Source organism: Amblyomma mixtum, chromosome 4 (genome assembly GCF_055824585.1).
Source record: "Amblyomma mixtum isolate Tamu chromosome 4, ASM5582458v1, whole genome shotgun sequence".
NCBI classification, from domain to species: domain Eukaryota; kingdom Metazoa; phylum Arthropoda; class Arachnida; order Ixodida; family Ixodidae; genus Amblyomma; species Amblyomma mixtum.
This window is the reverse complement of record NC_143015.1, coordinates 101,943,614-102,208,139: the sequence shown is the minus strand read 5'-3', so window position 1 is coordinate 102,208,139 and position 264,526 is coordinate 101,943,614. Positions and strand designations below refer to the sequence as shown.

General features: G+C 47.9%; 5 protein-coding genes and 2 long non-coding RNA genes across 22 annotated transcripts; 6 read left to right on the top strand and 1 right to left on the bottom strand.

Moving 5' to 3' along the window:
• Positions 1–18,320: 18,320 nt before the first annotated feature.
• Positions 18,321–33,727, bottom strand: LOC149347634 (uncharacterized). The gene is made up of 7 exons (XM_089541618.1): positions 33,710–33,727; positions 33,479–33,514; positions 24,480–24,528; positions 24,290–24,364; positions 22,763–22,835; positions 21,865–21,905; positions 18,321–20,230 (listed from the first exon to the last, which is right to left on the bottom strand). The coding sequence occupies exons 1-7, from the start codon at positions 33,725–33,727 to the stop codon at positions 20,127–20,129; spliced, it is 396 nt and encodes a 131-aa protein (XP_089397744.1). The 3' UTR covers positions 18,321–20,126.
• Positions 33,728–54,592: 20,865 nt separating this feature from the next.
• Positions 54,593–67,861, top strand: LOC149347633 (uncharacterized). The gene is made up of 4 exons (XR_016292173.1): positions 54,593–54,839; positions 59,375–59,522; positions 64,288–64,436; positions 67,740–67,861. It is a non-coding gene; the product is annotated as an uncharacterized LOC149347633 (long non-coding RNA).
• Positions 67,862–72,846: 4,985 nt separating this feature from the next.
• Positions 72,847–120,655, top strand: LOC149347632 (uncharacterized). 15 transcript variants are annotated; one of them, XM_089587228.1, is made up of 15 exons: positions 72,847–72,929; positions 75,074–75,208; positions 75,950–76,098; positions 80,893–81,004; positions 83,047–83,141; positions 84,626–84,747; positions 90,675–90,823; positions 92,787–92,887; positions 98,584–98,718; positions 103,605–103,649; positions 107,175–107,266; positions 112,797–112,916; positions 115,060–115,110; positions 116,504–116,629; positions 120,505–120,655. In XM_089587228.1, the coding sequence occupies exons 6-12, from the start codon at positions 84,694–84,696 to the stop codon at positions 112,830–112,832; spliced, it is 612 nt and encodes a 203-aa protein (XP_089443354.1). In that variant the 5' UTR covers positions 72,847–72,929; positions 75,074–75,208; positions 75,950–76,098; positions 80,893–81,004; positions 83,047–83,141; positions 84,626–84,693; the 3' UTR covers positions 112,833–112,916; positions 115,060–115,110; positions 116,504–116,629; positions 120,505–120,655. The 15 variants fall into 15 exon arrangements, with proteins under 15 accessions (XP_089443354.1, XP_089443355.1, XP_089443353.1 ...); XM_089587229.1 differs by lacking the exon at positions 115,060–115,110 and having other exon boundaries at positions 120,505–120,654; XM_089587227.1 differs by lacking the exon at positions 120,505–120,655 and having other exon boundaries at positions 116,504–117,853.
• A 3,297-nt stretch (positions 120,656–123,952) lies between these two features.
• Positions 123,953–155,391, top strand: LOC149347631 (uncharacterized). 2 transcript variants are annotated; one of them, XM_089587221.1, is made up of 9 exons: positions 123,953–124,317; positions 126,979–127,023; positions 128,137–128,243; positions 137,678–137,722; positions 138,767–138,873; positions 139,527–139,615; positions 150,840–150,949; positions 154,496–154,559; positions 155,248–155,391. In XM_089587221.1, exons 1-7 carry the CDS (start codon positions 124,311–124,313, stop codon positions 150,920–150,922), a joined length of 483 nt encoding a protein of 160 aa, XP_089443347.1. In that variant the 5' UTR covers positions 123,953–124,310; the 3' UTR covers positions 150,923–150,949; positions 154,496–154,559; positions 155,248–155,391. The 2 variants fall into 2 exon arrangements, with proteins under 2 accessions (XP_089443347.1, XP_089443348.1); XM_089587222.1 differs by having other exon boundaries at positions 128,133–128,243.
• Positions 155,392–172,191: 16,800 nt separating this feature from the next.
• Positions 172,192–185,236, top strand: LOC149347630 (uncharacterized). The gene is made up of 5 exons (XR_016292172.1): positions 172,192–172,340; positions 181,948–181,996; positions 182,093–182,184; positions 183,558–183,611; positions 185,139–185,236. It is a non-coding gene; the product is annotated as an uncharacterized LOC149347630 (long non-coding RNA).
• Positions 185,237–189,127: 3,891 nt separating this feature from the next.
• LOC149347629 (uncharacterized) lies at positions 189,128–204,829 on the top strand. The gene is made up of 6 exons (XM_089587220.1): positions 189,128–189,241; positions 191,413–191,577; positions 193,497–193,597; positions 199,231–199,407; positions 203,661–203,780; positions 204,477–204,829. The coding sequence occupies exons 2-6, from the start codon at positions 191,414–191,416 to the stop codon at positions 204,653–204,655; spliced, it is 741 nt and encodes a 246-aa protein (XP_089443346.1). The 5' UTR covers positions 189,128–189,241; position 191,413; the 3' UTR covers positions 204,656–204,829.
• An 8,789-nt stretch (positions 204,830–213,618) lies between these two features.
• Positions 213,619–225,927, top strand: LOC149347628 (uncharacterized). The gene is made up of 6 exons (XM_089541617.1): positions 213,619–213,635; positions 214,897–214,944; positions 218,820–218,864; positions 219,862–219,968; positions 220,806–220,912; positions 225,608–225,927. Exons 1-6 carry the CDS (start codon positions 213,619–213,621, stop codon positions 225,698–225,700), a joined length of 417 nt encoding a protein of 138 aa, XP_089397743.1. The 3' UTR covers positions 225,701–225,927.
• Positions 225,928–264,526: the final 38,599 nt, after the last annotated feature.

Genomic DNA, 264,526 nt, shown 5'->3' with positions numbered 1-264,526 from the left:
TTCACAATTGCACCGCAATCGCGTTTCACTTCAGCACCGCTAATAGAATTCTAATTGACAGCGCACACCATTCGCAGTCTACGACATCACATATAGACGTAGGTAGTGCCGGTGCTTAGCGCTGGCAAGCTGGAGCGCCGAATGTGCGAGCCAGACCAGAGGCACGGGGAGCGTCCCGCATTGGACACTACTGTGACAAAATATGATCTATATGACCAAGGGAAGGTAATGTTCGCATTCCCCTCAAATTAGGTGCAGGACTATTTTTTGCTGGCAAGGTTTCTTTCAGGTTTTTTTATGCTTGAGCTGAAAATTTCCAGGCCATTTCATTTTATTTTCTAACTTTATCGATGAACAAAACTTGAGACAGACCTTCCTTCCACTCAAAATGATCATCGTATTCCGCCCAGATTGGGAAGTAAACTTTATATTCGAAGCCCTGCTTTCTCCTGAAGAAGTTAGCTGTGAGCCACACTCGCGACAAATCACAACCGTGTACGCTGGCATGCAAACACGTCAACTCATCATATTCAGTCTTCCCTGTCTCAGCATATTCAGTCTTCTCTGTCTCTCTCTCTGTGCTTGTTGGTTTTATTGCTCATAAGCACTCCCAAACTCTCCCAAAGGCAGAATACGAGCGTGATGCCTACATTACCCGATTGCTCTGACGCTTAAGGGAGCTGGGCTTCTCACACACGTTGGATACATGTCACATTAGGGCAGTTCGATATGAGCTGCCTACATAGACCTAAAGTAGGTCCCAGTAGAGTTTGCGGGCTTCCTGCTTTAGCTGTGCATATCACATGTAGCAGGTATCTTGCCCTTCAGAGTCCGGCGTGCTTAAAATTCCTATATCGATGCATTCTCGAGAACGTGTGACGAAGCGCTCCTCGGACATGTCCTTGTAGAACTATCATCGGTTGTACGTGTGTATTCCAAAAGCCAACTGACATACGAAACAGTCGTTCGTCCTCATGGACTGCCCAATTGGGTCCAGTGCAGGGCCGCATGGGGAGCTTGGTTGTGCGCCCATTTATGGCAAATTTAGAGCGGAACCAGCATTTAGCTCCACTTAGGTTGCTTACACCGCTTCCTTATGGGACCAATGTGAATGGCCAGAGGCCAGCCCACATGGAGCCGATCTGGCCCCCCTTATAGAAACCCCATGGGGCAAACGTGGCCGGCCACAGTGAATCGCTCATAGGGGCCCCCACCTTCTGGCCCACTTTGTGCTCACGACACCGCTGAAGTGCATTTCTTGTCTATATTTTGTTCTCTTCTTATCAGGAAAGAAGAAGGCGCTCCATCGAAACTGTGCCAGTTAACTGCAGTGATAGGCAAATGAGTTGGTCAAATACAGTGTGCATAGAGAATGGTGAGGGGGGCACTGCAGTAAGGCTGAGAGCCGGTTCGATTGTCCATTCAGTGGCTGTGTGAACACATTTTTCGCCCATTCTCACGAATGAGAACAACGTTCCCAAGCAGCACACATAATAGGGATAATATTGGATATTTATTGGCAAAGCCAGTCCTACAAAATACCAGAGCAAAACAATCCATTTGCAATGTTATGCTGATTACTAGTTCTGCTTGGCTTGTTACTTATCGAGTAGATGTACCAAAAATATTTGTACTTCAACGCAGGCTTCTCATTCTGTACAATGCAGCTACCTTGATGATTTTAACGGTATTTTAAATTTTCTGAACACATTGGTATCGTTGAACGTGCAAATTCTTCTACCATTTCTTACGCAAGTACTAATATGGTTTCCGGCGGTGTGACATACTCTGCACTTCCTATGTGCTGGTACTAAACTTCGGGATGGCCAAGAAAAAGGTGTACATTGTTCAAAGCAAACAGGTTGGTTGGTTTATGGGGTTTAACGTCGCAAAGCGACTAAGGCTATGAGAGACACCGTAGCGCAGGGCTCCGGAAATTCCGACCACCTGGGGTTCTTTAACGTGCACTGACATCGCACAGTACACGGGCCTCGAATTTCACCTCCAAAGAAATTCAGCCGCCGCGGTCGGGATCGAACCCGCGTCTTTCGGGCCAGCAGCCGAACACCATAGCCACTGAGCCACCGCTGCGGCTGTTCAAAGAAAACAACAATATAGAACTCAAATAAAATTCCAGTACAGTGTTCCTGGTATTCTCTGCCTGCATGTGGCTTTTAAAATCTGCTCCTGCCTGATGCCATTATTTTAATGATTTCGCCGTCGATACTCTAGACGTGGCCGCCGCGATCTGCTCCGGCGGCGGCGCGCGCCGTTGCTCCGGCCGTCCCATTCGGCGCCTCGGCCAGCAGATGAGTGTAATGCTGCTAGTTCCCTAAAACGCCGCGAGGTGGCGGTCTTAGCCTAAGCATCGAGCGGCGCTGGTCCGGCCGGCACTGCCTGCACTTTCAGCCGCTGCACCAGCTTTGTTGGCGCGCTTCGACACTGAATGACTAGGCATATGTAGGCAGTTTTTTTCTGACTCCTGAGGTGACAATGAAGTTGAGGTACATTGTTAAACAGTTGCGAATGTCTTCTCCATGCAGCTTTTGTGGTAATTTAAGAGTTCATGGGGGCAACACATGCTTTCACCTTGCGACATGTCGTCTAAATTGCTTGCCATCGCGCTGAGTTCTTTCTTCACATCCTTGAAAGTGATGCCCACTCGTTCACCTACTCCACCCATGAAGTGCAACCAAAAAGCGACCACTTTGTTTTATGTTAAAGCTATAATAACTGAGTGGCAACAATGCCATGATTTGAAAATTTTGCAGTACATTGCAGAAAGTCTAGGTCGGGATCATGGTCGGGATACTTATATGGGCATTTTCTATCTCACTGCAGCGGCCGCCATCAGGTATCACAAATGCCAGCATTGCTTACATAGCAGTGTTCGTGGCGAGAGCTCTTGAAGAATGTAGAAGGTGCAGCTCCTGGCCTGCCCTTTACCAGTCGGATGGGTCTAGTCCGTTGCTGACTCATTAGCCTACAGTCAAGGGGGGGAGGGGGGGGGATTAACCTACCCAAAATCAGAGTTCGTCAGTGTTCTGGTGGCCACTAAGAAGGCTTGATATTGCCCCGCCGCATATAGAAATAAGCAACGTGCGGCAGCAGCTGGCTGCAGCTATTACTTTCGAGGGTCTGGCAGTGCTCCCTTTTTGTTGGCAGAGCAAGGGAGGACCACGCCGCAAGCACAGTATCTGTGATGTCACAGACTATAGGGCAGCGTATACCGCAAAAAAAAGCTCGCCAGCCAGTCGCTCCACAGGAAAGGGCTCCGTGTTTAGAATGAACACTATGCGAGAAACATTATATATCTGGTTTAATCTGCGTAATTAAATCAATCAGGCTATATGCCTGATTGATTGTGAAACCTTATGCACTGCAGGCTGTTGGGCACGACCCTGCCCAACATTCGACAGGGAAAAAGGAATTGACTGATATCTACAAGCGCCGAAAGCAAACGTTTATTGGATGCATTAAAGTTCAAATGAAATACCATTGCTACACAGGAAAACCGACAGAACGCTGATATCTCTATGTAATTTAAGGCTCTAAACTAACGTTTACGTAGATAGCACAATTAAAATTGACCGCTGTGCTCAAATGTAAATTAATTCATGTTTGGTGCCATATACAACTGCACAAATAAAAAAAACGCTCTTATGACGATCGGCTTTATCTCGGTCCTAAGTCTGCTTCCGAATTTAGGAAGATATTATACCAGTAAGCTATCTTGTCCTTTGCCGGCGCTCCTGTGCGGTAATTTTCTAGCGCGCATCGCACACAGGCCTGCGACAGCTGCGTTTTCGCGGTTTACGCACGACCGCCTCAGGGAAAGCGCGCATGGGGTAAGCGCGCCACCGTGCGGCGAGAGGAGCGGTCACACCGCTCTCTCAAATTACGCTCTCTCCGTGCGAATGGGATGGCCGGAGCAAAAGCGCGCTTCGATCGCGGAGGCCACGCTCTAGAGAAGTAATGAGCACCAAATGCGAAGGCTGCGGAATGTTATACCAATTTACTCTAAAGGAGCAAACACATGCCTACTAGCTACCGCCATCATTCCAAAGCTCACTTTGGTCCTAGTGGTCCAGTGTGTGCAGACGTAAAGGCGATAGTCGCCTTTGATTGCTGGCAAATGCAGCCGCTTCACATACATTATTTGATTCCTGCCCTTACGAAGCCAACGAAAAGGATGTCGATTGTACTTGTTTCTAAAAAGGCTCACGGCTCGTCTATGGTGCAGTAATAATGCATGCTGCGGGAATGTATTTGGCGACGCACGTTTCACAACGTCATTTCTTTTTGTGCCCGCGCCGTTCATCGCCCTTTACATCAGTAACGGGCTGATTGATATGGGCCAATATCGGTTGGCTACCACGCTTCAAAAAAAAAGTAATCACCTCCAATGAAAAGGCAGCGCTTGTTAACTAGAAAAGGCTGCAAAATCTTAATGTACTGATTTCAATGCGTTTGTTTGAATGGCAACGCCTGAATGGAAAATACGTCACTATCCTTTTTGACTCGCAATCCTGGAGTCTTTAATTAGTGCTTGTCCTTAACGTCACAGTTTTGAATATTTCAACAAGGAAAACATCGTTGCACAGCGTAGTTTCTCGGTGACATCTGAGCCGGTAAAAGTTACTGCCTACGGAAACTGCCATTTGCAGGAGATGAAGAGACACGGACTTACCAGAGCACGGGCGGGACAAATCCATGCCGTGCTGCTACCGGTACCTGCGACTTCATGGTGCACACCAGGGGCCCCGCCCATGTCTCTGGACGTATCGCTGACGGAAGAAAAAAATGAAGGGGACACTAAATAAAGCTCCGAGTTGAGGCTATGATGTGATGGTGTAACAGATTATCTACCACATGTGCAGGTGGTCATTCTCTATTTTAGATTCAGAGATTCGTGGTAGTCCTCATACCCTCTTGGCGCAGTGGTAAAGCGGTTAAATGATGCGTCATTACCCTGGGATGGCAGGTGCTCCCAGCAGCGGTTCTTGTGCGGCCCAGGTTGATCTCCCCGAGCGACCAATCATTAATTAAATCGCCACCTGCCACGACGGGCAATTCGCTCATTATCCGTTGGGCTGGTTGTGAATGACTCCGCAAGGTCATGTGACCTTGGTGGTCAATCTGCCTCATGTTTTTCTCTGCACATCACCTGCCAGATGCATGCTCGTGATTTTTCGCTCACAACGCCGACGCCAGAATTTTCTGGGTAACGGGGCATTAAACGCTGCCCCGCTGGATGCATATTTAGGCTTAACATCCCCAATACTTACAAGCATGCTATCTCCGCATTATCCCTAAAAACTTGCCAATGCTGATGCATATGCAATCAAATGGTTGCATATTAGCTTGCCTAGGATGTATCATTGCGAGGAGAGACTACTCGAAGACTCAAGGGCGGTTAGCAATCGTCGGCACACACTAAAGCCACCTAAGTGTCGCTGTGCTATGAATGATGCCTAAGTGCTAAGTGGCGAGAATAAGCTTCAAGCATTCTTGTAGTAACTGGTTTTCAGCTCAACGCATCAAGGCTAATAGAATCCGCTGCTGGGCTAGTCAACTCATTCCTAAAGGGACACAGAGGAAAATTGGACCTGCGTCGATATAGACAGAGTGCGGCATTTTAACGACAGAGAGGCCACTAGCACCAAAAAGAGCATTTGTAAGTTAAAGAAAGAAAAACAACAAAATGCACGTGCTGCCATCAGTGGCAAATTTTGGAAGTAAACTGCGTGCGTCAACAGTGAATTTTCGGGGCGTATCCCACAGGCTATGCTATGCGAGTTTAGAACTCAAATCGGCAGCACTCGTCCTTTTCAGTGTGGACATCAACTTCGAAACTTGTGGCGGGAAAATTTTTTAATTCAATTTTCTCAGTCATAATTAGGTTCGCTGCTGCCAGATAGATATTCACCCACCTCTAAAAGGACACAGAATCAATCTTTACGGTGAACGATAATTGCATGGATTTGTCTTCAGCGGTTCAGAATTAACTAAAAGTTCTACATCTCTCAACACGCAGTGACAGTGAACAGTAAGGGCGCTGCCAACAGGCACACTCCGATCAGCTTTCTCCGTATGGTTTTTAGCGCCACGCAACTTTTCGTTTATTAAGTGCCATGGCTAGAAGAGGTGGCACCTGGTGAATGCCACCGTGCAAAGCTAGACACAATGCAATTTGACAGCCCTTGGGGGACAACAATAGCTGGTGGTGGACTTCTTTCGCACGCGACAATTGCAGACTAATTATTTTTATGCATTGTTGGATATTTAACAACTACGCCATTTGCAGTTCGAACACTTAGACTCGTGCCAAGAGAAACATTTCATTAGAAACACAGGTGAGTAAAGCAGTTTTATAATATCAGCACTTTCCAACCGAGCTCAAACACAGAGGCTAATGAAAATGCTGGAGCTCGGTTTTACGATACCGCAGCCTTCTTGGAAAGAGAAAGGGACTTTGTAAACTTCAAACAAAAAGGAGGAATGTAAATTAGAAAACATATTCGAGTTAATTCCCCAGCGGAAATGAACACTAGACCTGGCCGGCACATGAGGTGGACCAACAGATGGCGTGGCCCAATAAAAGAGGGCTAGTTGGAATACAATGCTTAAGGCCTTTCTTCTGTTAGGCATTCCTGGCTTTTATTAATAAATACATGTTTCGTGTTCAGTAGAAGAAATGACGAACTTACCCGTGATATTCAGATTAAGTGGTAGCATATCCTGCCAGCGGCGTTGTTCCCGGCCTGCAAGGAAAACCAGACTTCAGGTCATGTAGCAGACAGACGTTCAATACATGCTGACTGGACGCAGTTTATAAAACGCTTACGCTCTCCTAAGTGAAGGTAGAATGACAAAAAGTCCTATATTTAACCTGTTTAAAATCGCGGGCAAACAACGTGCGAATAACAGCAAATTCAAAGTAAATCGACAACATTATCATCACAATCATCGGGCCAAACTGGCTGTGTATAAAAGAAAGGGCGCTCATTGACGGCGAAACAATTGCACGGTGCTCCAGCTGCACAACTTTTAACTCCCCCTGCCCTAGATTAATTCCAAATCTCATCACCACAGCTACTTCTCTCAGAGCTGCTGCTACCCCTTACACAGTGTGTTACACTAAGATTTTGAGGCGAAAGCCTTTAATTTCTCGTTCTCCCGTCCGTCCGTCCGGCATTACATCTAGCGCCTGGGGTGACTCATCGACGAGCGCAGCTGCCAAAAGGTGACGTCATTTTTGTCGACAGGTGGAGCTGTCAGCGCGGCGGCGTCGAGCGCTGCTCCGTCGTCACTCGGTGTGCGGCAGCTAGTGGAGGAGGATGGCTCCCAAGCGGTGCAGGCGTAACAAACATTGGCAGTCATTGGCAGCCGAAGTAGTGCTACAAAGGCTTTCACCTAGCGCAGTTTAGGCTGCTATAGTCTCCCCATAGTTTTTACACAATTTCTAAAATTAGACTTTTTGAGCTACAAAAGCGCAGATTTTCGGCACTAGCATTTTCAGCGATTTAGATCTTAAACATGCCAGCTAACTGGCAGGCTGGTTCACTAATAATGAATAGTTAACTTTATAGCTATTACTCTGAGTCTCTATAATTAGAGAGGCGTGTCCCCATCATCATCACCATTAATGAATTTGACACATAGGGCTGGTAGCAAGCTGCTGATATTAGGGTAGGTCACAGAAAGAAATGTTTTCAGACACGGCTGTTGTTCAAGTCAGCATTGCTCTAAATGGTTGTGTTGTAATCCAGACGTGCTGATGCTTATTAGTGCATGAAAGAGGAAACGCGTGGGGGTGAAATTCGACTCCCATGGTAGAATTTCTCTGGAGGTGAAATTCTAGATGCCTGTGTCCTTTGTGATATCAGTGCACGTTAAAGAACCCCAGCCGGTCGAAATTTCCGGAGCCATTCACTACGGCGTCTCTCATAGCCTGAGTCACTTTGGGACGTTAAGAAACCATTCCTGGGTATGCAGTTATAAACATTTGGAGCCACCGTTCCAGGTGCGTAGGGACCAATTTATTTTTCTTGGAAATTAATATCAATACATGAAATGCAGTGTTATGCGTCTGGTGTTAGCCCACAGTGGAGAAAGCTCCCTTTCCCCTCTCTCATACCTGCTTTCGAAGCGGAGAGCACCCTCGTGATGACTGCACTCCACCCATTGTGATAGTGCCGAAATAGTCTCCACGCTCATGTCCGCTTCGCTCCTATGTAGGAAAAGAAAAAAGAAAAAGAATGTTAGGAAGCTCCAGCCTACAAGCAAGACCCTCTTCAAATTCTGTGAAGATCATGCACATACCTGCTATATCAAGGAATGTCGGAGCCTGACGGGAAACAGGGGCGGTTGCCTGCAGTAGGAAATATAGAATGACGACCAATGCCGACCACGATTTCACTGCAAACAAATTAGTGTAGTGGGATACACATAAGCACATGGATGTTTTTAGTGCGAAAGCAGTAAGCCTCCTACACTGTAAAAAGAAAAGTTCAACTAAATATATTTAGAGTCGCTGAGTGGGCCACGAAACAACTCAATCGCGTTTTGAGCTGTGTGCCGGTAGTGACACAGATGTGGGCTGCCTGTGTTGGCGTTGGACGCTGAGGAGGAAACGCGGAACAGGATGAATAGGCCGCCGGGGATCACAAGGTTCATTGGCGCTAGTGGTGACAACGTTGTTGTTGCTTTTGTAGTTGTTGCGACTGATAGAAGGATGAAAAAGAAATTGCACGGCCCTGCCAACTGGCTCGAGCCGAGCCACCACCGCTGCCACGTGCAGATAGAGGAGAGTTAAAAGATCAGAGGAAAGAGAAAAAGAAAAGAAAAGAAAAAATGACGTGCGTCGGAGCAACCGCGTCCACCGAAGCGGACGCTGGCTGCAAAAAAAAAGGTAAGCGGCCGTAGCCGCGCTTCGTCACCACCTCGAGTCTCTGTAGCTCCGTTGATTTGATAGTGCAGCTCCTAGGCGCCTGTTTCTGCGGTTCGCGGCGTCGCCGTCGCCGTTGTCCGTCGCCGTTCTCCGTTGCAACCAGCAGTGGACACCTTAGTCGCGATTTAAGCTGCGAAACCAATGGAACGGGAGCTTGGAAAAGAGAGGGCAAAAAGGGTAAACTGGATTTTGAGCAAAGGAAATGGCGCACTATCTGTCTCACACATCACGGTGGACACCTGAGCCAGAGAGAAGGCGCACAACTGCCCTCATGGAACAGTGGACACTTCATTCTTGCTTTAAGCTATGTGGCGGTAGTGACAGATCTGCGCTGCATGCGCTGGCATTGACAACGTTGCGGCAGAAACACGGCGCGGAAGTCATAGGCCTTCGGCGTTCGTTGTGTTCATTGGCGTTGGCAACGTTAAACACTCCGGTCATTTTAACGAAAGAAAAATAACTGGCTCCCTTGGACAGTGAACATCTTCATCGCGCTTATAGGTGCGTGGGGTATTGAGAGAGACATGTGGGCTGCAGGAATTGACAAGGTTGTGCCAGAAACGCGGCGCTGAAGCCACAAGCCGTCGGCGTTCATTGTGTTCATCGGCGTTGGCGTCGAGAACGTTTTACACTCCGATCATTTTAAGGAAACAAAGTGCGCATAACTGGCTCTTGGTCAGCGGACGTCTGAATTGCGCTTATAGGTACGTTGGGGGGATGAGACAGATGTGGGCTAGCCGTATGCGTTTGCGCTGACAACGGTGAGCGAACTCTCGCGATCAGCCATTAACTGCCACCTGCCAGGGTGGCAGGGTGGGCGGGGACTTTAATGTAGATATAAAGACAACCAAACAAATTCCTTACCACTCATGGGGGAGAACATCCCGTTCCTATCGCTCGTAACGCCTCCCGCGACTGTGACAACCTTGAGAAATACTTGCAAAAACCTCGTCTTTGAAAACCAGGCATTGGTGCTGCAAGTCGAGCATAAATCCATCTATTTCTCCGGCCGCTAAGCTTCCTTCATGACAATCAAGAACTGTTAGCGGAGTGTTTCTTGAGGAAGGAATATCTGTGAAAAATAACAAGTTGTCTGTAATTGTACATACATGTCTTGCTCCAATTGTTTTCCTCAATCTATCGAAAAGCTGGAACAGCAGATTTGCTGCGCTCAAACTTCGGAATAGGAAGTAACGTAATCGTCGTCAATCTTTTTTTTTTTTTTGGGGGGGGGGGGGGGGAGGGAAAGGAAACGCGCATAACTTGCTCCCTGGACCTGTGGACGCCTCAGTCACGCTTTCAGGTACACGTACTTCGCCGTGGTGTCCACCTGCAGAAGTCCCATTCTTTCGCACATTTCGTACTTGGCAATGCTAAATCGCGAGCCATTTTTTGCGCATCACCTCCATGGAATGCGGTCGCCACCGCCTGGATTCAATTTCGCGTCTACGCCCTCAACAGCCAAATACGATACCCACTCAGCTAACAAGGAGCGCCTTTCTCTCATACAGATCCTCTCGGAGGAGGAGTGATGAAAGGAAGGGCGTGGTATCCACCTCAGTCTGGATGACAGATTAGGCCGAGCGAGAAAAGGATCAGGACAGGGTGAGAGAAGAAAAAATTTACACATACAGCATTTTCATTACGAGTTGGCAATTCGAAAACATTAGAAGATGTTGCTGCCTTCACCAGAAGTGATGTCACTATCACTCTGGTGACGTTATTTGCGGTCTGGTGATTTCCATCTGGTGTACTGACTTTATTCCAGCCAACTGAAATGATCTTCGGGTGAAGTCACTTCCCGACAGCCAATCAGCGAATTTAGCTACCGGCGACATATTTTCTCCCCGATTATGGTTTAGGTCTAGGTTTACTGGGGTTTCACGTCCCGAAGCAACTCCGGCTATGGTGGACGCCGTAGTGAAGGGCTCCGGAAATTCGACTACCTGGGGTTCATTAACGGGCACTGACATCGCACAGCACACGGGCCTCTAGAATTTCGCCTTCATCTAAATTCGGCCGCCGCGGCCGGGATCTAACCCGCGTCTTTCGGGTCAGCAGCCGAGCGCCGTAACCACTGAGCCACCGCGGAGTCTCCCAGAATATGTTTTTAATGTTACCGCGTTAATAATTAGCGAGCACTGCTCCCAAGAGCACGATGTGGGATCAGCACAGCTCGCTCGCGAAATGTATAAGCCTGTGCATATGCAACACATTACAATACTCTATTGTTGATGTTTGAGACTTGGAGTGGACTGGAGAATATTGTCTCATTAGCGCGATTTTGGGAGCGCCTCCCGACCATTTGCACCTGTGCTTGACTCGTCGCACTTCTTTCGTGCCGCTGTCTCAGGAGCGTGAGTCTGCTCCTGGACTATGGTACAAACCATGTTCCCCCAGCTGCAAAACATGATCAACATGTTGAACAGTCTCGGAAGGGAGGAAAAGTTCACATTTGGCAGCGAAGTGCTAGAAGTGGCAAGGGAATACGTTTAGTAAGGGAAGGTTGTGACTACTGATCCAGCTCACGAGAGTAATATAACTACTAAAATGGGATAAAGTGCACTTGGCAGGTTCTCTCAGAACATGAATGGCAGTTTACAAAGTATACCTACACAGTATACCTATAACAGCGGTATTTCACCGGTACTAGCCTATGGGGGAAACCTAGAGGCTATACTTAAAATAGTTCAGCCTAAGGAAGACGCATCGAGCTTTGGAAAGGGTTTGGTTTGGTTTATTGGGGATTTACTGTACCAAAACAACTCAGGTTACGAGGAACACTTTAGTGAAGGGCTCAGGAAATTTCGACCAACTAGGGTTCTTTAACGTGCACTGGCTTCGCACAGTAGACGGGCCTCTAGAATTTCGCCGCCATCGAAATTTGACCGCCGCGGCCGGGATCGAACCCGCGTCTGTCGGGTCAGCAGCCGAGCCCGTAACCACTCAGCCACCACGGCGGCCAATGGAAAAGAAAGTGTTAGATGTAATGTTAAGGGACAGGATGAGCAAAGTGGGTCGGAGAACTAATGAAGTTAAATTAAGAAATGGGTTCGGGCAGGTCGTGCAATGTAAAGGCCAACGATGGTTTTTAAAGGCAACTGACTGGATCCCAAGAGGAAGCAAGCATAGCTGACAGAGGCAGAAGGATGGCTGCGCGAGGTTATACATCACAGTGCTAAACAACGAAGACAAGGGAGAAGAGGGCGAGACAGGCGATATCTTTTGACTAAAGGTTTATTCACGCGAAAAAGGAAATATATACAAACGGGGATTAGGAAAAAGAAACGGAGGCATGTTGACGCAAGACAGTCTAATATTGGAATTTCGCTCCCTTGTAGTGCGGTAGAAGAAAGTGTGTGTGCGCTAAGCGATGTCGGTGCACGTTAAGAAGATTCCCACGTGGTATAAATTATTCCAGAGCCCTCCAGTGCGGTACCTTTCTTCGTTTCTTCTTTCACTTCCTCCACTATGCCTTCCCTTACGGCGTGGTTCAGGCGTCCTCACGAGATACGAGACATACTGCGCCATTTCCTTTCCTCAAATACCCATTTTTTTACAACGTTAACCCACAAAACCTAATGAACACCGGCGGCCTATTGAAAAAACATTTTCAAGGCACTGACGTCTGCTTACATGGAGGAATTCAAAGGCAAGTGTTTTGAGGAAAGGAAATGTTTTTGAGGAAAGGAAAGGGTGAAGTCCGCTCAAATCTGTACATCACGGTGGACACCTAAAGCAGGCTAACTGGTGGTGCATGCTTGACACTGAAGGTTAAAGCATGCAAACTGAAGGTGCATATGTCATCGTTTTGGTCCCTGTCGCAAGATAGCCTCCTACTTGACTAAATCATGTAAGCTATATGCAAAGAGAAATGCTATGACACTACAGGGAATGCTGTACGACGAATGGTTGCCCAAAATTTTCGTGAGTGTTTTCGGGAACACTGCAACAGCACTGAGGTCAACCAGGGATGGCATCGCTGGGATTTCGTATGCCTCGGCGACATCTGATCAAACCACCGTGTGTGCTTCATTGCTAGCTTCGCTATTACTGTCATGACTGACATGATTCCTGATGTCATATGGCTGATGACATCACATACCTAAAGACGTCACAGAAGACGAACCTCCGGCGACGCACCTCGCGGACACATACGGCGTTAACACAGGCATGTGATGTTTTCGCATTAAAATTTCGACACGTGGGGATCTCTAACGTGCAATGACACCCCATAGCACAAGGGCGCCTTTCTGAGTTTCGCCTCCATCGAAACGCGGCGTCGCGGCCGGGTTCGAACACAGAAACTCCGGCTCAGTAGCTGAGCCACTTCGGCGGCTGTTCTCAACACATGCAGCACACGTCCCAACGCCATGTTACTAAAAGCGCGATTAAGGTGTCCACTGAACCAGAGAGCCAGTTGTGCGACATTCCTAAAAATCAATGGTCTACAACATTGTCAACGCCTATGAAACGATGGCGGTGAATTCCTCGACTGCCGCGCTTCAGCTACAACGTTTTCAACGCCAACGCGCCAATGCATGCATCGCACATCTCACCACCGTCACGTAACTCAAGCACGATTGAGGTGTCCACTGACCCAGGGAGCCAGTTATGTGCCTTTACTTTCCTCAAAATCAACTGTGAACGCCAACCCCAATGAACGCGATCAACGACGGCAGCCTATTACTCGACTGCAGCGTCTCTGCTAAGATGTTATCGGCGTGTAGGTCGAATTTCGATGGCTACGAAATTCTAGAGGCCCGTGTACTGTGCGATGCCAGTGCACGTTAAAGAACCCCAGGTGGTCGGAATTTCCGGAGCCCTTCACTACGGCGTTCCTCATGGCTTCAGTTGATTTGGGACGCTGAACCTCATGAAACAGAACGTTGTCAACGTGAACGCACGCAAAGCAAATCTCATCCCCGTCACGCACCTCAAAGCGTGACTGAGGCGTTCGCTGACCCCAGGGAGCCAGCTATGCGCCTTTCCTTTTGTTACTTAGATGCTTCACGCACGAGGAGGAGGTTAAATTCTGATTTCTCACTGAAGAATCTCGTCACAGCTACAAGTTGAAATGTGAACTAGGCGTTAGCTGCAGTAAGCATCAAAAACACAGCAGCCGAGCGAAGACTATAAAGCCGAAAAACAAGAACGCACTCTAAAGCGCAGTTTTCAGTGAGCGTTCTTTTCTAAAAATTAACTAAATTGCTTTTGGGAAAGGAAATGGAGCAGTATTTGTATCACATATCTCGGACACTTCAACCACGCCGTAAGGGAAAAGATAAAAAAGGGACTGAAAGAAAGGAAGAGGTGCCGTAGTGGAGGGCTTCAGAATAATTTCGACCACCTGGAGATCTTTAACGTGCACGAACATCAGACAGAACACGGGCGCCCTTTGCATTCGGCCTACATCGAAACGCTGCCGCCGCGGTCGGGTTCGAACCAGGGTACTCCAGCTGAGTAGCTGAGAGCCCTAACCATCGTTCGTTTCTTCTCGTTCTACGATTTCCGACTGCACGAAAGAAACTCGTAGCGTGCAACGCGCAATAGCCGCCGAGAAAGTTTAGTAGCACGTGGCAGCCCGTGGGAAGAAGAGTAAAGTGCAGATGCCTGTAGATTACCATCAAATAGGCCACCACTTCTAGGTATATATACAGACTGGAAAGATCAAAGACGCTCGCCGTGCCAAAGTGCCGACGACGCCTGAGACAAATAGAAACGCCGCACACGCTACGCGAAAGTATGACGGCTGCTTCGAGGGTAAGATCGAAGCTGCCATGACCTCCAGGAAAACTCCACCGAGGTAGAAAAGCGTGTTCTAAAAGAGCGGCGAGGTGAAAATCATCGGGCCGCCTTAACCAGACTTTAAGAAAATGCGGCAGCATTTAAAATTTGGCCCAGTTGTAAATGCTCCAAAGGAATTCCTAAAAGTTGGAAGTAGGCCAACCACTGGCAAAGGATTAAGCCGAATTAATTGGGATTAGTGTCATCAGGACCTAGCAGGAAACGAAGCTGTAGACGCGGCGGCCCGAGCACACATGCACCTGGCGTTCCCATTGGCTCCTAAGCACCTGGAACCTGAAGGTGGTTGCTTACTCTCCTTCAAAGATTTCACATTCCATTATAAGGATGGGCATCGCCTGTACTCAGGCCCTCGAAGGGGACAAGGTAAAGCAAACGAATGCGCTCTGCTCCAATTATTCTCGAATACAATGCTCTTCCTTCTCTGGCATGAATTGTAACGATAAAACACACGTCTGTATCCCAAAATCTGTTGCCATCATCTCTCTAGGTGACCACTGAACATGAAATTTCTTCGCAGTTTGCCACCCCTCGTGCTCCCTACACAGGCACTCTTCTTGGGTCTCTGGACCGTGGTGGTGGTGGTTTCAACACCCAGAAGAATTTCAGAATAAAAATCTCCTGGATTTTTTTGGCAATCTAATTCTGTTGGCTATATTCCTGGCAACTTGTCATGCTTTTTAGCCACCACTCTTGGCAAATTCAGGGGAGCATTGTCCTTGAGTCAAGCTGAACTGAAGCCGTACTTTCCAAAATTCTCCCATAGCTATCTTAGCGACATGTAGCTAAGTGAGTGCTACAAGACATGGAGCTCCGTGAACAGTAGTTTGCAGTGCGGGCCTCGAAAGGCTGGTTTGGTTTATGGCGGTTTAACGTCCCAAAGCAACTCAGGCTATGAGAGACGCCGTAGTGAAGAGCTCCGAAAATGTAGGCCACCTGGGGCTCTTTAACGTGCACGGACATAGCACAGTACATGAGCCTCTAGAATTTCGCCTCCATCAAAATTTTACCACCGCAGCCGCAATCCAACCCGCGTCTTTTCGGCCAGCAGCCGAGCGCCATAACCCCTGAGACACTGGCAGTGGGCCTCCAAAGGCTCAGCAATTACGACGAAGGTCGGGTTACCAGAGGCAACGGCTTAAGTTGTGTGGATGCAAATTCCGTCTCCTCATCGCTTGTGAGCCACGACGCCAGCCAGTTCTGTCTGTGTGTGCCCCAGCTTGAGGCTACATAATGAAGAGACGCGGGGTGTCTATAAAAACAGTGACGATGGTGGAAAGAAGGAGGTTTGGAGTGCGCACGCTCATGCAACAAGAAGCTCCATAGACGTTAGCCATGTGCTTGGCAGGGACGAGACCTCGAAACGAGGTTTAGTTCCACTAGGGACACAGTTTGCCTAACAGGCCTGTGCGCTGACTCGTAAGCATATGCGTCTCTGGCTCCTTTTACACTTCAGCGAGGTCGACAGCAGACGTGCTTTGTTGTGTAATGAAGCATGGCATGCCTTAAACATGGCTGATTTCAATAATGTGGCTAGAACTACCTATAACCTATTTCAGACAATGCTACATCCCAGTACGGTAAAGCATTTCATGCTTACATACTCTGTCGATGGCTAGATAGGATAGGATAGGATAACTTTATTTGGCTCTAGCACAAGTGTTTTTTTATGTGGTCGATGACTAGAGAGACTGTTTTTCTTGCAGAGGTGACAAAATTCATGGCATCCACCGGGAACTGACCTTTGACATTATCAAATCACCATGACTCACACTGGAAACCATGCCTACTGAAATATTTTATTCATGGCTTATAAGCCTGGTTCAGAACTTGTCATCTTTCAAAATCATGGCCTCCATTTTACGTTACATTTCCTCTATGACAGAGGTTGCCCTGAATGAATGTCATCTTGAGTTCATACACTACACTTTTTAAAAGTGCTTGGCCTAGAACTTTACATGGTGGCAGGAAGGAGTGGCATCACTATACGCAGCAATAATCTATTAATGGATGTCTTAAACAACTAAAGACGCAAATTCTTGTTTACACTTTTTTCTCTTTTAAATGATGCATTAGACATTAATATAAATTCATCACCGCATGATATTCGCCAACAACCGCTAAGTAAGTTAAAATAGAATTTCTTCTTGACACTGTTTCCTTTTCATCAACCAAACGAAGGCCGTCACGTGTAGTCGACCTTTGGGTCACCTAAGGCAAAAAAAAATGGCTATACAACTGCTGATACGTTGCTTGTTGTCATTCAAGCACTTGAAGCTGGCTGATTTAAGAGTTGTAGTGAATTAAAACTACATATCAGCTTTTAGACTGCAGGTTTTTCGCGTCTCATGTGACCTAAAGGCCAACTACACGTCACAGCCATCAGTCAGTGGATGAAACCTAAACCGAAACAGCATATTAGGAGGAGGTCAGTCATTTAGATTTAGATTTAGATTAATGATTTATAGCTCTATTTCTTCAGTAGAGCTCCTTTGTTCAAAAATCAAATCTCATGCATGTGGTTTCGTGCTCTGTCATATAAACAGTACGTGTAGTATTCATTAAGTATGAATTTCTTGTGATGCTTAGCTGAACTATCTGCCGTATGATATGGAGAAAGCACATTGGAATGGAGCACAGAGATAAAGCCGTGCACTGCTGGGGAGTTTGTCAATGTGCTAGCCACAGCACTGGGTGTAGCTGACCCTAGATCGCCACTGAATGGAAATGAAAATATCGTGCTTCCTATTGAAAAATCGAAACAAGTTTGTGTCATTTTAATTCCACATCGAAAATTGCATAAAACAAGCATAATAGTCACCCTGTGGTAGAACCTTGAATTCTTCGGTTTATCGCATTATGAGGTCTAAGTGCGTGGTGTTGTTTGCTTTCAGGAGTACGCCAAATTTCATTATAGTTTACACTTTCTCCAATGGAACTCTTCATGAAAAGCACCGTTTGCTTTGCATCGCCAGCAAAAAAGCTTCACGCTTTTGCTACTAGATGCCATAACAGTGTTTTTGCGTTTCTTGGTTGAAGTGGCGACTACGATCTATTAAAACTACTGTCGAACAGGTGTAAATTACTGTGCTGCAGCAGCTTTGTTGCGGAAACTCAAATGGATGCTACAGTAAACTAAAGGTGGGACGTCTGGTGGCTGAAACTATTAGCTTTTAGTTCATCATTTATCCCTTCCATAAAAAAACTAACAAGAAAACTCCCATTTCTATGTTAAATTATTGCTCTTTAAGGTAGTCTTACAATGCTTAGCGTGAAAACACAGAAAAATTAGATGATAAATTTGGAAAATGAACACACACGAATATGGCTTAGTCGTTTATTGATGCGACTATCACCACAGCAGAAATCAGAGTCGTCATGTTAGAGGAAATCTATGCTTTGGCATAAAAAATTGTAAAGCTATTTCGTTCTCATGGCCAAACACAAATAAAAGTCACACTTCCAGCCGCATGGAGGAGTCCCTAAGTGTGTGCCTTTTCGATGAAGCTACTGAAAGCTCATTTTTGGGCATTGTACCAAACTAGCAAGAGAGGGCCAGAACATGTACATTTTTCCTACGGATTGAAGATAATTTTTTTTATGCACCCACACATCTGTGCAAGGGGCTGGGGCATAAAGGGTCATGCCAATATGGAATCACCATCATCCTCACTGATCATGGTGTCTGACATATGCGTACATAAAAATGGGTGCATCCACTGATCGAAAAATTCTCAGCAAAAGCCTTCTGCAGCGTTCCAAGAAAACAGTTCAGAATCGAGCACCTCAGATAGTTGGTTGCCGGCCCCTTAAAATTGTTTCACATCAAAAAGAAGGAAGAGAAAAGAAATAAAAAGAACCAGTGCTACAGCCCGATTCACAGACAGATTTCAGGCACACATATTCTACTAGGCTTCACGATACTTACCAGTATTACAAGAATTTGTCCACTGCCCTATTCTTAGGCACTGATCGCGCCATAGATCACACCAAATTTAAAATGAACAATGGTTTAATCTGCTGTAAATTTCAAACACATCTTTTAGTGGGAGCATTGGATAATGTCAAAACCTCTTGCGTGAGCCAGTTGAGGTTGCCTATATGCTACAAGGCATATCGCGAGACACTGTAAATTTATGAGTGGAAACAAACAATATACCAGCAAACGAAACGACAGGAACATCTTAGGAACATTTACACTAATATAATTCAGGAGTAGAATTTCAGAAGCAGAGTGAGAAAAAGTCTTCGGAGGATGCTCCCTTTTTTTTTACTTACATGCAGTAAATTTTCTTGACGTTGGTCCTAACCGTAATAAAGTCTGCAGCTGCCTGCCTTGTTAAGTAACATTACAAGCCACAAGAAGAAGCGTTAAGATTTATTGTTGTGTTGGGTTTAATGGCACATAGGAAACTCAGGCCATCATGCGCCAAACTCAAGGTATAGGAGAAGTTTTCTGTGGCTTTTAAAAAAATGTGCAAGGTAATCGGGTGGCCTACAGGGTCTGAAAAGTATAAGCTACTTAGTAATGATACAGGAAAAGAAATTCAAGAATGGCTAACGGTAAAAGGTTTAAAAGAAGGTCGGGTAACCACGACAGCCTCAGGCTGGGCAAGGATGTTGAGCCGCCAAACCAATAAAACAAGACCTCAGCCTTCTACCCAGGAATGAGAAGGTGGCTGAGGTGTATCAAAAATGGAGCGAAGCAGTGGGTGAAATTTAGAGTTCGTTAAGGAGACCTGTCTCTCTTAAAAACCTAAACAAACAAGATATGTCGATAATTGAATCTTCACCCAAGAGTAACATTGAGTGTACAGGAATGTGCTTATTATATAGCTGAGTGAAATACATTTTCCTTAGTTTCTGGACTTTCATGCCTGATAATAAATTATTAGTTCACTCCACATATTGCTGAACTTCAAAAACAGGTTTGTCTTCATTTGTCAATAGAAATTTGTGTGTAAGGCGTGTGGGCCTATACGGAGAAGACAAAATAACTTCAATGAAACGCTCATAGGCCAAACATGACTTCCACTGACCTAAAACTGGAGTTAGTGAGGGTACTTTGTTGTTTACTTCGTTGCTCCAAGCCAACTGCATTTTCTGCTTAATTTATGGTGTACACCGTTCATGCAATCCTTAAAAGGTACTTGACCAGCGCACAAGTCTGCGCTCTGGTTACCTTTAACTCCAACATGACGTGGTACAAAGCAGAGTACCAAGCACATGACTTGGTACCCAGCAGCACAGAGCAGCGGAATAATTGCATTTCTAGAATGAAGGGCTGTAAGTACACTTACAGAGCGAGTAAATAATGCTGTTCGGGAGGTTCTCCTTCACTATTTTTGCTACAGCTACCCCAATGGCGTCACATTAAGTAGTGAAGATGGATGCGCACTGTGGAAGTCATACTGTTTTTTTCGAATTTCATTGTGGGGGAAGCGTCAACACCAGACTGCATCACAAAAGCAGCTGGTGAAAGCAGTTTAGAAAGACAGCTCAGTTTCAGTAATGTCGTATTATGTTTGCAGATGTGGAGAAGTTGTTGCATGATTGTATACTCACGTTACACAAAGCAACAGCTTCATCAGTGCAGCCCAGCTTTGATTTCTTCTACTGTATCAATACTCATATATAATTTTTGATCTAGTGCTATGCAGAGAGAGTGAAACATACAGATTCCAACGTAACGAATGGAAGAAATTCAGAAAACACCCTATGTCCCTTTGAAGTGCAAACTATCTCTAACCTCTGCACTAAAAAGACTATGGTACCTTCCACTAGTGATTCATGCCCAAGGATAGAACAGGAAACCCCTCAACAGACAAATTTCAGACGGAAGAATACTTCATATCCAGACTACACAGGCTGATTATGCTTGCACAGTATAGTCTAATCTTGCGCACTGCAATAGAACCTACATGCCACCGTAATAGTATCCTCAGATAATGAGTCACGCTATTTCTGCACTCATCCCAGTATACATTGGCTGAAAAGATCCACTGAATCCCCATCCAAAATGTCATTTCCTAGCAGGTGAGAGAAACTGCTTTCTAATGATGTCGACGAAACTCAGGCCACCAAAGGGCATGTCCACACAGTATTGCAGCCGCAGCGATCATAGTGGACACAAGCTGAGACTGACTACACAGTACATTGTTCTGTGACACCGAGTACACAGTTAAGATGATGGTTCGACTTTGACCAGTAAATGGCGAACCGGGGCCTAAATTGACAACAATTACAATACAAAAATAAAAATATATGAGGTGCATTAACAGGTGCAGCTCTCAGTGAAATTATGTTTGATCTTTTCGCATTTTTATCCCAGCCTACGAACTTGGCAAAACAAGCCTTCATTGTGATAACATCTGCCAGTTGTTTCAGGCTCCCTGTCCTTCGCTCTTGGTTGACGGTGTGATGTGCCCCTTCTGGCCATTTTTTGAGGAATACCTTGCATCTTAACAGCATTTTAACCACACCCAGGGATCTGCGTGAGCCATGCTCATCATTATCATGCAAGTAATGCATGACACAGACATCCTAACAGAAATTAAAACAATGCAAAAGGTTCCTGACCTTGAGTGCTGTATTTGTGGGCTTTCGTGGAACTCAAATACAGCGCCTTGTGGACAGTAAATATTGCTCTTATAATGGGCAATGTTCCCATCCCCTTCATACAGTTTTCGAAAAGCCATTATTTAGGTACGTTCTAGTAAGTTAGCATTCTTGAACAAGTACGTCGCAATGAATTAAATGAAACGTATATCCACAGTCAAGGCTTCAGTCATTTCAAAGCATGTTGTTAGAAGGTTAGGAGAATAGAAATGAAGTAAACACACAAAAGAAGAGGCAAATAAATGCTTTGGGGCTTAAGCACAGACATAAGTTAGGTCAAGGAGCATGAGAGGATAAGTTTTCGGAACACGCAGGCCACAAGAAAGCGGAAAAAGCTCGATGCTTGAAGGTGGGACTGGACAGTGAGGGGCGCCCTTCAGTTCGTTGCAGACGTGCCAGAAATTAAGCATTTTTTGTAGCTTCTGTGTTCCGAAGACTGTGGCACCTGTATGTTCAATGCAATCGGAACAGGTAAAAAGGGTTCTCACCTCCATACTTGTTCAGGCAGGCTTTCAGCCCTCCAGCCGAGCTGAATGAAAAAGAAAAAAAATCCGTCATGCCGAGCATGAACTGTTTGAAAGTCTGGTAACCAAAAGCGTCGCAGCCAATGGCGAAAACTTTTTCAAGTACAGGCCTTCAAACTGGAGTACATTTATGCCACCCGGGGTATTCTCCTCGGTCACTAGCTCCCTCAAGTTTTTCTTCACTCGTTCAGGGATGGTTAAAACAGAGCCCTGCCGAGTACGATGACAGGCAGTCATGGCCGTGAGTGGTGACTGCTGCAGATGAGTGCTACAACCATGAACAGATGATTCAGCCAGTATATCTGCATCCAAGTCATCCTTCTGAACAGTTGTTCCAGCCATTGCTACAGCTCTCCAGTTAATGGGTTAACTGCCACATATGCAGACGTTCATTCTCTGTTTCAGATCGTGTGAGTCCTCAGACCCCTCCTGGCGCAGTGGTGCAGCGGTTAAGCGTTGCGCCACTGCACCAAGAGAGGTATGAGGACTCCTAGGGATCTATGAATGCAAAGTAGCGAATGGACATCTGCATATATGTGAATCAACCCATTACAACATCCCGTCATACCCTCAAGTCCTCAACCTCTCCTGGTGCAGTGGTGCAGCGGTTGAGCGATGCGCCACTGCCCCGCAATGAACAGGTGGTCCAAGCGGGAGGCCTCCTGCGGCCCAGGTTGATCTTAGCGAGCGACCAATCATTACTTCATTTCAGTTGCCACCTGCCATCATGGGCAGTTCGCTCACTATCCGCTCACTATCTGTTGGAATACAGTGCTTCAGGCATTTCTCCTGTTAGGCACTGCTGGCTTTTATAAATAAAAAAGACATGTTTCGTTTTCAGCAGAAGAAACGACGAACTTACCCGAGATAATCAGAATAACTGGTAGCATCTCCGGCCCAGCGGCGCTGTTCTCGGCCTGCAATGGGCACTCGACCTGCAACGAAAAACAGACTTCAGTTCATATAGCAGACACACGTTCAATATATACTTATTAGACGGCGCCGCCGCGGTGGCCCAGTGGTTATGGTGCTCGGCTGCTGACCCGAAAGACGCGGGTTCGATCCCGGCCGCGGCGGCTGGAATTTCTTTGGAGGAGAAATTCTAGAGGCCCGTGTACTGTGCGATGTCAGTGCACGTTAAAGAACTCCAGGTGGTCGAAATTTCCGGAGCCCTCCACTACGGCGTCTCTCATAGCCTTAGTCGCTTTGGGACGTTAAACCCCATAAACCAAACCAAACCAAACTTATTAGACGCAGTTTATAAAACACCTACACTCTCCCAAGTGAGGGTACAATTGCAAAAAGTACTATAATTAACCTGTTAAAAATATGCGTGCAAACAACAAGCGAATAACAGCAAAGGCAAAAAATCCAAAACATTATCATCATCACAACCAGCGGGCCAAACTGGCTGCGAATAAGAGAAAGGGCGCACATTGACCGCAAAACAGCTGCACGGGGCTGCAGCAGCACGACTTATACAGGGTGTTACACTAAGATTTTAAGGCGAAAGCATTTAATGGATCATTCTCCCGTACGTCCCTCCGGCGTTACATCCAGCGCCTGGGGTGACTCATCGACGAGCGCAGGTGCCCGTGACGTCATCTCGTCGACAGGTGGAGCTGTCGGCGCGACAGCTTCGAGCGCTGCTCCGTCGTCACTCGGTGTGCGGCAGCTAGTGGAGGAGGATGGCTCCCAAGCGGTACAGGCGTAACAAACATTGGCAGTTATTGGCAGTCGAAGTAGCGCCACAAAGGCTTTCGCCTAGCGCAGTTTTATGCTGCCAAAGTGTCAACATAGTTTTTACACAATTCTTAAAAGCAGACTTTTTGAGCTACAAGAGCACTGTTTTTCGGCACTAGCATTTTCAGCGATGTAGAGCTTAGACATGCTAACAAACTGGCAGGCTGGTTCACTAATATTGAATAGTGAACTTTGCAACCATTGCCCTCAGGCTTCTTAATTAGGGAGGCGTGTCCCCATCATCATCACCATTAATGAATTTAACACATAGGGCTGGTAGCAAGCTGCTTATATTAGGGTGGGTCACAGAAAGAAATGTTTTAAGACACGGCTATTGTCCAGGTCAGCATTGCACTATAAGGTTGTGTTGTAATCCAGACGTGCTGCTGCTTATTAGTACATGAAAGAGGAAATGTGTGGTGTGGAAATTCGACCGCCGTGGTCGAATTTGTATGGAGGTGAAATTCTAGACGCCTGTGTACTGTGCGATGTTATGTATGCAGTTATGTAACATTGGGAGCCAGCACTTCAGGTGTGCAAGAACCAATTTATTTTTCTTGGTAGGTAATGTCAATATATAATATGCAGTGTTATGCGCCCGGTGTTAGCTCAAAGTGGAGAGAGCTTCCTTTCCCCTCCCTCATACCTGTTATCGAAGCAGAGAGAACCCACGTGATGAATGAACTCCACGCGCTGTGACAGGATCGAAAGTGCTTCCACACTGATGTCCGATTCGAACCTATGCAGTAAAAGAAAAAAAAAACGGGAGACCATGTTAGGAAGTTCGTGCCTAGAAGCAAAATCCTCTTCAAATCCTGTGAGGATTATGCACATACCTGCTACATCAAGGAATGTCGGTGCCTGATGGGAGACAGGAGCGGTTGCCTGCAGTTGGAAATATACAATGACGACCAATGCCGACCAACAATTCACCGCAAACAAATTAGTGTAGTGGGATACATAATCACATGGATGTTTTTAGTCCGAAAGCAGCAAGCCTCCTACACTGTAAAATGAAAAGTTGAACTAAAGCCTTTAGGATTCGCTGAGTGGGCCACGAAACAACTCAATCGCGTTTTGAGCTGCCTGCCGGTAGCGACACAGATGTGCGCTGCCTGTATTGGCGTTGCACGCTGAGGAAGAAACGCGGAACTGGATGAATAGGCCGCCGGGGTTCACGGGGTTCATTGGAGCTGGTAGTGACAACGTTGTATACTTAGTTTATAGCGCAGCTCTTTGGCGCCCGTTTCTGCCTTTCGCGGCGCCGCCGTCGCCATTGTCCATCGCCGTTCTCCGCTGTAAGTAGCAGTGGACACCTTAGCCGCGCTTTAATCTTCGAAACCAATGGAGCGGTAGCTTGGAAAGGAGAGGGCAAAATCGGGAATTTGAATTTCGGGCAAAGGAACTGGCGCACTATCTGTCACACACATCTCGATGGACACCTGAACCAGAGAAAAGGCGCACAACTGCCCTCATGGAACAGTGGACACCTCAATCTTGCTTTAAGCTATGTGGCGGTAGTGACAGATCTGCGCTGCATGCGGTGGCATTGAAAACGTTGTGCCAGAAGGGCGGTGCTGAAGCCATAGGCCATCGGCGTTCGTTGTGTTCATTGGCGTTGGCGACGTTAAAGACTCCCATCTTTCTAAGGAAAGGAAAAAAAGATGCCTAGGCTTAGCTTGGTTAAGCCAAGAATGCGTTGCATATTGCGCGGTCTTTTGCGCGAGGTATTGCTTGGCGGCACTCGATTTTCTCAGCAGCTTTTCCTCCGTGACGTATGGATGGATGGATGGATAGGAGCGTCCCCTTTGAAAGGGGGCGGTGGCAACCGCCACCATGCTCAACTGTTCGTTTTTTTTCTTGTTTACTGTATTTCCAATTCTCACCAAGAATCGCCATCATCTTTACCTGCGGTTTTTCCTCCGGCTGTCGTGACGTCATGTCACGTGGTTTGGTGGCTGCCCGGCCGCGCCGAAGGGCTGAACTGAGTGATTGCAATATGCTACGCATAATAACTGGATCCCTGGAACAGTGGACACCTTAATCGCGCTTATAGGTGCGTGGGGTAATGAAAGAGAGAGATGTGGGCTGCAGGATCTGACAAGGTTGTGCCAGAAGCGCGGCACTGAGGCCAGAAGCCGCAGGCGTTCATTGTGTTAATTGGCGTTGGCGTCGAGGACGTTTTACACTCCGATAATTTTAAGGAAAGGAAGTGCGCATAACTGGCTCCCTTGGTCAGTGGACGTCGGAATCGCTCTTATAGGTAGGGGTGGGTTGGTTTGGGGGGGGGGGGGGGGGGGGGAGGTGGATAAGACAGATGTGGGCTAGCCGTATGCGTTCGCGCTGATAACGGTGAGCGAACTCTCGCGATCAGCCATTAACTGCCACCTGCCAAGGTGGCAGGGTGAGCGGGGACTTTAATATAGATATAAAGACAACCAAACAGGAATTCTTTACCACTCATGGGGGAGAACAACCGGCTTTGTGGGAATTGGTAAATTTGACCCGCTGCGGGTGCTCAGTGGTACGGCGCTCGTCTACCGAGCAGTAGTACCCGGGTGCGAACCGCGTTCCGCGTTTCGATGGAGGCGAAGCGCAAGAGGCGCCCGTGTGCTGTGCGATGTCAGTGCATGTTAATGATCCCCATGTGGCCGAAATTACTCCGGAGACCTCCACTACGGCACCTCTTTCTCGCTTTCTTCTTTCACTCCTACCTTCCTCTCTTCCCTTACGACGCGGTTCAGGTGTCCGCCGAGATATGTGAGACAGATACTGCGTCATTTGTTTTCCTTTCCAACCAACCAACCAAATGGAGAATTAACGCGGATTAGAGTACAAAAATGGGCATGGTTAGTAGAATCCCATACGAATTAAGGCAGATTAGAGTACAAAATTTGGCATGGTTAGTAGAATCCCATACGATAAACTATTAAAGGCTACTCAAACATTCCATTCACATTTTTGAATTCCGTGGTACGCACAGCATATGGGACATTTCTGCGTTTTGCCTCCCTCAGAACGCGGCCGCCATATGGCCAGAATTGAACCCTGGACCTGGGCTCTCAGTTGCCGTCGGGACGCGGGTCCGCTGTCGCCGACCAGCCGGAGCAATGAAGAGACGGGGGGTTAAGGAGCAGCGTGAAAAAAAAAGGTATATGTATTTACATATTTACAAGTAGCGAGAAGCACGGTACATGGCACGATGTATCTCAACAGGAAAAAGACACAGACACAGGAGACGGGAGCCCTTAAATAGAGTCGGCACAGACTCCCGCCCCTTTTCGTCCAATCAGGAGCGTCCTGTTGGCTGATTGGCCGGCAAGGCTTGAACGCCAACCCGGGTAGCGTTCCCGTAGCTGTCCGGCCCGAACGCACAACGCGCTCCACGATGACGACGCGCAGGCTCGGAGAGACGCCGGCTTGGACGCCGTCCTTGGGGAGCGTCTCTGTAGCTCACCGGCCGAACGCGCAACACTGGGAGCGTTCCGGTGTCAGAAATTCACGTTCACAACAGCTCGCCCCCGCCCGGAAAATCGTGCACGAAGGGAAGCGGTCCGCAGCCACTTCGCGAAGTGCCGAGGTCGGGGCTTAGTCTTTGTCCGCCGGCCGTCATCTGCTCGCCATCCGGTCTCTTCAGGTCTGGAAGGGAGGTGGTCTGGACCGGACACAACAGCAGCCAGCAAATGGCCTTCCATCTCCCCAGGGATCTGCCAGGCTTCTATACTACCAATACTTTCGCTGACAGGCGACAGGTTCAATCGCGAGTGCACCGTCGCATCAGAGACTATTTTATTCGCGAGTAGAAAAAAAAGAAACAAGATCTCAAAACAGCAAAAGAAAGTAGCAGCCCGTCCAAATCCCTTCTATACCTTTCTCTTTTCAGAAGCATCGGCTTAAGCCGTCTGCGTTGGCGTTTGCCTTTCCTTTTTTGTACTGAACCTCGAACCTGAATTGCTGCAGAGCAAGGCTCCAGCGCAGGAGGCGACCATTTTTGCCCGACATGCGTTCTAGCCAGGTTAGAGGACAGTGGTCCGTTTGTACGATGAACTTCGTACCAGACACGTAGCAGGCAAGTTTTTGTATCGCCCACACCAGGCACGCGCATTCCTTTTCAGAAGCGCTGTATGCTTCTTCCCTGGCAGTGAGCTTCCTGCTTACATAAATGATTGGGTGTTCGTTCCCTTGACCATCGGTCTGGCAAAGCACAGCACCCATTCCCCTGTTGCTCGCGTCACACTGGATTATGAACTGTTTTGAATAATCCGGGGACTTTGTTAACACGGGATCCTTCATCAGGGATTCCTTTAGAGTTAGAAAGGACTTTTCTTTCGCGGGGTTCCAGGCGACGCGCTCTGGTTCACTTTTGCGCAAAGCATCAGTGAGGGCGCTAGCGGTGTCCGAGTACCGCGGTATGTATTGCCGGTAGTACCCTACAAGATTGAGGAAGGCTCTCACATCTTCCTTTGTTTTCGGTGGAGGGCACGTTGAAATGGTGAGCAGCTTTACCTCAGAGCTACGCATGTCTGTCTCCCTGCGATTGTCTCTCCATTTTCTACGGGAGGAACAAGACGAGAACGATTTGCTTTCTCTTGCTGTCCTTACGCCTTGCGCGCCAGACGCGACTTTCCATTTCGCGTGCGTAACGCTTCCGGTGGAACCGTCCTTTCTTTTTCTTTGTTCGTGGTGGCAAGTGACACCTTTCAGAAGTGTTTAATTTCTTGCGCACCCTTCCTTTTCGCTCGGTGTGAGGTTCGCACCTATCCGGTCTTTTGATTTTGCGTCTACTAAATGGAGCTATCTTAGCTCGGGGCTTTCTATCGCGATACCTATGCTTGTCCTGATAGCGACAAAACAACAGCCCCTTTCTTTTTAGCAGCGTGGCACTCTTCAGCCGCGCCCTGCGCGGTCGCAGACCGACAGTAGCTTTAGCAAAACCGAAGGTCTTAAGTGCGCATTGACCCCTGCGAGCTCCAGACGCCGCGCAACAATGATTCGTACCGCCCTCGGCCGCGCGTCTCCGACACCTGAGCAGTAATTTAAAAGTTGAATGCGAAGGGGGAAAGATCGAATACGAAAAAAATGCCTGGGTGCCTTCCTTTCTCAGTTCCTGAACACCCTTCCTTTCCTTTTTTTCCCAGGCGCGCGGTCTGCTGCATTCTTTCACGCGGTAGCAGTGCGCGCTTCTTTGTGGCCCACTGCGCGTTTCACTCCTCGTGCAGAAACTTCTGGAGTGACGCCACAATGGGGCCGGTGGCTTTCGCTTTCTTTGAACCCGTCTAGTCAGTTTGGCCTGCGTGCTGTGCCTATCGCATCTGGAGTGCCGTGGGGAAAGTCTTGCACGATTACATTGTCGACGTGCCTTCACCCTTATGACGTTTTCGGCCCGTCCTTTTTCCTTTCTCTGTTGACTACCCCTTCGCTTGGCTCTCCTTACGCGCAGCCGCTTTCCGGAAACTGCCCTAGCTGTTCTTTTTTGCACACCTCCCTTTATCGTGGTGCCTTCACCCTTCACATCTGCTTTTTGACTCAGCGCCGAGCCGCCTTTCCCATCTGAATTTGAACTATCGGCTCGCGCTTTCGAAAAGTCACTGCACGTCGTAGCCACAAATTGTCCCGACTGCACTTTACTTTCCGCTGAGTCTAGCAACCTGCTCTCCTGAGGATTGCTATTCGACCCCATGAAACTAAGTACCTGGCCCGCAACTCTATCTGAACCACTCCCTTTGGGTAACGTTGCGTTCTGGCCTGGCGTTTCAGCGACGCACTGAGGTGACTCACAGTCACTCTGATTACAGCAAAGCGCCTCCAATAATTGGCTACTGTTGCTCACCAGCCGCATCGAAGGAGCGTCTCCTTTCAATCCTTCACTGCGCTGGCCTGTGAGCTCACTACTCTCTTCCTGAGAGATAACTGACTCACTGTTAAAAGCAGCATCTGCTTCTGGGTTTAAACCTTCCCTGCCGTTACTTCCCTGAGCAACGGTTGTGTCCTCAGCTGACCAAGCGGGGTTCCTAGGCTGGTCGCTGACACACAGATGGGAGCGCTGCCCCCTTTTATCACTTCGGACTTTAGCGTCCGCCTCTCCTTTTGGACGGTCGTCCCCCTTTACTGCTCCGGCATTCTTAAAAACTGGCTTCTCGCCTGTTTTGTCTGCTCTATGCCTAGCGGGGTACCGTTGCTTGTACCTGTTGCTTGTACCACGACTTTCAAGCAACACGCGGCGTGACGCATACTCTTCCGCGAGTTTAGCAGCCTTCTCAACAGTGTTTACCTCGTCCCTGTCGAGAATCCACCAACGCATTCGATCCGGAATTGTGTCATAAAACTGCTCTAGACACATGCATTCCACGATCTTCCCTGCGTCCGCGTGAACGCCTGCGCTCTTTAACCATTCCACTAAGTTTGTTTTCAAGTTATAACCAAACTCGAGGTAAGATTCTTCTTTAGACTTAGTGGCGTTTCTGAAACGCTGGCGAAAAGCCTCGGCAGACAGGCGGTACTTCTTTAGGAGGCTTGCCTTCACGGTCTCATAGTCCTCCGATTCTTCCGCACTCAGTCTCCCGATCGCGTCCGCTACCTTACACGGCAACAGGCTCAATAGTTGCTGTGGCCACCCATCTTTCCCAAGATTGTTTTTTTGGCATGTCCTTTCAAAGTTCACCAAAAAAATACCAATGTCCTCGCCTAGCTGGAAGGGTTGCATGAAATCTTTAATTTTGATTGTTTCCCTTCCTCCTGGGCTGGGGGATGGTGGCTGAGCGACGCCGGCTTCGGCTCTTTTCGACTCCGCGTCCAGTTTCTTTAGGTCAATTTCCTGCTGTCGACGTGCTGACTCGAGCTCCTTCTCTCGAAGCTGAAGCTCGCGATCGCGTTGCTTCCGTTCCAGCTCGCGCTGTTCTTTCTCAGCCGCTTCCCTTTCCTTGATCAATTCCCATGTCTCGATAAGCTCTTCATCGTCCGCACCGCAAGATATTATTGCCTCTGTGATTTGAGGTTTCCGCACGGCATTCCCAAGTTCAACCCCTAATTCTTTGCTGATCAAAATTAGATCCGGCTTTTGCAAAGATTTAAGGTCCATGATGCGCTCAGACACTCGACCGGTCCCCTATCTCTTCTTAGCAATGCGTACAACAATCAGTACTCACAGCACTGCCAAAGAAAGCCTGCCAGCATTGACGCTAAATTCAAAAGCCTGGCAAAATACCTCAGGGAAGAAAGGTCGGACACTCACAGAGCCACGATCATGGGGTCCACCAACGTGGGAGCTCTTGCAACTGCGAACGCTGCTAGGCGATGCGAAGAGCTGACTTCGATCCCAGCGCTGCCATCCAGTTGTTGAGACGCGGGCTCTCAGTTGCCGTCGGGACGCGGGTCCGCTGTCGCCGACCAGCCGGAGCAATGAAGAGACGGGGGGTTAAGGAGCAGCGTGAAAAAAAAGGTATATGTATTTACATATTTACAAGTAGCGAGAAGCACGGTACATGGCACGATGTATCTCAACAGGAAAAAGACACAGACACAGGAGACGGGAGCCCTTAAATAGAGTCGGCACAGACTCCCGCCCCTTTTCGTCCAATCAGGAGCGTCCTGTTGGCTGATTGGCCGGCAAGGCTTGAACGCCAACCCGGGTAGCGTTCCCGTAGCTGTACGGCTCGAACGCACAACGCGCTCCACGTTGACGACGCGCAGGCTCGGAGAGACGCCGGCTTGGACGCCGTCCTTGGGGAGCGTCTCTGTAGCTCACCGGCCGAACGCGCAACACTGGGAGCGTTCCGGTGTCAGAAATTCACGTTCACAACAACCTCCAGCTCAGTATCCGAGCTCCGCAATCGCTGAACCCCAGCGGCAGGTAGAGCTATGCTGTGAATCAAGTGTGAAATCGTGCTCTGTGACTGAGCACACAGGCCTAAGTAATGGTCGTCCGCATATTCCCCTCGAGCTGCACTAAGTGTGACGGCTGGCCATGCATTCTGCCGGCCGCTAGGCTCAGAGGTGCCCCAGTACCGCCTAAGGATGTGAAGAAAAAAATTCAGGGGCACTTTTGTTTTCTAAAGTGAGTAGAGGCGAAAGCTTTTTCCGCACCACTTTGCCTATGTGAGACTAGTGACGTCACCACTGGATGACATTACACATAATTGATGACGAAGTAATGACAAATTACTAATCAGTACTAATCAGCAGCTAATTACTGATTAATGACAAAATACTGATAAACTGCTAATTAATGACGCTTAAGCCTTCGCCTTTAGGAACGGAACGCGACAGCGTGTTGTAGCGCTGCCAGGCAGTCCACGGAACGCCACCACCCGTTCGGCGCGATGTCTTGCCCTTTGAACGCAACGCTTTTTAAGGCGGAAGCCTTTAATGTCTCATCGTTGTAAGCAGCAGTTGTCGACAGAAAATGTCACGCGTTTCAATTGTGGAAACGGTCGTGACGTCACAGTGCGCGAATTTCAAACGGGGCCAATTGCACTTTGGCTAGTAACCATGCAACCAATTGAAGGGATGGTATAGTGATGCTCCAAGTAAGTGGGACTGAGCTTAGTTAATTGCTTAATTACCCAATTAGCCTAATTACTTTACTAGTCAGGCCATATAAATAAACAAAACCGATTAAGAAATTGGTCGACCTCAGGAATCGAACCCCGGTCTTCGGCGTGAGAGACGAGCATGCTATCCACTCCGCCATGCCAGGTCGGTGGTTTAGAATGAACAAAGGCGCGTCTAGTGAATACGGTGTCTTCACTCACTCTCATCCTCCTCCATTCCCTTCCGGCGAGGTTTGGGTGTCCACCGACAAATGAGGGACAGATACATTTCCTTTCCTCAAAAAACAATTTACCGACGAGCGAGGCGTAGAACCGAATGGGCGATGGCGTTCTATGGACTCCTTGGCAGCGTTGCAAGACGCTGTCGCGTTCCACTCTTAGGGGCGAAGCTTAACATCTTAACCACACATCAGTGACCATACTTTAGGTCAAAAAAGTGCCCCCTGAATTTGTGAGACAGTTACTGCGTAATTTCCTTTCCTAAAAAAAGCGTTGCGTTCAAAGGGCAAGGCATCGCGCCGAACGGGTGGTGGCGTTCCGTGGACTCCCTGGCAGCGCTACTACGAGCTGTCGCGTTCCACTCCTAAACGCGAAGCTTAAGCGTCATTAATTAGCAGTCAATTAGTGTTCAGGCATTAATTAGTAATTAACCATTAATTAGTGATTTGCCATCACTTAGTAATTAGTACTCAATTATATGTGACGCCACCAGTGCCACAGAAACAGCGAAGGTGGTGCGGAAAACGCTTCCGCCTCTACCCACTTTAGACAGTCAAAGTGCCCCCTGAATTTTTGAGGAAAAGAAATGGCGCAGTAATTCTCGGTCATCTCGGTGGACACCCAAACCGCACTGTACATAAAGGCAGGAAGTGGGAGTGAAAGAGGGCCGTAATCAAGAAACTGATAATTGTATTTGAGGAAAGGAAATTACGCACTGTCTCGCATATCTCGTCGGACACCCGTCAAAACGCGGACACGGCTGCCGACACGGCTGCTAACGACAGTATGAGGCATTTCCCCTTAGTAGTCTCGAGACCCAGCTATTCTTGAGACGTAAGACGAGCGCCAGAGACGCGCGTCGAACATTGTGGACGTACCAGAACGCTTCGCTCGCCGAAGCGATTCAAGTGAAAAAAAAAACGCTATGGACGGTGCCCCAAAGCCCCTTTACCAGAGACGGGAGTAATGGGGGAGTTCCTTCAGAGCTTCCGAGCATCATTATGGGCATATCTAAAACAAAAGCCTTCATGGGTCAATTATCGTTTAGACTTACTCATTGCTCTCACCTTGAGTGATGCCTTGCCTCGGGGTCCGTTGTAAAACTATAGTTGCCAGTTGCGTCCAATCCGAGGCACACCTCAGGTCCTATGCAGCCCCACCAGTGCCTTTCAGGAGCCTCGCGCAACGCTTTCTGAAGTTGGGGCCTGCTCCTCGCACAATGGCGAGCTCCTTCCGTAGTGACGCTGACGTGTGTGCTCGGACAGCAGGCCACGTAAGGCCACGCACCAGCCAATCACGTACTTCCGCGTTCCCATGTTATGTGCTCCACCTGGCGTCGTCGCCGTGTTGTTCTTTAGGCTAGTGCCCCATTCAATATATTTTATGCGTACAGTCCTCGGGAAAAAATTATATCAAGCTAACGACGGCCAAAGCAGGAACGTATAATAAAGCGTGACTCTAGAGTTAACGAGAGCTGCGGTAGCGACAGTAGAGCGCCTTTTTTTTCTTTGTTATTTGTTCCCAGTGCAGCGTCCCTTTATTGATTGTGGCTGAGCGCTGACGGCCGGGAAAAGTTGCTGCTGCTATCTACATTCAGTTTGCACTGAGAATTAATCAGACGGCGACTAAACTTGCAACCAGATCCAGCAAAAGGTGCAAACGTCTTGCATCAAACACAAATAACAAAAATTAAGGGGGGCACTTTGTTGACCTAAAGTGCGGTGAGGCGAAAGCCTTAAGCGCAGTGTTGCTGCTTGTGCCACTGATGTGTGGTTAAGATATTAAGCTTCGCCTCTTAAGAGTGGAACGCGACAGCGTCTTGCAACGCTGCCAGGGAGTCCACAGGACGCCATCGCCCATACGGCTGTACGCCTTGCTCGACGGTAAATTTGTTTTTGAGGAAAGGAAATGTACTTCTCTCTCTCTTTCTCCCTCGCATATCTCGGTGAACACCTGAACCTCGCCGTAAGGGAAGGGAGAAAAATGGGAGTGAACGTAGACGCCGTATTATCTAGACACACCTTTGTTCATCGAGCTGGCATGGCGGAGTGGTTAGCGTGCTCGTCGGAGACGCGCCTCAGCAGTCGGGAAGAGCGGACGTGTGTCACGTGGGCTCCGCCGAATTTTATGATCCTTTCCCGAAGCATTTGCCGAAGCGCTGCGACACCATCTGGCTACACTTCCAGAACAACGAGGAGACCACCCACCCTTGTTGAGGTGGGACCGTTTTCTCAAATCCTTCGAGAATTTGAAGACTAAGCGGATCGCGTGAGTTGCTAAGCCTAACAGTTAGGCCACGACTCAGCTGCCCGCCGCGGCTCCGCGGGCAAATTCTGCCGCAAACCATGACGACCTTGATGGGATACAAGGAGAGGACGAGCGCGAGTGACAACGGACGCACTCCAGATGAGCTCCGCTGATTTCGTGTCTTCACCCTAGACAGTGAGATCCTGGTATAATTTCATCGAGATCACCGGTTTCCTGAAGAGGAGAGGAATCCAGGGACACCAACCAGAAGTACGTACGACGAAGTTTGACCATTTTAGGTCATCTTTTCCTTGCGACCAAGCCAGATGCCTCAATAGGCCTACCGCGCAGCGCCGAAGAACACGGAGCTCCGCGTCACAGTGGCGTTCGCCACCTGCGTCGCAGCAGCGTTCGCCAGCTGGGCCGCGCCGTGGACCGTGCCCGCGCGCCGTAGTTCGTCATGAAGGTCACCGTAGAAGGCATCCCAATTTCTCAAGAAGAATTAGCAGCCAGTGATTGGTTGACTAAAGTTAACAAGCTCCGGGAAGCGCGAACAACATCAAGGCCATCCGTGCCCGATTTCCCTGGAGACAAAGCGGGACCGAGCCAAGCGTCCCAAATCACCAATGGGCTGCGTGTGAACAAGATGACAGCTGAACTCACGCCTCGGCAGCGAGGACGCCTACTTGCCAAGAAATCTGTAGCTTCGAACCAGCCTCGCTTACCCAGCAACGCTCTCAAGCTGATTGTGCGCTCACGCGGCGGACTGCTACTCTCCAAGATTACAATCTACCAACTACTGGAAGCGATCTGCACGGCTGCTCACTTTACCAGGGACGCTGTTCGTCACGAAGACCTAATACAAGCTAACCTGATTCAGAATACTTTCGCGTACTGCACCCCAGTCTTCGAAAGAGCTGAACGGCTCATGCAACTCAAAGAGATCACCGTCGACAACAAGGCGTATGAGATATCCGTCTACTGCGCTCAAGATGATAGTTCGAGCCGCGGTGTGATTCGTGGCGTCGATCTCCGACTGGATCAAAATGCAATTCATACAGAGTTACAAGACAACCGTAACCCACCCATTGTGGATTTTCGGCGGCTCGGGAACACCACCGCTGTACTCATCACGTTCGCTCAGCCCCAAGTGCCTACCTGGGTCTACTTCTGCAATAGTCGCCATAGGTGCAACTTATTCAAGAAGAAATACGAGGTGTGCTATCGCTGTGGTGAGCTCGGTCATCGAGCCGACGTTTGCGCAAGCCCAACTACTAAATGTAGAGGTTGCGGACTATCCAATCCTACCAAAGACCACACGTGCAAACCAATCTGCCGCCTGTGTGGCAAGGAACATCTCACGGGCGATAGCCGCTGCAGGGAAATCTTCAGGACTCCTTACGAAGTCAAGCGCAGGAAGTGGGAGAAAATCCAAAAAGCTGAGGCAGATAAACTCAAGTCCCAAGAGACCGCCAAGCGGGCCACGCTCCAGCACATCAGCCGATGGGACCGGCAACGCTCAGATAGCCAGCAACGGCAGCCCCGAGACCGCTCGAGTTCTTTTCCGCCACTCAAGTCTCTCGCTCCACGGATTGGGTCTCAGGATACCTCCCGGACCAGGCCCCGGCCACCTGCAGTCGTCCAGCAGACACGGGCCTCTTCTCAGCCTCTGCAACAGCCACCTGGGCTACCACCATCATTCCCCTATCTACGAGAACGTCATGAACCGGTGAGTACGCAGGGAGGGACTCCCACTACTCCAGACACACACAAAGCAATTATGGAACTGACAGCAGTCATCCAACAACTGATACTCAGAGTAGAGGCTCTCGAAAAGACAACGGCCACAATCACTCCCCCGTATCCGCAGGGATCACCTGAAACAGTACCTATGGATATCGCTGCCCCCAACCGATCCGCACAAGAACGCAAAGCAACGCCTGACACTGACTCCCCCACGGATGGTTGGCAGGCGCGTTTTGTCAAAATCGAGGAAAGCTGCGCCCTCAGTCAAACTCGCATCACAGCTTTAGAAGCACACATCGAACGCTCACTCCACACAATCGGCTCACAAGTCACACGACAATTTGAGATTCTGAGCAAGACTATAGAAGCACAGGGCGAACTTCTCGCTGCTGTGGTACCCGTGGCCCCTGCGCCAACACCCGCTCCAACCCCACAGCTTTCCCAGCCTAATCATGGCGAACAGCTCGGGTAACACAACCATCTGGCAGTGGAACTGTCGCGGGTTCGCGCGTAAGCGTCCGGTCCTCGAGCAGTTCCTCACCGCGAGTGATCGCCCCGAACTAATAGCCCTACAGGAATGCGACAAGAACACGCAACTTGCCGGTTACACTACATACCTATCGGAACGAGTAAAGCCTCGATTAGCCACTCTCGTCAAACGTAATCTCACTGTCCTCCAACACAATTTAAATCCAACTTTCCTCGAACATGTCTTCTTAGAAATATTACCTCGGCCCTCGCGCAAGCGTCGCACCAGTATGTTTGTAATTAATGTCTATAGTCCTCCCCGAGCCCGTAAGGATATTTTCGGTCCTCTTTTCCTCAAAGCCCAGCAGCTAGCGCAGGGACAACCCCTCCTCATCCTCGGTGACTTCAACGCGCATCACCGTGCTTGGGGCTACCACTACGACTCGGCTAAAGGCCGACGCCTTTGGAATGACTGGCATACGCATCAGCTGACCCTCATCACGGACGTCTCCTACCCCACTAGACAAGGTACGGGCCAACACCGAGATACAACTCCGGATCTTGCCTTTACGACCTCCGCAGTTAAAGCTACTTGGTGCCACACTCACGAAAATTTCGGGAGTGATCACTTTGAGCTCGAGATTGTCATACATGAGCCCACCAGGCAATGTACGCGGAAGGCTCAGGTGATTAACTGGGACTCTTTCCGGATGCACAGGGAACAGCATGACAAACATCCCACTATTACTAACATCAAGGCGTGGACAACCGAAATTGTCAAACAAGTGGCCGACGCCACAAAAACCGTCGAGTTAGAGGACACAGTTCCCCACTGCGACCGCTACTACGACCATCTATGGGAGCGCAAGAAGTCGCTCGAAGCTCTACTTGCCACTCGGAAATGGGACCGCGATATCCGACGTAGACTGGCGCGCGCACACACGAATATCGAGAACTATGCAATCGAACTCACTCGACAGAGCTGGCACAACATTTGTGACCAGATGAACAAGACTCCAAACACTCGGAACACGTGGAACCTCCTTCGACATTTACTCGACCCAGCTGGAGGCAAACTCCAAACACGCCAACAGCTCGAGCGAATCTTCCACCAGTATCCTGGCACGCCAGACGAGCTTAAACAAGAGCTTATAAATACTTACATCCGCCCCGAACCAGCAACCAACCTCCCCTTCTATCAGGGTGCTGACAATCCCGGCCTAGACGCTCCAATCACTCTTGCGGAGGTCCGAGCAGAACTAAATCGCCTCAAGACGACTTCAGCGGCCGGTCCAGACCGCATTTCAAATAAAATGCTTAGGAACCTGGACGACGCATCCATTCATGCTCTTACCGACTATCTTCAAGAATGTTGGGCCAGCGGTACCATCCCTCAGGAGTGGAAATGCGCGAATCTAGTCCTCATCCCCAAGCCGGGAAAACCACCAACCTTGGCCAACCTCCGCCCCATCTCTCTCACGTCCTGCGTTGGGAAGCTGATGGAACACGTTATCCACACCAGACTCTCGAGATACCTCGAGGACAACCATCTACTACCAGACACAATGTTCGGCTTCCGCTCTCATTTAGCGGCCACGGACATTATGCTTCTTCTCCATCATCAGGTGGTCATGAAACGTACACTAGACACGAAAGTCATCGTCGGCCTCGATGTTGCCAAGGCATTCGACAACGTCCTTCATGAAGCGATCCTTCAACAACTTCAGGCTCTCGGTGTCGGACATCGCACGTATGCGTACGTCCGAGATTTCCTCTCCGACCGCACAGTACAACTAAACACCGGCACGGGAGATCCTTCCATCATCTCTCCAGGAAACCGTGGCACGCCCCAGGGCTCCGTGCTTTCGCCGATGCTTTTTAGCGTTGCACTAATAGGCCTTCCCAAGCTACTCGCCGACATCCCTGACCTGCACCACAGCATTTATGCTGACGACCTCACACTTTGGATCACGCACGGCAGTGACGGCCAGATAGAGGAGACTCTCCAGACCGCTATCAAACGGATCGGAGATTACCCCATGACAATTGGCCTCACCTGCTCGGCGACAAAGTCAGAGTATATAATCATCCCGTCCCCGGGACGACGCCCTCCAAGCATACATCCTGAGATCAACCTCCAGGTGCAAGGTAACCCGATCCCTCGTACAGATCACATCAGGATCTTGGGCTTACACCTACAGGCCAACGGTAGCAACAACACCACGCTCCAACGCATCGACCAGTCGGTGGTACAGATCGGACGCCTCCTTAAGCGAGCTTCCAATAAGAATCATGGTATGCAAGAGTCCAACCTCCTGCGCCTCGTTCAAGCCTTCAGCTGCTCCCGCATCACCTACTCTGCACCCTACCTACGTCTCACTCGTGCCGAAAGCGAACGGCTAGAGGCGTCACTCCGAAAAGCGTACAAGACGGCCTTGGGCCTTCCCATGTCCACAGCTACGCATAAGCTCATGGCTCTCGGAATCTCCAATACCGTGAGCGAACTTATTGAAGCAACCCTCACTGCCCAATACGAGCGGCTCTCACTCACACACGCTGGCCGAGCGTTACTGCAGCAAGTTGGGATCTCCCCGCCGAGAGCGGCCCCAAGTTATGCTGAACTTACCCCGGAATATCGCCAAAATCTCCGCATCCCTCCCATTCCCAAACGGATGCACCCGGAACACCATGCCGAGAGACGGGCCGACCGTGCACGTCAATTCGAGAAACGCTTCAGCGGACGTCCGGACGTCACGTATACGGACGCCTCTTACAATCCCTCGAAGCCAGCGACGGTGGCGGTAGCTCTCGCCCCTCACTGCAGCTGGTACACAGCCTGCAGCATTCGCAATGCAGAAACAGTCACCGCAGCAGAGGAGATTGCCATTGCGCTAGCGCTAGCTGACCCTAATACCAATGCCGTCATCAGTGATTCTCAACAGGCTATCCGCAACTACTACGATGCTGGCCGTATCTCTTGCCAGGCGTTACACATTCTCCTTTCTACTGAACCCTCTTTCAACTCTCGCTTACTTCTTTGGGCCCCAGCCCACGAGTCGCTCAGCGGAAACGCCCAGGCGCACACTCTCACCCGAGATCTCAGCTGCCGAGCAGAGTGTATGATCGGCCTCCCTGCTTCCTTTGAGACTAATATCTCACGCGCTTCTCTACTCACGACTTACACGGACATACTACAGCACTACCGGCTCGAAAGATGTCTCTATCCTTCCGCACACCGTGATCTAACAAGACGCGAGGCCGTCCAATGGCGCAAACTACAAACTGGCAGTTTTCCATACCCCCTCTTATACAGCAAGATCTTTCCGCAACAGATAGACCCATGTGCAAACAGTGCTCAACTCCAGCCACTCTCATACACATGGTGTGGACTTGTACACATTACAACACAAACAACCCAAACACCCCAGAGACGTGGTAGTCTCTCCTGCGTACTTCCGAGCCGGCAGACCAACGCCAGCTTATCCAGCGCGCGGTGGAGGCAGCGACATCCCAAGGGATCCCCGCCGACCTCCTCTAAGCTAGCGCAACCGGTCCTTAGACTGGTCCCCTGTTTTGGGAGTAATAAAAGAAATCACCACCACCTGATGGGATACTACCCGGAGGGGATGCAGATTGTCACCATGCCGCAGGCGAAAACCCCAGTTTTCGACAATGTTACGGAGGCGATTATCCAACGCAAGATAGAAGAGTGGGAACGCGCATCAGCCCGTGACAACCACTCGGCACGGCAGAAAGGTCGAACGCCAGATGGACGCGTCACCGCGGCAGGGGATACGCCGCTGCAGCAGACGCCCCGCACGCAAGTCAAGCGGTGGAAGCCTCCTCCGCAGCCGCGTCTGGACAAGCAAGATGCAGTGATCATAATCAAACCTAAAGGAACGCTGGATCTCAGCAAATTCAGGGGAAGCAACGCGGTCGGAAATGCCTTGCACATTGCTGCTGGCGTCGACAAGGGCTCAGCCGAGCTGAGCGTTTGACCCATATGGGAACAGAACATCATCGTCGTCGGGGTGCGAGACGCCCAAATAATCAGAAAGAACCTGGCAATTCAAGAAATTCAGCTTGGGGACATTGCACACGCAGTGTACTCCTACCTCCGCCCCTCCGACGACACTTGCAAATGAGTAATACAAGTGGACCCGAGGGTTTCCGACGAAGACATCACGAAAGCGATTCGCTCCCCGGACGCACCAGTGGTGAGCGTGAGGAAATTAGGTTCCTCCAACGTGGCGGCCATCACGTTTGAAGGAAGAAAGGTCCCGTTTCACGTCTTCTACTACGGTGAAGCGGTTCCTGTACGCCTATACAAGAAAACAACGCCAGCCTGCGCACTGTGCGGGCAACTTGGACACCGGGCGGATGTTTGCCCTTGCCCTTCGAAGTCAAGATGTCCGCAGTGTGGTCAGCAAGATGTTCCAGAATCCCACGAATGCCAACCCAAGTGCACGGTCTGCGAAGGTCCACATCCCATGGGGTCGAATCAGTGCAAGTACAAGTACCGAACATCACAAAAAACCAAGCCCAAGAAAGGACAAGTCAACCACCGGTCAAGATCCAGGCTTCGGAACCGGTCCGGCAGCAGAGGTCCATCGAGCAGCGGGGACCGACTGACCCACCAGGACCAGTCCTCCAGCAACAACTCAGCACCACCCGGCTCACGCTCTTCAAGCCATGGACCTGGGACTGCCGATAAGGTGTCGCACAACAACGGCAGCCGTCCAGCCGAGAAGACAACAGGACCCCATAACAAGGAGCCGCGCAACGGCAGCAAGGTGAGCTGGGCAGATGTAGCTGCCTCCTCCCCCGAACCGTTGGCTTACAAAGGACTGAAAGCATAGATTGAACAACTAAAATCAGAAAATAGCACATTGACAGAGCAGTTAGGCATCGCAGTCAATCCAAACAACACATTACCTCCATCGACGCAACAGGCATGTCCGATGGAAGAAGATAGGGCAGAGATACACCCTCCGTCTCCACACCAGTTAGATGCTAGCACCCCGGAGAGGCAAGCAACTACACCAGACGCACCCCACCAGGCATCAACTCCGCAGGCACCACCACCGCAGGCACTAAAGCAGCAATATACACAGCACCCCCAAACCCAGGAACGCATCACTCGCTTGGAAAAAACAATTCAAGACCTCATTGAAAATAAATTACAAATTATGATCGAGACGACAATCAAAAGCATGTTCGAATCAGTTATTAAACCCATGATGGAAAGCCTCGAACCAGTTTTAATAAGGATGCAATCGCAGGAGATCAGAATTGACCGCAAACTTCAGGATTTATCAGATGTTTCTCACAACAAGGGCACAAAGCTAAAGGGTAAAATAGGAACTCGTCGCCTACTAAGCACTCAGCCAGATCTACAACCTGAGGGCGCACCACATGATGAAGCCCACGTTTCTAGTGTTCAGTATGGCTACACAACGCAAACATAAACTTGCTATCCTACAGTGGAACTGCAGGGGACTAAAACGGAAGAGGGAAACATTACAGCAATACATAGACTCTCATACCGATACGCCGCAAATAATAGCCCTGCAAGAAGAGAATATGGAGGCTAAGATCAGAGGATACCCAAAAAATCAAACAAATCCCTCGACATGCATCTTGGTCCACAAATCATGCACGGCAATCACCGTAGACCTTAACCTAGACAACGACATTGAATATACCTTCATAAAAATACTGCCACAGCACAGAAAGAGCAAGGGCACCTATATACTCAATATATATAGTCGCCCCAAACAGCACCGCGTAGCCTTCGACGTGATCTTTCTTCAAGCCCTAAGCGAAGCCCAGAAAGCTCCGCTAGCTGTAGTTGGCGAATTTAATGCTACTAGCCCCCTATGGGGATACCACAGGGAAGACACGAAAGGCAGAAAATTCAGGGGGCACTTTGACTGTGTAAAGTGCGTAGAGGCGAAAGCGTTTTCCGCACCACTTTCAGTGCTTCTGTGGCATTGGTGGCGTCACATGTAATTGAGTACTAATTACTAAGTGATGACAAATCACTAATTAATGGTTAATTACTGATTAATGCCTGAATACTAATTAACTGCTAATTAAGCTTAAGCTTAAGCTTCGCCTTTAGGAGTGGAACGCGACAGCGTGTTGTAGCGCTGCCAGGGAGTCCACGGAACGCCACCACCCGTTCGGCGCGATGCCTTGCCGTTTCAACTCAACGGTTTTTGAGGAAAGGAAATGGCGCAGTAAATCTCTGTCATCTCGGTGGACACCTGAACCGCACCGTAGAGGAACGGAGGAAGTGGGAGTGAAAGAAGAAAGACGAAGGGCCCGTAATGAAGAAAATGAAAATTGTATTTAAGGAAAGAGAATTACGCAGTAACTGTCTCACATATCTCAGTGGACACCCGCCAAAATTCAGGGGGGGGTCTACGCCTCGCTCGTCGGTAAATTGGTTTTTGAGGAAAGGAAATGTATTTCTCATATCTCGGTGGACACCTAAACCTCGCCGGAAGGGAAGGGAGGAGGATGGCAGTATGTGAAGACACCGTATTCACTAGACGTGCCTTTGTTCATTCCAAACCATCGAGCTGGCATGGCGGAGTGGATAGCATGCTCGCCTCGCACTCCGAAGACCGGGGTTCGATTCCCGAGCTCGACCAATTTCTTACTAGGTTTTATTTATTTATATGGCCTGACTAGAGAAGTTAATTAGGCTAATGGGGTAATTAAGCAATTAACTAAGCTCAGTTCCACTTACTTGGAGCATCACTATATGGTCCCTTCAATTGGTTGCATGGTTACTAGCCAAAGTACAATTGGCCCCGTTTGAAATTGGCGCACTGTGACGTCACGACCGTTTCGACCAACTGAAAAGCGTGACATTCTCTGTCGACAACTGCTGCTTACAACGATGAGACATTAAAGGCTTTCGCCTTAAAACTAGCATCCGCCATCGCTGACATGGCCCTGACCCTACTCACGGACCCGCAGCACCCGACGCGAGTCGGCACAAGCATAACGCGGGATACTTCCCCCGACCTCACGCTCGTCCGCAATGCCGGCAACTATGAGTGGCTCAATACGGGAGAGACCTTAGGCAGCGATCACTACGTGCTGCAGACCATCTTCGAAAGCAACAAGCACAGCAAACCACGAGGGCAAGCCAGAATTACAGACTGGGAGACATTCAGGAAGGACACCAAACTAACTACATCCGAACAAATAACCAGCTACGAAGATTGGGCGGCTTCCATTCTCGACCTTAAAGAAAAGCTCACAAAGTCCTTCGCCACCACTGAGGACCACCCAGCTGTTGGCAACCACCTCCTACACCTTTGGGAAGCAAGACGTAGTCTTATAAAACGGTGGAAAAAACAAAGACACAATCGGAAACTAAGACTTCGAATAGCCAAGCTTACTATTCAAGCGGAACAATACGCATGGGACCTCGCTCGCAGTAATTGGCTAACAAAGTGCGAATCCCTCAAAGGCCGTCTAGACACCAAGGCCACGTGGAACCTTCTGCGATGCCTAATGGACCCTCCGAAAGCAAAGAGTGAACAACAGAGAAATTTGCATCGAGCCCTACACAGCTTTCAAGGCACGGATCGCGAACTCGTGGATGAACTCACGCGTCGCTATATCTGCACCGCGAGAGACCCGCAACCCTACAATAAAGAGTACCGGGGGCAACCGAACGAACACCTAGATAGAGACTTCACTTTGGAGGAAATCATTGCAGCACTAGCAGATATGCGCCGAGGCACAGCCCCGGGACAAGACAAAATTACGGTCGGACTTCTGGCCAACCTCGGCACAGAGGCTTTGCAGCAACTCAGGATTACATAAACGAATGCTGGCGCACCGGCACCATTCCACAACCATGGAAAACAGCCAATGTACACTTTATCCCGAAGCCCGGCAAGAAAACCAGCATCGAAAACCTGCCCCCATATCCCTCACGTCGTGCGCAGGCAAACTCATGGAAAAGGTAGTCCACACCCGTCTCTCCAACTATCTTGAGGACAACGAGCTACTGCCACACACGATGTTTGGGTTCAGGCACACTTGTCCACCCATGATGTGCTTCTGCAAATCAAACGCGAAGTGATTGATCCCGCAAGCACAATCAGTAACCGAGCGCTTCTAACACTTGACCTCAAGGGAGCGTTTGACAATGTCAAACACTCGACAATCCTCAACAACCTGCACAGCATGAACTGTGGACAGCGACTCTACTCGTACATCTGCGATTTCCTTACGGACAGAACCGTCAACATCAACACCGGCACAAAACACACAACGCAAGTGAAGATGGGCACGAGAGGCGCTCCGCAAGGAGCAGTACTATCACCACTTCTCTTCAACATTACACTCCTAAATCTCCCACCTCTTCTCAATCAGGTACAAGGCATACGACACGTCCTGTACGCTGATGATATAACCATCTGGACAACCACAGGAAGTATGGGAATGATTGAAGAACAACTACAAACAGCGGCGACAACTGTTCAAAATTATGCCCGGGCGTGTGGACTAACGTGCTCACCCGAAAAATCCGAACTCATAGTCTTCCGTCAACGCAAGAATCAAGACACCATCAACATCCGCGTAAACAACTCACCCATCAAGAAAGTTCAGACCCTGAAGATACTGGGTCTGTACATAAATATCAACGGCAACAACCTTCTTACCCTCCAGAAACTACGGCTCGTGAGCGAGCAAGTCGCCAGGATGATCGCCAGGATAACGACGCGCAAATCAGGGATGCGAGAAGACGGCACTCTGCGACTGGTGCAGGCTTTCGTTGTAAGCCGCGTCGTCTACGTAGCGCCCTACCTCCGCCTTAAGAAGCGTGACATCAAAAACCTCGACATCATAATCAGAACAGCCTACAAGAAGGCCCTGGGACTCCCTCTTGCGACATCGACGGACCGGCTCTTACGACTGGGTGTGCAGAACACGGTCGATGAGCTGATAGAGGCACACCATACGGCGCAGGTGGTACGGCTCTCCACAACTCGAACTGGCCGACAAGTCCTGAGTGATTTAAACATCAATTGCCCCCGACAGCTAGACACGAAAACCGACATCCCAGCCTCATGGAGAGGACAACTCAAGGCAGCTCCACTACCCAGGAATATGCACCCTGATTTTCACCAGTCAAGACGACAAGCACGAGCCGAAGCCATGAAAAGACACTACGGCGGGCACGAGGGCGTGTTCAATGTCGATGCTGCGGGTCCCGAGCAAGGAATGACTGCCGTCGCGGTAGTGCACCAAAATACAACAGTCGACGGACTAGTACTGGCTAGCCAGGACATACTGGCTGCGGAAGAAGTGGTGATTGCTCTAGCTGCAACACACACTAGCTCAATATACATTCTTACAGATTCACAGACAGCGTATCGCAGTTACCTCAGGGGCAGGGTCGCACCGCTAGCAGCTAAAATCCTGCAAGATAGCTAAATCCGTGGCTACCAACCCACATACAAACACTCAATATGGGTACCAGGTCACCAGGGCATCCCAGGGAACGAGAGCGCACATGCCTCAGCCCGAGCATTTCTCCCCCGGGCACCCAGTGCGGATGCCGTGGAACCTCCTACCCCACTACTAACTTACAATGACATACTTCAGATTATCCCGTCGGGTCTACCCTCCGCCGGCTAAGACACTAGATAAAGGGGAGGAACAACACCTCCGAAAGCTACAGACCAACACTTACAACAACCCACGAAGACTACATGCCATAGACCCGGAGTCATTTGACTCACAGTGCAAATTCTGCGGTGAGAAGGCGGACCTGTACCATATGGTATGGGCCTGCCAACGAAATCAGGCGATCACTGTTAAAAACCAGCCAACGCAGGAGGGGTGGGAGGCAGCTCTGTCCAGCTCGGACGAAAAGAGTCAAAAGCAACTCATCGAAAGAGCCCGGACAGCAGCCTACGCCAATGGGGTTCCGGACTGAGAGCTCCAACCACCGCTACAACCTCGTAAACCATTTCATTAAATTATTTTCACGCGTGCTCGTCTGGCACTCTGGAGACTCTGCTTCGATTTCCCAACTGTACCAATTTCCTACTCGGTTTTATTTATTTATGTGGTCTGACTAGAAAGGTTGATTAGGCTTATTGGTCTTTAACATTGTTCTAATACCATCCATCATGTCCTGTCACACACCTGTCAAGTGATGGAACTCTTCAGAATATTCGACACCATGTCTATGAAACGTCTGGAAACGTCAATGGTTAATGATAGTTAAGCACTACTTGCATACTTCGTGATATAAGTTAATGTATGGTTAGTGATAGTTAACGTGACCTTAACTAGTACACTGATAAATTAGTGTTAAGGTACAAGCGCAGTGCACAGTAGTCCCACATGCCACTTCTTAACTACTATTAATTACCATTTAGTCATTAAGTACAATGATATAATCATGAAACCCCATTTTGTCATGTTCCGATGTCTTTCGATTGCACCCGATTAAGTATCGACTGGCTATTGATTGGCATATGCCCATATAAGGCATGCATCCGAAACGCGGAAACATTTGCTAACACGTCTTGGTCACGACAGTATGAGGCATTAAAGGCTTTCGTCTTAAAATTGTGACGGGTAATTGGATTGATGCGGATGAGATGCGGTAGCATTGATCTTTCATTCGCCACTCTCGTTGTTTCTATTTCAATTGCGATTGAGCAACTACGCAATAAAATTCAGAGGGGCACTTTGTTCACCTAAAGTGCGGTGACGCGAAAGCCTTAAACGCAGTGTTGCTGCACGTGTCACTGATGTGTGGTTAAGACGTTAAGCTTTGCCTGTGAGTGTGGAACGCGACAGCGTCTTACAACGCTGCAAGGGAGTCCACAGAACGCCATCGCCCGTTCGGCTCTACGCAAGCGACGGTAAATAGATTTTTGAGAAAAGGAAATATCTCGCATATCTCGGTGGACACCTGAACCTAACCGTAAGGGATGGGAGGAATCTCACTCAGTAAGGTTTGGTTTGGTTGGTTTGGTTTATGGGGTTTAACGTCCCAAAGCGACTAAGGCTATGAGAGACGCCGTAGTGGAGGGCTCCGGAAATTTCGACCACCTGGGGTTCTTTAACGTGCACTGACATCGCACAGTACACGGGCCTCCAGAATTTCTCCTCCAAAGAAATTCTAGCCGCCGCGGCCGGGATCGAACCCGCGTCTTTTGGGTCAGCAGCCGAGCACCATAACCGCTTAGCCACCGCGGCGGCATCACTCAGTAAGGCTGAGCAAGTCATTTGGGGATGGATTCAGACAGACACTTTTCCAAACCCCATCCTGCATTCTCTCGTGCACCCAGGGGAATATCATCCGGTTTGCAAATTATGCCAAAACCCTAACGCAGAGTTCTATCACATATTTAGGGCCTGCCTTAATGGTCCAACTCCCTCTTTTCTGGGACTTTCCCTTTGAACGCAAGGCTTTTTGAGGAAAGGAAATGGCGCAGGAATCTTCTGTCATCTCGGTGGACACCCGAACCGCACCGTAAAGGAAGGGAGGAACGCCACCAACCGTTCGGCGCGATGCCTTGCCCTTTGAACGCAACGCTTTTTGAGCAAGGAGGAGGAGGAGGATGATAAACTTTATTTTCGTCGACAAATGTAGCTGACGGTGTGGAGTTACAGCCCCATCAAGTGGCCATGAGCCCGTGGCGTTCGGCGACTTCTAGGGCTCTTGTCACAACCCGGATCTGGGTGTCCCAGTCGGAACTGAGTAATGCGGCCTCCCACTGGTCTGGATTCGAGAGCTGCAAGCCTCGAGGGGGGGAGTCCCGAGGGTAAGCCCAGAGTATGTGGGATAGAGTGGCATGTTGGCCAGACAGTTGACAGGAAGGGGAGTAGACCCCAGGGTATATGCGGGCATATATCGCGGGGTTGGGGAAAGTGTTCGTTCGGAGTTTCCTCCACGCAACTTCTTGGGGTTTGGTGAGAGAACTATGTGCGGGGGGATATAGAAGTCTACCTAAGCGGTAGTGCATGGTTATGGTTTTGAGGAGCAGTTATTCTCTATCATCTCGGTGGACACCCGAACCACACCGTACAGGAAAGGAGGAACGCCACCACCCGTTCGGAGCGAAGCTACCGGCGCTTGTATGCCGGTCCTGTAGGAGGGCTTAGAGAGTCTCGTTAAATCTCGTACGGTGCCCGGATGCTCTCGTTTGAGTGCCCGAATGAGTGGAATTCAGTGCCCGGATGTTGGTCCTCGGTCTCGGCGTGACGTCACCCCACTGCCGACAACGGGAGCCGAAAGCATTTCATGCTTAAAAAACCATGGCTCCTTGACGGATGCTATTGTGAATGATTTCTTAACAACCGAACGCAGTGTACTAAATGCATGTTTGTGTATGTATATCCAACTTGACCACCAGTTCGTCCTGAACACTGTACTAGAGTGTGTGGTCGTCTAATAGTCTCTTTAGATAGGTTCGGTTTATTGGGGTTTAACGTCCAAAAGCAACTCAGGCTATGAGAGACACCGTAGTGAAGGGCTGCGGAAATTTCGACCACCTGGGGTTCTTTAACGTACACTGACATCGCACACTACGTGGGCCTCTAGAATTTCGCCTCCATCCAAATTCGGCTGCCGCGGCCAGAATCGAACCCACGTCTTTCGGGTAAACAGCCCAGCGCCTTAACCACTGGGCCACCGCGGCGGGGCCTCCTTAGATAAGTCTGATTTGTACTAAAGTGTGTGGCCTAATAACCTTCTTAGATAAGTCTTCTGTAAGCAAAATCATCGTTACGTCCAAAAACGCAGCATATTTGTCTTTCTTCTCAGGCTTCACCCCTGTGCTGCTCACAGTGACACCCGTCGCAGTGGCTCACTGATTAGGACCCTGGGCTACTGAGTCATACAGAGCTTCGAACCCGGCCGCGGCGGCCGCTATTCGGTGGATGCGAAACGCAGACGTCCGTGTGTTGCGCGATGTCAGTCACGTTAAAGATCACCAAATGGTCGACAGTATTCCGGAGCCCCACACTGCGGTACCTTTTGCTTCATTCAGAGATGCTGGTGATTCGCCTCTGGTGAAGTCGCACACACCAACTGGGGGATTAGCCAGGGTGCCTCGCGTCCACCGAGAAGTGATAAGTATCGCGGCTTTCATTTCCTCGTAACCAACTTTTAAAAAATAAAAAAGACAAAAAGAAACCAAAAAGAAAGAACGGCTGAGCATGGTGGTGGTTGCCACCGCCCCGTTTCAAAGGGGGCGTTCCTATCCATCCATCCATCCATCCATCCATCCATCCATACGTCACGGAGGATGGAAGGATGGAAACAACTTTATTACACCAAAAAAAACAAAATCTTCCAGCGTGGTCCCCTACTGGTCCAGGAGTCCACGGGCTTGCGCTACACGTAAAGCCCGATCCACCAGTCATTTCTGGCCGGTGGGCTGAGCGGCCGGTAAAGCAGCCTCCCAGGAAGAATGAGTGGGATTGGGGATGGGGGTACTGTCTTTGGGGAAGGACACTCCCAAAGGTAGTAAAAGCTGCTGAGAAAATCGAGTGCCGCCAAGCAATACCTCGCGCAAAAAGACCGCGCAATATGCAACGCATTCTTGGCTTAACCAAGCTAAGCCTGGGCATCTTTTTTCTACTTCACTTCATAAACATCGATCACAACCAGGTTTCACCTCGATGAAAAATTTAGCTGCGGTTTTACTGTTGAATCTGGTTAGGGAGTGGAAGCTGTAGTGCATCGGGCAACTAGACGCGGCTTGGCGTCTGTGAGCGTGTTCCAGAGACAAAAATTCAGGGGGCACTTTGACTGTCTAAAGTGCGTAGAGGCGAAAGCGTTTTCCGCACCACTTTGACTGCTTCTGTGGCACTGGTGGCGTCACATATAATTGAGTATTAATTACTAAGTGATCACAAAACACTAATTAATGCTTAATTACTGATTAATGCCTGACTACTAATTAATTGCTAATTAATGACGCTTAAGTTTCTCCTTTACGAGTGGAACGCGACAGCGTGTTGTAGCGCTGCCAGGGAGTCCACGGAACGCCACCACACGTTCGGCGCGACGCCTTGCCCTTTGAACGAAACGCTTTTTGAGGAAAGGAAATGGCGCAGTAATTCTCTGTCATCTCGGTGGACACCTGAACCGCACCGTAGAGGAAGGGAGGAAGTGGGAGTGAAAGACGACAAAGATGGCCCGTAATGAAGAAAATGAAAATTATATTTTAGGAAAGAAAATTACGCAGTAACTGTCTCGCATATCTCAATGGAGAGCCGTGAAAATTCAGGGGGGCACTTTTTTTACCTAAAGTGCGGTCACTGATGTGTGGTTAAGATGTTGAGCTTCGCCTCTAAGAGTGGAACGTGACAGTGTCTTGCACCAACGCTGCCAGGGAGTCCATAGAACGCCATCTCCCATTCGGTTCTACGCCTCGCTCGTCGGTAAATTGGTTTTTGAGGAAAGGAAATGTATCTGTCTCCCATACCTGGGTGGACACCTAAACCTCGCCAGGAGGAAAGGGAGGAGGATGGGAGTGAGCGAAGACACCGTATTCACTAGACGCGCCTTTGCTCATTCCAAACCGTCGCGCTGGCATGGCGGAGTGGATAGCATGCTCGTCTCGCACGCCGAAGACCGGGGTTCGATTCCCGAGATCGACCAATTTCCTACTCGGTTTTATTTATTTATATGGCCGGACTAGAAAGGTTAGTTAGGCTAATTGGATAATTAAGCAATTAACTAAGCTCAGTCCCACTGGAGCATCACTGTACGATCCTTTCAATTGGTTGCATGGTTACTAGCCAAAGTACAATTGGCCGCGTTTGAAATTCGCGCACTGTGACATGTCACGACCGTTTCGACCAATTGAAAAGCGTGACACTTCTGTCGACAACTGCTGCTTACAACGATGAGACATTAAAGGCTTCCGCCTTATTAGGCAGCGCACCCGCACTCACCTTGGCAGGTGGGTGGGGCTGCGAGATGTTGCTCACCCAATTCACGGTTTGTTTATGGGGTTTAACGTCCCAAAGCGACTCAGGCTATGAGAGACGCCGTATTGAAGGGCTCTGGAAATTTCGACCACCAGGGGTTCTCACATGCACTGACTCCGCGCAGTACACGAGCAACTAGAATTTCTCCTCCAAAGAAATTCAACCGCCGCGGCCGCTCACCCAGTGATTGTGCGGCCTATTGCTGCAGTACCGCGTCTCTGGCACAACGTTGTCAGCGCTAATGCATCCACCCCAAATCTTTCTCTTACCACCACCATACCTCAAAACGCGATTGAGGCGTTCAGTTACCCAGGAAGTCATGCGCACCTTCTTTCCTCAAAATCATCGGAGTCTAGAATGTTGACAACGCCATCGCCAATTAACACAATGAACGCCGAAGGCCTATAGCGTCAGTGCTGTGTTTCTACCGCAACGTCGTCAATGCCAACGCATGCAGCCTACCTCTCACTACCGACAGATAGCTTAAAGCGCGACAGGTGTTCAGTGTCTCAGAATTTTTGATTGATTGTAAAACATTTTATTCGCCGTAAAGAGCTTGGCAAGAGGTCGCGTTAAGTGGTCAAGAGTACGCAGCCCTCGACGACTTTGTCAGCCCACTCCACCGCCAACACTTGCGTTCAGGGGTTAGAGCTAGCCAGCACGGTCTCCCACCGCTCGAGAGAAGGAGCAGTAACTAGATCATCCGGAGGTGGCTCTATTTTGCAGTCCCACAGGATGTGAGCATGGGTGGCTAGTCGGCCACAGAGTTTACAATGTGGGTTATAAAGGTCTGGATAAATGTGCGCGAGGAGTGATGGGGTTCGTATCGATCTCGTCTGTGGACGACGCCACGTAACCTCTTGTTCTTTAGTCAGGCTTTTGTCCGGAGGGGGGAAAATTCTCCTCTCTAGTTTAAAATGATTGGTGAGATCATGATATGTGATCATAGAGTCCGTGAAATTCAGGGAGCCAGACTCATCCACTGCCCGATCGACGAAACCTCGGGCTTTATTGTGGGCTGCCTCGTTCCCCGGATTCCCCGAATGGGCTTGGACCTATATCAATTCAGAAAAATTCAGGGGGCACTTTGACTGTCTAAAGTGGGTAGAGGCGGAAGCGTTTTCCGCACCACCTTCGCTTTTTCTGTGGCACTGGTGGCGTCACATATAATTGAGTACTAATTACTAAGTGATGACAAATCACTAATTAATGGTTAATTACTGATTAATGCCTGAATACTAATTAACTGCTAATTAATGACGCTTAAGCTTCGCGTTTAGGAGTGGAACGCGACAGCGCGTAGTAGCGCTGCCAGGGAGTGCACGGAACGCCACCACCCGTTCGGCGCGATGCCTTGCCCTTTGAACGCAACGCTTTTTGAGGAAAGGAAATTACGCAGTAACTGTCTCACAAATTCAGGGGGGCACTTTTTTGACCTAAAGTATGGTCACCTGTGTGGTTAAGATGTTAAGCTTCGCCCCTAAGAGTGGAACGCGACAGCGTCTTGCAACGCTGCCAAGGAGTCCATAGAACGCCATCGCCCATTCGGTTCTACGCCTCCTCGTCGGTAAATAGGTTTTTGAGGAAAGGAAATGTATCTGTCCCTCATTTGTCGGTGGACACCCAAACCTCGCCGGAAGGGAATGGAGGAGGATGAGAGTGAGTGAAGACACCGTATTCACTAGACGCGCCTTTGTTCATTCCAAACCATCGACCTGGCATGGCGGAGTGGATAGCATGCTCGTCTCTCACGCCGAAGACCGGGGTTCGATTCCTGAGCTCGACCAATTTCTTAATCGGTTTTATTTATTTATATGGCCTGACTAGTAAAGCTAATTAGGCTAATTGGGTAATTAAGCAATTAACTAAGCTCAGTCCCACTTACTTGGAGCATCACTATACGATCCCTTCAATTGGTTGCATGGTTACTAGCCAAAGTGCAATTGGCCCCGTTTGAAATTCGCGCACTGTGACGTCACGACCGTTTCCACCAATTGAAAAGCGTGACATTTTCTGTTGACAACTGCTGCTTACAACGATGAGACATTAAGTAATTTGGTGAGAAGTGTCCCAGAAGGCAGTTATGCGCCTTTGCTTTCGAAGCTCCCGCTGTTCGTCTGTTTTGGCGCAGCTCCGGAGCAGTCTCGCTTTCCGGGCTGGAGTTGGACTCCTCCGCCAGCCCGGCAGCGTCTGCTTGCCTTCGGAGATATCATTATATCATTACGTGCCACGTAAGGGGATATCGGAGATATCATTACGTGCCACGTAAGGGGAAGCCATGTTTCCACCACCACCAGAGCGGCTGAAGGTCGCTCAAGGTAAAAGCGGCATGGTCGGCAAAACTCGCGGAAGATGCCGTAGTTGAGCTTTCCCTTTGAAACGCTAACCCTGGTCGCTGCGCATGTGCACATAGTCGAACGCCTCAGTGGCTGAGTGGTTATGGAGCTCGGCTGCTGACCCGAAAGACGCGCGTTCGAACCCGGGCCGCGGTGGTCGAACGTCGATAGAGGCGAAATTCTAGAGGCCCGTCTACTGTGTGTTGTCAGTGCACGTTAAAGAACCCCAGGGGGTCGAAATTTCTGGAGTCCTGCACTACGGCGTCCCTCATAGCATGAGTTGCTTAGGGACGTTAAACGCCATAAACCATAAACAAGCACATAGCCACTCTAACCTGGCGCCAACGCTCAAAGGAGAAAAAATGCGCCGAGAAGGAGCAAGAAAATTGTAGAATGTTCTCGAAAGTCTGACCACGTGGTAGTACCTTGCGGACGCGGCATGCAGCGAAACAAAAGAACGCCGCAACCTCCAAACCCGTGCAGACGGCGACGTGTCCAGCAGTGGAAGGGTGGCGTTTCACCGGGCGAACGCCTTCAAGCTCGCTGCGTGCAGGTGCGCTGCCTAGCGTCGATGGTGGAGCTGGTTTGGGTCTCCAGCCCCTGTCCTGGTGCTTTGCAGTCATCGCTGTACCGTGTGAGCAAATTTTTGCTTTGTTTTCACGTCCTACTGAGAACTTGTGTGTCGTGTGGAGAAATAGCTTGTCATAAGAATAAGTCGCACTGTGTTGAGGTTATTAGTTGTTTATACCGTATTTAATTCTCGAGTTGAATTTGCGAACTATATTAGGCCAGACATTAATACAGTTGCTTTTTTTCACATGAAAGCACCTTTTATTCCTAACTTTTTCTCCGGGACGCGTATCTTGAGTTGGTCTTTGTTCAGTCAAAGAACTCAGCCGATTTCAATACCGGCTATCGAATTTCCGTGTGGAAGTGAAATTCTAGAGGCCCATGTGCTGTGCGATGTCAGTGCACGTTTAAAGAACACCAGGTGGACGCAATTTCCGGAGCACTTCATTGCGGTGTTCGTCATAGCCTGAGTCGCTTCAGCACATTAAACCCCCATAAATCAAATCAAACCTTTCTTAACAACGTAATTCCCCAATAAAAGACCTCGATCCTCCCTATCTAAATAGCTCATCCATTAATACCGGGGATCGGCATTTCTATTGGCGTTCCAAAACGCATTTCCACGATTCGGGTCCGAACACTAGCTAGCTAGTGAAGACTGTTAGCATCCTACTCCGCAAAATCTGACGGACATGCGTCAGGAAATAAAAGGGGCATAACGCCTTCTTGCGTCCGTGGAGACCTTAATCGCCTTTTAGGTCTTAATCGCCTTTGAGGTATTACATGGCGGTAGTGACGGAAGTGTGCGGGGCATGCGTTAACGTTGACGACGTTCGTTTGTTGGCCTGAAATCGCACATTTCCGCAACGAGGGAGTGGCCAAGACACGGCACCTCTTTCTTCTTTCGCTGCCATCTTCCTTTTACGGTGCGGTTCAGCTGGCCCATCAAGAAGAGACCATTACTGCTGCCATTTCTTTACCTCAAAACTATTTTCAACTTTTAATACGCAATAGCCGCCAGCGTTCCTTGACGTTTCCCGTTGGCGTTTGCCATTGGCGTTCCTTGGCGTTTGCCATCCGCGTTCCTTGGCCTTTGCCTTTGCCGTTGGCGTTCCTTGCCTTCGCCGTTGGCGTTCCTTGGCGTATGCCGTTCCATAGTGTTGGCCGTTGGTCTTGGCGGTTGGTGTTGACAACGTTGTGGGCTGATTTTGAGGAAGGTAAAGACCCATAACTAGTTTTCGCATCGAAATTTTGACACAGTCGTTCGTTATACACCGGTGTCGGTGGTGTCATATGGTTTCTCATTACATACGGTTGGTTTATGGTTTGTGGCGGTTTAATGTCCCAAAGTGAGTAGGCTACGCGGGACGCCGTAAGGGCTCCGGGAATTTCTACCACCCGGAGTTCTTTAACGTGCACTGACTTCGCACAGTACACAGGCCTCTAGAATTTCGCCTCCATCGAAATTCGACCGACGCGGCCGGGATCGAACCCGAAGCTTTCGGGGCAGCAGCCGAGCGCCATAACCACGGAGCCGCCGCGGCAGATCTCATTATTTATGCCTTACGTCTCTCAGTCACGTTGGAAGATGGTTCTCTTCTCGCCCGCTGAGAAATTCAACGATGACGCGCTTCCGAACGCTGATTACACGAACGCTGAATCCGCGAAGGTCTGAGTGAAACATGCACATTTGAATATCTGTCGCGAACTATCTTCCTATCTTCTTAGTCACGATGCAACGATATTCCAATCTTCTTAGTCCCGTTGCAAGACAGTTCACGGCAGGTATTCGAGTGTGCAGTGCTTCACATATACCTTCGTGGATTCACCGTTAGTGGTATCACCGTTCTGAAGCGCGTCTCCGTTGCATTTCTCAGTGCGAAAGCTGCGTCGAGGTCTAGCGCTCACGATGAGGGCTTTCAGCTTGGCTGCACATAAGCAGTGTAAACTGCACTATGAATTCTTGCTTGCGCTGCTTCATTACGTCTTCGTTCTTGCGCGACGCGCTCCTTGCTGACACGTTGTATTCACTGTTTGGTTTCCAGTCGCACGTAGTGCTGTATCATTGCATCCTTGTTCGGTACTGCTGCGTTCTTTGATGTTAATTTTCGCTCAAACTGACGCGCCCAATGGGAGGGGATAGTGCTGGCACGCTGTGGTGGCTAATTTGTTTTTTTTTTGTTTTACATATTGTTTCAGTGCGCCTTTGTTAATACCTCTTGAATTCCTCGTCTTGCTGATCCATTATTCGCTCTTCTGTTGTGTTAACGATGGGAGGTGGAAGTGCTGGCATGTTTTATTCGCTTTCTTAATTGAATGCGCTTTTGTTTAACTTTATTATCTCCTCCTTTTTCGTCTTTGTCAGTGCGCGTTAAAGATCCCCAGGCGGTAGAAGTTATTCAGGAGCCCTTAACTTCGGCACCTCTTTCTTTCACTCCCACCTTCGTCCATTCCCTCACGGCGCGGTTGAGGTGCCCACCAGGGAGTGTTACCACGCCTTTCGTTTCCTGATAACCAATCATTATCCTCCGCCATGCATTGCTTGCTGGCACATCATTGTCGTCTTTAATGTAGGCGCTGTTGCTTTGCGGCTTCCATTAGTGCGAAAGCACTTCTCGCCACACACCCCGGGTTTCAGCGGTGTCTGCCAAAAACCTCTGCGAAGCAAGTGTAATTGGCTCACTGGGTCAGTGGACATCTCAGTCACGCTGTGCGTAGGCGGTGGCATCCACCTTCTATTTCAGGCAGTTTCACCGCCTTTCCTTCTCTCAAAACCACCGGAAGCTTGTTTAGACTGCAGATTTTTAGGAAAGGAAGGGCGCATAACTGGCTCCCTTTTTTATGGACACCTCAATCGCGCTTTCGTGTGTGTGGCAGTGGTGTCCACCTGCAAAAAAAAAAACTCCTTTCATGCGATACTTCATGCTTAGCAATGCTAAACTCCAGGCTGGTTTTGTAGCGTGAGCTATATTGGCCACAGTCTCGTTGTTTCGTGTGCTCCCTCCGTCGAACATACTGCGCGTGCGCGAGGAGTGAGTGACGTCACTGCGCACAGCTGGCGCGCCTTGCCACGCGCGTTTGCGGTCGCCTCGCCGCGCGCGCTCACCGCTTCCGTTGCTGCCGCCGGCGCAGAGCCACGTGACGTCACTGCTCACGCTACGCATATCCTGGCATAGCAGAGCTCAGCCACTGCCAACTTTTTTTTTAGTTGCACGCGCTATTTTATTACATCTTTGTTGAGGTCTTCTGCCTTCATTCTTTTCCAGCGTTTTCGGTTGGGTGCTCTTTTACTATCACGATGTAGGGTCTATGAACAGGGAAGGAGAGCGATTTTGAAGCAGAAGGAACGTACGAGGTAGGGGTAACTATTGGAATGATATGGGGGAAGTGAAGAAAAAGAAAATTCGGCTGTAACAATGAAGACGCTGAAGGTAGAAATGGGTTGACTTGTGGTTAAGAACAGCAAACACACGGCAGTAGAAAACAGGTGTTGCAGTAGTATATATATATATATGCATAGTAAGTGGAGAGATATGAAGATTTAGTAATTTATGGTGGCCTCTTAAGGTCCCTATATGCTGTCAATGCGAAAGCACCTTTTCACATAAAGTCCTTTTCCCTAAATGTCTTTGCCCTACAGGTGTTTGACCTAAAGGTTTTCGTCCTTAAGGCTATTGCCCCAAAAACATTCATCCTAAAGTACTTTGCTCGCAAGACTAACTCTAAAGGCCTTCTACATAAAGGTGTTTCCCATAAAAGCCTTCAAGCTAAAGGCCTTTACTATTGTTATATTTAATAATGGCCCTGACCATTTTTAGTCATGTCCTTTATCGTTCCAAAACTACTGTTATCACTATCCCTCACTGCTGTCTCTTCCAATGTCTTCTTCGTTGCCTATGATGATCATTTTTACCTTATGCTATACTGCTGTGATGTGATGACGTGGTGGGGTTAAGGGGCGCCACTTTATGACGGACATGTGGTTTTGCAGCTGATAAGCTTGTAGTAATGTGCAGAATAAATTAGACAGTCGGTAGGGATCCATGCCTGTCAATTCTTGGCTGATGCCCCAGTGTGATCATACGCCATCTTTACTAATAACAACAACAACAGAAGAGGTGACGTGGACAAGGGCAGAGCATTCCAGCTGCCAACGGGGTTTTATGTCGTCTGCATACAGAAACATGCACTATACGCACCTTCACTCGCACTGTCAGGCTAACGGAGACTACAAAAGAAAACGTTACGGGGAATGGCTCCCTTTTCACCCTAGCTTAGTCCTAGGAGAAAATACACTTGTTGACATTTTTTTTACACTTTATGACCATCCACTTATGGCAGTCATGTGATCTTGAACCTGAATTCCTTCCGAAATGACGCATTACGAAAGGTGTGCTTTAATGCTTTCAAACTTTTCAGTGGACAGAAGGATGCAGTCCGTTGGAAACTTTGCAGCAATATTTGCATTACGCATATATTTCGACTGGGCATTTTGCAAATGTTCACTAGACTTGGAGACCATGTACAATTTGTATGCAGGAGAGCAAACTGTTCCGAATGTAGGTTCCCAACTGGTTTCATTTTGCGCCGCTGTTCTAGGTATACGTAAAGGGGCGCCTCTTCCTCAGCTCTGACGAACACAGCCAGCAGGGGCCCTGGCGTCACACTACGAAAGCGCAGAGCCAACGCCATGACCGGGCGGGCATGCCTTTTACGTCCCTCCTTTGACAAAGAAAAGGCTAAAATGGTGAGTACCGTAATATCTCCTGGTAAATGCCGCTGCGGTGGCTCCGTGGTTGTGCTACTCGGCTTCTGATCCAAGATACGCGGGGTTCGACTCCAACCGCGATGGTCGCATTCTGACGGAGGCGAAATGTTAGAAGCTTGCGTATACTATGCACGCCAGTACACGTTTAAGAACTCCAAGTGGTCGAGATTATCCGGAACCGTCCACTACGTCAACCCTCATAGCTCGACCCTTTGGGACAACAGAACCCACGAAACCTTTTCCATAACTTGGTACCTACAGCATGCCGCGGAGAAGCTTCTTTCTAAACTTCTAGGTGGTTTGCTTTACTTGAAGAAAAACCTGCTATGCTTAGCCGATATAGCGTAAGTTTCGAAACTAGCCGAGAACAAGCGTAAAGATACGAGCACCCACCCTGCTACCCTGGCAGGCAGCAGTTAATGATTGTCGCCAGAGTTTGCTTATCCAATGAACGGTACGGCGTATTGCAGTAGTGCCGCGTGTTTGCAACAGCGTTGTCAGCGCTCGCAGCCCGATGCGTCTGTACGGGCAGTGGGCAAGTAAATGTGCCCGGCATGGCCACAATGGAAACACAGTGGGCGGTTATCGGGAGTCCTCCACTGGTCGCATTTTCTAGTTCCGTTGCTTCGCTCGTAAGGTGGTCGGGCGGGAGCTAGAGGTCGTCGTTCTTGTAGAGCTGGTGCCCGTCGAAGAGGGTTTAAGGGGTCTCGTCGGGGCGCAGGACTGCGTAGTGCGGCGGCGTAGTTGATGGCTTCAACTTCCGTTGGTGTCGTCTGTGGCGGGAGCCAGGTGCATGCTGAACCTCTTCACGGATGATGTCCGTCAGCGAGGCCACCTGAGGGTGCTGCGTCTGCTGCGGTGGGGATGGCAGCAGCCGACAAAGTTCTTCGCGAACAATTTCGCGTATCAAATCTCGCAGGTTATCCCGCTTGCAGGGGTATCTCCTGGGGGCTTGCCGTCAGCACTTAAAGTGGTCGGTTGTAGTAGTGACGGGACCGCGCGTCAAGGGTCTTTTCGATGGTTTAAGCTTCAGCTACAAACTCGGCGACGGTTGTTGGAGGATCCCGGATCAGGCCGGCGAAGAGTTGCTCCTTCACGCCTCGCATAAGGAAGGAGAGCCTCTTTTCCTCAATCATGTCGGGGTTGGCGCGGCTTAAAAGTCGTTTCATATCTTCCACATACGCAGTCACGGTCTCGTTTGGGATTTGAATTCTTGATTGCAGGAGGACCTCCGCTCTTTACTTACGTACTACGCTAGTGAACGTACCCAGTAGCTGCTTCGTGAAGGTAGCCCAGGTCGTAAGGGAAGATTCGTGGTTTTCAAACCACGTTCTGGCAGGGCCGTCCAACGTAAAATAAACGTTTCGAAGCTTAGCGCTGTCGTCCCAGGCGTTCAGCGCTGCCACACGGTCGTACATGTCTAGTCAGTCCTCTACATCTTCGTGGGGTTCTCCACGGAAAGTCGGTGGCTCACGGAGATGGCGAACCACGACGGGCGTTGGCTGTGCACCAGGTTCCATCGTGAGGGGCATAACTGGATAGCAGGTCGGCACCTCCACCAGATGTCACGTAGTGGGGACTGAACTCCGGCGAACAAAGTGCTGGAGCAGATCGCGTGAAGTGATTATGGTGTCCTACCTGACCAAGGCGGGCATGTTGGGGGCGGGGTGATAAGCCGCTCGGAAAGTGAGCCCTCGAGCTAGCTCATGTGCTCCCTCATTACCCTTCAGACCCATGTGGGCTGGAGCCCATATCAGTAGGGTCAGGTGTTTAAGAGTATTTGATATGAGTACGCGAAACGCTTCGACTGAAATACGACCATGAGTAAAATTAAGAATGGCGCGCTGTGAGTCACTTATGACTACTCTAGCTTTAGAAGTGGAGAGCGCGAGAGCAATAGCTACTTCCTCCGCTGTAGTGATATGTGAAGTGCGTACGGAGCAGGAGGCATGAAGAGTCATGTTCTCATCTGTGGCAACCGCTGTTGCAGCAGTACGATTAGGATGGTCTGCCGCGTCTGTGTAAAGCACGTCAAGTCGGCCAGCGTATCGCTGCTGGAGTGACGCGGCCCGAGCTTCTCTGCGATCTTGATGATGAGTTGGATGCATGTTGCGGGGGAGAGGGACAGTCTTGACGTTGGCCCTGATGGCAAGTGGGAGATTGACCACCGAGGATGGCGGACGGAAGGGAGCGATGCGAAGTCGTTCTACGATAGAGCGGCCTGCGGAATTTAGGGAGAGGCGTTGGCGCTGGGCCAGGAGGGCCGCCTCAATAAGCTCGTCAACAGTGTTGGAGACACCAAGAGCGAGGAGCTTGTCGTTGGGAGTAGAGAGATGAAGACCAAGGGCTGTTTTGACGCCGCTGCGGATAAGGCAATCCAGGCGGTGCTTCTCCGTGAGCGTGAGACGTAAATATGGAGCAGTGTAAGTAATACGACTTACTACAAATGCTTGAAAGAGACGAAGGAGATTCGCCTCCTTCATGCCTGCCCGCTTCGTCTTTCTCGCCAACTCTATCCAGGTCTGCACCAAGAACTTACAAAGACAGAGGCCGTCACTTGGCGCCAACTCCAGACGGACACTTTCCCCAATCCCAAAAGATTCCATAATATATTTCCTGAACGGTATATGCCGATGTGTAAATACTGCAATATCCCAGCAGACCTCCTTCATATGGTCTGGACTTGTCCACGACAACACATGCCAACACCCACACAACATACCTGGGAGGCTCGTCTACGCAGCTCTACCCTAGACGACCAACGAACGCTCATCGGTCACGCTCTAGAGGCTGCTAGATTCCAAGGAGTCTTGGCCGACCCCTAGATCTGGGCCTTCGGCCCCTTGACTGTTTTAATAAATGTTTACCAACCAACCAACAACTCCGGCGAACAGGAACACAGCGAGAATGTCTTCGAAACGAAAGTCTTTATTCGGGCTGATTTGCGCCCGCAAAGAACTGAATCAATCGGCGGCGGCGTAGCAACAAGCGTGCTCGGCGGTCGTCGAACAGAATGCCCGCCGCTGTCGGCCGTGCTCTTTTTAAAGCTGATAGCGAACATTCGAGATAAAGCTTGGGAAGTTACTAGAACATTCTGGCACAATGTAGAATCGGCTCCGCCTGGATGCGATCAATTGAGACAATTCTAGGCGCGTCTTGCGTCACAAACGAAGCGATAAAGCGGCGTGCCGGCAGCCTTCAAGCATGAACAAATAAATACAACAAACAAACTCTACAAACATTCGCGGAATATACCGATATGAAATAGGAAATGCTCTGATTTAAGCGCAGTGATCTGCTTCATTACTCAACAATGCTAATTCGTATAGTTTAAGAAGGTTTTCACCACAACTTACATTCGTGTTTAAACGTACCCGTTTGCATATTGTTGCTTTCCTATAGCGACAGGGTTCCCCTACACGTGGTACCTCGCTGCTAATGAAAGAGTGGCAGGATTCAAGAACTTGAGCGCACCAACCAGAACCAGAAAGGTAACTTTGCAGCTATTTTACTGCCACTTATTCGCATTAATAAATTTCAACGCGAAAATATTCAGCTCCGGGGGGCGTTTGGCGCAAGGGTAGCGCATCTGTTCATCGGTGCACAACGAAGCGCTATATAAGGCAATCTGGTTTTGTGGCGTCATGGTGTTAAACACTTCATGTATGCACACAATTGACACAGAAAAAAAATAAAAATAATAATCGGAGCTACATTCAGATTTACTTTAAAATTGTAAATGTTTATCTTATCTAATGCTCAGCCTAAATCGATAACTCGCCAATGTCTTCCCTAACACGTAATTGGCTCAATATTGAGAGCGTATTGGCAGATACCGGGCGTACAACGGACTACAGTAAAATAATCCAATTGCATTACTAGGGCCGATCACCTGTGCTACTTGGGATGCTCCTAATTTTGGAATAACCTTCGTCCATTTGCCGCTTCAGCATATGAAGAAGCTGGGTTCGCTAACGGGTCTATTTTTTACGACGCACTGTATTCGCTCAAGAAGACTTCAAAAAAATTGTGGCGTCGCTGCTTAAAGCGAAAGGAGCGATAAATTTTCTCTCACCGATCGCAAAATTGATGGTACTTAAAGGGCAATTGCATATGTTAGAAATCGATGAGCTTAAATGTGTCGAATGTATGAAACTTGCAGGTAAAGCACACGAAGTCCTTTTGGCTAGTGTTTCAAATGGTGACGTTATCGAATGTTAAAATTGCGATGGTCACGCTTCGCCGCCGCGCATAGTGGCAATGGGGGGCGCATGATGACATCACTGAAAGTAGTGGTACATTTCCAACGCATAAACACTTAGTTTCGAAGGAAAAAAACCAAACGTCACCGAAGGCAAAGCCCGCCTAGAGTTCTTCGGCAGCATCAAACAAGGCACAGCGGGGTGTGCCTGATGGCAGACATAGGTGGAAATCTTACCTTCCGTGACGTCACATCGAACTTACGCACACTCCTCCGGAGCACTGAGGAGAAGCCTAAACAAAATTCAATCCTCGATTACACCACTATTTTAAATGCTACCGCAAAAATCTTAGCGTGCTTTACCTACTGGCTGCATGCATTTGAATCTTTCAATTTCGCGCAATTCTCCAGTTGTACAGTTGCCTTTTAAGGTGAAATAAGGACTGAAGGCTTTGATTTTTTTTTTGTCTTTGGGTAAACATGAATTACGCGTCACAAATTATTGGGACCCGTTCCTAACCGTATTTCTCCTGTTATGTGCAGTGGAAGAGGACGCAGTTTCTTCGTTGTCATGGAGACATCCCCCAGAAGCATCATGCGTCATGTCCCTGCGTGTTCGTCTCGGGTCTCGCGTGGAGTGAAATCGAAGGCGGAAGCAACATGCCACGTGGGACCGTGCTCGAAGCAACTTAGTACGAAGAACATTTCCTGGTTGACATGCTGCGGCCACGCCTAAAGAAAATACTGAATACAGCCTATGTTAAGCGTCTGGCAATCTGGTGGTCAGTAGACCATGCATAAGCCGTTCTATCATTTCTGGTTGATGAGTAGACTTCGTTGTATGCAGGGTAATTTTTGTTTTCACATTTTCTTTGTTGTTGTTTTTTTTTCGCTTTCCTCCGAAGCTGTGCTGAGGTTTACGTACTGATTTGAGAGCCGTCTGCATAGACCAATGCTTTAAATTTCTGTTTATGCGTCGCTCGAAAGGATTTGTTTGCATTATATAGAGTTTACATTTCAAAAGTGTAGATGGCTTATAGCTGTGGTGAGGTTTACGTAGTGATTTGAGAGCCGTCAGTGTAGACCCAATGCTTTAAATATCAGTTTATGCGTCGCTCAAAAGGATTGTTTGCAGTATATAGAGAGTTTACAAATGAAAAGTATAGATGGTATATAATAGTGTTTATTCTCTTCAATTTCTTCACGTGAGGTAAAGTGCCTCCGGGAGAGGTAATGTATATTTAAGGCGAGTATTTTAAGATTTGTTCTAGAATGGCTGTTTTTCTTTTGGATGAACACTGCTTTGATTTGATTGGAGTGCGCTGAGTTCGTGCAATGAATCTAGCGAAGGTCATAAAACCGCTACCTGCAAGGCCGTATGCAAACGCTCCGTAGAATCATACGAGAGACCGTTAGTACGCTGTCCGCTCCCACTCGAATGGAAAACATCCCTTGTAACGTTCATCCCCAAAGCAGGTAAAGCCGTGACTACGGACAACTTGAGACCCATCTCATTAACCTCGTGTGTGGGAAAGCTCATGGAGACGATGGTTCGGGATCGCCTCTCTCCATACATGGAGGGTAAGGGCCTCTTTGCAGACACTATGTTCGGGTTCCGCCCGCACAGGTCTGCACAGGATGTCCTACTCCAACTACACAGGGACATAATACGACCCACAGCCATGCAACAAAACGACAAGGCCATTCTCGCCCTCGATCTTAAGGGGGCGTTTGACAATGTTAAACATGCCACCATACTCTGTAACCTGAACACCACTAACTGCGGGGCGAAGGTCTTCGCCTATGTCAGAGACTTCCTCTCTGCGCGTCAGGCACTCCTCCGGATCGAGGACGAGGAGTACGGCCCGTACTCTATGGGTACACGAGGTACACCACAGGGGGCGGTGTTATCACCGCTCCTTTTCAACATCGCCATGATGCACCTGCCCGGCCGACTGGCTCAGGTAGATGGCATGAAACACGCACTCTACGCAGACGACATTACAATCTGGACCACCGAGGGGAGCCTTGGGGAGATAGAGGACCGCCTTCAGCAGGCCGCCACCATAGTCGAAGCATATGCTGCCGACTGTGGTCTCCAATGTGCTCCCGCCAAATCAGAGCTTCTACACGTCAGGACAAACCACAAGGACAACACGTCTCTACACATATCTCTGTCAGGCGGTCCCATCAGAGAAGTGGCGGAGCTCCGGATCCTGGGTCTGTTCATCAATAACAAACTTAGGCCGGACTCTACTATAGCGAAACTCAAGAGCATAGGTGAACAGGTAGGGCGCATGATCCGCCGTGTTTCCAACAAGCGGGGTGGTCTGCGGGGCAGGGACGCGCTACGGCTCGCCTATGCCTTCGTGACCAGCCGGATCCTCTACGCCGTGCCGTACCTACGCACCACCAAACAACAAGACGAGCGCATTGACGCCATCATCAGGAAGGCAGCAAAGCGAGCACTGGACCTTCAGGTGGCTACCTCCAACGCCAAACTGAAGGCTTTGGGAGTGGTAAACTCCTATCAGGAGTTGCGGGAGGCCCACCTCGTGAACCAATAAACGCGGCTATCGCAGACGGTGCCTGGGCGCCACCTGCTAAACCGCTTACACATCCAACACACATGCATACCAGAGGGGACGGAGAACATCCCGGTGCTGTGGCGCCACATGCTCTTGGTCGCTCCGCTCCCGCGTAATATGGACATGGCTTCACATGAAGGCAGACGACAAGCGCGGGTTCGCACGCTTGAGAGGCAATATGGGTATAAAGAGGGCGTCTATTACGTGGACATCACAGGGCCGTCGCCCGCGGGATTCTTCACGGCTGCCGTAGTCCACCGGGGAATGAATGTCGATGGGCTATCTTTTCGGGCCCCAAATTCAACACGAGCGGAGGAAGTCGCAATAGCTCTCGCTGCCGCCGATCCAAAATCGAAAACGGTTATTACAGACTCTCGCCGGGCCTGTGAACATTATCTTGCAGGCGAAATATCACCTCTGGCCTCGCAAATTCTAAGACGCGCTCTCGCCGCTCCAACTCGCACAAAAGTGATCTGGGCTCCTGGCCACCAGGTTCTACGAGGCAATGAGGCCGCTGATGCGGCCGCCCGAGCGCTCACACACCGGGTTCCTCATCCTAGCTCTCATGGCTCAGAAGCTCATAAACCGCTTCTGCGGTTCCGCGAAATCCTAATTTATTATTGCGACAGCCACCGTCTCTACCCGGCACCTGCCAAGGGGCTGAGTAAGGCGGAGGAGCGAACTCTGCGGCGCCTGCAGACAGGAACCCTTCTCTGTCCTGCAATAGCAAAACACTTCGATCCGAACACAGATGGGCGCTGCCCGCACTGTGGAGAGATCTGCGATATCTTTCACATGGTGTGGGCATGTACTCAGAATCCTCACCTTCCCCCCTCCCCCACCCCCACCCGAGAGGCATGGGAGACTGCCCTCCTCAACTGCTCCACACTGGAGTCCCAAAGGGCTCTGGTCAAGCGGGCGCGAGACGGGGCCTCGTCATGCGGTGTCCCGGACTAAGGATACCGACCATGCAGCAGGGTTATTTATTTTTTTTTAACCCTCAAGCTCTCTTTGATTAAAGTTTTTCACCACCACCACCACCCATGTCGGAAAGATTGTCCGCGTCGGCGTTGGCTACCGTTTCAAGCCTCGAAGCCTGAGGATGAAGAGTTTCCGTTTTTGTTCAGAGTTTTTCCTTATGTAAAATTATTGTTTGAGTATTTGAAAACAACCACCTTAAATAAGTTTAAAGTTGCTGCCATAAAAATCAAAGCAAAAGTAACACTATCAGTGCATGTATAAATTTAGTATAAGGGCTTTCTCGTACTGCAATGACAAAGCCCTCAGCAACATAAATCAAAGGCTGAAAATTTACTGGAGTTGCTTTTTAAACAGCTGAAAAGCAAGTGCGGTTCGATCCGCGTCTTACCGTCACTCGTAATTTTTTTTTTGACCCGCAACTTTCAGGTAGGATTTACCCCATGCAGGAGAGCCAAAGCCCCACTTCTACGTGTGAGATACCTGCGTAGCTCATGGACGCCCACCTTCGGAAGCTGTCCATCTCATCATTCTTTCGACAACAGTCCCGGTAAGTATAAGTGAACAGTGGTTGGGATTTCAGTTCTAGCGTTTTGACACCGCAATTATTTTGTTCACGTCACAACTTGCCGAAAATGTTCATAGCGCGAACACCATAGCATCGATGCTCAGCGTTGGATGACCAACATGAAAATGAAGGGTTTTATTGCGAAAGCAATACCACGCCAGGTCTAACCACTCGTCGCGTGGTCCAGGGCTCGTGGATCCCCTGCTCCTCGAGGAGCCGCCCCCGCACCTAACAGATGGTGTGATGTCAGCCTCTCCACTGCTATGCTATGCGTGACGTCAGCTTTTTTGGTGTCACTTATTAAAGTGGCGTACAAAATGCAATGTAAGTGATGCACATAGATGGGCATCTGCAATCATTGCGTCTCCCATGTTCTGCTCTGGCGGCGCGGTTGCCTCTCGCCCGATTTTGTTGCGAAAGCAACACTGGATCCCATCTCGGTTCGTCGCATATGCTCGTGGCGGAGTGGCTACCAAAGTACCTTGAGTCGCCGTTGCTCAGCAACGGCTTCAGCGGGTGCTCAGGAAGAGCAACACGGGTCGCTCATTCTCTTCGGTTGGCTGTGATAGACACAGCCACCTGATAGTGCAGTGGTGCATCCTTTAAGCGCTGCTCCACTGTGATGGCAGTGGTATGAGGACTCGCCGCCATCTATGAATGTTAGGGAATGAGCAATTCTGCATTTATTGACATTAACCCACTGCAGCTATCGCGTCGTAACCTTAAGGCGAAGCTTGAGTGTCCTCTCCAACTGAACAATGAACACCAGCTTTCGCACATGTGCTCAGTTTAAATACAAATAAATTAACAAATGAGACTAAGAAGCAGGAGGTGCCTATAGCATGCTACTGTGCCTCAAAAACAAATTTTAGAGTGTAACATGTGAGGAATGAAGACAACTTCAAATCTTTATAGAAAAAAATTGGCTGTTGTTTAGCTCTGGTTAAACCTGGAGTGACGCGATAGCTACAGCTGGCCGAGTGGAACTCTCAGTCGAATTGCAGAGTCAGTCTTCCGTGGCTCCTAGCTGGGCATTCCTTCATCATTTTCGTCCCTGGACATGCATTCACTCTCCCTCCTCTCCTCCTCTCCCCCTCTCCACTCCCCAACTCGGTTTCGCCGCCGCCGGCAGTTTCTCCGCACCACGTGACCAACCACCTGACCAGCCACTGCACCGCCACGGTGGCTACGGCGCTGCCACGCTGCAGGCTCGAAATGCTAGCATAATATAGACCACAATCCAGAGCCGCCTCTGGGTGCGGCCATTTTCCGCCGACTAGTGCGCCGCGGTGCGGGCGTTTCTTTGGGGACTGCGGGGCTGCGGCAGCTCCGCGGGCGCGCCTGCATATAGCCGCGTTTCGGGCGCTAAAAAAACATTGCCGAGCATACTTCCGCAGCGTGGCTGTGTTGCAGGAAGTATTCACGTTATCAAAGGGAGCACATTGATGCGTTTTAATGACATTTAGTTTGACATTCACGTGAATTGTGCTGACGCTTAGAACGCGCTCGTGCTTATATCGCTACCGTCTTGGTGCTCCACTGCAAAAAAGAAACAAACTTTTTGTTCAATATCAAGTATTAGGTGAGCGGCTAGCATGCAGTTCCAATTCCCATGCACTCTTAATCCTTCGGCCATAAAGTACCACCCACAAACAGGGCTTTCTTGTCGCATGTGTGGTGGGCCAGTTTATCAACAAATTACCGCTGTAAGCTTGACTGAGTCGCAGCGCCAACAAAAAACAAAATTTGTCATGGTTTATGCAACCTGGTGCATAAAAACGTACTTTTGCTCAAATTATCAAACCTTGAATAGGTATTCGCAACAAATCCAGCTTTCACGAATTTTGAGGTCCGAAGTCACGTTCATTTTATTCGGTAGCTCTCGCCGCGTGTGACAGCGTTGCGTAGGCGTTTGGCTGTGTGTGAATGAATGTATTAAAACCACGCATATTTTCCTATGATTAAGGTAGATAGCAAAAGCAGAAAGACACTACGGTAAACCCTTTATCACCCCCCCTTGATCCCGATGACATGCGCATGGTAAGAGCAACTGAAATCGGTAGCGGTCGTGCTTACAATCCTGTGCATGAAATGTGTTTAATGGGAACTAGAGCAAGCTCAGCGCAAGGAGGTGATCGAAAACGCGCTTCGTCGGGACAACCTTTAGTCTGCAGCTCGCCTATCCAGTTACTACACCACTGAATCAAATCAATAAATCCACATTACTGTGCATAAAATTATCATAGATGATAGCGCACGTAAAAGACGGCAACAAACGACACGCCAGCGCAGAAATCTACTTACAAGTGCTGGTTTCCAGTCCGTACGCTACCTGGCCGACTACTCCGCGGGAAAAATCCTTGCTGTTTCCAATACTTTTCCAAAATTACCCTGAGCAGCGCTGCCGCACCAGCGGCTCGGTGGAGCAGCGTCGCCGCTGCGGTGCCAGCGTTTAGAACCCTGAGCCAGCAGAATATCATCATTGAAAAACGTAGCGCGAAAAACGAGACACAGAAAAGGTGAAGACAGGACACGAGCGCTAATTATCAATATCACTATCATTATGGTGGGCACAAACAACGAGAGAGACGCGCACTGCCTCGCCGCACTTACATCCGAATGAACGGAGAAAAACTCGGAGTTGTCACGTTAATTACTAGCTGCGCGCAAGATAACCGTAGTACTGTCTGGTAGGGGGAAAGTGTGAGTAGTTACGCACAGCACACACCCTCATACGTTATGATGAAGCACTACAACGACAGAAGCGAACACGCAAACATGCATTCTACGCGCGGTGCCAGCGCGACCCGCAGTCCATCGGTCCGCGCGCGCCGATAGATGGCGACTGGTGTCGAGAGTAGGGGCGCGCCAGCAGCCTGCGTGTGAGGGTAAAAGAATCTGGTCTATAGGCGCCGGGCTCACACACTAGCTGCGTGCTCTGACGTCACTCCGCGCATGCGCACAACTGACGAGCCGGGCGGCGTCTCCTCCACCGTCAGCGTAGCCGCGAGGCCCGACGCGCGCATGCGCACAGCTGGCGATGCAGTGGTGCCACGGCTCAGCGCGCAGCCACACTGACCTCCCGAAGCTGCTGGCATAGTGTAGCTACGCTGCGAAAGAAACAATACTTGAACGATAGTCCTAAAGAGGAAAATGCGACAGCAACTATATTGCCTGATATGAAGTCTACAATGAGTGTCTAATACTCTATTTGGGATTTTCCCGCCAAAACTCAGGTTTGAACAGGTTTCATTGCCCTGGAAGGTTATGCATAGGTCACCCCCTTCCAGAATGTTTCAGTACCTTCCACATGATTACCTATGGGATTGTATTAATCCCACCGACTAATCAACCTCAATCCACCTTTATCCATTCTCTAGTCTGGATATGTTTTTAGGGCTCCTTAGGAATTCTCAACGGAGGGCAGGGAAAGCAGCATCCAAATTTTGGGGGTCCTCAAAATTTCTACGAGGTTGCCACCTGCAACCATGGGCATGTTGTCTTGTGACCTCTCAATCCAATCAGCCCGCTGTCACCTGCCACGGTTGGCAGGTTGTGGTAACGTCGCAAGGTCACGTGACTTCACTCAACCATGAGAAAATATTGTGATAGAGAAGCCGGAATCTTCTGTGAGGACACCTGAATGCGTTCCCATTAAAAACATCAAAGAGCTATAAAGATTTTCTACTGAGCTCTGCATGCGAAGCAAAGGTAGCAATACCATATTCGGTGGGCTACGAGCCGCATGAAGCTGCACATTCAGCCCACGATGCGCAGTGTTCTCTATAACAATACGAGTTCGTCACTGAAATGTTTTTGCGCAGTTAATTTTGCCCATGTGAGTCTATCAGCTCTGACACAGCTCTCCAAAGCTATAAGTGCTACGTGTTTGCCAGTCGTGCTTCTAGAGGCATGTTAATCAACGTTGTCAGATTTTTCCATATGCCATAATACCGTAATTTACAGAAACCTGCCCTCCAGGAAATCATCGAGCAAGTTTTTTTAAATTAAGCTGCCTTAAAATCGGATGATTTATTAGCCTAGAACTGACCTTTCCCTTGGTGTAGTTCGAGACATGAAACTACTTGCCTGTCAGACTTGTGCAATAGATTTCGCTTTGCATCTGTTGATACTTGTGTGCCTGTTAGCGGTCTGTAGCTGGTACTCCTAGTGAAGCTGCTGTTTCGATCTAAGAAACCATCGCAATAGAATCCGGTACAGCGAGCTTTCTGCTATGCAGACCTCATTGTAGTACATGTGTGTATGGCTCGGAGGCCATTTTTTTCCCGATTTGCACTCAGGCGAGGTTGTTTTCTGAGAGCAAGGCTTTTTCTATGTATGTGTTTGAAAAAATTGAGTTATAATAAACTAAGTGAATGTTCGATGGTATAGGTAACTAACTACTTTTAGTATGCATACTAGATGTGCGAACGCCTGTTATCTGCATTTTAACGCATTTTTTCAGTAAAAACGTCGTGTACATCACGATATACAGCTTGTAGTCCGAGGAGAGTTTCTGGTGTCGGCGGAAGGAATAATACAGTGGTTTTATCCAAAATATAATTAATTTTTTCGCCCCGCTGCTCCTTGGTTGAGGCAGACCTCACGTCTAGCCAACCGGTAGTGGTGGAGGAACAAAATAGGAGAGAAAGAATTCTTGTACCTTCTCTGGACTGCATTGCGTATGCCATCGACCATTCTAGCCCATTCACAAATAATAAGCAAGGTCCACTGTGGCATATAGAATATGCAGAAAATTAGAGGCTTGTTCTCGGTACTCACCTAACAGGCAATTAGAAACGTACAATTATTGTAAAGGATCAGTTCGGTTTATAACATTAAGCCCTGTGGCTAAGCATAGCAGGCAATCAAGAAACCTAAAATTCCATCTATGGTGAAGTTGGGTTCAAAATACAGCTTGCGCATTGTTACCCCGTGGTACATGCTCCTCAGGATATCTTCATCATTTTTCAGGAGGACGAAGAAACTAGGGAAAGGACCCTGGAGGAAGCAGTGATTCAGACACGGGTCTTGTACTTCCACACACCATGGTAAGTCCCCCTCAATGCTGTTTTAAGACAATGCATCCAATTTTTAAGTTGCAGGCGCAGACAAAAGATGATAGAGTTGGACAACACCAGCTCATTGTGCGTTTGGGCCACATAAAAAATTCCATTCTACTCCCCTGGTTCCGACGTCAGAACTTCCGAGTTTAGTTTTTAAAGACCACTTTTTCCAGAAGTGCCAAAGCTGTCTTCTTCACCTTGGCCAGTTGCACAGCCGTTTTCCTTCTCAGCGAACAGTTCCTTCGGAACGGCGGCGAGCCCAACGTGCTTGTCAAGATTTGGTTTCTCGAAACTTTTTTATGTTATTATGTTACGAAGTTGTGTTTCTTTGTTCATGCTCACAGCAGCTGAGCACACATGTCCCACTTGTAATGCGGAGCTTTTCATTAGGGCTCCTTTTCTCGACCATAGACCCGTTCTTCGAAACCATCCGAGAGCTTCTGAAAAATGAACCAGGCTTTATGATTATTTGATTAGTTTCTTTGCAGACAATCCGCAGACAAAACACATCGTTTTTTTCAGTTCGTGTCTGCCAGTTCAGTCTTCCTTTGGTACGCTATACCGCTAGCATCAAAGAAAAAATTAGTGCTAATTAAACCTTTTGGCTCGGCTATTTACTGAGTCCATTTGTAAGCGACCCACCAGTATTTGTAACTAATGTGTCCTACGGCCCCCTCGGAAAAGGTAGTGGCAGTTATAGCAGTGGTAGAGGACGGATGAGGCATGAAATCTGCAGTGCTAGCCATGTATATCGGACGTTGAGTGCTTCCACGGCATGCAGGGTCCCCTACGTATCACAGGTCCTTTTGTGCATGATCACGACCGCAGAACAGGAGCAGGTTCGTATTCAGTACTCCCCTCGTTCGCGTGATCAGCCGCGCTTTGTATAATATCCGCAGTCCAGCAGTTGTTCCTCGGTCATCCAGGAAAAGCACTGTGGGGCTGTCATACCTCTCTGTGTCACTATACGCGATTCCGGACAACCTGGTCAGTCGACACGTGACGTTGTACATGGGAAGTGTGACGGCAAAGTCAAATTGTGACAAGTATGACAGAAAGTTTGACAAAGAGCCAAATTTGGTTGTAATGCTTTACAACGTTGGCGAGAACTCTAAAAGAAACCATCGCAGGGAGACACGGAATTTTGAACACCTGACGAATGGTTGACAGCGTCAAACTTATGCCGCAGGCCTTGACAGCTCTTCGTGAGCGCCGGGACTCTCTACTCTTCACCGAGAAGTTTAAACCTTTTCTCATGGGGTCAGCTGAATGAGAGCTTTACTCTCCATTACCAAGAAATGATACATTCTCATAGCGACCAGAAAAATTTGTCACTACGGAAGAACTTTCCTAGACGCGAGTCAACGGCCTGCGCTTAGGTTGTCGGCCATGCCCGCCGTGCTTTTTTAAAACTCCTTCTCGATAGCCTCCCAGCTGAGCCGACCACTGTACTTGGTGAGATCCGTGCTTTTAGTGTGCTCTTTTTATTCGTATTTTCTATCCTAAATTTTGCGTATTTTCTATCCTAAATTTTCCCACTTGCAAGACGAAATAAGATGGTTATATCTGCAACCAAACAGAATTCAGAGAGGCTAAGCTCTTTCTATTCCAAAATGCAGACTCTGTAGTTCAGAATACGCAGAGGCATTCAAAGTCTTGACGCTCCACACATAAAAGCAAGACCGAATAAGCGTATCCAAAGCACCGATCTCATCAAGAGCAGTGGTAGGCTTATCCGGGAATTGAGACGGATACAGTTTATAGTTTATAGGTTTATATTAGCTGCTCGTATGTAATTATGGGAACATGGAGTCCATAAGATAAGAAAAAATACATAGAAATCTATTTCCAGTTAGAAATCTTTATCTTGTCTGTGCGGAGTCCTTAATCATTCCACAATATTCCCATACGATTTCTGTACAGTGTAAAATATGTCATACGCGCTCTCCATACGCGTTTTTCGTCTATTTTTTACCGACTCCATATGCATCATACTAACTCCACAAATTCTCTAGAAACATACGGAAATTTTCAGCAAAGTAACACTCTCCAGATGCACATGTCCAGTCTTAATATGTGTTGCGTGTTGTGGTAAGGTGGACGCTGCATTCTGCTTCATCTATTCGCAGACCGGAATGTGCCTACAACCTGTGTTTGGAGCTGTCATCGAAGCCAGCCAGGTCGTTTTGAAGTTTTGAATCCTGCATCGAACCATGCACCCTGCTTTGCTTCTCTTGCAGCCGTCGCCATACCACTGACACGAGGTTAGTTATATTAACAGCAATGTTTTCGCAGTGCTATCTCAACTAACTTGCCCATCTGCCTAGCTCATAGAAGAGTCGTTCTGGTCATATCACTGTGTTCAAACATGAAAAATTTAACTGCCTGGCGTGTTATCTGAACTGCTTGTAATTGTGGCTGGCAGTCGTGTAGAGGGGTGCATTTACAGTAGGGAACAATATAAAGGGGAAAACAAACTTTTTGCACGAAATTGCTAAGTTTCTGGCTTTTCTCCCACTAAATTTGAGAATAACTTTTCGATCTTATACGCTAAGGAGAAAACTTGTTAGACAAGAAAAAAAAAACTGTGCTCGCCACATAAAATAATGTTTTTCACGACTGTACACGTTCTGTAAACTGTGGAATAATTCGCTCGCCTCTGCCGGTCTCCTCGCGAACATGTTGTGCAAGGTGTCGCTCTCGAGCTAGCACTTAATTTCTCGCGTTTCGCGGAACCATGGACGCAATGTCTTGTACTTGCCACCAACCCCTTCACCCTATAACCACCGCTTTTCATCTCATTCGGCCTAGACACCCCCCTTCCCAGCATTCCTAGCGCAGCAAAGCTGCTCTGGCAGTGGCTGGAAGCTAATGAGAGCTTAGCATGCCCACAGAACTGCGGCCGTTCACCTTCGCGAAATTCTTGTTAGTGCGGTTCGTAGATACCTGTAACTACCGGCAGCACAACTGCATATTCAGTGAATCAATTTGATTTGCAATGGCAGGATGCCCGTCACCTCCTGGTCCATCTCAGTGTGACCGGCCGCCCAACACCCGACATCCCCGGAGCCTGAGCCCGAGCCTGACCTGAGTTCGTGTGGAATACCTGCGCCGCGTGCGCGTGTTGGTGGTCGTCACTCAGTCCAACAGACGGGTGAGAACTTAAGACATGAGTATGTTCAGGAAGATCCGTAGATGATCCTTGGATCATCTTATTATAAATTCCACAAATATGGCACAATAGAGCGTGATATTTTCATTTTTTTTTCAAAACTCTTCCATCCTACTGACCGTGGGGGCCAAAATGGCTCTCATGTTAACGCCAGAAACTGTTCGAAGCTTAGAGCTGTTGGTGACTTGGCGCTACGGCTACATAAAGCCGTGGTGTCACTGTGGTAGCCACAATATCGAAATAGACGACTGCGCGGCAGGACTCTCCCTGGCTCCCTCTACCGCCTAGTGCATGCCTCTTCATTTTAGTTTTATCGTTGTAACAACGCGACTGATGATTTGGCCTCCATTTATATAGCATCCATTATTCCATACATAAATGTAAAAATCAGGCGTAACCCTAAACGGCGGTCAAGAGTGAAGATGAATCCGTTGAGATGTAGCATAGAAGCCTAGTTGGTTGCCCGCCCCGCTGGAATGGGTTTAAATTAGGGCTCCTATTTTCGCGCTATTCAGGGGAAAATTTCGAATTCTAACACATTTCGCGGAACCTCTTGACAGCAGCCACAGTCTCTTTTTGTTTATGATATTGCTTGTTTGGAGATGTGTTATAATGGCCGAATAATACGAATGTGATAACTTGCTCTTTATGAATTTCATGGAATCCCAGAATATGGGAGACAAACGAAGTCCTGCCAATGCCTTGACAATCTCGCATGCTTCCACATCCGCCTAATACATTTCGGGCTAGACGAGCTAAGCCTCTGGTACTCATGGTAACATGAGACAATTCGAGTTATTGGCGCCTCTACAAAGCAATTTCACAATTCTTGCTGGGGTATAAAGCTATAGTGTTTCTTTGAATCAACTGCTTCAAAAAGCACCTCGCTGGATATTATACGGGACCAGGTTACGCATATATCGCAAGCATTTTTTCTGGGTCCTTTCAAAGACACTGCGAGAAAAAGCCACCAATATTAACGATGCCAAGAAAGAGCTGATACAAACATAAAAAGACGGCAGTGCAGGTCGTTAAATAAGTAGAGAAGAGAGTAATTGCCATGAGGTGTAGGGAAGGGGAAAAAAGGTGCGAGCGGGCACGGGACTCTGCAGCACGAAACACGGACCGCAGCAAGATGTTTGGTTTGGTTTATGGGAGGGGGGTGGGGGGGCGATTTACGCCTCAAAGCGACTCAGGGTCTGAGGGACGCCGTAGTAAAGGGCTCGAAAAACTTCAGCCACCTGGGGTTCTTTAACGTGCACTGACATCGCACAGTACACGGGCCTCTGGAATTTCGCCTCCATCGAAATTCGACCACCGTGACCGGGATCGAACACGCGTCTTCCGGGTCAGCAGGCGACAGGGTGCCATGGTGGCCGACGCTGCGCGAATGCTCGCATGCGTCCACGCTGGAGAGGCTTAGCGCGCAGTATGGGGCTCAGAATCTAAGGCTTTCCAATCATAAAATCTGCACTTTTAGCTTAGGTGCATTACTTTAGTAAACCAAGTGGAGAAGGGAGACGCTGAATTTCGCAGTAAGAACCTTGCGTAGCTGATGGAGTGGCCGCACATAGGTAGCCACTACGCATCACCAACTCTCTTTGTGAGATAGTCGTACCTTGGTTACTTTCTGACGAGGACACTCACAACGGAGCCGAGCAAGGCTTTATTTATGCGCATTTGGCCAGATCAGACTACTGTTGCGCGCCTACCGTGTGCACTGAACAGTTCCTTCTCAACTAGCAGAACTGTTCCAACGTCATCCCAGTACTCCCTACCTCCTGCTACACTTTTTGTTCTAGACATCTGCCAATTTGATGATATCCATTTGCTTCCTTCAGATATATTATAGAATACTGTAATCTAAATATATCTTGTAGAGAAAAAGATGGTCGGCATCTGCAGCCAGCTGCGACAGGAAGCACGGCGAACTGCAGAGGTTGACAGCGCCGAGAAGCGAAGGCGTCGAGACGGGATAAAGATTGCAGTGCGGTCGGAAGTAGAGTCGCAGTTAACGGAGATCAAGACGTCGTCAGCCGCAGTCAGTTTGCCGCTCGTGGTTGTGGTAACACCCAATGGGTCTTCGCCGAAGGGTACAGTTCACTTTGGCACGAGTTCAGTTGATGACAACGTTATGTTCGGAGAGAAAAACCCCGTAAGATGACATCTTGAGAGGACCAAGAAAAGCCGCCATAAGTGGCGAATTTGCGACGCGAAGCGAAAAACCAGCTAGCGTCGTCGTATATTTTTTTGCAGTTGGCGGTACAGTTTCTCACTCAAGACAGGTTCAACAGCGCCGATGTCAGCCCTGTACGCAGAAACTTGCTTCATAATCGTCGGAGAAAGTCGAGGCCTTGAACAGGACAGCTCATTCCTTTGCCAGATCAAGCCCTTTGTCCCTAAGGAAGCCCTTTGTCCCTAAGGAGATTGCTCGGACACTCCCTGCTCGGCTGCTGTCCCGAAAGACGCGGGTTCGATCCCGGCCGCGGCGGTTTAATTTCTTTGGAGGAGAAATTCTAGAGGCCCGTGTACTGTGCGATGTCGGTGCACGTTAAAGAACCCCAGGTGGTCGAAATTTCCGGAGCCCTCCACTACGGCGTCTCTCATAGCCTGAGTCGCTTTGGGACGTTAAACCCCATAAACCAAACCAATGCTCGGACACTCTCGCTTGTTCCCCCTGTCCCGCCTGCACGTTCTCGGGCGCAACTGTCCACGGCGCTACCATCGGTTTTCTTCCAGCCTCCCGTTGCAGCGCGGTTTACCTACAGTGAAGCCGTCAAACAATCTCACCAAGAACCTTTCGTTTCGTTTGACCTCCACCATGTCTACCTTGTTTCCTCCCGCCCGACTGACACCTCAGCGTTTGTACCAATGGCGCAAGACGAACAGCCTCCCTATTTGTTACGACTGCTACATTGCCGCCAACGTGATGAGCCCCAGCCGCCGCCGGGCCCTGCCCCCAGTTGCCGCTGCCAACCCTCAAAGCCTTCTTCTACATCCGTCCGCAGCGTTTTCAGCACACCCCGTACCTGCACAAAGATAAAACGGGCTTTATCTGCAGCAATATATCTGTTGCGAAGGCTGGGCGCAGAAGTCAAAGACAGGTCCGGCTGGAACATTTGGCACTCTCGTCTCCTGGCGCGTTTCCTGTGCCGCTGCAGCTGCCGAACATCTTACTCTTTACAACTGAAGTACACCTATCTTCCAAAGACTGGCACAGAGTTCTCGCTCAATGTTCTGTGGAGAGGGAAAACTGAGAGCTAGAGATGTAAAATTTTTAGTGGCATGAAATAGAGAGTTCCAGCTGAGGCCTCGATTAGGTATTCGGTGCCTTTTTTATTGCAAAGGCATTGTATGGCTCGTCGCCAACAGAACCGGGTGGTGTTTGACGTCACGGTGGCATAACAGAAAAAGAAAATTTCTTCCGCAGACGCGCAACTGAAACCAGGACTTATAATTTGTGAGGCCAGCGTGCATCCTATAGGCCAGAAAACATCTTCTATTCCTTTACATAGGCCACAAAACCACGTTGCTTCTTGGAGAACAAAGGTGCACTTCTTACATATGCGTTGCCTTATGACTGTGTTGATGAGTAGGTGTGTCATGAGAAAGGAAGAGAGAAAATTGAATAAGAGAGTAAACAATATACCGGAAATAAAAATAGAAAACGATGCTCTCGCATCCAAACCGCGTATGTAGTCTTAAGTGCCATTCGTAAATATTTTTACGAAACACGTCTCAACAATCATGTGCCGTTTTCGCAGGAGGCTGTCGGCTCTTCACTGCGTAGGAGTCGCCTTGTTCCTCCTGAACTTGCGGCGTCTATGCATACTGCATGTACTGCCGGAAAACGGCTGAAAGTATAATGGGTGGTACCAACTGCACACTCCACTTTACACTTTTTTGCTCAGGGCCACACATTCTGGCTTAACTAGTGAGCGCCTTTTTAACGAGCACCTTCTTGTCTAATGAGCACCTTCTTGCTTAACGAACGGCAATGGAGCGCTGTGCGTGGCGAACACTGTTGCCCGACTACATTCAGCACCATTCGTGCCCACAGCTGCTGGGTTCGACGATGTGGCGAAATTGGTTTCAGGATCCGCGAGAGCCATTGGCAATTCTCTCCTGAATCACACGCTCTTTGACCAGCACACAGTATGGGAGCAACATAAAATGCACGTCAATGTTTGACGCCGTTTCCTTCATGTACGTCTTCACAAAGATTACCGACAAGAGGATATTAAAGACTTTGAAAAATACACTCCCGCGTTGCTTATATTGAGTAGTAAATAGCACAGAGAACTCCGTTTTAGTGCGTGCCCGCGTGCATGCATGTGTACGTTGATCACTGAAAAACGCAGGGCTCAAATGTAAAACGTAATGGCCGGCTAGCTGGTAAAATGCAGCATAATATCGAGCCAAATGACAGAAATAAACACGTAGCCTAGGATTGTTGGCGGCATGCACTTTTCATAGTACACTAAAGCTATTTCCCATGTTTGATGTCCGTCTTGCAATAAACAATCTGTTCGGACCACCGAATTACGCAATGGGCCAGTCAAGTGTTTTTCTGCCATCGAAATTAATCGATATCAGCGTCGTAAGCACACTTCGTTTGCAGAGCCCGTTCGCGTAAATAGAAACATAATATCGCTCACTGGTTGTTGCACGCTTACTGTGATTGTTGGGTGGTACGTGTCATTGTTATCCAGTTCCGCTGGAAGAGATGCGGTGTGCTTTGATGACAGTTCGCAAAAAGCCTCCCCTCTTTCACAGCCACCAAGCAGCCGTGACGTTCCGCGCCATCAAACCTACACAGGGCCGGAACCCATGGTGCTTGCAAGTTGCTGCCATCATCGTCGCAGCCTTCCTCACGCTACGCTGATGGGTGAGTGACGGTTGATGAGAGCTAATGTGGTTTTTCAGCGCAATTTTATTTCAGTACGTGTGACTAGGGCTCTTAGCAATTTTTCCACAGCAGAATATTCTGAAATTAGTGAAGGAACCCCTTAGGCTCCTTGCAACCTTATCACAACTTCAGGATTCGATGATGCCGCAGAGTACCTTTCAAGACAGGAGAGAGACGGTGGCACATCCTTTCCGCAAACCCCTAACATTGCACATAGCGTATATTGCTATCCTACCCTTATCCTTTCTTACTATCGCTCACGCCTGTGTACTGTGGGATGTCATTGAAGAGCCCCAGGTGGTCGAAATTTATGGAGCTCTTCACTACGGCGTTCCTCGTAGCCGGAGTCGCTTTCGGACTTGAAGCCACCATAAACCTCAACCAACACCTACTCTGGCTCCTTCCTTTCTTTCCCTCTCCCTGTCCTTTTACTGCCGTTTGCCACAGCTCAGGTGCTTCATGTTTAGTGGTAGATGCCCCGGCTGACATATTTGCCTTCCATTGTTAGTTTTAGTTATAAATAGTTAATAACAACAAAACAACTAACTATTGCTGTCGCCTGACACTTTTGTTTTTGTGAATGTGGTAAGAAAAAAGTTGAATTCAAACCACTAAGAAATGTCGCAGGGTGCGAATCCATTTTAATCCTAGTGACGGCAATGTTGTATTAAAGTGAGCTGCGTATGTACAATGTGTGCAGAATTATTTTCTGAAATCGCCGAGAGTACAATTTATACCGTATGGCCGTTTTATCGCGTAGGTTTTAAATGCCAGGCTAAGATAGTGCGCGGATAACTGACTCTGTGAACCGCCTCACCACCAAAGCGAATTAAAGATTTTGACTGGTTCAGTTAGCGCCCGTCATTGCGGACGTGATTTAAATATGTCGTCTAGCAGGTGCTAGGATGATTCAATCCACTGGAGTGGTCCATGAATGCGCTTTCTTGGAGGTATACTGTGCGCTGCAATGTCACTGCAAGTTATAGAATCCCAGGAGGGAAGGATTTTAATTGAGAGTTCTTCACTTCAGTATCTTTTATGTAGTGGTTAGGCATTTCGGTTATTTTTTTTATTCGATTGACTTTTTCCGCTGTTTATTTGAGAACAGCTCTTTTTCGGTGGATATCATCGACGAATGAACTACCAACTGTATTCGGAGATTTCGTGTCGCAATCCTGTGTGGTCAAAAATCACTTAGTCTATATCAGCGTTTATGCACCGTGAAGAGTTTACTTGGAAGTATTTAAAGTGGAAATGCTGGAAACGGGTGTTGTGCTTAACGTGTTGCTACAGTCGTTAGAAAGTAATACAAGTTAATTTCACATCTAAGAGCTAGGCTGACATGTTATTGTCGGGTTGCCGTGCTGGATTGAGTGAGAAGGCGGAGCATGTTGATGGCAGTGATGGAAGTGCCACTTAATCGTCGCGGTAGCCAGAACATATTTGCACCGCCTATACACGGTTTCGCGTGAGCTTGCAGTTAATAAACCTGCTTAGCCAGCTAACTGTTCTAACTGGATGATAATAGTGAATGGGCAGGTCTTAGCTATAACGTGGGATGAGGTTGTGGTGCTCACCGCTATGCAGAGGCGCGTAAGCAAGCGGAGCAATACCTCATTTCCCACAGTTGCGCTGCTAATCCTACATTACAACCCTCGCATCGCGCCTCTCGCTTTCCTACGTTATTTTGAACTGTGAATGTAACCCGTATTCGACAGCTAGCCAGCTGTGCCTCGGACGCTGAGAATACTAAGCTTTTTCGGTTAAAACCGAATTTCAAAAACTGCATTCGGCTTACAGTTATCGCTGCCTTTTGGTTTAAACCGAACAGTAAAACCACTACTTATAGCTCATGTGTCGCTTCGGGGCCTTCAACCTCGTGATTCTCAAATTTAGAAGAGGGACTGCAACTTGATTCTTGTTCTAATAAAAACTTCGAGTAAGTCTTTAGATGCGCTTGCTACCGCTTTCAGAAGCTTTGTCCGCTTATCCCGTCTTTTTGTATTTTCCTCCACTTTCAGTGCTCAGGAGCAGACCACCAAGCAGAGCCGATACGAGCCGTCCAAGGAGCCGATAACAAGGCTGTCTACACGCATTCTTCTACGCCGTTCCCAAGGTTAACCATTTTCTTTTTTCACATTTTGTGGAATTGCGTGGCGAGTGAACGCTGGGTCTAAATGCTCGCAAGAGCTTTTTGAATAGGGTCGAGGGTCAAAGCATAGAGTACTTGTGGGCTGGCTGTTGTACAAGAAAAACCCCCTTAACCACCAAGGTTCGAATATTGAGGTTCTGCACGCGCATTTTCTGCTGTTGTCTACGAAGACAGCATAATCCTCCTGAAAAAGTGATAAAAAAGCTGTATCATGCAAAACTTAATAAAAGCTCCGTCATAAAATTTTATAGAAATATTATACACATGTCAGACAAGGTTGTACACTGTCTAAAATTTATATTCTTCCATTTCTAGGACAAAATGTGTATGAGGTTGTTATTGAATCATACAGAACTTTTTCATTTTGTTAAGAGAAGTTCTTATTGGGCTCGTAGGTTCTTGAACCTTTAGGAACCCATTCACACATCATGTTGCGCATAAGCATCGCTCAAGAAATATTTTCTCAGCCTTATGCAAAGATACAAAGATGTTGTACAACCATGTAACACATATATCTTTAAAACAAAGGAAAGGAAATGGGGGGTTTGTTTGACATGCATGTAAAGGAAGCCAACACCCACTGAAACCAAGGTGCATAGGGGAATGTTTTTTTTTATTGATGGTGTTGATCCATGGGAGAATGATAATAATAATATCAGGCAGGTGTACGTGGCTTGGTCTCTGTAACGTTGAGGGTGTTCTGGACACTCGATACTCACCCTGCGACCATGGCAGGTGGTAGTTAATGGTTTATCTCGAGAGTTTGCTCACCCAATGAACGCTGCGGCCTATTCCTGCAGTGCCGCGTGTCTGCCATAACATCGTCAGCGCTAACGCAAACATGCCACATCTCGCTCACACCACCCTACCTACCTCGGAGCGGTATTCAGGCATCCACTGGCTCACCCAGTAGTTATCTGCACTTCCTTTCCTCAAAAATCATCGCAGTCAAAAACGTCAGCGCCAACGCCAATGAACACAATGAACGCCGACGGCCTATCATCGGTTTTGAAGCACAACTAAGGTGTCCACTCTCCCAGGGGGCCTGTTATGCACTTCGCTTCCCTTTGCTTTATTTGAAGCTCAAATAAAAGTGCAAACCCCAAGCGCCCCGTAGACCATAGTAAAGCTTACGCTTCGAAAACAGCCATCCCACCGGTGGGATCCGAGCCCACGACCTCTGAATTTCACGTCCGGTGCCCTCAAACTGACCTGTGGCAATGGCAGTCCAATCTCCGGAATTGACAGCCGTTCAGTCCACTTTGTTATTGGCTTTGATGGGCAAATTAATTCGAGTATTATTCTCCCATGCATCGACACCACAAACAAAAAATGATACCCAGGTGGTCGAAATTTTCGGAGCCCTTCACTACGGCGCCCCTCATATAGCCTGAGTTTCTTTGGGACATTAAACCTTCATTCCGAGTCGCGTTCGTTCCTATTGCCAGATGGAACCCCAGGCTTAGCCTCTGCGAGCCGCAGCCTTCGCCGAAGCCGTCGACCACCACTGCGATGGATGACGAATCGCAGGCACCATCCTCTGACCACCCGGCAGGAGCGTCGTCCAGCTGTGAGTTTCAAGTATTTTTCATTGGTGACCGAAGCTAAGAGCAGTGAAAAACAAATTACTTTTCCCGCTGTCGAAAAACCCTGCAACCAAATGAGCTTTTTTTTCTACGTGTGTTGGTGCGTACTGGCTCCGAGTTTATGAAGACTTTCGGCTCGCCAGAACGCGTAAAGAACACGTGCCGAAGACATAACCTGTTTTTAAGGGCAGAATGGAGGAATGATCACTATGCAGTTGGTATTGCTAAAACCACTACAGGTAGCAACCACTTGCTGTACTGTGCCCGTAGGGCCAAACTGTGAGCCCATTCGGCAACTGTTTTTTTTTTCGGCGATACTGCGATAGTTACTAACGCGCCCTCAAATGATCATGATGGTCTCTACAATACATCGAATATCCTTGGAGCAGGAACTTTGAGACTAGCGTGAAAAGTGTGATATTGTGTGTGGTGAAAAGCAAACCACATAAGCGGGGCGTGTAATTTACGGAAGCGCCGTGGTGTCGATGGAAATAGCGGTGCTCAGTGCGCCCTGCACCACCGCCTCCCCTGTGCCCCACCTGCCCCAATCGCTTTGTAACTTGCAAGAAATAATTAGGTAAAGCACATCAAAATAAAAACCTGCTGTGTGGACCTTTCAAAACTGCGACGAATATTTTGAGATCTCTGCTAGAACGTGAGCTAACACCTTAACTCCTGAGGCCAAATAAACCAGTAATAAATTCACATTCCCTATGTGCACACGATGGCTGCTCACTAATAACCACCAGGCTCACTGTCCTCTCTTCTCTCTCTCTCTTCCTTTCTTTCCAGCGCGTAGGAGACTCAGTTTTATTATTCCCTAGTACTATACGCACTGCGGACTGGAAGACGTTCTCGTGGACACGGTAAGTGCGTTTTCAGTGACATCTAGCTAAGACTCGATTGACAAGTACAGCGTTATCCCTCGGTTAGCTCCCTCGTATTTCTCGCTCATCTGTAGCACACCACCCCTCTGGCCTGTAATCAGTGTGCTTAAATGAACAAATGAATTTAGGAAGTGGGTAAGCGGAGCCGCAGCTTGGCCAGGACCGTGTTCGTTTGGATGTTTCACGCAAGCTATTTTGTGGACGTAGAGTCCGCGGCAACGCTTGGTCCGCAGTTACCCCCAGATGCAAGATCGTGTGACTCATTTTGACCGTCTAACCACCGGCAGATTTCTAACCTACACATGTGGCAAAATAATGCAGCATTAGTGTTGAAGCGTAAAGAGTCTTCTTCATCCAATTCATCATGGTCCCCAACCGTCTCACCGAAACCCTTCGTGATTTAACTCAAAAACCAAAGACCGAGAACCTATTCATGATTTTTATGCACTTTTCTAATGCATTCGGTCGGGCTTCCCACATCACATTCCTTTCCAAGATAAACCACCTACTTGGCGATGGCCTTCTTGTTTGTCGGACCGTTAATGTTTTGTGAAATCGCTCCCAGTTGGTAGAATGCAATGACCACGTACTTAAAAACGAGAAGGAAAAGGTGCCTGCTTTATCTATAGCCGGCACAAGCCGACGGATTCACCTACCACACTTCTCTCACTCCAGCCTCACAACCCTCAATATCAGAGCGAAGACTAAGTGCCTAAGGTTTTTATATTTCGTTGTACACAGCGCGGTTGACCTGAACCCCACACTTCCGCAGCACACGGACCCGACATAAGCCGGCCTTCACACTAGAATTCATTTCTTGTAACAATATCTTTAGCTGTTCTCTAATTTTATGAGTTATGGGGAATAGGAATGTTTAAACCCTGCACTTAATACGCAGCCTGGTCACAATGCACGGCAAAGGCCTTTCACATGTCTCGCCTTTACCAACTGCAGCCATCGTACCTCCGCAAGCTTCTTAATCTCATCCACTCACCTTTCTCCTGTTCCCCGCTATGCCTCGAATAAATCAGAAATTCATTGGAATCATTTAGAAATAATTTCGAAAAAAACAGCTGCGACCGCTACTTATTTTTCCTTAGCACCTAGCTTTCTTAACATCCATAATGTTTAAAGTATTGTAAATGCCTGTTGTTAACTGTTTTTTTGTGGTTTGCCATGTGACATGCGACTCCCTTTGCACTTTGTTTTGTTTTTTTTTGTGACCACGTGTCTACTCCTGTAATCCTTCGGGATTGCAGCATTTTGGAATAAATAAATGTGGCACAAGCGCTTCTAACGAGCAGGGTGTTATGGTGTCAGCAGTTTCGAAATAGAATGAAGGAAGGTCGGAAAGGCGCAGAAGGGTCAAAGTGCTCCTGAGAGTGCTTCACTCTCTGGTTTCGGAACTGTGACAAACTGAAAATAAACGGAAACGGACTAGATGCAAATACGAAAGATAGGTTAGCCAGTAAAAAGAAAGAAAAATAAGTGCCGACCAAAAAAAAAAAGAGAAACGAATTGTGGGTAATGGCGATACAATATACATGGACACAATTATCATAGTGTATAAAAATCAAAATGCCACGTCGGCCCCCGCGGTCGAATTTCGGTGGAGGATTAATTCTGATCATTGATCAGTGATCACGAGTCAGTGATCATCACTGAATGTACTCCCCGAGATCGTCATCGCATCCTTTCTCCTTCTACGAAGGACGTGTGAGTGACTGTGACGAAACCGTCACGATACTTTCCCTGTGTAGCCATTGAAAAGCGCTGGCTCCGTAATATTTTCGATTAGATTATTTCGTACTGGCCCAGTGTGGTCGCATGAGCAACTTAGCTCAGTCTGTACCTTCAATTCCCAGTTTCCTCGAAAATTTCGCCATTCAGCTGCTTTGTCTGAGCTCTTCGAGGGTGTGCTTAGGCAAAGCCATGTAAGTACTTGTGCGCGATGGCCACAGCGACGCCCTGGAATGATTGCAGTTAGCACTGGAGCCTTTAGAAGTTGTTTGGCAACTTTTCGAGAATCACCATCAAGGGCTTCGATCGGTATGTACTGCGCCAGTCTTTAAGCTCTTGTCAAACAGCCGTTGGCTGCAACTCCACTGGTGGTGGTGAAAACTTTATTTACAACTGGGGAGTTTGGGACACACAGGTCCGTGGGCCCCCGCACGGCCCCACTGCACTCAAACGTTCATGTCCCGGAGGCTCAAGACGCTGGCAGCCCGGCCGGTGGCGATGGCTTGCTTGGTCGGGTCCTCAGAACGCAGTAGGGTCTCCCAAGCCTCCCAACTAGCTTCTGCGCGTCTGTGAAAGAGATGCGAAGGAGCAATTTCCAGTGGTTACCGTTTTCGATAAGTTTTAGCACAGGCCGATGGAAGCTTACGGCAATTCTCCGAGTGGAACCCGAGAATATTGACATAACCAGTGCCACACAACCTGACGAAACGTTGTCATGGCGTTGACTAACCGCCATTTTCGATTAGCACATGAGAGAGTCGAAATAAAACATTGCAGCTCTGGAGATTTATGACGCCATGCATGTGACGGCTACTAAGCATTTCGTTACTCCCTCTACGGCCTGATAGCTATTAGTAATAATCAGCATTGCGTTTCTTCGCCGACGACACTTTGTGCACGCTTTCCCCCTTTCGCTATCAGCCTTCCAGAAATAGCTTAATCAGTGCCACCTGTCGCCAGTACCATGAAACGAAACGCTGTGGTGACCAGATGCGAATAGTTGAAGGCGGTGTGCGAGTGCACACCCAGATAGTTAATGGAAGATTGTCAGAGTAGCAAGATTCTTCTCTTCGCCACTGGCTTTCGTAGATTCATGGCTGCCTCTGGCCTGACATTCTCAGCATTTCAATCGCATCCGTGGTTCTCAGTGGATCTGCTTTCGTAGTGTAATTATTATTAAATGGGATTTAACTTCTGCGTGATCGGCACATGTAACGGAGAACCACGAACGCCGAATAAAGCTTGGTAACTCCGCGGCGGCGGTTGAAATTCGATGGAGGCGAAATTCTTTAGAGGCCCGTGTACAATGCGACGTCAGTGCACGCTAATAAAACCCAGGTGGTCAAAATTTCCGGAGCCCTCAACTATGGCGTCCCTCATAGCCTGAGTTGCTTTGGGACGGCAAACCACCATAAACCTAAACCTAAACCGTTCGAAATAGCTTCTAAAACTCGTTCGGTTATCTAAAGAAGCCGATTATCTAGAGAAGAATATAGACTGTCATAGCTGAGAACCGTTAATTTAAGTGAAGATCAAATAGGATTCTACTCCCAATAAAAAATATCAACCTTAAAAGGATATAATCTTGGAACATCTATCAGATATATATGAGAAACTGTGTGTGATTCCCATCATCTGTATTAAGCTACGATTGTCCTTATAACGAGTCAACACAGGAACACTGGACGAATGCATGCAGGATATAGCCCTTCACATACATTTGAAACAGCTTTTTTACCTCTACCGATATGTCGGTCGCCCCATTTCAAGCTACGGCTTCAGGGCATCCTAGAGCATATATAGTTATGGTATACCGACGTAAAATAGGAAATGCTCTGATTTAAGCGTAGTCATCTGCTTGAGTACTCAAAAATGCATATTCGTATAGGTTATGAAGGTTTTCACCATAAGTTACATTAGTCTTTAAAAGTACCCGTATACATATTGCTGCTTTGTTACAGCGAAAGCGTTCCTCCGTACGCGGTACATCGGTGCTAACGACGGATTGGCATGGTTCAGAAACTTCAGCACTTCAACCTGAAGCATAAATGTCAGTTTGCCGCTATTTTACTGCCACGTAGTTGCATTAATAAATTTCAACGCGAAAATATTTAGCTCCGGGGGCATTGGGCACAAGGGTAGCGCATCTGTTCGTCGGTGCACACCTAAAAGCGCTATATCAGGCGTTCTGCTTTCGTGACTTCATTGTGTTAAACACTTCCACTGTGCGCAGGATTGGCCGAGAAAAAAAGAAGACGGGAAAAAAAGAATCTGTGTCCCACTCAGTTTCAGTTTAAAACTCTAAATGCTCATCTTATCTCGTGCTCGGTCTAAGCCAGCGATGTCTTGCCAAGCAGCACGGGTAATTAGCCCAATATTCTAGTCCTACAGTGTACTAGAGTGAAGCCATCCATTTTCATTATTCGGCCGATTAACTATGCTGTTGCTTAGATTGTTCCTAGTTTGGGAATACACTTCGTCTATTGCCACTGCGGCATATTAACAAGCTGGGTTCACTAACTGGTCTATTTTTTACGACGGACATTGGTCGCTCAAGGAGACGTCAAACAAAAAAAACGTGGCGTCGCCGCTGAAAGCGAAATGCGCGATAAATTTGCTCGCACCGATCACCAAATTGCTGGTAGTTAAAGGGTAATTGCACGTTTTAAAAATCTATGAGCTTAAAGGGGTTGAATGTGTGAAACTTGCGGGTGATGCATTTGAAGTCATTTTGGGCTAGCGTTTCAAGTGGTGACGTAATCGACGACTAAAATTGCGGCCTTTACGCTCCTTGGCAGCGCGCAGCGCCAAGTGGGGGCGCATAAAACGTCATTGAAGGTACTGGTACATTCCCAACACATAAACACTTACTTTGAAAGAAAAGAGCAGTCCCCGAAGGCAAAGCCTGCCGAGACTTCTTTGGCAGCATCAAACGGGGCACGGTGGGGTGTGGTTGATGGCAGTCATAGTTTGAAATCTTTCCTCCTTTGACGTCGCACCAAAAGTTATGCACTCACCTCCGGTGCTTTGAGGAGAAGCCTAATTCAATCCCCGATTACGTCACTATTTTAAATGGTTGCGCAAAAACTCTTACCGTGCTTTACCTAATGCCTGTATAGATTTGAATCTTTGAATTTCGCGGAATTCTCAAAAAGTGGTGCAGTTGCCATTTAAGGTGAAAAAATTAGTGAAGGCTTTGCTTTTTTGTGCACTTCGGTAAACACAATTGCGCATCACAACTTATTGGGACCTATTCCTAACCGTATTTATCGCGTTCTGTGCAGGGATATTGGACGCAGATTCTTCGTTGTCATGGAGAACTGGCAGAAGCATCATGCCTCATGTCCCTGCGTGTTTCACTCTCGGGTCTCACGTGGAGCGAGATCGAAGGCGCAGGCGGCATGCCACGTGGGGCGTTGCTCGAAGCAGCCCGGTACGAGGAATGTTTCCTGGTTGAGATGCTGCGGCAACGCATACAGAAAATAAGGAAAACAGCCAATGTTGTCTCGCAACCTGGTGGTCAGTAGACCATGCATAGGCCGTTTTGTCATTTCTGGTTGATAAATAGACTTCGTTGTATGTAGGGTCATTTTTGTTTTCACATTTTTATTTATTGTTTTGTTTTCCTTTCCTCAGAAGCGGTGGTGAGGTTTACGTACTGATTTGAGAGCCGTCAGTGTAGACCCAATGCTTTAACTGTCACTTTGTGCGTCACTCGAAAGGATTATGTTTGCATTATATAGAGAGTTTGCATTTGAAAAGTATAGATGGTGTATAATAGTGTTTATACACTTCCATTTCTTTATTTGCGGTAAAGTGTCTCCGAGTGGGGCAGTGTATATTTAAGCTGAGTATTTTAAGATTTGTGATGAAATGGCTTTGCCTTTCGTTTGGATAGGGAGTGTATTTGATTTGATTGGAAAGCACTGATTTGGCGCTGCGAATCTAGCGCAGGTTATAATACCGCTGCCTGAAAGGCCGCATGCAAACACTCTGTAGAATCACTTTTAACGCGAGACCATTAGTACGCCCATGTCGGAAAAATTGTCCGCGTCGCCGTTGGCTATCGTTTCAAGCCTCGGTGCCCGAGCACGGAAAGGAAATGTGGCGCCTGTCAAGCAGGTCACGTGACCTTGTGACGTCGTTCCAACTTCGCTACCATCAAGGTCGTTACCTGCCCACCGGACTGTGAGCAAACTGCCCGTCCTGGCAGGTGCAATTTAAATGGAGGACTGATCGAGAGGGGTAGCTCGGGAAGAACAACCTGGGTCTCACAAGGCCCCCCCCGGTGGCAGCACCTGCCATCGCTGGGCAGTGGCACATCGCGTCACCGCTGCACCACTGCGCCTGAAGGGGTATGAAGACTACCAGCGATCTATGAATGTAGAGTAGTGAGCGAGAAATTCCGTATGCATGGACATTAACTCATTACCCTCTAGCGTCGTACCCTTGAAGCGGGGCTTGAGTGACCCCTCCAATATTTTTTCGCGATGTTCAGGGTCAGCTCATCTGCCCAGGAGCCGCTTTGTACCATCGGGAGTGAAAGTAACAGACACCCTCGGCCTCCAAGATTCGAGCCGTGCCACTCTGCGTGGGGGCGCTGCCCAACAAAGAATTTGTGGTGTCGAAACGAGCCCACCGCACCTTCAACATTGAAATGTTTTCACAGGTGACGCCCCCACGTAAATTGTCACGGGCTGGAACTTGAAGCAGGGGTCTGTTACTTTTGCCCTCGACGGTACTCGAGCACAAATGCTTACAGGACTGTAGTCAATCTAGGCATTGACTCTAAGGAGGATCCAGTAACTCGGAGTAGAAAGAGGTTTACCTCCGAGTGCTCCCTCTCGTTAAGGCACTCAGATCATCCTGATCAGGCCTCCTTTCTCTTGCCGGTGGGTCATCAGTAGACGGTTATTCATTTTTACTGACGTTGTCTGGGCAGTCATTTGTGCTCTTATTTCGCTGTCTGGCTTTTGGCGCAATGCGGGAAGCTTGCACATGTGGCTTGCTTGCCAAGAGCTGCACCGCATCTTCGCTGACGTCACAGCTTCTGGACTGTGCGCGGAAGTTTCCGTTCTGCTTCAGTGTTTTTGCTTATGCACAACTATTTTTTTTGTATTTGAAAACAAGTATTTTAAAGATGTTTAAAGTTCCTGCGAGAAAAAAAGGGCAAACCTAACAGTATGAGCAAATGTATAAAGTGAGTATAAGGGCTTTCTCGTACTCTAACTTGAAATCCCTCGGCAGCATAAATCAACCACTGAAAAATTACTGGAGTTGCTATTTAAGCAGCCCCAAAGCAAGTGCGGTTCGTTCCTCGTAACATTGCAGTCTTACCGTCATTGGTAATGTTTTTTATGAGTGACAAATTCTCAGGTACGATTTACCCTATGCAGGGGAGCCGAAGCCCCGCTTCTTCGTGTGAAACACAAGCGTCGCTCATGGACGCCCCCTCTGGGAAACTGTCCATCCCATCATTCGTTCCACTACAGTCCCGGTGAGAAATCGTTTCTTTGTACAAGCGAACAGTGGTTGGGATTTCAGCTCTAGCGTTTTGACCCCCGAATTATTTTATTCACCTCACAACTTGCCGAAAATGTTCATAGCGCGAACACCATAGCATCGATGCTCAGCTTCGAATGACGAACATGAAAACGAAGGTTTTTTTTTTACAGCTACTTGCTGAGTTTTTGTAGTAACTAGCAAATGAGACTAAGAAGCAGGAGGTGTCTATAGCGTGCTACTGTGCCTCAACAACGAATTCTGACAACTTCAAATTTTTACAGAATAAATTCGCTCCGATTAAACCTGGAGTGACGAGATAGCTACAGCTAGCCGAGTGGAACTCGCTCAGTCGAATTCCAAAGTCAGTCTTTCGTCGCTCCGTTTCGCTGGGCGTTCCTTCATCATCTTCGCCCCTGGACATGGATTCACTCTCCCCCTCTCACCTCCCCCACTCGGTTTCGCCGCCGCCGGCAGCTGCTCCGCACCACGTGACCAACCACGTGACCAGCTACTGCACGGCACGGTGGCTGCGGCCATGTCACGCTGAAGGCTCGAAATGCTACCATAATACAGGCGCGGGGCGCACTCACCAGCTGCGTGCTCTGACGTCACTCCGAGCATGCGCTCAACCGACGAGGGGGGCGGTGTCTGCTCTGCCGTCAGAGTAGCCGCGAGGTGCGGGGCGTGCACACCAGCTGCGGGCTATGACGTCACTCCGCGCATGCGCACAGCTGGCGAAGCGGTGGTGGCGCGGTTCAGCGCGCAGCCACGCTGACCTTGCGAAGCTGCTGGCGTAGTGTCTGCAAAAGGGAAAACACTTGAATCACGGTCCTAAAAAAGGAAAATGCAGTAGCAATTAGATTGTCTGATACAATGTCTACAATGAGTGTCTAATGCTGTTCTTGTGATTTTCCCGTCAAAACTCCGGTTGGAACAGGTTCCATTGCCCTTAAAGGATATGCATGAGTCACTCCCTTCTAGAATGCTTGAGTACCTTCCGTATGGTTACCTGTGGGACAATCCTACCCAGTAATCAACCTTTATCCACGGTTGTCCATTTTCTAGTCTGGATCTATTTTTACGGCTCCTTGGGAATTTTGGGGGGGAGTGGAGGGGTAGCAGCTTAAAATTTTGGGGGTCCTAAGATTTCCTACTAGGTAGACTCGTCAGATTTTCTACCAGGTTGCCACCCGCAACCGTGGACATGTTTTGACATCACAGGGTCGCGTGACCTATCAATCCAATCAGCCAGTTGCGAACTGCCACAGGGGCAGGTTGTGATGACGTCACACGGTCACGTGACTTCACTCGACCAGTGAGAAAATACTGTGCCAGAGAAGCCGGAAATTTTTGTGGAACAATCTAAATGCTTTCGCATTAAAAACACCAAATAACTTTGAAGATTTCCTACCTAGCTGTACATGCGAAGCAAAGATAGCTGTAACATATTCAGTCGGCTAAGAGCCGCTTGCAGTTGCGCATTTAGCCCACGATGCTAAATGTTCTGTACAACAATACGACTTCGTTACTGAAATATTTTTGCTCAGTTAATTTTGGCCATGAGTCTGGAAACCCTGACACAGCTCCCCAAAGCTATAAGTGTTACGTGTTACCGGTCGTGTTTCCAGCGGCACGTTAACGTTGTCATTTATTTTGCCAAACACTGTAATACCATAATTTCAAAAAACCTCAGCTCCAAGAAATCTTCGAGCAAGTTTTTGTAAATTAAGCTGCCTCAAAGTAGTGAGATTTAAGGGCCTAGAACTGGCCATTTTCTGGTGTGTACTTCGAGAGATGAACTACTTGCACGTCAGACTTGTGTGTTACATTTCGCTTTGCATCTGTTGATACCTGTGTGCCTGTTAGTGGGCTGTAGCTGTTACTCCCAGGGAAGCTGGTGTTTCGATCTACAAAACCGTCGCAATCGAAACCTGTATTGAGAGGCTCCTACTATGCAGGACTCACTGCACTTGTGTATATGGCTCGAAGACAGATTTTTTTTTCCCGTATGCATGTTCACTCAGGCGAGCTTTTTTTCTGACAGCAATACTTTTTCTATGTATGTGTTTGAAAAACTCTAGTTATAATGGACTAAGTGAATGTTCGATGGTAAAGGTATGCACACCAAAAGTAGTATGCACACCAAAAGCGTGAACGCCAGTTATCAGAACTTTAGTGGATTTTCTCGGTGAAAATGTTGTTACTCGCGAAATACAGCTTGTAGTCCACTGAGAGTTTTCGATGTCGGCGGTAGCAATAATACAACGCTTTTATCCAAAATTTATTGCTTTTAATTTTTTACCCTGCTTCTAATTGGTTCAGGTAAACCTCAAGCCTAGCCAACCAGGAGTGGCGGAGGGCAAAAATAGGAGAGAACAAATTCTTTTATCTTCCCTGGAGTGCATTGCACGCCATCGTCCATTCTAGCACATTCACAAATAATAAGCGAAGTGCACTGTGGGTATAAAATATCCAGAAAAGTAGAGGCTTGTTCCTCTCGGTACTCACCTACGCCGACGATTGGAGACGTCCAATTCTTGTAAAGAATCAGTTTGGTTTATGACATTTAGGCCGGTGGCTAAGCATAGCAGGTGATTAAGAAACTTAAAATTCTATTGTTGGGTTCATAATACATCCTGCGCAATGTTGTCACTTGCTAGATTCCCCAGAGGACATCTTTATCGATATTTCAGGAGGATGATCAAACAGGGAAAGGAGCACGAGACAGCAGTGATTAAGACACGGGTCTTTTACTTCCACACACCATGGTAAGTCCGCCTCAGTGCCGTTTTAAGACAATTCACCAAATTTTTTAAGCGTAGGAAAAGCCAAAGATGACAAAAACGAAAAAGATCAGTGCTTTGTGGGTTTCGGCTACACAAAAAATTCAATTCAACTGCTCTACCTTCGACGTCAGAGCTTCCTGATTTAGTCTTGAAATGGCACTTTTTTCCAGAAGTGTCAAAGTTATCTTCTCCACCTTGGCCGATTGCACAGCCGTAGATTTGAAGTTTTCCTTCTCAGCAAAGAGTTCCTTCGGAACGGTGGCGAGCCCAACGTGCTTTTCAAGATTTGTTTTCTAGAAACTTTTTTGAATGAGTATGTTACAAAGATGTGTTTGTTTGTTCATGCTGAAAGCAGCCGGCATGTATGTCCCCCTCTAATGTGGAGCTTTTCGTTGAGCTGCTTTTCTTGACCGCAGCGAAATAAATTTTTGGCAGCTTGAATAACCTTGGATCATGGAAGACAGTTGGGCTAGTTGGTGGTTTTCGTTAGTGACGGCGACATTGCAACTAGCGTGGAAAGCACAAGGACAGCGACAAAAAAAAACCGACGGGACAGCACGCTAGCGTGCTGTCCCGTCGGTTTCTTTTGTCGCTGTCCTTGTGCTTTCCACGCTAGTTGCAATGTCGCAGTCACTAATGAATAACCTTTAGACCAGCTCTTCAAAACTCTCCGAGACCTTTCGAAACACGGACCAAGCTTTTTGATTATTTGGTTAGTTTCTTTGCAGAGAATAGGCTGGATCCAAAACACATCGTTTTTTTCTGTTGCCTTGGTCTGTGTGCCACTTCAGAAGTACTTTATCTGTATCTGCGTATCCATAATTCGGTATGCTATACCGCTAGTCGCAATCAGAAGTTGTGCAAACTAAACCTTCTCGCTCGGCCGTTTACTGACTCCATTTGTAGGCAAGCAACGATATTTTATAACTGATGTATCCTACGGCCCTCTCGGAAAAAGTAGTGGCACTTACAGGAGTGGTAGATGAAGGACGAGGCACGACAGCTGCAGTGCTGGCCATGTATATCGGACGTTGAGTGCTTCTATGGCATACAGGGTCTGCTAAGTTGCACAGGTGCCCTTTGTACATGTGCACGAGCGCAGAACAGGAGCAGGTTCGTATTCCGTATTCCCTCGTTCACGTGATAAGCCGCGCTTTGTATAATATCCGCAGTTCAGCAGATGCTCCTCGGTCACTATCACGGTAGCCTTTATTTTATATCACTCCCCACAGTGCCAGACATGTTAGTTTGTGGTTATACAGACGGTGTGCCTCACAAATTAACTCTCGTAACCGGTTCCGCCAAACGCAAAGCGACTCCGGACTCTAAATCCGAAAAGGGCTTCAAGGCTGCAGCTCACGGTTCATCATATCTCCTAGATTGGCATCAGGTGCTACCCATAATATGCACTTTGGGGTTGTCATCACGAAGCTGGGAGGTTGTGCGGGCTATCGCTCAACCGAGAGGATATGTGGCCCAGGTTGGCTTCTCGTCACCCGAGGGTGGCGGGCCCGTGACTACGGTGATTCAAGCCAGAGCAGGAACCCAGCGAAGTCGGGTGTAAGGTCCGTAGTTGGGGTTGTCATACCTCTCTGTCTCACTATACGCGGTTCCGGACCAGCTGATCATTCGACTGATGCCGTTGTACATGGGAAGTGTGACAGCAAAGACAAATTGTGACACATGTGACAAAACGTTTGACAAAAAGCCAAATTTGGTTCTAATGCTTCACAACGTCGGCGAGAGCTCTAAAAAAATCCATCGCAGGGAGACTCGGCAGTAGTAGCTCTATTTTGAACACCTGACGAATGGTCGACAGAGTCAGACTTATGCCGCAGGCCTCGAGAGCTCTTAGGACCGAGACGTTTAAACCTTTTCGCATGGGGTCAGCTAAATGAGAGCTTTACTCACCATTACTAAGAAATGATGTATGCCCACATCGGCCTGAAAAATTTGTCACTACCGAAGAACATTCCTAGACATGCTGTCTGCGCTTAGATTGTCGGTCATGCCCGCAGTGCTTTAAGGAGCAAACAAGGGCTTACGTACGTTAAAAATATACGTGCCACTCATCTGTTCGCCGCATCGCAAACGTCGATTAACCTCAACATGCCCAGAAACCGTTCTGTTTTGCTGGCGAATGTTTTTCCATTAAACCAGTAAATACTCAGCCTATCTGTGTATAAACCATCCCCTTCTCAATAGCCTCTCAGCTGAACCAACCGCTGCCCTTGGTGAGGTCAATGCTTTTAGTGAGTTCTTTTTATTCCTATTTTCTATCCTAACTTTTGCCGCTTGCAAGACGCACTGAGATGGTTATATATGCAAACAGACTTCAGAGAGCCTAAGCATCTTTTTGCACACACTTATCCAGTATAGTTCAGTGTTTTCAATTTTTACACTCTTAATGCCTCTTTGTATTCTAAAATACAGACTCTGTAGCTTAGAATACACAGACGCATTCCAAGTCTAAACGTTCCACACAATAAACAAGACCGGACTTATACGGGAATCGAGGCGGAGACAATTTATAGGTAGTTTATAGGTTTATATTAGCCGGTCGTATGTCATTATGAGAATATGTAGTCCATAAGTTCAGAAAAAATATATAGAAATCTATATCCAGTTAGAAATCACTATCTTATCTCTGCGGAGTCCGTACGCCTTCCACTTTATTTCCATACAATTTCTGTACAATGTACAATACGTCATACGCCCTCTCCATACGTGTTTTTCACATATTCCATACCGACACCGTCTGCATCATACTCACTTCACAAATGCTATAGAAACATACGGAAATTTTCGGCAAAGTAACCCTCTCCAGACACGCACATCCTGTCTTAGGATGTTTCCGTGTTGCGCTAAGGTGGACGCTATATTCTGCTTCATCCATTCGCAGACCGGAATGTGCCTACATCCTCCGTTCTGAGCTGTCTTCGAAGCCAACCAGGTTATATTGAATGTTTGCATCCGGCGGGGAACGATGCATCCTGCTTTGGTTCTCCTGCAGGCGTCGCCATACTGCGTAGACGAGGTAAGTAACATACACAGCAATATTCTTGCCACGCCATCTCAACTAACTTACCGATCTGGCTAGCTCATACAAGAGTCGTGATGGTCATATCCCTGCGTGCAAACTTCCAAAATTTAACTCTCTCGTGTTATTCGAACTGCTCGTCATTGTGGCTTCCAGTCGTGTAGAAGGGTGAATGTACAGTCGTGAGCAATATGAGGAGGAACAAACTTTTCGCACAGAACTACGAAATTTCTGGCTTTTCTTCAGCTAAATTTTAGAACGACTACTAGATGTTATACGCCAAGAAGAAAATTTGTTACACAAATCAAATAACTATGTTTATTAAATATGACTGAGGAGTAATCAGTAAATGAATTCTCTTGCTTTATTCCCTGTCATATTCCTTACGACTGTACACGTTTTGTAAACTATGCAATTATTCGACCTCCTCTGCCGCTCTCCTCGCGAACATGTTGTGCAAGGTGTCGCTCTCGAGCTAGCACTTAATTCCTCGCGTTTCGCAGAACCATGGACGTTATTGTCTGGTACTTGCCACTAATACTTTCACCCTATCACCGCCGCTTTTCATCTCCTTGGTCCCAGACACCCCCCTTCCCAGCATTCCTAGCGCAGCAAAGCTGCTCTGGCAGTGGCTGGAAGCTAATGAGAGCTTAGCATGCCCACAGAACTGCGGCCGTTCATCTCTGTGAATGTCTTGTCAGTGCGATTCGCAGATACCCGCACCTGCCGGCAGCACAACTGCATATTCAGTGAATTCTGTTTGATTTCCGATGGCAGGATGCCCATCACCCCCTGGTCCATCTCAGTGTGACCAGCCGCCCAACACCCGACATCCCCGGAGCCTGAGCCTGACCTGAGTTCGTGTGGAATACCTGCGCCGCGTGCGCGTGGTAGTGGTCGTCACGCAGTCCAACAGACGGGTGAGAACTTAATAAGACACGAGCATGTTCAGGAAGATCCGTAGATGATCATTGGATCATCTTATTATAATTTCCATATATAGGCCACAATAGAGCGTGATGGATTCATTTTGTTTTCAAAACTCTTCCATCCTACAGAACGTCGTGGCCAAAATGGCGCTCATCTTCACGCTAGAAACTGTTCAATGCTTAGAGCTGTTGGTGACTTGGCGCTACGGTTACGTAAAGCGGTGCTGTCACTGTGGTAGCCATAATATCGAAATCGACGACTGCGGGGCCGGACTCTCCCTGGCACTTTCTTTCGCCCAACGCATGCTTCTTCATTTTAGCTTTGCCCTCGGGATAAAATGTGACGGATGATTTGGCTTTTGTTTATATAGGATCCGTTGTTCCTTGCATAATTGTAAAAATCAGTCGTAACACGAAGTGACGGTCTAGAGTTCGATGAATCCGTTTCGATGTAGCACAGAACCATAGTTCGTTGCCCGCCCTGCTGTAACGGGCTTCAATTAGGGCTGTTATTTTTGAGCTATTCAGGCGAAATTTCAGATTCTAACATTTTTCGCGGAACTTCTTCATAGCAGCCACAGTCTCTTTTTATGACATTCCTTTTTGCAGATTAGTTGTAATGGCAGAAAACTACAAATGTGATCATTTTCTCTTTAATAATTCCTTGGAATCCTAGAATATGGGAGAGAAAATGAAGAGGGTTTGGTTTGGTTTGCTTCATGGGGTTTAACGTCCTAAAGCGAGTAGAGCTATGAGCGATGCCATAGTGAAGGGCTCCGGAAATTTCGACCACTTGGGGGTTCTTTAACGTGCACTGACATCGCGCAGTACACGGGCCTCTAAAATTTCGCCTCCATCGAAATTTAACCACCGCGACCGGGATCGAACCCGCGTCTTTCGGGTCACCAGTCGACAGGGTGCCATGGTGACCGCTGCTGCGGGAAAGACCGTAGGCATCTACGATCGAGAGGCTTAGCGAGGAATGTAGGGGGATCGTCCACAGAATCTAAAGTTTTCCAATCGTAAAATCAGCACTTTTAGTTTAGATGCATTACTTTAGCAAACCAAGTGAAGAAGAGAGGCGCAGAATCTGGTAGCAAGAACCTTGCGCAGCTGATCGAGTGTGGCCGCACATAGCTAGCCACTTCGCATCACCAACTCTCCGTGCGATATAGTCGTACCTTGGTTACTTTCTGTCAAAGACACTCACAACGGTGCCGAGAAAGGCTTTATTTATGGGCTTTAGATGGTTTAGATGGTGTATGCCGTAGCTGGCAACAGCATTTCCTGCATTGTTAGTTTTATTTATAAATAACCACTAACAACAAAACAACTAACTAATGTATTCTCCTGACACTTCTGTATTTGTGAATCTGGTAATAAAAAAAGTTGAATTCAAACCTCTAAGATATGCCGCAGGGTGGCAATCCATTTCAATCCTTGTGACGGCAATGTTGGACAAAACGTCAGTCGCATATGTACTATGTGTGCAAAATTATTATTGAAATTTTCGAGAATACAATTTATACCGTAAGACCATTTTATTGCGTAGGCTATAACGAGCAGGCTGACATAGTGTGCGGATAACTGACTATGTGAACCTCCTCACCGCTATATCCAATTAAAGATTTTGGCTGGTTCAGTTAGCGCCCGTCATTGCGGACGCGATCTTACTATGTCCTCTGTCCTCCATGTCCTCCATGTGCTCCTATGTCCTCCATGTGCTAGGATGATTCAACGCAGTGGAGTGGTCTAGGAATGCGCTTTCATGGAGGTGGTATGCACTGAAATGTTAGTGCAAGTAAAGGAATCCCAGGAGGTAGGGATTATTCAGTTACGTGGAAGCCAACGCTTTTCCATTCAAGAATCAGTCGAGCACAATTTCGGTGTGGTGTCCCATATTTTGGCGAATGAGTTTAATAACTTTTTTTTTTGCTGAGCAACGGATCGCAGTCCAAACTATGAGCTCGACGAAAATGACAAATAGCGTATCACCATCGGCTTTCCTTCCTCTTATGACAGAATCTGATCTTTTCAGCATTTTGTCTAGTCTGAAGCGTAGCAAATCTGCCGGACTTGACAACATTTTCATAGGTGATCTGATAAGAACTATTACAGCTCTGAAAAATGTTTTGCTGCTTATCTTAAACGGCATAATTAAAAGTGGTACATGGCCAGAATCACTGAAAAGCACTCACGTTGTTCCTCTGTACAACGTACAGCGGAACAACGTATCCCGGATATTGGAAAAACATGTACTCTCTGTGATGAATGCATTTATTACTAAAGATGACCTAAAGAATGGGAATCAGTACGGTTTTGTCAGTGGGTCAGGAACACAGGTGCTATTGGAAAATCTCTCCGATTTACTGCCCCAAAGCCTGGAGAACAATGAGGTGGCATCTGCACTTTTTTTGTACGTAGAAAAAGCTTTCAGCACAGTAAATCATCAAATTTTGTGCTCTAAACTGTACTCGTATGGACTTAGGGGTCCTTTTTTGTCTTTAATTAAAAACTATCTTAACAATTGTTTTCAAGCAATCATGTTTGGGCCTATCTGCAGTGACTCTGAAAGGCTCTTGTGCGGTGTCCCGCAATAGTCATTTTGTCTCCTTTGTTGTTTAACTTATATTTAAACGACATATGCGACCATGTGAAAGCATCCACCATATTCCTTTACGCCGATCACACTTTACTGGTTTCAAGCAACCCTGATTTTTTATATGCCCTGGGTAACATTCAGGAGGACGCTATTAAAGTTAGTGATTGGTTTGCCTCAAATTTAATACAAATAAATAGCACCAAATCCAGACTTGTCTGTTTTCGAAACCCGCATAACGATGTACCAAGTGTACGTTCCATATCTTTACGCACCTCATATTGCTCTTTGTGTTCTTGTCAACCTATAATTAGCGTCCCGTCGGTTACGTGTCTCGGTATATACATAGCCAGTGATTTGCCATGGAATGCTCATATGACTCCTATTTGCAAGAAACTCAGAAGTATTGCATGCTTGTTGTTTAATTGGTGAACTATGATGCCATTTTCTATCAGAAAATTAGTCGCCCAGGCTCTGGAATGTAGTGTCTTAAAATATGGTATGTGATGTTTCTTTAACTGCTCTTTCACATGGAAATGTCGGGTTAATAGGATTTTGAAAAACATGGCTACAAGCGTTCTCTACTTGCCGGAGGAAAATTTTCCAAACAGTGTCTTTGCCGCAGCCGGTTTGCCTTTTTTTGACAATCTCTTTAAACAAACTCTAATACTGAAATATTTTTGGAACAGCGCGTACAGGCACATAAATACGAAACCGGTACCGTTCAGACATGTTCCTCGTTATCACAAACCGAGAGTGCCCACTCACTACGGCAAAGCAACTAGACAATATTACGTACCAGCTATCTTTAACGAATTACCGGACGATTTATTTTCTTTGACCACCCGCAAAAAACTGCATATTGCTGTTCAAGCGTTAGAGAACCTTTAACATGAATTAAAATCTTATCAGTGCTTTTCCATACTGTTCTGTGCCAAATTTTTTATTCTTTATATTTACGTCTTTTAATCTCTTTTGCCTGTGATGGAGCTCTGAAGTAGCGCGAAGATTGCCGTGGCTGTCGGTTGTCGCCGCGCCAGCCCCCTAGTGGCTTCGGCGTTTCCGTTTTATGTATGTTCGGATTATACTGAATAAAGATTATTATTGGTATTATCGACCAGTCAAATGAATCGCCCGAGAGATTCCGTACAGTTTTAACGCTCTTGATTGTCATTCATTGAAGTCTTTATCATGCTAATTACTGCGCAGCTTCGTTGGAGTTTATTTGGCGAAATGAACGAGTGCCACTTGTCTCCAGCCCCTTAGGCTTAGTTCGGGGAATTGTTTTTGCTGCATTGCTTTATATGCCTTGTAGCCCTAAAAAGCAATAATATCTCATTTTGTTTTCAATACAGCTGGGCCACAAACAACTGAGGCGCCCTTCCAGACGATGACCGGAGGTAAATACATATTGTTTTTGGGTATATGAGTTATCGGAGTGACGAAACATTACTAGAATAAACAGCGTTTTCGCTCCCATGTTGCGAGAAAAATTATATAACCGCACAATATAAGTAATGGTTGAGGCTAATGCTGTAAGAGCTCTTTTTGTTGTAATGCGGGATTTAAGACAAACGTATCAGTGTAATATTATTATTATTCCCCACGTTTGATGTCCGTCTTACATTAAACAAAATCTTCGTACGACCGATGTAGTCCTTTAGCGCTTTTTAGTTGAATTACGCAATGGGCCAGACAAGTGTTTTTCTGCCATAGTAATTAATCGATACGAGTGTCGTAAGCACACTTAGTTTGCAGCGCCCGTTCGCGTAAATAGAAGCATAACGTCGCTCGCTGGTTGTACGCTTTCTCTGATTGTTAGGTGTGACATGTCTTTGTTATTCAGTTTGGCTGCAAGAGATCCAGTGTGTTTTGATTACAGTTTTAAAAATCTCCCCTCTTTCACAGCCACCAAGCAGCCCAGCGTGTACTCCACATCAGAATCGGTAGAGTAGAAGCTTGGACGAGTTGGTGATGGTTCAGTTGCCCCATAGCGCTAAAAAGACACGGACACAGGGGAGACACACAGGACGGGCGCTAACTTACACTTTACATTACCACCTCTTTCTTCTCACTTTGCCCCCTCCGCACAAATCCCTTTCCCAGCAGCACCAACGCTTGTGGCGCCACCTTCAGGCCCACACATTTCTCACCCCCCCCCCCCCCCCCCCGTCTTGTCCTCCTCCACCCCGGAGAGTACTCGCCGGCCTGCCGCTTATGTGACAGCCCAAGAGCCGACTACGCTCATATCCTATTCTCCTTCCCAGCACACTTGCGCCCTGCCTCTTGGCACCTAAACAGTCCGCAGCAGTGGGAGGCTGCTTTGTCCAGCACCCAGCCGAATATCCAATTTCAGCTGGTGACCTGGGCAGAGGACGTGGCGACTAGGCATGGCCTGGACGCCACAACCGGCAGCTTGAAGGCCGCCCGCAATGCTGCTGCATAATTTTGTTTTGTTTTAGGCCTTCTAATAAGTTTTTCACCACCACAACCTAACTTACAACTGAAGTTTATTGCATGAAACCAGGGAATAAAACAGACAAGAGGAGATAAAGCATTTGAAGTAAGGAAGCACTCAAACAGCGTTATCGTCGAACAGGATTTACAGATTAGGAGACATGAAAAGCATTTCCTTGTCAGATAGAAACACTGAGGCAGCACTGACGCACGTATCTTCCTTTTGCGAATGTATATTGAAGGCCTCTATAATTTCCCTAGTAAGCTGATCTTTGTGGCAATCAATGACAACAGAGCTTTTGAAATCCGGATCACAGCCAGGATAACTTATTTGTTTTTCCTTCTTTTTTTTAGCGTTGATGTGGCCAGCAAGATGCCCCTTGACACCATTCCTGACATCATTGTTGTGTTCTGGCAGCCTATCGTTGAGGCATCTGCCTATCTTGCCCATGTACTTCCGGCCGCATTTAAACGGAATAGGTGGTCGAAATTTCCGGAGCCCTTCACTACGGCGTCTCATAGCCTCAGTCGCTTTGGGACGTTAAACCACAATAAACCAAACCAGAATAGATTTCATTTTTTTCACATGTGACATACTGGTTGTTATGGTTGTTTTTGCAATTTATAGTTTTTTTAGGACGAGGGTTGACTCGATTACACAGGTTTGATAACTTGTCGGTAGCGGAGAATACCAACTATACTTTTGCACGGCTCATTATCCACTTGAGGTTGTGGGAAAGTGTGTGGCAATATGGAATAACCGTCAGTTTTTGTTTGTGTCTGTTTTCATCTTTGGAATAGGCTCGCTAGGTTCAGCCTTTCCGAACTGAGAAATTGTATGCTTCAGCAACTTCTGAGCGACAGAAACCAAAAGATGAGGAGGGTAACTTGCTTCCCTTAGCCTGTTGCACTGATTAAGAAAACTAGACTCTGTACAATGTGTACAGGACTTTTTGAGCGCGTTGGAGAGGCATATGTTAGCGATGGCCCGCTTTACTATCTTAGAATGAGCCGAATGGAACGGAAGGCCCGGTTTTTTGCACCATGGCGGATAGGACCAGCAGGTGTGACGTCCCTGGAGGTGGAGTTTTATGCCCAAAAATTGAATAGACCTGTCTTCTGGCACCTCATGCGTGATGGTTAAGGGAGATAAGGCCGTGTTAAAGCATTTTAAGATCTGTTGTACAGTGGCCTGAAAGTTCTGTCCGTTTACACTTGTCATAAAACTTCCTGTTGGGCGAGTTATGCAAGAATTATTATTCACTTAAAGGTCAGTTGCGCTTCGTTAAATTGTTGATTGGGTTACGAAACAACCGACCGAGTTTCTTGTAACATCATAATTTCTACATGGTCCTTTTTTTCCAGCAATTAAACATAAAAAACCACGTGATAGCGCTCCTGCGCTTCCGCATTGTAGCGCTGCCAAGCGCGTCCTGAGTCCTAAGCTGAGCGGCCGACGCCGCTGTCAGCATAGTCCGGATATTGCGTCAGCACATTCTTCCTGATCATAAAAAAACACTGTCCTCTGCGGTAAGTGATAAACAGGCCATCTTCAGCCAATTAAAATGAAGCTCCTATTGAACAAACGCATAGGCAAAACAGAAAAGGAAGGAAAACCAGTGAAGTCAGGTATTTCAAGGTAGCCTCCATTTTTTTATCATTTTGCAGTCCATGAAACTTAGTGGCTGCCATCCACTCGCGCACGCTGACGCACTGTCAGCGCGCATGTTTCGTTCATTCAAAATACGGTTGGGCGTCCTGCAATATGGTAGCGCATGAGCGCAGTCACTTTTTATTTTCCACATTTCCCGGGCTTTCTTCAAACGCCGACAAAAAGAACCACGTCGGAGACACGCTGCTGTAAAAAACTAGATCTGTTCTTTTTTGTCCACCTCTTCAAATTAAGGGCCCCGCTGCGGTGGCTCAGTAGTGACTGCTGACCCGAAAGACTCGGGTTCGATCCCGTCCAAGGCGGCCGAATTTCGATGAAGGCGAAATTCTAGAGACCCGCATGCTGTGCGATATCAGTGCACTGTAAAGAACCCCAGGTGGTCGAAATTTCCAGAGCCCTTCACTACGGCGTCCCTCATAGCCTGAGTTGCCTCGGGGCGTTATACTCCAGTAAACCAATCTCGAAATTAAGGGAACGCACGTGACATTAAGGTGAATAATCGAAAATTTAAATAATTAATGTTATTTAATGAACTCATAACGCAAAATTCAGAAAGAGACTGTGAGGAGCACCACACAATGGCAAGTAATATGTAGGCTTCGTCCAGCTCCGGTGAGCTACTTTGTTTAAACCCTCTGTTCATGTTAGGCGAAACGCCGTGTATATACAATATTCGCCACATGCGTGGCATTGAAACACTGTTGCGTTTGTTTTTGGATGCGCGATATCTTCTCAGTGTGGAGTAGGCTTTGAGCAGGCAGGTCACACTCATTCAGCCTTCGTTCTCGAACCGCAGATGCTTCCGGCTACCACTGTGCACTCGTCACGTGGGTGTACCTGCCCTTCCGAGAGCCAGACCACCACGGATGCCAGAGGGAGCAGTTCGAGGTGAGACAAAGAGCCAGTTGCGTTTTCCTGTTACCCTGTGCACCACGTTTCCAGGGTAGTCAAGTGCAGTGAGGAAAGTGTCGAGATCTGTGCGACTACCATAGTGTTGCTTACGCAACAAAAACAAAACCAGAAAGATTTCTGCGATCACCTTTCGGATGTGAATGACTATGTAGGCGAAACTAAGGGATCTGCACAAAGAACCATCTTTGGGTCTGCGCAGTTTTCTGAAGAAGGCGCATAACATTTATCGACCTTTTTTTAAAAGGTGTTTCCAGTAAAGCTGGCTCTTAATGCTTGCTTTACGAGATCTTGCTTTCTTCGCTTTTGTGTTTTGCTGTTTTCAGTTTCTGCGAGCGCGGGAAGTGCTGATTACCTCAAAACACGTGTATTCTGAGACCATAGCATAAAGTAAATGAGAAATCCGTGTCTGAACATTTTGCCACCACACAATTCTGGAACGATGCTCTGCATTTACGTACCCTTAGCAAAAACTAATACGTTTGGAATATACGGAGGTCTATTTAAAATGTATTTTAAACATATTTTGTATTCTGAATGCACTAAAAATATGCAGGAAATACGTTTCTGAAATTTCATGCTTGGTATTCGAAATATATTTTTAAAATGTGCCAAAAATACCTCACTTAAAGCATACTTCGAGCACTTTTCAAATACATGAAAAAATATGCATGCAGTTTTAGCATCTTGTCAGTGTATTAAAAGTGTATTTTCGGAAATATGCAATTAATTAATCGAAAGTATACTTCAATTCTAGAAAACGGGCAGCCCTTGTAAACGTATATGTATGCAGTTTTAGCATCTTGTCAATGTATTCAAAGTGAACTTTCGTAAATATGAAATTAATTCATCCGAAATATATTTCAATCCTAACAAACGGGCAGTCCTTTTAAACGTCTTTGCACACTTCTAGCTGCCATGAACAGTCGAGTGCTCGAAATCGTGTTTCGGGAAATGGCATTTGCGTGTCGTCAATGTATTTGAAGTGTACTTCCGTAAATACGTAATTAATTCGTCCAAAGAACACTGAAATTCTAGCAAATTGGCAGTCCGCATTAGCATATTTGCAGCGCACTACAAGCTGTCGTTGAACAATCTAATGCTCAAAATCGAGTTTCGGGACATCGCATTTTGGTGCTGGCCATCTATTTAAAGTGTACTTTCGTAAATACGCAATTAATCCGTCTGAAGTATATTTAAATTCTAACAAATGGGTTGTCCGCGTAAACATATTTGCATTACACTTCAAGCTACCGTGGAACAATCTAGGGCTCGAAATGACGTTTCAGCGAAGAGTGAAAACTTTCCCTTTCTTGTCATCCTTTCGTTTATGGTAACTTCTAGCAGGAAGGTGATCACCACTTATTCCCCTGCTACACGGGCGCTTCGAATGCCTTCCAGCCGAATGTCATCTAACGATGCTACATGTGTTCTAAGGGAGTGCTTGAAGATAATATTACGCCAATGAATATTAACGGCGTCAGCATGAAATTTCCCCGGGAGTGCGCCGATGAGGACGACTGCACTCATACTGTTGTTTACATCGCTTGTTTACATAACATAAAACGCAATCTGCGCTTTGGTTCTAATAAACAATCTGTTTTCTTTTTTACTGGTTGTACTCGTGATTGTTTACGCAGTGCTACAATGTGTAGGAAGCGATGATGCGATCGCACGCCTGAGAAAGCCGGGTTGTTGGCATCGCGCAGGACTGGCGCTTCTCGCTTCTTGTCCCGGCTTTCTCCGACGTGACCAGTACTTTTTTTTAAACTACTTTATCCATAAGTATGTATGGCGACTGTTCGCTTTAACTGAAACGGCCTAACTTGTTATCCACAAGCTAGCGACGGCGACGACTGCTGCTGGCCGTAAAGCACGGCTCGGCAGTCTGGGTCACACCGGCGATTCCCGTTCATCGTACGCGTGCCCTGCGATGTAAGCAATAGTTGATTTAAGGTCACTGTTGCCAAAACTACACCTGGTGACCATTTGCATTCGCTAAAGCTTGTGATTCGCTCTTCACAACCGCCGAAATCACAGATCCAACCCTGCGAACTCGCTGGGCCTAGTCGTCGCGGAAGGGAACAGAGCCGTCGTCGATTGAAACTGATTTGGCAAGCGCTTATCGCTGGTGAGTGCTCAGGTATGCACACGTGAAATATAGCCGTTCGTTTCGCTCATTTAGAAGCGCGAGCATGCACACACCGCCGCCTCATCACCGTGCTCTCGCTCAGCCGCCGACAAGGCTGACCGTCCGCCGACAGGATTCGTCGGTGTCGTTGGCCTGAAAAACGTGTCCCTCTAGAATCATATTATAGTAGACTAGATATTTCACTATAATTACATGCTGTTGTTCAGCGTGATATATACTGTCGTTGTCGGACTAGTGTGACCGCCGTCGTCGTCGTCGCTGTACACTGAAAACGAGCTGAGGCTTTCGAATGCGTTTCGAAAGTGTCGTGCAGCACCGCGGCAGTCCATCGAGTCCGAATGTCATTCCTATTCTCGAATGCCATTCCACCCAATGTCATTCGAACATTTCCGTGTGAGAACGTGATAGCATTATACCAGCAAAAGCGCCTTGGGTACTTCTGGGTCCGAATAAGCCAGCGGAAAGGACCCCGTGTGGCAGGGCAGACCGGCTCCCTTACGCGCCCATGTATCTGTTGGTTGACAGTTCGACTCCTGACCTGTGCCTGACGCAAGTTTCAACTAGCAATTCCGTTCTCAATTAATCCCAGATTCGAACGCGACCAGTAGGGTACTTCTGCGATAATTTGGAAGCCCACAGTATTTGCGCAAAAAAAAGGTATCACCGTGCAAAATAGTGCGTCGCTTTCGCTGGGTATATATACGGCAAGGCAAGTATAGCGCTTGTCGTAGGATTTGTTGTTTGCTGTGTCGCTGTCGTCTTGGTATGCTGTATGTAGGTATCTGCCGCTCCCATTCAATCACGTGACCGTATAATATCAGACTCCTGTTGATTAATGATAAATACCCGTGTACGGTTTGTTCTCCAGTTGATGAATTAATCCGTGTTATTCCATGGAGCCGACCAGTAGACTTTCTTTAAGCCCGAGTAAACACATTTTTAATGTATTAAATGTATATTTTTAGTATATTTCTAATGTATATTTTTATTATATTTTTAATGCATTATAAATATGCTAAGCGAGCAAAAATGTACTTTTCACGTATTTTTAAGAACGTTTAAAATATTATTCCTAGTATACTTAGAAAGCATTCGTATTGCAGTTTAAGCATAGGGACAAATAAATGCGAAATAAACATGAAATTAATACAATACGTTTGAAATGCATTTTTAGCACATCCTCTTTTCGCTAAGGGTATGCAGAGGAAGGGCGAAAAAGTTGCTCATTCCCCAGTTTATTTGCCGTGGATGTTGAACAGAAGTGCAATTCTTTAGAAACCAGGATGGATATCTTTAGTTCGTGTCTAGTTTTTTGGCTCCTGACGTCGCTCAGCGCATAGGCCTCTAGGATTTCGCCTCCATCGAATTTTAATGGAGGTGAAATTCTGAGGCCCGTGTACTGTGCAATGAATATCAACTTTAAAGAGTCCTAGGTGGTCGAAGCTTCCGGAACCCTCCACTACGGCGTCCCTCATAACCTGAGCCGCTTTTGGACATTAAACCTGCGTAAACGAAACTTCCATACCATAACCGTGTTTTTGTTGGAGAGGGGTCTCTCTACTCTTCGTGAACCACTGTCTGTTTTTTCTTTTCAGCGTAAGAAGGTAAAAATGCTTCATGTGGATTGGCTTTCGTTTAGCAAAGAATACATCTTTTTATCAAAAGGCAAAAGGGAAATATTCCTTAACCTATCTTTTCACGGAGTTTTATAGTGGGAATATGGGGTCCATAAGATTAGGAAATCATATGGAGATCCTTATCTTGTCTGTATGGTGTTCATAACATTGAACGTGATGACTAAATGAGAGTGTATGTGCCTTCATAAAAAGAACGTAAGATTACATACGAGCTTCCGTATAGTCTATACCTACTGCATATGCTCCATACTGCCTCGATAAGACTTTTTATGGAGACGTATGGAATTATGGAACTCGTCATATAGGTTCTTTCAGTAGGGCGGTGATATGTTTTCGATAATTTCTGAATAAGGCAGTGTTTTTGTCTTTTCGTAGTTATTGAGCAACGGAAGGCAAAGCAGAGGAATTTTCAAATTCCTCTGCTGAAGCGGAACAGTGAAGAAGTGAATATTGGAATGAAAAATTAAACTACAGCCCGTTTTATCGCACTGGAATGAGGCGAATAAATTAGAAGGAAATACTTAACGTCTGGCAGCTTAGCAAATGCGTGATTACGAAAGCTCTACCCTAAAATCAAGACACCGTTGGACACCCGTGTTCTAGAAAATGTGAGACTGCCCTGAAAGTCGGGAATGGTACGCGAGTAGCATTTTGGAAGAAGAATTGAATAGGACAGTTAGTCTATAAACCGAATCGAATATAGAAGAGTGCAGTGAATGAAATCCAAATCGATCGTCTACTAGGTTGTTCGCTATAATTATACGAACATTCGCAAAAAATGAATATCGATGCCAGACAACGAACAGCTAGCGCTTGCTCTCTAACTGTAGAGAGATGGACGATAGATTTCACAATCTGAGGTGCGCAGCACCTAACGAGTATGTTGGCTGTGTGGTGGTTGTTTTATGCGCCCCAAAAAATTTCCAATAGAGCCAAATCTCATTTGGTGAGAGGGATGAGAAGAGTTATGACCATAGGCTTGTGATATCTGGCATTAATCAAGAGTTTACTGAACCTGGCTGCACCCTGCCGCAACTCTCGAGTCTCGGAGGCCGCATGTTTCTGCGTTGTGAGCGCTGCAATAATGGTCCGCGTAGCAGCACACAAAACCAAGATTATTCGCAGCAGCGTAGTATACGATGTCGATGTGGGGCCTGTTTTTGAAGCAGGCGTCAAAGAAAAGTCTCTCGAAAACTATTCAAACACTTGGAGTCGTATTAGATTCGTTTTGAATAACATTGAGCATGAACTATTTTCGTAGTTCAGCTAAACGAAAAGGAGAATATGGAATTCCAAATTTGAAAATATCAGATAGTCGCACACCCCTACTAGAAACTGGGTACTTACTCTGTTTTACTCTCCTTCACATCGGCCACACCGCAATCACGTTTTCCAAAAATTGTTTTTAGATTTGTTTCGTTTAGTGAGACTTTACGTCCCGAAGCGACTCAACGTCTGAAACCTACCTAAGTGACTCGCACACCACACGGGCCTCTAGCCTTTCGCCTCCATCACAACGCAAGTGCCTCGTCCGGGGTCGAACCACCGCGTCTTCCATGTCGGCAGCCAAAGATCATAACCAACAAGCTACCGTGGCGGACATTGTTCGTAGAGTTTCTAGGTTATGGTGCAATTGACGTCTCCTATAAGCGAGAAGCACCGTCGCTATTCACTGCATCCTTTGTACGACATTAGCATCAATATGAGGCGTTCTTCGCAGGTGGCACTCAGCGTTTTGGATGTGGACTGGGGCTAGAATCCCGGGATCAGGGATTCAGCAGCCGGCTCGTACGTTCTGACTTCAGGAGCTGTCCCGTTTCCTCGGGTTGCCGGCGAGTCGGTAAGTGCATGGGGCGACTTTCTGGCTGCAACTGAACTGCCCCGCTGCAACACAGGGGGTGAAACGTGAAGCTACCATTCCTGCACCATGAGGTTTGTCTCCATCATTGAAACGAGTGCCTAACAAGGTGGCTATTTTCGATAGCATCGTTGCCCGTTATAGGAAGATTCAAAGCAACAATGCACGTTAAAGAACCCCAGGTGGCCGAAATTTCCCGAGCCCTCCACTACGGCGTCTCTCATAGCCTTAGTCGCTTTGGGACGTTAAACCCCATAAAGCAACCAACCAACCAACAATGTTTCACCAAACGTATGCGGTTGGAAAGTGCCTTTCGATATGCCTTGATGAGCAGTTAACCTCGGATGCACACAGCAAAACTAAGAGCGCATATTTTGTATGTGAAGAAACGAGTCTTATTCTTAAAACTTCGGTGTCAGTGCACGTTAAAGAACCCCAGGTGGTCGAAATTTCCGGAGCCCTCCACTACGGCGTCTCTCATAGCCTTAGTCGCTTTGGGACGTTAAACCCCATAAACCAAACCAAACCAAACCTCATATCCACTGCCGAAAATCGCTTCAATATTTCATCACAGTTGAGTTTCCCTCTCAGTCTTGTAGAGGGAAATTGCGTTTGACTATTATTGAAGGGTGCTTGACGTCTTGCAAATTCGATATTGCTCAATCACGGGGCTAGAGGACACTTATGGAGAGGTTTTTTATTAACAATCAATAAAACAAATGAAGATACAAACAAGGAGAAAACTTATTTACATTTGACTGACTAGTTGTTTTACGTGAAGAAACCAGTCCTCGGTCCAGCCGAAACAGCTGGTTTGAAACCCTATGACCCCGCCCTCGGTGGAGACAGCAACCAATCAGGTAACTCTATAAGGCTCCACCCAATAAATCACTGGTGAAAGGAAAACGCCACCAATCACCAATTGGGAAAGAACAACACAGCCAATCAATGGTTTTGGAAAGAAGACAACTGACCTCCATGAACACTGTACAAATATGTACATTTTCCACCATCAAGATTTCGGAGTTTTCTCTCTTCCTCGCACGAACTTTGCAAACATTCTCGATTTCCCACGGTGCAGGTTGTTTCTGCCTCTGGTAAACCCAGGTTCGAGGAAAGTCACATCAAGGCCCATCTGCTCAGTACCCTCGCTTACAAACTGTCTTCATGCCAGCAGATAGCGTGGCAATGTCCTGTTGACCGCGCCTCAAGCTGTCAACGCGCGTTGCCGTAGACATGGGACAAAAGCCACGTGACGTGGATCCGTCTTTGCTCAAGAACGTGCACAGTGGGATGCGACCTTACTTACATGTTCCCGGAAGGGGTTTGACCTTTCCGCTATTCTCGAAATCCTCCGCTATCCAGCTCCCCTTATTCGGCTGGGTAGCCAGTGTGACTCAGTTGCAGTTCTCTCTCAGTTGCTTCTCTGCAGTTGTGCGGAGGGCAGAAAAAAACAACTCTACATTCCTTTATCGCGAACTGAGACGCGGCAAACAATGCACAGGGCCGCGAACTTCATTACCACCATTGGCACGAAACAATAATTTCTGGCTGAAATTAAAACATAAAATATTGCCAGTTTGAATATCTCCTTGGACGTCAAAAGCATTACCATGCCTGATACTATGCATACAAAAAATAAATAATAAAAACCCATTGCTTTATTTGCGACGCTGGGCTCATTCAAGTACATGACAGAGACAAGAACCCTCTGGCGTTACCGAAAAGCGCATTTGGTTTTCGCGTCGTTTCCGGGCTTGACCCGGGCTTGTGCAATTCAAGAGCTGGGCCACGTAGGTCAGGTTACTGCGTGGGTCCGGGCCTATGAACAAATTACAGCCAGAGGAGAGCTCTGCAATGCGCACACCTGGGCATAGAAAAGAACCCAAGTCCACTGCAGCACTCGAGATCCCATCTTACGTCATACGCAGAAACAGTTTGCGCTCAGTTTGCTCTCCATCTCTTCCTGACTGATATTTACCAACCATTTAGCTTATCTCACGCGGTTTCCAAGCCGCGGCCAAACCAAATGTAGTCATAAGGTACATCATTTATCAGTTTCTAAAACCCAGTCATCTGGAGTAGTTGTTGTTCATCACGAGACACGAATTTCATCTTTCTGCAGAAGGAGAGAGGCAAGCCGGAGAGAGCGAAGAAGGCGAGAACTGGGAAAATGGTAAGTGTGCGATGTATTGTTTTTCTTGGCCTTTGGAGAGCAACGCGACGATCGATTCTGGAACATGTATCGAGCTGAGAAATAGCCTCTTCTCAATACGTTAGCATCATTATTTGCAGATCTCCAGCGCATATTGCATAAATTGATTATGTAAATTGGTTTTTGAGGAAACGTAATGGAGCAGTATCTATCTCACGTAACTCGGTGGATACCGGAACCGCGCCATAAGGGAACACAGGAAGGCAGAAGTGAAAGAAGAAAGACAGAAAGAGGTGCTGTAGTGGAGATCTCCGGAATAATTTCGACCACCTGGAGATCCACAGAATAATTTCGACAACCTGGAGTAGTGGCTCAGTGATTACGGCGCTTGGCTGGTGACCCGACAAACGCGGGTTCGATCCCGGCCGCGGCGGCTGAATTTCGATGAAGGCGACATTCTAGAGGCCCGTGTGCTGTGCGATGTCAGTGCACGTTAAAGAACCCCAGGTGGTCGAAATTCCCGGAGCCCTTCACTACGGCGTCTCTCATAGCCTCAGTCGCTTTGGGACGTTAAACCCCAATAAACCAAACCAAACCAAACCAAACCAATGATTATATATCAGAATATCGGAATTGGAAGGTATTTAGACGTGAGATATACAAGTATCTAAGCGTACGCACAAATCATGGGGCAACTGAATGTGACGCCGGCCAGAAAAAGCAATGAAAATATTATGAGAAATGCCCTCTCATGAATGAAAGGGTGCTCCTGGATACAATAAACTGTAATTGATTCGAGCATTCTTAAAACATGCAGTGGTTCTGGGCACGTCGTTGGCAGGTGTTAGTAACTAAGATCTGGCAGACATCCTGTGCTTGTTATTTAGCAGAGGGAAGTGTAAGCCTGCTCCAGGCGCCTGTTGCAGTACGAATAGGGAAAGGAATAAGGGTTGGATAAGAATGCGGGATGAGATGGGGTGGATTTTCGAAAGGTTGCAAAGTGACCAGGATCACTCGGTGTGGAAAGCATCTGAACCAGAGTGGGGACAATAATGAGGTACAATTCATTTCAGGTGCCTAACCTCTGTTGTAGCTTGACTACTTGGAGGAGAAGAATCTAGCCCCTCGCTAAATTTTAAAAAGAAAAAAGTTAGGAAATGCAGGGAGAGTGGACTTGGGAGAGTATAGAGCACACTTCAGAAATATTCACTGCCGCGAAAAAAAAGGCAGCCAAAATGAAGTCGAAACTCCATATGTTAATCCAAATAAAATTTGAAGTTCCAACACTTTGCAGATAAGCACTTCATTTGGGGCGCAAAAAATTGCCGCTTAAAGTCAGAATGACACCTTTAAAATGTGCTTATGGTTTCGCTTTTTGGCGCTGCAATAAGCACTTTTTATGGTTTCTATGCAGACATCACCCCTGGCTGCCCTGGTTATGTACCTTCCGTGATGCCATTCGAAGTCTGGTCGGGACGACGAAACAAGAAAGGCAGCGTTATTACAGACAGCTCCTCGAGCGCGAAAGGCTGAAAAAGCAGTAAGTAATGTATAAAATATCGAATTTTTTTGTGCATGTCAAGTAGCCCCTGCAGTCCACGTGGCTATTGGAAAAAGCCAAACTTTGTCAAGCCAGAGCGCCAAGGGTAGCTTTCGAAATGCTAGTGACCGGGTACAAATCTCTATTTGCAGCTAGCCGCCGCGGTGGCTCAGTGGCTATGGTGCTCGGTTGCTGGCCCGAAAGAAGCGGGTTCGATCCCGGCCGCGGCGGTTGAATTTCTTTGGAGGAGAAATTCGAGGCCCGTGTACTGTACGATGTCAGTGCACGTTAAAGAACCCCAGGTGGTCGAAATTTCCGGAGCCCTCCACTACGGCGTCTCTCATAGCCTCAGTTGCTTTGGGACGTTAAACCCCATAAACCAACCAACCTATTTGCAGCTAGGTGCCTAACTCTACAAGTAAAAAGTTAAAAATGAGTTAACCAGCTTACTACTTAAGACAGTTGACCAGTTTTCTTGGTTTGCCAACACTAGTAATACTGTGCCTCAAATGCCGTATTTTTACTCCAAAAAGCCTTTTTAATTTTTAAGGTGTTCCCTGAAACACCGGTACATTTCGTGTGTATGGTTACAAGGCAGAGTTTGTTTATGTAGTGAATGTGTGAATTGCACATGTCCAAGTGGCAGGAGCAAGTGCCTTCATAGAGTAGCAGGACAATATGAACCGTTACGAGGGGGACAATTTTTAATATTATTTTTATCCATATGGCACATACGAAAAAGTTATGTCATGATATGCATTGCCCTTAGAATGTGTAAAGAACAGTGTCTCTATGTTTTACAGAAATACGTAAAAGCTATCCCCCTCCCGCAATGTTTCTCTTCTGGCTGTTCAAGGCTTTTTGTTTCGTCATTTTCTCTCAGAATTCTTCCAAGAAAATAAAATCACTCAGTAATATCTGCCTAAGTCAATGAATTGTGTGCATTCCTGTCAAGAAACTAAAACCTTGAGCGTTAAAGGTTTGCACCCGGGAGTCTTTCTCGGGAGTCTGACACTTTGTTATAGTTCACGACAGCCTAATGGGACATTTCTACAGTCGAGAGATATTTTAAGCTCCACATTCTTATCGAAAAACGGGTAATACAAAACCGCACCAAACAAAAAGAAACAGTTTTTCGGCTTAGCGGATTCGCTCACATCTTATGGCTTCCCCTTTGAAGTCTTATTCAAAACTTCTTGCGTTCAAGAACAGCTAAATTAACACGAAAACTGTCGTCTGATGATTAGGCTTAGTTAAGAAAGGTTACGTTGGCTCATAGGTGCACTCGGGGAAAATGCTTCATATGCTAGTTTACTGCTTTCTTTTAGCAATGTTTTTAAGGCGAAAGCCTTTAATGTCTCATCGTTGTGAGCAGCAGTTGTCGACAGAAATGTCAAGCTTTTCAGTTGGTTGAAACGGTCATGACGTCACAGTGCGCCAATTTCAAACGGGGCCAATTGTACTTTGGCTAGTAACCATGCAACCAAGTGAAGGGATCACATAGTGATGCTCCAAGTAAGTGGAACTGAGCTTAGTTAATTGCCTAATTACCCAATTAGCCTAATTAACTTTTCTAGTCAGGCCGTATAAATAAATAAAACCGAGTAGGAAATTGGTCGAGCTCGGTAATCGAACCCCGGTCTTCGGAGTGCGAGACCAGCATGCTATCCACTCTGCCATGCCAGCTCGATGGTTTGGAATGAACAAAGGCGCGTCTAGTGAATACGGTGTCTTCGCTCACTGCCATCCTCCTCCCTTTCCTTCCGGCGAGGTTTAGGTGTCCACCCATATATGCGAGACAGATACATTTCCTTTCCTCAAAAACCAATTTACTGACGAGCGAGGCATAGAACCGAATGGGCGATGGCGTTCTATGGACTCCCTGGCAGCATTGCACGACACTGTCGCGTTCCGCTCTTAGAGGCGAAGCTTTCCATCTGAACCACACATCAGTGACCGCACTTTAGGTAAAAAAAATGCACCCCCCCCCCCCCCCTGAATTTTGCCGGGTTTCCACCGAGATATGGGAGACAGTTACTGCGTAATTTTCTTTCCTGAAATACAATTTTTATTTTCTTCATTACGGGCCATCTTTGTCTTTCTTCTTTCACTCCCACTTCCTCCCTTCCTCTACGGTGCGGTTCAGGTGTCCACCGAGATGACAGAGCATTACTGCGCCATTTCCTTTCCTCAAAAAGCGTGGCGTTCAAACGGCAAGGCATCGCGCCGAACGGGTGGTGGCGTTCCGTGGACTCCCTGGCAGCGCTACAAAACGCTGTCGCGTTCCACTCCTAAAGGCGAAGCTTAAGCGTCATTGATTAGCCGTTAATTAGTATTACTAAGTGATTTGTCATCTACTAAGTGATTTGTCATCACTTAGTAATTAGTACTCAATTACATGTGACGCCACCAGTTCCACAGAAGCAGTCAAAGTGGTGCGGAAAACGCTTTCGCCTCTACGCACTTTAGACAGTCAAAGTGCCCCCTGAATTTTTTTATTCCGGTAGAACAAGGAAAATGAATGATGGATTCTTGATTCCGAGCCCCCGAAATTGAATTTTCTGCTACAAAAATGTCTACCAGTGATGCCAGGTATTTTAAACAAGGCTGGAATATCTTAGTGCCTTGCATCTTGCTATTTGTTAGCATGCCAAGGCTACTCATAGGCAATCTAATTCAACTGCCCCACTCCGCCAGCTTTCTCATATCTACGGGCGTACCTCTACGTCAATTCTGCAATACTTTGTTTCTGGTACTCTTCCATTATTTTTTTGCGTCTTTTAGTTTGCATTCTTAGCAACTTGTTCAGCCGCACTGCCCCTGAGCCCAATTTTAGGCTTCGAAAGGTTATACGTTTCCTTTGATGAACTAGCCCAAAATCGAGAACACCAGCCTTCGAAACACACCCCGAAGGAAGCTTTCGATAGAACGATTTTTCTTAATTTCGTAGCTTCCGTGGCTTGCAGTGAATCCACATTTGAGTTAAACAAAGCACAGAAACCATACAGGAGGACTGGGCGAGTACACACAGTGAGCGATGATTTCAACAGTGCTGACACGGAGGCTTCTTATCCCATAGAGGGCACGTAAATCATGGACGTTCGACAGTATTCGAGAACACATCAATAAATACATTTGACTGAGTCCTTTTTTTCTTAGCGATACGGAGGGTGCTCTACTGAACTAGCCGCGTGACCTGGCTATTTCGGCAGCCTTCTTAATTTCCTTAAACAAACAGCTCGTTATTTCTATCAAGCATTTCACACCATATAAATCTCGATGCACAGTTCTTGAAGAGGCCATCTCAGCGTTAAACTCTTAGATGTCTGCAAAGAGCTCTGTGACATTTCTAAAGGCGATTAAATTAGATCTTTCATTCCTCCTTCTACCAGGCTTACGCTAAAAAAAGCTCCTGCGAACACTGCTAATAGTTTGTACTTGCAATATCTGCAGCAACCCTTTTGTGTGGTAAATAATAGGCGAAAGCGTATACAGCTCATTCGGTTGAAAAGCCGCCGGCGTTGTGGCTGTCGGCACCATGCGTCGGAAAATAAATTAAGTGGCGTTCAACTACTCTTGAACCTGGCTAGAGAGCAAAATCTATGGTGTATCGGGCAACTACACGGGGTTTGGCATCGGTAACGTTCAGTGCGTTCTGATCTGGACGCTGGATAGGCAACGCGTCCACCCTGCCACCGTGGCAGGTGGTAGTTATACTTGATTGCGAGATAGCGTAGTTGCTCACCCAATGAACGCTGCCGCCTGTAGCTGAAATGAAATTTTATGAAATTTAAGAACGAAGAAAAATAAAATTTTTTTCCTGATCTCATCGGCAAATGAGCGACAAAGTGGAAACAATTGTTATCTTCTTGCAGCCATCATTGCTATGCATTCGGTGCAACGATGTCGATGGAGCCCAGCAAGAGTAACATGTCCGGCATCGGCGCCTACCGGGAAAGTGCAGCCGAGGAGACAGGCAGGAAAGCACTGCCGAGCCAACTTCACGTCCGCGATTCTGGTGCAGGCATCGAGCAGAGGCGGTAAGTAGCTGGGGGCCGACTCCAAGCAAAAAATACGCTTGTGCTTCTATTCTGGTAAACAACTTGAACCATTCGACATAGCCGATGTATAGAGGACAGCACAGGATGATTTGCGCTGTCGCCGACACTGCAAGTGCTTGTTCATGTGTACGACAAGAACGTTACTAGTAATCGGTGGATGACGAATGAAGAGACATGGGAGAGGCATTTGCCCTGCAGTGGGCGTAGTCAGGCTGAAGATAAGCCCGCGTTCATTCCCTGAGGCAATCTGCCCTCCTTCTGTTCCTTAATTCTACATTTATTGGTTTCTTCTCCATGCCTCTCTGCGTTTCCTTAATTTTAGCGGAGTGCCTTTCGTTAGCCTTCATGTTTCTGCCCCACAGGCAGTAATGGTGAGAAACAGCTGCTGTATACTTTTCTCGTGTGGGATAATGTTGAACTGCCATTCCTGATATGAGCGAGATCTAAATGTGCTCCACCCTGTTCTTAATTTTCCAGTCGATTTCCTCTCGTGATCCGGATCTGGGGTCAGTACCTGCCCTAAGTTGGCGTATCGCCCACTTCGTGCTCCGCACTGCCTAAAGCCCCTTGATAAAAGAAAGTAGCGACACTCTCCTCCGCGCGGCGCTTTCCTCCTCGTTTCTCCCTCACCCGCCGGCTCCCAGCGCTGCACACGGCACGCTTCTTCGTCCAGGCGCCCGTAACCAATCCTCAGCATCCAAAGCTGGCCCGCGTTTAGAGGGCGGCCGCCTTGAGTTACCAGACCTTCAGAGATGCCAGTAAAACCATTGGTAGTGCTGGAAGTTACTTTGTGGGTATTTTGGTTTCTGTGTGTGCCCCTCTGAAAAGCATGTTCTTCGGTGAAACACATTTTTGCATCGATTTGAAGATTTATAGTGCCATGAAATGAGATGTTCAAGCGCGCGACTGGTAATTAGTGAATGGTGATTTCGCAAATGTATTAGAGAATAAAGGCGGCCAGAGTGACAAAAGTGCAATCAATTTAACTGACATTATTAGTACTTCATTTGGAGAAATCGAAGCTTTGAGTAAAATTAATGAATGAAATGCTCAAAATCAAGCCACTGCTTCCTCCGCAAGCCATCCTGCTTTCCTTGCGGGCTCATGAATACGGCGAAACCATCCTCACGTCTATTTCTGCAGTTAAGTGCACATGCGCTCAGCACAGAAAACTGTTGCCAAGGGGCTTTGCAGAAAACGAAGCGTGCTTCATCCGCTGCGTCCAGACAAGACGAAGAATGCCGCGAACGGATAACAAAATTGCAAGCACAGTCACAACCGGCGCGCGCTTCCGTGGGCAACGGCAGGAATCGCCGTGAAGCGAAACCAGGCTGGACGAAAAATGGCGCGCCCAGAAAACAAAATACTAAGCAAAAACACCAACCGCCCGCGTTTCCATGGGCAACGCCAGGGAGACCAATCGGCGTGGAGCGAAACCTGGCTTCCAGCCAACGCCCGCGGCCCGGCAGCGCAGAGGCGAGGAGGAAGCGAGGAGGTCGTGCGGCGGAGGCAAAGTTCTAAGGTTTGCGGTACTTTATATCATCAAGGGGCTTTAGCACTAACAACTGTAAACTGAGCAGTTTACTTCCGAAACTGCTGAGCTCTTTTGCACACCAGTTTTCAGACCCACCGTTTTGCACTCCCTCTCAAAGCCACTGATTATGTTTTAGAGTTCACCCCTTGAGTGAATTAGCAAGGAAATGTCAGGGAATCTGACATTACTATATTATTCTTCATTAAGGCTTACCCCAAATGTTCCCAATCTGGGCCTCTGAATACTGCCTGTAAACAGTCGGTGAATAGAAATGGCGACATCGTATCCCTGCCTGACACCATTCCTTTTTGGAATTTTTGCCTTACTTTATCGAGGAATATGGTGGTTGTCTATGCGTATGCCTAGTTCCTCTTGACCGCTTTACGGCTACCGCCGTTCTTTACAGTATCTCTGATTCTCCGAATCAAACTTCCTTATATCGGGTACGTTCTGCTTATCGATTAGCTGTGATAGTTACGCCAGTTCTCTTCTTTCTTGGAGGTTACTTTCATGCTTCGATGTCTCTTGTAGAGATCTTTCGCCTCCCGAGAGAGCTTGCCATTATCCTGTATGAGCATCCGGATCCGCCGCGGTGGCTCAGTGGTTAGGGCGCTCAGCTGCATATCCGATGGACGTGGGTTCGATCCCGGCCGCGGCGGTTGAATTTTGATGGAGGCCAAATTCTAGATGCTCGTTTATTGTGCGATGTCAGTGCATGTTAAGGAACCCCAGCGGGTGGAAATTTCCGCAGCCCTTCACGACTTCGTCCTTCATAGCCTTAGTATCTTTGGGACATTAAACCCGCATAAGTCATAAGCCATGTATGAGCATCCTTCCGCCTACTTCTACTGCACGAGCCATAATGACAGCCGTGACCTCATCGTTCACTGGTGAAACATTAATGTCCACGGACTGAGTTAAAGCCGAATTCTTGAATTCCTCTAGATTCCTACTTACCGCTAACTCGTTGATGGGCTTCCATCTCTCTAGTTTCTTCCGTACCCGATAGTCTAGGATAATTTAAGAGCTTGTCATCTATTTGTCACTACAACGCACCTCTCCGAGGACCTCCAAATCCTGCGCGATGCCAGAGGGAGCGGACAGTATGAAACTATTTCATTTTTTAGTGTAGCCAGTGGGGCCCTTGCACGTCCAATTTGTACTCTGCGGTTTCCTGGATGAATGTATTCATGATACTTAAAAGCTTTTCTCTCGGCTACTCCGCTAATACCCCACCCTCTGCTATTTGTAGAGCCTATGCCATAGTCCGTCACTGCCTGGTCTCCAGCCTGCTTCTTTCTTTCGTTAGCATTCAAGTGGGCCATCAGTGCAGTGCAGTGTGTTTTTACACGATAGCGTATACAGCTCGTTCAGTCGAGAAACCGTCCACGTAGTAGTAGTCGGCAGCGCTTGTCGGAAATAATCGAGCGCGGCATAAAAATATGGTATCATGGTAATTTGTGGTTCTAGAATGTTGATGGTTAATTGGTGTGTGATAGGAAATGACGAGTTAAAGAATTCTTGGAATTGTATAATTAATGAATAAATTAAATATAAAAAAAGTTGGAAAATTGGGTTTAAAGGTGTCAAAATGCTCTTAGAATGAAAAGCCAACGGTTTAGCTTGTAGTTCAGGAACTTTTGTGGTTAAAAAGTCAGTTATTTAACCATTAAAAATGTGTTTTGAGAGGCCTCCTAGGGACTTCGAACAATTTGTCGAACGGGCAAGGTGTAGCGCCCAACGGCCGATGGTGTTCCGTGGACTGTTCGGCAGCGCTGCTACAATCTATCGCGTTCCATTCTTAATGCGAAGGTTATGGGTGCTCAAATTTTACTCTGCTCATCGCTGATTTCAAGTCTTCATAGATGTCATCACGGCTGAATGAGAGAGCGTAGGCCTGCTCCACAATCAGTTTGCACCTCTTAATTAATGACCCTAATTAGTGTTACAGGGTAGACCTCACTCTGTTTTTATTCAAACTGCAGAATCAGCGACGATGTAGCTACACCTGTCTGCAGCTTCTGGTGTGCCTTCGTCACGTGGGTGCCAGCACATCGTTGACATTCGGACTACGCGGCGTCAACACATGGCAGGTGAGGGGCGTTGCCGAACTCTTTGTGGTTGCGTTGCTACGCGCATTTCCGTGTTTGTCTCTGTGTGGTCTCCGGAAATGAACCTTTAATAGCAGTCACAGCGTGCGCTATATTGATGCACTACTCGACGGCATCTGGTGGAATGAAGTGCAATGAAGCTTGCACATGTGGTCCACACAAGCATTTCGAGGCACACTTACGGAAGAAAGCATACGCTAAAAGGTTTCTCGAAGTCAGTGCAAGTTACACCTCGTGAAAAGCGCCTTAGGTGCCGGCAGTCATGGTGGCGTCAAAAAACTTTGTGCAGCTTTCGCGTTACACACACAATGGAACGTACGGTGACGAGCCCACAGTAAACGGGATCTCTTCTTTTCGACCTCAAAATTTGCAAAGCCAAAAAAAGTGTCACCTAGTTTTACGCTGAGTACATTTTCCTACATTCTAGTTCAGTTCAGCTTGACAGCTGAGATCTCAATGCTGTGGGAGACCTGATTTAGTGATGCTTGCTAGGGTTTTCGTTTAGCTCTCTAGAGCGTGACAACCTCTGCTCGAGGAGACGTTTGTAGGAGGCATTCATAATTAGATCTGTCTTTCATAGACCCTAGTATGACCAGATGGTCCAGTAGGACATCCACTGCAAGACCCATCTCTCTAGCAGTCACTGGCCTCGATGGCCTTGTCTTGGAGTCTTCATGGCGCATCGTCGTGTATTCTTTGTAGGAACTTTCTTCATTGCCCTTCCGTTTGTAGTTTTTGTACCAGCGGCTGCACGGTCGTGCACTTCCTCTGGACTCTCACCAGCGCCCGTGGTCATCTCGACCTTGCTCCTGCTCTCGCACGCTGCGCTACTTGTCGACGTGGCCAGACCCGTTGATGAGGGATTCGTTGCCCTGACAGGCGAGTTCTTGGGATGTTGCACCATCCAGTGGGTGAAGCCGGCGCGTTGACTTCCGGCATCTGAACCAGTGATGCGCAGGTAAAACCTTTAGATTAACAAAATAAACAGGATAAATTGCAACTATCAGACCACTCTGACGAGCTTCGGACAAAGGAAAATGATATTTGGCCACTTGCTGGGGGCATGATTACCTTCGCTGTTTACGCATCACTTTCAGTGTCAGTTTCGTCGTGATGTGAAATTGCACCCATAGAACCGCTGCGCTGTCTGAGAAGGTACAACTGCGTGGGCGCAGTTGGCACCTCTGGTTGGGCAAGGCTGTGGATTTACCCGCTTCATACAACACAGGCGAGTTGCTCTCGTTAGCTCTTTTGATTTGTTTTAAGCTGTTCGCTGTAATTTCGTTACAGCCCTCTTCAGCGCTGAAGGATTCGCATGTCCGCCGAGTCCTTCGATTGAGGCTTGATAGGCTTGTGCTGGCTTTCTGTAGCCGCCGTGGTTGATACGCTCTTGATTACTGAAGTCTGACTGCTTAGCCTTTGTAGTAGCAATAAACTTCATTGCCCAAATGAGCGCGCGAGAGTCTTCGCCCAAGGTGGGCCGCGTCCTTAGTCCAAGAGGCCATGGCCATTGGCCGTTTGCTGCGCCCTCTCCAACAGCATGACTGGACCACCTGGTCACGGCTGGTCAGCCAGGTGACACAGTCCTCTTCGGAAAGTTATTGCGCAGGTTGCACAATTGCGCGCTTTTTGTTTGGCAATTTGGACTGCTTTGAGTTGAACTCGTAGCTCATGGGCCCTCTTGGTTATGAGCCTGTCTCGCATAAATTTGATTGATCAACCATTTAGCTTTCTCCTGGTGTAACCTTGATTCTTGGTTTTGGTATCTATTCTACTTTAAATTTTTGCGCCTTTTTTAGCTGATATAAAACTACTTTCTTTACCAGGGTTAACTGGTTAACTTTAGCCATATTTTATAGATAACCATCAGGGACGTGACTGTGTGCCCTTTACACAGTCCTTGTATCATCGTCACCACTAATAATCCCCACCTAACCACGGCTCTGGACACTTCACAACGCGAAACTAGCTCGCAATTGCAAGTCATGTCGTCAAAAATACCAACTTTAAGATGAAATGTGCAAGCACTTCCCTGGAGAAACTGCCACCGTCAATCTTCTGAAGCGTGAATGCCGTTGGCTGGGCCCTTGTTTTGTGCTGAACACAGATGATCCTCAGCCTTCACGTAGGTATAGCGATATATAATGATCAATCTACGGACAATGTGTCGTTGATCTACCACGCGCGTGGTTTGAATTTATTTAGTTGACCCAAATTACAATTAAGCAGGCTGTGTTTATTTTCTCTTGGGTTTACCCTTTTGACCGGTGCAAAGAGAGAGATGGGGGGAGGTGAGTGGGTTATCTCTCTAGGAGCCGTCCCCGACCTTCGAAGTGCTTGCGAATTATAGGAACATAAGACAGAAGATCGTCTGTCTGTTATGACCGGTGCTGTCATGGATTGATCCGGGTATCATAGAAGTGTGGACTCCCAAGTGGCGTATGTCACATGATTGGTTACATTACTGTGCTTCTAATTTTCCTCGAACGAAGTTTGTCTAACTTGCGAAAAGAAGTGACTCAAAGAACTGTACAAAAGTAGATAGGACAGGTGGCACAACACCATTTGAATAATGAACGCAAGCATTCGCTTTTACTTTCTCACCTCTATCACCACTAAACTACATGTTATTGCTCACTGCAGCCAGCTGCTGTCTCCCGTCAGGCTCACCATCTGGCGGCCCAAAGGGTACGTACTTGATAGGGATCAATAATCACCAGTCAATGATTGTCCGGTTTTAGAATTGTTACCAGTTTCTTGCCAGTCTCTAAGCAGTGTGTGATCTCAACCTATTGAAGCTATCCAGTGAAAACTACGCTGCTGTCGTTGCCTCCTTGTATCTATGCGTATGTCAAAGGTGTTGTAAAGAGCGTTCTGGGCAATTCGTTTTCGCTTCTATTTTGAGTTTTGGGGGTACCTGTGGATAATTAGTTTAAGCCACAACCACAAATGATGTCCATGAAAATTAAAATAGCGCTGAAACTATTTGCTTTCGAGAGACTCGAACTTTGCACTCTGCGATAGCCATGGAAAATTCTGTAATTAAGAAACACAGTCAACGCAAGTTTTATTACTTTGTTAAGATACGACTAAAGCAATAAATCGATAAAACTACAACCTATTTGCGGTTCAGAGAACATATTACCGATATAACATGCACGAAGTACGCGGGCTATCTCAACTCGTGTGGTGCGGCAGGGGTTATAAGCGCACAGTTGTGTGCTCCGCCCAAATATAGTCCGCCTAGCGACAGGCAGATTTTGAAGACAGCTCTACGTATTACTCTGCCAACGATAGAGCAGAAAGCCCCCACGCGATTGGCTGAAAGGCGCTCCTATTCCTGCTGTCCGAGGCGAGTTAAAAAAATTTAGTGGAGAGTCGTGGCGCATAATCCAATTACCGGCCCGCCGGCCGGCCGGCAAATAGTAAAAGCGGGCACACAGTGTGATAATTCGAAGTTTCAGCGAATAGACGGATCGTGTATAGCAGGAGCACAGCTAATCGGCCCAATATGGGGAATGTATTGGCAAAGGCTGATTTTTTAGAAGGGATCACAGCGGGATCTTCCGTTTCCGATAGTGGGCCGATTACCTGTGCTGCTTGTATATATCGAGTTGCTGCGACAAAATGACGGAACTAATAATCGTCTTCAGTGCGCCTTCAAGTCTCCCGCGGTGCCTGTGAATATCTCGAGAGAAAGCTATTCGAGGGTCGCCGTTTTCTTGAGGGCGCGATATCTTCGCAGTGTTGAGCAGGTTTTGTGACACTCGGATTAAGCGTTTTTTCTTTATTTTAAGGTAGCACAAGCTTGCAGCCGGCACGGAACATTTGTCACTTGGGTGAGGCCTGCTCTGCTGGGAGTCAGAACCGCCTGTATCTACCGGCAGGCGTCAAAGGACGCGCCGCAGGTGAGACAGAGAGCCAACACCCCTTTGAGGGCGCGACGGTTTCGGACGGTGGACCATCCTTCATCAGGGTAAGGTTCATGAAGGACGGTACACCGTCCGAAACCGTCGGCAAATAAATGTTTCTCTAAGAAGTTCACTTCAACTCTTTCCTTATGTTATCAGCAGTCGAGCAAGTTTTTTCATCGTATATATATATATATATATATATATATATATATATATATATATATATAGGATGGGGTGTGTTAAAGGCACTGGGACCTCAGGAGCAGGGCGGCAACAGTCCGTGGTCGGCGAAGGCGAGAACACAGCACGCGCAGGGATGGCAATGCCGCCGCTAAACAGAACGGCCCTCTACGTCTTTACGAGATATATATATATATATATATATATATATATAAAACAAGGGAAGGGGATGAGGGGCTCGTTATAAATACGACAGAAGCCAACAGCCACAGAAACCAAGGGGCACAGGGGATTTTTTTTAAGTTATTTATTTTGTGGTGGTGATCAATTTAGAATATTACTGAACATGTTATCGTTTAAAGATAACTGATTAGAAAAGCAGAAGAAAAAACAACCACCTGCCGCCGGTGGGATCCGAACCCATGACCTCCGAATTACGCGTCCGGTGCTCTACCTCTGAGCTACGGCGACGGCTGTCAATTCTTCTGCTTTCGGGGGTATTTATGTTTACAAGTAACCTAACCTTGAGAGTGTTCATCAGCGCCACCCACGTTCATAAGCGGCGGACGTAGAACGTCCTGAGTTACCGCAGGTGTGACGTAGAACGTCATCGAACGGAGAGGTTACTCAAGGTTAGGTTACTTGTAAACATAAATACCCCCGAAAGCAGAAGAATTGACAGCCGTCGCCATAGCTCAGAGGTAGGGCACCGGACGCGTAATTCGTAGGTCGTGGGTTCGGATCCCACCGGCGGCATGTGGTTGTTTTTTCTTCTGCTTTTCTAATCAGTTATCTTCAAACGATAACATGTTCAGTAATATTCTAAATTGATCACCACCACAAAATAAATAATTTAAAAAAAATCCCCTGTGCCCCTTGGTTTCTGTGGCTGTTGGCTTCTGTCATATATATATATATATATATATATATATATATAGTAAGAACGTAGACGAACGTTTGAAACGCATGAAACAATTTATTGACGTTTCGACCCTGCATTATCTATATATATATATATTTGAGTTTCCCCGCGCTGATCCCGTAGAGGGAAAATGGGTTTTGATGATAATCATTGCTGAAGGATGCCTGACGCCTTGCAGTTTCGAATTGCTTAATCACATTGCAAAAGGACACTTCTGGAGAGGTTCACTTTTTATAACAATTAAAAGCACAAAGGAAGATACAACAAGGAGAAAACATATTTACACTTGACTGACTCGACGTGACGAAACCAGCCCTCGGTCCTGCCGAAACAGCTGGTTTTAAACCCTATGGCCCCGCCCTCGGTGAGGAGAATAACCAATCAGGTACTGTACAAACATCCACCCAATAACTCATTGGGGAAAGGAGAACATCACCAATCAGCAATTTGGAAAGGATAACACAACCAATCAATGATTGGGGAAAGAAGGTAACTTATCGCGACACCGTACGCATATGTACTCTTTCTCCCATAACGATTTCGGATAATTATGCTTTCCTGCTGCGAGCTTCGCGAAGACTCTCACTTTCCCAACGTCCGATTGACCCAAGTTCATGGAAAGTTAATTCAACCCATCTGTTAAGCATCGTCGCTCCTCATGCTTGCAGCTAGCGTGGCAATATCCTGTTGACCGCGCTTCAAGATGTCAACGCACGCCGCTGCAGACATGGGACAAAAGCCACGCGCTGTGACGCGCGTCCGCCTCGCCGCTAGCATGAGCACACAGGATGCGACCTAACGAAACCGTCCCTAAAGGGGGTTTGACCTTTCCCGTAATCCTCCGCTATCCGGGGCCTCCCTTATCCCGCTGGGTTGTCTCACCCCATTCTCTGCGGTTGTGCGGAGGGCCCAAGAGAAAGAAAGTAATGGGCATTCAATAGCGCGAACCGGATGCGGCAAAATAAAATACAGCACCGCGAACTTCACTCCTCCCAAGCAAGAATGTCACACGGGCACTTGTTGTCAGTGGGACATGAAAGTTCAGCCATGGCGTCCGACAACAAAAGTACATACACATGCACACGTACGCTGGCTGTCCTGTCAATCCACCAACACGCACATATACGCGCACTTAGCGGTTAGTTCAATCCGCTCACACAAGGCTGGAAACTAATCTGCACATTCCACAACCCACCATGTCAGATCCGGACACCAAGATTGGACACCAAGATGCTGCGGTCGCTAGAAGAGCAACAAACGATTGCTCATGCCTGGAAATTACAGCTCTTCCTCGCTTTCTAGGCGAGAGAGTGCATCGGCACATTTGTTTAGGGAACCCTTGATATGCACCATCTCCAAGTCATACTTTTGCAAAGGAAGTGACCAGCGCATCAACCGCGCACTAGTGGACGCTGAGCGGATGAGATAGGTGAGTGGGTTGTGGTATGTTGCGACCCTCACTTTTACGGCGCCGCGGTGGCTCAGTGGTTATGGTGCTCTGCTGCTGACCCGAAAGACGCGGGTTCGATCCCGGCTGCGGCGGTTGAATTTCTTTGGAGGAGAAATTCTAGAGGCCCGTGTACTGTGCGATGTCAGTGCACGTTAAAGAACCCCATGTGGTCGAAATTTACGGAGCCCTCCACTACGGCGTCTCTCATAGCCTTAGTCGCTTTGGGACGTTAAACACCAGAAACCAAACCACAAAACCAAACCTTTCACCCCGAATAGCCACGTATCTAGTTTTCCCAGGGCCCACACGACTTCAAAAGCTTCTCTTTCAATTGCTCACAAAAAATTACCGACGATTACGTTACTTCCTAATGCGAAATTTGAGCGCAGCAAATAAGCTGTTTCACCTTTTCGATAGATTGAGGCAAAGAAATCGAGCAACACATGTATGCGCTATCACAGAAATTTTTTTTTTTTCACACGTATTCCTTTAACAAAGACTCCACTAACAGTTCTTGACAGTCATGAAGGAAGCTTTGTGGTCGGAGAAATAGACTGATATATGTTCGACTTGGTACACCAATGCTTGATTCTCAAAGACGAGATGTATACAAGTGCCTCGCGAGGTTGTCACAGCCGTGGGACGCGTTACGAGCGAGAGGAACGGGATGGTCTCCCGCATAAGTGTTAGGAAATTGCTGTTTGTCTTTATGTCAACATTAATGTCCCCCACTACTAACATCGGTGTGGATCGATGGACGGTTAATGCGAGTTGCAGGAAGTGCACGACGTCTTTCGTGAGTGCGGTAGGGGCGAAGTAGGCAGCTACTACCAGCAAGCCGTTGGGCAACTTTGCGGCGCACAGTTCGCCAACTTCATGTGACGTGCCAAACATTTCGACTGGTATTGCAGAGAGACCTGTGCGCAAGTAGATAGCGACTCCCGCCGCTCTGTTGTGGTCTCTGCGAGCACCACAGCAGTATAGGAATTCTATGATTTCGAGAGGCTCTTCGGGATCCATCCAGGTTTCAGCAAAGCAAAGTACAGAGGAATGGCGCAGAATGTGATAGTGGTGTACGTCCTTGGCATGTGCGGCAAGGGAGCGTACGTTAAGAATGTGGTTGTGAATGATGAATCAAGTGCTGCCAGCGAATGACGCGTCCATTGGCTGTCTGCGCGTGTTACTGATGTGTGGTTAACATGTTAAGCTTCGCCTGTAAGAGTGGAACGCGACAGCGTCTTGCAACGCTGCCAGGAGTCCACAGAACGCCATCGCCAATTCGGCTGTACGCCTTGCTGGACGGTAAATTTATTTTTTGAGGAAAGGAAATGTATCTCTCTCGCATATCTGAGTGGACACCTGCACCTCGCCGCAAGGGAAAGGGGGAAGATGGGAGTGAACGAAGACGCCGTATTAGCTAGACGCGCCTTTGTTCATTCCAAACCATTCAGCTGGCATTACGGAGTGGCTAGCGTGCTCGTATCGCACTCCGGAGACCCTGGTTCGATTCCCCAACTCGACCAATTTCGTTCTCGGTTTTATTGATTTATGCGGTCTAACTAGAAAGGTTAATTAGGCTATTTCATATTTATATTATTGTATTTCTATCCGTCGTGTTCTGTCATTAACCTGTCAATTGTTGGAACTGTCTAGAATGTTCGACACAACGTATATGAAACGAGCAACGTCTTACTGAGTGGGGAAGTGCGTGGTGGTGGAGGGAACGCGGCTTCGTACTTATCTGTTTTTTTTTCAGCAGCGTCTCCTTCCGCGGACGCTGTTGTCGCTGCTGCGCGCGTCTTTCTTTTCTTTTCTTCTGACCTCTTCATTCTCCTCTATATTAATTATGGTAATTGATTAATTAAGCAATTAACTAAACTCAGTCCAACTTAGTTGCAGCATCACTATACGATCCCTTTGATTGGTTGCATGGTTACTAGCCAAAGTACAATTGGCCCCATTTGAAATTCGCGCACTGTGACGTCACGAGCATTTCGACCAATTGAAAAGCGTGACATTGGGGGCGGAGCTGGTTACGAGGCCGACGCCGACGCCGACGACGACGGGAAACCCAGGAACGGACGCCAAAGAGCTGCGCTCTAAAAGGAAACGATAAGCACAAGTTCCCTCTGCTGTGTGTTCAGGGATTAAGATTTCAGCCGCGCCCTTCGGGGTCGCGTTCGTCTGACCTTCCCTTTAGCTGCGGAAGTGTGACGAATGCAGTCGCCCCTCGCGTTAGTCACTCCCTGACCCTTGCCTCCGCTTCTGTGCTCCGTCCAGACACTGTGAAAGCCTCTGAAGCGCGTGCAGTGCTGAATCGTACTACACAACAAGGGACTGCGAGCAAGACGATTGCCCGTCCCCCCTTCACACTTTGAGCTGGCTGCACTGACCCCCTTCTGACCCATCTGCTGACACCGCAGACGCAGACGGGTTTCCCGTGCCCTTGCCTGCAGCCCGGCGCCACAAACTTGCCGTGGTGGCTTTCGACGTCGTCCTTTTCGGGGGATCCTCCCACACACTTTCGAAGTCTCTCGCGGTTGAGTGCATGTGCAGCCATAATTATTTCTCCTTTTCCGAGACCTGACTGCATTTGTCTTAAGACAAGCCGACTCTACTATTTTTTCGCGTCGTGGCATTTTGTCGACATACCACCACTTCTGCCCTTAGACGACGACTTCGTAGCAATTCTGCGGGGTTTGTTCTCTGACCTACCCGCACGCGTCGCACGATCAGAATCTACGGTCTGATACGCTATGCGGTTCCTTTCTTTAGGCTCTGGAACAACCTCATCGCTCTTTACATCAGTGCCAGTAAGCACTGCTAACTCAAGATATGAGCCTTTCCTTTCTTTTTGCTCCAGCAGTGGTGCGCTCTTTTCTGCTTGCTGCGAGCCTCCCGCGTGCACCTCGGGGTCAATAACCATCTCTTTAGGTTTCTCCCGCACACTAAGGGTGCGCTTTTCTCCGGGTTGACGAGCAATTATCTCGTTGGCGTCGCAGCTACGCACTGACTCCACGCAAAAGACCTGCGGACATTTCACTGGCTCTGGGTTATGGGACCCTTAACTATGATGATTGTCCTGTTGTGTTTTCGCGTCTTCCCGACTGCCTTCGAGCTCGCCTGGCTCATCATTGAAATCAGGAGAAGAGGATGTATCTTGCGACATTGCCGGTTCCTGAGCTATGGCGAAGACTACGGCTACTGTCGGCTCCGCATTCTCCTCATCCTCAAACTCTACTACGGACTTAGATTCGTTTCCATCTAATCCGTTTACGGTGCTCAATTCTAGCTTGAGAACGGTCCTCTCGTGTGCCTTATCTGATTGACTGGCCTTATCAACAATCATCTTCGATTGGGAACAAAGCTTGTCAGGCACCAGCATTTACACATGGGCTACTAGTTTGCACACCTCTCTCCTCACAGCCGCAACATTTTGTTCTCGCTCAGAGTTCGGACGGTTAATCATTAAATGCCCAAATTTCATGCAGTGAAAACACTGACTGCCACAAATAGGATATCACTATCCGCTTTCGTTCCCTGGCGAAATTTCATCTGTATCTGAGCAAGCTTTGTCTTTCTTGCTCAATTAGAAGTTTCAACTTCTCAATCTCCAAACGTCTCATCATGCCCTCCCGATCGTACCGTACGGCAGCCATCTCCATTTTCTGTGCTATCATTTCTATTACGTAAACACTACACCGACATGGTGAATTCCGAGAAAGCAGAAATGTCTCATACCTCGCTGGATGCTTTCCTCTGCCACGGTAATCTCGTCGCCCTGAGTGACGACAGCGGGTTCCTCGATGCGGATGAGTTGAGCTCCGGCTCTCACGGCAGCTCGCTAAATTACACCTTCTTGATGATGTCGCCTTGCAGCTTGCTTTCTCGATGCGGCAGCCCGGTTCATTCAGCAGCTTGCTCACGTCTGCCTCGTTTGACTCGCTGGTCGCCTGGTTCTTGTCTTGAACCTCAACGTGGACGCCTGGTTCTTCCGCAGCTCACCGACTTGGCACCTCCACGACACGTCTGTCGCCTGGCTCCTTCAGCTCCTCGCCGACTTGAGCCTCTTACGTCCCGTTGACATTGGCCAGCAGTCTCAGAAGCTTCCAACGTCACTCCGTGACGATGACTCACGTTCCTCCTTTAGGACGTACCGCTCTGCAGCTTGTCCACTGACTTGATCTTCCGCCCCTCCGTCAGATACCTCGAGCAGAAGGACGTAGCAATCCTGTCGCGACTGCGCCAGTTGAGTTTCCCCTCGCTGATCTCGTAGAGGGAAATTGGGTTGATGATAATGATTACTGAAGGATGCTTGACGTCTTGCAGATTCGAATTGCTCAATCACATTGCAAAAGGACACTTCTGGAGAGGTTAACTTTTTATAACAATTAAAAGCACAAAGGAAGATACAAGCAAGGAGAAAACATATTTACTCTTGACTGACTCGACGTGACGAAACCAGCCCTCGCTCCTGTCGAAACAGCTGGTTTTGAACTCTATGTGCCCGCCCTCGGTGGGCAGAATAACCAATCAGGTACTGTACAAACATTCACCCAATAACTTATTGGGGAAAGGAAAACATCACCAGTCAGCAATTTGGAAAGGATAACGCAACCAATCAATGATTGGGGAAAGAAGGTAACTCATCGCAACACCGTACGCATATGTACACATTCTCCCATAACGATTTCTGATAATTATGCTTTCCTGCTGCGAGCTTCGCGAACACTCTCACTTTCCCAACGTCCAGTTGATCCAAGTTCACGGAAAGTTAATTCAACCCATCTGTTAAATATCGTCGCTCCTCATGCTTGCAGCTAACGTAGCAATATCCTTTTGACCGCGCTTCAAGCTGTCAACGCACGCCGCTGCAGACATGGGACAAAAGCCACACACTGTGACGTGGGTCCGCCTCGCCGCAAGCATGTGGACACAGGATGCGACCTAACGAAACCGTCCCTGAAGGGGGTTTGACCTTTCCCGTAATTCTCCGCTATCCGGCGCCCCGCTCATCCCGCTGGGTTGACTCACCCCTTTCTGTGCGGAGGGCCCAAGAGAAAGAAAGTAATGGGCATTCCACTATCGCGAACCTGATGCGGCAAAACAAAGTACAGCACCGCGAACTTCACTTTATATATATATATATATATATATATATATATATATATATATATATATATATATATATATATAATATGCCGTGTTTCAAGACCCCACCACTACACTTACGTTGTTCCCCAAAACGAATTTGACAAACTCAGATTGGCATTATGATATGATTGCACAGGAAAAGGTATTCAGAACGAAATACAATCCTCCAAATGTTGCATTCGTTTTAGGGAGTCGACTCCCGAGCACACTGATGTTAAAAGGGTACAGGAATCCTGGCTTTGAGTTTGTTCAATGGCCACTGAGTCCGCCATCCTCGGAAGTACAGCTAATAGGCCCAATATTGGGAATGTATTGGGAAAGCTCGATTCTACAAAGATCATAGTGAAACCTTCCATTTAAGATATTGGGTCGATTACCAGTGCTGCTTGAGAAAGTGCTCTTTGGAAAGTCATTGTGTGGAGTGCGCAATTGCGGGGGTTTTGTTTGGCACCTTGCAGTGCTTTGAACTGAATTAGTAGCTCATTGGGTACATCCTCTTCGTTATGAACCTCTGTCTCGCACAAATTTGATTGTTCAACGATTTAGCTTTCTTCTGGTGTAACCTTGATTCTTGTTTTTGGTGTATATTCTAGTTTAAGTTTTTACGCCTTCGTTTAGCTGATATACAACTACTTTCTGGCCGCCGCGGTGGCTCAGTGGCTATGGTGCTCGGCTGCTGGCCCGAAAGACGCGGGTTCGATCCCGGCCGCGGCGGTTGAATTTCTTTGGAGGAGAAATTCTAGAGGACCGTGTACTGTGCGATGTCAGTGCACGTTAAAGAACCCCAGGTGGTCGAAATTACCGGAGCCCTCCACTACGGCGTCTCTCATAGCCTTAGTCGCTTTGGGACGTTAAACCCCATAAACCAACCAAACCAACAACTACTTTCTTTACCAGAGTTAACTGGTTATGTTTAGCCATAGGTTATAGATAACCATCAGGGAAGTGACTGTGTGCCCTTTACACAGTCGTTGTATCATCGTCACCAATAATAATCCCCACCTAACCACGGCTCTGGACACTTCAGAACGCGAAACTAATTCGCATTTGCAAGTCATGTCGTCACCAATGCCAACCGTAAAATGAAATGTGCAAGCACTTCCCTGGACACACTGCGACCGTCAAACTTCTGAACCGTGAGTGCCGTTGGCTGGCCCCTTGTTTTGTGCTGAACACAGATGATCCTAAACGTTCAGGTAGGTATAGCGAGATATAATGATCAATCTACGGACTATGTGTGGCACATCTACCACGCGCATGCTTTGAGTTTATTTACTTGACCCCAATTACAATTAAGCAGGCTGTATTTATGGTGTCTTGAGTTTACTCTTCTGACAGGTGCAAAAAGAGGCAGGGGGGGAGGGCTGAGTGGGTGGTCTTTCTAGGAGCTGTCTCCGACCTTCGAAGTGCTTGCGAATTGTCGGAACATAAGACAGAAGAGCGTCTGTCGGTTGTGACCAGTGCTGTCGTGGATCGATCCTGGTGTCATAGGCTGCTGCAGAAATGTGGACGTCCAAGTAGCGTATGTCATATGATTGGTTATATTACTGTGCTTCTGCTTTTCTTCGAAGTTTGTCTAACTTGCGAAAAGAAGTGACTCAAAGAACTGTACGAACGTAAACAGGACAGGTGGCACAACGCCATTTCAATAATGAACGTAAGCATTCGCTTTTCCTTTGTCATCTCTATCACCCCTAACCTCCATGTCATTGCTCACTGCAGCCAGCTGCTGTCTGCCGTCAGGCTCGCCATCTGTCGGCCACAAGGGTACGTACATGATAGTGATCAATAATCACCAATCAATGATTGTCCGGTTTCAGAATTGTTACCAGTATATTGCCATTCTCGAAGCAGTGTGTGATCTGAACCTAATGATGCTATACAGTGAAAAACTACGCAGCTGTCGTTGCCTTCTTGCATCTGTGTGTATGTCAAAGGTGTTCTAAACAGCGTCCTGGGCAATTCGTTTTCGCTTGTATTTTGAGTTTTGCGGGTTCCTGTGAATAATTAGTTTCAGCCACAACCACAAATGAGGTCCATGAAAATTCAAATAACGCTTAAAATATTTGCTTTCGAGAGACTCAAACTCAGCACTCTGTGATAGCCATGCAAAATTTTGTAATAGAGAAACACAGTCAACCTAATTCTTATTACTCTGTTAAGACACGACTAAAGCAATAAATTGATAAAACTGCTACCTATTTGCGGTTCAGAGAACATATTACCGATATAACAAGCACGAAATACGCGGGCTAAGTTCGCAACTCGTGTGCTGCGGCAGGGGTGGTCCGCACAGTTGTGTGCTCCGGTCACACATTAGTCTGACTAGCAACGAGCAGATTTTTGAAGACAGCTCTACGTATTACTCCGCCAACGACAGACCAGAAAGCCCCCACGTGATTTGCTGAAAGGCACTCCTATTCCTGCTCTCCGAGGCGAGTCAATAAATTAGGTTAGAAAGTTGTGGCACTTAATCCAATACGAAGTGTAATAATTCGAAGTTTCAGCGAATGCACGGATCGTGTACCTCAGCAGCACGGTATAATGAGCCCAATATTGGCAATGTATAGGCAAAGGCCGGTACAGACGCTTTGCAATTCCAGTATTGGGCTTATTACCTGTGCTGCTTGTATATATCGAGTTGCTGCGATAAAAAGAGAGAACTCAAAATCGTCTTTAGTGTACCTTCAAGTCTCAGGCGGTTCCTGTGAATATCTCCAGAAGGAAAGCTATTCGAGGGGTCTCCATTTTCTTTAGGGCTGAGCAGGTTTTGTCGCACTCGGATTAAACGTCTTCTTTATTTTAACGCAGCACAAGTTTGCAGCCGGCACGGAACATTTGTCACGTGGGTGTGGCCTGCACTGCTGGGCGTCAGAACCGTCTGTATCTACCCACAGCCATCAAAGGACGTGCTGCAGGTGAGAAAGAGAGCTAATAGCGCTTTGAGGGTGACCGATGGTTGTTTCCAGGAATATTAACGACAGACAATAATATAGCATTTTAAGACACCACCACTACACTTTCCTTGTTAACCAAACGAGTTTGGAGAGCTCAGACTGGTATTTTGATATGCTTGCGCAGGAAAAGTTATTCGGAACGAAATACAATTCTACAACAAGCGTTTCATTCGTTTTACCTGGTCCGTTTCCGAGCACACAGATGTTAACAGGCTGCAGTAATCCTGGCTCTAAGTTTGTTCAATGGCCCCTTCGGCTGCCATCCGCCGAAGTACAGCTAATTGGACCAATAATGGGTATATATTGGCAAAGGACGATTACACAAAGGATCATACTAAACCTGCGATTTCCGATATCTAGGCGATTAAAGAAAGGATCATACTAAACCTGCGATTTCCGATATCTAGGCGATTACTTGTGCTGCTTGGGCATACCGAGTTGCTACGATAAAAAGAGGAACTCAAAATCGCCTTTAGTGCACCTTCATCCCACGCGGTAGCTGTCAATATCTCTTTTGGAGGGGTCTCCGTTTTCATGAGGGCGCGATATCTTCGCAGTGTGCAGCAGGTTTCGCGTCAGGCGGATTACATGTTTTGTCTTTTGTTTTAACACAGCGCAAGCTGGCAATCGGCATGGTTCATTTGTCACGTGGGTGCGACCTGCTCTGCTGGGAATCGACAGCCATCAAAAAGGCGCACCGTAGGTGAGACGGAGAGCCAACAGCAATTAACTTCCGATGGTCATGTTTGGTTGGTTTATGAGGTTTAACGTCCCAAAGCGACTAAGGCTATGAGAGACGCCGTAGTGGAGGGCTCCGGAAATTTCGACCACCTGGGGTTCTTTAACGTGCACTGACATAGCACAGTACACGGGCCTCGAATCTCTCCTCCAAAGAAATTCAACCGCCGCGGCCGGGATCGAACCCGCGTCTTTCGGGCCAGCAGCCGAGCACCATAGCCACTGAGCCACCGCGGCGGCCCGATGGTCATGTTTGCAGGAGTATAAAGGACAAAAAACGTTATACAGCTTTTTTAGGCGCCATCACTACACCTTCATTATTCCCTGAACGTGTTTTGCGATCTCAGATTGGAATTATGATATGCTTGCTCAAGAAAAGTTATTCAGAACGAATGACTTAATACGACAACAAGCGTTGCATTCCATTTAGGGAGTCCGCTTCTGAGCACACTGGTGTTAAAAGGCTGCAGGAATCCTGCCTTTGAGTTTGTTCACGGGACACTGCGACCGCCATCCCCAGCTGCACAGCTAATCGACCCATTAGCGGAAATGCATTGGCAAATGCCGACCCTGCACAGGACCTGAGTCAAATGATCGATTTCCAATCTTGGGTCGATTACCCATGGAGCTTAGGGATAGACCCGGTTAAAAGCAAGCAGTCTGGATAGATCACGTGCACAGCACTGTACCAAAAGTTTGGGTCATATAAAAGGCTTAGCTACCAAAGGAGTAACGTTAAAATACCCCGGCTAGCACTAACAAGAGAAGACTGCGCATGAAAAGGTGACCGACGGCATCCGTCCAGTTTATCCATATCCTGACACTGGTTGGTTGGTTTATGGGGTTTAACATAAGAAAGTGACTCCGGCTACGAGAGGCGCCGTAGTGAAGGGCTCCGGAAATTTCAACCCCCAAGGGTTCTTTAACGTGCAATGACATTGCCCACCACACTGAACTCTAGAATTTCGCCTCCATTGAAATTCGACCGCCGCGGCCAGGATAGAACCCGCGTCTTTTGGATCAGCAGCCGAACGCTATAACGACTGAGCCACCGCTTCGGCCAGCTTAAAAATGGCTGCTCGGAGTAAAGAGCGCGTGGAAAAGTACAAGCACATTCCCGGTCATGCTTAAACAATTGTCTATCATTAATAAGGGTAAGGAATGACCTGGTTAGCATAAAATTATTGCCATTTCAGAACATATCCGAGCATAGGTTTAAACGCTACAATTCGTGATACCGCTGAAAAATTTTCCAATGCGCTTGTTCTGAATGCGAGCGCCAGAGCGCCAAGCCAGCCGCTGAAGTATTTCTAAGATCTTACATAGAAACTTTTTCACACAGTTTTCTCATTTTCTTGCTGCACTAATACCTTTATCGTGGAAGGCGCTTTTTTCTTTAAATTTAACTCTTGATGGCTCCGATCGTTACCTTGATTTAAAAGAAACACTGTCCCTAATAATTTAATATAACAGGCCGTAACAAAACCATTTTGGCAGTTTGACAACGCAACATACGAGCGGTTCATTTATTGCATACGTTTGAAGAATCATGAAGGAGCTAGACACCGCAGCGGACACGGGACAGAGAAAGAAGACGACACAGGGCGGTACTTGCAACTGAATGAATGAATGTTTATTTTCGACAGAAATACAAAAAAAGTCTGTCGAGGAGGCTGAAAAAAAGGCAACGAATGCCTGACTAAGTGTCAGCCCCCTTTCTGAAAACACAAAACACTCGAGCAACAGGGGGTAAGAAAAATTACATAAAGTATATACATACACTTAAAATGGAAGGTAAGTAACATGCAATCAATAATAAAAACAGTGAACGCAAGTTACACTTTCAAGGAAAACAATCACAGCTGAATAGATAACAGGTACAAGTTCACTTTTTTTTTTGAAGTTTCCTAGAGATGGCGATTCTTTTACAATACTGAGGATGGTAGGATGATGATTTAGGAAATCTGGAATTATAAAAGATAGCTTTTGCATACCATAGTTTGTCCTTATCTTGCCTGTGTTGTACGTAGTGTGTCTTGTATTATATGTGTGCTCTTTTGGAAGGTATGTTTTGAAAAAGGCGCTTTCATTATGGCTGATCTCTCGAAATATTACAATAGCTGTTTTTTTGTTAATAAGATTTTGTATTGTTAATGTACTATTCTTCTTGAAAAGGGGCGCAGAATGACTTCTATAGGGCGCATTTTCAACGACACGTATCATACGTTTCTGCAAGGTTAGCAAGCTGTCGATGTTAGTTTTCGTCGTGGTACCCCAGACAGATAAACAGTATTGGAGGCGCGAATGTACTAGGCTATAGTACAACTCTTTTTTTAATCGAGAAGGAAAGAGATGCTTTAGTTTATTAATAATACCGATGGATCGTGCAATGTTGGTTTTCACGCTGTCGACGTGGGCGGTCCAGTTTAAGTTTTCTTCAAACGTAACACCAAGGAACTTATGGCAAGTGGAGCGCTGGACGACTTTATCACGGAATTTTATTACTATGCTGTCATCAATGCACTTGTTACGAGGGCGAAAGGCAACGTATTTTGTCTTTTTAATGTTTAGTTCTAACTTATTTACTCGAAGCCATTCTGAAAGATTACCCAGCCAGATATTTGTTTCTTGTTGGAGAGCATACAAGTTTTCGCCAGAAAAAAAAACAGTGTCATCAGCGTATATAATTATGTCAGGTGTTAGGGGCACGTTTGTAATGTCATTAATGTATAAGAGAAAAAGAAGCGGCCCCAGAATGGACCCCTGCGGAACACCGAATTTAATTTCACCAAGTGATGATTTGTGGTTCTGAATGTCGGTATACTGCAGTCGGTTCGTTAAGTAGTTTTTAACTAAGTTAAGAGCGGTACCTCTGATCCCATACTCATTTAACTTTTGAAACAAGATATCATGCTTAATAGAATCAAACGCTTTTTTAAAGTCTAGAAATATTCCTATTGTATACAACTTGTCTTCAAAATTACTTATTATTTTTTCTTTAATGTTTAGCAGCGCCGTTTCGGTACATTGGTGTTTCCGGAAACCGTACTGGTGGTCTGTTAAAATGCTGTTTCGGGTGCAGAAATTTAAAATCCTGTCATTAATAGCTTTCTCTACGACTTTTGAAAAAACTGGTAGAACTGAAATCGGCCTGTAGTTGTTCATGTCGTTTCTGTCTCCCCCTTTAAAAATTACCGTTACTCGTGCAACTTTTAACTCATCGGGAAATGAACCAGTACACATTATTAAATTACATATATGTGCCATAGGCTTACTAATAAGCGCCACCACAGCTTTTATTGGTTCTGCCTTTATGCAATCCACACCACATGATGTGGAATTTTTTAACTTGGAGAATAAGCTACTTATTTCAGCTTCAACTGTTCGTGCAAGAAACAGGGATTTTCTCATACTGCATGGAATATATGACTGATAATTCGGGCTGTCAGAAACGAAAGCATTTGACGCACCACAATTTAAGAAGTGCTGATTAAACTTATCTGCCAGCGCAGTCCCTGTGAATATGACACCGTTGTCAGTGAGCTCAGAAATTGAGCTGTGTTCACTGTGCGGGAGCAGATTATTCAATGATTTCCAGACTTTTTTTGGATCATTAAGAATATGAGTAAACTTATTCTCATAATAGCTCTCACGCGCCAGCTTGATGTCGCGGCTTAGCTTATTCCTTACCTTTTTGAATTCCGATAGGTATTCTGGTTGCCTTGTCTTTATGAAAGTGGTAAAAAGCCTATCTCGTTCTTTAATCCGTTTTAAAAGCGCGGTATCAACCCAAGGTTTTCTACATTTCTTGTTTCTTCTTGCTTGTCTAAGAGGGAATGCCTTGCAATAAAGTTCCTTGATTTTACTTACAAAAAGGCTGTACGCCTTAACAGGATCCGTCAACGTGTATATCTCGGACCATTCGATTTTGCTCACTAATGCATGAAAATCAGCAATCGTGTTCTTGTTTATCAGTCTGTATTTTGAGTTGCTGTCCTTCTTGAGCTGCGGTCTTATTTTAGTCTCACGTGTGAAAAATAAGAATATCGGCATGTGATCGCTTACGTCAGTTGTGAGGACACCCGATTCTAATTCAGTTGTTCGCGTCGTGAAACATAAGTCAAGTAGGCTCTCAGAACCATTCGTCACTCTGGTTGGAACATTGATCACATTTTCATAGCCAAAGGAAATGAATACATCCAAAAACATCTGTTTGGCACGTTCTAGAGAAAGCAGATTAATGTTGAAATCACCTGTGACAATGAGGGGATAACCCAGTTGTGTTCAAAATTCCAACATGCATTCGAGAAAATCTAGTAAGATGGATACAGCACCGGAAGGAGGCCTGTAAATAACCACAAATATTGTGTTCGCACACTTGATCATGAGAGATTCGAAGTGCTCTTGTATGACAGAAAACTCAGAAATTACATCAAAACAGAGATCGTGTTTTACATAGAAAGCTACACCACCCCCTTTCCTACTTTTCCTGGAAACTGAGCAACACTTGTACCCTGAAAAGTGAACTGCATCGTAATCATCGCGAAACCATGTCTCAGAGAAAGCCAAGACATCAAATTCGTGCTCTAGGTCATCTAGGAGCATACAAACAGATTCGTGCTTGCTTTTTAAACTTTGGGCGTTCAAATGGAATAAGGACATCTGATTGTTGTTAGTTAACGCTCTACTCTGCTTGAAAGAAAGCTTATCGTAGTACCTGCATCCTTGAAAAGGGATTGCCATCTTTGAAAATTAGCATAAAAATATATGCTGACGGGCTCTACCGTATCCTATCCAGATCTTCCATTGTGATGACTCTGATGACTCGGGAACGAGGACCACGACGCACAAAAAATTTCCCATTCTTGTGCCAAGCAAATTTGTACTCTTTTTCAGCCGCTCGCGTCTTCATATGCCAGAAAAGTTTTTTGTTCTGCGCTGTGAGATTTTCATTCAGGAAAATTTTTGAGTCTAATTCTTTCAGTTGAGCCTTTTTTCCAAGCCAAGCATCTCTCGTAGCGCGAGATGTAAAGCGAACCAGAATAGGCGGAACCTTCTCCGGTTTTTCAGTGCTGGGTTTCTCGTTTTCATCGTCTCCTGCACCAGTCCTGGACTTCAACGGAATTCGGTGAGCGGCTTCAATGTCATGTCCCGAAAGGTGGGGAAGCTCGAGATCGTCCGCCAGACAGTTTAGTTTTTCTAGCAGGTTTTCATTGATATGGTGGGGCAGACCATGCACTTCTAGATTGAGCCGCCTGCCATACTGGTCGAGGTCGTTTAATTCCTGCCTAAGTTTGTCAATTTCTTGGTCCTTTACGTCGACCTCAAGTTTTTCCACACGCTTTCGAAGGCTTGCAATATCTTCATTTTGCTGCTTCATCTCAATAGTGACCTCATCATATTTTGTAGCCATTTCCTGCATTGCCTGCTCAACGCTAGTCACAGTTTCCTTTATTTCTTCTAGAGCGTCTAGCTTAACTTTCATTTCAAGTAGCACTGCAAGTTTGCGGTGTATTTCTGAAATTTCACTTGAAAGGTTCAGTTCCGTTACTTCATCGTAGTTTGTTGTGTTCTGACCGCTTCGGGTCTTGCCTGCTTTGCAAGTGGCGCATTTCCAGGATTTCAAGGCGGTTTCCGATTTTTTGCGGTAGGCGCTTAACGTCACCCCCGAGCAAGGGCCCAGATGATAACTATAATCGCATTCAGAGCACGATAGGTGTAATTCATCGTCCTGAAGCGCTTTGTTGCAAACGAGACAGTCCGACATGATGACAATTACTCGTCACGCCAAAAAACAGGTTCACTCAGCAGCAGCGGCAGCAATAGACGGAAAAGTACAAGGTGAAAAACAACCAACCTGCAACATGAGAAGTGCCGTCTTTGAAACAGGCCTGAACCACTCGGTACTGCCGCTGCCGACCACTGCTGCTGAGTGTGTGACTGCCTCCAGCGATGTCAGGTTTCTTTTGTAGCTCTCTTCTGGTGACGTCAGTGACGTCAGGGGTGCTGACGTCAGGGCGAAGTAATTTGCTGGCAGCCGGTAGATAAGATCCACGCCGCCAGAAATGACAAAGGTGCGTCTAGCGATGGCGGAAGGAATCCTGCAACATGAGAAGTGCCGTCTTTGAAACAGGCCTGAACCACTCGGTACTGCCGCTGCCGACCACTGCTGCTGAGTGTGTGACTGCAACTGCAACTGCAACTGCAACTGCAACTGCAACTGTGACTGCAACTGCAACTTCATGTCTCACCAACTGGCCTACACATCTACCCTCCTAAGTTATGAAGAATCATACCAAGATATTTTGGACAAAGCAATTCTTAATGAAAAAACTCTATGGGCGCAGTTTTTTTATATAAGATTTCACTGTAGCAATCAATATCTATGCTTATCTCCCGTGCGCAGGCTAGGATATTTTTGTTATTAACGTTTTTGGTATTGTCAGAAGCTTTTTCATTCGGTTTACTATGGCAATTTTAACTGCTTCATGCGGGCGATGGAAACGCTATAAAAAGAATGATTCTTCTACATTTTCGAAGAATGGACCACTATCTTCAAGATTTTTGTACCAGTACTTTACAATTTCCCAATATTGGAAATTTTTCTCGAAGAATGTTTGAGATGCTTCTCTGAAGTGAAACTACGGCAAGAAATTGCAACTCAAGATACAAGCAAACTAATACTGCAGAGATGATGGAATATTTTTCTGCGTAGAAGATGCGCATGACACGCTAACAATTCAGAAAAACGTTTTATCGCTCGTGGCTAGCATGATGATGCTCCGGGTGCATGTTTTTGGGAAGCGGAAGCGTAAGGAATTTGCTCTTCCACTCTTTAGGTATATCTTGTCTCCCAGCCACTTGCTGCGGAAAGCTAATGTTTAAATCTTCTAAGACCCTGCGGCCGGTCGTAGTTGTGGCCAGTCGTACTACCTGGCTTGTAAGATGGGCGCTAATCAATTCATCAGCCGTGTTGTGTACCCCTAGTTTTAGTAGACGCTCCGTAGATGCTTTCATGGGTAGGCCGAGTGCCTTCTTATAAGCCGTTCGAATGATAACGTCCAGGTGGTTTAGATCGGTCTTCCTCAAACGAAGGTACGGGGCCACGTACACTATCCTGCAGATGACAAAGGCCTGTATTAGTCTAAGGGTATCCTGTTCTTGCATGCCGTTTTTCTTGCATGTGATCCGAGATATCATACGGATGACTTGTTCGCACACCGTTCGGAGCTTGGTGATCGCTGCTGCGTTCACACCCTTGTTGTTAATGAGCAGCCCCAAAATCCGTATTGTTTCCACCTCGGGAATAGGTGTATCATGGACCGAGATTTTCAGCGATGCAGTATCCCCCTTCCCTCGCAGGACGAGGAGCTCCGACTTGTCCGGGGAACAGCGCGGTCCGCATTCTTCAGCATACTTTTCAACCGTACTGGCAGCCTCTTGGAGGGCCTCCTCCATCTGTCCCATGTTTCCCTCCGTTGTCCATATGGTTATGTCATCCGCGTATAGGGCGTGGCGGATTCCCCTTATGGCATTAAGTTGTTCCGGCAGATGCATGAGGGCAACGTTGAAGAGCAGTGGAGAAAGGACTGCTCCCTGAGGCGTCCCCCTGGTGCCCATGGGTATCGCCTCGGACCTCGGGATCGATAACCTCCATCTTCAGCTGCAGTAACACGTCCTGGGTTGACAAGTGTGCCCTAAACCCAAACATTGTGTGAGGTATAATATCGTGGTCTTCTATATACGTAGAAAGTCGCATGTGTACCGCCTTCTCCATCAGTTTCCCGGCGCACGACGTAAGCGAGATGGGCCTGAGGTCATTGATGTTCACCTCCTTTCCAGGCTTGGGAATAAAGCTGACATCAGCCGTCTTCCATGCCTTGGGTAACTGTCCACTTTTCCAGCATTCGTTGATGTACTGCGTGAGATGTTCAAGCGCTTACTGATTGAGATTGACAAGCAATCCCACCGTCACCCTGTCGTTCCCTGGCGCCGTGCCCCGCCTCATGGCCATAAGCGCCGCCTGTATTTCCTCGACTTCGAACTCTCTGTCCAGGTCCGGATTGTCCATACCCTCATAATCCCGTACTAGCTCGTTGTCTTTCACTGTACAGAGGTACTTGCTCACGAGGGCTGCAACTAGCTGCTGGTCCGTGCCCGCGAAGCCGTGTAGGGCTCTCTTGAGATTACGTTGCTGATCCCCGCGAGACTTAGAGGGCTCTATCAAACATCTAAGAAGATTCCACGCCGCCTTGGTGCTGAGGGTGCCTTTCATGGAGTCGCATTTGGCCAACCAGTGGTTTTTGGCCAGGGATCGTGCATACTCTTCTGCTTGCAAGCTTAATTTTGCGATCTTGATCTTGAGCTTGCGGTTATGTTTTTGCCTTTTCCACCGCCGTGTGAGACTTCTTCTGGCCTCCCATAGATGTAGTAGGTGGTTGTCAATAGCCGGGACTTCTTCTGATGTCTGAAGCGTACGTGTGAAGCGGTCCCTGACTCTCAGCAGCGACTCAGCCCACTCCTCGTACTTTTCAATGGGCGCGTTGAGCGTAGAGTATTCCGCCTGTCGGAACAACGACCAGTCCGTGAGCCGTGCTTTCCCTCTAGGTCTGCGATGCTTATTGTAGTCGAGGCAGATCTTGAGAATGCTAGACGAGTGGCGAGGAGCAAGAAGATGAACGAGTGCTATTCAACAAAAGGAGGAGCCTTCTTCGTGGACGCTGCGGGTCCTGTACAAGGAATATCAACAATATCAGTGGTGCACCAAATGCAAGTCGTGGACGGGCTTTCAGTTCGTAACGGGGATACACAGGCTATGGAGGAAGTAGCGATAGCCCTAGCCGCAACGCACTCCGAATCTAAATACATAGTTACAGATTCCCAGGCGGCTTATAGAAACTATATGCGTGGCAGAATCACGCCGCTAGCCTGCAAAATTCTTAGTCAATGTAGGACTTCAGCTGAACGGAAGGAATTAATATGGGTACCAGGTCACCAGGGAGTTGAAGGAAACGAGCGCGCACACGCTTCGGCCCGAGCTTTTCTTCCCCGGCATCCTTCTACGTCCTCCCTTCCTGATTCTGGCTGCCCCTCTCCGCTAACGACATATTCAGAAATATTGCAACATTTGCGCCTTGAAAGGCAGACACTCCCGAGGCCCGCTAAGGGTCTCAGTAAATCAGAGGAATGTCACCTTCGCAGGCTACAAACTATGTCTTTCAATAACCCAGCTACGCTTCACGCCATTGAGCCCGAGTCCTTTTCGGCACAGTGCAAATTTTGTGGCCAGAAGGCAAACTTGTACCACATGGTATGGGCTTGTCAGAAAAATGACAGCATTGAGATCATAAATCAGCCAACGCGGGAGGGCTGGGAGGCGGCCCTGTCCAGCTCGGACCTCGAGGAACAACGAGCCCTCGTCGCCAGAGCACGGGCAGCGGCTTTCACCAACGGCGTCCCGGACTAGGGACCCGATCAGCCTTCCCTTCAACTAAGGCTTTAATAAAAGTTTTCATCATCATCGCTCGTGGCTAAATGGGTGACCAGAAATATTGCAAGTGCGTCTACTAAGCTCACTTTTTAAGAAGTATCGTCTGCGTTCCCCAGCAAGCTTAAAAAGAGAGCACCGAATTTACAATATTACAATATTAAGACGGCTATATTAATCAAAAACAAGAAAATTTCACTTCCGCGCACGGCACGTTTTGAGAAAGCGCCGCTAGTGCTCTATGTACTGTGGAGCTCGATATGAATGTCTTGCAACGCGTCCGGAGGGAACCTGGTGAGGATTCCGCTGTGCAGTTTGTTAATGAGCCCGAATAGAGAGCACCCAAGTTGAATGAACTTTGAGTGTGCATTGTTCTTTGCATCAACGATGGAGCGAAGAAATATTCAGTGGCACAGGGATGCACACACAGCTGCGGTGTTGCAGCTAGCTCATTTTTAGCGGGATAGCACATAAGTGTTTACATAGCCTCCTTAGATGCGGATATCGAAAAATGCACATCGATCATGTTCTGCAGCGAAATTATGGGACCAGGAGCCACTCATTTTTAAGGCGAAATCTTTTAATGGCTCATACTCGCTGTGTACGTCTGTGCGCAGGATCGTGCCAACTGGGGCCTCTCCTCCGTGCAGTGGCGCAACCTTCTCACCTTCTTAGCAACCGGCGCACCGGTGGGGGGCGCAGCTGTGCATAGCAACCGTGACGACATACAGTAGCGGCAGAACGAGCGCGCGTGCGTTGGCGGTGGCAGCTGCACCGCCGCTCCTTCGCCAGACGTCTCGTTGTAGTTGAGCGAGTGAGACGCATGGCTCCGAAACTACCCAGAGAGTTCTTCGTTTACTACAAGCACCTCTGGGTAGTTCAATGGGATATCGGCGAACACTGTGGCCATTCCAATGGAGCGCTATGTACAACATCGCATATACAGTGGGTTAACCAAAAGGCTTCCACCAAGCACACTTTAGAACCATTGTCTTCGGTAATTTTTTTCCTGTTTTAATACTTCCAGCCTATTACACTTTTATTCGCACTACTAAAGAAAAACATTCCGCATCCATTGTAGGGTGGGCACGGAAGCAAGCATTTTAAAACTCCATCCAAGTTTCTGGCGGTAACCCCTCTTAATCATACCTGACGATGCTGGGGAAGAGAATGCGTTTGGCGGGGTGAATCCTCCTATGTGCTCTGGTAGACTTCTCCCCAAGCATCACCGAAACCACCACTCTTCTTCCTCCTTCCCACAATCGCTGCGGACGCGATTTTGATGAGAAAGCCGCAGACATAGCCCAGTAATGCTTTCGCATTAAAAGAAGAATGCGCAGTAGTAATCTGTGACTGTTCTGTCTTTGTTCAGTTACTTTGCTGCTGGCTCTAATTGGCCACTCTAATCAATTGCATTTCAGATGGAGTAATTCTAATTGTAATCTGCTCTGCAGTTTCCAAACGAGCCAACACGCCTAATAAACGAGCGGCCTTGTTTCTTTGTCTTCCAGTGACGCTCCCGTGGCTTGAAAATGGTGGATCAGAACACTGATCAGAAAAGTTGGAAGAATTGAAATTAATCGCGTTTAATAATATCGTGCTACATTTTCAACTTAAACACATGAAGTTAACCAGGAGTGGAAGGAGGGCTTTTCCGCTACGTTTCTTGTGATATCCATACACTTACCTGTGGTGTTCGCAGGCAGCTATCGGAGCTTTGGATGTGTGGCGAGGCCAGCCTTGGCTCCTTACGTCGCCTTGTCTGACCTGAACTGCTTGAGCTGACTGGCGCCACCTCTTCGTAGTGCTGATGTAAGTGCAAAAGGTGACAATCTTAAATTTAGTCAAACTTAGTCCTTAAAAAAATTCGCAGTGGCTTGGCTCTGGTTAAGCCTGTATATATAAGCGAAAAGCTGCATTTATGCTTTGTTTGACGTCATGGCTGTCGCAGTTCGCGCACAAGGCACTGGGAGCACCACGATAGCGGCGTAGATTTTGAGCCAACTCCCTCGCTATCACTTCTGGGTTTTCTTCCTTCCATGGCGAATGTCTGCGCCTCTTCTACGGCCGCTGCCGCCGCTCACGCGTTATCGCAACGCCTTGCGGCAGAACGTTCTCTTGGGACTGCGGCGGAGACCGCGCGGCAGCGGCGAAGGGTAAACAGGTGGCGAAGAGGAGAACGAAGGGGGTGGTGAGGAGGGAAAGGGCGCGCCACGGCGGCGCCCAGGGGTGGCCCACGCGAAGCGCGGTGTTGACGATCCTAGTGAAGCTTTTCGCTTCAAAAATGAACCGACGCTGAGGCAGCGATCCATCGAGCCAACGTTAACAGACCAATCATATGTCGCAGGTTCGAATCTCCGGGGTTCCCAAGGCTACAACTCAATTAGTAAGTTTACGCTGTCCGGAACGCGAAATCGCAAATTGTGTGCAACTACCCCGAACACACTGCGACAAACGATTGAGCCACAATGTTGATATGAATATTCACAAAGCTGTAGAATTGGAGGTACATAGGCCGCCAGTTCGAATCTGCTGTGGGCAAGGATGTAACTTATCCAGTAAGGCAGTGCTGCACGAAACACTGACTGTTCAGACGCCATCCGGAATACTCTGCAGCAAGCGATTGGCACACGAATTTTGCACGAATGTAGGGACTAAATGGCCCCACTTTGACGCCCGCCAGGTAGGGACACACATACAGGATCAACATAGTTACGTTCCGAATTGAGGTGCCCATTTTATACCCTAATGTGACCATCTCGGTAATCATGGCTGCCACTGGGTAACGATTTGCGTTATAGCGCATAACTTTGGGACCCAAAACGCAACATGTCGAGCTTAACCATCTAACAAAATGTTGTTGCTATGGGGGCCGCCATCTTGGATTCTGTCCGGTGAATCAGCATAATTCGGAATCTTGAAGCGAGACAAGGAGATCGAACACTCTAAAACTCAGCAGAGAAATGTGAAAGGACACACACGCACACAGACCACACGGAACGCTGTAAGACAAACGGTCGCATCGCTATTTTGGAAACTTAAGGCCCGTTCACACTTGCGAGTCGCAGAGGTCGCGCGACTGTTTTGGTCGAAAAGCAACAGTCGCAAACGGTCGCCCTGGTCGAAAAGCGACAGTGGTGGGCCAGTCGCTCGGTGCTCGATTTTTCAGCCTCGCGACTGCGAGTCGCAAACCTCTGAACCAATCAGCGAGCGAGCCAAGCTTCCGGCAACGACACCGCTCGCGGGCGCGCCGGGCAACGACCTGCGCTGCTCCCAGCGGGCTGCCGTAGTCGTCGCTAAGCCTAGCCGGTTTCATATCGATGTCGCAACTGAGGGCGCTTCGGATCCTGGCCAGCGCTAGTAATTAAGATGCTGCTTTCGTCACCACTTTATTGCGGACCTTGTATCATAATAATATCAAGACATGCTCGACTTCTGCGACGCCTTCAGCAGCGGAGCTTGCAGACAACAGTCGAGCCGCATGGAGCAGCAGCAGCAAAGCGGCTATTGGAAGAAATTTGCTTTTGTCGCTGTTATCCCTTCTACCAGCAACTCGGTACTGGCCAGCGATCTTCAAAAATGATTCATTTTTTACATTCCTGTACCCAAGGGCTTGGTATGAACGCGAACAAGCAATCTTTGCGCGTTTTTGTGACGCCGCGGCGGCCGACATACTGCAAGCTGGTAGGCCGGCCCTACAGAGAAGCGCGCCTCTGTCTTCGTGACGCTTGTACGACCTCGGTGCACATCAAAACCGTCACGACAACCTAATGTTCGCTCGGGTAGTTGTATTACATTGCGAATAGCAGTGTAGACTATCGAGCGCGAGTACAGGAGGCGCGGCCGAAACAGGCGAAACTCTTGAAAGCGCGCGAACGTCATTCCCGAGAGTTTTCGCTTCAAACGAGAATCTAACGAGAAGGCGACCCGCTGGTCACGCTTGCAGGTGTGAACCACGGTGTTGTCGAGCTGCTACTTGGTCGCAAGCGACTGCGAGTCGCACGCCCTTTGCGACTCGCAAGTGTGAATGAGCCTTTAACCGTGCCTTAAAGGGCCGCTGACCACACTGCGGTCGAAAATATTTTCTACCTCTCTGGTAGCGAAGCATCGTCCGCGCAAGGTGCGGCCGCAAATATTTTTTGAAAAGGCTCATTAATAACGTATATACAGCTATCGCAATCAACCTATTTCGCCGTGCTCCTTCTCCTTCTGAACCCTCTCCGAGATTTTTCCCTCTCGTGCCTCGCCAAGTAGGCTCCACAAGGGAAATCGCTATTCCTCCACTGATGTTAGCGTAGGCATGGTGTATGATGTTGAACCTCACTTGTCTGTCACGATCCCGCTTTGAAAACAATTGTTGTCTTGCTTTTTGCTACCCGGGATGTTTCATGATGGTTTGGTTTGGTTTATGGGGTTTAACGTCCCAAAGCGGCTAAGGCTATGAGAGACGCCGTAGTGGAGGGCTCCGGAAATTTCGACCACCTGGTGTTCTTTAACGTGCACTGACATCGCACAGTACACGGGCCTCCAGAATTTCTCCTCCAAAGAAATTCAACTGCCACGGCCGGGATATTTCATGAGAGGGCGGGGCAAAACGCCGTCTCATTTTTAGCGTTTGGGGAAAAACGCCGAAAACGGGACCGCCTCGTTTTTCGCCGCGTGGAGCTCTTCTTCGCCTTTACTTTTGCTGAAGTGTGCGGTTTGTGTGTTCTGTGGTTGCTTGGCCGTGCTACAAATGAAACCGTGGCACATGAAAAGACCTTTTTTTTGCACATGAAGTTCTCGCGAAGAAGCTCCGGTATCATACGTATTAATGCCTAAATTTTGCCACATCGTGTAAAGCGCAGGTTGGTTGAAAATGTAATGTAAAAGTTGAGTGTGCTTCGACAGCTGATCAACTTGTTCATTGGGCTTGCCGAATGGAAGGCTCCAACTATCTATTGCACAGTACTTTGCACTTTGTAGTCGCATTGTTTAGGAAAGCTCAAGTCTTGTGCTAGAGTTGCAAACTTCAGTCCCACATTTTTCACTTATCTCTCAATCACTGACTGCAATGAGGTGATGTAGTGCGTTGATATAGCTTTGTCAAACATGTTTATGCCCACTGGTCTTAATGCTGAGCCAGAACGCAAGACCATATATGGCACCCCTAGAGCTATATGTTCCTGGATTGTGAGCAGACCTCTCTTCCTTACTGCTGTGCAACTGTGGATCATCAAATGTGATGTTAGTGCCCTGATGTGTGATTCATCAGTGAACCCTATGGGCAGTATAGTTTCAAAAGAGGAAGTGTTGCTGTATTGTAGATAAAGTGCATTATAAGTTTCTCTCTCATACTTTATTTTCTTGCCCACGCAGTGTGGCTGTGGCCGACCTAAGCTAGCAGCTGTATACTACCTCAGCGTACAGCAGCAGCCTTCAGGTAGGTTTGAACTCTATGCAAGTTTCCCCCTTCACATAATGAATACCTTTATTTCTTTGCTCTGTGCACGCAGTGTACTTGTACAGTGATAGATAGAAATTTTCAGGGTCAGAGTTCGTCGAAAAAATTTATCTCTGTGCTGTTAGCCAAAGCGATTTAATCAAAAGCCTTAACTCATGAGGGGACATGAATACTCGATCTTATCGAACAAATTTCAGCTGACTGCCTCGCGAGGCAATGTAAAAATAAATAGTTTTCTGGAAATCCACATCCCGCAAACATTTATCTGAGAGTACCTTGTGTAGCTTTCAGCTGCCTGGTAAGGATTCCTACTCTCACACTGCAATCTTTTAGGCCTTCAGTATGGATGCGACTGCCTGTGAGAGTAGTTGTGGTGTCTTGCTTTGAAAAACCAATTCTCATGAACTGGTATAAAGCTCTTTGCAGTAGGACGTTAGTTTTTGCGCGGTACTTCGGAGAAGCAAAGTAGTGTGCATTTTAAAAATATTCTCGCGTTCGTTGCTTACGACTTACTAGCTGTTAAAAAATGTAAACTTTCTCTCGCAGCTGCAGATAACTAGCTAGCTTGGCACAGCAGAATCACTGCCTGGAAGTGAACGTGGTCTGTCAAATTCGCTTGCTTTAATGACATATTCTGAGCTTACTTAGTGTGGACTGTTTTCTGCAGAAAACGTCCCCAGTTTGGCTACAAATTCATCCATGGTGTGTACGGTATCCTTCCTGCTGCATGAACCAACTGAATGGCCAGCTTGAAGAATTTCTCGTGAAGACTGCAGACGGCCTTTATATCATAATAAAATCATCCTGAATTTGAAAAGCTTTGCCATTTTTGTCGTTGATTGCCTTATATTCATGCATACGACATACGGCAAGGCGTATGCCAGATCTCAGACGCTGTGCGGGCTTTTATACGCCCATGGGCCCTGCGAGATGTACTAATTCGTGGTTGTAGTTCTGGCTTGCCTCAGGACTATGGAGAAGGCATCACCCGCAAATATCCTCAAAAGATCTGCCGGCGGATATCCGGGAAAGATATCTGTCCGTGGTCTCAATAATTATATTTGTAACTCCATCGGAGGTCCGTGTGAGAGCCGTTAGATGTCGGTGGATCTCCCACAGATATCCGTATATCCAATGAAGGGCATACTTTGTACGTCCGATGAATGTACATTGCTTGATTGGGAACTGCCACCTGGGAGGGTGGAAGGGTGTGTGCACTGCCTATCCAGTGTCTGGAACGCTCTAAACGTTACAGACGGCAACCCACTTATAGTTGCCCTATTACCCTAGCTTTTCCTCTCTAACCAGGTTCAGCAGTAGCTGAACCGCAGCTAATTTTTGCTTTTGAGGAGAGGAAATCCTGTAACTGTCTCACCTATCTCGGTGGACACCCGAACCGCGCTTTAAGGGAAGGAATAAAGGAGGGAGTGAAAGAAGGAAGAAAGAGGTGCCGTCGTGGAGTCTCCTAGTGAAGGTCTCTGGAATAAATTCGACCACCTGGGGATCTTTAAAGGGGTGTAGACACCAAATTTGTGGCTGGCGCATTATTTGTTTCAAAGTTTTCTTATTGCTCCAGGAAACACGAAGATTCATATACCCACAGTCAATAATTTATTATCGCATTTTTAGGTGAACGCTTTTTGGTTTCGGTTTCGGAACGCGCAGTTAGACATGCTCAGTTATGCGTGGTCACGTGGGCGCACAAAGTAACGCACCTACTGCTGCGTCGTCTGCTTTGTCATACACGTGCTGGGATTTTGACGAATCTGATTCCAATGAGGACGTCTACTTTTTTTTTATCCCCATCGCGGGTTTGAGTTAGGACGCGAGGCACTTTGCAAAAATGCCAGTAGGCATGGCTAGTTCGGTATTACTTCGACAAAAAATAAATGGACGAGTGGTGGTTCGCAGCAAATGCGGCTCGTGGTGGGTCAACTGCGCTCACGTGGCTCGTCATTCGTGCCTCATGGCTGCTGCTGTGGCTGTGCCCCGCTCATCATGCGTCAATGTATTTTGGTATGACGACACTAAAACGTTTTTACTCTACCAGCGTAGTGACGCCAGCGTTGATCCTGCTAGCAATGGGCCTAGATCGTGAGAGCGAGCATTTAGGTATTTGTTTGGAACCGAATTAAAATATGTTTTAAACGTTTGTTGCGTCCAACACCTGGCTGTGGGTGTCCTTGAGTACGCAGGAATCCCATAGCATGCTTTTATAGCCTCAAAATTTGGTGTCTCCACCCCTTTAACGTGCAATGACATCGCACAGCACATTGGCGCCTTTTGTAGCGAAAGCTACATTAGCCACGAACTTGCGATGTCGCGGTGGCGGTGTTCCGAGGAGGCGCCGAGACCGACATCGCTTGTAACGTTCATCCCCAAAGCAGGTAAATCCGTGACTACGGACAACTTGAGACCCATCTCATTAACCTCGTGTGTGGGAAAGCTCATGGAGACGATGGTTCGGGATCGCCTCTCTCCATACATGGAGGGTAAGGGCCTCTTTGCAGACACTATGTTCGGGTTCCGCCCGTACATGTCTGCACAGGATGTCCTACTCCAACTACACAGGGACATAATACAACCCACAACCATGCAACAAAATGACAAGGCCATTCTCGCCCTCGATCTTAAGGGGGCGTTTGACAATGTTAAACATGGCACCATACTCTCTAACTTGAACACCACTAACTGCGGGGCGAAGGTCTTCGCCTATGTCAGAGACTTCCTCTCTGCGCGTCAGGCACTCCTCCGGATCGAGGACGAGGAATACGGCCCGTACTCTATGGGTACACGAGGTACACCGCAGGGGGCAGTGTTATCACCGCTCCTTTTCAACATCGCCATGATGCACCTGCCCGGCCGATCGGCTCAGGTGGACGGCATAAAACACGCACTCTACGCAGACGACATTACAATCTGGACCACCGAGGGGAGCCTTGGGGAGATGGAGGACCGCCTTCAGCAGGCCGCCTCCATAGTCGAAGCATATGCTGCCGACTGTGGTCTCCAATGTGCTCCCGCCAAATCCTAGCTTCTACACGTCAGGACAAACCACGAGGACAACACGTCTCTATACATATCTCTGTCGGGCGGTCCCATCAGAGAAGTGGCAGAGCTCCGGATCCTGGGTCTGTTCATCAATAACAAACTTAGGCCGGACTCTACTATAGCAAAACTCAAGAGCATAGGTGAACAGGTAGGGCGCATGATCCGCCGTGTTTTCAACAAGCGGGGTGGTCTGCGGGGCAGGGACGCGCTACGGCTCGCCTATGCCTTCGTGACCAGCCGGATCCTCTACGCCGTGCCATACCTACGCACCACCAAACAACAAGACGAGCGCATTGACGCCATCATCAGGAAGGCAACAAAGCGAGCACTGGACCTCCCGGTGGCTACCTCCAACGCCAAACTGAAGGCGTTGGGAGTGGTAAACTCCTATCAGGAGTTGCGGGAGGCCCACCTCGTGAACCAATATACGCGGCTATCGCAGACGGTTCCTGGGCGCCGCCTGCTAAACCGCTTACACATCCAACACACATGCATACCAGAGGGGACGGAGAACATCCCGGTGCTGTGGCGCCACATGCTCTGGGTCGCTCCGCTCCCGCGTAACATGGACATGGCTTCACATGAAGGCAGACGACAAGCGCGGGTTCGCACGCTTGAGAGGCAATATGGATATAAAGAGGGCGTCTACTACGTGGACATCACAGGGCCGTCGCCCGCGGGATTCTTCACGGCTGCCATAGTCCACCGGGGAATGAATGTCGATGGGCTATCTTTTCGGGCCCCAAATTCAACACGAGCGGAGGAAGTCGCAATAGCTCTCGTTGCCGCCGATCCAAAATCGAAAACGGTTATCACAGACTCTCGTCGGGCCTGTGAACATTATCTTGCAGGCGAAATATCACCTCTTGCCTCGCAAATTTTAAGACGCGCTCTCGCCGATCCAACTCACACAAAAGTGAACTGGGCTCCTGGCCACCAGGGTCTACGAGGCAATGAGGCCGCTGATGCGGTCGCCCGAGCGCTCACACACCGGGCTCCTCATCCTAGCTCTCCTTGCTCAGAAGCTCATAAACCGCTTCTGCGGTTCCGCGAAATCCTAAATCATTATTGCGACAGCCACCGTCTCTACTCGGCACCTGCCAAGGGGCTGAGTAAGGCGGAGGAGCGAACTCTGCGGCGCCTGCAGACAGGAACCCTTCTCTGTCCTGCCATAGCAAAACACTTCGATCCGAACACAGATGGGCGCTGCCCACACTGTGGAGAGATCTGCGATATCTTTCACATGGTGTGGGCATATACTCAGAATCCTCACCTTCCCCCTTCCCCCACCCCCACCCGAGAGGCATGGGAGACTGCCCTCCTCAACTGCTCCACGCTGGAGTCCCAAAGGGCTCTGGTCAAGCGAGCGCGAGACGGGGCCTCGTCGTGCGGTGTCCCGGACTAAGGATACCGACCACGCAGCAGGGTTTTTTAGCCCTCAAGCTCTCTTTGCATACAAGTTTTTCACCACCATCACCACTTTGGGCCGTTGCGTAGCAACCGCCGCAGCTGGCGGACGCCGCGCGCTCGCCGCGCCATCTGGCATGAAGTGACACCGCACGCCACGCCGCGGAGCCGCCGCCGCCGTTTGCTATGACGTCACACCGCTTGTCTCGTTGCGCTCGCCTCCCCAATACCTCCTAGAAAGACTTCTTTCTAGGAGGTATTGCCTCCGCTCGCTTCGCGAGCTGTGTCGCATGCCTGATAACATGTCGGAAGATTGAAAAGGAGAGCTCCCGTCTTTCACTGCGTATATCCTGGCATAGCCGAGCTAAGCCACTGCCAACTCTGCGTTTCGCCTCCATTGAAACGCGGCCGGCGCGGTCGCTTTCAAGCCCAAGCACTCCGGCTCAGGAGAAGAGCGTCTTAACCCCTGAGCCACCGCGGTAGGTGAACGCGAACGGCGATTCTTTTTCTGGGATAGGATGATTAGGCTTGTTTGCTACACGAGCTCCTTAACGCTGTCAAGTTAAAACCAACAATGGCAGCCTCTCTGCTTGGCCAGTCAGCGATCAACGTCGATGCTATTTTAGTGCGAAAGCTCTGTTAGCCTCCTCCTCTGCAGTTTGACTGTTCGCGTGAAACCTCTGACAGAATAACGAAATAAAAGGCGATAACTTGACCTTAGGTCAGTGTATGAATACATCTACATAGCTCTTTGAGCTAACTGAAGACCGTGACAGATGTATGCTTCATGCGTTCTTGTTGACAACCTTGCGGCAGATACGCAGCCAACGCAGCACTGGAGCAATAGGCACCCGCCGGCTAATGCGCTCATCTTCCGATCCGGAGTACCCGGGTACGAACCCCACCACTGCGGCCGCGTGTCGATGAAGGCGGAACGCAAAAGGCGCCCGTGTGCTGTGCGATGCCAGTGCACGTTAAAAATCGGCAGGTGGCCGAGTGTGAGTGAGTTAAAGATCGGCAGGTGGTCGAAATTATTCCGGAGACCTCCACTACGGCGCCCCTTTCTCTATTCTTTTATTCGCTCTTTCCTCCGTACCCTTACGGTGCGGTTCGGGTGTCCACGGAGATATATGCCACAGGTTCAACGGAAAGCAGCTAGGTTCATATTCAATAAATATGGTCGCGTTTCTATCACTGAATTGGTTCGACAATGTGGCTTCCCGTCTATAGGTGAGAGACATCGCATATGTAGTTTAAAATTCTTTTTTCAATTACTAGCAGGACATTAGAATGTTAACACCTCGGTATCTTTACTTGTTCGACAGGTTATAAAACAAGACAACGACATTACAGAACTACATTGGCGCTAAGCTCAAGAATTAATTCCTTTAAGTACTCTTATGATAGGATAGGATAGGATAGGATAGGATAGGATAGGATAACTTTATTTGGCTCTAGCACAAGTGTTTTTTTTATGTAGTCAGATGAGTCCATCCGCAACGGTCGGTTGCCCCTATTCCAGGGCTCCGCTGGATGCTGCCGTCAGCTGAGCTCGCCGTATCAAACCGATCTGGTCATCGCGGCAGTCGTTGGAGAGCAGACCCTCCCATTGCTCCCCACTTGGGTTTTGTATAACTGGGACGATGTCGACTTTTTGACGTGCCCATGTGATGTGATACAGTGTAGGTTTTTCATGGCACCACCGACAAGTGTGTGCGTAAAGTGTGGGGTGAATTTTACTTAGTGTGTTTAGATTTGGATATGACCCCGTTTGAAGTTGTCTCCATGTGACAGCCTCTTCTTTGTTTAAAGATTTGTGCGGTGGTGGGTACCGCATCCTGCTGCCTTTGTAGTTGTTGAGTATGGCCGAGTATTCCTGAGGTACTGGCAGGGATTCCTCAAGGTCGTTGACGTAGGATGCTCGGTAGTTAGTATACCCTCGAGCTATCCTGTCTGCCTCTTGGTTTCCTGCCACCCCCGTGTGCCCCGGCACCCAGATGATCTTATGTTTGATCGGCTTGTGTGGTTTTGCATGTGTTTGTTTCGTCTTGCAGTCTACAGAGCGCAGTATGCGGAGCGCTCTGTGACCGACTCTGCCGCAAAGATAGTTGCGGCAGGCTGCTTGTGAATCAATAAGAATTATCAGTGACCGCCCAGTCCGATAGCCCTCCGCTGCCGCTAGAGCGACGGCCGCTTCTTCAGCCTTAGCTATTGTGCAGTCTTTCAGTGAGGCGCTGGTAATCTCGTGTAATTCCGAGTTTACAGTTGCCACTGCGTTGTTGGTGCCTTGTCCCCTAGTCATGGCATATGTGGCAGCGTCGACATACACTGTTGTATCCTGGGATGCGTGTGTTTTCTTTAAGCGGTTGGCCCTTGCCTCTCTTCGGTCTTTGTGCAGGTTCGGGTCCATGTTTCTTGGTATTGGTGCCACCCTGAGCGTGCTGCGGTACTCATCGGGGATCGTTTCAGTTCTCAATATTTCTCGAATTTGTTCGGTGTAGCCCAGTTTCTTTAAAAGAACTCTGCCTGCGGGGGTCTGCTGTAAAGTCTGCGCATTTGGGCAACATGCTGCGCTTCCCGTAATTCCTCGAACGTGTTGTGCAGTCCCAAGGCTAAGAGCTTTTCAGTTGAGGTGTTATGGGGTAGTCGAAGCGCGGTTTTATACGCTTTGCGTAAAATCGCGTCCGCCTGTTGTATTTCACTTTTGATATGATTGTAGTACGGGAGACTGTATGTCGCCCGGCTGACCACTAGGCTCCTGACCAGCTTGAGTGTGTCTTCTTCTCGCATGCCATGACGTCTGTGTGAGATGCGCGTAATCATGCGGGCCACTTGGAGTGTAGATGCCTTTAATAGCGCAAGGGTGTGAGTACAGCGTTGATTTGACTGTATCCACATCCCTAGTACCCGTATGAGTGTCTTCTCTGGTATTGGTTCTCCTTCGAGGTAAACTTGTAGTCGAAGTTCTTTACTGGTAGGGACTGTTCGGTTCTGTTTTCCTCTCCAAACCCGTAAGAGCTCAGATTTTTCGGTCGAGCATGCTAGCCCTCTTGCTTTGACATAGTTTTCAACGCAGGTGGCCGCTTCTTGTAGCCTATCCTCTTTCTCGCCGAGTGAGCCAGTGTTAGTCCATATTGTGATGTCGTCGGCATAAATGGCATGGTGGATGTCGTCAATTTCTTTTAGATGCTTCGCCAGTCCGATCATGGCCACGTTGAATAGCGTGGGTGAAATGACCGACCCTTGAGGTGTTCCCTTATTAGGCGTTCGAAACTTCTCGGACCGAAGTTCTCCTATACCGACTTCGCACACGAACTATAATTAATTGAAATAACCTCGCTAATGACGCATATCACGCAGAAATCATCAAGATCTTTTGAAGAGCACCTGAAATAATGTACTGATATTGTTTTGCCTTTGTATACGTGAAACTATGCACATGTACCTAGCCTGCTCAGGTCTTCAACAAAGACCGCAGTATGTATGAATAAATAAATAAAAAATTCCTGGCCTTGGTGTTCACAACATTGCAGACGTTGATTTTAAGGAAAGGAAAGGCGCATAACAGGCTCTCTGGGTCAATGAACTCCTCAATCCCGCTGTGAGGTACGTGCCGCTGGTGTCCACCGGCTATCGGCCCCTTTTATTTTGGGGGGGGGGGGGGTGGTTAGCAATGTTAAACCACCAGCCTCTTTTTTTTTGCCTGTGAATGAATGCTTCCTATTCATATTTCGAGGTTGCACGGAGCAAATGGTAGTGGAGTTTAATTAAAACTTTCCTTTTGAGGAAAGGAAATAGCGCACTCATCGTCTCGCATATCACAGGACACCACAACCACGCCATGTGGAAAAGGAAGAAAATGGTTGGTTGGTTGGCCTCAAATAAATGGCCCATTTCTTTTAATGCGACAGCTTTAGAAGCTTGATCGGCGAGGCGGGGGGATTAATTAAATGCCAATTAATGACGCTTAAGCTTCGCCTTTAGTAGTGGAACGCGACAGCGTGTTGTAGCGCTGCAGCCGTCTCCCCCGTCAACATGACACCAGTTAGCCAGTGCCCTCAGCCAACAGTGCAAACATACCAAAATACATGACGCCACACCTTCAAGATTCGACAACGCAGTTGGGAGGGAAAAACGAAGAGGTGCCACATGCTCCGGAATAATTTTGACCATCTGGGGACCTCTAATGTGCACTTTCATCGAGAAGCACGAAGGCGCCTTTGTGTTTCGCCTCCAAAGAAACACGGCCGCCATGGCCGGCTTTGAACTCTGGTGGTGGTGGTGGTGAAAAGCGTTTATGGAATAAAAGAGGCGAGGCTCTTCTAAGAGTCTTGCAGTGAGTGGAGGAGGAGTAGGAGAACTTTTGTTTCTATTTAAAGCGAGAGGTCGATGGGGCGAGCCGGAAGGGCCCGCCCCTTACAAACACTAGGAGGGATCCCTAGTCCGGGATCCCTGTAGCTTCCGCAGCGGCCCAGGCTCTAGCTACCAATGCCTGATGGGCATGGAGTTCGGAGCAGCCGGGCAGGGCAGCTTCCCAGTCCTCTCGAGTGGGGTGGAGGTGGGGTGGGTAGGCAGGATTGGAAGGGCATGCCCACGCCATGTGGTAGGTGTCCAAAAACTGCTCCTCACAGTGTGGGCACGCGCCCGAGAAAGAAGAATTGAAGTGCTTAAGTACTGCCGGGCACAGTACAGTATGGGTATAGAGGCGGAGAAGCCAGCGCTCCTCCACCCTAGTGGGCGACCCCATTGGTCGAAACCGCTAACTTAGCCCTCTTGACCAAAGCCTTCTGGGCCTGAAGCTTCGAGAAGCCCAGCAGGGCGCCTCCCATTCCTCTCTGGTAGAGTTCGGGGGGGGGGGGGGGGGGGTGAGACAGCTGAGTTGCGCAGGCAAATCCAAAACATGTGGCAGGTGTCAGCCACCTCCTCACTGTGTTTGCACCTGCCACTGAACGCGGGACCGAAGTGTTTTAGCACTGCCAGGTAAGGCATTGCATTCTCGAATGATCGGAGCAGAGCGCGCTCGTTTGCTTTCCCTAGTCGACTTGCAGGTGCTGAATACAGGCGTTGCCTATCCTTATAATGGAATGTAATATCTTTGAGGGAGAGTAAGCAACCATTTTCAGGTTCTAGGTGCTTAGGAGCCAATGGTAACGCCCGGCGAATGAGTGCTCGGGCCACCGCGTCTACAGCTTCATTTCCTGATAGGCCCTGATGGCCCGCAGCTCAAACTATGCAGTGGGGAGTATGATCGGTACCACGGTGGCAGTGCCTTAGTATTCGTTCAGCTAGAGGAGTTATCTGGCAAGCCGCATAATTCTCCCGCACAGTTCCCAGGCAAATTGGCGTTCTAACCCCTCTTTTTATTTCGAGGAAAGGAAAGGCACATAAGTGGTTCACTGTCGACGGACGCCTCATGCGCGCTATGAACGCCAATATTGAAAAATGAAAATTGGTTTGGAGGAAAGGTAAAGACGCAGTAACGGTCTCACATGTCTCGGTGGACACCCGAACCGGGCCATAAGCGCTTTGAGACAGGAATGAGTGAAGGAAGAAAGAGGTGCCGTAGTTGAGGTATCCGGAATTATTTCGACCACCTGGGGATCTTTAACGTGCAGTGATGTCACGCAGAACTGGCGCCTTTCGCGTTTCGCCTCCATCGAAACTATAGTTCACTATAATCGAAACGCAGCCGCCGAGGTCGGGTTATAATCCTTGTACTCCGGGTCAGTAGACGACAGCCTTACCCACTGAGCCACCGCGGTTGGTGTCTAAAGGTCCCGGCTCAGTAGACGACGCATTAACTTCTGAGCCACCATGGCGGGTGTCTAAAACACTTTCATATCAAGCTATTAGTCGTTGTTAGTGTTGCGTTTGAGGCTTCCAACGGCAATATGAACCACTTATGCGCTTTTTCTCGAAGCCAAGAAATGGTTTAGACCGCGAATAATATCAGACGGAACTATTTTTAATGCTTTTTGCAATTGTGACCAGGTCTGATGCAGTGCAAGGCAAGAATTACCCGCTGCGGTGGCTCACTGGTTTGAGCACTTGACTGGTGAGCCGGAGTACCCGGGTTCAAACCCTGCCGCTGCGACCGCGGTTCGTTGGAGACGAAACGCAAAAGGCGCCCGGGTGATGTACGATATCAGTGCATGTAAAAGATACTCAGGTGGAGGAAATTATAGCACGGCCCTCCACTACGGCTCCTTTTTCTACCTTTATTGTTTCATACTCACCTTCTCTTACGGCGCGGTTTGGGTGTCCATCGAGATGTGAAAAAATTACTGCACCATTTCAAACATTTTCGACACTTCAATCAGCCCAGAGAGTGCCCTGCACGCAGACCTTTTTCGCTCGGAAACTAGTCTTATGTGTGAAGGGTCGTACCCGTAGCGGTGCGCACAGCAGACCAGCGCTAAATGCATTGAGCCTTCGCGGCAAAGGGTCGCAGATGCGAATAAATTGCAAGTAACATGATCACACGAGAGATTAACGAGAAATGTGGGAAGGTTTGTTACAGCTTTAAATGAGTGGGGAGAGAATAATGAAATATAAATGGACTGAGATCCCCGCCCAACCGGACCATCGTCCATTCACTTCCTCTTTTCACCACTACCACCTGACAGCCGCTGTTACAGATTAGCAGCGTTCGAAATGCATGTCTTTGGAACAAGTTTGTTGGGATAAAATTGCGAGGGCGGTGAAGGTGTAAACTGTCAGCGGCGTGGGCGTCTGTGGGTATTCTCCGCCAGATCCGAGTTCACCATCCGGTCAATGCTGAAGAATCAGCTACAGCTCTGGCCGTTTCTCAGACGAGTGCACAATGCATATTCTCGGATTTTAAATCAGGCATACGAAATTTTGCCAAACAGTGGGTTCACACCACAGCGCATCGAGTCCTGAACAGTGCTGCAGCACCTAATCGGCTCATGGGTTCCTGGGCAGTGTGGACATGCGTGAATGAGGCCGCACACAATCACGCCCGAGGATTCGTCGCCCGTGTGGTGGACGGACTCCCCTCGTTCCACAGTGCCAGATAACACATGAAGACATACAATGAAACTGCTCTCCACTACCAGGCTTCCCGACTAGCTTACTAGCCCTCCTCATCAATCAATCAGTAAGGCTGAGCAAGACATTTGGCGAAGGATTCAGACAGGCACTTTTCCGAACCCCTTCCTGCTCCCTCGTGCACCCAGGGGACTATCATCCGGTCAGCAAATTATTTCTGCAGAGGTCTATCGCATACTCCTCCTTTTCTGAGACTCGACGACTAGGAGAGACGGGGGGTGGTGCTGCGCAGTCGTAGCCGGAGGTTCTGCTCTGGATGGTGACCTGAGCCAGTGAGTTCGTCAGGACTCACAGGCTCTTGGCCACCTTGCACAACCGTGAAGGACCAGCTGTCTCCTACAACTCCTCTTTGCCCTGTCACCACCATCAAAGGCTGCCTGCTAAGGGCTGCCTGATGAAAGTTTTTCCACCACCACCAGCTAGGTGGTGCCGAGAGTCAGTGGCTCTAGATTTGCCTCATTCCAACCGACAGCTGTCACCAGTCACGCTCTTCCCCTCTTCATTTGTAGCGGAGAGAAAGGAGCGGCCGGCCGAAGAATGACTCAGCAAAATCTAAAATGACTCAGACGTCAACAAGCCTCAGACCAACATGCTCAACCTCCCCCAAAAATGTGTGCTAAAATGAAATGCTGAAGCTATCCCTTCTCGAGGGTTGAGCAGTCTGAGCCTCATAATTAAGTCACTGTAAGCTTTTGAAATTTTTCCAGAGACCGGGCGGTCGCTAACAATACTCATGGACTCTCAAACAGCCTGCCGAAATTACATCAATGGCAGGATAGGTCGTCACGCGCTCCGTATACTCTTCGCAGCGAGCGACAGAATTGAAAACCAGGAAGAACAAAACGGCAAGATCCCACACACAACTTTTTTGGGTACCGAGGCTCACGGGGCTGGCAGGGAATAAAGAGGCCGACAGGATAGCTCGAGGATACATTAGTTTCCGAGCATCTGACGAGACCGCGGAACTCGCGCCAGCACCCACGGAATACTCGGCCATACTACAAAACTACAGAGGCAGGAGAATGCGATATCCCCCACCGCACAAATCTCTCAGCAGAGGGGAAGCTGTCACTTGGCGACAATTACAAACAGGCTCTTTCCCAAACCTACATATACTAAACAAAATTACGAGGAACTTTAGCGGCTAAAGTGGTGAAAGGTGAAAGCCTGAGTGCTGCATTCTGCTACGCGATTATTCACTTCACACTTTGTTGGTGCATTAATTAACTGCCAATTAATGACGCTTAAGCTTCGCCTTTAGGAGTGGAACGCGACAGCGTGTTGTAGCGCTGCCAGGGAGTCCACGGAACAAGGCCGTGAATACGGACAACCTGAGGCCCATATTACTGACCTCATGTGCGGGCAAGCTTATGGAGACGATGGTACGGGATCGCCTCTCTCCATACCTGGAGAGTAAGGGCTTCTTTGCAGTCACCATGTTCGGGTTTCGCCCTCACATGTCTGCACAGGATGTCCTTCTCCAGCTGCACAGGGATGTAATACGACCCACAACTATGCAACACAATGACAAAGCCATCCTCGCCCTTGATCTGAAAGGGGCTTTCGACAATGTGAAACACGGAAGCATCCTGGCCAACTTGAGTTCTACCGATTGTGGGGCTAGGACCTACGCGTATGTAAGAGATTTCTTGTCTAATCGCCAGGCCTTTCTTCGGATTGAGGGCGAGGAATACGGCCCTTACATGATGGGAACACGGGGTACCCCTCAGGGAGCAGTGTTATCACCGCTCCTGTTCAACATTGCTATGATGCGCCTCCCAAGCCAATTGGCCCGGGTGGAAGGCATTCAACACGCGTTATATGCAGATGATATTACAATTTGGACCACTCAGGGGAGCCTTGGAGACATGGAGGACCGCCTTCAGCAGGCTGCTTCCATAGTCGATGCGTATGCTAATGACTGTGGGCTCCAATGTGCTCCAGCGAAATCAGAGCTTCTGCATGTCAGAGCGAACCCAAAGGATAGGACAGCAATACACATCTCTCTGTCAGGAGGTCCTATTAGAGAGGTGGAGGAGCTCCGTATTCTGGGCCTTTTCATTCACCAGAGACTCAGACCGGACTCCACTATTGCGAAACTCAAGAGAGTAGGCGAACAGGTAGGGCGCATGATCCGCCGCGTTTCCAACAAGCGGGGTGGTCTGCGGGGCAGGGACGCGCTTCGGCTCGTCTATGCCTTCGTGACTAGCCGGATCCTCTACGCCGTGCCATATCTCCGCACTACTAAGCAAGACGAGGCGCGAATAGACGCCATCATCCGCAAGGCAACTAAGCGAGCCCTGGATCTCCCGGTGGCTACCTCTAATGCCAAACTCAAGGCATTGGGGGTGCTAAACTCCTACCAGGAGCTGCGGGAGGCCCACCTCGTGAACCAATACACGCGGCTCACGCAGACGGCTCCTGGGCGCCGCCTGCTAAACCGCTTACACATCCAACACGACTGCACTCCAGAGGAGGCGGAGCGTATCCCAGTACTATGGCGCCATATGCTCTGGGTCTCCCCGCTCCCCCGTAACATGGACACCGACATGCATGAAAACAGACGACAAGCGCGGGCTCGGGCTCTTGAGAGACAACACGGCTCCCGACCCGGTGTATATTATGTAGACGTAGCAGGGCCATCGCCCACGGGATTTTACTCGGCCGCTGTCGTTCACCAGGAAATGCACGTCGATAGACTCTCCTTTCGAGCCCCGAATTCAATGCGGGCCGAGGAAGTAGCGATAGCGCTTGCTGCCGCCCACGCCAATTCGAGAATAATCATCACGGACTCCCGAAAAGCATGTGAACATTACTTGGCAGGGGAGATCTCCCCCTTAGCTGCTTGTATTCTACGACGGACTGCCACTGATCCAACACCCAAACGAATCATTTGGGCTCCTGGCCACCAGGGCTTACGAGGTAATGAGGCCGCTGACGCGGCTGCCCGAGCGCTTACTCACCGGGCTCCTCATCCCAGCTCTTCTGGCTCGGAGACTAACCAGCCGCTGCTGCGATTCCGGGAAATATTAACACATTATAGCGACAACCACCGCCTTTTCCCGGCCCCTGCAAAAGGGCTGAGTAAGACGGAGGAGCGAACTTTAAGGCGCCTGCAGACAGGTACTCTACTCTGTCCTGCAATAATAAAACATTACGATCCTAACACGGATGGGCGATGCCCACACTGTGGGGAGACCTGTGATATCTTCCACATGGTGTGGGCATGTACTCAAAATCCCCACCTCCCCCCTTCCCCTACCCCTTCCAGAGAGGCATGGGAGACTGCCCTCCTCAACTGCTCCTCGCTTGAGTCCCAAAGGGCTCTGGTGAAACGGGCGAGAGACGGGGCCTCGTCGTGCGGTGTCCCGGACTAGGGACGCCGACCATGTAGCGGGGCCACTCTGTGGCTCCCAAACTCTTTTTTTTTTTACAATATAAAAGTTTTCACCACCACCACGGAACGCCACCACCCGTTCGGCGCGATGCGTTGCCCTTTGAACGCAACGCTTTTTAAGGAAATGAAATGGGGCTGTAATTCTCTGTCGTCTCGGTGGACACCTGAGCCGGACGGTACAGGAAGGGAGGAAGTGTGAGTGAAAGAAGAAAGAGGGGCCGTAGTGAAGAAAATGAAAATTGTATTTGAGGAAAGGAAATTATGCATTAACTGTCTCGCATATCTCATTAGACACTAGTCGAAAATTGCATTTGAGGAAAGGAAGTTGCGCAGTAACTGTCTCACATATTTCAATGGACACCCGTCAAAATTCACACGTGGTGACGTCACGACAATTTGGACCAATCTGAAACGCGGACAAATACGCCTTGCTCGTCGGTAAATTGGTTTTTGAGGAAAGGAAATGTATCTGTCTCTCATATCTCGGTGGACACCTAAACCTAGCCGTAACGGGAAGGGAGGAAGATGGGAGTGAACGAAGACACCGTATTCACTAGACGCACCTTTGTTTATTCCAAACCATCGAGCTGGCATGGCGGAGTGGTAGCGTGCTCGACTCGCACTCCGGAGACCGAGGTTCGATTCCCAAGCTCGGCTAATTTCTTACTCGGTTTTATTTATATATCTGGTGTGATTAGAAAGGTTAATTGGACTAATTGGTTAAGTAAGCAATTAACTAAACTCAGTCAAACTTACTTGGAGCATCACTATACGATCCCTTTAATTGGTTACATGGTTAGTAGCCAAAGTACAATTGGCCCCGTATGAAATTCGCGCACTGTGACGTCTCGGCCGTTTCGACCAACTGAAAAGCGTGACATTTCTGTCGACAGCTCCTGTTTACAACGATGAGACATTAAAGGCTTCCGCCTTAAAATTGTATTTGAGGAAAGAAAATTACGCAGTAACTGTCTCACACATCTTGGTGGACACCCGTCAAAATTCAAGGGGGGGGGGGGGTGCACTTTTTTGACCTAAATTGTGGTCACTGATGTGTGGTTAAGATGTTAAGCTTCGCCTCTAAGAGTGGAACGCGAGAGCGTCTTGCAACGCTGCCAGGGAGTCCATAGAACGCCATCGCCCATTCGGTTCTGCGCCTCGCTCGTCGGTAAATTGGTTTTTGAGGAAAGGAAATGTATTTCTCTCTCATATCACGGTGGACACCTAAACCTCGCCGGAAGGGAAGGGAGGAGGATGGCAGTGAGCGAAGACACTGTATTCACTAGACGTGCCTTTGTTCATTCCAACCCATCGAGCTGGCATGGCGGAGTGGATAGCATGCTCGTCTCGCACTCCGAAGACCGGGGTTCGATTCCCGAGCTCGACCAATTTGTTACTAGGTTTTATTTATTTATATGGCCTGACTAGAGAAGTTAATTAGGCTAATTGGGTAATTAAGCAATTAACTAAGCTCAGTCCAACTTACTTGCAGCATCACTATATGGTCCCTTCCATTGGTTGCATGGTTACTAGCCAAAGTACAATTGGCCCCATTTGAAATTGGCGCACTGTGACGTCACGACCGTTTCGACCAACTGAAAAGCGTGACATTCTTTGTCGACAACTGCTGCTTACAACGATGAGACATTAAAAATGCACCCTACGATATACGCGGACAAATGTCCCTGGTGCGACGAAAAACCTACTCTATATCACACTACATGGGCCTGCCAAAACATAGACGTGGTCCCCAAAATACAAAATGCGAGTGCGGAGCAGTGGGAGTCTCTGCTGTCCAGCGACCGCTGTGAAGACCAACAAGGTCTGGTACAGCGAGCTCAACGGACAGCAGTGACCAGCGGAGCCCTGCACTGAGGGCAACCGACCATTGATTAGAGGCGGCCGACTTCGACAGAGAAGGCTCCTGGGGATAGAACCAAGACGTCTCTGAAGATGCCCCCAAACCGCAGGAAAAGCATTAGTAGAAATAAAGTTTTCCCTTCCTTCCAGTCACGCTCCTTCACCTGCCAGTGAAATGGCGGATCGCTTAACCGTTGCGCCGGTAGGGTTAGGAGTCGCCGCGATCTAGCACTGCAACACATTTTGCGCTGTTGCATAATCGCAGTTGGAATAGAAACAGAACACAAAGAGATTGCCGAATGAAAGATGAATTCTACCGTATTTCATTCGCATCAATTTTTTCTCCCGCCAGAATTATTTTATTTTCGTTCGTTGTAAGAATTTGTTTGCATCTTATGCTGGACCTGGTTGCAAGCTTTGTCGTCGTCTGATTAATTCTCAGTGCAACCGAAGATAGATAGAAGCAGCAACCCTTTCCGGCGATCAGCGCTCAGCCACAATCAATAGAAGGGCACTGTGTAGAGAATAGATAATAAAGAAAACAAAAAGGCGATCTTCTTTTGCTACCACAGCTCTCGTTAACTGTAGAGTCATGCTTTATTAAACGTTTCAGCTTTGGTCACTGTTCGCTTAAGATAATTTTTCCCCCGAGGATTGTACGCAAAAATTATATCAAATGTGGCACTAGCCTGGAGCAGAACAGGGCGACGACGCCGGGTGGAGCACGTGACATGGGAACGGGGAAGGACGTGATTGGCTGGCGCTCGGCCTTACATGGCCTGCTGTCCGAGCAGACACGTCAGCGTCACTCCGGAAGGAGGCCATTGTAGGAGCCGGCCGCAAGTTCAGAAGGTGTCGCACGAGGCTCCTGGAAAGCACCGGTGGGGCTGCATAGAGTCTGAGCTGTGCCTCGGATATGAAACAGCTGGCAACTATCGTTTTACGACGGCCCCCGCGGCAAGGAATCACTAACGGTGAGAGCAATGAGCATTTCTAAACGATAATTCACCCATGAAGACTTGTGTTTTAGATATGCCCATAACGATGTTCGGAAGGTCTAAAGAAACTCCCCCATTAATCCGTCTCTGGTAAAGGGGCATTGGGTCGCCGTTCGAAGCTTTTTTTTTTTCCTTGATTCGCTCGGGAGAGTCAAGCGTTCTGGTGCGTGGACAGTGTTCGACGGGCGTTTCCGGCGCTCGATCCTGACGTCCCAAGAATACCGTGGTCCCGAGACCGTAATTTTTTCACATCCTTAGGCCGCACGGGGGCAAATCTAAGCCTAGCGGAAGCCAACAACCTAAGCTATTTGTGTTACGTTAAGCGGAAATGCATGGCCAGCCGTCGCACTTAGCATATTTCGAGGATGAAGACGCGGACGACCATCAATTGGGCGTATGTGCTCAGTCGGGGATCACGGTTTCATACTTGGTGCAAAGCATACCTCTCTCCGCCGCTGGGATTCAGTGATTAGAGAGTTCGGCTACTGAGCGGGTGGACCAGGTTTCAAATTCTAGCCACGGCGGCCGCGTTCTGATGGAGGCAGAACGCAGAAATAACCCATGTGCTGTGCGTATCACCGAATTTGAAAATCTGATTGAATGTTCGAGTACCTTTTAATGGTTCATCGTATGGGATTCTACTGACCATTCCCACTTTTGTACTTTATTCCGCGTTAATCCAGTCCCCACAAAGCCATCCCGACCCGCGCACTAACCCCCATTAATCCAGCTTAATCCATTTATAGAGGTTGGCGAACTTCCAACATTTCGGGATTCCTCTCGAATATTTCCAACTGGTCCAACTTCCATTTTGTTAAAGGATCCGCATGTCCGAATTTTCTTTAGGATGTGGTTACGGCGTCCCGAAGTTTTTTACTTCTTCGCTCTTTCAGAACGTGTTGTTCTATCTTGGTTCCTCGGGCTGCCACGTGATACTAAACTTTCTCGCGGGCGTATTGCGCGTTGCACACTGCACATTTTGATTCCATCGTGCGTGTAATCTACAGTATCGACACGCCGCGGTGGCTCAGTGGTTAGCGTGCTCGGCTACTGAGCTGGAGTACCCGGGTTCGAACCCGACCGCGGCGGGAGCATTTCGATGGAGGCGAAACGCGATGGGCGGCTGTGTCCTGTGTGATGCTAGTAGAAGTTTAAGATCCCCAAGTGGTCAAAATTATTCCGGAGGCCTCCACTACGGCACCTCTCCCTTTCTTTCAGACCCTCCTTTATCCCGTCCCTTACGGCGCGGTTCAGGTGTCCCCCGAGATATGCGAGAGAGATGCTTTGCCATTTCCTCCCCCCCCCCCCCCAAAAAAAAAAAATTATTTGATTTAAGACACGAACGCTCACCCAAAACAGCGCTGTTAGGGAGCGTTTGTTTTTCGGCTTTATAGACTATAATCGCGTCCGGATGCTGTATTCCTTACGCTTGCTGCAGCTAATAGCTAATTCACAGCTAACTTGTTGCTGCGTTGTGATATTTCAGTGCGAAATCACAATTTAGCCTCATCATCGTGCGTGAAGCCTCTAAGTCACAAAAGGAAAGGCGCATATATAGCTCCCTGGGGTCAGCGCACACCTCAGTCGCGCTTTGAGGTGCGTGACGGTGGTGAGATTTGCGTTGCATGCGTTGACTTTGACAACGTTTTGTTTTATGGGGCTTCAACGTCCTGAACCAACTCATGCTATGAGGGACGCTGTAGTGAAGGGCTCAGAAAATTTCGAAAACCTGGCGTTCCTCAATGTGCACTGACATGGCACAGTACACGGGCATCGAAAATTTCGCCTACACCGAAATTCGACCTCCACGCCGGGCACGAATCCTCGCCTTAGCAGACACGCAGCAGTTGAGTAATATGCCGCCGTCGTTCATCGAGTTCAGGGGCGTCGGCTTCACAAGGCCATTGATTTCGAGGAAAGGAAAGGCACATATGTGGCTTCCTGGGTCAGTGGACACCTCAAACGTGCTTTGAGGTATGAGGCGGAGGTGAGAAGTTGGCTGCATGCACGGGCGCGTTGGCAACGTTGTGGCAGAAGCGCGGCCGTCGAGCAATTGACCGCCGGCGTTTCATTGGCGTTGACTATGTTGTAGACATTGATTTTGAGGAAAGTCGCATAACTGGCTCGCTGATTTAGTGGACTCCTCAACCGCGCTTTTTGTAACACGGAGTTGAGACGTGTGCTGCATGCGTTGGAAACACCCGCTGAAGTGGCTCAGTGGTTGCGCGCTCAGCTACTGAGCCGGAAGTCCTGCGTTAGAAACCGGCTGCGACGCCGCGCTTCGTTGGAGGCGAAACGCAAAAAATTCAGGGGGCACTTTGACTGTCTAAAGTGGGTAGAGGTGGAAGCGTTTTCCGCACCACCTTCGCTCTTTCTGTGGCACTGGTGGCGTCACATATATTTGAGTACTAATTACTAAGTGATGGCAAATCACTAATTAATTAATTTCTGATTAATGCCTGAATACTAATTAACTGCTAATTAATGACGCTTAAGCTTCGCCTTTAGGAGTGGAAAGCGACAGCGCGTTGTAGCGCTGCCAGGGAGTCCACGGAACGCCACCACCCGTTCGGCGCGATGCCTTGCCCTTTGAACGCAACGCTTTTTGAGGAAAGGAAATGGCGCAGTAATTCTCTGTAATCTCGGTGGACACCAGAACCGCACCGTAGAGGAAGGGAGGTGGGTGTGAAAGAAGATAGATGAAGAGGAGCGGTAATGTAGAAAATGAAAATTGTATTTGAGGAAAGGAGATTACGCAGTAACTGTCTCACATATCTCGGTGGACACCCGTCAAAATTCAGGGGGCACTTTTTTGACCTAAAGTGTGGTCACTGATGTGTGGTTAAGATGTTAAGCTTCGCCCCTAAGAGTGGAACGCGACAGCGTCTTGCGACGCTGCCAAGGGGTCCATAGAACGCTATCGCCCATTCGGTTCTACGCCTCGCTCGTCGGTAAATTGGTTTTTGAGGAAAGGAAATGTATCTGTCTCTCATTTATCGGTGGACACCTATACTCCGTTTCATACATAGCTGTCAACGCAGCCAAGGCTACGGCGCCTGTTCGCGCTCCTCGTCCGCATCGTAATGTAGTGCGTCGAAAGTGAAAAGAGTAATGAACTCAAAATTAAAGTTATTGTTGGTTAATATTGCAGTATAATGATAATGGTGTTTTATTTTGCAAAAAGATTGCTTTTTCTTTAATGTTCTTCAAAACAGAGTGCCTTAGTTTTCTGTTTTTTTTTTCGGCTCCTCCTGTATCAGGTTTTCGCAGCTAGGCCGGCCGGCGATGTCGTCTGCTTTCGTCTTTCGGTTTCCGAGTATGCGAAAATGCACCGCTATCTCCTACTCGCTTGTTTTCTTCGCCCACTGCGGCTTTAAAAACATCTCCTGCTCGCATATTCTCCAAGCTGAAGCCTCCGAAAATTTCGAAAGACTGCAAGCAGGTGATTGTCTACGTTTACTGTAGCGTAAAGAAGCGCTTCCCGGAGAAGACTGCGCGTGATGTTCTCGAAACTGTGGGCGAGGTGACCGGGGTGAGCCCTCGGACAGTTGCGAGGTTCAAGACAGAAGGTCTCTCTACTGGAATAAGATCACCTTGTGTGCCGCATGCTAAAAAGTCGCTCATTGCCCGAGAAAAGCACTTCGCAATCACGTCCGTCGCTAATAGACTACACTGCCTTTTCCCTTCGAAGCAAGTAAAGAGCGCTGTGTTTTTCAAGGTAGGCATTAGAGTTTGACAGTTTCGACTCTCTACCTAATTATTATTTTAATAAAAATAAAAAAGAAATGAAAAAACAGCAAAAGCCGGGAGTCGAACCTTGGCATCTTGTAAAATGAACACACAGGCGCGCGCTTCGTACCACTCAGCCACGACGCGAGGCGGACGGATACATTTCGCTTGTTTTTTGCAGCGGACTACTTTCGTACCTTTGGCAGCGTTGACAGCTATGTATGAAACGGAGTATAACCCTCGCCGGAAGGGAATGGAGGAGGATGAGAGTGAGTGAAGACACCGTATTCACTAGACGCGCCTTTGTTCATTCCAAGCCATCGAGCTGGCATGGCGGAGTGGATAGCGTGCTCGTCTCTCACGCCGAAGACCGGGGTTCGATTCCTGAGCTCGACCAATTTCTTAATCGCTTTTATTTATATGGCCTGACTAGTAAAGCTAATTAGGCTAATTGGGTAATTAAGCAATTAACTAAGCTCTGTCCCACTTACTTGTAGCATCACCATACGATCCCTTCAATTGGTTGTATGGTTACTAGCCAAAGTGCAATTGGCCCCGTTTGAAATTCGCGCACTGTGACGTCACGACCGTTTCCACCAATAGAAAAGCGTGACATTTTCTGCGACCAACTGCTGCTTACAACGATGAGACATTAAAGGCTTCCGCCTTAAAAAATTAGCTGTGGCTTAGCTCTGGTTAAGCCTGAGTGATAGCGAAAGCAATAGCTCCCTGGCTGCGCTTGGCTCTGCTGGCGGTTTGGCATGGCTTCGCCTTATGTGCAACTAAATGATTTACTCTGGACACAACATGGTTTGTGCTGTTTGTTTCTTGCAATGAACACGCAATGAACGCCGCCGGGCTCGCCATTCTGCGGTATAGGCGCGTTGCTTAGCCAACCGCTCTTGCCTTTCTTCATCTGTCTCCTCGGCACGGCGCCTGCATTTCCGCGCAGCACGTCGCTCCAGGGACGCCTTGTACAACTTCTCAGACATAAGCGGAGGTTGGTTGGTTGGTTGCGACTGAGAGAACAATGAAGAGGAAAGTGCACAGGCCTGCCAACTGGCTCAAGCCGAGCCACCACCGCTGCCACGTGCAGATAGAAGTCAGTTAAAAGATAAGAGGAAAGACTAAAATAGAGAGTAAAGACGCGCGTCGCAACAACCACGTCCGCCGGGACGGACGCTGGCTGCAAAAACAGATACACGGCCGCAGCCCGAAGGCTGCGGCCGATTGCCACAGATATCCTCCTCCCCTAAGCGGAGCGCGCCTGCGCCGCCCCGTTTATCCTTCTAGCGAGCGCCCTCACGCGGCGGGCCGAAGAGGCCGTCACGTGGTAGCCGCCGCGCTGAGCGAAGGAACGACTACGGCCGAAGAGACGAGTTGGGGCCCCTGCTCTCCTCTGGTCGTGATGTCACGCTGTCACGTGAGCGAAGGAACGACTTCCACCGACCGCAGAAAAGTGCTAGCAGTATTGCTTTCGCAATAAAAGGGGCCTTTGTGCTGTGGCATGTCAGTGCACATATGAAATCTCCACGTGTCAAAATTTTAATGCGAAAGCATTAGATGCCTGTGTTAACACCGAATGTGTCCGCAAAATCCACACCGGAGGTTGTCCCCTGTGACGTCTCTGGGTATGTCACCATCAGTCATATTTCGTCAGGAATCATGTAAGTCATGAGAGTAATAGCGTTGACTGATGCTAATCAACATAGACAATCAATACTAATTAGCATCACCAGCTGCCACGCGCAGACAGCAGAAGGGAGCAATGACAGCAGCAGTTGCTAGCACACGGACGGTGGTTTTATCAGATGTCGCCGTGGCAGATGAAATCCCAGCGATGCCATCCTTTGTTGCCCTCAGTGCTGTGGCAGTGGTACCGAATACATTCACCAAAAATTACGAGGAACTTTAGCGGCTAAAGTTGTGAAAGGCGGAAACCTGAGTACTGCATTCTGCTACGTGATTGTTCACTTCACATTCTGTTGGTGCATTAATTAACTGCCAATTAATGACGCTTAATCTTTGCCTTCAGGAGTGGAACGCGACAGCGTGTTGTAGCGCTGCCAGGCAGTCCACGGAACGCCGCCACCCGTTCGGCGCGATGGCTAGCCCTTTGAACGCAACCCTTTTTGAGGAAAGGTAATGGCGCTGTAATTCTGTGTCGTCTCGGTGGACACCTGAGCCCCACTGTACAGGAAGGGAGGAAGTGTGAGTGAAAGAAGAAAGAGGGGCCGTAGTGAAGAAAATGAAAATTGTATTTGAGGAAAGGAAATTACGCATCAACTGTCTCACATATCTCAGTAGACACTAGTCGAAACTGTATTTGAGGCCAGGAAGTTGCGCAGTAACTGTCTCACATATTTCGGGGGACACCCGTCAAAATTTGCGTGTGGTGACGTCACGACAATTTTGACCAATCTGAAACGCGGACTAATACGCCTTGCTCCTCGGTAAATTGGTTTCTGAGGAAAGGAAATGTATCTGTCCCTCATAGCTCGGTGGACACCTAAACCTCGCCGTAACGGGAAGGGGGGAAGATGGGAGTGAACGAAGACACCGTATTCACTAGACGCACCTTTGTTCATTCCAAACCAACAAGCTGGCATGGCGAAGTGGTAGCGTGCTCGACTCGCACTCCGGAGACCGGGATTCGATTCCCAAGCTCGGCCAATTTCTTACTCGGTTTTATTTATTTATCTGGTCTGACTATAAAGGTTAATTGGACTAATTGGTCAAGTAAGCATTAACTAAACTCAGTCAAACATACTTGGAGCACCACTACACGATCCCTTTAATTGGTGGCATGGTTAGTAGCCAAAGTACAATTGGCCCCGCTTGAAATTCGCGCACTGTGACGTCACGGCCATTTCGACCAACTGAAAAGCGTGACATTTCTGTCGACAACTCCTGCTTACAACGACGAGGCATTAAAGGCTTCCGCCTTAAAATTTTGAGTAACCATTCCTCTTACAGCATTCCCGGTTATGTCATAGCATTTCTCTTTGCATATAGCTTACATGTTTAATTCAAGTGGGAGGCTTTCTTGCGACAGGGATTCGGACCGATGACATATGCATCTTTAGTGGCGTGCTTTCACCTTCTGCGCCACCAATTGCATGCTTGAGGCTTCCACCGAGATGTAGAGATTTGAGCGCTACTACTCCCTTTCCTTTCCTAAAAACACACGCTTTCGGATTCCTCTATGTAAGCAGACCTAAGTGCCTCCAGAATGTTTTTCAATAGGCCGCCGATGTTTATTAGGTTTATTGGCGGTAGCGTTGTAGAGAAAATTGGCATTTGAGGGAAGGAAATGGCACATTATGTCTCGCATCTCGGAGGACGCCTGAACCACGCCGTAGGGGAAGGAATAGTGGAGGAAGTGACAAAAGAAACGAAGAAAGGTACCGTAGTGGAGGGCTCTGGAATAATTTATACCACTTGGGAATCTTTAACGTGCAACGGCATCGCTTAACGCACCGACACTTTCCTCTATCGCAGTACAGGAGAGCGAAATTCGAATATTAGATTGTCTTGCGTGAGCTTGCCTTCGTTTTTATGCGTAGCATATTGCAATCACTCAGTTCAGCCCTTGGGGGCACCAAACCACGTGACGTGACGTCACGTGGGGACGTGACGTCACCAAACCGCGTGAAAAAAAAAGAAAAACGAAGAAAAAAGAAAACAAAAACAAAGACGGCTGAGCATGGTGGCGGTTGCCACCGCCCCGTTTCAAAGGGGGCGCTCCTATCCATCCATCCATCCATCCATCCATCCATCCATCCATCCATACGTCACGGAGGAAAAGCTTCTGAGAAAATCGAGTGCCGCCAAGCAATACCTGGCCCAAAAAGACCGCGCAATATGCAACGCATTCTTGGCTTAACCCAGCTAAGCCCGGGCATCTTTTTTTTTCCTAATCCCTGTTTGTATACATTTCCTTTTCCACGTGATCAAACCGTTATTTGAAAGATAGCGCCTGTCTTGTCCTCTTCTCTCTTGTATTCGTTGTTTAGCGCTATATTGTATAATCTCACGCAGTCATCTTTCTTCCGCTTCCCGATACGCTTGCTTCCTCTTGGGATCCAGTCAGTTGCCCTTAAAAACCATCGGTCGCCTTGCATTCAGATTACATGACCTGCCCGAACCCATTTATTAATACCGGCTAGGATGCCATCAACTTCATTAGTTCTCCGACCCACTTTGCCCTCATTCTGTGCCTTAACATAAAATCTAACACTTTCTTTTCAATAGGCCACCGCGGTGGCTCAGTAGTTATGGCCCTCGGCAGCTGACCCGACAGACGTGGGTTCGATCCCGGCCGCGGCGGTCGAATTTCGATTAGAGGCCCGTCGACTGTGCGATGGCAGTGCGCGTTAAAGAACCCTAGGTGGTCGAAATTTCCTGAGCCCTTCACTAAAGTGTTCCTCGTAGCCTGAGTTGTTTTGGCACAGTAAACCCCCCATAAACCAAACCACTCTTTCCAAAGCTCGATGAGTCATCCTTAGGCTGAACTATTTTAAATACAGCCTCTAGGTTTCTGCCCCACAGGCTAGTACCGGTGAAATACAGCTGTTATAGGTAAACTGTCCTCTTAACGAATATTGGTAAACTCTCATTCATGATCTGAGAAAACTTGCCAAGTGCACTCAATCCCATTTTTCCAGTTATTGCACTCTCGTGAGCTGGATCAGCAGTCCCTACCTCCCCTAAGTAAACGTATTCCCTTGCCACTTCCAGCACATCGCTGCCAATTGTGAACTTTTATTCCCTTCCGAGACTGTTGAACATGTTGATCATGTTTTGCAGCTGGGGGAACATGGTTTGTACCATAGTCCAGGAGCAGACTCACGCTTAATAACGCTGCATGTAAATATGAGACAGCGTAACGAAAAAGGCGCGGCGAGTTAAACGCAGGTGGAAATGCTCTGGAGGCGCTCCCGAAACCGGGCTTACGAGACAATATTCGCCAGTCCATTCCAAGTCTGTAACGTAAACAATAGAGTATTGTAATGTGTTGAATAAGCACGAGCTTGTACATTTCGCGAGCAAGCTGTGCTGATCCCACATCGTACTCTTTATGAGCAGTGCTCGCTAATTATTAACGCGCTAACATTAAAAGCATAAACGGGGAGACTCCGCGGTGGCTCACAGGTTACGGCGTTGGGTCGGCTGCTGACCCGAAAGACACGGGTTCGATCCCGGCCGCGGCAGCCGAATTTTGATGAAGGCGAAATTCTAGAGGCCAATGTGCTCTGCGATGTTAGTGCACGTTAATGAACCCCAGATGGTCGAATTTCTGAAGCCCTTCACTGACGCTACAGCAGTGCTAAAAGCTGAGCTTGCCTCGCTCTCCGGGCACTTACGAGGCGGCCAGGTGTTGGGATGCCGCCTAAAAGCAGGGCTGATTTGAGCGACGACCAAGCCTAGTCATCAATATGCTTCGCATCTGACTAGGCTTAACCTTAGCTAAGCCTCAGCCATTTTTTCATCCTTCTATCAGTCGCAACAACTACAACAGCAACAACAACGTGTCACCACCGGCGCCAATGAACCCAGTGATCCCCGGCGGCCTATTCATCCAGTTCCGCGTTTCTTCCTCAGCGTTCAACGCCAACACAGGCAGCCCACATCTGTGTCACTACCGGCACGCAGGTCAAAGCGCGATTGAGGTGTTTTTCGTGGCCCACTCAGTGACTCTAAATATCTTTAGTTAAACTTTTCATTTTACAATGTAGGAGGCGTACTGCTTTCGCACTAAAAACACCCATGTGATTATGTATCCCATTACACTAGTTGGTTTGCAGTGAAATCGTGGTCGGCATTGGTCGTCATACTATATTTCCTACTGCAGGCAACCGCCCCTGTCTCCCGTCAGGCTCCGACATTCCTTGATATAGCAGGTATGTGCATGATCTTCCGAGAATTTGAAGAGGGCCTTGCTTCTAGGCTCGAGCTTCCTAACATTGTCTTGTTTCTTTTTTCTTTTCCTACATAAGAGCGAAGCGGACATGAGCGTGGAGGCACTTACAATCCTGTCACAACGGGTGGAGTTCATTCATCACGTGGGTGCTCTCCGCTTCGAAAGCAGGTATGAGGGAGGGGAAAGGGAGCTTTCTCCACTCTGGGCTAACACCAGACGCATAACACTGGGTATTATAGATTGATATTACTGTCCAAGAAAAAAAATTGGTCCCTACACACCTGGAACGGTGCCTCCAAATGTTAAATAACTGCATACCCAGGAATTGCTTCTTAACGTTCCAAAGCGACTCAGGCTATAAGAGACGCTGTAGTGAAGGGCTCCGGAAATTCCGACCACCTGGGGTTCTTTAACGTGCACAGACATCGCAGAGCACACAGGCATCTAGAATTTCAGCTCTATAGAAATTCCACCGTGGCGGTGGAATTTCCACAGCACACATTTCCTCTTTCATGTACTAATAAGCATCAGCAGATCTGGATTACAACACAACCTCATAGTGCAATGCTGACTTGGACAACAGCCATGTCTTAAAACACTTCTTTTTGTGACCCACCCTAATTTAAGCACCTTCCTACCAGCACTATGGGTTAAATAAATTCATTAATGGTGATGATGATGGGAATACACCTCTCTAATTAAGAAGCCTGAGAGTAATAGTTACCAAGTTAACTATTCAATATTAGTGAACCAGCCTGCTAGTGTTGGCATGTCTAAGCTCTACATCGCTGAAAAGGGCAGCGCCCAAAAACAGCGCTCTTGAAACTCAAAAAGTCTATTTTTAAAGATTGTGTACAAACTATGGAGAGACCCTGACAGCCTAAAGTGCGCTAGGCGAAAGCCTTTGTAGCGCTACTTCGACTGCCAATTGTTTGTTACGCTTGTGCTGCTTGGGAGTCATCCTCCTCCAGTAGCTGCCGCACACCGAGTGCTGACGGAACAGTGCTCGACGCTGTCGCGCCGACAGTTGCACCTGTCAACGAAGATGACGTCACCTTTTCGCAGCTGCGCTCGTCGATGAGTCATCCCAGGCGCTGGATGTAACGCCGGACAGACGTACAGGAGAATGAGCCATTAAAGGCATTCGCCTTAAAATCTTAGTGCAACACCCTGTATAAGGGGTAGCAGCAGCTCTGAGAGAAGCAGCTGTGGTGATCAGATTTGGAATTAATCTAGGGCAGGGGGGAGTTAGAGTTGTGCAGCTGTAGCACCGTGTAATTGTTTCGCCGTCAAAGAGCGCCCTTTCTCTTACACATAGCGTGTTTGGCCTGATGGCTGTGATGATGATAATGTTGCAGTTTTAGCTTGCCTTTGCTGGTATTCGCATGTAGGTTCCACGCATATTTTAACAGGTTAAATATAGTACTTATTGCCATTGTACCCTCAATTAGGAGAGCGTAAGCGTTTTCATAAACTGCGTCCAGTAAGCATGTATTAAAAGGCTCTCTGCTACATGACCTGAAGTCTGTTTTTCTTTGCAGGCCGGGAAAAACGCCGCTGGCAGGAGATGCTACCACTTAATCTGGATATCACGGGTATGTTCGTCGTTTCTTCTACTGAACACGAAACATGTCTTTTTTATTTATAAAAGCCAGGAATGCCTAACAGAAGAAAGGCCTTAAGCATTGTATTCCAACTAGCCCTCTTTTGGGCCACACCATCTGTTGGTCCACCTCATGTGCCGGCCAGGTCTACTGTTGATTTCCGCTGGGGAATTAACTCGAATTTGTTTTCTAATTCACATTCCGCCTTTTTTGTCTCTGAAGTTTACAAAGTCCTTTTCCCATTGAAAGAACACTGCGGTGTCGTAAAACCGAGCTCAAGCATTTTCATTTTCCTCTGCGTTTGGGCTCGGTAGGAAAGTACTGATATTATCAAACTGCTTTGCTCACCTTTGTTCCTAACAAACTGTTTCCCTTGGCACGAGGATGTGTTCTAACTGCATGTGACGTAGATGTTAAAGATCCAAAAATGTATAAAATTATTCAGTCTCCAAATCTCACGTGGGAAAGAAGTCCATCACCAGCTATTGTTGCTCCCACCTCCCCCACAACGGCAGTCGAAGTGCATTGCATGGTGGCATTCAGCAGGCGCCACCTCTTCCATTGCTGGCGCATGCAGTTTACTTCTCAAAATTTGCAACTGGAGGCAGCAAGTGTATTTTGTTGCTTTTGTTTCTTTAACTTACAAACGCTCTTTTTGGTGAAAGTGGCCTCTCTGTCATTAAATTCCGTACTCTATATCGACGCAGGTCGAATTTTCCTCTGTGTCGCTTTAAGAATGAGTCAACTAGCCCTGCAACGGATTCTATTAGCCTTGATGCGTTGAGCTCAAAACTAGTTCTTGCAAGCATGCTTGAAGCTTATTCTCGCCATCTAGCACTTAGGCATCATTCATAGCACAGCGATCCTTAGGTGGATTTAATTGGTGACGACGATTGCTAACCGCCCTTGAGTCTTCGAGTAGTCTCTCCCCGTAATGATACACCTAGCCAAGGCAATATGCAACCATTTCATTGTATATGCTTCTTCATGGGCAAGTTTTTAGGGACGATGCGAAGACAGCATGCTTGTAAGCGTCGGTGATGTTAAGCCTAATTATGCATTCGGCGTGACAGCGTTTATGGCCCCGTCGCCCAGAAGTTCCGGCGTCAGCGTTGTGAGCGAAAAATCCCGAGCATGCATCTGGCAGATGATGTCCGGAGAACATCTTAGAAGGCAGGCTGACCACCCAGGTCACACGTCCTTGCGGCGTCAGTCACAACCAGCCCAACGGATAGTGAGCGTCGTGGCAGGTGGCAATTGAATTAAAGATTGGTCGCTCGGGAAGATCAACCTGGGCCTTACAATTCCCGCCGCTGGGAGCACCTGCCATCGCAGGGCAGTGGCGCATCGCTTAACCGCAGCACCGCTCCGCAAGGAGGGGTCTGGGGTCCCCCACGGATCAATGAATCTAAAATAGAGGATGACCGTCTGCATATGTGGCGCTTAGCCCATTACGCTATCACATCATGCCCTCAAGGCGGAGCTTTAGTGTCCCATCCAATTTTTATTTTCCGTCAGCGATACGCGCAGAGACATGGACGGGGCCCCTGGTGTGCACCATGAAGTCGCAAGTACCAGTAGCAGCGCAGCATGGACTTGTCAGGCCCGTCCTCTGGTAAGTGCGTCTCTTCCGGTCGTGCAAATGGCGCTTTCCGTAGGCAGTAATTTTTGGCGCCTCAGTTGTCACCGAGAAACCACGCTGTGCAACGATGTTTTCCTTGTTGAAATATTAAAAACTGTGATGTTAGGACAAGCGCCACTTATAGACTCCAGTGACGTAGTTTCCGTTGAGGCGTTGCCATTCAAACAAACGCATTGAAGTAAGTACATTAATATTTTGTTGCTTTTTCTAGCAAACCATTGCTCCGTTTTCATTGAAAGTGATTAGCCCGTCAGTGATGTGAATAGCGATGAATGCCGCGGGCACGAAAATAAATGACCTTGTGAAACGTGCGTCGCCAAATACATTCCCGCAGCATGCATTGTTGCTACACCATATATGAGCCGTGAGCCGTTCTACAAACGCGTACAAGAGACATCCTTTTCATCAAGTCGCACTGATAGGCTTCGTAAGGGCAGGAATGAAATATTGTATGTGATGCGGTGCATTTGCCAACAATCAAGTTTCTTTCGCCTTTATGTCTGCGCGCACTGCATTACGATGAACGAAGTGAGCTTTGGAACAGAGTATATATCAGCGATGGCGGTAGCTAGAACATTCCGCACGATTTCTTGGAGGCATGTGTTCAACCTTCCATGTATATTGGTATTTCATTACGCAGCCTACGCAGTTGGTGCTCACTACTTCTCTAGAGTATTGACGGGAAATACATTAAAATAATGGCATCAGGCAGGAGCAGTTTTTAAAAGCCATATGTGGGCCAGAATACGAGAAATATTGTGCTTACATTTGATTTGATTTTTATATTAAATAGTCGTTCTGTTAAGCTCTGTCGTCGTCTTGGCCATCCCCACCTTTAGGAACACCACAGAGGAAGGGGAGAGTGCGCCATGCCTCCTTAAATCATTAGTACTTGCGTAGAAACTGGCCAAAGAATTTACATGTTCAACGACACCAATGATTTTAAGAAAGTTTAAAATGCTGTTACAATCATCAGGGCAGTTGCTTTGTATAGAATGAGAAGCCTATTTTCAAGTACAAATATTTTTCGGTACATGTACCGTATTTTCCGGTGTATAAGACGCACCTGCCATATATGCAAGCTGTCACTGAAAAAGTTCGTATATAAAACGCGCCCGTGTATAAGACGCACCCCAGTTTACCCAGTTGGGCTAGTGAAGCTTAATTAAACACGCTTGCGCGACTATCGCGAAATGCACCGTACCTGTGAGCAATTCTTAAGCAACGCTGAGTGATCGAAAAAGGCAACACTCACGCCATACTCCTCCACGTTTTAGCAAAAAAGAAAGAAAAAACGATACAGCTCCCCATATGTCCATAATAACATTTTATTTCTACTTGAAACCTTCGAAGCCTTCATCTTCAGGTGCGCTATCAAAAGGTTCACCCATTTCTGGAAGCAACTCGGCTGAAACATGCACTACGTACACGGAGCAAGAAAAGTTGCAAAGGGTGACTAAAAAAGAACGCCGGCTTGTCTTGACATTGGCGAGAAGCGCGATTGTCACCATCTTTTGGCGCTTCTCATTACGTTTGCTTGGGGCCTCCGAAACAGCCGCGCGTTTGTGATCTCGGAAGTCGTCATCCCCGCCGTTTCATGATAAAGATCACCTAGAATGTCGCGAACGGCGGTCCCGGTATTGAAGTATTAACCGTGTTACAACAGCGTTATTTGTAGTGATATTTTTTGGGTGAAAAAAGCTTGACCATGAACCGGAGTATTCGATGAACTCGCAAAGAAAAGATGCAAAATTCGCATTTAAGACGCACCCTTGTACAGGACGCAGCAGCAAGATTTTCGAAAAAAAGCCGCGTCTTATACACCGGAAAATACGGTACTCGGTAAGTAACAACCCAAGCAGCACTGGTAATCGGCCCTATATTGGAAATGGAGGGTTTTTGTGTGATCCTTCGAGGACCGGCCTTTGCCAATGCATATCCAATATTGGTCCTATTATATGTGCTGCTTGGGAATGTTGTTCTGATTAGTGAGAATGGGCGAAAAATATGTTCCGACAGCCACTGCATGGACAACGGAACCGGCTCTCAGCCTTACTGCACTGCCCCCTCCCCTTTGTTTACACACACTGTATTTCACCGACTCATTTGCCTATCATTGCAGTTAACTGGCACCGTTTAGATGTTGCACTTTCTTATTTCTTGAGAACAAGAGAACATACATAGACAAGAAGTACACTTCAACGGTATCATGAAGCGCAAAGTGGGCCAGGAGGTGGGTGCCCCTATGGATGGTTCGCTGTGGCAGTCCACGCGGGCCCCATGGAGTTTCTACAACGGTGGCCACATTGGCTTCATGTGGGCTGGCCACTGGTCATTCCCATTAGTCCCATAAGGTAGCGATGTAAGCATCCCAAGTGGAGCTAAATGCTGGTTCCGTCCAAAATTGGCCATAAATGGGCAGCCAGCCAACCTCCTCATGTGGCCCTGAACTGGACCTGTCCATGAGAACGAACGTCTGTTTCGTATGTCAGTTAGCTTTTGCAATACCCACGTAGAACCGATGATGGTTCTCCAAGGACATGTCCGATGTGGGCTTGGCCGCACTTTCTTGAGAAAGCATTTATATACATTTTAAGCATGCTAGGATCTCTGAAGTGCCACATACCTGCTACTTCTGATATGCACAGCAAAAGCAGGAAGCCCGTATACCCTACTGGGACCTGAATTAGGTCTATGTTGGCAGCTCATATCTGATTGCATTAATGTGGCATGCATCGATCGTGTGTGAGAAGCCCACCTCCTTTAGGCGTCAGGGAAATATGGGTAATGTAGGCATCACGCACGTATTCCGCCTTTGGGATTGTGTGGCAGCTGCTTATGAGCAATAAAACCCAACACGCACAGAGAGAGAGAGACACAGAGAAGACTGAGCATGCTGAGACAGAGAAGATTGAATATGCTGAGTTCACGTGTTTGCATGCTAGCGTAGACGGTTGTCATTTGCCGCGAGTGTGGCTCACAGCTAACTTCTTCAGGAGAAAGCAGGGCTTCTAATATAAAGTTTACTTCCCAATCTGGGTGGAATAAGATGATAATTTTTTAGTGGAAGAAAGGTCTATCTGAAGTTTTCTTCATTGATAAGGTTAGAAAATAAAAAGAAATGTCCTGACGATATTCAGCTCAAGCATCAAAAGCCTGAAGGAACCCTTGGCAGAAAAAAATAGCCCTGCACCTTATTTCAGCTGAATGCGAACATCACCTTCCCTTTGTCAGATAGATTATATTTTATCACAGTAGTGTCCAATGCGAGCAGCTCCCCGTGCCTCTTGTCTGGCTCGCACATTCGGCGCCCCAGCAGGTATACGTGCTCGAAAGAGCTAAGCAGCGGCACCATCTACGTCTATATGTGACGTCGTAGACTGCGAACGGTGTGCGCTGTCAATTAGTTTTATTAGCGACACTGAAGCGAAACGCGACAGGGGTTTAATTGTGAAACATTATACCCTCACATTTTTGCGCCTTTCTTGAAGCAAAAGCAAGGGAACGCAAAGAAAGGACGGGATGGGGGATTACACCCTTGATACGCTGTAGTGAAGGGCTCCGGAAATTTAAACCACCTGGGGTTAAAGAACCCCAGGTGGTCGAAATTTCCGGAGCCCTTCACTACGGCGTCTCTCATAGCCTTAGTCGCTTTGGGACGTTAAACCCCATAAACCAAACCAAACCTTTCTCGGGGACATCCTGGAAGTTCGGACAACCGTTAAGTCCATAGCTGCAAATTGCTAATTCGCCCAAGCAAATTGTAGGAAGGGATTTCGGTTTGTAGAAGCTTTTATCGCACTTGCGAAGAGCGTCTTTAAGCACATGCAACTCACATTTTTTCTTTTATTACCTTGCATTGTCTGCCCTTTTTACAGGGTCTGCAGGTCTGTCGTCATGTGGGTGTAGGTGCGCCGACGTCACCCAGAAGCGCTTCCTCTCGGCGTCGATGTTGGGCGGTGGAAGTCACCGCTCGGAGGTGAGGACGCCTTGGGGCGTTTGTAGAACGAGTTTGCTCTAACCTCGTGACAGTGTCATCGTGTTGCCTGTCGCTGTTGCCTGCACTGCTTTTGCCCAGCACAGTTTGTTCCCTCGACGAAATGCTTGCGCAAACAACAATGCCTAACAAAAAGTCCGCCACCGTCTCGAAGGCAATGAAATAACGAGCGTTTGCTTTTGGTTTACTAGAATTGACCTCTGTGCACACTGTTCGACCATGAAATCATCAGTGTAACGTGGCAGGTGGTGGTTTGTAGATGGCGCTAACAAGTCTCAATGCGAGATGTGCTGTTTTCGGGTTGCTGCCACAGATGGCGCTGTTATCTCAGGGTGGTAGCAGACCCCTCGAAATCTGGAAACGGGATGAGCGGTTGCTGCCACAGATGGCGCTGTTATCTCATGGTGGTAGCAGACCCCTCGAAATCTCCAAACGGCATGAGTAAGAGCTAACGCTCTTAAGATTCAGGCGCATTTCGAAAGCGTTGCTAGCAATTTAGAAGATATTTAATGCGGAAGTGTTAAGGGCCCCGTTAAGCGCAAAGCCGTCGGTCATCGGTGGCGGCGTGAGCTAAAAATCGCAGTGGAGCAGGTGGCCCACCTGCGACATGTTCGCGTGCTCTTGTGATACCATCACAACCTGCGCACCGTTGCAGGTGGCAACAGGCCCACCGGCATCAAAGCAAACCGGCCACCGTGGCAGGTAGCATTTAAATTAATGATTGGTCGGGAGAGGTTTCTCTGTCTCAAAAGCCTCATTTTGTGGCTGTGTTTGAAACAACCGCTTGGAGGGGCAGTAGCGCGACGCTTAAGCAACCTGACAATCTTTCAAACCTGGCATTGCAGATCCCAAATATTCCTATATTTGACGCCCCTCCCCCAGGTATCTTTTCACCGACAAATTTATACTGGAGGCCACCATACCTTCTCATGAACAAATAGTCTGCACAATGCATGGTGCATATTTGTTTTCATATCAAGCAGCATTTGCTGACTAAAAGAACGAAAGCTCCGACGTCAAATTCATATTACGAATCCTTTTCGCAAAGTTTCAGGCCGTGTGACACTCTCTTGGCATGTAGAACTAAGCCTGTTTTGCTTTTTTTCCCCTACCAAGGCTAGGTTTTTTTCTTGGGGTTGCGTTCTCCCCATTAATGACTGAAAGAAGGCTGAAATATGAAACGAAGAGTTACGTTAAGAACAATACGCGAATGACGTGCGTCCTAATTTTGGAAATTATAGCAAAGAGGGAGGATGGGATCCAAACTGTTGCGGCGGTTGAATTTCGGTGGAGGAGAAATTCTAGAGGCCCGTGTACTCTACGATATCAGTACACGTTAAAGAACCCCGGTTTGTAGAAACTTCCGCAGTCTGTTACCACGGCGTCCCTCATAGCCTGAATCTATTTGGGGCGTTAAACCCCCATGAACCCATAAATGGTGACAGTGATGATTGCAAAACATCACTGTCAATTACGTTACTCCAATAAGTTGCCGTTCTTGAAAATAAATAAATGGTTTAACATTTCTTGCAAGGCCTTCCTCCTTTGGTTGTCATTTGACACTGACGTTTTTTCGTACTTAATATTTTCGCTCCTGACAGAACAGCTTATTTGTGGTTTGCCGAAGTATTATTTATGGTATTCTCATTTATGCGTAGCATATTGCAATCACTCAGTTCAGCCCTTGGGCGCGGCCGCGCAGCCAACAAACCACATGACATGACGTCACGTGGTTTGGTGACGTCACGTCACCAAAACCCTTAAAAAATAAATTAAAAAAACAAAAGAAAAAAAGAAAAACAAAAGGAACGGTTGAGCATGGTGGCGGTTGCCACCGCCCCGTTTCAAAGGGGGCGCTCCTATCCATCCATCCATCCATCCATACGTCACCGAGGAAAACCTGCTGAGAAAATCGAGTGCCGCCAAGCAATACCTCGCGCAAAAAGACCGCGCAATATGCAACGCATTCTTGACTTAACCAAGCTAAGCCTGGCCTTTTTTTTTCTTCTCATCCTGCTATGATTTCCAAAAGTAGGATTGCAGTATCTAAAAGATAAAAATGTGCACACCGATAAAATATATTAGTGTGGAGTGCAGTTATTATTCTCCGCCACGTTTATTCTACAGTCCCATCACTGAGATGTTTTTCGCAGGATGGTCTTGGCGTTTTGGACGAGACCAGTGCAGAAGAGCTCAACAATGTACAGCTCGCCGAACTCGCCATCTTGCTTCAGTACCTCGGACTTGTGCTTCAACCGTCGCCTTGTTTGTTCTGAACTTCAGGCGCTGTTCCGGTCCTCTAGGTTGACAGCGAGTCGGTAAGTTGATGAGCCAATAGTTTTTGGACCGGCAGAGCCTTTTACCGGGCCCTTGCAATAGAGTTGGTGAGTGTAGATGCTACTTCTCCTCGACGTTACCGCCGCGGTGGCTCACCGCCTGTCCAGGGCAGTCGCTCTAGCAAATAAGATGAAGGGCAATTATTAAGCATTGTTGAAGTGATTGGTGTCATTTGTGAAGTCACTAAGAAACTACCACTGCTGCTAGGCATAGGCCTTTCACTGCCGTTAAACTTCTCAGCAGGATTAGGTGCGCAAGTCGCGGGAATTTCATTGGAAAAGTGAACTATAGAAGCTCTACTTCTTTGTGATCGAATATCGAAGGGGTCAATAAACCGAAAATGATAGCAGCTATTTTCGGAGTACGAAAATATGCGAACACCAAGAGCGCTTCATTGAGGTAGTTCTATTTTGGAGGCTGTATTCCATAAGCTGCCCATTTAACGTAGTCCATTTCGCGTTTATTCAGTCCTTCATCACTGGTCACTGAGGTTTTCTGTGCCACAGAGCATCTTTGCCAAGGGACAGGAGCTTTGAGTGATTAGCGACCGGACCTTATCATTGACTGAAATTGGATGCAGTATGCAGTCATTGTTGTGCATCGCAGCGCTCTGTCGAAAGCAGGAGACCGGACCTGAAAACTCTCTGCCATTGTCTGCAATATGCAACTAATGGTGGCCGGGTCGCTTGCCAGACACGCTTTAAAACCGAGGGCATAGCTGATTGTCCGCTGACATGGGAGCGAATGGGCGCCAAATAGACAACGCAATGTGGCCAGCTTATAGACTACTGCCGCTGGCTGCACATTGGATGCATCCGCTATACACAACTTATACTCATGCGAAACAAAATAACCTGACAGAATTATTACTACGGTCTCATGCAGACAGCCCGAACACCTCGCCCCTCTGTGCTTTTTCTTTAAAAGAGCGTTCCTTTTCATCTCTCCATACTTGTCAGGCCTTCTGTTTACTGCATTTTGGGAGGCGCATATATTGTAAACAGTTTATATTGCCTCTGCTTGTCACGTTTTAAAATCTTATTTTTAAACTAATAACATAGATATGCTTAAACACCAAGAATTGTAATTTCGGGCTGTTGGTATAATTTACGTGCTGTGGTAGCCAACACTGTGGGTATAAATGTTTGCAGCAACAATTCTTGGTGTTAATGTTTTGGTAGCTTTTCGAATATCGGTACCTTTCTGGTTGGTCTTGGTGTCCGGCTGATGATCCCAAGGTCGTGACGTCGTTACCGGCCGTGACGGCCCTATTTCGATGGAGGGAATTCAAACAGCCCGTGTGCTGAGCGAAGGCAGTGCACGTTGCATCGCCCCGGCTGTCTACAATAATACGTAGTCCTTCAAGCCGCTTCAGCTACTCAGTGGTTATGGCGCTCCGCTGCGGACCCGAGAAACGCGGCCTCGATCCCGGCCACGGTGATCAAATTTTGATGGAGTGGAAATTGTATAGACCCGCGTACTGTGCGATGTCAGTGCACGTTAAAAAAAAAAACCCACGGCCTCCCTCAGTCTCAGTTCCTTTGGGACGTTAAACTCCCATAAGACCAAGCGAATACCTAGCCGTTCAATACGATGTCTTCATAATCCACACCTTGCTCCGACAAGTTAAATCCCATAATCATTATTGTCATCACCATGATTATGGGATTTAACTTTCCAAAACAAAACATGAATTATGAAGCACTGCATTGCCCTTCACTACGGTGTCGTTCATAGTCCGCATTTACCTTCGGCAAGTTCAATCCCAGAAGTTGCTAACTAAATTGTATTTTTAATTTTCAATCTCCCCTTTTGTGGAATTCCCTTTCCCCCTGACAAAAACCGCAGTGTGTCACGAGCATCCAACTACTTATAGGAGATCGCTATTTTTCTATTGCAGTCACGGCTGCAACGCAGTAGGTGCGACTATGCCCAGTCGACGTCCACGGAGCCCACCACGAGTAACATGTCCGTCTTGGTGGTCTGCCAAGATTGGACCCCGTAAGTACGACTACCTGCGAAATTGCAGCGTTCGCGATTCAGGTGCGAGCACCGAGGCGAGGTGTTGAGTGACCGACTCCAGGCAGAAAATGCGCTTGTGCGTATACCCTCCGTCTAACGCATACGGCACAATGGGCTTTCTTGTGAGGCCGGCTGTGGGACTGGTTATGCAGATCATGGACCGTAATCTCGCTAAAGAGCAATAGCTTCGCCTCCTCAATCCTCGCAAGCTTTAGAATCCTAGATGTGAGGGAGAGAGAGCCCTTCTAAAAAAAATTGGAGGACGCTAAAGCTTCGCCTTTAAGAACAGAATGCCAAAGCGTTTTACTTGTCGCCGTCCATACTGCCGCCTCACCTGTGGTTGTGGCGCACGCGAGCTCTCCTTTTCAACCCTCCGACATGTTATCAGGCATGCGACACAGCTGGCGAGGCGTGCGGAGGCAAGCGCAACGACGAGTCAAGCCTTGTGACGTCACACCAAACGGCGGCGGAGGCTCCACGGTGAAGCGCGCTGTGTGACGTCATGCCGGATCGCGCGCACACCGCCAGCTGCGGAGGTTGCTAGGCAACGGCTTAAGGTCGGTTTCTGCCACTCCTTGGAGCACTGCCACAGCGAAATTGGAAGTTCGAGGCAGATGTAACTTTCGCTACAAAAGGTAGGACTATCAAATCCCTTGGGTTGTATTATACATCTGACGGAGGTTGTACATCCTCGCTTTCTTTTTGGAGCGAGGTAGCTGGAACTAATCTATATAGGGGACATAGACAGCACTAAGGGTGCGCTAATGCTCTTGACAAGGCGTCAGTGACGAAATATCAGGTGGGTGACCAAGCGAAGAGAAGATATCAAGGCAATCTTCGCCGCGGTGTTTCTGAAATCCTCAAAATTTTGCTAAAACCTTTTAGGTTATAACTTCAATGTTTGGTCCGCCGCAGTGGCTCAGTGGTTATGGCACTCGGATGCTGAGTCGAAAGAGGCGGATTCAATTTCGGCCGCGGGGGTAGAATTTCGATGGAGGCGAAACTATAGACGTCTGTGTACTGTGCGATGTCAGAGCAAGTTTAAGAACCCCGGGTGGCCGAAATTTCCGGTGCCCTTCACTACGGCGTCTGTCATAGCCCGAGCTTATTTGGGACTTTAAACTCCATAAACCATTTAATTTTGCTCTCTGCTAGCAACCTGTGCCTCTCAGCAGAGGCTTTCGCTTCGCGCAATGGCTATGGTCCTTTCTTGTCATGCGCATTAGCCTATCCTGTGTGGCTCTCAAATCAGCAATGAATTTCCGCTCAGTTCAGACCATAATCATTACATTTTTTGAATGTAGCCTCCTGCTTATTTTGCGGTTTGTGTCAAGTCGTTGAAGTTCGTATCCTGAACAGAATAAACAAGATATCTCTGAACGTTCATATTTAACCTTCCTTATTGCTGCCTTAAAGGGAGACTGAGGCGGTTTTCGAATCAGCTAATTTTTTAGGGTTTTGAAGTAGTGTCATTGCTGATCACGTCTGTGAAATTATTTTTTTAATTTTGGCCAAAACAGTGGCGCAATCACCAATTAAAAAAATTATCTGCCTCTCCCGTAACCGAGAGTAGAGTAAGCATGAAATGTTTACGGGCCTAATGTCATCTCGGTGGACACCCGAACCGCACCGTCCAGGAAGGGAGGAACGCCACCACCCGTTCAGCGCGATGCCTTGCCATTTGAACGCAAGGTTTTTTGAGGAAAGGAAATGGTGGAGTAATTCTCTGCCATCTCGGTGGACACCCGAACCGCACCGTAAAGGAAGGGAGGAACGCCACCACCCGTTCGGCGCGATGCCTTGCCCTTTGAACGCAGCGCTTCTCCCCCGGGCCCCTGTCCGCCTGCGCGGCTTTGCTTCGATGCGCGAAGCCCCTAAGAGGTCACGTACGACAACCAAGTGTATCGTGGCATTTATGTGCTTTTTGCACGCGTTATTAGAAATCGGAAATTATAATTCCGTGCATTATGAAACGCACAGCGACTGATATCTTGATAAACATTGAGAAGGCACTGGCAGTAATTTTTTGTGACTCCTTTGGAGACCAACCGGCGCTTGCATGCCGGTCGCGTAGGAGGGCTTACAGAGTCTCGTTAATTCTCGTTAAGTCTCGTACGGTGCCCGGATGTTCTCGTTTCAGAGCCCGGATGACTGGAATTCAGTGCCCGGATGACTGGAATTCAGTGCCCGGATGAGTGGTTTTCAATGCCCGGATGAGTGGATTTCAATGCCCGGATGAGTGGATTTCAATGCCCGGATGAGTGGATTTCAATGCCCGGATGAGTGGATTTCAATGCCCGGATGAGAGGATTTCAATGCCCGGATGAGTGGATTTCAATGCCCGGATGAGTGGATCTCGGTCTCGGCGTGACGTCACCACACTGCCGACAACGGGGGCTAAAAGCATTTCATGCTTAAAACGCGATGTTTAAATCTCCCGCGCCACGCGCGACCGCAGGAGAGGAGAACAGCGGAGAGGGAAACCTCGTCCATGTCGGCCAACGTGACGTCATGTTGAGGAGCCGGGGATACTTCGGCGCACCCGAGAGTGCTTTCAGCGCGCGTTGTTTCTCGTGCTGCATGCGTTGTTCCTCGTACTGCGTGCGTTGTGACGTAAAAAGCGTGTCAGCCGACCTTGAGAATCAGATTCAACACGAGGTACTACTCTGCTTTCGTGTCCACGAACAACTACGCCCGCGACTGTGTCGTCTTGCACTGTTTTCCGCAAGATCATACGCTCGCAGCGCAAGCGCTCGCTACTTTGACGAAGAATTCAAGCCGACCAAAGCAAGCGTACTCTGCTCGAAGCACTTTCGTGAGACCGGCTACATGCAGAGCTTGTCCGTAATGTGATCTCTGGAGATCTCGGTCGCGGCTGAACCATGACGCAGTTCCTTTCATTTCCTCGCGCACGAGAGGCGTGTCACCATTTCGAAGAAGCGCCTCTTCTAAAAGCAGAAACATGCTCACTAGAAACATGCCCCTGCAGAAACCTAATAGAGGCTCAAGCATGTGTTGCTCTTCTCAGCTTATAGGTGCGGCCAGACCACCTGAGGCGTGCTCAGCAAAGCTCGGTTAGTGATTTTATACTCGGTTCGACGTGTCCAAGCAATCAAGCAAAGCAAAACACAATAAAGCAATGCAAGCAAGCATTGAAGCTCTTCATATGCGGCATCTCGTTTGATCGTATCTAAGCGATTAAAATGAAAGCGTTCGACCTTCTGATTTCGGATGCAAATTTAACAGAGAAATGAATGCCAACCAAGTTTTTGCAAAAAACCATCATGTCTCGCAACCTTAGTCGGTTTCACGGTGGAAGAAACAGACTTCCACCGTGGTCGGTTTCTTCTTGAAGTTGTGGCAGCGAACGAGTTGCAGCTAGCTTGGCTTTTAAACACACATATAGTTGGCCACTACTTCACTGAACCTAAACTGCAAATATAGGAAGGGCGAACGTTTCCGAGGCAGCGATTAATATTTTCTGGCATCTGCTGAACGCGCCACGAGTGAAGCAGCAGCCTTGTGCGCGTATTTAGCTTGGTTTCCAGCGCACAATGATTCCTTCAATATCCTGTGGTCACATGCCTCGCAGTGCTTGGCCACTGCGCTTCGCTAATTTTGACATCAGCTTTGTGCTGCTTCATCGTTTCCTTGAAATACTTTCTTGCCCTAACCTACGCCGGGTAGTGAGAAAAGCATTTTCTGTACACAGCGCTTTGGGCCTTTTCTTTAGGATGACGCTCTTTCGGGCGAGCCAGGAGGCGTCCGGTGGTGGTAATTGACTTGAGTATTGTTCGCACCCCTTCCTTTCCGAGAATACCAGCCGAGGTTATGCTGGAACCTTTTACGCATGATCTGCGTACGTGTCTTTCACGCTAGCGTATGCTTGTGCTAGGCGTAGAATTTTTTGCTCGTGTCTTTTTTGATTTCAGGTGATACGTGGAATGAACAAACTCTAGTATCCTTTTCTATGGAGGTCAGTAAAAAAATAGTCGCCATATTCGCTTTTACAACGCCACGGAAAGCTGCGATCTGTACTCAGCGCAGCGCCGGATCCGCATCGGCAGCTTCTCCAGTCCTCAAAGTGACGTCACGACCTCTCTTGACCAATCACGGGCGGCGGCGCGCCGCGCGGCGTGCCCCGCGGCACAGGCCGCATATTTCTGCTAAAAAAGGCAATTCGCGCTTGTTTTTGCCTTATTTGGATGCGATATTCGAGCATACAGCATGAAAAACTATAGGACGCCGCTGCCAGCCGGATTTTCAAAAAAAGTGCTTCAGTCTCCCTTTAAAGTTGTTTCTTTTTTAGAGGGACAAAATTCCGAAGCGTTTATTTTTGCCCGTTGTAAAGGTGTGAAAAATGAGTTTCGATGAAATTGTGATATTAAGGAGGCTGTTATGGAAACCTAAAGGAAGCTTGAAAAGGTGCTGAAGGCATGTGTGAAGACTCTGCTTAGAGTTTAAAAATTCGTTAGAGTAAACACGTCTAATATTGAGAATAAATACACCTGCGTTCGCAGAATTGTCACATTTCGCTGACAATCCTGTAATTTTTTGAGGAATTTTAAAGACGTGGAAACGTTGTGCTATAAATTATAGGTGATCAGTTCACACATTTATGGCAAGCCCGCTATGTCCCCTGTTGTGGGAGAAGGGTTAAAGGACTTTTTCGAATGCGCGTCGTGCATCAGTTGAGCTGACAATGAGCAGGCCTGGTTGTAGCGATGCGAGATTTGTGGCCGAAGTTAGCTATTGCGAATAGCTTAGCCGGAATTCGACAAAGGTTGAAAATATTACGGAAAAACAAATGTTGAGGTACGCTCTGCTTACACATGCGTTCAGAAATACCGAAGATAACACCGAGAACCAAAGCGATTTGAAGTAGCTCAGTTTTTCTCGCGTTACTGACCTTTGGATAAGTGTCGAAATGACACAGTGCATCCCGAAACTTTAAACACGCAGAAAACGACCTTTCCTTTGCGTTTCGGTGCTATTTAAACCATTATGAAATGCACCCGCGAAATTCCTCTCGCGTGCGAGTAGGCAGGCAGATAAGTGGAGTAATGCCTTCAGATGTGCCTCGGGGGAGAAAAAATCAGCCCAAATACAACAACAATGGTTCAAGGAGCCCAAGCATTACCTTGTCTTTACCGCCTGCATCACGGACTGCCGCGCCACTATACACACCAGGCATATACTGCTCTCTCCTGCCAGGCTCATGCATTCATCGGCTCAGCAGGTTTGTAGTATATGTTTGCGCAAGATAACGCCACTGCCTTGGCATTTAAGTGGCGTCACACTCTGTGGAGCATAACCGTGCTTCAGTGCAGCGACGCGCTTCTCGGTGCTCTCAAAAGTTGAAAGTGTATTTACTGAAAGCAGTCGCTATTTTCAGAGCGCTTTTATAGCTTCGTTATACACAGCATTTCCTGTTCTCTAACTTTTAGACGCGGGTGAGGGTACGTTGAGAAGGACGAAGTTCACGAGAACCTTTATGATAGTACGGCACTTAACTGAAAGGCTGGATCACTGAAATATTGCTGGGGCATCTTGCCAGAAATATGTGCTTCATGTCGGGACCCGGTTTTCCTGACGTGAGGCATGTTTTGCAGCAGACGCATTGACGAAAAAGCACGGGATGGTCTTGGCTGTGCATTCGTCGCGTGGGTTCCGCCACGCCACTGGCAGCCAATTCCGGGAGATGGGAGACCTCTCCATTCTCGGGGACAACCAATTCCCGGAGACTGGAGAGCTTTCAAGACTCGGGCCTATAGAGGGAGCTTTCGCAGGTGAGTGGTACTCCTTGTGCCTCCTGGCTGCGTCTTTGTGGGCGTTTGCGTTTCGTTGATTTTTTTATTGAGAAATCCGACACGGGTGTCGTGGTATACGGTATGACTGGTCAGTAACGGTTTACAAGATTCTGGTGGAGCTAGCGCTTGTGCTGCACAAGCTCGCTAAGGTTTATTCAAGGAACGAAGCATGCCCTGAACTGAATTTAGCAAGGTAGGGCTTGGTAAATTGAGTTAGAAATGGTAGGCTAGCTCATAAAACACGTTTTAGGAGAATGGAAGTCACAGGCAATTCGTGGCACTTTTCTCGAAACGGTTTTGTGCAGTGTTCGCATTAGACACACGCACATTGCGCGCAGGTTCGTAATCGAGAAAGAGTACAGAATTATAAGGAAGTGACGATAAGGTAAATAGTAAACAATTTTATTTCCATGAACAGGTGGCTTAGTGGTTACCTCGCTCGGCTGCTGACCCAGAAGACGCGGGTTCGATCCCGGCAGTGGCGGCTGAATTTCCAAGCAGGCGAAATTCTAGAGGCCCGTGTACTGTGCGTTGTCAGTGCACGTTAAAAAGCCCAGGTGGCCGAAATTTCCGGAGCCTTTCACTACGGCGTCCCTCATAGACTGAATTGTCTTGGGACGTTAACACCAATAAATCAAATCAAATAAAGAACTTGAGAAAGAATGACTAGCGGCAGACAGAGCTAAGCTCTGCTCCTTGATGCACCGATTTACAGCCAGAGCCGGCTTACTGCGCCTTGCGCTGGGCTGCTTAGGTTTTGAAGCGAAAAGCTTCACTAGACTAGTCAACACGGAGGCTAGAGTGGGTTCCGTCGTCAGAAAAAGCCACAGGTGCGCATGCGCGAACTGCGGGACGTCACGGTGGACACCCGAACCGCGCCGTAAGGGAAGAAAAATGAAAAGAAAGTGGTTTTAAGGAAAGGAAACGACTCCTGTCTCTCTCATATCTCGGTGGATACCCGAACCGCGCTGTAAGGGCCTTAAGGAAAATGAAATGAAATGAAAATTGCTTTTAAGGAAAGCAAATGCCTGCCTCTCGTATCTTGGTGTGCACCCGAGAGGAATGCACGCCGCAGTACATGTCTCTATACTCCGTTTCATACATAGCTGTCAACGCAGCCAAGGCTACGGCGCCTGTTCGCGCTCCTCGTCCGCATCGTAATGTAGTGCGTCGAAAGTGACAAGAGTAATGAACTCAAAATTAAAGTTATTTTTGGTTAATATTGCAGCATAATAATAATGGTGTTTTATTTTGCAAAAAGATTGCTTTTTCTTTAATGTTCTTCAAAACAGAGTGCCTTAGTTTTCTGGTTTTTTTTTCGGCTCCTCCTGTATCATGTTTTCGCAGCTATGCCGGCCGGTGATGTCTTCCGCGTTCGTCTTTCGGTTTCCGAGTATGGAGAAAATGGCAACGCTATCGCCTACTCGCTTGTTTTCTTCGCCCACTGCGGCTTCAAAAACCTCTCCTGCTCGCCTGTTCTCCAAGCTGAAGTCTCCGAAATTTTCGAAACACTCCAAGCAGGTTATTGTCAACGTTTACTCTAGCGTAAGGAAGCGCTTCCCGGAGAAGACTGTGCGCGAAGTTCTCGAAACTGTGGGCGAGATGACCGGGGTGAGCGTCATGCAGGTCTCTTTCGCTAAAGGCATTCCATTGAGGACGAAGCGTTCGATGGCCTGTGGAGCGGAATCTCTGCTCAGGGCCTAAAAATGCAGAGCTTTCAACAATCCCCATCTCGCCGCACTAGCTCACTCCCATAACACACCGAATCCGACATCTAATACAAAACATTACTACGACCGGAAGGACTTCAAAGAATTTTCCTTGTGACAACAGCTCAGAGAGGACACCCGAGTCAGACGCTCCTCACTTTAAAGCCGCCGAGTACACCGATCAATACAAGGTTGCCGCTAGCCGAGGCTGCTCCGAATAATCGACGCCACACTGAATTCTATCACCACACAATGATTCATTGTGTGCCGCATGCTAAAAAGTCGTTCAGTACCCGAGAAAAGCACTTCGCAATCACGTCCGTCGCCAATACACTACACTGCCTTTTCCCTTCGAGACAAGGAAACAGCGCTGCGTTTTTCAAAGTAGGTATTAGAGTTTGACAGTTTCGAGTTTCTACCTAATGAATCTTTTAAGAAAAATAAAAAATAATAATAAAAAAAACCACCCGAGCCGGGTGTCGAACCTAGGCCCTTTGTAAAATGAACAGAAAGGCGCGCGCTTCGTACCACTCAGCCACGACGCGAGGCGGACGGATACATTTTGCTTGTTTTTTGCAGCGGACTACTTTCGTACCTTTGGCAGCGTTGACAGCTATGTATGAAACGGAGTATAAAGCAACCTTCAAAGACAGCACCGTATTCACTACACGCGCGGATCCTCCTCCGCCTTGCCTCCGCCTTGCCGCAGCTTTTCGCTTCGAGATATCCTGGCTTAATCTTAGCTAAGTCAGAGCGAATTTTTATTGCGAAAGCACTACTACTTTCACTTTCAGCTCCTCGCGTGGCGAGGCCGCGGTAGCTACCATTGACCTTTAGCTTGACCTCTGCTATGACGTCATACCATCTGCCAAAAAATCCAGGGGCCCAAATTGTGCCGTCGTGAGGCGAGGCCGCGCTTGGTAGCTGCATGGCCGGGCTAGAGGGGTGACGCGCGCGCTCTTACGGCCTACGCGCCCGGCGATAAAACAATGGTGTGGATTCTTGACGGCTCGTCACTCCGCTCGCCGCGTGGGGCGCTGCGACCCAACATTACGTCGTTTATAGCCGCGTCTTTTAGCAACGACAATGGGGTAATCTCACCAAGTGAGGCGGTAACACAGGACAGCACAATACAGAACAGCTTAGAACTGACTAGTCTTAATTGGGAAAAGGCGGAAGCGAATATTCCTAAAACCACATCCGCAGGGATAGACGAAATTCCAATTAAGCTGATTAATGAACTTGGCCCAAGAAGCAAGGAAGCGCTAATAAAAGCATTGGAGACAGTCATAACAAATCAGCAAATCCCGCACAGTTGGAGACAGAGTAAAATGAATTTGATTTATAAAGGGAAGGAGATAAGATGAACATCAAATCCTTCCGTCCGATTAAGATAACGTCTGCTATGTAGAGGCTGGTAATGCAGGCGGTGAAATTAAAAATGCAGTCATGGGTAGAAGGTAATCGGATACTCGGAGAACTTCAGAATGGGTTCACAAGGGGTAGGCTATTAGATGATAGCCTGTTAGTGCTTACCCAATGCATAGAAATAGCTAAGGCGGAAAACAGACCTCTGTTTTTAGCCTTTCTGGTAATAAGCGGTGCATACGATAACGTGAACAGGGAACTCCTGTGGAGCATATTGAAAGATTTAGGTATCGACCATGAGGTAATTGATTTTCTACAGGAAATCTACCGAGATAATGAAGTTGAAATTACATGGGAAGGGAACAAAAGTACCACAACTGTGGTACCACAAAGGATTAAGGCAAGGTTGTCCTCTATCACCGCTGCTGTTCATGCTTTACGTGATAAATATGGAAAGAAGGCTAGAAAAAGTTATCTAGGTTATAATATGTCGTACAGATTAGGCGGAAATGTAGTTGAGCAGCAACTCCCGGGTTTAATGTATGCGGACGGTATTGTACTGTTAGCAGATAGCCCGGAAGATTTACAAACTTTGGTTAATTCCTGTGGAGACGAAGGAGATGCTCTAGGATTCAGTTTTAGCGCAACTAAATCAGGTGTGATGATTTTTAACGATACAACTGACCAGGAGCTTACAATACAAGGCCACGAAATACCCAAAGTGGCCGAATACAAATACCTCGGGATATGGCTAAACGAAGGGCAGATATACACGGAAAAGCACGAACAAGCTCTCCTTTACAACGGCGAAACAGCAATCACGTTTTCCTAAAATTGATTTAAGATTTGTTTCGTTTAGTGGAATTTTACGTCCCAGAGCGACTGAACGTCTGAAACCTACCTAAGCGACTCGCACACCACACGTTCGTCTATCATTTCGCCTCCATCGAAACGCAAGTCCCGCGTCCGGGATCGAACCACCCCGTCTTCCGTGTCAGCAGCCGAGCAAGATAACCAACCAGCTGCCGTGGCCGACATTGTTCGTAGAGTTTCTAGGTTATGGTGCAACTAACGTCAAATATACGCGAGAAACACCGTCGCTATTCTCTGCATCGTTTGCACGACATTAGCATCAATATGAGGCGTTCTTCGCAGATGGCACTCGGCGTTTTGGATGTGGACTGGGGCTAGAATTCCCGGATTTGGGACTCAGCAGCCGGCTCGTACGTTCTGACTTCAGGAGCTGTCCCGTTTCCTCGTGTTGCCAGCGAGTCGGTAAGTGCATGGGGTGACTTTGTGACTGCAACTGAACTTTCTACTCACCCGCTGCTACACAGGGGGTGAAACGTGAAGCTACTTTACCTACACCGTGACGTTTGTCTCCGTTATTGAAACGAGTGCCTAACAAGGTGGCTATCTTCTATAGCAGCGTTACCCGTTACAGGAAGAGTGAAAGCAACAATTTTTCACCAGAAGTATGGTGTTGGAAGGTACCTTTCTAATGCACGAATTTGATGTGCAGTTAACCCCGGATGCACATAGCAGAAGTAAGAGCATATGTTTTGTACGTCAAGAAACGAGACGCATTTCACCTCTAAAATAGCGAGCTGGACCGGCACATGTGGTTTCATAGCTAGAGCTGGCAGTTTGTTTTAAACCTATCGAGGAGGAGGAGGTCGCATGCTCATGTGCAGAGCGCCCGTGTGAAGAAACGACAATTGGCGCAGCCGCTTGCAGGAAGTTTGTGCTAACCTCCTCGCGGCTCTCTAGTGTTTACTATAGGCTCGATAATGATTGCAGAGATCAAAAATGTCAAACCCTGTAATTACCTTGATTAGGATTAATACTGAATATTGTCAGCTGAACTGCTGTGAGTGGTGCTTTTCAGCTGTGAGTAGCCTGGGTTAACAATTAATGAGCGTGTCATCATCATTGAGGTACTATTAGGAGACCGCCATTTTTCTCTTGCAGTCACCGCTGCTACGCAATGGCTGCAACGATGTCCCAATCAACATCCACGGAGCCCAGCACGAGTAACATGTCCGGCTTGGTGGCCTGCCAAGAAAGGGCCTGCAAGCAAGACCATCTCCGATGTGGCTGAATATGCCATTCGGGCGCAGGCACCGATCCGAGATGTGAGTGACTCGTGACCGACTATGGACCGAAAATGTGATTATGTGCACACCCTCGCTCTGTTTTGGGAGCGGGGCAGCTCGAACGATAGTAGATAGGCGACGTATAGCAGGCGGCACCGAGCGCAGGCTGATGCGCATGATAAGAAAGGGTGAGTAGGCAGAACCCAGGCACAGCGGAGTGCTTGTGCAATAGGGATCCCTGATGCTGTCGCACTACAGTCTTAAGCGTCATGTTGTGGCGAAAAAGGAAGTGTCAGTGACTGCGAAGTTATACTCAAAGAGCACCCTAGGATGCCAAAGGGAGCCATTAGCGCTCTCGTATGGTACCCTTAAAGCGGAATGTAAGTGTCGCTCCGGCGAGAGGTTATTTACTGCGTGCTGTGCTGGTTTGATTTTGAAGCGAAAAGCTTCACTCGCCGCACCAGAGCCGCTCTTCGCGTGAGCCGCCGGAGCCAAGATTTGTCATAGCTGCGCATGCGCGAAACCGAGTGACGTGACACGCAGCACAAATAAAAAAAATAAATAAAAGACAAACACTGCGCCAGGAAACTCTCACATCTCGGTAGATCTCCGAAACGCGCCGTAAGCGAAGGAAAATGAAAAGAAAAGGAAAATGAGAAGAAAATTGGTTTTAAGGAAAGGAAACGACGCCTGTCTCATATCTCGGTGCATACACGAACCCGCCCAAGGGGCCTCAAGGAAAAAAATTCAAAATTGGTTTTACGGAAAGGAAATGCCTGTCTCATATTTTGCTGTGCGCCGGAAAGGAATGGATCTCCTACATGTCTCTGAAGCAACCTTCTAAGACAGCACCGTATTCACTACACGCGCGTCTCCTCCTCCACCTTCGTACAGGTAGTGTGTGGACGGCCGAACGCCTCTACCGTTATCATGCTGTTCCCAGTGCATTGTGCGCTAACTGCAACAGCCATTACATCAAAGCCGACTGCAGCTTTTCGCTTTTATATGCAAGCTTAACCAGAGCTAAGCCACTGCCTAATTTTTTCTCCTACAGCACTAGACTCAAGATACAAGTATCTCGGTCTTGTGATCGTTAAAGATCTGTGTTGAGACCGTCATATTACCCACATTGTGCATAACACCGTGACAAAATAATTTTAAGCGATGTCGCAACTCGTTAAGATGTTAAGCTTCTAAAGTACAAATCTTTAAAATCTTTCCAAAACTAAACACGTCTTTCACCAAAAAGCCACGCAATCCCACCACCTACTCTCTGGATAAAAATACTGTAGAATTCACCACAAGAAACCAGTGTCTTGGCACTAATCTTATCATGGAATAATAATATCACTGACTTATCATGGAATAATAATATTTTGCCTCTTCTCGAATGTGGTATTATAATACGGGATCCATTCACTTTTCTCACTACCAATTAAGCTGACAGGGTGCAAAAGAAAAGAGGCTTACTTTTAATCAGCATGGTAACACGTCCTTTACTGAACTGAGGAAAAGAACTGGTTCGAGGGCGTTATTTCCCAAAAATAAGATAGCGCGCCTGCGTTTCCTCTGTAAAGTTGCGGAAGGTCAATTGAAAAGCAACTCGCGTCAATAAGTCGAATTTTCTTTTGGTTATGCTTTGTTGCCTTTTCACTTTGTTGCGTTTTGAAGCAAGAATGTTTTCAAGTACTAATCGCTACTTTCACGCACGATAGTCAAGTGGAACATCCTTGACAGTATGTGGGTTCAAGTCGATGACGTGGGTAACCCAAACTTGTCTTTGCCACGAGTCCTCAATTTCGGTGAGACCATCCTCATTTTAACAAGAAAGGAGAACTTCCAGCGCCGCACACGCGCTCTAATCCCTCCATGTGCGGTAACCTCCCCCCTGAGGTTTTTGTCCGTGCAGAGAAGGCTGTGCTTCGGAGGACCAGGGTCGGGGTTGCCCCAACTCCAGGCGTGGCACGAAAGTGGCGGCAATTACAAGGTTTATATCCCGTCCCGGGTGTTCAGTCTGCAAGAACAGAAATCTTGGGGCCAACATTTCCCACCTGCTGCGGGTCTGCCCGGCGCTGAAGCCAATAAGAATTCGGTAAATCGCGGCGTCGGGTCTTTCACCGAACACTCCTGCTTCATACACTGCTTGAATACAGGGACCCCAACATCGTTCACTCCTCGGTTTCATTAGATCAGCGAACCTTTTCTCATTGATTTAAGCATCCTCGTCAACCATCACTACATACGGTTTTATGCCCTCAGGCAATGAACATCGCTTAAAAAAATCAGTCGTTGATTGAACTTAGGATGTAAAGTCTGTTATCATTGTTCCTGTTAAGTGTGTACTATCTCGGTGTGTAGTGATGTGTTTCCCACCCTGCCGTAGCTCCTACTTTGGGGCTACCAATATTGTAAAAGGGAAGTAAAACGGCTGCAGTAAAAGCAGGCGAGCTATGCTGTGGTTTCTTCATTCTTTTCTTTACGGCTTTTCAAAGCACAAAAGTACGCCCATATTGTCGCTAAAGTGTGTACTCATCACCTTCGCATTTCGTGCAAAGCTGTGACTGTGAAAGACTAAGTTATTAGCCGTCTTTCTGCTTTTCGTTGGCATTGCAGCGTCCGAAGCCAGCTGCAGGCCGAAGTCGCGCATCGTTGGACTACCCGCGACAATCGCATTTCTGAAGCGTGCATGCCATGGACTCGCCCCTACTGTCAGGCTGAGCACAGTAGGCGCTCAACCTTCACGCAGGCATTCAGCCATAGAAAGATCACAGGGCTGTGGGATTTTTATTTGCTGATTAGATTTAAAAAAAAATGGCAGTGGCTTAGCTCAGCTAGGCCAGGATATACGTAGCGAGAGTATGGTTAAACTTGATCACACCTTGTCGTTTAGTTTGGTGTCTCTCCGCCTATGTTCAATGTTTAGCTTTGGTTGTTATCCCCCCATTGCGTCTAATTGCGGCTACATTAAAGCAACACCAACCCCCCCCCCCCCCCTCTTTTTTCCTCCTACGGCGCATGCACAAAGCTGTTGTAACTCGGTTTCGCCGGAACGGCGCGGCACCGGCTCCTCCTGTGACGTCACGCCAGATGGCGCGGCGAGCGGCGGCCGCCAGGTGCGGTGGTTGCTAGGCAACGGCTCAAGGTCACGGTGCAGCCACGGCGAAACTGATGCCACGGCAATATGGCGAGACTTGCGCGTAATGTAGCTCTCGCTACAAAACTTCTCCTAAGGTTTGAAGTGCGTTGGGTTCAGTCATCAAACCTTACTGGGGAAGAGGTGGCTGATCGTAGGTGGTGGCATTTCAGCAGGAGGTGGGCCCCGGCCTCCGGAGTTCTGAAAAAATTCTAGGAGCAGGTCCTGGCATAGTCTCGGCCATTGTGCCTGGTGTTGTCACGGTCGAAACGGGCACCGCAGGTTGTTATAAAAATGTGGAAGCCCAAGTACACTTCCCATTTTCGGTTCTGTTCTTGCACTCCCATTTTTCTTGACTTAACATCTGCACATGTTTGCAAGGCGGGCGCCGCTAAAAACTGTAAAAAGAAAATCAAGTGAGAGACAGGACCAAAAGTATTTGGAACGATGGCATTCCCTATCCTTTGTAACCTCTGTCCACGCTAATATCCATCTCATTGACCTCTGCAGATGGACGCTACTGTCTTCCGTCAGGCTCACTGTTCCCCGCAACCGAAGGTACGTGGATAATAGTGCAATAAATAACCACGGCATACCTCTTTCAGAAAAGTAACCAGCATTCTTCCGGCCTAGAAGATCAGTGTCGTAGCCTAAAGATCCCCTGATTGGCAAAGCGTTGTAGCCCCGTATTAATATTTTATTTTGCACCTGTGTCTGCAATGAGTACTACGCTATATGTGCGAAATTTGCCAGGTGCGTGGTATTGGAACCCAGTTCCGTTTTTTGGACGCGCGAAGTCTTCCTATTGTCGAGCAGGCTTTGTCCCAAGCAGATTACTCACGTTCTATCCTTTTCCTGAAACTGCAGAAGCCCGTGGCGACTGCAGTACATTCGTTACGTGGGTGCAACCTACCCCTCTTGGAGCCAGAGCCACCTCGGGGTCCAAAAGGAGCGGCCCTTTAGAGGTGAGGCGGCGAGCCAGTCTCGTTGTGTTCGCACGCTGATACATGTTTCCGGGAAAATCGAGAAGCAGTGAGGAGGGTGCACTGACCTTTTATGGCGCCGTCATTGTACCTTACTTGTTTTCCGCACGCGTTTTACCTTCAGCAGCTTGGTATTGGTTTGTTTGCGCACCAGATAAAGCAGAGACAGAAAACGGAGAAGCGCCGTGCTCAAGCTTTACGTTTGCGCAAAAAAAAGGGAGACCTAAAATTTAAAACTCGCTGCTAAAATAATCGTCTGAGCCATTTGGTTGTTGTTACTGATTTTTAGTGGCTATTAATTGGTGATAAAAAAAATGCAGGGGGCACTTTGTTGACCTAAAGATCAGTGAGGCGAAAGCCTTAAGCGCGGTGTTGCTGCTTGTGTCACCGATGTTAGGTTAAGTTTCGCCTCTAAATGTGGAACACGACTGCGTTTTGGAACGCGGCCATGGAGTCCACACAAAGCCATCGCCCGTTCTGCGCTACGCTAAACTCGCTGCTAAAATAATCGTCGGAGCCATTTGGTTGTGGTTGTTATTGATTTTTAGTGGCTATTTATTGGAGATAAAAAAAATTCAAGGGGGAACTTTGTTGACCTAAAGATCAATGAGGTGAAAGCCCTAAGCGCGGTGTTGTTGCTTGTGTCACCGATGTTAGGTTAAGTTTCGCCTCTAAGTTTGGAACACGACTGCGTCTTGGAACGCTGCCAGGGAGTCCACAGAACGCCATCGCCCGTTCTGCTCTACGCCTTGCTCGTCGGTAAATTCGTTTTGAGGGAGAGGAATGTATCTGTCTCGCATATCTCTGTGGACACCTGAACCTCGCCATAACCGGAAGAAAGGAAGATGGCAATGAACGAAGACATCGTATTCAGCGCCTTTGTTCATTCCGAACCATCGAGCTGGCATGGCGGAGTGGTTAGCGTGCTCGTCTCGCACTCCAGAGACCATGGGTCGATTCCCCACCTCGACCAATTTTCTACCCGGTTTTGTTTATTTATCTGGTCTGACTAGGAAATTTCGTCTTGCTTGCTGCCTGCTTCTCTATCGGCGGAATTTTCTTTATTGATGAGACGCCTAAGTTTTTTCCATGAAGTCAGCAATGCAAGACTGTTAACGAAATATCTCGGGCATGGTGACACGAAGTCGCCAATGTTATTCAACGCCTGTTTACAGTAGGCATTCAGAGACCTGGCTTGGGAACTGTTGGGGATTAATGGCAAATACCTTAGTAATCTTCGATGCACTGATGACACTGGCTTGCTAAGTCCATCAGGACAATATTACAAAGCTTGATCAATGAGTTATAGGTGGCAGTCTACCCGCTCGCCACCGTCTACTACCCACCGCCTACTACCCACCGCCTACTACCGCCCAATGTTACCTATCATAAAAAATAATCCTAGGGGATTAATGTGAAAAAGGAGAAGGGGAGTAAGTCAAGATTTCCATTTGTGTTGCGTGACCATTTTGTGGCCATGAAGTGAGCTCAGCCACGGCTCGAGTTCGAGGGTCCGCGGGAGACGCTGGACTAGCGCCTGCAAACGGCGACAGCAGCGCTCCGAACGAGCGAAGTTGTTGTGCGGAGTGCCCGACAGGGTTGTCATGAATGCGCATCGTCAAGACCTGGCTATGCGCGGACACGTATTAACGGTGTGGCGTCGGGAAGAGATACTACCGGTTAGGGCACGAGTCACAACCGGTTACGACCGGTTGCGAGTCAGAAGCGACATTCGCAGAGCTAGCTCATTTTGCGGCGAGGTCATTGTGAACCTCCATTTCCCTTCCTCTAATTGTCCTGTCCTGCTTTCCTGATCTGCACGCGCACTCTGGCTGCGTGGGACCCTTGCTTAGAGGGCTTCAACCACACAGGCAAATAATTGCCGCCGGCGCTTCTCACTGGCCAGGGCTCCTCAGCGGTCGAGAGAGTCCTTTTAAAATGGGGGAATCTTGGTAGTTACCTCAGACCACATATATCTTGTCTGACTCCAGTCTGCGAGGTGTCGATCTCTGTTAAGTTGTGACATTGTGTTTTGTTTCTTCTGTTTCAGGCAACAGAGGGGTGACCGTCGCAGACGCACGATTAAGCAAGTGAAGATCGCTGGAATAGTGATCTTCTTCATCGCGCTTCCACCTTTCTTCTCGTGCTTTCCGCTTGAAGAAGAGAGTAAGGCTGTTTTTGAGAAAAGTTATCTCATGTTCGAACATTACGCGACGGCACACTATATGACTGAAATTAACTGAGCATTATGTTGTACGTGTGGAAGTCTGTTTCATCACATTTTTCGCCATTACTATATATGAACTCTCCTTTGTACGTATTGCTTTGTCGCTGCCTATTTGATGCTCACGTCTACCATTTTCTGCTTCCCTTAACAGCAAAGGCTTGTTTAAATTTTCCTGCATTGTATATATTTAGGGTTCTCTTGAAGTTTTTGTGACCACCACCGTAGAGGTTATAGTGCACATCAATTTTGCAAAATTCGAGCTCAGATATTTTTCTGTGCTACTTTTGAGGGGGTTTGACTTGTTCGTACATGAACCAGGGTTCGGAATACCTTTTTCCAACGCGACATGTTCGACACATTCAAGATTATTGATGTGGTATTTTCGCGGTAAGGCGGGCATGAAAGAAAATAACAACTGCTCATGTGGTGAACATTATGCCTTGTTTAAGTGCGTTGAAGTTGAATGTCCAGCCATCTGGGGGCCACGGTAATATATCGAAGTCTGCTATATGCCATCTTGCCATGCTTTACACCAAGCTTCTGACTTGCTTCCGACGAAGCAAGACAAACATTTATATGAAAAATGCGGAAACATGATTATGGTAATCCTCATATCACGTATGTACGTGTGCAGAACTTTAAAAATTAGGAAACAGGGTCACACAGAGTTCTATGACGAGCATGTTCCGTTCGTCATAATTCTGTTCTTTCAAAGCTATCGTGCTCGTACTTACGGTTTGCCCTCCGGACTTGTCTGTGACCATATTAAGATAAAAAATAATTTTTTGCAATGTGACTTAAAAGGAAAGTGCATTCCTATTGCAAATGGTGAAAAATGTGTCATTGTTGTTTACTTAACAGTACACGAGTAAAAACTGATTTTTACCCTGATATTAAATCATCGATTGTAGCTCGAAAACTTTACCGAGTGTCGCCTGAATAGTAACAGACCTCCAAGGCAAATGAGAAATGGCGGCTATATTTTTGTTGCTCAATAAAAAAAAAACATATGCAGTCTACTTTCAGAATAATAGATGCAAATTGAAACATTCGGTAAGGCGAAATTAATTGTACTTTCGGAGAATACTTTGTGATCTGCTCCCAACAAGACATTAATCATGCAGACATATAAATGTACGTGTTATATGTGTACATTTATGCTTCCAAAACAGTGAACAGACACGCCTACGCAGTCAGTGCAGCGGATTTTCAGCGAGGCGGACATTTTGTACATGACAGAGCTAAAACCAACTAAATTAATAAACAATTTTATTTATTTTAGGGCCCCATTTAGTTATCTGACCGCCCGCGTTGCACACGGAGAAAGTAGAAGCGTTCGCATTGCTTTTGCAGAATATACAAACCGCGATTTATGACTCAGGCAAAAGAGGTTAGCGTAATTTCAGCGGTAATGGTACTCCACGCGAGGTCATCTATTAAAGGCGCAACTCGTGAAACCCAACCCAACCAGCTTTAAAAAGCGTTATGACATTTTGAACCGTAAACCCCAATCCGAAATTACTTCAGTTTCCCTAAATAACTTATGCCATAATCACAGAAAAAAGCATCTGATCAGTCTTTTTTAATTATTAATCGTCTTTTATTTGAGCTCTATCACGTGGAAATCCTGGAAAATGTGAACGCAGCCCGGTGATGCCTTGTAATAAGCTTTGGCTCGTTGAATCTGGCAGCTGTGGTACTAAAGGCGGGTAGTAACACCGGTGTTCTTTCGCATGGACGAATACTCATAATATCGAAGAGGGAAGACATAATTGCAGTTAAACGCTATAGAGCGCGCCGCTTACTTCAGCACGAACCAGCCGAGTAGGCACTGATGCATCGCTCACTCTTAAAATAATCGTTGAGTTTCCACAACTTGTTCAGAAGTGTTCAGCAGGCTGTCGTCGTATCCATCTCTGTGTGCCAATACTGTCTTCTTCGGTCTCTTAAATATATCAGTGAGGCCATGTGGTCGGTGAAATGCCGGTATGCGAGCTGCAAACGCTGGCCAAAGCCTTCATTTCGAAGCGTTATGTCCGTACTGCTCTGGCAGCGCGTTCAGCGAGCGTGACCGAGAAGTGGCAAGAAGGCAGGCTGGGGCACCCTGCATGGAGGGGTAGGTTACCCTATGGTGACGCAATCACGGGACCAACTCGCGGGCGTGCCCTATGCCTTGCGCCCCGCAGTATTTTTCCGGAAAAAAAAAACAAGATTCTGTACGGCAGCCCACGTTAGTGTTTCTAGAGATTCCGCGTCGGTACATGCTGCTCCTGCCACAACTCTCTCCTTCCTCCTTCTGCATTCTCATTATGTTCATTCGGTGATGAATTAAAACATCCATCGCCACTGAAGCTAAACCTGAAAACCGGCCTTTGTTCGGGGCGATCTGGAAAGGTGCACAGATAAACTTACGGCGCAAAAGCGACTGGGACGAGATCTTTCGAACATACTCTTATATTCTGAATATACTCGGAGTAGAAACGCAATTTTCGCACTGCTGCTTTGGCGGTTGGAAAACATTCTAGCATGGCACCCTAATTTGCTCTCAGTAAAAAGCGAAGTTCTTTGTTTGTCATGTCTGATCGTGCAAGCAAAGAAGAATGCCCGCGAATCTCAACATTGAAGGCCTTTCTTCAAACATAAAATACTGTCATTTTCCCTAATTTTTGGTAGCATGACGGCAACTGCAACGTATGCGCCATAACATCCAAAACTCTAGTGTTGAATGGCAGTGTCGTTGTCAAGAAGATTCTTCAGGGATGGATGAATTGGAAAAACCTATTCGCTTGTTTTTTGTCCATTGCTCTTCGCAGTGTTTTTTTTTGTGGCGCTTTATTTTTCAAAGGTGTTCTGAAAATGGAGTACTGATCTCCGGACACGAGCGGAAGTTATCCAGATTTTAGTGGAAGCCTACTTGCAGTTTTTGGCGTTCCAGGGAAGACCACCGCAGCGTGTTTTGATGGCGTGGTCATTTCGCGTACACATTCCGCGTACCCGGGTAGTGCTCAGGGAAGACAGCAAGACGAGGTGCCTGTCGAGGTCTAACCCTGACGCTCCTGCTCCGATGGCAGCTTGTGATTACTTCGATAATGGTTGGGTCGGAAACATGCAGTCTTCTGAGTACGTTTCACTCCCCCTAGCCTCCTGCACATTCTTAGCGGCGGTGTACGTAGGCAGTTCTTCTGGGTGTACGTAGACCTGCCTTCTCGGTATTAGCACTTTCAACCGCTCCAGTCACCTTGCCGAATGTAGGAATCGAATCAGAAAATGAGGGAGATAGAAAGCGTTATTCTCCTGTTCCCGTTATTCGCTTCCCGTTATTCTCCGTTATTCGCTTCTATTCCTTTGCTGCCTTTTTTGCCGTTTGAAAATCTCACATTATTCAGAGAAATACGCGTGAGAACCACCTCTCGAGAAAGACGGATTTCAATATTCAATATAACCTCAGTGTTATTCTTGGGCAGGCATAAAGACATGACCAAGTGACGTTATATACATTCAACCACTAAAAATAACGTGCTTTATTGGTCTACTTGACATTCATGTTGACATACATTTTGACATTCACCTTGACATTAGTATCTTGTTTTTAACGCAGTAATTTATGTCGGGATCACGTTATATGCTACTACGACTGTACACGTGGGGGCTATGGTGTGGAGGGGTGATACGGATGTCCAACAAGGTTGTTTCTAAGCTAAGAATGACAGTGCATAATTTGTCATGATGCTCGACTGTGCCAATTAGCCTTTGAAATATATGTTCGGCACACAAAGGGCGGCTTAACAAAAGAATAGCATCACTTGAAAAGCTGGTAACCAACAAAACTACAGTATTGACCGCGTGTCTGGAATATTGAATACCTTTCCTTTTTGACAATTTCACATTAGGAGTAATAAAATTCAGCTGTACCAGGTCATGTTTGCTAAGCCACCTTCTTTTCACAATGCAGCTCAGTGCCTGGCTGTGAACGAGTCCGTGCGCAGATCAACCTGTCCGTGTAAGTAACTTGAATTGCCTTCTCGAGTGCTCCGTTTGGTGACAAGAGCTGGGTTGGTTGGCCAAGCGTAGAATACATAGACCGGAATGGAAATGCCCACTGCGCCGGACAGTTTTCTCCGATTCTTTTCTGGCCTATTCGGTAGCTCAGTCTACACTGTTCTACTTTTGTGAAAGAATACAGAGCAAATAAACAGGACCGAAGACAGAGACGCGACGGCTGAATGGAAACTGAATGGAACTGAATGAACAAATAAGTATGAAGGTATGTGGAGAAGCAGAGAAAGGGCATCACGAAATAGAAGAGCGCAAAAAAGTTCGTATTGACCACTTCGCGGCAGGACAAGCAAACAGGTTTGCTGACTCGTGATGTCCGGTTGCGCTCAATAACAAATGCTTCAAAGATTCCCTCGTCCGTGAATTGGTAATAGTGCAGGAGGATGGCCCAGAGTTCGAACAGAGTAAAACAAGCCTTGCACGTTTTATAACTGAGCGCCAGGTACGCACTGGGGATGGCTACATACAGGGACGAAGCTTGTTTTGAGGCGATCATTTTGTCATCGCCTCATTTGACCAACATTAGGCCCCTCACGAATCAGCGCCTCTTAGGGAACATGCTTAGTGGAGGTGCGGCAGGCTATGAAACACCTGCCGTACCTCTTACGTCATACTGTCATACGAGACCCTATAACGTTCATTCACCGCAAATAGCCTTCCTTTTTTGGTGCACTTAACATATTCCCCAACCCAGCGAGCGGCACGGCTCAGATTATGAGATATCTGGCGAACGTGGGGAGCTACGACGAAGGTTGTGCTCCTAGGTTCTTCCTTCTAGGCAACAGACATTCGGTCGCCTCTGACAGACTCGTCCACAGTGCTGAGCAAAATGACTCCTGAAGTGAAGCTGACATCAAACACTCCATATGCGCGTGTAAATATCCCTGCACCTGCTCGTGGCCTCAAATGACATTGTTCAGGACTCCTGAAGCAATATGCCGCGTCAAAACGCTGTATTGTGTGGAGGAGACGGATGGAAACCTTTTACTAGCCCTTATAGATGATTGTTGCTAATGAGGACTATCATTCACAGATAGCGAACCTGGCGTTTATACGGAAATTCCTTCGTTACTGTGACCACACACCGCCTTCGACGCTCACGAACACCTCCCTCAATCGAGGGCACGTCCACGCAGTTTTGGCTTTCATCGGGTCAAAGGCACTTAGTTCAACCTGCAGCTGCTTGCCATATTGAGCACGTAAGATATCGCTGAGCACAGGACAAAAACGGGGTTAGTGCAGTTATCTTTCTGCTCGTAAAGTCATACCTCGGAATTTAGAGGTGCTCACAGCATTGGGAAAGAAATGCTTCAGGGAAGGTGCTGGTGCCATATGAATTCTGCAATGGGATGCCAAAATCAATGACATTTCATTTTTCTGTTCAGACGCTTTATAGCTCGTTTTCGTATGAAAACCAAATATACCCAGACCCTCCGAGCGACAGGCTTCAGCCTGCATGTGCATGGTGCTGGCAGGAATCTACGGCGATGTGCCCTTAGTGGCTATGTAAAAACTTGAAACAACTTGGGAATGGTATTCTCGAGGGCTCCTAACACAGTATACCTCACCTAGTTTTACGCTGAGTACGTTATCCTTCATCCTATTTCAGTTCTGCTTGACAGCTGAGCTCTAAATGCTGTGAGAGACCTGGTTTAGTGATGCTTGCTAGGGTTTTCGTTTAGCTCTCTAGAGCGTGACAACCTTTGCTCGACGAGACGTTTGTAGGAGGCGTTCATAATTAGATCTGTCGCTCTTCGACCCTCGGATGGCCAGCTGGTCCGGCAGGACATCCACTACAAGACCCATCTCTATAGCAGTCACTGGCCTTGGTGGCCTTGTCCTGGCGTATTCACGCTGCATCGTAGTGAATTCTTTGTAGGAACTTTCTTCATTCCACATCTGCTTGTACTTTTCGTACCAGCGGCTGCGCGGCCGTGCACTTCCTCTGGACTCTCAGCAGCGCCCGTGGTCATCTCGACCTTGCTCCTGCTCTCGCGCTACTTGTCGACATGGCCAGATACGATGATGAGGAATACGTTGCCTTGACAGGAGAGTTCTGCGCTATCCAGTGGGTGAAGCCAATGAGTTGGCTTCCGGCATCTCAGCCAGTGATGAACTTAAGACAAGGAAAAATAATTTTTGGTGAAGTGCTGAGGGCATGATTGCCTTAGCTCTTTACGTGCCACTTTAAATTACAATTAAAATATGATGCGAAAGCGCGTCCCCAGAGCCACTGTGCTGTCTGGGAAGGTGCAACTGTTTGTCTGGGAAGGTGAACACAGATCACGCTGAGCCTTCACGTAGTTATAGCGAGATAAAATGATCAATCTGTGGACACTACCCGCCAGATCTACAACGCGCGTGCTTTGATTTCATTTACTGGCCCAAATTACGATTAAGCAGGTACCAATAATCAGGCTATATTTTACCCTTCTGACCGGAGCAAAAAGAGAGATGGGGGCAGGTGGGTGGGTGATGATATGTTTGTCGATGCTAGAAGCGTGTCCCACCAGGCATCGGGTCCAGGATCACCGCCGCATTGCCGAAGGAGGAAGGAATCGTGGGCCGGAGACGGGGAGTAGGGGAAGTGAAGGAAAAACTGTATTTACATTTTTACAAGAATATTTACAAAAAGACAAACATGGTAAAAACTGAGAAGACTCAGGAAACGTTGAGCGGAACGCTCAGGGAGTCGCTCCGGGAATATCTTCTCGATGAACGGCTTGAGCGCTTTAAATAGCCCCTCCCGAGATCTTCCCGCCTTTTTCAACCAATCGTAGGGACTTCGTCCGGGTGCTCCAAGGTCGTTCCCCGCTTCGTCGTCTTCCTCGGCTGAGGCCCCTGAATAGTCGGAAGTGGCCCGTCAGGCCAGGTGGATTTCATATCTTGTCTCGAGGAAACAAGATGGGCGAACACCTGCCGCGTCGTCACCTCGCTTCATCCGCTGAGGCCCGTGGATAATCGGAAATGTCCAGAAGAGCATGTTGCCGTGCTAGTCGTTTCCGGCCAGGTGGATATATATCTTTGTTCCAAGGAAATTCCACAAATGCGAACACCTGCCGCGGCGTCACCCCGCGGTTGACAAAAGAGCTAGGACCGGTTGAATGGTAGGCGCTTGGCGGACGCTCGTCTCCGCAGGTAGCAGCTGGCGTTGAGACATGTCACCTTGACAGATGCACACAATGTCGCAAGGTCAATACTTGGGTGCCTTGGGTGCCGTTAAAGGGTAACTCCGGAAGACACGTCGTGGCAGTTTGGCAGAAGTGGTGGTACGAGGAATCCAGGAGTTGAATACCTCCCTCTTGTTCGTTTCCACCTGTCATGAGGTGGCATGGAGGCACGTGCTTCATGAAGACCACTTTCGCAGAACGACGCACTGCCTCTGGGCATGGCCTAAGTGGACACAGGTGTGACGGGAACACACAAAGAGAGTTAGGGGGGGGGGGGGGGGTAGAAACACAACAGTGATCTCTCCAGGAGGTGTCTCCGACCTTCGAAGTATTTGCGAATGCTAGGAACATGCACAAGAAGAGCCTCTTTCTATGTGACCGGTGCTGTGTTGGATCAATTCGGGTGTCTTAGGCTGCTGTAGAAACCTGGACGCCCAAGAAGCGCATGTCACATGCTTGGTGATATTACTGTGCTACGACTTTTCTTCAATTGAAGTTTGTCTAACTTACGAAAAGAAATGGCTCAAAGAACTGTACAAAAGTACACCACACAGGTGGCACAACACCAGTTGAGTAATGAACGCAACCATTCTCTTTTACTTTTTGTCATCTCTATGACCACTAACCTCCATGTGCTTGACCACTGCAGCCAGCTGCTGTCTCCCGTCAGGCTCGCCATCTGTCGGCCCAAAGGGTACGTGCATGATAGTCACCAATAATGACCAATCAATGATTGTCCTGTTTCAGAATTGCTACTAGTATCTTGCCATTCTCGAGGCAGTGTGGGACCCCAACCTGATTTCCTATGCAATGAAAACTACGCTGTTGTCGTTGCATTTTTCCATCCGTGTGTATGTTACAGGTGTTCAAAGAGCGCTTTGGAAAATTTGTTTTCGCTTGTATTTTGTTTTCTTGGTTGTTCCTGTGAATAATTAGTTTCACCCCAGCCACAAATGATGTCCATAAAAACTAAAATACGCATCGACTGTTTGCTTTTGAGAGACTCAACCTCAGCACTCTGCGGTGGCCAGTGAAAATTCTGTAGTGAGGAAACATAGTGAACGTAATTTTGTTACTCTGTTAACAAACGACTAAAGTAATACATTGATAAAACTGCTACCTATTCGTGGTTCAGAGAACATAATACCGAAATATCAAGCACGAAATACGCGGGCTATGTTCTCAACTCCTGTGCTGCGGCAGGGGTGATGTGCACGGTTGTGTGCTCCGGTCAAACATAGTCCGAACAGCAGCCAGTACATTTTTGAAGACAACTCTACGTATTACTCGGTCAACGGCAGTGCAGAAAGCCCCCACGCGATTGGCTGAAAGGCACTTCTATTCCTGCTGTCCGAGGCGAGTTCAGAAAAAAAAAGTGGGGAAGTCGTCGCGCTTTATCCAATTTATTAGCAAAATCGGCCGCAGATTGTAATAATTCGAAGTTTCTGCAAATGCCCGGAGCGTGAAACCCAGCAGTTCAGCTATTGTGCCATTATTGAAGACGTATTGGCCACCGCCGTTCCTAGAAAGGACCATAGTGAAACCATGCATACATTTGCAATATTGGGCCGATTACCTGTCCTGCTTGGGTATTGGAGGGGTCTCCATTTTATTGAGGGCGTGATATCCTGGCAGTGTGGAGGAGGTTTTGTCGCAGTCGGATTAACCGTTTTGTCTTTATTTTAACGCAGCACAAGCCTGAAGCCGGCACGGAACACTTGTCACCTGGGAGCGGCCTGCTCTGCTGGGAGTCAGAACCGCCTGTATCTACCGACAGACATCAAAGGACGTGCCGCAGGTGAGACGGAAATTCAACAGCACTTCGAGGGCATCCGGTGGTCTGGTATCCTGGAGTGTAAATGACTAAAAAAGAATATATATAGCATTTTTATTTATTTATTTATTTATTTGTACATACTATCAGTCCAGCTGGACTAAGATAGGAGTGGGTACAACATCAAAATTTATAAACGCAGGCCAGTACGATAAAACAGCCAGTACAGTCAAACACAGTTCACAAAACACAGTCAATGTAATGTACAAATTATGTGCACTCCTGCGTTAAATATTTGCACATGAGGGTAGCAAATTGCTCTCGGGATTGGGCATTCACAACGTGGTTAGGAAGGCTGTTCCAATCGGACGATGTAGCAGGAAAAAAAGAGTATTTAAAACAGTCTTTAAAAAATTTTTCTACCTGGACGTGTTTATTATGTTTATTACGAGTGACGCGTGTCTTTGCTTCGTTAATGTATTGTTCTTTCTTAACCAAGACTAAACCATTTATTACACAATAAAACAGAGTTAGTCGTTTTTCTTTTCGTCTGTGGGAAAGAAGAGGCACATCTGCTTGGGCATAAAGCAGATGTGAAGGCACCACCACTACAGTATCGTTGTACCCCAAACGACTTTGGTGAAATCAGATTGGTACGAACGGACACTACCACAATGATACGTGGCAATATGGCGAACTCAAAATCGCCCTTAGTGCACCTTCAAGTCAGACGCAGTACCTGGTAATATCTCCAGGGGCAAAGCTGTTGGAGGGATCTCCGTTTTCTTGACGGCGCGATATCCGCAATGTGGATTAGGTTTTCCTGCAGTCGAAATAAACGTTTTATCTTTATTTTTACAGCACAAGCCTGCTGCTGGCATGATGCATTTGTCACGTGGGTGCGACCTGCTCTGCTGGGAGTGAGACCCGCCTTGACCCGACGACTGCCCTCACAAGACCCGCATCAGGTGAGGCGCAGAGCCAATAACGTTTTGAGAGCACCCGATAGTCACGTCTCCAGTGGTATGAAGGACACAAAATGATACAATAGTGGTTTAATTCATCATTACTACACGTTGATTGTTCTCTAAGTGCATTTGGAGAGCTTGGATTGGTATTATGATATGCTTGCGCAGGAAGAGCTATTCAGAACGAAAAACTTTATCCTACAACACCCGCTGGATTCATTTTAGGGTGTGCATTTTAAAAGGGTGCAGGATACCTGTCTTTGAGTTTGTTCCGGGGCCACTGCGACCGCCATCCCTAGCATCACAGTTAATCGGCCCAGTATCGGAAATGTATTGGAAAATGCCGGTCCTACACTGGACCTGAAAGAACCATCCATTAACAATATTGGGCCGATTACCCGTGGTGCTTGGGATAGTCCCGGTTAAAACCAGGAAGTCTTGTTAGATCCCGTGCACAGCACTGTACCAAGAGTCTGGGTCGTATTAAAGGCTTAGCTGCGAAAGAGTAACGTTAAACTACAAAGCGACACTAACAACAGTAGACTGCGCATGGAAAGGTGATCGACGGCATGCTCTCTGTGGAGCGATGTCCTGACGCTGGTTGGTTGGTTTATGAGGTTTAACGTCCCAAAGCGACTCAGGCTACGAGTGACGCCTCAGTGAAAGCTTCGGAAATTTCGACCACCGGGGATTCTTTACCGCGCACTGACATCGCGCAGTAAACGAGCCTCCAGAGTTTCACCTCCATCGAAATTCAACCGCCGTGGTTGGCATCGAACCCGCGTCTTTAGGGTCAGCAGCCGAGCGCCATAACCACTGAGCCACCGCGGCGGCTTCGATATTCCGATGCTATGGAAGTCTTCATGTCTCTGTAATTACGCGCCGCGCATTGGCTCCGCCCACCTTTCCGGTCACGTGGGCCAATCCCGTGTTACGTCACATGGTGTGTCACGTGGCATCGCACTTCAGGCGATTCAAATTTCGTGCCACTACCGGCCCGACCACGCCGACTTTTGGTCACTCTTTTGGATCTAATCAATTAACTAATTATTCGATAGGCGCCAATATTTTTGCGTCGCATCCTCCTTCCATTATAGCTACTTTTGAGACGATATCTCTTTATAGTTTCCCACAGTCGCTGCGTGCACGGTTTCGAGGGAAAGCCGCATACATAGCATGTTTTCGCATTAAAAGAAGAAAAAATACGCAGTAGTAATTATGACTTTTGTCATTGTTAGTCAGTTTGCTGGGGCTCTAATTGGCCACTGTAATCAATAACGTTCAGGTGGAGTAATTGTAATCGCAATCTGTTCTGCAGTTTCTTAACGTGCGAGCACGCCTGATAAACGAGCGGCCTTGTTGCTTTGACGTCATGACGCTCCCTCGGCTTAATGCGGTGGATAAGAACACTGATCGGCAAAGTTGCAAGAATTGAAACTAATCGCGAATAAAAATATCGTGCTACATTTGCAACTCAAATGGCATGAAATTAACGAGGAGTGGAAGGAGGGTTTTTCTGCGTCGTTTCTCGCGATATCCACTTATACACCTGTTGTGTTCGCAGGCAGCCATCGGAGCTTTGGATGCGTGGCGCGGCCAGCTGTGGCTCCTTACGTCGCCTTGTCTGACCTGAACTGCTCGAGCTGACTGACACCACCTCCTCGTAGCGGTCGGTGCCTTAAGCGCAAAAGGTGACACACTTGACTTCAGTCAAACTAAGTCGTTGAAAAAAAAAAAATGAACCGACGCTGAGGCAGCGATCGAAAATCCATCCTTAACACAGCAATCATAGGTCGCCGGTTCGAATCGTAAATCGTAATCGAAATCGTAAATGGTATGCCACCAGCCCGAACACACTGCGACAAACGATTACGCCGCAGTGTGTTCGGGGTGGTGGCATACGATTTACGATTTAGATTACGATTTACGATTCGAACCGGCGACCTATGATTGCTGTGTTAAGGATGGATTTTCGATCGCTGCCTCAGCGTCGGTTAATTTCTTTTTTTGCGACAAACGATTGCGCGGCAATGCGGCGGCCGAATTTTGATGAAGGCGAAATTCTGGAGGCCCGTGTACAGTGCGATGTCAGTGCACGTTAAAGAACCCCAGGTGGTCGAAATTTCCGGAGCCCTTCACTAAGGTGTCCCTCATAGCCTGAGTTGCTTTGGGACGTTAAACGCCAATAAACCAAACCAAGATTACGCCGCAACGTTCATATGAAGATTCGTAAAGACGTAGAATCGGGGTACATAGGTCGCCGGTTCGAATCTGTGGCGTGAGCTAGGCTCTAACTTGAACAGTAAGGTAATGGTACCCGAAACGCTGAATCTTATGACACTATCCGGAATATTCATGGGCAGACGTTTGGCCCACGCATTTTACACGAATGCCGGGGCTATGTGTCCCGACTTTGACGCCTGCCAGATAGGGATGCATATATACGGTATCGAGATAGCGGAGTTTCGATTTGTGGCGCCCATTTTATACCCTTAAGTTTCCATCTCGGTAACCATGGCCGCCATTCAGTTACGATTACGGTTACGATCGAGCTTAACGCTCTAACAAAATGTCGTTGCTATGAAGGACGCCATTTAGGATCTTATCCGTGGAATCCGCATAACTCGGAGGCTCTAAACGAGACCAGGACCGAAACTCTCCAAAATTCAGCTCAGAAATGTGAAAGGACACGCACACACGCCACACGGAACGCTGTGCGACAAACGGTTGCATCGCAATTTTGGACACTCAACCTCGCCTTAAAGGGCCACTGACCACACTGCGGTCGAAAATATTTTCTACCTCTCGGGTAGCGAGGCATCGTCCGCGGAAGTCGCGGCCGAAAATATTTTTCGTTGCATTTTCTCCGTACCCTGAACGGTCGAGAGACGCGATCGGCTCGACCGCTTCAGCTTGTTAGCGCGCATCTTTTCATATATGTTTTTGTCAGTGACACCCCAGTTAGCAAGCCACCTTTTCATGTATTTAGTTTTTTTTTTATGCGAGGCCACTCCGCCGTTATACGACCGGAACGCAGGAGTAGGAGTCACTTTTGTTAGAAACGCACGGCGAAGCGCGGACCCGGAACCGTCCGGCATTTCATGGAAATGAACGTTTGCGCTTCTCCGTGTGTGCTTATGGGCTGTATGTGCTTTTGTCTGTTCTCAGCTCTTAAGTTGCCGCCTTGGCAGACGAGCGAGAAGCAGTGTGTGTGCGTAGCGGTCGAGTGCGCGAATGAGGGAAAGGCTGTGCGACACAGGTCAGGGCACATGCACAGAACACGCTGAAGCATGCGTGAACTGGCACAAGTAACTAAAAACGTAGTAGTTTTTTTTTTGTTTTCTTGGAGGGGGGGGGGGGGGGGGGTTGCATGCGAGTGCGAAAATAAAAGGCGCTGCCGAAAGCACGCGCGCAACGACCAAACGACGCGACGAATCGGCTACGCCCACCCTTTGCCCGTCAGTCAAAACGACGCTCCCATGGATTGTCTCTCGTGAAGGTCTTCAAGATTACGTCAACTTGAAGGGTCAGGAGCCAGAGTCGAGAATGAGGAGGTTTGCTTCTCGAGGGAAACAGCAAACGGGCTTTGATTTGAATTTTTACACCGTTTCGGGACGTGCATGGCTCTAGTATTTTGTAGAGGTTATCTTCGATGCCTCGTCTATGCACTAGGCTTGTTTGTCTAAAATGTCCAGACCCCTGGTCAGTAGCCCTATAAGGGATGAGCTAAATAGTCAGGGAAGGCATGCAATTGAAACTGCATATCTCAACGGTTCAAATCCCTGTCGCAAGCTAGCCTCGAAGTTGACTAGCACATGTAGCTATATGCAACGAGAAATCGTGTTACACACCCCGAAACGCTGTACGACAAACGGATGTGTCACAATTTTGGCGCGAATGTTGTTGGGAAAACTGGCGCCACATGGAGGTCGGCCAGTGGGAAATATTCGATTGTTTGAAGTGGTGGTGTTCTGCTTGCTTTGGGCTTCATACGGCCGCTTGAGGATGTCATCCTATTTTTCTTGCCATCGCTTGGATTTTCTGTACCATCTGAAAATACACAAACTAACACACACGTCACCGGTCATGGGACTAGTAATGCTTTCGCATTTAAAAAGGGCAAAAATGATGGCGAGGTGTAGCGAGGATGGATTCCACGAGCACCAGCACATATGCAAAGCTTTCCTGCTGGATACCCTGGAATCGAGTATGCAGAGTCTGGACAATTCCTGTCTCCTGGGTTTCTCGAGGCACGGCTCGATTTCGTTCTCTAAACACTCAACGCGTGGCAAACACGTCGCAAGGTCTTGTTATTGTTCAAAATGGTACAAAATTCTTGGGTATAAGATTGGAGCAGAAAGTAGGACACTTATTCAGTACATGTTCCTCTTCAGTTCAGTTCAGTGCATTTATTTCAGTCATGTACAATGGCTGAGGAGAAAGGAAAAAGAGCCGCGCACGCGGCTTGACAAAGCTCCCATCTCCCGTAGCGGCTTGGCACGGCGATGACAGACAGCAGTAAAACAATAACAAGAGAATGCATGAAATAACAAATATGTACAATATCTTCATAACAGATCACCAGAATAGTCTCGGTACTGTTACACACAGTACCGTATCTTCCTTTTATTCAAGTGAAGTTTTTTGGGATGTCCAATTGTACCGCATGCAACTGGTTGTATCGTGTCCTTTCAGGGCTGCAGTGTCACCTGGCTTGCAACCACTCGAGATGGTGTCCCGCCCAGCGAGGTTCAGCGATTTATACGAGGCGCAACCGACGTGGCCTAAATGGATGGGGGCATAATCTTCGCCATACCTTACCATACGATGCCACTGCGATAGACACTGAATGTGCGCAGAAGACATCGTCATTGGCTGCCTGACCTTGACCAATACAGCCCGTGGGACTTCCTATCGACACAACGGACCAGGAACAGTGTTTTTATTGTCCAAGACTCTGCCACTGGGCAGAAGCACTCTTTTCCTGCACAATAAAGGAGTAATGTCCAGGTCTAGAGTCAGTCTCAAACTCTGGTGGTATAACTGAGATGTCCTACTTGTGAAAATTGTTGGGGATTAATGTCGGCCACCAACATTGCGTCTTTGTGGGCCTCACATCCACCACGACGATCGTGTGGCTTCCGCTGGCGACAAAAAAAAATCCAGCAGTTAAGCATGGTAAGCGTTTGGCCCAAAAACCACACTTAAGGTGACTCACAGATACGAGCCAGCGGTCTTACAACTGAGCACGATAGGTGCATCTTCAAACTGAAATTCTTAGTATGCAGTGCTTCAAAAAGTGGATGAAGAAGACACCGAAATAAATTTGCAGGTGACTTATGGCCCTGGGGCATGCGGTTTATAACCCCTGTTGCAGTGGGTAGGGCTTTGACCTGCCCCAGAGCCAGCCACAATGCAGGAACCCTGCCCTGGCATAAGGGAGTAATTACTCATTGACGTCCACCCGAGCGCAGCCATACGGCTACTACCATACGGCTATTTCCCACCCCGGACCAGGACGAATTTTTCTTTAACTACGAAGTTTCTGAGAAAGCTGTGTAGCTTTCCTTTGTAGCCGTATGGCTGCGCTCGGGCGGACGTCAATGAGTAATTACTCCCTTATTACAAATCCACTCCACCTTGGGGGATTCCCCTAAACATTTGGTCAACTCTGCCCTGGCATGTTCTGTTCCGCACCTCAGCGCACTCGAATGATGCGCATGGCCAGACATATTACACCCAAGTTACACCCGTATGAACCCAAAGTTTCCTTCAGTGGACACGAAGGAACAGTTGCAATAACTTTCCGATACGTTATCTGTGAGCAAATGGTATTGCACTGGGACGCATCAGCAACACTGAAGCTCTTCTCTGCGAATGTATTCCAGCGACCTCTAGTATGGCAGTAAACCTATGGTTGTTATGTGAAGCCACTGCAGAAGCAGACTACAAACAACCGCCTATTGCCATATTCTTAGTTCAACTCCCGAACAGCTGCTCTGTCTAGCTTTTCTCAATATTAACTGCAGACTGCCTTCTTCCATGGTTAGGGCTGTATTGGTCGGGTCCCGTTTATTGCCTTTGGGCCGAACGCCAGGGGTTAAGCTTTTACACTTGCAATGGTCAGCCTCCACTTTTCTTCTCTGCCGTTATTTTTTCGGCGACACCGTAGGCGGCGCCACGCGGGGAGCGAAGAGGTAAAACTGGGCGCGAAGAGCTCGAGCCATTTGCGCGAGCTCGAGAGCAGCACGCGAAGCCCGGCAGGACTGCAGTACTGTTCACGTTGGTCAACGCATCGTAAGGAGACAGCCCCACAGCCTCAAAATGACGGAAGGTGAGCGCCTCTTTCTCGCGTGGCCTTTTTCGACACCTCCCGCGCTGGCAGAGGGGTTAGAGCAGTCACCGGCGGTGTCGGCGCGCGTAGGACCATATCCCAGTTGCTGCGTCAAGTTTTGGTGAGGGCGAAACGCTGAACACGTCCTTTTGCTGCGCCATGTCGGCACAGCTTAAGGAGCCAAGTTAATTCGAAGCCCGACCGTACGGGGTCCTTCCGGAGGCCGTTGAGCTTTCGACGAGACTACTGCGTCGGCAGCCGCGAGAATAGCCCACAGGGAACTTTGCCCGCAGTTTGGCCCATTCGGCTCCACAACACACAGACAATGAAACGACACTGCCGGTATTCTCTTTCTACAGCTGTACTCGTGGCAGAATACCCTGCACAAAAAGCTCTCGGCAGCATTCAGTCAAACCTAACCCAATGAATCTCAGAATGCTACCTAAAAGTGGCTCGCCCAGAGGAAACAAATATTGAGTTGTTCTGTTTTCTTTTTCGATTCGTAAAACAAAAATTCCTTCTCAAGGAAGGACAGTACGCGTCACGTGACTACAGTGACTACAGTAAGACGACACGGCCGGGATTCTGTTTTTCGGGCGATTCTGCCGGCTGCTGGCAATATAGCCACTTCCTCCAACTTTCCCTGTTGATATGGTATGTGGAGTTTGACGGCGAATAGTTGGATATAAGCGAAGAGAAACGGCGCACTGAACGGCTGCAGATTATTGCCGTCCGCGCAGGGATCTTCGCGCGCTGCTATATCGCACAGCGCGCCAAAATTTTTCCGGTTCGCCTACGCCGCGAAGCAACCGCCACTGCCGGGATCTATTCCACGCCCTTAAGCTCAACAGCCGAGCCAAAGGAGTGAACTGCGCAAATTATGTGGGCCTCGAAGCATACTGCCGTTGCACACATTGGTTTAAATTAGACGGGACAATTAAGCTCCACCTTAAGGGTATGACGCGATTGCGTCAGTGAGTAAATGCCCATAATCGCGGGGTTTATCATTTTCAATTTTACATTCATATGCCTATGGGAAATCTCATGCTACTCCCTGCGCAATGGTCTAGCGCCCGGCGTCACTGCCCTGTGATGGCAGGCGCTGGCACCGGTGTATTTTGTGCGACCCAAGTTGCTCTTCCCGAGCAACCTCTCGCGATTAATCATTAATTTCGCTGCCACCGGCCAAGCCCATTTTTCGCGCATAATGCGAACGACGACTCCGGCGATGCCAGATTTTCTGCACATCGTGAGCCTTATCAGTTCGTCGTCCTATCGTGAGAACAACCTGGCCGCGGCGGCTGAATTTCAGTGGAGGCGAAATTATAGAGGCCCGTGTACTGTGCGATGTCAGTGCACGTTAAAGAACCCCAGGTGGTCGAAATTTCCGGAGCCCTCCACTACGGCGTCCCTCATAGCCTGAGTCGCTTTGGGACGTTAGACCACAGTAAGCCATCAAGCAAAAAATTGCGCGGACACTTTGCCAACTAGTTGAGAGGCGAAAACCGACGACACTATGCCGTGACGACTTCCGATAGATGTGACGTCACACCATTCCCGTGGCTATATCGACGTCCATGCTATTTCGACGCAAGTTTGACATTTTGCCCGTAATTAATTTAGCTAGTTAACCTACAGTCATCAAACTTGGCTTCTAGGTCAGTTTTTTCGTCCTCTATCTGAAGCAACCATTGCTTCTCCTCTTAGCTTTTTCAGTTTCCGAGTTAAACGCGTGGACAAGCCTGGTTAACCGACGACATTATTAGCAATTACAGGCATTCGCCTTAATACAAAAAGGTAGAAAAGACGACATGATAGGCTGTCCCTTAATCGTCCTTTTTGTGTCGGTCTCCTCCGCTTTTCATTTCTTGTTAATAAGGACGAGCGGTACAGCCAACTTTCACAAATCAGGAGCTTTTGTGGCGCCGGAAGTGACGTCGCACACCACACGGCTCTATTTGTATTTTGTTGTAGCGTCTTTCGTTCCCGGGAAATAAGGTGGCTCGTGGGGGAGCGGGCCTAGAGCAACTAAACTTATTGGCCACAACCTGCTCCACCGATACGCTCTGCCCTATTAAAAGTTCCGAGCACGACATTTTCTGTCCTTCTCGGCCATGATTCGATCTCGCTAATCTCGTTCTGCCGTGGTGAAGCCGCATTCTGAATGGACTACAGAGTGAGCAAGTGGTGGCTGAAGGGGAGGAACAGCGAGTAGTGTTTCTAGAGTGGCCGCGGTGGCAGCCTTGGTGCCGGATCTTCGTATCCAGTCTGTATTACAGATGTGACTCAAGTCTTCACTCAGATGTGACCTAAGTCTTCACTTTTCTTTCCGCTTTAGAAGTCGAACGAAGCCTGCTGTACAGCGGCGGCGAGATGAGTCAAATGGTCTCCGGGTACGGGTAAGTTCAGACCATTCATAACTCCCGCTGTGAACTCTTTTAGTTATTTCGCACTGACCATACCAGCTCCCGAAGGAGTTGAGGGTTAAAATTAAGCAGAAGTCTAACTGAACGTTGCAGAACTGAACAAAAAGCCCGCCTAGACAGAATTTGCCATTTCGGCTCACTCCATCATTTCCGGACTCTATACCCTCAACGTCACAAGCCACACTGGACTGGGCCCGCTGCACGAAGAAATCACGCATACCAAAGGCTTAATTACCGACTCCCATTACTTTTAAACGGGCTCATTGATTCAAATATTGATGTACTTCGTGTTTCGTTTTCGACTATACCAAGTTTCATCATTGAAAGCGTTTAGCCCAACCGTTTTGATCACTGGCAACACCATCACGACTGGTGTATGAACCCTTGGGATATGATAAATGTATAGAGTGCAATTCCGCTGCCTCAAAGTTGGTGTAAACCCAGTCAAGCTTCCTCGCGTTTTTTCTCACCACCTCCGTAATTTCTGTACGCAATGACGGGAATAAAGAATATTAATACGGTTATTATTAATCTGCACCCAGCAAGCTTTGCACTGCGTACTTTCCCTAGGTGGCGTATAAGATATCTCTCGTCCGAGTGGCAGTCACCATGGCGCGAACTTGGGAGTATGCTACGCAGATAGGAATTATGCTGTAACAGTTTCTCTCGGTGGACATTTGACCTACGTGGTAAGGGGTAGCACAATGGTTGCCACCTTTGGGTGCTGTGCACGAGATCTATCAAATAGCGGCCGAAGGATCAGCACTTCGATACTAGCGGGGCACGAATGACACTAGTGTGTTGTGCGGCAATCGAGGCATATTAAAAGGCTCTAAATTATGGAAACTTATCTGTAGACCCCAAATAAGGCCCCTCTTGCTGCTTAAACGCCCTGCTCACGGCACGGATGAGGTATCAGCTGAATGACAAAGCTGCAATGTCATTCCTTTCAGAGTAACCAATTACAATGATTACAATAATTAAGTATTCAAGAGTGAGCGAAAGCTGGCACAGAGGAAAAGACACAGCTGTGGTGGTCGACTCGGGGTCCTTCAGTGCGCACTGATGCCGCACAGCACACGGGCGCCTTTTGTCCTTTGCCTTCATCGGAACACAATATCCGACATTTTGCGATAAAATTTTTAGTATTGAAACAATTATAAGTAACTGTTATGGAAATATTACGGGAAATGGTTCATTCTTGTAATGTGAAGCAAAACCTTTCTTCCATCGATCACACCGAGTAGTTAAGATTGCCACAGAAAACCGATGGGGAACTCTCTTGACGTTAGGTAAAACGTTAATAGAATAAAAAATTCACGCCTGCTGACGGGAAGTCTGGTCATATAGTGATTGTTATAGTCAAATGCTATAATATATGACCAAAATTGCGTGCGTAAACTTTTTCTCGTTTAAAAACGATTTTCTCCAGAATTGTTGGGTATGCAGCTGCCTCTGCCGGCCTCAATCCCGTGTAACCTTTGAGGCCCAGCGCGGGTGGAGGTTAAACCCAGAAACGAACTTGCACTGAGATCTCGCAGCTCGATAAAGAGCATCAAGTCGGGGAAATGATAGGGATTCCTCCGCTAACGACGTCACTGACAGGGGAACATCGCTGCCTATAGCAATAAAAGTTGCCAGGCGGCCATTGAAGGTGGCGATCGAAACACTCGGCTAACATCATAGCCTACCCAACAATTCTGGACAAAAGCATTTTTGATCGGGAAGTATTTCATGGAGGCGATTTTTACATGTATTGTAAGATTTCACTTTACGTGACATTATATCCGCAGATCTTTCGTCGTCAGGCTTGCATTCTTATGTTATAACATTTTTAGTGTCGTTAAAAAACTTTCACCATTGGTTTCCAAGGTAGTCTTAACTACTCGATGCGTGAGATGAAAAAACTAGAATAAAAGAAAAAATTTGCCACAAATCGGAATAGCCCATTAACTTTAATATTTTTATAAAAGTGCCTCAAAATTTTCCAATATTCAAAACTTCTGTCTGGACATGAACCTGTGGTTGAAACGAATTTCAGCCCCCTTCATCTTCAATATTCAGCTTTCAGCTTTGTGTGTAATCTTTTCTTTACGTAATCCTTCGATTGTTTGCTTGATCCAAATGTTGACTGATTGATTGATTGATTGATTGATTGATTGATTGATTGATTGAAAGACTGAGTGATTGATTGACTGATTACTGACTTACTGATTGACTGTCTGATTGGTTGATACATTAATTGATCGATTGGTTGCGCTTCTAAGTGTCGTGAATGTGTCTCTCTTGTGTCCTAACCCTTTCGCGCAGTTAAATCTTTTTTATTAATTGAGTGACTGGCTGACTGATTGATTGATCTATCGATTGCAGGGAGCGAAGAACCGAGGACGAGGACAGCTATCCGGACGAGGCCCTTCCCCTTATCTGCTGTTGTATCGTGGTCCTTTTTGTGATCATGATCATTCTTCTTCTCTTGCTTTCCGGTTACTATAGCGGTGAGTATTATCAGCGCCACACAAAACTCCCGTCAGCATTGCACCCTCTATTGTGTTGTCTACACTTATGTACCCGTTGCCATACGCAGACCTCACGGAATCCACAGCGCTTGCAGATCAATGCACGAAGACTGGAACACGCGAAAACTGCGCTAGGTTATCGGCTATTTTTGAAAAAATCGATCCGCACCTTATAATATGCTAGAAAAGTAGTGACACGCCAGCGTACCTACGACCAAATATGCCATAAGGAAAACTGCATGACTGCCACTCAATAAATGACAGACCCGCGAGGCTAAGCCTCAGCGAAACAAAAGAGAAAAAAACCCAACTATAGGCCTAAATAAAACGTGGCCAGAGCTGACTCAACAAATACCAACAAATAACACGGGCATGACGTTAACAAAGTCAAAACGAAAATTAAGGAAGTGCGAAAAATAAGTAAACATTAGGAAGGGATATGTGAGGCAGTAATGCACGAGGCCGAAATATGGTAGAATGAGACAGAATAGAAAATGCAATTGAGAATTTTCATAGGAAAGGTTTAAAGGTGGCTTAGCAATGCATTTAAAGGGGAATGTTAGGAAAAAGCGAATCCAGAGAGAAACTAAATAAATAAAACAGCGGCAGATGGGTGCGCCAACGGTGCCTGTTTATAAGTTGGCTGCCCACTTTGCATACCCGGAGCTCTGAACTTCGCGGACACAGAAATAACGGAATTGGGATGGCATTCAGGCTCCACATTAAAGGTATGACGCGATAGCGTTTATGGTTTAATGCCAACACATGAGGAATGGCCCATTCTCGACTTACCATTAATAGGTCCCTGGGAGTTCTCATTTCACTCTTGGGGCAGCGGTGCAGCGGTCAAGCTAAGATGCGCCACTACCCTTCTATGGCAGGTGCTGCCACTTGTGGGGCTTGTGCGAACCAGATGCCTCTTGTCGAGCAACCTTTCGCGGCGAATCATTAATTTAACTGCCACCTGCCATGGTGGTCAAATTGCTAACAATCTGTCGGGCAGGTTGTAGACGACGGGACAAGGTAACGTGACCTAGGTGGCCAATCGCCAACGCCACGCTGGTCAATTTCCTCACAATCCGGTGGGCAGGATGCGATGACCCCACGAGGTCACGTGACCTAGGTGGCCAGTTGCCAACGCCACGCTGGTCAATTTCCTCACAATCCGGTGGGCGGGATGCGACGACCCCACGAGGTCACGTGACCTAGGTGGCAAGTTGCCAACGCCACGCTGGTCAATCTCCTCACAATCCGGTGGGCGGGATGCGACGACCCCACGAGGTCACGTGACCTAGGTGGCAAGTTGCCAACGCCACGCTGGTCAATCTCCTCACAATCCGGTGGGCAGGATGCGATGACCCCATGAGGTCACGTGACCTAGGTGGCCAGTTGCTAACGCCACGCTGGTCAATTTCCTCACAATCCGGTGGGCAGGATGCGATGACCCCACGAGGTCACGTGACCTAGGTGGCCAGTTGCCAACGCCACGCTGGTCAATTTCCTCACAATCCGGTGGGCAGGTTGCGATCACTTCACGAGGTCACGTGACCTAGGTGGCCAATTTCCAACGCCACGGTATTTAATTTCCTCACAATCCGGTGGGCAGGTTGCGATGACCCCACGAGGTCACGTGGCCTAGATGGCCAGTTGCCAACGCCGACGCCGAAAAATTTTATCCGACAAGGGGGTAAACACTCTCGCGTTAAACAAAGAGCCAACTCACTCATGAAACAATTAATTCAGCCATTACTGGCATTTGCCTTCGTCTACAAACATGGTTTATTTCATAGCCTTGGCGACCCAGGTTACTCTTGCCGAGCAACCTCCAGCGACCTATCATAATTTAACTTCCTCCTGCGACAGTGTGCAGTTTGCTCACAATTTGGTGGTCAGGTTGCGATGACACCGCAAGGTTACGTAACCTAGTTCATAAGTGGCTTCTCTCGAGAATTTTTCATGGATTTTTAGCTGGGAATGGTATAAGGGCTCCCCGCGATGTATGAATGTAAAGTAGAGAGTGATCATTTCCGCATAAATGGGCATCTAACTCATTAACACTATCTTGTAATACCCTTAAGGCGCGGCTAAGGTTTCCCGTCCAGATCTTCTTTTGTCTGCCGTTCGTCTCCGCGGCCGTTATGTCAGTAGGCGCGTGAGAACAGAAGTGAAGTGATATTCTTGCGTGTGGTAATAGCAACAGGCTTATTAAGGAAGTGAACATTCATGAAAACCGAGAAAAACACAGGCGAACGATTTTGTGTGTGTGTGTGTGTGTGTGTGTGTGTGTGTGCGTGTGTACGTGTGTGTGTGTGTGCGTGTGTGTGTGTGTGTGCGTGCGTGCGTGCGTGCGTGTGTGTGTGTGTGTGTGTGTGTGTGTGTGCGTGTGTGTGTGTGGGGGGGGATGAATAATGGGAAATAAGCAATGTAATCACTTTCTGGGTGGAAAAATGACGGTCGATATCTGAGTAGTTAGTCCAAATGCCAATTATGTGCTCTAGCACTTGTGTTAACACCTCCGTTTCTATTTCGGATCTATCGTTCAGGGATGGAAATTGTTCGAGTAGCTCTAATGGGTTAATGCCCATGTATGCCGAGTGTGTTATTCCTTGCTTTACATGGACAGTTCTCTCGGAGTTCTCATTGGTAATGGTAATATAACCGCATAAAATAGTTTGGTTTGGTTTGGTTTGTTGGGTTTAATGCCCCAAAGCGATTCGGGCTATGAGGGGCCCCGTAGTGCTGAGCACCATATCCACTGACCCAGCTCGGCGGCGCATAAAATAGCCATAACTTTGAGTTCAAAATACATGAAGGCCTGTCCCAAATAGATTAGTAGCCCTTGAAAAAAAACAGTACAGCTTCGTCAGTAGTTAAAGGCTTGTTTAATGTTAGTTCATTCTTTTTCAAGACGCCGGATAACTGTTTCGATGACTCATTACGTCGCCTCAGAAATTGTTTTTGTTTTTCTTAAGGTTCCTTCATTTGCCCCTTAACTCCTGAAGCTTGGAAGTCGCAATGTTTTAAGGAATATTTGTTATATTATGTTATTATGCCACCGACTTTTTCGGCTTCTAACTGTGGCGCGGATTCTATTCGCAGGTGAACATGGTGACGAAACACGTAAGGAATACCTACAGGCTTGAGCCTTTTCATTTTTATTTCTTTCATCACGGGAATCATCTTTGCATGTGGAAAGGTCGCAATTGCTTCCAGCTACTGGATCTTAGAATTATCTGTCTATTCTAAGCTTCGCGCTTCCTGCTAGATAAGTACATGAGGTTGCGGCCCTGCCCGAAGACTACTAGAAGATGGGACCAATCGTACGGTTTTTTTTTTTGGAAAGTTTAAAATACGGTACATTGTTCGAAGAAGAATACAGAAAAAAGATGACGAAAGGTGTCCCGAAATATTTCGCATTTTGTAGTTTGTCTTTTGTTGTCGTCATCATGGTTGTTCCAGTGGGAACTTAATATCCGTCAGGAAAGGAGCAGATACACTTGCTCTAGGAGATGTCGGTGCACCCGTATATGAAACTTCTGAGAAGTCAAAGAAATAAGTCACACGGCCATTTATTTCTTATGGGCCATAAGACCCATGAGGTCCCGCTAATATGCTTGAGGGCCGGATAAGGGCCTTGAGGCCGGTTAAGTGATCTCGTTAAAAAAATTGCGAGGACACTTTGGCAACTGAAGTGTTGAGAGGCGAAAGCCAAGGACACTATGCCGTGATGACTTCCGGTGGATGTGACGTCACACCGTTCCCTTGGCTATATCGATACCGAAATTGTACATCTTCCTGGGATTTTAAGTGTTAATTACGCTTAATTACATATCCTTTCATCTAATTTGACTCAAATCCGGCGTTTTTTCGACCATTCTGTGACAATTTTCACTATGCCGTGACGACTTCCGGTGGATGTGACGTCACTTCATTACCGTGGCTATATCGACGTATGCGTTATTTCGACGCAATTATGACATTTTTGACTATAATTAATTAACTAATTACTCTACAATCATCAAACGTGACTTCTATGTTTATTTTTTCCTCCTCTATCTCAAGCAAGCATTCGGTTTCTCCTATCTTTTTTAGCTCCCGAGTTAACATGAGTTAAACGCTTCCAAAGATATGATACCCTCTGCTATCGGACGACAGTATGAGCCATTAAAGGCTTTCGCCTTAATATTGCCATAAAGGCCGTAAGCAAACAATGGGGTTGGGATACGTGGCCTGCATGTCAAAAGGCCATGTGAACTTCTGGAAGGCGAAAGCTAAATGAAATGAGCAGCACGATGTACACAGAGTTTAAATGGAAGAAGGTGTAAACGCCTGTATAAACTCACGAGTCAAAACATCGGGTAACCTCTACGCTGGCGACATTCTCAACTACGCAGAATCTCACGGTTTTTTGTTTTACTTTTCGGTAAACTTTTAGGTAAAGAACACAACGGAACTGAGGCGTGGTGAACAAGTTTGACTACGGTTGCAGGTTACTTTCGAACTCTGTGTGATGTGTTCATCTTCGCTTAGTGATTACTTACGCCAGCCTTCTCCGCACTTTGTCTGCAGAAACGGCGAAAGCCACTTACAGGGTTCCAGCGGCGGGGGGTGGAGGTAGGTACCCAAGTTATTGCTTACGAGGTTTAAATATCGGAGGCATGATCGGAGGCTACACTGACACGTCAGAAGCAACTTTTAAAGGTGTCTTAGAAGCTGCATTTGTGCTGTGAATTTAATGTATAGAGCCAACAGTACAGTTAAGAGTACTCACAAAGCTGCACAGTGTCTGATCTCAATGGAGCATAAGCAGCTAATAGGAGGCAGACAATGCACCGAAACAGATGAGGGCGGTGTTGTATGGTCCCCGTCGATTTAGTCTCTTCTTGGTCGGTGTCCTTCCCCTAACCTGAATGCCAGGGCTCAGCAAGTATTATGCAGCCTCCCGAGCGTCCCCAACAGGAGGTACTTTTCTGGAGTTCACTGGCGTAGCCGTCATCAAGATGCGGCTCAGAAAACTTTCTTACAGAGCAGCTTCTCAATGACGATCCTATTCGGATATGCTTGCGCCATCAGACAAATGTTGTCCCTTAAGAGGCATGGGGGCCGGATAAAGGCATTGAGCCCGGTTAGTTTATCTAGCCCAGATATTGCGATGTAGGCTGTACACAAGCCACGCGGGTCGGATAAGTGCCCTGCTGGTTAAAAGGTCATGCGAGCCATTCAGGAGACTTACAAGAGCCGTATAAGCCGCAAGAGAATTATGTAGCCCGGATAATTCATGTGGGCCGGATTACAGCCCTACAATTCATGCGCAAGACTTATGGGCCAGATAAGGACCCCATCCCTGCTGAAAAAAAGTTATGATGTAATAACCTTATTCAGGCTTCATCATACAAATGTCATACAATTTGTATGATATTGTATGACATCTGCATCAAAATGTATGATTTTGCAAAAATGAATCACATTTGTTCGACATTTGTATGACGAACTGTAAGAGTTTATTGCATCATGGAATTTTTTTCAGCAGGAATAGGCCGACTAATAGCCATGCGGGCCGGGTAAAAATATTATGGGCGCGATAACAGCCATGAAGATCGAGGAATGGGCGCTTCTGAGACTGATATCTGTGGTAAACTGTGGTATCTCTTGGATAGTTTTCCATACATATCTCCGTATCATATCTTAGGTCGTAGGGCACTAGAAAAAGGTAAGGGGTTTCTATTGGTAGAAGTGAGCGAAATTTCACTTTCAGTGCTTGACACCTGAATCGTCAACTCAGCAGTCCGAGTAATGAGGGCGTATAAGCGAGGGAAGATGTAGGAGGATGCATGTGTATGCCTTGAATGTCTATGGTAACCAAACAGAATGATAGGAACATTATAGGACAGTGTCACGCCAATGTGTTCACAGGGACAGTGTGACACTGTCGCTGTGAACAAATCACACTTTTGCAGATAATTAGCTCACATTCACAGTTGTTCTTTTGCTGGCAGCCTGCAGTTTAGAGGGATCACTTGGGGCTGTTCCTCTTGGTATTTGTGGACAATGTTCGTTGTTGTTCCGCACCAAGGTCGCATCTTCTTTTACGTCCGTGTTGTGAAATTAATGCTATTTTATAAAAAGAAGCTGCCGGTAACTAGAGCAACACGATCGCTCGAGACGGTGTTTCTTTATTTCTTTAAAATCAGTCATATTACGAGGCCAACAGTGAAGTAAACAGTAGTCTCAAATCACTATACATCCACTTCCTTTTGTTCTGAAATTAGCCTTTCTGTGACTGTCACTAATCGTTTTTTTTAAATACGGAATCATGCAGCACCACCGGCAGCTGAGACACTGACCCCCTCTGGAGGTGAGTCATTAAACGAAATATGCGCTTTTTCCCGGGCGTAGGACACATGCCGCCTCCTGTACTTTTTCCCATTTTCGACTTTCCTCTAAGGAGATCGGACTTGAGCTTTGTTACGCGTTTGCTGCAGAAAGAAAGCGCAGCAGTGGCTGCATTACACTCACGTATCTTCATTTTGATATATTGTACTACTTTTTCTTACCAGCTGTTTCGTCAGTTGCATAGTTAAAATATGGTGCAATACTTCTAAGATTCTCCTTCAAAGATCGAAGATGAACCTGGACGATATAGCGGCATTCTCAAGTTCATTGCAGTGAACAAAACTGCCTCATGTAGAGGCTGAGTCCCGTTCTATCGTAATAATCTGATATCATTAAGAGCCTCTTCAGGAAACGAAATATGTGGTCGGTCTTAAAGTTTGCCCACTTCCTGGAGAGAAGTGACGTCACCACACGGGAATATTCGCATTGGCTGGAGGTCAGTGATGTCACCAGACCGAAAAATTCCCATTGGCTGGAGGAAAGTCACGTCACCAAGCCGGAAGTGGGGTCCCTTTCGGCAAAGAGATTAGACACCTTTAGCATACCGTGCACCATGTTCCCGTTTCCGGTACCGTACTACCGGGAGCCCGCGCGCAGCCAATGAGCATGCGCAAATCTCTTTGACGTCGCCAGATGGCGCCACGTACCCGGCAGATGGGCGAGCCTACAGCATCGGGACCAATCAGCGCGTGCGGACTGGTAGTGGGTGGGATCCCGGTACTCCGGTAACGCTAACGGTAACACTGTACACGGAATGCTAAAGGTGTCTATTAACAGCTTCCGCTGCTATCGGTTTGCCAGAACTTAACGTATATAGGCGTCTGAATTCTTTGGCCAAGTACGGAAGCTTTGTATATAGTAGAGCCACACATTGGCATCGAGTGACCCCACTAGACCTCTAAATTAAAAAGTGGCGTTCTAAATTTCTGAAATGTAGACTTTCTTTAGAATCATTGACGATGCCAATAATGCACATAAAAAAATGTTCACCCTCCACGATGATTAAATCTCCACTTTCGGGCTTTCATCGTCCACACCGTGTCTCAACGCAGTTTTCGTGGCCTGTCGTACTCCTGTTGATGCATACCTGCCGCAAGATGTTGCGAATAGAAATCTGTTGATATTTTCCACTTCAATATGCTCTAGAAAATTTTGAAGCGCTTATTCTTGCCAAGAAAGAATACATACTGACCGGAGAAATAGCAGAGCTACCGTAAAACGCAAAGCTGTTCATCTTTATTTCAGCGCCAGGCTTGAGATGTTCTATGCAACACTTTCAATATTTCGGCTCAATTTCATTCAGACCACGTTTTCGAACATTGAGTGTATGCGAGTGTTAAATACTGTTTAGTTGTTCATGAATGTCTCGGCCCATGTCCAGCAATTTCGGGCTAAAATTTACAAAACTGAAAAAATTAGAATACTTTTACTGAAATTTTGAAGGTTGTGGTCCGCTATTCGCATATGTAGCAAAATATTTTGTTTCCATCGGTCGCGTTGAACCGTTAAGACTCCCCTAGAAAACCTTAATAGAAAAAAAACCTACATTGCCACCGGGTGACCTGCGGATATAATGAATGTTATAGTGAAATCTTACATTATACGAAAAACCTGCGCTCATTAAAGCTTTCCGGCTCGAAAATGCTTTTGTCCAAAATTGCTGGTTATGCAGAAGCGTTAGAACATCACAATGTTGAACGCAGTCTCCATCATAACGTCCCTATTAACTGCTAAACCTTATTCCGCGTAACTATTAATGACAGAACGTTGGTGGTTTTCTTTGTCTTGCTTAAGTGACCAGCCCCGGGCCTCAGCCAATCACCGCGCCAGAAACCAGCACAATGACAGCAAGCCAAAGCGAATGGCCCAGTACTACCTTGAGCTCGAGTGTTCCGGCAACGTTCAGCACCGAAAGCTCATCGACTACGTCTACAACTCCGTCCACAAGTACAAGTACCTCCCCGGTCACGGCTCCTCCTACGCCTCCCCCTACAACGAAGTCTACCCGGCGTCCGGTGCCGCCGACGACAGCATCGACGGCTTCGACAACAGTGACGACGACTACGTCGACAGCGAGAACCACGACGTCGACCACCAGGAGCACAACACGGAGCACGACGCGTTCGACGACGACGACGAAGTCGACGACGACAACTAGCACGACTACCACGACGACGACCACCACGACGAGTACAACCACGAGTACCACAACGACCACGACAACGACCAGTACAACGACTACCACAACGACGACGACAACGACGACCAGCACGACCACCAGTACAACAACCACGGCCCCACCAGCCACGACGCCTGGTTACGACTTCAGTAAGTACAAACATGAGCTGAACTGCCTCAGTGCGCTAAAAACCTAGGCATAACTGACAGTGCACGTCCGAATCTCATAGAACCCCAGATGGTAGAAATTTCTGGACCCCTTCACAACGAAGTCTCTCATAGCCAGAGTCGCTTTGGGGCGTTAAACCACCACATCCCATTGTTCCATATGTACATTAAAATGAAAGGCTAGGCGTGAACGGTGTGCGTAAAACAAAAGCTGGTAATATTGTGTGCTGTTCAGTATCCCGAAGCTGGACGGCTGCTGGGAGGAGTGCTGTAGCGAAGGAACTCCGGTTAATTTCGTCCGCGTCTAGTTCATTACAAGCCTCCTAACCACCTCCTTCTTGTAAACTCGCTATTCTCCGATAGCTTCCAGGCATATCCGGAACGTAGGCCATGAAAATATTTATAGATGATATATTACCAGCAGACTACAGATTCCAAAATAGGTATTTCACAATTTCCTGTCGCCGTGGCCTCTGAGATGGGGTTCCTGTCACAGATGCTGGCGAAAACCTTTGGCAAGCGAGTTTTACGCCCTCCTCCGTTGTTGGGGCCCCGCCGAGTACACCCGGCCAAATGTGGCTTGGGTGTTGCATCGCTAAATGCACCTGGTAAATGGTTCTTTTCGGCTACACCGCTGGAATATTCATGCTGTAATTTCACGCGTAAGATGGCATTTCGTGGTTCTTTTTTGTTCATGTAATGCTTAAGTGGAATACGTGTGGGTTTAGAGCGAAGTTATCAGAAATAGTCATCGTCTTCCACTACAAAGAGCCGAAACAAGCGGCATACGCGGCAATGGTTCTGGTTCATATGGGCTCCTCCTCTGGGTAAACTACCACTCTTTTCATGGCGAACAAGTCGTTTACCCAGAGGAAGCGCAAATGTGCCACCAGAACCATTGCTGAGTATTCCGCTCTTCGCTGTGGCAGACGATGAAAAATTTCTGATAACTTTGATCTAAAGGCGCAAGTACTCCACTCAAACATTATGTGAGCAAAAAGAAACCACGAAATTCCATCTCACGCATCCAAATACACCATGAATACGCCAGCGGTGTAGCCGTAAAGAACCTTTTACAAGGTGCATTTAGCGATGCAACACCCACGCCAGTTAAAAATTTGGTCGGGTGTACGTCAGAAGCCTATAGCCTGGCCTCGCCATTTAACTTTGGCTGCCCTTTGATTCCGGCTGCATTTATGGGGGCGCTTCCGGACGATATCACCGATGTGCTCCTGGCGTTTGAGACACCGCCTCATTGCGAATACGCTTACGTGTGAAACACGATCATCGATGAATAAGCGCAACTTCCTGAATTCGCATAAGCACTCCCACTTCAAAGTTTCCAGTCTGCCTCTAAACTCAGGGCTTGCACCGACGAACCTCACTAAGCGATGACAGGGTAAAAATGAAGCTCGAAAACTTCCTATTGATACATGTTAAATAAATTGGAGTGACTCGCTTAACCGCAGCACCACTGCGCCACGTGTGGAATGGTGAATCCCAGCGATTAGTGAACGCAAGCAGATAATGGTCAGTTCTGCATAATGGCCAATAACCAATCAACGCTATCGTGCCGTACCCTTAGGCAGACCGTAAGCGTCCCCCCAAACTTTCGTTTCACTTCAGCAGCCAACCAACGCTTCTACGGCTCTGACAAACAGTCTTTAAAAAATGAAACATAAATAGTCCGCACACATATATCCCATACCGCTCAAATGTTAGCTTTTAAACATGTATATACCACCGAATATAAGCTGGAAATCTCGGTATTTTAAATTAATCCCGAGCCCTGCAGTACACTCTATCTGCGTGTAGCTTTGGGATGTTGAAATCCACATCAATACCTTATAGCATATCGTCATCAGTGATAGCGTGCGGGAAATGAGTAGCGCTGTGAGCGATTACTGCGTTAAAGACAGCAGGAAAACTTTCATTGAATCTGAGCAGTGAAATCTCGCCGTCGAACTAGTCGTGTACTGGCATGCACTGTGAACAACCTGCTTTTTTGAGTCCTCGAGCCTTTCTCCCCGAGACTTTTGTCCGTCGCGTGGTCATTTGTTCCGATGACATTGGTATAACTACTTTTCATAGCGCATGCTCGACGTCTGTTCCCATTCGGCTGTTAATTGAGAAGAGAAGCGCTGCATGAACACCCGCTCACCACGTGCTGCGTGCCGCTATTGCGCATGCACATAAGCTCCTGATGCGGATGTTGTTACCTCAGCTGGCCGGCATCTGCTGCACCCTAAGGGCCCACTAAGCATGCGCAGTGACGACGCGCTTTCAGCGGTAAGCGCTAGCTGTCATACAGCGCGCTTTGCTAAGTATGTCTAATCCTCTGCAAAAGCTCTGATGTTCATTCCTCTAAGTCAAGCACATCTTTTCTCATTTCTTACAGCCCCTACGCCTGGGAAGCCAAACCGTAAGCGTACATTCTGATGTCCTGTTGCGTTATCTTGCGTTGCGTTTATAGGCTAGTTAGTTTAACCCTTCCAATAAGCGCAATCAGTCCCAGATCTTTTCCAATAGGTTTTCACGCCGAAAGACTCCCCGACGCATTCTGACGTTATTTTTGTCATGGTAAAAGCTTGTTTGAGAAGCAGAAGCATATTTACATGCAGAGAAAATTTATTAGCCTTTCAGCGAGGCCAGGTCCAACGTCTTTTTTTTTCTGTAGGAACACCGCCGTGGACGCGTGACAATTTCTAGGTGCAGCTTCGAGCAAAGTAGTAGCAGCAGTAGTAGTAATGGTATTAGTATGTAGTAGTAGCTGTAGTAGTAGTACTAATAGGAGTATAACAGTAGTAGTAGTAGTAGTAGTAGTAGTAGTAGTAGTAGTAGTAGTAGTAGTAGTAGTAGTAGTAGTAGTAGTACTAGTAGTAGTAGTAGTAGTAGTATAGCAGTAATAGTAGTAGTAGCAGTAGTAATAGTAATAGTGTTGGTAGGAGTAGTGGTGGTGGTAGAAGTGGTAGTGGTAGTAGTAGTAATGGGGGTGGTTGTAGTAGTAGCAGGTAGCAGTAATATAGCAGTAGCAATAGTAGTAATATTGTTTGGTAGGCGTAGTGGTGGTGGTAGAACTGGTAGTGTAAGGGGTAGTGGGTAGTAACAGTTGAAATAGTAATAGTGGTGGCGGTAGTAGTAGTAGTAGTAGTAGTAGTAGTAGTAGTAGTAGTAGTAGTAGTAGTAGTAGTAGTAGAAGCAGTTGTAGTAGAAGTGTTCACTTTACGCAGCAAATTGAGCGCCCATCAGGTCGACGGCTTGGCACACCGCGGCCAGTTCATCCTCCTGGGTTGAAGATCAAGCCGAGGACGCAGTGACTCAGGGGAAGGGTGGGGATTACATCAGCGAGGATTAAATAACGGGGTAAAGTAGATTACAATGCTTACGGATAGCACGGAGGAAGGGAGAGGCACGGCACGAGACGGAGACGAGTGTGATAGGAGCAGGGTGTCGAACCGGCATTTTTTCGGGTTCGGTTCGGGTTCGGGTTCACGCCTTTCGGGTTCAGTTCCGGGTTCGGCTCCAAAGGGCCATTCCGTTCCGGTTCGAACCGGTTCGGACTGTCCCGAACCGGTTCAAACGGGTTCAAACGGGTTCAGGACAAAAAAAAAATTAAAACGCAGATGAGTTTCAGTCAACCCTGCTATGCGTTTTCATTTTTCTGGCACATCGATATACAAAATAAAAATGCAAAGATTTGTTTACGAGAACATAAAACTGTGATAGTTGGTAAGAGTTCATGCTTAAGCAGCGCAGTAAACAGGACAAAAGGAAGACTGGAGGCGACACAGACGCTGACTAACAACTGGTTATTACATTCTCGGAAAAGTGTATGAAGGTGCAGGACACAGTGAACAATCCAGAAAACAGAAGAACAAAGATTAAAACTAAAAAACCGTACTGCGCATGCACATCATAGTCGAGTCATTACATCTTTTTCAACGAAATATGAAGACTATATTCCATAGTAGACAGCACTCCGCTATCTCCTGGACCTCACGCAGTTGCCAGGAAAGCCTGACTCCTTCTCTACCAAATTGATGGATGGTGAAGCAGCACGCCCATCTGCTTTCTTCCTGATCATAAAGGCCTCCACCATCTCTCTACAAATTCTATCTGAGTGAATAAACAGGAGACTTGTCTTTCTAAGTGGGGAAGCAATGAGCATTTGTTCGAACATCACTGATGGGTGAAAAAAGTAGCGGTGTCGTACAACTTGGCTTAGCATTGCAGCGAGTGCAACGATTGCTTCCCCCAGTAGATAAGACAAGTGTCGTGCTTAATAACCATTTTTGCATATGTAGGGAGTTGGTCGAGGCCTATGTGATCAGGAAGGAAGTAGATGAGTGTGTTGTTTCACCACCTATCAGTTTGGCAGACAAGGAGTAAGGCTTTCTTGGCAGTTGTGTGAGGTCCAGGAGATAGGGGAGTGCCGTCTACTATGGAAGGTAGTCTTCGAATTTCGTTGAAAAAGACGTCATGACTCGACTGTGATGTGCATGCGTAATATGGTTTTTAAATTTCAACTTTAGTTCTTCTGTTTTTGGGGTTGTTCCCTGCGTCCAACGCCTTTATGTACTTTTCCTAGAATAAAATAACCAGCTGTTAGTCAGCGCTCGTGTCATCTCCCGTCTTCTTTTTGTCGTGTTTACTGCGTGACTTAAGCATGAAAAAATTGTTTAATGCGAGGTGTTCTCACTTTACCCATTTTACTTATTGTCCGCAGCAAAGACGAATTTGCGGCAAGAGCCGTAAAATGAAATGCACTCGAAATTAATGAAAATCGGCTATGTGTACGCTGTAATCCACCTTGTGGGGTGTAAGGCGAAAAGCCGGTGGATTTTGCATCTACAAGACCCTCCTGATTGAGCAGTTCGGGAGACCCCGTCGCGCGATTAATAGGCCTCCCTTGAAGCTGGAGTCAGTTGGGACTTTCTCGTGCACAGTGTACTTACGGGGCCCCAAGACTGCCGCCGCACGCGCCCTCTACGTTCCCGCGCACCAGTGAGAAACGAAACTGCCATGTATCGGTACCTACCTACAGACGGACACCTTTCCGTAGCCTCAAAACCGACTTGCCAGTCCCCCCTCCTTTACTAAATGGTAAGAAAATGTGCGAGAATCCCTCGACCACCCATCTGCCGCCCAACGAGAGCCTCGTGGGAGCACAGGTTCTCCCTAACATCCAGAACTTACGAAACATATTTTATTTAAATCACCTATTCGACATCGCCTTTGTGACTCCCGTTATGTATCCCGAACCCCTATAGCTCAGTATCTTCAAAAACACAGCTAATCGTGGCTTCTCACTACAGTACAGTAAGAAATTACGATATTGTCTTATTATGATGACGTCAACCTCCTCTCTTCTAATAAAAATAGTATCATGAAAAACGCGCGCTTGGATGGGTTGAGAACGCTTCGTTTTTGCACGGACACGAATTGTCAACAGCCCCGACGCGGTGGCTCAGTGGTTACGGCGCTCGGCTGCTGACCCGAAAGACGTGGGTTCGATCCCAGCCGCGGCGAACGAATTTCGATGAAGGCGAAATTCTAAAGACTTGTGTACTGTGCGATGTCAGTGCTCGTTAAAGGACCCCACGTGGTCGAAAATTCCGCAGCCCTTCACTACGGCGTCTCTCATAGCCTGAGTTGCTTTGGGACGTTAAAATCCAATAAACCAAAACAAACAAACCAAATTGGCAAATGCGACTTTTCATGGGGCGCTATCAAAGGGAACCTTTGAGTTAACAAAATTTTTTGCGCCCTTGATAGAGTGATAAAAAGTGGTTAATCTGGCGTGCGCCATTTGTCCACCAACTTGTTTCAGGCATTTATTTTCAAAACTACAAACGGCCTCTTTCTAAGGCGACTAAGTGCTCGCCTGTCTTTTCTGGACATGCTCGCGAGGAAAACCGCGTCGATGGCCTACGAGGGCAATCATTGCCTACGCGTTCGCCGCCTCGGCAAGGCATCCCGAATGGAAGAAGCGCGGTGCGCGTGAGACGGGGGCATCGTCGAGAACGAAGCTACTGACCATGGTCGACAATCAACTAACAGCAGCGATTTGATACTTTTGAAATCCTTGCTGGCCATGCCGGTCACGTGGTAAGCATAGCCTGCCCAGTCGTCTCCATCTTTTGCGCCGCTACCATATGCACGCATTGTCATACAGCGGACAGTGCAACGGATGCATTCTGCTCCACAAGCGCTGCGCTACTTCGTCGCTGCATCAGCCCAGGAACGACAGAAGAAGCTCGAAACACACGTATGCAGATTTCTGGCAACGCATCGTTGATCCATAGCCGACCAGATGTTTCCTCGGATAACTACATTCCTGCGGACCACAAAATCGCAGAAGCACCTGCTCTGACGGAGACGTTGAACACCAAGTGCGAGCTCTCCCTACTGCCAGGAATCATTTATGTGACCGACCTGCCACCAGTTGCTATGCACACTTCATCCATGATTAGTTATACCCGTCCCTAAATTTGATAGTTGGCAGCAAGGTCTCGACGACGATTAAATGACCGCCCTAGATAGCCTGGAAAGAGCAGCGACAGGCTCTGCTTTGCACAAGTAGGCACGCATAACGCAGTTTTATAATAAACGCCTCTTTTAGCGGCCTTAGTATTTTTGGCTGTTGTACGAAGAATCCACTTGCTACGAACATCAGATATAACGAACGGAAGCCGCGTGACCGTCAGGTTCGTTATAAGTGGGCTCGACTGTAATTTCAATCGGTCACAAAAACCTTTTCCACGCTTCAGACATGGACCCTGCATGTTAGGATGAACCTTCAGGCCAAAGGGAAGTTTGTGCCGTGGTCAGTGCATTTCTTCCTGTGCGAGCAACGAGAGATAATTTGAGAAATAATTTGATATTTTTGTCGTAATGCTGTGTTGTTTTGGGACATACTTAAGCAGTATCTTAAAAAACCCATTGACATCATACATTTCTTTAAAACATTTATATCTGCGATGAAAAACTCCGGAACTCCATGCGAACTCTTCTTGTTGATAGGACCGCTTAGCGTGTGGAAAACACGCATGATGGATGAACACGCAGAACCGCCGCGTTCAACGAGGTCACTGTTCAGAAAACAGTGCACTTTAGCGCAGGAGGAATACGCTGCGCAAGTTCGACCTCCTGACTGGTTCCCTTTTCTTGACGTGTGCACCGTCTGGAATTTTCATGTGCGGGCGGAGAAAGGGAGTTATGGTGGCATGAGGCCTTATGCCGAGATCGCTGTATTCGACGCTGTCAAGTAAGGCATGAGGAGGATCAGAGAGGTTCCAAATATTCCATGCAACAACCATAAAAAGAAGCCCCGAAGACAGCCGAGTAGCCTAAGGCATCTGTAAAGAGAGTTTTCTGTTGCGCCGCCACGGGTACAAATCGCACTCGGAGTCAGAGAATAGAGTATGAGTACTCTTATAGTTGTTCTTTTTACTGCGTTAATAGTATAGCTTGCTTTCCCAAAAATAACCGCACTATGTGTGTGTGTGCGGGGGGGGGGGGGGGGGGCAGCCTCCAGGGTTGCCGTTGGGAATTTTTCAAAAAGAGCCAGAACTGAAGCTAAAAGTAGCCAAAAGTAGCCATGCCACCTGATCTTGGCGCCAAATTTGTAGCCAAGTAGAAAAGAACCATTATTATAAGCAACTTTCATTAATGAACAATAATATCATTTTTAATCAGCACAAAAACACAGAGTAAATAAAGACCACGGAATTTTGGGCCCCTTGCTCGGCCTTCAAGTATCAGGTACGTTGCAAATCTATTAGCTCTATGTGGCAAATAAATAAAAGTTCAGTCCCGCCGCCGCGGTGGCTCAGTGGTTATGGTGCTCGGCCGCTGACCCGAAAGACGCGGGTTCGAACCCGGCTGCGGCGGTTGAATTTGTTTGGAGGAGAAATTCTAGAGGCCCGTGTACTGCGCGATGTCAGTGCAGGTTAAAGAACCCCAGGTGGTCGAAATTTCCGGAGCCCTCCACTACGGCGTCTCTCATAGCCTTAGTCGCTTTGGGACGTTAAACCCCATAAACTAGACTAAACTAAAGTTCAGTCCGCGTAGTTTATCTAGAGTAGATAGTGTTCTTGCCGGAGTAATTTTGGCACATTCTATTCAAGAACTCAGCAGGAACGTTAAACGATGATGCTGTTTTTTCTTGGAGTCGTAGCCCAAATTTGATTCGCAGAATCGCCATAAGCAAGTCCAGCTTCATTTTGTTACGGATCTCTGTTTTCGTCAAGTTCACGCAAGAGAACACGCGCTCTGCATCATCATTAGAAATTGGAAGGGTCAAAATTTTCAGTGCTCCTTGCGCCAGGTGTTGAAAAGGGCATTCGCCGCAAGTGTCCTTGTACGATGCCGCTGCGTGCCAGAAAGTCAAACATGATGCGCGATCAAGTGCACCGCTAATTCTCTGCTGCTAGCGTATTTAAGACTCCAGTTCGTTGGAGGAATATATGCGTCGAGGACGCGCGCGCGCATCAAGGCGACCAGGACAGCAATGAGGACAGCAAAGCTTGGAAATAATTGTTCTTTTCTGTTCTTACTTGCTATTGTATATTGCAAAAAAAATTGGCTAGTAAATGCGCCAAAATAGAAGTTCAAAGTAGCCAGAAAGTAGCCAAGGAGCCAGCGTGAAATTTTCATCGCCAGACGGGGTCGAAAAGTAGCCAATTTGGCGCAAAGTAGCCACCAACGGCAACCCTGGCAGCCTCCATCCTTGATGCACACTCCGGTGGGCGCACATCCGGGCATTCACTGGTAAAAATGCGCCTTAAAAAACTTTCACCCATCTCCCCACCCCCCATCACCTACCTGTACGCGATATAGCCGAGGCAGATTGTTGTCAAGGCTCAAAGTATCGAGTCGCCCAAGCGTTGTACGCGAAAAAAACGCCAAGAATCATAAGCCTGTCATGTCAGACACTAAGAACCGGAAGTATGACAGCAAGAAGTAGATATGAGTCGCCAGACAGAGAATTCAAGGTTGAGCACTGCGATAACAGCGGATGGAGCCGCGCGCTGGCGACTGGCAGCAATTTTTTCTCAGAAGCAGAACGATTTCAGCGAATGGGCATAATGAAATCACTTCATCGCCGTTACATTTAATCGCAGTAGCCTCTTTCTGGGCGTAATCACTATCGCATCCCAGCGAGCGCATATATTTCCTCATTGCCCTTCTGATTATCCGGTATTTAATTTTTTGCTTATTAGATCATCTCCACCATTGCCAAGAACCCGCGTTTCGTTGCTTATTTCCGTCACGTGCAAACAAGAATGTTCTAAAAAAAAAGAAGGTGCACCAATTTATACACCCTTCCTTTGGTAATACTAGTAGTAATATCGCGGGTTTAAAGTGTCCAGTAGACATTGAGGCTATAGGATATACGGTGTAGTGGAGGGCTCCAGATTAACGGAGATCAGCTGAGGATTTGCGGCATGCGACAGAGCACACTGGTTTTTGTATTTTTGAAATCAGCAGCAGAGCTCCGCAGCCATTGAGCCTTTTTTTCTTTGTTGCCCTACATCATGAGGGGTTTTATTTAGAACCTGCTGTCTGAGACAATGAGCGTCTACAAAAGTAAATGTTGCGCTAAATCTATGCGCTGGATCATCTCATTTTGTCCGGAAACAAGAAGTATGCCGAAATGCAAAAAAAAAAAAGTGGGGCTGAACCGGGTCCCGAACCGGTTCGGAGCGGTTCCTTTGAATCGTTCCGGTTCGGGTTCAGTTCCAAGATGGCGAAAAAATTATGGGTTCGGTTCGGTTCCGGTTCCGGGCGAAAATTCGGGTTCGGTTCCGGTTTCGGGTTCGGGTTCGGTTCCGGTTCGACACCCTGGATAGGAGACGAGCGTCATAGAGGTAGCTAAGCGCCGGGGCACTGAGGTTATTGGCTTCAACATTGCGTAAGATGCGGGATTAAAGGGCAATGAGTGAAAGGTAAGGCGCCAGGGGGCGATTGAAACCCTCCCGAAACTGCTTTCAGGACCACTACAAGCTGTGTTTTTGGGCGCGCGACTGGTCACTGGTGGGTGCGCTGAATGAACAGATTACCGGAACCCGCTGGTGAAAACTGAGGGCAAGGTTCACCCTACTTTCGTCCTCGCCGCCAATATGAATTCCAGCCCAAATAATATGCATCGCATGTTTGCATCCTCGAATGTGCATAGAAAAAAATGTCGTGATTCCCTTCAGTTTATTATGAACAAAAATCCTTGGCACACAGTGTTTCTTTAATATTTATGTTTCAAACATAGAATAAGATAAACTCAAACAGTTTAGAGTCCCTTTTTGTGTGTAAGTATTGGCTTCGAAATTGTAAAGATATGCTGCTGTAAGCTGCTACTGAAAATTAGTTGTCTCCTGTGTGCCCGAGAAGGTTCCCAAGAAGCCTGGCAAATACAAGGTAAAAAGTTGGCGGTACAGGACGCGCACGCACAAGACATAGAGCGCAAAGCGTTGACGTCCGTGCGTCGTCATCGCTGTGCATTCCTTATTTTGTGCACGCGTCCAATATCGTTCGTACTGTACATACTGTACATACGGTACGGTACATATTTGAACTAGCCCAACTAGCTATGTTTCTTCAATACCAGCCTGACAGAGGACCACGAAGCCATCGCGTTAATTTATACAGAAAAATATCAAAGCGCTCAGGCAGCGTATGGCTATGGAGTGTTAGCAATACCGATCGAATATTGCGTCATTAGCCGTCTTCAGTGTATCCGATACAAATTTTTGTTATATCCAGATATCTACTTTTTTATGCCAACGTATACATCGCAAGGAGAAAATTGACCACTTCGAATGCACTACGTTAATTAGTTTGGCAGCAACGGACGTTTGAAGTTTAAAGACGCCACGGTTTGTACAAACACAGGTCGTCGGCGCGAATCCTTATATTAAGCTACGCTTTGATTCGACTAGTAATGTTATGCTCGGTACCACGATGAATCGTTTAATACCACTCTGAACATTCTACACCGATTACGTTGTTCACAATCTGTGTACCAATGGTATCACCCGCTGGTCCCACTTCATTGACTTTGAGTAGTGCGAGTATTACAGCTAAAGCTCTAAAACAAGCTGAGCTTGTACAGATGTAATAAATACCATTCCGCGCCCTGTCCTCGTTTAGAAACGATTAGCAGGGCACACTGGGCTTTCGGTTCTTTGCTTTGAACTTGTAGGGGAGACTTAGTCCCCCCCCCCCCCCCCTCCTCTTGCACTGTTCTACTTCTGTTGTGTATGGAGCGCACAGCATTTCGTGTTCTGCCCTGAAAGATCCCTTAGGGGACATCATTTTTGTACTGTACATGTTACTTTCAGTACACAATAAATTCTCTTTGTGTGACGCTTTGAGTATAAAACTGCATAGGACGTAAGATAAAGTGCGTGCCCTGTCCTCGCAGGTAACTTCACACTCATATGCGTCTTCGAGTACATCAAGCGCCAGAAATTCATCTGGCCCAAGATTCACCAGTGCACGGACTATGTCTACATACGGGCGTTTACATACTTCAATGACAAGACAATCAACCACGAGCCGCTCGTGTTTACTACGAAGACGAGAAAAGGTAAGGTGCCATACCCGACCATTCTGGACAAAAGGATTTTTGAACGGGAAAGGGCTTATCAACGAAATTTTGTAGCATGTTTTAACATTTCATTATAACAATCAATGCATCCGCAGATCTCTCGTCGGCAGGCTTATATTTTTATGCTAGCAACGTTTTTGTTATCGTCACAAATGGCACAAATGCAATTTTAACAGCTAACGGAGTTCAAGATTCTTTACCACTGGCCGCTGCGAACATCGGCGGTAAGGGCCTACCAGGCCCTCCTAACCTAACCTAACCTAACCTAACCTAACCTAACCTAACCTAACCTAAGAGTGTCGGGCATGCACGCGGGCTGCAACTTTGCCGAAGCATTTTGGTCTTCTGCTTGTCTTATCTCCCTTTTCTGTCTCACCTTTATATCCCCTCATCCATTTCCCCCAGTCAGGTTAGTAAATTGGTTTAATCTACTGCTTAACATCCCCGCCTTTGCTCATCCTCTTCCTACTCCTCCTGAACTGCTCGATTCGAGTGATGGAAACTCTCTAAAAGAAAGATTTTTCTTTACATCGGTATAATGGGCCATTACCTTCTATATTTCCATAACAACTTACAATATCCCTAAATTCCAAATTTTTGTCCAAGAATTTAGGACGCGTTCCACAAACTCTCCGTTTCGGCTATGGCTGCCAGTAATATTAAGCATGAAATTCGTCCAGCTGCCCTTCTCCACGAACTAATAAGCGAACATTCTCCGAAACCTCTAACGACCCTGAGGCAGAGCATTAGGCTTGCATAACTGAAAAAGGGCCAAACGCTGAGGCAGCATATGAGTATGAAACTTTAGCAATATCGAATGAGTATTCCTTCATCAGACATATTCGCCATATCCAGTACAAATTTTTCGTTCTATCGGGATATCTACTTTTTTGATGCCAACGTATACAGCGCAAGAAGACAAATCGCTTAGCATCATTTATAATGTCGTACTTCAGTTATTTTGGCCGTAATGCATGTTTGAGGTTTCAGGAAGTTACGGTTTGGGAAAACAAAGGTCGTCGGTGCGCATGCCTGTGAAACGCTACGCTTTTCTTCGACTAATACTCTGATGTTACGTAAAGCGCTGAATCTTCTGGTGCCACTCAAAACATTCTACGCCAATTAGGTGTTCCACAACCTGTCTACCAATGGTACCGCTCACTGGTCCCACCTGAATCACCTTGTGTTTCATACTAACGCGTGTTTCATGTCATTAGTATTGGCGCTAACGTTGCAGATTTCTTGAAGTGTTCCACGAGGTGTATCCGGTGAAAATAAAAAATTACCCTACCACAGCATTGGTGTGTCTGGTATCCGGACACGGGAAACGAACACGCGCACAAGCAGCTCGGCGTATACTTTTTCCGGCAATGGGTGTGGGTTCCGGAGAAAAAAGAGAAGCGCTGATGATGATCGTACAGGCTGTAGGGAAAACGAAACTGAAACTTAGGCGGGGTACAACAAGCACGAACTCGGATTCGATTCACCGCCGGTGCACACACAACTGCTTCGCTTTCCGGAGCATTAAGCAAGTGCAAAATATTTTGGAGAATTTGAGCTGGCGAAGGCCCTATATTTCTCGGATTCCTTTTCTTAGTTTTGGAGAATCAATTTCGAAAGCAATGGATGGAATTGGATACCAGTAAAAAGCAGGAAGCAGAAACCAAAACTCTGTTTCGACCAACGTATGTCAAAGGAGACCAAGATACGAACTCAAGGACACTGCGCAAGCAGCACATGTAATCGGCCCAATTATTGCCTTAATCGCGTCTATAAAATGAAAACAATTGAACGAAATTTTCGCCGAAAGAAAACACAGCTGGAGTGCGCGATTTTGTCCACAGAAATTTAATGGTCGGTTGTATAAAGTCCCGGGAAGGGAGCTGGACGCGGGGACACTTAAAGCCCCCACAGAGAGTCGGAAGTCGGAAACCTGTCCAGCTAAGAAAAGCAGCTTAGGTGGAGGTTGCCAGGCTGACTATGTTGGCTACCTAGCTTCATTAGAGACGGTCGCGTTCAGCACTCGAAGGAGCTCATTTCGTCATTATGGTGTCCCTGTGATAAGAAGCCAAAACAAACCAATACAAAGGTGAGGCAGAACCTCCCCAGCATGACTTTCACGTGCTCAAACCAATCAAAACTAAACGGGCGGGGGTTGGGGGGGGGGGGGGGGGCTAAAAAAAACTCGACAGGAAATTACGCAAGCTATTAAACAAAGGGCCACGTGATGCCAGTCGCGGAAGGACCAAGCGGAGGCCGGAGGGACGTGCAGAAGGTGTCATTTGTGCTTGGTGCCATGCAAAAAGAAAACAAAACATGTAAAATAAGGCTCTGAACATCCGGAAAGGCGACGAAAGTTTGAGTATGATAAGGAAAAAACGATCACGTCGATGTAGAAAATGAACGTAACGCCCTCCGAGTAGGGTCTATTGGTTTTCTAGCATTGTACCAATAGCCTCACAGAGTGGTGAGAAAGGCGGTTATGTAGCAGTATGAAAAGAAAACTAGAAAAAAAATTCTACGCGGGCAGTGCCAGTGATGAAGCGGAGTATGTAGTGTTCCACGTGGACGGAGCAGCTGCTGCAGACCGTGTGAGCGGGTGACGTGATCGAGTTCGTCAATCACGTGTGACATCCCACTCCCTGTCCACTCTCCTCACCCGCTCCAGCAATCTATGGTACACGCCATTTCCTTTTGAAACTTTCCCTCACCCGTAGCCTCCAACCCTTTCTTCGTCTTCTCTCTCCCCCTTTTTGTCGCCCTTCCCCTCTATTCTGTAAATAAAAAGAACCGCGTTTCCCTCCTTCAACTTTGCTCCTGCTAAACCAGGCTTCCCAGGGATAGACGTAAGGTGTTTTTCCGACATTAGCGTTCGAATTCTAACGCGTCTAAACACCTTTATGATATTGTCACGACCAGAGGAGCCGTGAAGGTAGACGTCGGGAAGAACCCAAGACCGGGAGCCTTCTTTTAATTATGGAGCCAGCTTCCACGACACAGAACAGAACAGCGCGCCACGAGAGCCTACCGCCGCTTCGTCGCCGTCTTCGACTTAGCGCGGAGGCCGCGCGGCGCGTTAGGCGCGTGGCATTATTCCCCCCCGCGAAAGCAAACATCGTCTCGATGTGGAATGGGGTATGTACAGTGAGAGGAGGAGGAACAAAAAAAAAGACGGGGGGTGAGGTGAACTATACAGTGCGCGCTAGATGACATGCAGGGAGAGTCAAGTTCACACGTGGGGTAAGGGGAAAAGGTACGAAACAGCGTGAACACAGCGCTCAGTCACGCGAAAAGTACGGCTTTAAGCGCACTACATGCACGATTTCAGGCCGTTGACGCTGAGGGCCGGCGACCACAGTTCCATGGGGGACAACCTCGTAGTTGACGCTGTTCAGGCGGCGCAGGACTCTGTACGGGCCAAAATATCTATTTAAAAGCTTTTCGCACAATCCCTTGTGGCGCACTGGTGTCCACACCCACACGTGGTCGCCCGGCTCGTAGTGCACGTCCCTGTGCCGAAGGTTATAGTGTCGGGCATCAGCGGATTGCTGGTCCTTGATGTGCAAGCGGGCCAGCTGACGGGCCTGCTCTGCTTGCTCCACGAAGTGGCCAGCTTCAGGGGGAAGCTCTGCGTCGCCGTACGGCAGCATGGCGTCTAGCATCATGCGGACCTCTCTGCCATACACGAGACGGAACGGGGTGAACTGGGTGGTTTCCTGCGTCGCGGTATTATATGCGAAGGTGACGTACGGCAAGACCTCATCCCAGGTTTTGTGTTCAACGTCGACGTACATCGAGATCATGTCCGCCAATGTTTTGTTGAGCCGTTCCGTTAGACCATTGGTTTGGGGATGATAAGCTGTTGTTGGTCGATGAGCAGTATGGCTAAGCGCTAAGATGTCATGTAGGAGTCGGGCTGTAAACGCCTTGCCTCGGTCAGTAATGATGGCCGATGGGGCGCCGTGTCTAAGCACGATGTCGTGCATAAAGAAGTGGGCAACTTCGGCGGCAGTACCTCGCGCAAGGGCCTTCGTTTCAGCGTAGCGGGTCAAGTAGTCTGTGGGGACTACGATCCACTTGTGGCCGGACGACGAGAGAGGAAATGGCCCCAGAAGGTCCATGCCGACTTTGTCGAATGGTATTTGTCGCGGCTCGATGCACTGAAGCAGTCCAGGAGGCTTGAGCGCGGGTTTTTTCCGCCGCTGGCATTGCCGGCATGTCCGGACATAATGCCTGACACTTGAAGTTAGGTTGGGCCAGTAGTAGTTCTGCCGGATTCGGGATAAGGTGCGGGTAACTCCAAGGTGGCCCGAAGTCGGTTCATCATGGCAGGCAAGGAGGACTTCATCCCGCAGATCAGACGGTATGACGAGCAGGTAAGTTGTCGGACTTGAAGTAGAGTTCTTTTTATAAAGCACCCCTCTCCGCAGGCAGAACGACGATAGTCCACGAGCTAGGTTTCGTGGTATTTCAGGGCACCCACCTTCGAGATGTTCGATGAGCAGACGGAGCTCGGCGTCGGCACGCTGTCTGGAAACGAGCTCAGATGTGCTGACCGCTCCAAAGAAGCTATCATCGTCGGTGGTGTCTTGCGGAGGAGGTTCGACGGGAGCGCGTGACAAGGTATCAGCGTCGGTGTGTTTCCGGCCTGACTTGTAGGTGACGGTGAAATCGAATTCCTGCAGGCGTAATGCCCAACGTGCTAGGCGGCCGCAAGGGTCCTTTAAATTTTTCAGCCAGCACAGCGAGTGGTGGTCGGTGACGATACGAAACGGTCTGCCATAGAGGTATGGGCGGAACTTGGCGGCGGCCCAGACTACCGCTAAACATTCTTTTTCCGTGGTAGAGTAGTTCAACTCAGCACGCGACAGTGCGCGGCTGGCGTAGGCAATTACTTTGTCGACACCGTCTTGCCGCTGAACTAGAACGGCGCCAAGACCGACGTTGCTCGCATCTGTGTGCACCTCTGTATCGGCATCTTCGTCGAAATGTGCCAGGATGGGCGGTGATTGGAGTAGGCGTCGTAACTCGTCGAAGGCAGTCTGTTGTTCGTTGCCCCAGGAAAATGACGTGTCATCACGGGTTAGGAGCGTCAGAGGGCTGGCGAGCTGGGCGAAGTTTCTAATGAAGCGGCGATAATAGGAGCACAGGCCCAGAAAACGTCGGACTGCTTTTTTGTGGGAGGGGACCGGAAAGGCAGCAACGGCAGCAAGCTTCTCTGGGTCAGCGCGGATTCCGTCAGCACTAATGACGTGCCCGAGGAACTTCAATTCGGTGAACCCAAAGTGGCATTTTTCTGGTTTGAGGGAGAGGTTGGCGGATCGAACGGCTTTGAGGACAGTCCTGAGGCGGTGCGGATGTTCCGTGAACGTTGCGGAAAAAATGATGACATCGTCAAGATAAACTAGACAGGTCTGCCACTTCAAACCGGTGAGAACGGTGTCCATCATTCTTTGGAATGTGGCAGGAGCACAGCAGAGCCCGAATGGGAGGACGCGAAATTCATAGAGCCCGTCTGGTGTAATGAAGGCGGTTTTCTCACGGTCCCTCTCATCAACTTCTATCTGCCAATAACCACTTCTGAGGTCGACCGAAGAGAAGTACTTGGCTTGACGAAGTCGGTCGAGGGAGTCGTCGATACGCGGGAGCGGGTACACGTCTTTCTTGGTCACACTGTTCAGCTTCCTGTAGTCGACGCAGAACCGTAGTGTCCCGTCTTTCTTTTTCACGATGACGACAGGAGACGACCACGGACTGCTTGACGGTTGGATGACGCCGTCTGTGAGCATCTCTTCGACCTGTGTTTGAATAGCATCTCGCTCACGAGGGGACACACGATAGGGCTGCTGATGGATTGGTCGGGCTCCTTCATGCGTGATAATGCGGTGTTTAACTATCGACGTTTGGTGCACTTTGGACGACGACGTGAAACACGCACCAAACTCCCGCAAGAGGTCCTGGAGTTGCCTCTTTTCAGTGGGTGGAAGGCCAGGATTTATGTCTACGCTGGTGACCGCTTCGGCGTCAGCTCCAGGTGTGTCCTCCGCACAAGCAAAGCATTCGGCCACTTCCTGAACATGGTCGACGTAAGCGATGGCTGTGCCACGGAACAGATGTCGATGTTCGTTGCAGAAGTTGGTGACAAGGACCTCTGTACAACCGTCATGAAAGGATCCAAGGCCCCGTGCCACCGCAACCCCCTTAGTGAGTACGAGGGAGACATTAGGCTCGACAACCCGGAGTCCCCTATGTGGCTCGTCGCAGGTAACTCTCGTGAGAATGCTGGCACGTGGTGGCACCGTAACGTTATCGTCGGCGACTCGCAGGGCGGACCGAGAACCCTGGTGCGCAGGCTCTTCTGTGGCCATTGCGGTAGAAAACGTCACCAAGCGGTTCGGGAGGTCTATGATCGCACCGTGCTCGCGAAGAAAGTCGATGCCAAGGATGACATCGCGAGAACATTCGCGGAGAACGAGAAAAGTGGCAACGAATGTGCAGCCTCGAACCGTAACCCGGGCCGCACACATGCCGAGTGGTGCGACAAGATGTCCGCCTGCCGTGCGTATGTCGGGACCGTCCCAGGGTGTCGTCACTTTTTTCAGGGCCGTCGCAAGCCGTCCGCTAAGGATAGAGTAATCTGCGCCCGTATCAACCAACGCGCTGACCTCCTTTGTGTCGACGAGAACAGGGATATCCAAGGAGACCCTGCCTTCAGCACGGCCCGTCGATGGCTGTTGTGGAGGATTCAGTCGGTGCGGCGGCGGAACCTGGTCGGCGACTGGGGTTGCGCTGTCGGAGCGATTCAAGCGGCGCGTTGGGGGAAGCTCTTCGGCGATGCGGCGTGCGACGTCGGGGCGATTCAGTTGCTGCGGCGGTGGAAGCTTTGCGTCGGAACGGCGTTCGGCGGCCTCGCCTCCAAAGGCCGCCGGAGCTAGTTTTCCCGACGAGGGCTCGAGGAACCACGTTGTCCCGAGGCGAAACGGGACCCAGAGGGCGAAGACCGGCGTGGAGAGGGCGATCGCGACTCGCGGCGCGGAGGAGATGGTGAACTACGCTGGCGGGTGACGTACTCGGCGATGTCTTGAGGGCGCTCTCCAGGGCGTGGACGGGGGCTGTCGACAGAAAAACCGCGCAGTCCCATTTCGCGATAGGGGCACCGCCGGTAGAGATGGCCGGCCTCACCACAGTGGTAGCAAAGCGGGCGGTGATCCGGAGTGCGCCAGAGGTCATTCTTCCGCGGTGCCTGGCGCCGATCCGCCCAGTAAGGAGTCGGCTGGGCAGAGTGCACCGCGACCAATGGTGCGGTGTAAGGCGAAGGCCCAGGAGATGGGGCCGCGCGGCGCACGACGTCCGCGTACGTGACTGGCTGGACAGGAGTCGGGTACGGCGCGGGATCGTATGGGGTCGGTTGCGGCGCCGGCACAGCTTCAGCGTCTTGTGCCCTGAGTGCCTGTCGGACTTCCTCGCGGATGACGCTGGGGACGGAATCGACGCGAGGGGCAAAGGTGGCTTGAAGGTGCTGCAGCTCCTCGCGGACCACGGAACGGATGAGTTCGCGAAGGGAGTCCGGATTGGTCCTGGGATCATGGTCGAACCGGTCCAACGTTGATAGAGTCGACGTTTGGCGCAGTTCCCGGTCGTACTGATGGGATCTTTGCCGCAGCAATTTCTCCATGTGCACGGCGTCGGCCAGAAACTCCGCGACGGTGTTGGGCGGGTTCCGCACGAGGCCGGAAAAGAGCTGGTCTTTTACGCCGCGCATCAGGTGCCGCAGCTTTTTTTCTTCAGGCATGGCCGGATCGGCGCGAGCGCAAAGACGCTTCACATCCTCGACGTACATGGCAACACCCTCATTGGGAAGCTGAATTCGAGAGGACAGTGCACGCTCTGCGCTCTCCCGGCGGTCGCTGTTGGCGTACGTACTCAGGAGCTGACGTCGGAAGTCCGGCCACGTAGAGAAAGTAGTCTCATGGTTTTCGAACCACGTTCGTGCAGTCTTCAAGGTTGAAGTAAACGTTACGCAGCTTTGTAGCGTCGTCCCAGCAGTTAAAGGTCGCGACCCGTTCGTATTGAGCCAACCAGTCTTCGGCATCTTCAAACAGGTCGCCGTGAAAGGGCTTAGGCGTGCGTGGAGTCTGAAGGGTGAGATAGGTGGGGCTGGCTGCAGGGACAGTCGTAGGCAGGGCGGGCAGTGGCGTCGCCATGAGTGGAGTGGTAGTTGAAGGCGCGTTGACAATAGGAAGGGCCTCGGGGGACAGGCCGCGGATCCTCCGGCTGGCACGATGGACAGGGGTGGTCACAAGAGGCGGACGCGTCGAGTCGTCCTCAGGAGTAGGGAGCATCGGCCGCACCTCCACCAGTGTCACGACCAGAGGAGCCGTGAAGGTAGACGTCGGGAAGAACCCAAGACCGGGAGCCTTCTTTTAATTATGGAGCCAGCTTCCACGACACAGAACAGAACAGCGCGCCACGAGAGCCTACCGCCGCTTCGTCGCCGTCTTCGACTCAGCGCGGAGGCCGCGCGGCGCGTTAGGCGCGTGGCAATATATTAGTGATTATAAGCGCGGCGAGAGTTAGAGAATGCTCTAGTCACGACTTCTATCATTTCTTTAATCAGGGCGCATGTGCACGTGAATTTTTTAGGAGTTGCAAAGTCTTTCAGCCAGAATATGGAGATGGAGTGAATGGATTTATAGCAGTATGTGACGTTAGAGAAAGAATGCAAAAAGAATGAGGAATTCCAAGAATGATGGACAACAGGAACAATACCATGGCCGGTTATGAAATAAGGGTTTCGGAGCAGGGGAGGAAGATGGAACGTGGGTGGCATCAGGAACTCAGTGGTTCAGCTCTATGCCACTGTGAGATGATTGCCATCGTGCATACCATTGCGCAAGCCAGATTAGCATCTTACATAGCGTAGCTAAATATTTAAACGTGTATAAAATGGTCAAGTAACCTACTTCGGCTAAACAGGTCAATTTTGGGTCTATACAGCTAAAATCTGCATTGCAAAAAAAAAGTTCGGCACGACGGCGGCCCTTTAGGGCTATAATTCAGCAAATACATGCAACTCATATTCACTTCCGAACGAGTGCTATTTTTTCAAACTTTTATAGCCACACAGGAAGAATTTCTCAGAATTATCGGCGTTAAAACGGTTGGTTTATGGGGCTTAACGTCCCAATGCGACTCAGGCTATGAGAGACACCGTAGTGAAGGACTCTGGAAACTTCGACCACCTGGGATTCCTTAACGTGCACTGACATAGCACAGTACACGGGCCTGTAGAATTTTGCCTCCACAGAAATTCGACCGCTGCGGCCGGGATGGAGCCCGCGTCAAAATGTATGCGATCAACTTTTATGTCTGTTCTCCAGAATTCTATTTCCGATAGCACGAGACAGATTGCAAAACTTATCAACTGCAAACAAGCAACCTGTAGCAGTACCTATCTAAGAGATTTATAGCAAAATTTTGCGTTGAATGTAATTACTGCGCAATCAGTGATAAAAACTCTGGGACGAAGTGCTGCAATGTATTTGTAATGTCGTTTCATTGCTATCTAACATTTTTGCAACCTTAACAAGGATTGTATATTATTGTTCCGTGCTTCCTTGTCAGTACATTAACTCCCTTTTCTTCGTTTCTCTCTATTTCGCTTCCAGTGGGGGGTATCGACCAGTACTTGGATTCGAGCAACGAATACTGGCAAAATGTAAATGACGCCGACAGCGCCGTTCGCCAGGTGACTTATAGAGCATGGTACAAACACGCCGACTGGTACCTCGGCATGTGGGGATGCACCTATTTGCGGCTCCTGTGAGTTTGCCACTTCCTCTACGACCGCTTGCTCGCGTTGGCCTGCGCTACGGGCCTGCGTATGTGCTTTCGCCGACTACAGGAAGACTCCCGACACCTGGTGTCCTTTAAAACCATTAGAACTGTTCGTGCTTCTCGTTAATGCAGGCGATCGCTTTCAGGAGCAGCTAACATTACCATGAATAACGGAGGAGACGTTCTAGACCACTTGACATCCATCACATGACTGTCACGTTCAAAAATAGCACGATGGAATCGCCAGCGGCGTAACAACAAATGACATCCAGCTAGCATTAAAATTCCCAAAAACATCTTTACCACCACCTCAGGATGTCCATAACAGTTCCAGTGCACCTTGGGCAGTGCCCGAGGGTGTGCAGAACAGCAGGTGATGGGCAGCAAGTCTTAGCAGCACAGGCTGGGCACTGTCCCTGTAATGCGGCGTTTTACGATAAAGCGGTATCTGAGACTTTCCTCAAGACAGGGGCGAAACTTTAACCGCTATCTCGTGACAACTCTCAAGTGTCTCCCACTACCCTCGTCGCCTTCTTTAGAGTCGGAGCTCACCATTGATACCGTGACCACCCCCGCATGGACTCCAAGTGTTTCTTAGAACGTTTCCCTTCATCCTGTGAGAGGCGCAGTCGTAAAAAAACGCAGCAGGCAGCCAAGGGGGCCAGCCCTCGAACACGCGGTGAATTAAGAGCGAGAACATGCGCACGAGATATCTATATATGTACACACTCAATTAGCATTAAAACTCTCAAAAACGTCTTTAGGACGTCTTCAGGTCGTCGATAAGAGTTAAAGCGCACATTGGGCAGTGACCGAGTGGGTGCAGTACAGAAGTTGATGGTCAGCTAGTCTTTTGTGTGTGTATATATATATATATATATATATATATATATATATATATATATATATATATAAGGGATAACAAAATCTTCAAGGCAACTGATTAAAGATATAATAAGTTGGGGAAGTCACATTGAAAAACTTAACAGATTTATTCAACGTTTCGACCAGGGACTGGTCTTTTTCAAGAATGATCATACAGTGCATGGAAGGGTCTTCTTATAGCAGTGAACATGGCACACACAGGGCTTGAAAAAGAAAAATGAGAAAAAATCAGGAAGACAGCCGAGACACGAAAAGTTGCGCCAGCAAAGGCGCCGCCGTGAAAGAGGTGAAAGAGGGTGGTGGGCCTGGGCGGGCACGCGACTAGTTAAGGGGGAAAAAAAAGAGCGTAGGGGTGGTTAACAAAAGAAGGCAAGTGCCTGCCAATTGTGTGCGTAAGTATCGCCTCTAGCCACCTCTGTGTGGCCCCGCGCGACTCCAGAAGAAAGCACGAGAACGCACAGGTTGCGGTTGAGCTAAGTGTCTCCACGGGTGGCACGCGGACCCCCAAAACCAGATGAGGTTGCATATGAAGACCATATGGAAAGCTCCTTCTTTACAGAAGTAGAAAAAAAGAATAAGTAAAGACAAAAAATGGCACTGCGATGGCCGAAGGAAGCAAAACCACTTGGGGGTCGCACGTGAGAACCACATGGATAGGCTCCTTCTTTACAGGAGTGGGAAAAAAAAGTATAAATAAAGCAGAAAATGGCACTGCGATGGCCGAAAGGAACAAAAACACACACACGCAGAGGCGACATGAATACACAAAATATACACAAAATTGTGTCACTTTTGTAGCATTCTTTAGCAGAGGATATGTGGGGAAATGCGTAAAAGCCCACAAATTATGTTAAAGGCAGCGCCAGAGTGTTAGAAAGTGTACCAAAAAGGCAAATTTCATTACAGGAAACACCGCTTAGGAATAACACAACAACAATATTAGAATAAATACAAATGGCACGCGAGATAATACAGGCGCCCAAAATAATAGAGTTCAAGAGTGTGAAAAATTGTCCCAAGAAACAAAGTTTACCCAAACACCGTGATCAGCACCAACAAAATGATAATAATGCTGTGAATACACATGAGACGAGCGTCACAGAATTCGTGCTTAACCACAACAAAAATAATGTCAGTACCTCGACTAGAAATGAAAGTGTTAAATACGCAACAAATCGTTATGCAACTGTTATCATAGTAGAATTAAGAAACAATATTTTCGATGCAAAAGAGCTCACAAGGAAAAGAAAAACAAACAAACAAAACATT

What these genes read in the sequence shown, in the direction of transcription:
- LOC149347634 (XM_089541618.1), bottom strand. An exon ending in GAGGCAAGGCATCACTCAAG is followed by an intron (nt 24,529 to 33,478) that starts GTGAGAGCAATG and finishes TTCCAACTGCAG; the next exon opens with GCAACCGCTCCTGTCTCCCA. An exon ending in TCTCTCTGCTTCGATAACAG is followed by an intron (nt 22,836 to 24,289) that starts GTATGAGGGAGG and finishes TTTTCGTTGCAG; the next exon opens with GTCGAGTGCCCATTGCAGGC.
- LOC149347632 (XM_089587225.1), top strand. Translation starts at nt 84,694, where the DNA reads ATGACGAATCGCAGGCACCATCCTCTGACCACCCGGCAGGAGCGTCGT. An exon ending in TTCGTTCCACTACAGTCCCG is followed by an intron (nt 92,888 to 98,583) that starts GTGAGAAATCGT and finishes ATCCATTCGCAG; the next exon opens with ACCGGAATGTGCCTACATCC. An exon ending in CGCCATACTGCGTAGACGAG is followed by an intron (nt 98,719 to 103,604) that starts GTAAGTAACATA and finishes TTTTCAATACAG; the next exon opens with CTGGGCCACAAACAACTGAG.
- LOC149347631 (XM_089587221.1), top strand. An exon ending in ACCATCTGGCGGCCCAAAGG is followed by an intron (nt 127,024 to 128,136) that starts GTACGTACTTGA and finishes ATTTTAAGGTAG; the next exon opens with CACAAGCTTGCAGCCGGCAC. An exon ending in ATCAAAAAGGCGCACCGTAG is followed by an intron (nt 139,616 to 150,839) that starts GTGAGACGGAGA and finishes TGGTGTTCGCAG; the next exon opens with GCAGCTATCGGAGCTTTGGA.
- LOC149347629 (XM_089587220.1), top strand. Translation starts at nt 191,414, where the DNA reads ATGGTCTTGGCGTTTTGGACGAGACCAGTGCAGAAGAGCTCAACAATG. An exon ending in TCTAGGTTGACAGCGAGTCG is followed by an intron (nt 191,578 to 193,496) that starts GTAAGTTGATGA and finishes TTTCTATTGCAG; the next exon opens with TCACGGCTGCAACGCAGTAG. An exon ending in GTCTGCCAAGATTGGACCCC is followed by an intron (nt 193,598 to 199,230) that starts GTAAGTACGACT and finishes CATGTTTTGCAG; the next exon opens with CAGACGCATTGACGAAAAAG.
- LOC149347628 (XM_089541617.1), top strand. An exon ending in GCGCAGATCAACCTGTCCGT is followed by an intron (nt 214,945 to 218,819) that starts GTAAGTAACTTG and finishes TGACCACTGCAG; the next exon opens with CCAGCTGCTGTCTCCCGTCA. An exon ending in CCTCACAAGACCCGCATCAG is followed by an intron (nt 220,913 to 225,607) that starts GTGAGGCGCAGA and finishes GTGTCCTTTCAG; the next exon opens with GGCTGCAGTGTCACCTGGCT.